At 33.7% G+C, this 209,749-nt stretch overlaps 17 protein-coding genes and 6 long non-coding RNA genes across 38 annotated transcripts in view; 11 read left to right on the forward strand and 12 right to left on the reverse strand.

Moving 5' to 3' along the window:
- LOC118047465 (phosphoenolpyruvate carboxylase 4) overlaps window positions 1–11,491 on the forward strand; it is an 11,598-nt gene extending 107 nt beyond the window's left edge. Inside the window, exons 1-20 of the mRNA XM_035056772.2 lie at window positions 1–178; window positions 808–971; window positions 1,059–1,173; window positions 1,482–1,559; window positions 1,670–1,738; window positions 1,881–1,959; window positions 2,099–2,175; window positions 2,288–2,383; window positions 3,232–3,373; window positions 4,393–4,524; window positions 4,793–4,866; window positions 4,974–5,252; window positions 6,172–6,297; window positions 6,425–6,526; window positions 6,610–6,756; window positions 8,173–8,271; window positions 8,409–8,497; window positions 9,235–9,361; window positions 9,447–9,653; window positions 10,495–11,491. The exon at window positions 1–178 is cut by the window's left edge and continues 107 nt beyond it. Of these exons, the coding sequence (XP_034912663.1) occupies window positions 23–178; window positions 808–971; window positions 1,059–1,173; window positions 1,482–1,559; window positions 1,670–1,738; window positions 1,881–1,959; window positions 2,099–2,175; window positions 2,288–2,383; window positions 3,232–3,373; window positions 4,393–4,524; window positions 4,793–4,866; window positions 4,974–5,252; window positions 6,172–6,297; window positions 6,425–6,526; window positions 6,610–6,756; window positions 8,173–8,271; window positions 8,409–8,497; window positions 9,235–9,361; window positions 9,447–9,653; window positions 10,495–11,322 (3,186 nt within the window). The 5' untranslated portion in view covers window positions 1–22 and the 3' untranslated portion in view covers window positions 11,323–11,491. The remainder of the gene's footprint in view (window positions 179–807; window positions 972–1,058; window positions 1,174–1,481; window positions 1,560–1,669; window positions 1,739–1,880; window positions 1,960–2,098; window positions 2,176–2,287; window positions 2,384–3,231; window positions 3,374–4,392; window positions 4,525–4,792; window positions 4,867–4,973; window positions 5,253–6,171; window positions 6,298–6,424; window positions 6,527–6,609; window positions 6,757–8,172; window positions 8,272–8,408; window positions 8,498–9,234; window positions 9,362–9,446; window positions 9,654–10,494) is intronic.
- Window positions 11,492–24,578: 13,087 nt separating this feature from the next.
- LOC118047451 (ABC transporter G family member 21) lies at window positions 24,579–28,633 on the forward strand. The gene is made up of 5 exons (XM_035056752.2): window positions 24,579–25,135; window positions 25,213–26,008; window positions 27,003–27,191; window positions 27,302–27,480; window positions 27,722–28,633. Exons 1-5 carry the CDS (start codon window positions 24,899–24,901, stop codon window positions 28,370–28,372), a joined length of 2,052 nt encoding a protein of 683 aa, XP_034912643.1. The 5' UTR covers window positions 24,579–24,898; the 3' UTR covers window positions 28,373–28,633.
- Window positions 28,634–29,666: 1,033 nt separating this feature from the next.
- LOC118047444 (uncharacterized) lies at window positions 29,667–31,047 on the forward strand. Its single transcript, XR_004687323.2, has 3 exons — window positions 29,667–29,886; window positions 30,090–30,281; window positions 31,033–31,047. It is a non-coding gene; the product is annotated as an uncharacterized lncRNA (long non-coding RNA).
- A 4,054-nt stretch (window positions 31,048–35,101) lies between these two features.
- LOC118047436 (uncharacterized) lies at window positions 35,102–35,713 on the forward strand. The gene is made up of 2 exons (XR_004687322.1): window positions 35,102–35,445; window positions 35,527–35,713. It is a non-coding gene; the product is annotated as an uncharacterized lncRNA (long non-coding RNA).
- A 1,713-nt stretch (window positions 35,714–37,426) lies between these two features.
- On the reverse strand, window positions 37,427–44,564 carry LOC118047418 (probable isoprenylcysteine alpha-carbonyl methylesterase ICMEL1). 5 transcript variants are annotated; one of them, XM_035056714.2, is made up of 12 exons: window positions 44,033–44,558; window positions 43,843–43,948; window positions 42,740–42,816; window positions 42,484–42,553; window positions 42,304–42,384; window positions 41,732–41,806; window positions 40,287–40,388; window positions 40,041–40,181; window positions 39,844–39,909; window positions 39,585–39,728; window positions 37,936–38,026; window positions 37,427–37,692 (listed from the first exon to the last, which is right to left on the reverse strand). In XM_035056714.2, exons 1-12 carry the CDS (start codon window positions 44,229–44,231, stop codon window positions 37,531–37,533), a joined length of 1,314 nt encoding a protein of 437 aa, XP_034912605.1. In that variant the 5' UTR covers window positions 44,232–44,558; the 3' UTR covers window positions 37,427–37,530. The 5 variants fall into 5 exon arrangements, 3 of the variants coding, with proteins under 3 accessions (XP_034912605.1, XP_034912597.1, XP_034912618.1); XR_012171024.1 differs by adding an exon at window positions 38,399–38,663 and having other exon boundaries at window positions 37,678–37,692; window positions 43,843–44,564; XM_035056706.2 differs by having other exon boundaries at window positions 43,843–44,558.
- An 11,953-nt stretch (window positions 44,565–56,517) lies between these two features.
- Window positions 56,518–62,181, forward strand: LOC118047408 (phosphate transporter PHO1 homolog 1). The gene is made up of 14 exons (XM_035056696.2): window positions 56,518–56,901; window positions 56,992–57,295; window positions 57,744–58,155; window positions 58,282–58,330; window positions 58,440–58,511; window positions 58,800–58,929; window positions 59,641–59,761; window positions 59,863–60,112; window positions 60,217–60,321; window positions 60,402–60,446; window positions 60,560–60,712; window positions 60,850–61,128; window positions 61,598–61,734; window positions 61,870–62,181. Exons 1-14 carry the CDS (start codon window positions 56,671–56,673, stop codon window positions 61,958–61,960), a joined length of 2,379 nt encoding a protein of 792 aa, XP_034912587.1. The 5' UTR covers window positions 56,518–56,670; the 3' UTR covers window positions 61,961–62,181.
- Window positions 62,182–69,585: 7,404 nt separating this feature from the next.
- Window positions 69,586–72,140, forward strand: LOC118047386 (mitochondrial protein import protein ZIM17). Of its 3 annotated transcripts, none has more exons than XM_035056692.2 (4): window positions 69,586–69,796; window positions 69,916–70,039; window positions 70,330–70,522; window positions 71,848–72,140. In XM_035056692.2, the coding sequence occupies exons 1-3, from the start codon at window positions 69,651–69,653 to the stop codon at window positions 70,480–70,482; spliced, it is 423 nt and encodes a 140-aa protein (XP_034912583.1). In that variant the 5' UTR covers window positions 69,586–69,650; the 3' UTR covers window positions 70,483–70,522; window positions 71,848–72,140. The 3 variants fall into 3 exon arrangements, with proteins under 3 accessions (XP_034912583.1, XP_034912574.1, XP_034912570.1); XM_035056683.2 differs by having other exon boundaries at window positions 70,330–70,461; window positions 71,832–72,140; XM_035056679.2 differs by having other exon boundaries at window positions 69,589–69,796; window positions 70,330–70,461.
- LOC118047379 (uncharacterized) lies at window positions 72,069–73,064 on the reverse strand. Its single transcript, XM_035056668.2, has 2 exons — window positions 72,435–73,064; window positions 72,069–72,302 (listed from the first exon to the last, which is right to left on the reverse strand). The coding sequence occupies exons 1-2, from the start codon at window positions 73,062–73,064 to the stop codon at window positions 72,198–72,200; spliced, it is 735 nt and encodes a 244-aa protein (XP_034912559.1). The 3' UTR covers window positions 72,069–72,197.
- Window positions 73,065–74,451: 1,387 nt separating this feature from the next.
- LOC118047372 (tRNA(adenine(34)) deaminase, chloroplastic) lies at window positions 74,452–79,921 on the reverse strand. The gene is made up of 4 exons (XM_035056657.2): window positions 76,087–79,921; window positions 75,919–76,006; window positions 75,491–75,618; window positions 74,452–74,810 (listed from the first exon to the last, which is right to left on the reverse strand). Exons 1-4 carry the CDS (start codon window positions 79,692–79,694, stop codon window positions 74,537–74,539), a joined length of 4,098 nt encoding a protein of 1,365 aa, XP_034912548.1. The 5' UTR covers window positions 79,695–79,921; the 3' UTR covers window positions 74,452–74,536.
- Window positions 79,922–90,630: 10,709 nt separating this feature from the next.
- LOC118047362 (putative phospholipid-transporting ATPase 9) lies at window positions 90,631–96,407 on the forward strand. The gene is made up of 10 exons (XM_035056645.2): window positions 90,631–91,586; window positions 92,216–93,663; window positions 93,760–94,036; window positions 94,130–94,218; window positions 94,322–94,430; window positions 94,609–94,818; window positions 94,936–95,061; window positions 95,172–95,270; window positions 95,426–95,617; window positions 95,730–96,407. Exons 1-10 carry the CDS (start codon window positions 91,191–91,193, stop codon window positions 96,366–96,368), a joined length of 3,585 nt encoding a protein of 1,194 aa, XP_034912536.1. The 5' UTR covers window positions 90,631–91,190; the 3' UTR covers window positions 96,369–96,407.
- A 1,358-nt stretch (window positions 96,408–97,765) lies between these two features.
- LOC118047355 (probable calcium-binding protein CML16) lies at window positions 97,766–99,041 on the reverse strand. Its single transcript, XM_035056633.2, has one exon. It carries the CDS (start codon window positions 98,629–98,631, stop codon window positions 98,146–98,148), a length of 486 nt encoding a protein of 161 aa, XP_034912524.1. The 5' UTR covers window positions 98,632–99,041; the 3' UTR covers window positions 97,766–98,145.
- A 1,692-nt stretch (window positions 99,042–100,733) lies between these two features.
- LOC118047333 (proline-rich receptor-like protein kinase PERK9) lies at window positions 100,734–106,627 on the reverse strand. Of its 3 annotated transcripts, XM_073412064.1 has the most exons (9): window positions 105,301–106,612; window positions 104,677–105,240; window positions 103,872–104,282; window positions 103,699–103,785; window positions 103,149–103,219; window positions 102,986–103,062; window positions 102,597–102,744; window positions 101,296–101,457; window positions 100,734–101,187 (listed from the first exon to the last, which is right to left on the reverse strand). In XM_073412064.1, exons 1-9 carry the CDS (start codon window positions 105,827–105,829, stop codon window positions 101,017–101,019), a joined length of 2,220 nt encoding a protein of 739 aa, XP_073268165.1. In that variant the 5' UTR covers window positions 105,830–106,612; the 3' UTR covers window positions 100,734–101,016. The 3 variants fall into 3 exon arrangements, with proteins under 3 accessions (XP_073268165.1, XP_034912496.1, XP_034912512.1); XM_035056605.2 differs by having other exon boundaries at window positions 104,677–106,613; XM_035056621.2 differs by lacking the exons at window positions 100,734–101,187; window positions 101,296–101,457; window positions 102,597–102,744 and adding an exon at window positions 102,751–102,891 and having other exon boundaries at window positions 104,677–106,627.
- A 7,332-nt stretch (window positions 106,628–113,959) lies between these two features.
- Window positions 113,960–115,233, reverse strand: LOC140955999 (uncharacterized). Its single transcript, XR_012170897.1, has 3 exons — window positions 115,093–115,233; window positions 114,867–114,991; window positions 113,960–114,655 (listed from the first exon to the last, which is right to left on the reverse strand). It is a non-coding gene; the product is annotated as an uncharacterized lncRNA (long non-coding RNA).
- LOC118047319 (uncharacterized) lies at window positions 114,383–115,399 on the forward strand. Its single transcript, XR_004687304.2, has 3 exons — window positions 114,383–114,525; window positions 114,589–114,674; window positions 114,821–115,399. It is a non-coding gene; the product is annotated as an uncharacterized lncRNA (long non-coding RNA).
- Window positions 115,400–115,470: 71 nt separating this feature from the next.
- Window positions 115,471–118,560, reverse strand: LOC118047325 (uncharacterized). 2 transcript variants are annotated; one of them, XR_012170896.1, is made up of 4 exons: window positions 118,091–118,550; window positions 116,931–117,067; window positions 115,962–116,108; window positions 115,471–115,846 (listed from the first exon to the last, which is right to left on the reverse strand). It is a non-coding gene; the product is annotated as an uncharacterized lncRNA (long non-coding RNA). The 2 variants fall into 2 exon arrangements; XR_004687306.2 differs by having other exon boundaries at window positions 115,962–117,067; window positions 118,091–118,560.
- A 13,106-nt stretch (window positions 118,561–131,666) lies between these two features.
- On the forward strand, window positions 131,667–132,068 carry LOC118047313 (probable E3 ubiquitin-protein ligase XERICO). The gene has a single exon (XM_035056574.2). It carries the CDS (start codon window positions 131,667–131,669, stop codon window positions 132,066–132,068), a length of 402 nt encoding a protein of 133 aa, XP_034912465.1.
- Window positions 132,069–133,219: 1,151 nt separating this feature from the next.
- LOC118047306 (uncharacterized) lies at window positions 133,220–136,598 on the reverse strand. Its single transcript, XR_004687302.2, has 4 exons — window positions 136,430–136,598; window positions 135,276–135,385; window positions 135,120–135,194; window positions 133,220–134,521 (listed from the first exon to the last, which is right to left on the reverse strand). It is a non-coding gene; the product is annotated as an uncharacterized lncRNA (long non-coding RNA).
- Window positions 136,599–139,610: 3,012 nt separating this feature from the next.
- Window positions 139,611–140,804, reverse strand: LOC118047297 (uncharacterized). The gene has a single exon (XM_035056555.2). The coding sequence runs from the start codon at window positions 140,802–140,804 to the stop codon at window positions 139,611–139,613; it is 1,194 nt and encodes a 397-aa protein (XP_034912446.1).
- Window positions 140,805–155,577: 14,773 nt separating this feature from the next.
- Window positions 155,578–162,795, reverse strand: LOC118047280 (choline/ethanolaminephosphotransferase 1). 3 transcript variants are annotated; one of them, XM_035056526.2, is made up of 20 exons: window positions 162,580–162,795; window positions 162,170–162,321; window positions 162,040–162,049; window positions 161,870–161,920; window positions 161,710–161,787; window positions 161,488–161,563; window positions 161,370–161,392; window positions 161,197–161,297; window positions 160,884–160,978; window positions 160,643–160,711; window positions 159,602–159,671; window positions 159,096–159,159; window positions 158,973–159,013; window positions 158,789–158,873; window positions 157,852–157,914; window positions 157,293–157,351; window positions 157,131–157,183; window positions 156,846–156,918; window positions 156,226–156,268; window positions 155,578–156,086 (listed from the first exon to the last, which is right to left on the reverse strand). In XM_035056526.2, the coding sequence occupies exons 2-19, from the start codon at window positions 162,304–162,306 to the stop codon at window positions 156,247–156,249; spliced, it is 1,170 nt and encodes a 389-aa protein (XP_034912417.1). In that variant the 5' UTR covers window positions 162,307–162,321; window positions 162,580–162,795; the 3' UTR covers window positions 155,578–156,086; window positions 156,226–156,246. The 3 variants fall into 3 exon arrangements, with proteins under 3 accessions (XP_034912417.1, XP_034912424.1, XP_073268204.1); XM_035056533.2 differs by having other exon boundaries at window positions 162,170–162,324; XM_073412103.1 differs by having other exon boundaries at window positions 162,170–162,373.
- Window positions 162,796–172,449: 9,654 nt separating this feature from the next.
- Window positions 172,450–174,023, forward strand: LOC118047259 (S-adenosylmethionine decarboxylase proenzyme). The gene has a single exon (XM_073411619.1). The coding sequence runs from the start codon at window positions 172,678–172,680 to the stop codon at window positions 173,743–173,745; it is 1,068 nt and encodes a 355-aa protein (XP_073267720.1). The 5' UTR covers window positions 172,450–172,677; the 3' UTR covers window positions 173,746–174,023.
- Window positions 174,024–183,760: 9,737 nt separating this feature from the next.
- LOC118047230 (protein NSP-INTERACTING KINASE 2) lies at window positions 183,761–187,593 on the forward strand. 2 transcript variants are annotated; one of them, XM_073412008.1, is made up of 12 exons: window positions 183,761–183,922; window positions 184,057–184,344; window positions 184,460–184,589; window positions 184,731–184,802; window positions 184,890–185,033; window positions 185,162–185,233; window positions 185,332–185,391; window positions 185,523–185,614; window positions 185,916–186,065; window positions 186,175–186,516; window positions 186,621–187,000; window positions 187,097–187,593. In XM_073412008.1, exons 2-12 carry the CDS (start codon window positions 184,239–184,241, stop codon window positions 187,415–187,417), a joined length of 1,869 nt encoding a protein of 622 aa, XP_073268109.1. In that variant the 5' UTR covers window positions 183,761–183,922; window positions 184,057–184,238; the 3' UTR covers window positions 187,418–187,593. The 2 variants fall into 2 exon arrangements, with proteins under 2 accessions (XP_073268109.1, XP_034912360.1); XM_035056469.2 differs by lacking the exon at window positions 183,761–183,922 and having other exon boundaries at window positions 183,934–184,344.
- A 568-nt stretch (window positions 187,594–188,161) lies between these two features.
- Window positions 188,162–190,311, reverse strand: LOC118047235 (F-box/FBD/LRR-repeat protein At1g13570). Of its 3 annotated transcripts, none has more exons than XM_035056482.2 (4): window positions 190,153–190,311; window positions 189,083–189,908; window positions 188,738–188,896; window positions 188,162–188,608 (listed from the first exon to the last, which is right to left on the reverse strand). In XM_035056482.2, the coding sequence occupies exons 2-4, from the start codon at window positions 189,893–189,895 to the stop codon at window positions 188,318–188,320; spliced, it is 1,263 nt and encodes a 420-aa protein (XP_034912373.1). In that variant the 5' UTR covers window positions 189,896–189,908; window positions 190,153–190,311; the 3' UTR covers window positions 188,162–188,317. The 3 variants fall into 3 exon arrangements, with proteins under 3 accessions (XP_034912373.1, XP_034912379.1, XP_073268110.1); XM_035056488.2 differs by having other exon boundaries at window positions 189,083–189,901; window positions 190,153–190,282; XM_073412009.1 differs by lacking the exon at window positions 190,153–190,311 and having other exon boundaries at window positions 189,083–189,722; window positions 189,806–189,908.
- Window positions 190,312–194,214: 3,903 nt separating this feature from the next.
- Window positions 194,215–202,943, reverse strand: LOC118047216 (inorganic pyrophosphatase TTM2). Of its 2 annotated transcripts, XM_035056459.2 has the most exons (13): window positions 202,691–202,943; window positions 202,489–202,562; window positions 201,256–201,618; window positions 199,111–199,225; window positions 198,075–198,270; window positions 197,859–197,972; window positions 197,540–197,713; window positions 196,886–197,080; window positions 195,927–196,049; window positions 195,737–195,858; window positions 195,462–195,585; window positions 195,022–195,294; window positions 194,215–194,675 (listed from the first exon to the last, which is right to left on the reverse strand). In XM_035056459.2, exons 3-13 carry the CDS (start codon window positions 201,590–201,592, stop codon window positions 194,463–194,465), a joined length of 1,986 nt encoding a protein of 661 aa, XP_034912350.1. In that variant the 5' UTR covers window positions 201,593–201,618; window positions 202,489–202,562; window positions 202,691–202,943; the 3' UTR covers window positions 194,215–194,462. The 2 variants fall into 2 exon arrangements, with proteins under 2 accessions (XP_034912350.1, XP_034912342.1); XM_035056451.2 differs by lacking the exon at window positions 202,489–202,562.
- Window positions 202,944–209,749: the final 6,806 nt, after the last annotated feature.

Consider the following 209,749-nt stretch of genomic DNA (forward strand, 5'->3'; position numbering starts at 1 on the left):
ATTTTGTTTGGTTTAGCTCAAAATGACGGACATAACAGACGATATATCTGAGGAAATTTCCTTCCAAGGATTTGATGATTACTGTAAACTGCTTAAAAATTTATTAAACGATGTGTTGCAGAGAGAAGTTGGTACTGGATTCGTCGACAAGCTTGAACGCAACCTCGCTCTCGCTCAGGTCTTCTCCTTCTCCTTCTTTCTTTAGTTACTGTACGTGAGCGATGAGTATGAACTTTAAAATCGTTTTGAATTGTTTTCTTTTTTATATATTTTTGTGTTCGTTTTATTATTTTTTTGGTGTGCCATCATTGATGCCATTTCCGCCTGTTTCGTTTTTGCATGGTTTTGTTTGGTTGAGGAGAAATTAGAGTAGGCGAAATTAGTAGCTGTTGTTATTTGTGATTGCTTACTTCCTGATGAATATTCTTTCGGTGATTATTTATTTATTTCTTATTACGTCCTAAGCGTTTTTTACTCCAGGGGGTTGCTATTATGTATTATATTTATTTTGGCCTCCCCTATACCTCGCTCCGCCCCTGCCGTGAACGGTAATCTAAGGTAAAAAAACTAAAAATAATTTATGTTCCTTTACACATATTTGCTAGTTGGTTAGTGCTTTTTTTTTTTTTTTTTGAAATATGAATTTATCTTATACATTTTTGCTTAGTTTGGCCTCATATCTGTTGTGGACCGGGATGAAAAGAAGAATCAATGAATTTTATTTTTTATAGCTGTATTTTCATAATTAATATTCAGATTATTGAGAGGAAAATATTAAGAGAAGATTTTTTTTTTTCGTGGGTGAAGAGTGCTTGTAATTTGAGATTGGCGGGGATAGAAGACACTGCCGAGTTGCTGGAGAAGCAGCTCGCGTCAGAGATATCAAAAATGACATTAGAGGAAGCATTGACGTTTGCTCGTGCTTTTAGCCATTATCTTAATTTGATGGGAATTGCTGAGACCCATCACAGGTAATTAATTGCTTTTTATGATTTTAGTTTCAGAAAACTTTTGAAATCAAGCATATTGACACTGCGCAATGTATTCCTTTTACGCAGGGTACGTAAGACAAGGAATTTGGCGAATCTATCAAAATCTTGTGATGAAGTCTTTAACCAGCTGTTGCACGGTGGAAAATCGGGTGATGAACTTTATGCCTCTGTTTGCATGCAGGTTTGTTTGTGCTGGTATTTTTCTTTTGAGTTTTCCCAAACAGTTTTCTGTTGCCGGGGCTTCTGAAAAATTCAGGGACACATCAACTCAGCCAAAAGAATTTTATGGGCTTCATTTGGTGGAGCTTTTCTTGCATGGTCTATAAGGACTAATAACTATTTCCATAATTATGAATTCTTTTATTTCCCTGAATTTCTTAGCAGCTAAACGGAGCATATCAGTATTATGTAGTTGCAATTTTTTAATGTGAGTTGTTTAGTATTTGCTAACAGTTACTTATATTGTTTTCTTGTCCAAATCTTGTTCAGGAGGTTGAAATTGTTCTTACTGCACATCCCACTCAAATTAATCGCCGTACTTTGCAATATAAGCATGTTAGAATTGCTGTAAGTTGCTAAAGAATTTGTCACTGATTATTATGTTGAAAAATGATAATCTTAGATATTGTGACAGTGTCAACTGTTAACCTTGGGATGTGAACTTGCTCTCTTTGCAGCATCTTTTAGAATACAACGATCGACCTGATCTTACACAGGAAGATAGAGAAATCCTTATTGAAGATTTGGTAAAGTTCCAGACCTCAACAATTATGCTTAAGAGCCACACAACCATAAAGTGTGGGAATAATGATCAAGTGTAAAATTAATTATCTTTCTTCTTCTTCTTCTTCTTCTTTTTTGTGGTTCATATTATTCTTGCTTTTGTAGGTAAGAGAGATTACTTCAATATGGCAGACAGATGAGCTTAGGCGCCACAAACCTACACCAGTAGATGAAGCCAGGGCTGGCAAGTCAATTTACTTGATAAATCTCAACTCTCCTCTTCCTTCTTTCCCCCCTTTTTCCGTGATTGAAATCACTTGCTTTGGGTTCTTTGGAAGTTTCTGTTTCTGATACCTGATGGGATTAATATTTTGATATCTCAGGCTTGCACATTGTGGAGCAGTCTCTATGGAAAGCAGTACCTCATTTTTTACGACGTGTCAGTAATGCACTAAAGAAGGTTTGTTGTCACTTGATGGTGGTTTCTTCAAATGAATGTGAGAAATTGGTTGGCTTTCTTGCTGTTAAGTTTTTGTATGTTGTTTTGACTGTTGTGTTTCTTTTGCCCTTAGCATACAGGAAAGCCACTTCCATTAACTTGCACGCCTATAAAATTTGGGTCTTGGATGGGGGGTGATAGAGATGGAAATCCAAATGTAACAGCAAAGGTAAGCCTTTTAAGTTTGTCTAATATGGTTCTCTGGTCTTTAATTTAGAATAAACTAATATAATTGGAGAAAATATTTCACTCATGGGATCTGTATGATAGAAGTTTGATCATTAATTTAGCTGACAGGCACATGCAAAGAATGAGCCCTAAAATCATATTGTAGCTTGGCAACGCCTTTTTAGGAAAGGCATATATTTTCCTTAGAACAGAAATGAAAAGGAAGTTGCTGCTGCTTCTTTTCAGTTACAATTAGCTGTCCTGATGAATGCCTAAGATCCTTTTTTTTTTGGAAAAGGCTGCAAAAAATTAACAGTATCATGGCTTTGCTTAAAAAGCCATTAATTTTTGTGCCATTAAAATTGTGTGGCGGTTATTTTTGCATCTTATCATTGTCCTCGTTGTTCATTAGCATCTTCCCTTCAGAGTTCTCACAAAACATTTTCTTGATTTAAACTATCACATGACTAAATCCACACTTTGAAATGACCTTTGCATTGACAACAATTACTATTAAAATTGAATGGTTGCATTATTTTTCTGGGCCCCAGAGGATTTTCTTGTTTGGATACTTTATTGATTTTTCTCAGAATTCAGATTGTGTATTTATGCAGGCAACTGTTTTATCTTTGCATGGGAAAAGCTAAGTAATTTACAAGGACTGATTTTGGATGTGGCTAATTAGCACTCTACCAATTTTTAGTAGCACTTCATCTTCTTAATGGGAGAAAGTCCGGTTCTGCACACATGCTGGAGTGGCAATAGGAGAATTGCTAATTTTCCTGTCATGCTGTCCTATTTTTCTTAGGTATGTAAAGTTGCTAAGAGATGTTGTTTTTATTGTTCCAGGTAACACGAGATGTCTCTCTCTTATCAAGGTGGATGGCTATTGACCTTTACATTAGAGAAGTTGATAGTCTCAGATTTGAACTGTCCATGACTCGCTGCAGTGATAAGTTGTCAAGAGAGGCTCATGAAATTCTAGAGCGAGGTTTGGTTCATTGGAATATCTAAATTGTTTTCAAGGTCTGGAGCAATTCACTTTAAATTATGTAAAAGAATTCCTTTGTGGACAATCAGAGAAGCAGCTGCCTAATTAGATAACTAAAAGGGCCTGCCCTGATAACTTGACTGGTAATTGTTAGGTGGACTGTTGAGTTGAAGTAATGGTAATTTAGTAAGCTTTTCAGATTATTTTATCTTGAACAATTTTTTTTAAGGTTTGATATGTGAAGTGAGAGAAAATGGTCAACTGAATCATCTTTTGAATTTCAGTGAGTAACAGAAGCTGGTGTTACTTTAAGTTGCTTGGTTAAGTTATTAGTGAGAGAGTTTATCATCATCTGAGTTAGTTTAAGTTGGTGGTGTTCCTTGTGCAGAAAGACAAACTGTCAAGTTGCTTCATTACCTTTCCTTTCATTCTTCCTATGATTTTCTTTTGTTTTAATATTGGATTGGATTTGGTGCCAGTGCTGTGTTGTCAAATTTGAAAAATTTTCTTCCACATCTTCCTTTTCTCACGATATGGTTATTTGGTATGATGACTCATGGAAATTTTCCTGCTTTTCTGTGATCGTCTCCAATTCACATAGAACTTGCTTTTATGGTTCCATTGAATTGTTAGCTTTTGCAATGACAAAATGTGTTTTTTCATTATCTCTTGGCTCAATTCCTGTCTTGGAGAGGATAAATACAGAAAATTACTGTTGATTTTTTGAAGTCCCTAGTCAAACTTGGTGGTAAAGTTTCTAGGCAGTTTTGACAGAAACTTGGTACAGAGTAGTGCCCTTGTCAGGTTGGGAGATTTGTATCCAGGCTTGTGATTAGTAATAAATACTGTTCATATGTGTGTGTGTGTGAGAGAGAGAGAGAGAGATAAACAAAAAATTGATAAAAACAAGTTTTCCATGTTAATCATGCATGGTTCATGCCACATGATATTTATGGTGATGATTTGCAGGTGTTTTGTTCTGCTTATAATGTCTGACGGTTGGTGAATATTGCATGCAGAAACTTCACCGGAGCATTGGCATGAGAGTTGGAATCAACCCACAAGCAGAAGTCAAACAAAGCTTCATGGCCAGCAAGCTCCACCACTTCCCACACAACTTCCAGCTAGAGCTGATCTTCCTGCGTGCACTGGTAAAAAAGAAAAACTGGTCTCACTAATCATTTATAATTATGCTGTTCCTGCAATATCCGTAACAGTGACATCCTATCCCAAGTCCCTTTTTATTCACTAGAGATTCGATTTCTATTGTCACTTTTTTCTTAGAGTGATAACCAACTTAGTCAAGTCTGTATACATTTCAATTCCATTCAAAGAGCAGGGGCATAAAAGAATCTACCAGTTGTAATGTTCAACTATCAATAACAAAAGTTCGTAACTTCAATTTATCTCTTCATGTAGAATGCGGTGATGATGGTGGTTCTCATCCCAAACTAGAACTTCCAGGGACTGATTACATGCCATTGAGTCGTCAGGTAAGCTCAATTCTCCAGTAGCAATTTTGTATAGATGTTTCTCTTTTTCATTCTTAATAGTATTTTTAACCAAAATAGTGGTTCTTTTTCTTTTTGTTTCCTTACAGGATGTTCAGGGTTCTTCAAATTCAGAATCTTCATTCCACAAGTCTGGTCATGGTTCTAGCAAATCAATTGCTAATGGAAGCATTGCTAATTCTAACGGCCATCAATCAGCTCCAAGTCCACGTGGATCTTTCACCTCCAGTCAACTCCTTGCTCAGAGAAAACGTTTTGCAGAAACTAAGATAGGAAGATCCAGCTTCCAGAAGCTTCTAGAGCCAAGTCCACCTGAACGTCCTGGAATCGCTCCTTACAGAATTGTTCTTGGCCACGTGAAAGATAAGGTATTGCTACGTTTTGCTGCTTCAAATTTGTCAAATGCTTGAAGTGCAGTACATGTAGAATAGCAAAACACATAACATGAGGAGTATCTAAAACAAAAATCCAAATCCAGTGTCTTGTTGAATGAATGTGTTCTGTTGTTGCGAGCAGCAGTCATATATTACAGCTAAAGAAAAAAGGGCAGTGGAGCCCTATTTGAAATTTTAGGCAATGTCCCATGTCCTCTATGCAGTCAATAGCTTGAAGTCAAATTTTGTTAAGAATAAACAACATAAGTTAGTATGGAGGAGGGAATGTTGGTGCAATTGTGTTGATTATAAGAAATAGATTAATGAAGATATTCCTTGGTAGTGCAAATATTTCCTGTAAGATTGTCCTGAATCAACCTTGTGAAATTAATAGCATAAACTTTACTCCATAATTTATGTTAAAAATGCTTGATGGAACATCATTCTCAAATGGAGTTTCTCATATTATTAAAGTATGAGACAACTTTGAGGATGTAGGGATAGATGATTAGGTAGACCAGGGCAGGCAGACTTTTGAAAAATAATTACTGAAAAATTCGAAATCATCCAAGTAAAGGACATGACAATTTGGCATCCATAATTGTGTTATTGATGTATGATGTGACTACTAGCGTTAGGTGAATTGTGGGGTCAGTATGAAAGAGCTCCTAATCAAAATACTTTCATTGAAGAAGGAGCTTATGGATAAAGGAAGTGTCATATAATTGTTGCGCAATTTATTCATGGGTTTATTTTTTATGTTCCAATGACTTTGGCTATGATTCTCTTTAATCTGCTAAGGTCTCTTACCATTGTTAACACAGGGTAAGGTTTCTGTTATTTAAAAATAATTCAGTCTTTTGTATTTTCTATAAGATGATAAATGTCAGTTTACTATGCCTGGCGATTTCAGCTTATGAAGGCTAGAAGACGTCTGGAACTTCTTCTTGAGGATCTTCCCTGTGAACATGAGCCTTGGGATTACTATGAGACAACAGACCAATTGATGGAACCACTGCTTCTATGCTACGAGTCTCTGGTACTATCTTCTGCATTCTTGTACCAACCTAGGCCCTAGCTCCTCTCATCTCTTGAGTAATCACTGAAAAGATTAAAAATAGTTCTTGCTTTACCTTGTATTATTTTTCATCAATCTTATTTTGTAGCAATCTTGTGGAGCTGGGGTGCTTGCAGATGGCCGGCTGATTGACCTGATAAGAAGAGTTGCGACTTTTGGAATGGTATTAATGAAGCTTGACTTGCGTCAGGTGGGCTTTGGTTCGGGTTATAGGTTGTAAGGTAACAAGGTGCTTGTATTATATGATTTAACTAGACTTTTGGAATGCAACAGGAATCTGGTAGACATTCTGAAGCACTAGATGCAATCACCAAATATTTGGATATGGGAACATATAGTGAGTGGGATGAAGAAAAGAAACTGGAATTCCTAACAAGAGAGCTCAAAAGCAAGAGGCCACTAGTTCCTCCCACCATTCAGGTAATGTGTTTAGACAGCATTTCAGCGACCATTGATCCTGAGCATCAAAACCTTAGCAATAATTTTAGTGGGCATAATCTACTGCAAATATTAAATGGTAGGTCTGTTGGGCTTAACGTATAGGTTGTCAGCTTGAGGCCAAAGAGCAACCACTCAATGCAAAATGCAGAAGGGCGTCTATTGTTCTCTAGGATCCTATTTTGATGGACCATAAACAAATAATGGTCTTTTTGAAACTTGTCTTATAATAATGTGATGAGGAAAGCTTATCTTTTTAAACTTCTCTATTGGAAAGAGAAATGATGACAATAATAGAATAAACAATGTTTTTTCGTTGTTTTTAATATTTGGAATTATGCATACTTGAATCACTCTATGCCTCAGTTTTGAGGAATAAAAGCAGCATGGGGATATGTTTATTTTTTTGGGGTTGGGTGGGGGTTTCTAAGTGATAATTCTGCTAATTGTGCATTATTTTTCTGGGATCAATAACGTGGTCGAGCAGGTTGAAAGGTTGGAATGACATGACATTCATTGACTACTTTTGTATTACTTTCTCTTGTTGAAGTCTTTTTGAGTAACCACTTTCTGCCTTTTGATTTGTTTACAATTAACTAAATGTGAGGACGCTTGCATTTGTGTTTCATGTCTTCTTTCACAAGGGGGAAATCATCTTTTCTGATCACTTTCATGTGTAAATTGAACATAATCAAACTGAAATCTTTTAATGCACAAGCATTTAAAAAGTTAAAACTAATATAAATCCCGAAGCAATTGCTAATCTATTAGAAACAAATTTGTGAAAAGACTTACAAATTTGTTCCCTGCTTAAGACTAGCATAGCCTTTGTTCATAAAATCTGCACATATAGTTTAATGAAAGATACAAGTGACAACACATGTTACTGTAAAAATAGATCTATCCCAAACATGTATGTGCATTCACTGGACACAAATGCATGGGACAGGGTGAAACCTAAAAAGCCGTGGAGGAAATTCTTAAGTTTGCTCTCGTGAACAAACATTATTTTCCAATTTGATTATTGTGGTGATATTAATTCCCTTTGGTGAAATATGTATGATCTAAAAAGCTGTATGGGAAAAATGCCATTGTAACTCATTTCTTGGAGAAAATAATGCATTCTTATATTTTGGCTTTCTTTGCCATTTTTTTGTAGAAATATAAAGTAAAACTCTCAGATCCTTGATAATTTTGCAGTGACATTATTGTAATTCCTGATTGCGTTGGAGTTTGTCAATGTGGTTGGATTGTTTAAAGCATCTGTCAAGTAATTGAAATCACCATAGAATTCATTACCTTTTGTTGACTTGAGAAAATGATATTTTCTCCCTGGACAGCATTGAAATGTATGCATTTTATTCATGTTTTCTTTGTCTGTCTTTTGGTTTTTGGCAGGTTGCTCCTGATGTTAAAGAAGTCTTGGATACATTCCGTGTTGCTGCTGAGCTAGGGAGTGATTCACTTGGAGCATATGTGATCTCAATGGCATCCAATGTACGACTAGCTGCTGCTACCTAGTCATTTATTTTTTTGTTAGTCTGAGATAAGGTTGCTGTCATTAATAGCAGAATATGTGATTGTAGTTCTTGTATAATAAACATTAACGTTGTCTTGAACTTCTTTTTTGGCAGGCGAGCGATGTCCTTGCTGTGGAGCTTTTACAAAAAGATGCCCGTCTTGCTGTTAGTGGCGAGCTAGGGAGACCATGTCCTGGAGGAACGTGAGTTAACACCACTTTTATGTTCAATTTTAATCTGTGAAATGCGTTCCCTGGTTTATTGTCATATGTTCATAGGAATGTATGGTTAGAGCATGAAAACAAGATCAGCAAATTTCATTTAATTTATTTGAAACGGTAATGTGTAAATGCAAGCATGCTTGTTAAAAAGAAGGGATTCTTTTATTTACCATGACATTTGAAATTGTGCCACATATTTACTTACAGTTTCCAATTTTTAGAAATAAAGTGATGTCCTGTTACTGTATCACTGTATGTCAAATGCAATTGTGATTTAGTGACATTAGTATTTACCAATTGTCAAATGCAATTGTGATTTAGTGACATTAGTATTTACCCATTGTCGTCACAACTGAAAATTTTTGAGGTATGATCTTTATAGAGTATTTGAAATATTTTGTAACATACACCAGTATTTCCTAAACAACTTCCTTTCTGCATTTCAAGACTGCTGATCTTTCTTTCGATGATGCTGTGAGCTTACTAATAGTTTCCTGAACCTGAGGTTTGACAATTAGGTTAGGTTCTGTGTTTGAGGGTAGATCTCTTAATGCTCATTTCATAATTCACTAAGTTTATAGGTAGTGGAAAATGGAGAGTTCTGTGACACTTTTTGGCATAGTACTTCGGGTAACGAGATAAAAAGTTTAGCTTAGTGTTAAGTTTACACTGCATTTACACTAAATAATCTCACAAGATCTATACATATCTTGGAATAGGCTGCGGGTGGTTCCATTGTTTGAAACTGCGAAAGATCTTAGAGGGGCTGGTTCGGTTATCAGGAAATTATTATCAATTGATTGGTACTCAGAGCACATTGTAAAGAACCATAATGGGCATCAGGAGGTATTCATTTTAAAAGCCATTTCGAAATTGATTTAATTAGATTTTTTTGATAAACTTTCATTGATCTTAAACATCTCGTGAATAGGTGATGGTTGGATATTCTGATTCTGGTAAAGATGCTGGGCGGTTCACTGCTGCATGGGAACTTTACAAAGCCCAAGAGGATGTTGTGGCAGCATGCAAAGATCATAAAGTTAAAGTAACTCTATTCCATGGGCGAGGAGGGAGTATCGGTCGTGGTGGTGGACCGACATATCTTGCCATTCAATCCCAACCACCAGGTTCTGTGATGGTGAGTTGCCTATATGTGCATCAAGGAAGCCAATGATCAGTTAGTTTGTTTACATTCTATTTTCTCCTTTCATTTTCTTTTTTCTGTTGAAATTTGTAAATGCTGTTATTGCTATGCTCCATCTTTAAGACTAGAACATGCTAAGCATAGTTTTAAAAAACAGCCATTGCTTAACAAAATCAGCACTAGAAGTTTTCGTTTTTCACTGTTAGTGTGGATAACGGTGTTTCACATTTATAATGGCTGTAACGTCGTTATATAGCTTTAACGGCCGTTATACTGTTATTTGTGAAAAACACAGTTATTTTCACAACCTTTAATACTCAGATTTGCGGTTGAAATGAAGCATCTGCCATATTTAACTGAAAAATGAAGAAAAAAATAGGAGGAAGAATCGTTTTTGGGAGGCAAATATAGGAAGTTGTTCCCTCTATAGAAAAGGTAAAAAGGAGAGAAAAATAAAGAAGAAAAAGAAAAACCACTGCAAGATTGAAATGTTATTATATTTATCACTAAAAATGTTATTATATGTTTATTCAATAAAATTATCACATTAACATGTAAAATTGGAATTTTTTCATGAGTTGCTAAATGATTCACAAAAATGATAGCCACAACCATTATTTTAACCACTAAAATCTACAATCCACAATCATCGAATCCGTTACCGTGATCGCAATTTGTATTTAGCTACTGTCTTGTATTTTTGGTTCTGCTGATTGCTTTTTCTGACTCATATCTGAACTTGTAGACTCATTCATTTCTAAGCATCAGGTCAATTGTTTAAGGATTTAGCCTTCGCCTTGTTATGTTAAACCTGTGATGTCCTTTCAATTGCCAGGGTACTCTTAGGTCAACTGAGCAAGGAGAAATGGTGCAAGCCAAGTTCGGGCTGCCACACACAGCTGTTAGACAGTTAGAGATATACACAACTGCAGTTCTGCTTGCAACATTAAAACCCCCAGAGCTACCTCGAGAAGAAAAATGGCGTAATCTCATGGATGAGATTTCAGAAATCAGCTGCCAAAGTTACCGGAGCACAGTATATGAAAACCCGGAATTTCTTGCCTACTTTCACGAGGCTACTCCACAAGCTGAGCTTGGTTTCCTTAACATAGGAAGCCGACCCACTAGAAGAAAGAGCTCAACGGGAATCGGGCATCTTCGTGCCATTCCATGGGTATTTGCGTGGACCCAAACAAGATTTGTTCTTCCAGCCTGGCTAGGAGTCGGGGCGGGTTTGAAGGGTGTCTGTGAGAAGGGACACACTCAAGAGTTGAAAGCAATGTACAAAGAATGGCCTTTCTTCCAATCTACCATAGACCTGATAGAGATGATTTTGGGGAAGGCAGACATTCATATAGCGAAGCACTATGATGAAGTGCTCGTATCTGACGAGAAGAGGAGAGAACTTGGTGCTGAATTAAGAAGGGAACTCCTAACAACTGAGAAGTGTGTATTGGTGGTTAGTGGGCATGAGAAGTTGTCGGAAAACAACCGGAGCTTGAGGCGGCTTATCGAGAGCAGGCTACCCTATCTTAACCCTATGAATTTGTTACAGGTTGAGATTCTAAAGAGGTTGAGAAGTGATGATGACAACCACAAACTCAGAGATGCTCTGCTTATTACTATAAATGGTATTGCTGCTGGGATGAGGAACACAGGTTGAGCAAAACAGCCGAGTGTGCACCCAGTTGAATTAAACTATGGCTTTTTTGTACGTTTCCTTTTCCTGTTCTCTCCTTTTAAAGGGCTATCATTTTGAAATATTTATGCAGATAATAATAATACACTGAAGTGGATTTCATTTCTTTAAATGCAAATCACTCATTCTCTTCGACCGATTTTGTAAATTATGGAAATCATTCAAACCTTGTCGGAGTCACTGTCGCTAGCAATTCATATTCATCAATAAAACTCCTACTAGACTAGCGTAGCTGGTTGAAATCTTCTTCGTTAGAGCATGCCCCTAAGCTGTAACCAGGCCCAAAAAGACAGGTTTTGGGCCGAAGCTGGGGGCTGGCTCTGTTTTGATATTGGTCTCAGGAATGAAAACTCCTTGGCATGTAGAAACCCAATTTATGGATTTCTTTTTCTAAAAAAAATTATATATCCGCGAGGATTACTTTAGTCGATCTCTTTATAAAAATCACCGAGATTGAGTTTAGTTCTCTTTAATTTTATTAAAACTCTCAATTTGATCCCTAGAAATAAGAAGTCTAAAAACCTTCCTCCTTTTCCCCTGATACGGTGTACAAGCGGTTCTTTTTTCTTTCTTTTTTTAAGAAAAAAAATTAGTCTAATCCTGAAAAAGAAACAATTATTCATAATTAATCCTATTGAAAAAATAACCGAAAGAATTTATCACGCTCCCAAAAGTCTTCAATCCAAGCTAGATAGATCCACCACGATTCAAGCATCAAGCAAACACCAAATTCGTCTACAGAGAATGGTAATCGAGAAAATCATCATAGATTTCTCTACTGTGATCAATTTGGACACCATAGACAACACTGGAAGCTAATTAGGTCACCACGAGTAGTGACCGGAGACCAAACTACTCACCATAGCCATTAGCCTGCAGGTAGAGACCATTCTAGTCATATTGCTTTCCTATAGAGACCACAAAATGTGCCATATAGAAGAGGAGAGATCAATTAAATCACAGTAGGCATTATCGATATTCCTGCGTAGATTATTATTAATTAGGCATCATATATAGAAGGCACGGACCAAAAACAAATAGTACAAAAACCAGCTCGTGCTAGTGTGTTTAAAATTAAGAAATGCTATATACACGTCGTCCGGATGATATTCTAGCTTGTACTATATATACCAAAGTATGGAATCAGATGTCCTGGACCTAAATATTGCCTGTCTCGTGCATATTGATGTACAGATTTGTTTCCTCTTTTATCTCCACTTCCCTTTTGAGATAAAAAGATGCTATATGTTCTTCAAAAGAGATACCATGCTGCTGCAGTTATACGGAAGTGAGGTTCAATCAAACATATCTGTAAAACTTGCTATAATTGAAGCTAGCTCAAGCCTTTCCTTTTTCTTTTCCGAGTGATGTCCAGCTTAGTTTGGGTTTTAATTCAACCCCTCTCGCTTAGCTTAGTGGGATTTTTATTTTTTTATTTTTTTTTAGACTTTTAGTGCCTCATAATGCAGGCATGCACCGGACTGTCTTGTACGTAAATTTTTTTGTAGTGGGAAGTGGTCATGTCATTTCTTTTTATTGGATTCTGACTTCCTTCCTTTAACAATATCAAGCATATATATGTGTCTATATATATATATATATGTGTCTATATATAATCATTCATTTTTTAGGTGCAGATGCATATTGATCCAACTCATTTCTATCTGCAGTGCATGCCCATCTAACATAGTCATTCCAAACCCTAGCTAAGTATACCACCCGGCTCTAGCTACCTAACTTGTTCCATTTTCCTATTATAGTGCGAGACTTGACCATTGGCATTCAGAAAAATAAAAATAAAATCCTGAACATATCATAAATATTACGGTACTAGAGGAATTCTAACCATCCAAGTCTAGTCAGGAACATAATTATGCAAGCCTGTTTGGGCATGCTTTCAATGTCAACTCAACATCATTGTACACATATAGTGGATTTGATCTCTCTAGTTAATTCCTCTTCCTCTTCTACCTCCTCTTCTTCTTCTTCTTGGTAATTATCCACAGAATCTGTGGAATAATTAGGGAGAAGCATTTATTTCTTGGGAGAAAGTGAGAAGTGACAGGACAAATCTGGCTCGCTAATTACTACTGAGTTATTCTCTCAGGAAGTACATACCCCATTAACCAACAATGCAAATCCTTGATGATCATTCTTGAGCAGAGGCTTGCCGGAATTTAAACCTCAACGCAGCTCAACAGTTGGACCATCCATCCATTAGTACTGATCAAGTCCGCTACAAGAAGAAAAGAAACTCCCAAATATCATCAATCTAAAACTTTAATAAATCTATATATTCTACCTCCCTCGTGTATTATATATGAAACCATTCATGTAATATCTTGAAGTTTGTTCGTATATATATATATGGAGGTTTTTACCGGGATTTTGAGGATTGGGGAAAACGATATATCATGGAAGTCAAAAATAAATAAATGATTTGGCCAACGGACAATCAAATATGAATGGTAACAACCTGCGGGAAAAATCTAATAATAGATCTCAAGGGGGGCCATAACACGAGAGGTTTTCAACTATCTAGCTAAATGCCACAGCACAAGTTGTGCTGAATTGACACTGACCATATGTTTACTTGATCGCAAGTGATGTCCATGTCCAACCATGAAATGAAGCTCCAATATACAATATCTCCTATATATTCTAACACCATTATCGTGCAGATAAAATTAAGGCTAATCTTGTTGCTGAGGGTACAAGTGCAGTATCTGGATGTATTATTGTCCTTTGCTTGATAATGTCTTCTTGATGGAGGATATATCTTGATCTTGCGGTCACTACCTTTCAATTTCGATACCTTTTACGTCAGTGTCGATAAATACAAAAATAAAAATAAAAACCCCTGTTAAAAACCATGAATAATAGGCTGACGAGAGACAATATTTTGAATCACATCCATGATTAATTAGATTCGTGGAGTAAAAATACTAAGAAATGATAGAAAGCCATTAATTTGGCATCAGCTTAGTATAGTGGCAATTAATTGGTAGCTCATAAGAGTTTTCTCGTAGCTCTCCCAATACTAAATTGATATATATATTACCAAGGAACAAGGTTATATTAGCGTATCTCTCCACTTGACAAGGTATGCTTAATGAATAGAAATACCTCAAATTTAATATATATTATCCTTGTCAAGTGGGAGAGATACGCTATTATCATCTCAATGCTGCTTAATTAATGCCCCTTCTTTTCATATATATATATATATATATATATATATGAAAAGAAGGGGCATTAATTAAGCAGCATTGAGATGATTTATGCTACATTGACAAGCGACAATTATATATAACAATAAAAGAGAGAGTGGGATGGATGACTGATCTTTTCAATTTCAAGAACTAATTATCAAATCATGCATTATATATCATTGTTGTTGTTATTCTCGTATAGTGCACCATTATTGGCCGTCACAATTAATTACCACTAATCCGAATGACGAAGAGATCGTGCATAGCTGGCAAATTAAATATTAATGGGGCTAATTAAGCTTCTTCAAATTTGTTCGGTGAAATAATATACAAAGGCCCAATCAAAGGCTTTCGGCGGAGCCTCCTGGCATCCAGCCTTTGGTCACGTATTCAATTAATTTCTCATCTTGATTACAATAATTAGATTAGTCCCTCTTCATTAAACTCATCTTTCTTACCCCCTTAAAGCAAGCAACCGACTACAAGTGTGTGTGTGTATTGACTTAATAAAAAAAGAAAAAAAGAAATCTAAAAAATGCCAGAAAATTATCTATATCTCAATTGAGTCCACGAGTTTTAAAAGCTCTCAACTAAGCATTTCCAATCCAATAGTTGAGGAACATTTTTTAGGCCGGCTGATGAAAAGAATAAGTCCCACACTATACAAATCCAATTTATTAGGGGAAATGCATGATAACGACCACCACCTTCTAAATCTCACCGTCCACGGAACCCAAAACGTAAAAAACGTATGAAGGCAGTCAATTAATTAATTTGAAAGATCCTCGATATTCGCCACATGAGCAAATGGCCACCGTCATGCACCTTATGCGCCACCACCATTAAAGCTCTGTAATCCTTGCAATGGCTAATCCCATTTCATTAATGAACCTTAAGAAGAGAGAGAGAGAGAGAGAGAGAGAGAGAGAGAGAGAGAGAGAGAGAGAGAGAGAGAGAGAGAGAGAGAGAGATGTACATGGAGGTGCTTTTAAAGTCAACTAAACCTAGTGTTTAGCAAGGGTTTTCAAACTCTGTCAACGGAGATATAGAAAAAAAAAACCCACATCGAGAGACAAGTGCTGCACCCTAGTGATCATCAAATTAATAATTAAATTAAATTAAATTATGTTTTTCTTCCCATTTCTTTTTGTTACGGTCTGACTCCTTAAACTAATGCATGTCAACATGAAACATATACTCTTTCTGTCACATGTCCCACCCGACTTCAGTTTTCCTTACCTCAATTATTGCTCGGCTTTTCTTGTAGCCTTCCCACCTAGGCTTTGAGGCCTGACCTACTGAATGCTCAGGATTTCACCACATGTCATCTTCACTGTTCACCTATTAAAGCAGAATTATTAATTAAACATGTTTGCTAATGTCAACATGCTCTCCACGACGAATGATATTTCTCTTAACTGCTAGGAAACTGTTTTGGTATGTATGGAGACATGTTTAGATGCGTGAGAATATCATTTGTAATGTATTTATTTTCTGTATAAAGATATTTTTAGGATATATTTAATTTTATCCCAACAATCATAAATATCAAGATTAAAAAACATAAACCATCTCACTAACAAATTAATTTCAATTTTCAACAAAGTTCCAAGCTTATTTTGATATATATAATAAATATTTATATAAAAACATTATAAAATATACTAGGAGAGCTCATCTATTATAGGCTCTATATATACTTATATTTACTATATAATAAAAACCCAGGCTTATAACACACATATATAAAATACAGTGCATTCAGCATGGATTCGTGCTAAGAAGCAGAGACTTTGAATCGTAAGGTATACATCTTCTGAGTGGATGCTCCATTCGATCAACTACTCTTAAACTTCAAATCCAAGTTGCTTGCTGGTTCAATGTATCAGAATTGGGTACAATTATAGTGGTGTTCTTGGGGTTAGCTAGGAAAGATGTCTATATGGAAGCAATACTTCTTTGAATCTCAAACTCAACAGGATTTAAGTGGATGCTTCCCTTTAGGAAGACAGTGACATAATTTTTGGCTATTAGATCACTTCCATTTCTTAAGGTGCTGAGTGGAAGCAAGGATCGTACACTGAAGATGCAAAGGTAGAGGGGACATTAATGGTGCCACCATTTTAATGTGTCCCTAATGTATTTCAGGTAGGGCACTTTTATCTGCTCAGTCTTTCATCCTACCATATTCTATCATGTACCAGCACTACCTAGCTACCCATTTCTGTAATTCCTTACTACGGTTCTTGCATGGTACAGACGAGTCTTTGACGTTCTAGCTATGGGTAAAACCATTTATGCCTTTGGAATTGTAGATGGGGTTGCTATAATGCTAGCTGTTTGGGCACAGGCACAATGTTTATGCCCTCTTGACCATGGCATTTGCTTTTATATTCACATCCCGTGGTCTAGGTAAGTGCAGATACTATGCACAATAATATTCTAGACTTATCTTGGATTTACTTGGTATACGAGTGTATGTATACTATAAGTCTTGTTATATGTATGTAAGGGATGGATGTAATGTAATATATTTCGATCCATCTGAGGAGGTTCTGGTGTGGGTTTTCATACATTTTCCCTTTGAATTGCTGTCGTCTACAATCAAGTTAGACAAAAGCAACACAGTGACCTGAACTTAGAGGTGATCTCCTAGAAGTTGTGAGAATCTGAATGGCCACTAAAAGCACTTTCACAGAAAAGCTAGCTAGCTGCAAACGAAGGCAATTATCAATCCAGGAAGAAACGACAAGTAATCCAAAAAGGGAAGGAAGAAAAACTATTCATGCGTGCAGCTGGCTAGCTAGTTGTGTAGGGGGAATTTGCATCAGTAGTACTCTCCAAAATCCAAATCCTTTAATCGCATTCTCTCATCATGCCCTGTCTAAAATGTTTTCCCCGCATGCTTAATTTCCTCGAATGTGACGCGCAAATGCAGCTTGCGTGACTGTTAAACCTTGCTTTCTCATATTTCTTAGTGAAACGATCTTCCTGGAAACACCACCTCGACAAAAGAAGGTTCTTCTCTCCTAATGCTTTTCTTGTTACACTTTTCTAGGGATAATTATAAAAGATGCCAAGTCAGCAGCCATGATTTGGACCTTTATATATATTTGCCAACAGCAATAGGATGATGCATATTTGTGTATATATATATATGCCCGTTATTTGCAGATTTTCATGCAATTTGGACAAGACCAGAGCAGGCCAATTCACTTCCACAACTTTTATGTTTCTAAAGTAGATATGTCGACTAGATACCAATACCATGATATCATTGGCGGCAAGGCTAGCTTTCCTCAAGACATGGAACTACTTCTTATATATTTTTAGGCCAATTTTCTACCACTACTTTTTTTTTTACTTCTTATTTTTCCTTTCTTTTGTTCTTATTTTTAGGCCGTATTTGTTATTGTTTATTTAAATTTAGCTACTTGGTAATAATATTTTAGATTAGCAAATGAATGTTCGTGAACGAGTGTGTAAATTAAATTTAGGATATATACTTTTGACATATTTGTAAAATAATGAGGATATATTCATCATAATATTTAATTATTTACTTTCTTTGGAGATATTGAAGAGATTCCCAAGAACATTGGATGCTCGAGACAGATCAAATACAATAGTGGTTTTCTCAACTATCTTCTATACATCTCGGTCATCACTTTAAGATAGGAAAGTACTAATAAGTTTATTTTTTGAAAAATAAATGACCATAAAGTTCTATGATTTTTGTTAAGACTAATAATCTCAATATCCTTATAAATTATCTTTCAGAAAGCTTATGTTTAATTTTGATCATACATATATTTCCCTCCATATACATTTTAAAAAATTATCATTCAAGTTATTTTTATTTTCTCTTTCTCATTTTAGTTTGCTTAAAAAATCATAACAATTCTTTAAATATTTAATTTCTTTCGCTTGTAAATAGTTTATTGTTGTAACAAATTTTTCTTATATTATCGTCATCATATTCTTTTTAAAACCAAATATAATTATGATAATAAAAGTGAAAGAATATAATTCTTCATGTTGAAGGATCTTCGTTTCAAAAATAAATAAATAGTAATATTGATGATTTCAGTTTTAAAAAGCATGTACACCAACTTTTGAATACATTGTTTGGATATTATAAAGAATATAATAAAATATGAATTTATTTGGAAAAAAGACTTGAAAAGTGAACTTATTGATCTTTAAAAAAAGTATCATAGAGCTCGTTGGTATATATGTTTTTTAGAAGTGAACTTTTTTTTTTTCCTCTTAAGATATGACTCCGATTTAATTTTATTAATTAAATAGGTGATTCCACTTAAAAATATACTAGCTTTCACTTGAAAAAATAAAATAAAAAGTGATACTGTTTATTTTATTTTAAAAAACAAAGATAAGGATAAGTTTTAAGAAAGATGAACTAGAAAATTAATATAAATAATACAATAGATATATTAGGGAGGGCAAAACAAACTCAGCTTATTTGGGAGAGTAGTTGCGGTTGCTTTTTTAAAGCGTTTTAAATTTAAAAATATATCAAAATAATATATTTTTTATTTTTTTAAAAAATAATTTTTAAATTAGTGAATTAAAATAATTTAAAAATACTAAAATAAATATTAATTTGAAATAAGAAATAAAAAAATAAAAATGAGGTTTGATTTTGAGGTCGCAAATTAGTTACATATGACTATTCTGAGCTTGCTTTGTGATATTTTGGGTATAGTTTTGAAATTTAGCCTGGTCAGTTAATTATTATTTTTTTATTAAAACAATATTATTTTAATTTAAAATTTTTGTTTAATCCGGCCAACTCGATAACCTAGTTAAAATTTAGAAACTCGGATCTTAGACTAGATCTAAAACTATAATTTTAGGCTTCTCCATTTGGAAACAATGAAATATGAAGAGGCAGAAAAGAAATGTATTATTACAGAACACATAGATTATCTGGTAGGGCCGTGACCACCTTTTCCTACCTAATTTCAAGATTTGTTTTTAAGGCAACAATTTTTTATTGGAATAAGAGAAGAGATGAACAGCAAGCAGAAGTTGGGTTACATAAATCATTTATTAAATTCAAGTGCCTCGCTTTTAATAAACAAAAAAGTTGTGAATGGATATAAATTAATTAGGCTGACTCGTGACAGAAATAGTCATAAAAAATGTACCTTTTCCTCTTCTTTTATTTATTTATTTCAAGGATTGTTTTCATGCCACGTGTAATGATCACTTTTTCTTCGTGACACTTCAATTCTATGTTTTGTAAGATAATACGTGCCTTTTGTTTCTGAGGAAGGAAAAGGCAAATAATTAACAGCATCCAAATAAATTTAAGGATGAAATTAATTAAAAAAAAAGATAAAATTAACAAAAAATTTTGTTCTCCAAAGCAAACAAGTTTTTAATGGAATAAAAAAAGATAATCCTAGACAAAAATTAAATTACATAAAAAAAACCAAGTTAGAACAAGCAATTAAAAATTAAAAAAAATTGATTTTAAATTCGAGTCTCATGATTGCTTATATAATAGTTATTATATAATAATTATTATAAGTTTATATAATCGTTAACTTAAAGAACTTGTAGATTAGTCAAATATATGCAAGCTGATCTGAATATCACATCCACGTTAATATATAATATATATATATAATATAATATATAATAAAGCATAGAAGGCAGCAGTCAAGAAACATTTTGTGAGGTTAAATAAAACTTGATCCGAAATCTTATACACGTGAATATATAGTAGATCGATGGCACTAAACATTCGGCAAAGGATCTCATAATCCAAAAAACCAAGAAGAATTCTCTCAAAATGGGAAGGAGATAAGAGTGAAAGGGCACCACGACAATATAGCCATGAGAAGCAACGTGTAAAACCTACCATCATCCTTTTGATGGCTAAGTGGAAAGAAAAGAAACTCTGGCAAAAGGGCAGTCACGAAAAGCAAATTGGACACTTGTCATAAGCATATATAAAAGGCAAAGATGGTAGTATATATGCGAATCCAATTTACTGTGGGCTACAAAAACACTCTGCATTTCTAACATCACCATCGATCTATATAGATATTTCAATCACGATGAGAATCCGAGGCTAGCATATAACTGTATAAATTGATATCTTTTTTCTTTTTTGAACAACCAAGTGTATAAAATAAGATCAAAGTCTACTCTTGTGAAAGATCTTGGTAATGTTCGCAACTGTTGTCTGGGTCCTTTTATATATACTTCAAGGCACGTTGATTAGATCCTAATGCATCCTCCAATAGCTGAAAAATAATATGGCAACTTATATTCGTACGTATTGGTCAAGTTAATTATGATGTGTGTAATGTTATATGTTCTTGTAGTGAACAAGAACATAACTTGAGAATATATATTATAGGCAATCTTGCCCATTTATTTTCAAGCTTAAATAAAAGTTAGGGATGCTCATGCTTTCATGTCCTCAAGAAACGATCGATAAAATGAAATCTCAATTTAATTTAAGTTTGATGAAAATAATAGGATATAGTTATTTTGGTCAACGGGCCATCGTGTCGGATGTTATATACTATTGTTATGAGAAAAAATGAACTGCCCCCAACACATTAATTACCTGTCTGATAATTAAAATAAAATTCATAATTTAGTTTTGATTGTATTTAACAAAATGTTTTTTTAACTCGATCAAGATTAATCATCACGATCTTTATCCCGCACCTTCTAGCATATTCTTTCCATAAATGGCGTTGAAAGTTATTTAAAAGACCTAATTCACCAGTCTTAAACTCTCCTCGCATCGATCGAATAATAAATTTTCCAACGACAATTACTTGCACATTTTGCCTAAGACGTAGAAAACATGATGATCGCTGACGAACAGTTGAACATGGATTCCAGCAAATTAGTGGGGAGAAGATGAAAGGGAGAGAAAAGGATAAAAAAAGGGCATAGACTTTTTCATGAACTAAGACGACGCCACCTTCAACGAAGGCTTTAATTCAATGACACAATATGAACCACTATCTACTGGATTGAATGGGCATTGAACACCTAGAAAGGGCACGAGGAACCCACTTTTCCTTAAGACATCCCTAGGAAAAGAGATACCTCTATACCTTCCAGGCCTCTGACCCCATCAAGAAAAAGAAGAGAGGGAAAGAAAGAGCTAGAGAGAGAGAGCAGAAAGGAAAATGGGGTCCGTTTTGTTGGTTGCTGTTTGCTCTCGCTCTTCTCTGTCTCACAGCTAAGTGGATATGCACATCTGATGATGATTATAACCCACTGCTTTATTTCAACTTTAATGCATTCGCTACCAAAATAGAAAACTATTTCGTAATTATTCTGTGTACTGTATTATTCACCGAGAAGGCATAAAATGGTTGTAAATGGCATGTATTCTGGCTGTCAAATTCCAAATAAATAAATAAAAATCCAGGTGGCCTTCACTGAAATAATCGGCATCAAAATATAGAGGACGTCGTCCGGTCCATGACCCACAGTAGATCTGTTTTTTAGGATTTTTTTTTTCTTACTAATTTCTTACATTCTTATAACCAATCGTGTTGGAAGTCCTTTTTTTTTGTTCATAAATAGATCGTGTCTTAAATGATAATTTTCCTATTTTGGAGTAATTTCACTTGGCATGACCACAATGTTACGATATTGATGTTAGCGTATTTCAATCCAAGATCCCAGGTTCAATTCTTGTCAAGGATTTTAACAAAATTTACAAATTAATCATGATGTACTTACCTGAAACTTCTTGCCAAAAACACGTGAATTCTCAGAATGAGTAGTTTTTTATTTTTTTTTTTTTTTTTTTTTTTATGGTGGAGCTATTTTCAAGTGACCATGTCCATACGGAAGTAGGCAGTGATGACAGATTGCTGGATATTATTGTCCTGTTGTGAAAAACTTGTGCGGGTATAACCTGCGTCAATTTTGAATATATTCTGTCAGAGAAAGAAAAATAAAATAAAATGAAGAGAGAGAGAGAGAGAGAGAGTACGGGCGATGCAAATAATTTTGCGATTTTGTGAAGAAGAGAAAAAAAATATTAAGTACTAATTTATGTGACTAATTTTAGCACTAAAATTATAAGTAGTTCACATAGATAAAAAAAAAATAATGGTTTACATAACAAATTTTATGATCATATGGATAACAAGTCATTTATAGATAAACATCAAATCTCTACCCACGTGATAAAGCCAACATCTTCTTCGGTGTGGATGATAGGGGGAAAAAAAAAAAAGACTAATTAACAAAGAACAAAAACAATGCCATCATTTTACATATAGAATTACACTAGATTGGCTCTACTTCTCGGTGATACGAAGCAGTCCGAGTCTTTTTTTTTTTAATATAAAAAAAATTCAGATTATATTAGTTTTTTTAAAGAAATAATAAAATCTCAGACATAAGTCACTCAATTGACTAGGTTCAATAAAATTATTTAATTTAATAACATAATTTAAAAAACATCGATAATAAATAAAACAAAAAAATAACAATAATTAATTATAAAAAATAAATTGACAATATTATACTTAGGAGAAGAAAAAAAATCCATTTAATAATAATAATTTTTTATTTTTAATATCATATTAAAATGATAAAAAAAACATAAAATAAAATTTAAAATAAAAAAAGTAGATTTTTTGAAAAATACATGGTGTGTCGGTGCAAACAAACACAACTTTAAACTTCTCTTACATTTTAGTTTTTAATTTATGTACAGTATATATATATATATATATATGGTGGTAGCCCTCTCTTTTTCTCTCTGGCGGTCACTTGTATGTCTGTATATATACAAATAAACATGTTCTTTTATTTTCAAATCTATTAGCCTAGCAGACTGTGCAACGAAACGGATTCTCATATTACGATAATAAATTGTTTTTTCCCTTAAGAGAGTTCCAAGCGTTCCAAATGCCTATATTTCTCAACAATGTAAAGCTTTTATTGTAAATACTCACAGTATTATGCGTGATGCAAAATGATTTTCTAACTCACAAGATATACCAGATGTGTCCTAAGCTAGATGGAGCAATTATTGAAGCTCATGATGGATACAAAACTCTTTGATATTATTAACACTTACTAGTAAGGTTGTCAATTTTGATTGGTTTAATTTGAAATTAATGATTGAAATATTTTATATTAATTTAAAAAATAAAATAAAAAGAAATAATTTTTATTTCATTTTAAATCTTAATCCGTTTTGAATTTTTCAACTAAATTTTAGCCAAAATATTCCGATTTCATTTTACATATCTCATTCCGATCTTGAAAAGTCATTGAATCAAATTGAACCAGGTTCAATTTAATTAATTAAACCACTCAAAGTATATAAAAAAATATTTATTACTATTTTTCAATCACAATGATATTAATAATAATATTGAAAGTTATTATTATATTTTCATTAATAATGATATTAATTTTTTAAAATTAGATTTATCACTAATATATATGGTTTATATTCATGTTATTTTTTTTCAAGTTTATATTTTGTAAGAATTTAAACAAAACAAGAAATGCTTTAGATCCTATTAACCTTGATAACATTGATCTAGTTTTATATTTAAAATATTTGTGTTAAAACATTTTACTTTTCATAATATTTTCGATATTTTATTTAAGTTGAATTACTTTATATTAAAAATATATATAATTTAGATTATTTAAAAATATTTTAAAATTTAAAATTATATGTATTTAATATTGTTAAAACAACACTTTAAAACATTCCAAAACTAAAATATTTCATTCTAATTAAAAAAAAACAAAATATCTAATTAAACGAAATTGACAACCATACCTTTTAGAGAAAAGAAAAGGAGAAAGGGTGAGAGAATTAATTCACTCAGTATCTTGACGCCTATAGACAAGAGGATGGATCAGTCCTTGTATCACCACGTGGCAAAAACAAGCTCATGACACATATACCTGAACTAGTAACAGGTATAGATATATTCATGAATTACAGGTGGAAAAAGGACACTGTAATTCATCAATACATCTCCCATAGACCCCCAATAGCAATAGCAGAATAGTAAGAGCAATAGCAATTATAGCAATAGCAACAGTTGGTGGTTGAGTGAGGGAGCGAGTCTCCCCCTTCGCAGAAGACATGGTCGACTAGCTGCATCATGAATCGCACCCAAGTCCGCTTCTCGTGCCTTCCTCACGCCCTTTATATAAGACACCACATGATCACCTATTCTTGCATGTGATTCCTCCTCTCTCAGCTCTCTTGTCTGGCAATATATCCACCCTTTGCTCCCTTCCCATAACTCGACCGCCTCTTCTTCTTCTTCTTTGAAATTATGATGCCTCCTGAGCAAGAAAATACTAATATCATCACCACTGGCAATATTGGACCGTCTAACGTCATGCTCACAAACTGGACCGAGACTGTCACAGTTCATGCTGAACCTTCCGTTTCTTCATCTATCAATAACACAAGCTCATGTTCACAAGATCAAGTATTGCAAGGTCAACAAGAACCGGCCCTATCAAGATTCACGATTTTACGTGCTTCTTTACGTCCTGTAACACTTGAGGTACTTTTTCTATAAATAATCTGCTGAGCGTTATTTTCCTTTCTTTAAATTCCTAGCTAATTAAATTGGTTTTGCAGTTTGCAGATGTCGCATACAGTGTTAGTTTGTCCACGAAAGGGACTTGGTTTACTTCAAGTGAACCAAAATCTACAAGAACAGTACTTAATGGTGCTAGTGGTATCGTTCGACCCGGCGAACTGCTAGCAATGCTTGGTCCATCAGGAAGTGGCAAGACAACACTTTTAACAGCTCTAGCCGGTAGATTACCCGGAAAGGTTTCTGGTACTATAACATACAATGGCCAGGCTTTTTCTAGCTCCATGAAGCGCAGAACAGGTTTTGTCACTCAAGATGATGTGCTGTATCCCCATCTTACAGTTTTAGAGACCTTAACCTATGCTGCTTTATTAAGGCTACCAAAAAAACTCACTAGAGAAGAGAAAATAGAGCAGGCTGAGTTGATTATAATGGAGCTTGGACTCACTAAGTGTAGAAATAGTGTAGTGGGTGGACCTTCGTTTCGGGGCATATCGGGTGGTGAACGTAAACGGGTCAGTATCGGGCTAGAAATGTTGGTTAACCCGAGTTTGTTATTGCTTGATGAACCCACTTCAGGGCTTGATTCTACCACAGCTCAGCGTATTGTGGCCACTTTAAGGGGACTAGCAAGAGGTGGTAGGACTGTAGTAACTACTATTCATCAACCTTCAAGCAGGTTGTATAGGATGTTTGATAAGGTGGTGGTTTTGTCGGAAGGGTGTCCGATTTATAGCGGGCAGGCCGGTCGGGTCATGGAATATTTTAAATCATTAGGATACAATCCCGGGTTCAATTTCATGAATCCTGCTGATTTTCTGCTTGATCTTGCTAATGGTAAGTTAAAATAATATTCCCCATGTATATATACTGCGTAATTGACACAAACTTATACATGTACGTATATTCACACACATAAAAATGTAATTGCGTGTTGTTGCTAAATTTGTTTCTCTTATCCTTTTTTTTTTTTTTCTGGATAAAAATGATTTCTGTACAGTTTTTAGCAGGCAAAAGTAAAGTTGACTGACAATATAAAGTGATCATGTAGAACATGGGAGGTGACAGGGACTGAGGACTCAATTTAGTTATAGATATGGTTGGTTAATGTGAGCTATCTGTGATGGTTTTGTTTTTGATTTCTGGCTCTCAAGTCTCAACACAAACCATCGAGTTCAAGATTTAGGAGTGTCAACGTCACAACTTGCCGAGCAGCTAACTAGTAAAACTTTCGGGTTTTTTTTTATCCTCTTACAAATGTAGATTAAGAAATGGGTCCTTCTCTATATTTGTGGTTCCTGCCAAAAAATGTATTTTCATCATGCATTTGACAAAGATGGTTGAACCATCACCATATTTGTCTTGCCTCTCTGAAATATTAGTCTTTCCATTTCTGCTAAAAACATTACTCAAATGGTTATTCTTTAAAAGATTAGTATAAAAGAAAAATCATTTTGTAAAAATTTTAGAACAATGGGTTGCTTTGGTTAGGTATCAAGTCAAAAGAAGTCTTCAGAGTCTAATGGTGCTTTCAGATATTCTGTTATTCAATCTTTTCTTTTTCTTTGACGGTGATTTTTTTTTTTGTTGATAATTTTAAACTTTTTATTTATTTATTTATTTCCCCCCACTTCTTCTTCATATTTAGGTCTATCATGACGAATAATTGGGTCACTCACTGGGTTTTTTTTTTTTTTAACCTTTGATCATAGGCAAAATGACTTGTACTGATCCAAATTTCAAATAGCATGACTAAAAATGTTTTTATATGATATCCTTTTCTCATTCTACTTTATTTTCTTCTGACTCTGAAGATTTGTTGGATATGCAGGTTTAGTTCCTGATACCAGATCACAAGATGACCAGCTGGAGTTTCATGGAAGATTGGACCACCATGATGATCAAAATTCAGCAAAACAGTCTTTGATATCGTCTTATAAGAACAACTTGTATCCTCTGTTGATATCTGAAATTCATCGAAATGCTCGAGACCCGGTTCTTCATTCATCATCACTGAGAGGTGAGTAAAAACCTTCTTCTCCATGCTAGGTTGATTCAATTATTTGTTGCTTTAAGCGACAATAACGAACAACGCCACTTGTTAGTGATCACTGGTTTGTGTTTTATCAGGTTCTGAGGTTCAATGGACCACCAGCTGCTGGCAGCAGTTCAAGGTATTGCTGAGAAGGGGCTTGCAAGAAAGGAAGCACGAGTCTTATTCAGGCTTAAGGATTTTCCAAGTTATTTCAGTTTCGATTCTTTCTGGCCTTCTATGGTGGCACTCTGATACTTCACACATACAAGATCAGGTATTGTTGCCCTGCAGTCTGCACTTTGACTTTCAAGCTCTTTGTAAACTAGCAGCTTCATTGATCTGATTGATAATTACGGTGGCCACTGGATTGGATTGAAAAAACCAATTATAGCAGGTTCCTGAGAAAACGTTGAAGCTGTCTTGGGTGCCCTGCTTGAGTGTTTTAAAATCTGATTTCTAATTGCAATTATAACTCGTGTTTCTTTCTCTTATTTATGACAAAATTGCTATAACAGGTGGGACTTCTCTTCTTTTTCTCCATCTTCTGGGGATTTTTCCCTCTGTACAATGCCATATTCGCATTCCCTCAGGAGCGACCGATGCTAATAAAAGAACGTTCCTCGGGCATGTACAGGCTCTCCTCCTACTATTTTGCAAGAACGGCTGGTGACTTACCAATGGAGCTTGTTATGCCAACTATTTTTGTAACTGTCACCTATTGGATGGGTGGTCTCAAGCCTTCCCTTATCACTTTCGTACTGACCCTCTCGATTATCCTTTTCAATGTGCTAGTTTCACAAGGGCTAGGGCTAGCCCTCGGAGCCATTTTAATGGATGTAAAACAGGCCACTACTTTAGCTTCTGTGACAATGCTTGTATTTTTACTTGCTGGTGGATACTACATTCAACGCATTCCTCCATTCATAGCTTGGTTGAAGTATATCTCTTTTAGTCACTACTGTTACAAGCTGCTGGTGGGGGTACAGTACTCAGCAACTGAAGTTTATGACTGCGGTTTACAGATGCATTGCAGGGTAATGGATTTTCCTGCTATCAAGTATCTAGGTCTTGATAATATGTGGTGGGATGCAGCTGCTTTGACAATAATGTTGGTGGGATACAGGCTTTTGGCTTATGTGGCTCTAAGAATGGGGCAACCTCACTGACCATATGATAAGTAATTGAAGTGGATTGACTACAATAAAGTATTTCTTTGTAGTAGAGGTATTGAGAGAATTGCTCTTCAATTTGATCGCATGATCTTGAATTCTGAAAGAAACTGTGATCAAATATCTTGAAGATTAGCCTGTGTAAGAGTAAATTGGATTCAGATTATATGATAGGTTGTAACATGTGCTATCCAATTAAATCAACCTGTGACCAGACAGGAGACTGATTATGATTTATAAAAGAACTCTTTTCTGTAATTGTCTATAGTTCAGTCCAAATACGTTGATCAAGACTTTTTCCTGTTGTAACAAGAGAGCAAGCAAATCAATTACATGCATGCCAAAGAGAGAGAAGTTCTGCATTCTTTAGAAGGATGAGTTAAGCGTTTGTTTTCAGTTTCCTATACCTACAATACAGAATCTTAAAAAGAAACCAAGATGTTATAGGGTATTATGAGACTTGCAAATTCTCTAATACCAATTTAGAAAAGAAGGCCAGGCAATCAAGCTGTTTTTTTTTCTTTTTCTTTTTCATTTTGGAAGTGCTTCAATAGTTATTCTGGCAGAACAAAATAATAAATCCTCCGAGAGGGAAAAATTATACTGAATGATTTTACTAGCTTGACAATAGTATATAAATTCCTGGCTCCGTCCTTCACTTTATCTACTGCCATTTATGCAGAGTTTTGCATACTTTGAATACTTCATCACTTCAATGTGAACAGTAGTATAGTCTTTGGCATCAATTCCGTGACATTCTTCAAACCACTGATCGAGAAGAACACAAACGAATATCTCCAAATTGCAGAATGCTATTTTGTATATAAAAGCTGTTGTTTTATCATAATACGCAATTCAATGCATCTGATCCTTGAACTTGTCATTATAGTAAATCCTTCCAAATTAATTGCAACGAGTGAAATTATTAATTATAACTACAGGGGGTGGCATTTTCTGACTATATATTAATCAATGTAACTGAAAAAACAGGTTGATTTGTAGCTCCACGACAACAGGATATCTGCCAAAGGTGGGGTCTAAACATAAAATATGCACTTGCATTCATTCAGGCTTATGCCCTGAAATATCCGCCTCTATATTAGAATAAGCATCCAATAATGTCATTAAAATATGCCTAAGCATCTGATGCAGTATCCCCCAAAAGGCCTCCAGTTCAAGTTATTCTATTCCTTGAAAAAACACACCTATCTATCCATTCATTTGATGTAATCACTTATTCGAATTCCATGTCACAATTAAGTAACCTGGCTATAAATAGGACTAACTGAAGGACCCTTGCTACTCAGTTAGAAATTGTTTGTGCAAGCTCTTTGACAGGGTACCAAAGAAGAATGTCATCACTCAAAGCAACGAAACCTGTTGGCACTCAGCCAACCGAGCCTGTCAAGGAAGAGCCTGCAGCCAAATCCAGCAGCAGCGCACCCAAAGTTCCGGCCTCGAAACCAGTTTCTATGAAGCAAGATCGGAAGGTCCGGGAGCATAAAAAGAAGGTACGTGCATGTTAGGTAATGTAGCTAGAAGTACGGTCGGGTTAAGAAAACATCAATTTATTATGCATTTTGTATTTCCAACAAAACCTTAATGCATTATTAGGATGTCTTAAACATATTAGACCTAAAGTTCTAAATATATCCATCATAAAATTGTAATCGCTGATGCCGTCCAATTGAGGTTTTTTAATGGTTCCTTACAGGCACCGGGGTCAAGAAAGCCAGCATTTAAATGAGGATAAAAAGAAGTGGGGCGACATGTGGACTGACCATGAAATAGTTATATGTATATTCATGGTGATCTTAATTATTTATATCTCTGATCCATGTGCCTCTCTCAGCCTATTCGCCTAATAAATAAAATGCATACTGATTAGAAGAGTTGTTTGCCGTTGGTGGGTTTTTCTTGCTGTGGCCTGGCATTAATTTGCTCATATTATTGCGAAAGGTTTTTTAAAAATCAAGAAGGAATATTTTCTTTGAATTAAGGGCATAATATTTGTTCGGATATTATATATGTGCTAGACAGCAATATGCCTACAAAGGATTAGTATACAAGAACTCGAGTATTCCATTAATGAAAACTGAATTGTGCATATGGAATTGGAAATTAAAAACCGGTGAGGTGCCCTATTGAATAGCTTTTTGATAAATGTAAACATGAAATTGCTATAGAAGAAAACATAGTTCATAATATTCTCGACTCCACCAAGACAAACTATTTTGTAGGACAGAAAAAAACTTGGTAGATCTAGCTAGGTTGTAATGGATTCGATGGAAAGGTGGAGAACGAAATTGCTGGTTTTATAAACCTAGATTCATTCATAATTAATTGAACAAGGCAACCATGAAGCATGAGTAATCACTACTTTAACATCTCTTAATATTTGTATCTCATGCCATACCTGATACATTTCAATAATACACGTATTAGATACTTCCCAAAGCAATTTCAATTTTTTTAAAAAAAAAAAATTATTTAATATGAAATTCAACCTCTCTCTCTCTCTCTCTCTCTATATATATATATATATATATATATATATATATATATATTGAAAGGAGAGCTTGAAGCTCTAGGGAGCGATTGCATTGCACACATTTTGGAAAACTGATTCCATACATTTCTTCTGATACAATATATAGAAAAACAACCAGGAGGGACGCTAGCTTGGTACTAGATGGATCCTTAGTGCCAACGAGAAAGCATGGTTAACGGGCTAATCTGCACAACGATTTGCCTCTCTATAAACAGGAGTAACTCTAGCTTGCCAAGGTCTTTGCAACAGTATCTGAATAGAACTGGTCACTAGATGAGCAATACCAGGATCACCATTTGAGTTACTCTGAGTTAATTGAATTGCAGCTTTAGAATCCGATTCCAATTCTATTCTTCTGAAACCCATATCCCAAGCAGTGTGTAAGCCTATATATATATTGCCGCAGTGGCCTCACCATTCCAAATCGCCTGCATGCATATATGGAAGCACTTGGAATACACTTCATGATTAAAGAACTGGGATTTCCAGATAACCGCAAATCAAGACCAAGAGTATCCATAATAAAATCCCATCTAAGGCGATCATATGTATGCTTTTTCCAAATCAATCTTAATATGTATCCGCCTTTTTTTTACTTTTTTTTCGCCTGCATAATGAAGGACCTCCTGGGTGATATGGCGCCCTGGAACAAAGCTTTTTCCAAATCAATCTTATAATTATATTAGTACTGGTGATATGGCGCCCTGGAACAAAGCTGTTCTGAGTTGAAGCAACCAGCGTAGATAGGTGACGGTTCACAATGTGCTTCGTGATAAGTTTATAAGAAAGAATGAAACATTACATAAACCAATCGGTCTAAAATGAGCCGTTGTTTCTGGCCTCTCCATCTTTGGAATACGAGAGAGAAGGGTGTGATTTATCCCAGCATGCCAACTTCCTTCATTGAAAATTTGTTTGATAAAAAGTACATAAAGAGTCTCCCACAGGTTTGACTTCGGTAGAAAACTGATGGAGTTATCCACATCGGTTGTGGAGCCGGCTGTCGAAGAGTTTACAGGTGTGGGTCCCCTCACAAGCTAGTTTTTGAGAGAAATAGGCCCAAGAGCACCTAACAATTGCTATCAAGAGCTCATGTCCACCAAGTCTGGACCCGACAATCAGAGTAAAAAAGTGGTGGTTGTGGCTTCAACCTAAAGCCTGATGTGTGAAGGGGGGATTGCTGGAGTTATCCCACGTCAGTTGTGGAAGAGGCTGGCGAGGGAATTCATAAGAAACTAGCTTTTGACGAGGAAATATGCCCAAGATCACCAAACAAAAACAGCATGCAAGCTACCCTGGACCCAAATAAAAAAAGAGCATGCATAAAGAATTATAAGCACGGCTAGAAAGCATAGAAAAAGCACCTGAGGTCGGAAATTCCTCCCTAAGAAAATCTGTTGCCATATTCTTCAAAGTATCAGCATCATTGCACCAGTTACCCTCATTATCACGCTAGCAATCCTAAACCTGTGGTAGTGGCATGAAAACAGGTTACGGTCTCCAAAATTAATCCATTTTGCTTCTCGACTTCCTATACCACTTAACTCCTCTTGAAAGAGGACTTGTTCTAGCTCCAGACGTAACTTTGTCCAGATTAAGAAGAAATTTCCGAGTTTTTTTTTTTTTTTTTGAATGCGTTGTATTTGTTGAGATAGGAATCCTAAACCTGTGTTTAGAATCCTTATTGAATTAATATTTAGAATCTTTATTGGAATAAAATAGTTTGAGTTTATCTTTATCACATAATACTTTTATATATATATAAGTGCCATGTATCCTGAAAACAAAAAAATATTTGATAGCATTTATTTCGTGCATCAAGTATTTGCTACTGTTGTGGCCAACAACTTGCCCAGTTTGGTTCCAGATTACTAGTTTATCGAAGACCCGTAAAGATTCCCAATTACTACCCGTAGACAATCCCTATATTTAGTGCCATGTATCTTGAGAAATAAAATTATACTTCTGAGCTGGATGATTACCAGTTTTATCACTTCCGAGTTGCTCAGAGGAAGCATGTGATTAATCAGGCCACCGCTTTCATCGCGCTTATGAGACGGATGGGCTTCATTTGTGGTCTTCAAGGTGCAAAATTGGTATTATGACATTAAGTTTGCAGACACAAACTTGCTCTTGCAGATTTGTCTGGCTTGGTATCTTTTGTGGGCTTATGAGATGGATGGGCTTCGTTTGTGGTCTTAATGGGCCTGACTAGGATAAGATGGGTTAGTATTTTTGGGGAAAAAAGGAGGAATATTAGAGATCGAGCGTCGAAATGAGATCCTCTCTTTAACTGCAGTAACTTGTTGGGCCTTTATAGGATATGATTGACACCTTGCTTTCTTAAATCTCCCCATGAATCATGCTAGGTGATGGTATTTGAAATTGTGTTTTTTTTTTTTAATTTAAAATTTTTAATATATTTTAATTGTTTTGATGTGTTGATATCAAAAATAATTTTTTAAAAATTAAAAAATATATATCATTTTAATATATTTTTTAAAAAAATATATTTTAAATCGTAATCATTACTACACTTTTAAATACCTCAATGACATGATTCCAGGATCAAATTTAGCTCTTTTGTTTTCACTACTCCATACTTTGCTTCATAGGATTGGTTGCTCTTTTCACAAGAAGAGCAAAATTAAAAAAGAAAAAAGAATGCATTACAGAGGCCTTGATGACAAGTTAGTCATGTTGTTTAAAGATATCACTAATTGTTGATTCAAACATAAGTCATTTCAAATTCTAAAGGATATAATTCAATTGATTAGACTCTGGATTTATTCTCTACAGATCACCGGTTTGAGTCTCATAAATCTCAGTGTCACTAAAGACTTATATGGTCATTAACTTTTAGAATCTGTAAAATTAGTCGAAGTACATGCAAACTGACTCGAATATCATACTAATAATAATAAAAATATATATATAAGTCATCCTAAATTAACCCGTATAAAAGCTATTCAAAACCTAGAAAAACAGACCACTCTCAAATGCTGCAATGACCCTCTCAGGAAAGCCACAAAAATGATCTATAAATTTTTTTAAAAAAAAAGATTCTTTTTTTTCTTCCATAGATTTATCAAGACTCGATGTTTTATACTTATAGAACTTTCACTAGGAGATATTCCTATATGCCATGTTTGAGAATATAAACAAGCGTAATATGAATTGTCTTCACAGCAAAGATTTACGAGTTCCAATTTCGTATCTTTAGCTAGTTTTCCTTATTTTGACTACTCCTTTTATTTTTTGTTTCAAATCTTTATAGGATTATTTTATTTCTTTTTTAAAGTTAATAGTTGAAAGGAATATATAGTAGCGCATTTAAGAAAATGACAGAAGAACATCCATTAAGAGGCATAACATGCGCTATTTAAATGGTACAGATGCTATCCATGTGTTGGGGCATGCTTGCATGTCTTAGCAGCTTTAAACATTAAAAAATTCAAAAAATATCAAAATATCCCCCACAATCCTAGCAATTACACAAATATGCATATGAAAGTATAAAAATACCTCTAAATGTTAAGCTTATATTTTATCTCTAACAAAGTTAAAAGATATAATTGCACTATACATTGAAATTCAAAGAACCCCAAAAACATTATCTAGCAGCACAATAATTGCACAATAATTTTTGACTCAGTGATAAATATGTATTTTTACTGCTAAGAAGTTTATGCAAAGTCAAAAAAGTTCCTAACAAACATATCTACATTTTATTGATTTTGAGAGCAAAAAAGTGTTTTAACCGTGTAAAAAAATGAAAAATATATCCACACCTCCACTTAAGATGCTTAACTTTTTGGGTTCTAATTTGAACTCAAAAGAGTTATGATAAAAAAAAAAAAAAAGTTTGCATATCAAATTAAATTTTTGTAACCCACGGTGAAATATAAAAAGATAAGCATAAATTCATATACAGTGAAAACACCATATCATCTAACTTTATACTTAATAATCAGGTACAATTAAGATCTCAAACTCGGTGATGCTTGTCGGTCTTCTTTTTTGTTTATTTTCCTTGATAAATTACTTTCAAAGGGAAGATTAAATCTGGCAACTAGCACGAACATTAAAGATATGCAACTGGACATCAAGAATATCAGCGAAGAATTATTAGCATAGCATCTAATACTATATATATATTTTAAGTGCCATCCAAATCAGTTATTCCAATTCTCTCTCTTTTATTTTTATCTTACCAGCTCTGTGATTCTCATTCCTCCTCTACACTTGCATGGCTCCGCCGTGTATATAAACCATGTTAAGAGAAAATGAAACGCAGTAGAGACCAGCTTATTTAGACGTCATCGTTTTATTTCTCTATCGGTCAGTGAAGGAGTAAAGAATAATGGCATCGTTGAAGGCGGAGAAATCTGTTGGCACTCAACTCTTCGGGCAGGCCAAGAAGGAGCCGGCCAAGCTTAATGACAGCGCCTCTAAAACCACGGCTTCAAAGCCAGCCGCAAAGAAGGCTGCACAAAAGCCTCAAGAACCCAAGAAGAAGGTAATAGACTAAGACAAGAATCCCTTTTCTTCGTTTTTGTTTTGATTAATTAATTAATAACAGGAATCTCGTCCTGTGCAGGGAAAAGGAGGCAAATCAGCGAAGCACTAAGCTAACTGTGAAATGCATAAGCTGTGGGATGGATGAAGTAATAGTCCCATGCTCTATCTAATTTCAGTGTTCTGAGCCCTATCTTACTGATGGGCTATTGATGTATCTGAATGTAAGGCACTTGCGTTAGTGAAATAAAATTTGGTATTTGAAACTATGCCCACTCATTCATGTACAGCAACATAAATCCACGTTACTTGTGACTGTTCTTGCACAAAATGATCAATCATTTCCATTTTTTATTCCTCTCCAACCTCAGAGGGTGTTCTGAACCCTAGTAGTTGTGAGGTGTACTCTCTCTTTTTTATTAAAAATGCCTGAAAAACACAATGATAGGCTAAGAGCTTCAAAGGGGATGGCAAGACAATTGAAGATGAACGAATACCATGTACTAATTGCCATATAATAACAACGGTCATATGTCAAAGACATTCCTATAATTTTTGATGCAGAGTAATGGACAGACCAAAAGAAAAAAAGAGAAAGAACCCTTTTTCTGCTGTCTCTGGCTCTAGAGTTGATGTCACTGATTTAAAACTTGTCTACCATCATGGAGGTCTTCTTTGGACAGAGCAGCTTCATAAATGTAAGAGAAGAGAGAGAGAGGTACAGAATGATGTGTAAAAAGAAAGGTGGGCATTGAAAGACTGCGTATAAATGGCGATTTATGAATACAGAGAGCTCCAAAAAACTCCCCGCATGCAGTCCCATCCATCTTTCACCAAAAAAAAAAAAAAAACTGTAAAATGAAACCACGAGCTGCAGAATCCATTGCCAATTGTCCTTCCCCGTGAGGAAACCAAATCCTTATCTCAGATGGAAGTTAAATAAATCCCGAATAGGGGCATTGTCAGCTGGGCTCGTCTATCCAGGGATACGAGACTCATAGATGTAGCTGGAAGGTGGGATTTGAACAGTGACATCGCAAGTTTTTTTTTATCAAATCTCAGCCAGCGAACCATTCTTGTACGTTTTAATGAAACAAGCTAGAGTTGAATTATTGCGTGATAAATTGTTTAAGCCATATAATTTCTAATCCAACATACTGTAATTTCCATTCAAGTCAAAAGTTAATGTCTGAAGCATAAAAAACTAGCGGTTCGAACTCATTTAAAACATACACACATATATATTATTCTCTTCTTATAGAACCCTAGATTGCCCAAACAAACCAATCCCGATGTTAATGGTCGAATGCCAATCATCCTGAGTAATCCAAACTAATGAATCATATTCCTTCAAAAGACTCGGCTAAGAGTTTTTAGCAGCATAGAATCGAAAGACTTGCAGTTTCTTTTTAATTTGACAGCTCTGAGCCTCTGCCCCGACTCATGCCATGACAGTATAATCTGCATAATATTGTATGAAGTAGTGCGTATCGAAAGGGGGGTATATTTACAGAAATACCTGAGATTTTACCCTCTTCAACAGCCTCCTCCAACCCCTCGACATTCATGAATACAATTATACAACCACATCTCTATCATTTTTATTTTTATTTTTATTTTTTAAAAAAGCTGAAAATGAAAAGAAACGAAAATTCAAAATCCCGAAGGAAGCATTCCTAAAATAAAAAATAATGATAAAAATTAACGTTTGATTAACAAAAAACACATTTTAACTTCAAAACTCACTTACACTCAACAAAAAAATAGGAGTAATGATGCCTTAAAAAACCCACAAATCTTGCGTTTTTGCAATTCCAAGATTGGGTTGAAATTATCCAGGTCGAGGTTTTAAGTTTACGTTGTAGTGTCTTGTTAATCCCTAATTAGATAGGTTCAAGTGGGAATAGCTGATTTTATCCCAAAAAGAAATCAGAATAGCCGAAGAATGCAAGCTGGGCTTGACCTTTTTGGATACTCTTGGGTGATTCAAAAGATGATTGTCATTACTGATATGCTAGAAACGTATGAAAAGACCGAATCAATAATAATCTTATGGGATTTCTGGGGCGAAAGTGTTTGGAAGGCATTAAAAAGGGCTCACTCTGTGAGCCAACTGTAACATGAATTCAGGCACAAGGCGTCTTCTTGGAGGAGCCACTTCATCTTTGGCTTGGGCTTCTCTGTCATCAGAATGAATGATGGACACTAAATCTTCAAACATCCTATCGTTGCCACCTCTCATTGGATCCTGAACAGTATAAAAAACCATACACATCAAACAAACCAATGGGATGAAGCACCACAACCACCCTCTATTTTGCAAGAATTAGCAAGTCATTGGCGATCCAGTGAAGAGGAGACAAGGGATAGAACTAGAATGGAAGATCAAGCAAAGAGTTGTCTCTGCCTATCAAGGTTCGGAGGCTAATCTAAGACACGTATAAATAGCGAAAGCAATGACTGAAGTAGAAACATCTGACAACTCCCTTACCTGTAGAAACAAATCTGTATGAGTCTTCCCTTCATATAAAATTGATTCAGCTCTAACTCCGACACTTTGTAGGGTTTCAGCAAAACTTTTACTGGAACATTAAAGACATTATCAAAAGGTTGTATAAAGCATTACATGTAAACTATAAATACTAAAAAAGTTTATTGCAGATATGTGAAGTGTGAAAATGAATCGTCGTAAATTGGTTTTCCTCTTTCTTTCGTATACTGTTTATCAAAGATTACACAACCCATCATTTTTTCTAGAAAATACTTTTACCTAAGAATTTATGAGAAATAAATTTACTGAAAAATCAAACCACAAATCAAATGTTAAATTAACCATGGAATATTTTGCACAATAATTTGCAAATTCAGTACAGTTAACTGAAATTTTCTACCTTCCATCTATTCCCAAAGGGCTGCAATTTTAAAATGAGAAAATCTAAGAATCAAAGGTGTACCTGCCTTAGACAAAGCAACATGCAGGCTGGCAGTTCAGTGTTTGATATAGAGGCTGAAGTAGGATTGCATAGAATTTGCATGTTCACAATAGAAGGTTATTGAACTATAATAAGCATGCCATTAATTAATGGACCCAACTCTTCACCAAGGTTGAGCTTGGTCTAAATTGTCAGAAACTAGATGCTCACAATTTCCTATGATAATCTTCGGGCTTCAATTCTCTTCACCTCCATCACCCTTGAGCCTATGCTGCATTTTTAATTCCTAATGAACCCAACTCTAGGATTATATTTGCAACTTTCACAAGGTATACCGAATGAATCATTTGTTTTTTCATGTCCTCTTTCATATATGGAAAGAAATGGCTACAGTAACACCCCCCCCCCCCCCCATCATAAACAGCAGGTGAAACTCTTGGAAGCATGGATTTGGTAATGATATAAATTTCTTGACATAACAATTTTTAAAACTGCAGGGTAAACTAAGGAGGGATGCATAAATAAATAAAGCTATACGCATCTTTCTTTTATCTTTGAATATTTTATGTCTGTAACCTGAAACATCAATCCCATAAAACATGTACTATGAAACCTTCCAAATTTTACTGCAAGTATTACACCCTTTTCACCCAAGGAAATGCACGTTTTCTCATTCGACATCTAGAATATTTAATAAGTATCCTATATGTCTCTAAATCCAAAATTGTTATCTTAGAAATATTGGAATGTACTGTGGATTATCTAAGGAATATTAGTACCAACATACGAACAATATGGCAATACATCCATGCATACAATACCATATGCACTTATAAAAATAAATTAGGTACTGTAGTTCAAAGGTTGATTTCACACAGATGTTTTGCATTTATAGTCTTCTGATCATAGATCACTATCTAGCAAATTTTAACTATCATAGCCTTCTGGAAAAAAAAATGGAAACAGATGTGGCCATTCCTACTTTCTACTCATAACTACACCAGCAGGGATGCTTGTAATTTATGTCTTAGATGACAAGACTTCAAAATTTCCAAACACCAAAAAAAGAACAGATTCAATTTAAAAGGTGAACTCAATACATCATGCCTTTGCAAGCCTTGTGAATAATATACGAAATATAAGGAAATTAGAGAGAGAGAGAGAGAGAGAGTATGCAAAACACAATTTTTTAAGATAAGAATCTGACCTGGAATCTGCTGGAATGGAATAATCTGCAGTGCCATGAAAAAGAACAATAGGAGGTAGAAGAGAAACTGCTTTTTTCAAGTTTGGGTCCTGTACAATTACTTCAGGAGAAAATCGTCTTAAAGACTCTTCCCCTTCCATTATGCTGATGGAAAGTTTTGGAATCATTATGTACCACAATCAAAGGCGGAGAATAAGTTATAAATGAAACAAGAAAAATGCATAACCAGAACTGATCAATGAATGAAGAAGGCAAATACCTTAGGAAGATGGATCGGTACAGACCACGACTATGGAAGTAATCTACTAAGTTAAACAAATTATACCTGTTTAAAAAGTTAAGGAAGACTATAAGAAGAAATAAATCTGATGAAAGGAAAACATGTAAACAATGCTTGTAATAATTTAATAAAAAAAAAAGGACATGGAGTTCAGAAAACATTTAACAAAAACCTACCCGCCAGATAAGCCAAAATAAGTCTTTATCTGCAAAACACTCCAGTTAGTGCTCCCTCCTTCACCAGCCTCTTTGATCGCCTGCTCCACAAGTGCACAAGCAGCAATATGTCCGCCAGCCGACTGTCCCATTAAATAAACCCTATTCGATAGCAGCATGGAGAAAACAACATTAAGAATGATAGAAAGCGCCATGCAAGCATTTGGAGTTCAAACAAGAAAGAAAAAGAAAAAAGAATTCAATTACCTGTTAGGATCACCTCCATATTCCGCAATCTTGTTGCAGACAAATGAGATACCCTCAGAAGCATCCTCCACCATATTACTCATGGTTCCCTGAGGATAATTTCTGCATGCAAATGTAAACTGTGAGTTATAGGTTTTTAGGTGCTCCACTCTGTAGAGAAGTTGCACAATCAAGCATCACACTGATGCAACTTTAGGCAATTGTCAGTCCATGACTATCACATTTCATAGAGAGAAACCAGCAAGTGAGAACAGACCACTAAACACATAATTTTGATATTCATTACAATAACACATGCTTCTGAAGTACAAAAAAGTCCAGAGTGTGATGATGAAAACTGAAGATAGGTACAAGAGCATACTAGTATCTCCAGACTATCTAAAAAAACTGATAAAAAAATTCAAAATTTCCTACAATCAACAGCGAAGAGAAATCAACAGAAGAAGCCAAATATGCACAGAAGTTATACACATAAGTTCCCTTAATGTCAAATCAAAGTCATGCCAGTCCATTTTTTAAATGAAGAAATTGAACACGAGGAAAGATATGGTTCAAGCAAAATATCAAATCCTTTCTCCTCAAAAAGATAGCCCTGAGTTGATAATTAAACTATAATTAAAGAAAACCCTTTTAAGGACATGGTGGAATTGCAACAAAATCATTATGGTAACAATAAAAGAGTGAAATTAAGCATCATTCAGTAAGGGGGGATAAGAAGGATGTCCAGAGTGTGATGATGAAAACCAATAAATACCCTGGTAAGGAGTAATCAGATCCAGCTGTAAAAATTAAGTCATGAAAACAAACACAAGGAAAAGCCAGTCTAGATAATGAAAAGTACAAGATAGGATAAAGTTTAACAAAGAATCTGGCCTTGGAAAGAATTGAATGACAAAGTGCATATATGTTGCTAATGCCAAAATGGTTGACTTTTACTTGCGTAAGGTTCAATGGTTGTTCATAATACAGCATTAAAATCCCAAGCAAAACATTCATCCTTGTATTGATACAATCATATATGAAAATCTGCATGCTTCTCTGTCATTCTAGCTTCATGACAATCGTGCAGCAAGGGAGAGTTGCAGGGCACTATCTTAAATTGCATATTGTGTACGTGACTGTGAATGCAAGTGTTTATGCACAGAGCATGTAAAGGCTGGTGCAAATTTGATATCTCAATAACAAATTCAGAAAAGAAAGATCAATTGCACAAGAAAAAGTGTGCTTAGAATGATAAAATAAAACAGCCCAATAAGCCTTCCAGGAGCCGGGTTATGAACATCTTAGATTGCGCTTCAATGACAGCTTATAACTATAATTTCATTACAGCACACAACTTGAACTTCAAGTAAATTTATCAGGTTCTCTCAAAACAAGGTTTCCTTTTTCCTAACAAGATAAGAAATTTATTGCAAAAAGAAAGCGGACAAGGTAAAACATGCCACCTGTAATCTATGCAAGCCACCATGATATCTCTTTCTGATAACTGTTGTCCTAAAAGAGACCCCCATGCTTTATAACTGCATCAACAAAAATGAGACTCAAAACATGTCAAGGACTAATAAGCAGATATGAAGAATGGAAGGATATAGCAACTGTTAAGGGAATTCATAGAATTTGACTCGACAAACATATAAATGATCCATGTCCAACTAAGCCCTAATTGCTGAATAACAAAAGCTAACAGGAATTCCCATTGATCCTGGAACTCAATTAGATCATATCATGGTACCTTAAAAAAGTAACAGTTTTGTCACCTGATTTAGCTCTACTGGTAATTATAAATGTCACTTAACTTCCTCTGCTCATATAAATTTTATTATATAGTATACAAGACGCGCATCCATTATTATCATCATGCATTTAAATACATTACACACCATTATTAAGCCTTGTATTTTGGAAAATGAATGCTTTGTGATATTAACTCAAGCCACAAAACCTAAATAAGATGAGTAATGCAAAATCAAGCCTTTGCAAGTTCAAAAATTAACTGCAAGGAACACAGATTACTCACCCAATAATCCAGGCTCCTCCTGTTACAAATGCAACAACAGGTTTTGGACCATCTGTATTTTTTGGTAAATACAGATCAAGCCTGAATAAAAAAGACTTCACCAGTCATGCAACAAATTCATGTATTTACAAAGGTCATGTGAACTTACTGCATGGATGAAATGCATAAAAAAAATCCAACCTGTTTCTTGGTTGATCACCATAAACTATACTTCTCAAAACCCGACCGGAGAAGAAATAGTAATATCCAACTGCAAAAGGTAAGCAGACTAGTTAATACTCTCACAAACAAACTAGATATTCGTTAATAAAGCCCACATAACCCGATATTATAGAATTCCAGCTAATAAACAGGGTTGAAAATTGCAATGTATCTAAGTAATGAATAGGATATTTATACATTAAAATTTTGCTAAGGGTCACAGAATGTTGCAGACCTTGAATAAAACCAGGAAAAAGCATCAAAGAGTAACAACCAAGGGCAAGAAATCTCATGATCCATCTGTACCCTACCCTGAATAAAAATAATGATCAGGAAACATAAAATAGTTGTGACATATTTTAGTGCACATCTCAAACAAATGCAAAGAAATACAAGTGACATTCCAAATGCCTGAATGAACATATAGATAACAAGAAGAAATTGTATTTTCTGCAAGTATTCAAAAACCTATTTGTTCAGATCTTGAGGAGCTCAATTTCTCTTCGCTTTAGTTTGATCCAATTACATTTTTATAAATTATATGCCCATGCATTCTCAACCCACAGCCTAATCTCACAACTCTCCACCATAAAAAATTGACCCTCAAAACCACCACTATTTTCTACATTGGACACAGAAGCTACCAAAGCTGCCCAAGAACAGTTACCTGTCACAGAATAAAGAAAAACACAAGATGTTATAATAAACCAAAAGAGCTAGCACACATGCGCGCACATGTACAGGGAGGGACTGCACATAATTTGGATTAGAAGCAAGAAAGATAGGAACCAGTAGAAATTAAGCAATCCCCAATGCAATCGGATTAAGGTCTCTGTCCATAAGGATAGCAACTAAAAATTTAAGCTAGATCCTATATCAAAGCAAAATCCTCGCTACAGGAGTTCCAACCAATATGCTAGATCAAACACTATTAAATTACTATCACATCTTAACACCTCCATTTCGCTAAACTTAAGCCTATCCTAACACAGCAGAATAGAAAACAGCCCCTCATTTCTAATCCATTCATCCATACTGTATATTCTGATGCTTCTGAGGAGTTCCAATTTTTCATATTGAACAAGAATTCTGCAGCCAAATGCCAACCATAAGATCAACTTTAATAACATATCTAAATGTTTAGACATCAACTACATGATCATATCCTTATCATCTATGAAACATTAACTTCCAAATGGCCTAACCACAACCAAAATGAAAACCCAACCATTCTGACAACAACCAATCATTCACTAAATCATGATATTTTTTCGAATTTCAATATGGACTTCTATTGAAAACAAAACAAACATAAAAATTCTTTAATTTTCACCGTACCCCATATATCTTAAAAGCTTCAGGCTCAATCTAGTAAGAAGAAACGTCTCAGGAGCAGCATGATCCACTTCACGAGCAAGAGATTGGCGTTGACCAATAGACTCATCTGAAAGGGAAGAGAGCGAGTTTTCACTGGCAACACGTCGCCTTCTTTGTTGATAACTAGCAGAAGAAGAAGTTGTAGTAGTACCTGCAAAACTTGGAGTTCTAGACAAAAGAGGCCTAACAGAAATGATGGTTTCATCTTCAAAGGGAGAAGACACGAGCCTAGTGTTTGTAATTGGGTCATCTTGTTTTAATGGCATTGTTGTTGGGTCAATACGGAGATAGGAATTTTGTTTCGAAGAATGGAGGTTGGGGTTTGTGACAGGCAGGATATGAGAAGGCATTTTTTTTTATTTCCCAAAAAGACACGGAATTGGAATTGGAGATTAAACCAGCAAAAGCAAATGTTCTAAGAAAACAAAAGGCTTTGCTTAGAAGGGATGATCATTAAAAAAGTTGTCAAAAACAAGCCGCAATCTTTTGACGAGAGAAACAGAGTGGAGTTTGGGACATAGGCTGTGCAAAATCTTGGGAGTTCTGTTATGATGGGAAGGAGAGAGACAGGGCAGTCGGTATTTGGCAGAAGGGTTTGGTCACATAGGATGGCTTTTGAGACTGGTTTTTTTTTTTATCGGAGAGGAGAGGGTTGGATCTGTACCTGTTTTTCCTTCTGTTGTCTTTTGACTTGGTTTGTTTAACAAATGCTGTTACGACACGTCGCCGTATATCATCAATTCATTTTAACTTAGGTCCAAAATAATTTAATTATTTCCTGGTATATAAAAACAATTAAATATTTCTTGGTTTGCGTTAATCTTATTTAAGTTAGAGGTATATTATTTATTTTCTATCAATTTTTTTATTCTCTTTTTAGAACAAAAGGGATATAATAAATTAAAAATGAACCTGCAATGTACGGGAGAAAATGAAGTCATAAACTTGTTGGTTTAATAGTACTAAATAGGCACTAAATTATAAGATTAAGATCTACTCAACTCTTGTAGTGTAGACGAGGGATAAGTCCACGTCAGCATTGCATTGCTGGAAACCTGGAACTTAAATCAGTAATGAGACTTCAGATCTATCCAGTTAAGCTTGGGGTTGAAGGCCTTTTTTTGGAAGAGGTCCTTATCTTTCTTCTGGACGTTGCTATGGAGTTTGGGCTGAAGGCCTTTATTGGACATGTAAAGAAAGGAAAGGCCTTTCGGGAGTAGCCCACTTTCTCAACCCACCTTAAAGCCTTGATCGAAGTCATCACTCAGCATTGTGACTCCAGATGCTGGGATAGCAAGGATCGAATATTTGAGTTATATTAAATTATTTTTTTCCGACTGAAAAACCTCTATTTTTAAACTAAAATCAACTTCTAACATGCCGATCAGCATCACTAGAACTTAATATCGATTTTTTCATCTTTCTTGGCCAAAACCGAGTTTAAATGAATATTTGGGAATATAATAGCGGTTATTTTTAAAGTGTTTTTTATTTTAAAATATATTAAAATAATATTTTTTATTTTTAAAAAATTATTTTTAATATTAACATAAAATATTAAATGACTTGATAATATAAAAAAATATTAATTTTTTTAAAAAATAAAAAATTTTAAAATTTTTTTAAAAATATTTTCCAACACAAATATTGCCTAATTAACCTGCCGACCACCATCAAAACTGCCACTTCTCTTCCATTTTCACCCATCACCTCAAATACACTTTAGTCATCAAAAGCTTAAACCTAACACCATAAGGCATAAACCTGTCACTTTTCATCTAAAAACAACACTAAAACTCTAAATACTTGCCTTCCCACTGCTTGAACTCGACCACCGCCACCATTTTCCACCCACCCACCACTTCAAACACCGAGGGTGAGTTTTTATTTTTTAATTGTTTTTGAGAAAAAGATGAGTTGCACATGTTCATTGGTTTAAGGAGCATTTTCAGAATAATACGTTAGTAGTCCCATGTAAATCACATGTTATTTTTCAGATTTTTTTTCAAAAAAAAAAAAAAAAATAAATTGAAAATTCAATTAATATACAAAAGATACAACTGGCTCAATTAAACATTTATCCCATTATATAAAGAATAAATTGGGTCATTTATCCCATTATAGAGTTGCTACTAGTTACATGGCTCGTGCAATACAGCGGAGTTAATTTTTTTTTATATATAAAATACTAAGAAAAAAGGCTAAGATCTAAAAGTGTTAGGTATTTCTGCAACGTGCTATATTTAAGAATTTTGAGTTTGACTGTAACGCGTAACCCAAAAGTAATATTTATAATATTAATAATAACATTAAACTTGCATTGACCCAGTAGGTTTAGCTACAATACCAAAGCTAATAGCCTTGGATGCGAGTTTGCTGCTATAAATCGTGTCATAAAAATATGATAATTAAATAAATTAATTAAAAAAAAAACAATAAAAAAAAAAAGTTAACCCGTCAAACCTTGAATTCGTGTCATGAAAGTTTGATAACTTAATAGAAAAAAAAAATTTAACGGTTAACCTAGAATTAACTGAGCAAACCGTCAAACCAGATTACATGTCAAACCTGGGATCCATGTCATGAAAGTTTGATAACTAAATAGAAAAAAATTAATAACAACCTAAAAAATGAAAAAAAAATTAAAAAATAAAAAAAGACATATACCTGTTACTAATGAGGAAAAAAGAAAAAAAATCTAAATCAACTGAGTTAACTTGTTAAATCAGGTTAATTTGTTAAACTTGGAATTCGCATATCATGAAAGTTTGATAACTAAATAGAAAAAAAAAAATCATTGAGTTAAACGAAAAAAAATTGATTAAAAAAGAAAAAAGTAAAAAAAAAATTGGATTAACTCATCAAACTAGGTTAACCCGTCAAGACTCAAGATAGCCTTGTCATGAAAATCTGATAACTAAATATTTTTTTTCACATTAACAAACTAAATTAAATAAAAAAAATTCATTAAAAGAAAAAATAAACAAAAAAAAGCAAAAAAAAAAATCATAAAGGCATGAAAAAAAAACAAAAATAATATATATATATAATAAAAAATATATATATATATATATAAAAGATACGGAGAAAATTACAGTACTTTTCTGTATCTTTTAGAGTATTAGTTGATATTTTTGGTGGAGTGAAAAAGACCTAGTTCATTTTGTTTGTTAGTTTGGAATGGCTTGGAAGGTAGTTGGTTTATTTTAAGTTTTTAACTTTTGGAATGAGACAAGAAAATCTACTGTGTAGGAATATCCTTTCGATACCCCTACTTTTCTTCTCACTTTTTTTCCGGGCAGGGAATGGTAGCAGCTAGCTAGCTAGTATCATGCATCTTTTCGTTCGTCGGGACTCCATATTTCCAGTAAATCTGCTGGGTTTTATATACATGTATATGTATAAGCTTTCATAGGAATAGGTTAATTAATGATTAAGCTATTAATCTTGAGCTTTAATTTGTTTATCACTATAGAATCGCTGAAAGATATGCTTATCCATGATCGATGAATCAAATCTTATACATGCAGAGTCCATCTTATTAATTACAGGTCGTTCTCAAATAAAAATTAACGAAGCAAACCCACGACCCTGTAAAAGCTGTTTTGTCATTGGAGAGTGGGTGGGTGACAGGATGATCAATGAATAGTTTAAAGCCCGAAAACAAGGGTGATCTACAATCGAACATCAAAGATAATATTTATCAATCATAGATTTTTTTTAATGGATGCTTACTTTGTAGGGCATTAAGTCTATAGTATAACATTATTTCTTGTTTCTCTTGCATGAATATATATGGTCTTCTCTAACCCATTCACAAAGCCATTATTCCCAGATGGTTGCAGTTCTTAACTTTTGTTTTAGAAAATCCTATCCAAGATTACTCCGTTCAATCTTTCGTGCACGGAACAATTTTCTTGATCCATTTTTATTTAAATTTCACGCCGGCATGATTAGCAGTAATTAGTGGACTGATTTTGCTTTCTTCTAACAAGCAGGTGCGGGCTGAAGGTTGTCCGACCGAGATTTCCACTACTGTAAACAACGATTTTGAGTTTCAGCTACTACAAAGAAAATAAAAGTAGTGATCCTGTCGGAACTTTTTTATTGAGTGCAAATTGCCAGCTATAAACTAGATACAGTCTCACATGTTCTATAATGGTCAACAATGGCGATTTGGATAACATATGCATTCAGAGAAGAAACTATTTATTAGGCGATCATATTTCTTGTAAGCTAATCTTTTCTGCTTAAGTAATTATCACATACAGACACCTCGAGACCGCCTTTAACTCTCTCTTTTTTATTAATGAAAATTCTTATGTTAACTTTCATCCCCAAAAATATTTATTAATTGGATGTTTTGGATCGATGTAACATAAAAAAAAAAAAAAAAAAGGGGGGATGTTGATTGAAAAACCAATAGTTTTTAGAGATTGAAATTAAGAAGAAGAAAAAAATACCGAGGGGATGTTATCAATGTAATTAACAGCCTCTAATTCAAATGGTTTCTATACTATTTTGTCTAATTTTTTTAATTAACAATAATAAATATTATTATTTTATACATTAATTAAGACTAGTTTTTTTCGAATAATCTATTATTTTATATAGTATTTTGCCTAATTGATTCCATATCAATGCAAATCGAAGCATCAAGGTTTGGAAAATTAGACAATGGTATATTCTCAATATATATATAATCCCACGTATTATGAACTTATTCCCCAATAACATCTAGAAATTAATAGGATCGCAAACTTTTCTCAATTTAGGTTTAACAGCTTTATCTTTACTTGAAGTGACATCAATTTCTTCTTGTTTTTTTCTTTTTTTTAAGGAAACAAATGTAAATCGTGGACGCTAGCTCTCAAGTATTAACTTGAAGTGACACCAATTGTTTTCCAAAGTAAAAATCCAAGTCATGGATGCCAAATATGCTTCCAAAATTATGAAAAAGGTTGGAATTCTGATTCGCGAAGCCATATTTCAAATCCCAGTGCACGTGAAACCGTATGAATTATTTTGCTGTCTCCCTAGTCCCCACTAATTTACATTTTGCAATATTTACATATCAAGGAATTAAGCTACATGATGATTCTTCGTCAGCAGAATTTAATTACTAACCACTTGCCATATGCAGAAGTGATCAGCTTCCTAAACATAATCGATACAGCTAGCATCTTTACTTTTTTAGTTAAGAGGATCGATTAATTTTTTATCCCTTTCGAACAACCTAACTTTCTTAGTTCTTTAACTTGAAATGCATGGGCTACATAAAGTGCTAATTCATTAGATAGTAGCTCCAGCTCTTCGGAAGATAATGATTCTATATATAGAGACATCTAAGGGAAGGAAAGAATCCAAATCTTTATCCAATAAATACTGATTATAAGAACAAAGAGAATGAAAGGGTAAGAAATGTTAAGAGAGTTGCTACTGTTTATAATCCATACTTATGTTGCACTAAGCTTATAATTTATCTTTATGCTGTTTAATATATTCCATAGTTTATATCAGGATAAAATTCCTGACATAAAGTGCTACACATTCAATTTCATATCGTATAGGCTTCAATCTTTCCCAGTCTTCTGTTCTCCCCAACTTCAGAAGATTGCGGTTCCTAACACATGATCTTCACAGGACAAGAATCAGAACCCTAATGCCTGGCCAGCACGTCAGAGCCATATGTGTGGGATTAAATTACAGATGAAGGGTGCAGAGGAGAGCATATTCCTGGAAAACATCCTAGGTGGCTGTAATATCTAATTAATATTGCTGTAGTACAAAAATGACTCCACATGAAAGAATACTATTCAAAGAATGGAACCTTAAATATGTACTGCTTATTGAGGTATATGCTCGATCTGAATCATCAACCTGTGGAAAAGAGGATAATGAGAAGACGGGCTTTCATCCCATTTCAAAGAACGCAAAGATGTTAAGTATGGGGTTGAAATATTTTTCGATAAAGTGGGATATTCCTCTTTAATAATGAAATGCACTCTGCCACCAATTTCAGGGATCATATGCCTACAGAATCGTCTTCCCATGCCATGGATATCTGAACCTAACAAATTACACTTCAACATTCTTGATGTCCTCAATTTGGCGGGAATACTCGGTGCATGACCTCAGGAGGCATCTCGATCATTAATTGATCTATAGACCTAACAAGCTCCTCCACCGTAAATGTTGCAGGTAGGATGAATATTAAGCCTCATAGCTCATGCAAGCATAACGTCATAGCCTTGTCATGATCAAGACTGGATTGATGGAGCACGTTCGGTTGTTCTTCTTTGTTAATTTATGAATGGATCTTTGAACGATCATGATCAATTCTGAACGTGATGGTCGATCATGGGCGGGATCAAGAGCTAGAGTCGTTGATTTTTAGGTAATTAAGTTAAAAAGAAAAAATGGGAATAAATTCATTATCCACTAGCATAATTTTAGTACCTTTAAAGAGTTTCAGAGAGATAAATAATGAAATGTTTTCCTCAATGTTTAGAGGATTACATATAAAATAGATGTTTTTGGATGAGAACAACTCTATTACAAAATGTATTTAAAAATATTTGATTTTACATAGAGTTTGTTATTTCCTGAACGTGATTTTCTTCTTCTTAGTTGTTTTAAATTTGATTTTTATTCATTTGTTGAGATTTAATTGTGTCATTATCTTGAGCTTTATCTGGTGCATGAGCTTTATTTGGTGCATGAGATTCGGTTATGCCATTAATCTTATCGAATTGTGAATTTTTTGAATAACTCGCTCTTGATTGTGAATATGGGCAAACCATGTACGTACATTTATTAAAAAAAAAAAATCACATTTCCTTTTCTTTTCCAGAAGGAGCAAATAACATCTAATTAAAAGTCACAGAACTTGGCCAAATTGTGATAAAGTCATTGCAGATATAAAGCCTTCCGAAAAAATTGCAATTTATTCGACGCGGAGGTGTTTTTCGGAAGAGCAACGTTACAAGACATGAAAATAAATTAACTAGAGGATGACAACAACTACAAATCCATATATAACTATATACAGAAACTTTATGGATTATCATATCCTTTATACAATATTAACATTATTATTACTATTAAGTAAATTCTACCACACCCTTTTTTGATAAAAAGACCAATATTGGTTAAATTTCTTAAAAATTAATTATCATTACACCACATAAAACCATAAATAACATAAAATAAGATACTCAAATCATTCCTAAGCTATATAGTACTGTATTGCCACTTTATTTTGACTATCATAACTCTAAAAATGACTTAAAAGCAAGCTAATAAAAAACATAAAGTATTAAAATCTAAGAATAATTAAATTACATCAAATTTCATGAAATTATTAAATTGAATACTTAGATCATTATTTATAGGTTATTCTTTGTTATTGACTCACGTTATTTTTTCATCTTTTGGAAAAATACTGGTAATATTACAAAAAGAAAGGTTTGTTAAAAATAACTTATAAAACTTTTATTCATGTATGTATTTTTTATTTATATTCATGTTTTATATATAATTGAAAGAACTGTCTAGAATAAGAAATTTCGTAATAATATGATGTCAATTGAAACTTTTTTGGCAGTTAATTATTATTTTAAAAAGTTATATATATTATCCTAACTATTAATTATTTTGACTATCAAAACCCTAAAAAGACTTAGACCGAATGAAATAAAAAAAAATATTTAAATTACCTCAAAATTCATCAAGTTATTAGATTGAAGAATCCTTAGTTAATTTTTTTTTATCAAAATTTTTTTTCTTTGGAGCCTTTTAAATCTTTTTTCTTGAGTTCAACTCTAGTTGATTTCCCACCCAAATTTTGCCTTGAATCAAAGAGTATCTCCAATAAAAATGCTAAATGAAGAGCTAAACAAAAATTAACTTAACTCTTAATTAATTAATTAATTAATTAATTACATTGTAACTAATTTTCCTTCAGAAAAATTTGACCACATGCACTATAACAAGTATTAATTGCCCAGCGATGTAACCAGAGTTTTATAAAAAAAAAATATATTTTTAATTAATTTTTTTATATTTTTAAATATTTTAATATGTTAATATAAAAAATAAATTTTAATAAATAATATTATTTTAATAAATTTTCAAACAAAAACCATTTAAAAAACTATCATTACTACTTTTCCAAGCACAGTACCAGAGTAGTCTGATACTTCGTAATTAATTAGTTGCACGGCTTCTTTTACCGATCACTGCATCAATAATATTTGAGTACTGAAGTTGGTGGTTTATCAGTTACTTTTAATTACCTGTTAAGATGAGATTATCACACACACACGCTAATGACTATATATAGTGAAAAGGAATATATATTAATTATAAATTTAAAATGAGAGTATGCAATCGGTTGTGCCACCTACTCTACCACTGACTAATCATACCGCGCGCTAACCCCTACGGAGTATCATCAAGTAACATAAATTTCTGATTTACTAGCTAATTAACTAATTTGTATTAATGATACTCTAAATATATGACTATATATTATCTTCTTACTCCATACATCTATATTTAGAATGAGCCGTTACACTATGAGTGATCACTGATTCTAAAAATTAATTGGCCATCTATATATACTTGCACACTTACTAGTAATTGACATAAAGTGAACAATTACTGGATGTTCAATTTTCTACTTATTAATTCACGAAGAAACCTCGAACTTGAAATCTGACCTGAGTTGAGTTGATAATTGAATTGATTAAGATATTGATAGATGTTGATTTGATAAAATTCATTCAATACGATCAGGTTTTTATTGACTACAGATGACTCAATTAAACCTGATTCAAACATAATAGATTTAATTGTGAGCCAGCAATTTTTTTAGTTTTAGATACCTAAAAACAAGTATGTTTATTTAACCAAATTATGTTATTCAAAATGAATGAATTTGTGTTTTTTAATTGTTATTATTTGTTTGTTTGAAACTTTAAATTCGATTTTTATTTTGAATATTGAAATTATATCTGTCAAACTTACCTAAACTTTCTAAATTGTTATTTATTTCTTAGATTAATTAAATATCATGTCAAAACTGGAGCTAGGAGCTGTTTTTAAATTGAGGGCATATTTGAATTTATCATGCTAATATGGTATGTTATTGATTCACCGAGTTGTCACGTACGGTGACCAATAAATTAAATCGACGGCACAATAGCCTAGATTTTTTCCACAATATTGATATATGTGTGTGTGCGTGGAAGGAGAGATGATAATGTTATTAATTAATGAGAAGAAGAAAAAGGAAAGTGAAAAGAGCGCACCCAGAAATATCATGCTATCCGAATCAGACCATCATTTTTTTCATGTCTTGTAATTGGGTTCAAAACACCCCTGGTTATAGATTTCGTGGGTACCTCTTCTTATTCTATTTTTATTTTTTAAAATTAATGTGAGTGTTCAGAATAGATTACATGTACCTTATTTATTCTCATAAGTTTTAAAATTAACAATCATATAAACCTATATTTACCCTAAAACTTGTGAGATTTAAATTGGTAACGTCTAAAAATCAAATACATAATCTAACTAGTTAAGGTATACTCCTCATAGTTAATATCTTTTTATTTTTATTTTTGTATGCGTGCTTGTGGCCTTCTTTTCTTTTTTATTTCAACTGTGATTTTATAAGATACAATAATTTTCATTGGTTCAACACACCCAGAAATAACACATTTGATTATACTTTATCCTTCAAAATCAATTACGAGTACCTTTTATATCAATTTATATAAAAGAAATGAACTTTACAAGACAACAATCAATGCTCCACATCTTAAATTATCTATTAAGATTTATTTTTAGTTGATGATAGCAGTAATATCGGACGAGCTTGCATGTAAACTAAAACTAAGTTTCTTGATATACCTTTTTACAACGAACTAGTGTACTTTAAAGAATTTATTAGAAAAATTTCCTCTCTAAACATTTTATCAATTGCGGTCTTTCTTTTAAATGATTCTCTCTGAAGCTCATTTGTTATCCCCCGATATTTGAAGGTTTATGCTGTTGAGAATATGATGCGAGGTTATAAAATATAATTTATATTATTTTTTATTATATTTATTTAAGTGAAAAAAAATTAATTTGAAATTTATATAAATTTATGTTATATTGTATTTTATTTTTATTAAATAAAATAAAAATAATATAATTGTTTGATTAATAAAATTATGATACCATATTAAAGAATCATCTTAAATAAAGCTTAAAATCTTATTAAATGAAGTCTCATGATATGATTTATATTACTTTACAAGATGCATGTTATAGTTGCTACTAGGTAATAGTTGCTACTAGGCAAGTAATATTCTATGTATGTAACTTAATTGAAATAGAAAATGTGTTGAATTGTTTTTGAATTTTAAGGGTTTTATCATCGATTTGCAATGTGTATTATTTAAATAATTTTATATTTAATTGTTAAAAGTAGAAAAGGTTTGATAAAAAGGTTATTTAAGAAATGGACACGTTATCTTAGAATAATAGTTGAAAACTTATAGCCAGAGAAAAATATAATCCCTAATGCTTTACATAAAAGTACATTAAGTTAAAACATGCAGCAGTTAGTAAAAGCCATTCATATGTGCTTTTATGGAGATATTATTTTCTCAATCCTTGAAGAAATAATGTAATATTTAATGAACAGTGAATATATTATGCAAGAAAAGAAAGAAAGGGATGTGTGTCAGAGGGAGGAAGAAAGATATAGCGTATCTTCGAGTCAGCCACCTCAGGAGCGCTGTCAATTTTCCACAATTATGATGCTGACGTTGCTGCAATTCATGTCGAGAAAGAAAGGGGAAAAAAAAACAAAAGAAAGAGGGCGGAGATAAACGGGGACAAAATAAAGGCATGGGTTTTGAATTTTCTTGGGTGCAACTTCTCATGTTTACAAGTTGGGGGCACCAGTGTAACTAGAACAACAAAATAACCTGCCGTATACCCACTATTTTTTTTTTTTATTTACATGGGTGTTCGGGCCAGCTTACACGCACCACGACTAATTCCACGGCTCACTGAACATCCTACAAATCCAGTGAGCATGTAAGGCACCGCGAGGATGATAGGCGTGCACGGTGAGGTTTGAACCCAGGATGCAGAGAAAGAAAACAAGTCCCTTCAACTACTGGGCCAAGACTTCAAGTACTTCAAGTATACCCATTATTAACCTGCCGTATACCCACTATTAATAGTGGCTTGAAGTGGGATATAATTGTTTTTTATAATGTTTTTTTTTTAAAAAAATATATATTAAAATATATTTTTTTTTTTGGCACTGCTACTGGGACTTCTATCTAAATAATTTTTTTAATTTTTTTAAAAAGGTCAATCGATGACTGATAAACTGATGTAGATGATGGTTGTTCCACCTCGTGTAAGCCTAATATAACACATAAAATCTCTTATTAATAGTACGACGAGGAAAACATAAAAATATTATAAAATTTTCATGTGATTGGAAATAATAATAATTTATTATTATTATTATTATTATAAATATTTAGATTAAATTATTTATATCTCGATTAATTTTATAGATCTTAGAATTAATAACTATATAAGTCTCTAATAATTATAAAGTTTGTGAGATTCAACTGATAATTTTTAAAGAATAAATTTAATGTTTAATAAGTTGAATTACCTTTATTAAAATTAAAATTAGAAATGATAATAACTTTTAGTTAATCTGAAATTAGTGGAAATTAGCTGGTCTAATTAGAAGCAACATTTGTGAAGATGCACATCATTAGCGAATTAGATTCTCACCTTACCTATCATGAGTAATTAATAAAGCTTTTTATTATATAAATAGTTTGGGGGCACGGTCAGTTATTCGGGGGGATAAAATATCGTATACACCCGTGTATATTTTGAGATATATACTCAATTATATTTATACTAAAGTCGAAGCTTATAACATATTACAAGCACTTAATCAAAGATAGATGCGTCAAATCTTCAAATAGAATCTGAGCGTGAAATCTCAGGGGTTTTTTGCTTTTTGATCACTTGAGCCAACTCTTTCTATAAATATGTGTTCATGTACAAGACAAGGTTTAATCAAGAAGGAATTAAGAATGGAATAGCACGGGAATCCTCCTAAATGACAAATATGAGGCCTGCAGACGAGGATGCTCCCTTTTATTTTTTAAAATTGTCAAAAGAATTATTTAAATTCAATAATTTAAAATAAAAAAACTTAAGATTTTAGATAAAATTTCAAGATATGATTTATATTATTTTCTAATACACTTTCTTAAGTGAAAGCTTTTTTAATTTGAAACTTATACATGTCTATATTACCTTATATTTAATTTTATGAAATAAATAAAAATAATAAAATATAAATTCATGATTACTAAATTATCAAGGTTCTAATACAATATTAAAGAACACTTTTATGAAAACGTGATAGGAGAGAAGCCATCACATCCGGTGACTATTTGATAGTTTTCCGGCGAATCTTGGCCACTATAACTTTCAAGTGGAGGAAGCATAGAATTCCTAGTGTAAGCGCAAAGGATATTTTAGAATGTGCTGTCGAGAGCATCGGTTATAGAACATCAATCATATTCCTTTTTCCATCCCATAAATAATGTGATCGTGGGCTCCCAATGAACACACTCTCAAGTCTCAACAAGACTAGCTGCACACTAAAACTTACACCTTTCATTTCATTTTTTTCTGTTCTCTCATAGGCAAAAATAAGTGACGGGCTCGGGAGAGTTACTGAGGATGGTGAAGTTCTCCAAGCAGTTCGAGGGCCAGCTTGTGCCTGAATGGAAAGAGGCTTTTGTTGATTACTGGCAGCTCAAGAAAGACCTCAAGAAAATCCATCTCCTTAACAACAACAGCAACCACCCCATCAAGCACAGTCATCGCAACTCTTTATCCAGCAACTTCCTTTCCTCTCTCAAGGAGTTCTCTTTATTTGGTCATCAACATAAGGACCACGAAGCCATTCATGTATTCCTCCTCTCTCTACCCGTAACACATGCATTAGTTCTCTGATGTGGATTGACAATAACTGATGTGATGAATATTGGTGTCTGACAGGTTCATAAGAAACTTGCATCTTCTGCTAGTAAAGGCGATTTGTACGAGACAGAACTGCTTGAGCAGTTTGAGGATAGTGATGCTGCCAAAGAGTTTTTCTCATGTTTGGACCTACAACTTAACAAAGTTAACCAATTTTTCAAGACCAAGGAGAAGGAGTTCTTGGATAGGGGGGATTGCTTAAGGAAACAAATGGAGATTCTTGTTGAGCTCAAATCTGCGTTCAAAAAGCAGCGTGACAAAGCTGCTAATTCTTCTCAGGATTCCACTGAGGATGCCTCTATTGATTGCACCATTTCTTATGGTACAAATGACACGTTCCAACTTTGGCCTGCGATAGCTAAATTCCCAAACTCACATCATTGAATCAAAGATATAATATAAGATGTCACATTTTCTTGTCCTCATCTAAATCTGCATATGCACTAACCACTAGGACCCATATCCATGGTTTTTGCTCTCATGACTCAGAACATGAAAGTTCATGCACGGCATTAATACTTTTCATGCTTAATGTTTCAAGTCGTATGTTGTTTGAAACATAGGCTATAAAAGAGTTGTAGCAGTACACCCTCAGGTATCATAATTTATCTTAGCAGATAGGGAAAATAATAGTAATTAAAAGTAGCATAGTTAATGGAACCGGTATTAGTATTACTGAGCAAGAGTTTATTTTCCTCTCTTCTTGAAATATTCTAATATCAGTAAATTGATGATCTCTATTCTGTATCTTTTCTTTCTCTTGGCTGCAGAGGAAGATTCTGTGAAAGACAGAAGAGAACAAGAGCAGATTCAAGACGACAGCACAGGTGAGCTGGAGAAAAATGAAGTCCTGGACTCCCCAAGATCAGAAGAGATGGGGGAGATGGGAAAATCAATGAGGATGAAAAGAGACGATATCAAACTGAGGACACTTTCGGGACACGTTTTCAATTGCCAAGGGAAGAATTTAAGGATAAACATTCCTCTAACAACACCTTCTCGTACTTTCTCGGCGATCAGTTATCTAGTTTGGGGAGATTTAGTTAGTCAGTCCTCAAAGAAATGCAACCCTGAAGGGAGCAAGCTGCATATCAACAAAACAAAGTTGCATCATGCAGAGAAGATGATTAAAGGAGCTTTCATAGAGCTCTACAAAGGGTTGGGATATCTCAAAACTTACAGGTATTTAATTTGAAGGATTACTTTTTTTTTAAGGAAGGGGGGAAAAAAAGCTGCTGCATTGTTGATTTTTAATTTAGGGATGGAGAAGCTTACTGGTCTGGTCTGCAATTAATGATGTGATTTCAGGAACTTGAACATGCTTGCTTTTATAAAGATTTTGAAGAAGTTTGATAAAGTAAGTAAATAGGTTACCTTTTAAACCTCTTTTACTATTTTATTTTGGCCTGCGCATATATCTAATGAGAAAGATATTGTCTTGGTTTTTTCTCCTTTCTTTTCAATAGGCAACTGGAAAACAAGTTCTTCCCATCTATCTAAAAGTTGTTGAAAGCTCCTATTTTAACAGTTCAGACAAGGTAAATTCTGAATCTCAAAATCTATTAAAAGTAAACCATTATGCAGGTTATGTTGTAGAAAAAACTATGATAGGATGATTTTAGATGTTTTCCATTGGCTAGTTTTTAGCCTGATCATTTTCCGACAATGTCAAGTGGCCAACGATCCTGCTGCTCGTGTCCGCACTGAAGGGTAGTCCTGGGATTTGTGAAAATTGAACTTGGATATGCTTGTCTGTCACTTTAAATTTCATGGAGAAAATGTTTGGTACGTATGTTACATTTGCTCATTAGTCTCAGAAATGACAGGTAATGAACTTAGCAGATGAAGTTGAGGATCTATTTATCAAACATTTCGCTGAAGAAGACAGAAGAAAGGCCAGAAAATATCTTAAACCTCATCAACATACAGAATCACACTCTGTGACCTTTTTCATCGGTGAGTTTCTTGACTGAAATGGTCTCGTATTAAAATTACAGGATAGCATTTTTTATGCTTTCTTTTTTTATCAAATCATCTGGGTGGAGAGCTTCTTTATTAACCACTTTGTGGAAAAAATACAGGCTTAAAAGAAACATAAAAATGGACCCATCAGGCCACTAGGATTTCAAACGAGGGGCAGTGCCTGGTTCACTTTATTTGGGTGGATGATGAAGCATAGGTCCCATATCATCCCATTATCATCTTCGATACAAACTTGATCCGTACAAGTATTGAACATTAGGAATACTATTAGCTCCTAAAAAGACAGCACAATGTTTTCCAATTAAGCATTCAAAAGTCATGGATCAGTATGTTGCTAAATTGACACTTTTGAATGAGTGGAGTACCTGTGCTCAACTTGTATTTCAGGCATTAAGATTCCCTTAACCCACTATTGAATGATTAAATATCCTTCTTTGATCTGAAGAACAAAAAATTCTGATCCTTGCGTCGCACAATTTATCAGATACTGGTTTCCTGTTCTTACAAGCATAATGTTAAACTAGTTTGCACAGCTTCCAACATACCCTTGAATGCGAAATTGACTGAATTTAGTGAATCTCATTCACATACTACCACGTAGTCCTTGACTGATAATTATTTGACTCCATGTTCAATGAATTATAGATGGATGAATATTGACTTGATATGCGTGAAAATATTCAGGACTGTTCACTGGGTGCTTCATAGCCCTCTTCGTTGGTTATGTCATAATGGCTCATATCACGGGGATGTACAGACGGCAGCCAGATACTGTGTACATGGAAACTGTCTATCCTGTTCTTAGGCAAGTTGCCCTCAGATCTACCCTTGTAATAAGATCACATTTGAAATTCTTTTAAAGAAAGGCAGCTTACAGAAAAAAGGGACTTAATTTGTTGTTTGCAGCATGTTCACCTTGATGTTCCTGCACTTCTTTCTGTATGGTTGCAACATTTTCATGTGGAGGAAAGCCAGGATAAATTATAGCTTCATCTTTGAGCTGGGCCCTACCAAGGAGCTGAAGTACAGAGATGTATTCTTGATTTGCACCACATCGATGACTGCTGTAGTGGGAGTCATGTTTATTCATTTGTCACTTCATACTAAAGGACACTCGTATTCCCAAGTTCAAGTCATCCCAGGCCTTCTCTTATTGGTAATTTGTTGATTAAAAATCTGACAAGACTTGAATACACTTCAAGTAACTTCTTTTGTTTTGAGACGAATTCTTGATAAAATTTGTCACTACTTCATGCGCAGAGCTTCATGTTATTGTTTGTGTGCCCCTTCAAGATTTGCTACCGCTCAAGTCGTTTCCGCTTCCTTTGTGTGCTAAGGAACATCGTTCTATCACCTCTCTATAAGGTAAAAAATAAAATAAAATCTGTTGAAAGAAATTTTAACCAGATCATCTATTTAACTGCTTGTAATTATTGTCTCCGCAGGTTGTCATGCTGGACTTCTTTATGGCCGATCAACTTTGCAGTCAGGTTGGTTTTAGTGCTAAATAAAGGCTTCTGGTTGCAAAACAGTATTAACCCTCAGTAGTTCAGTAGAAGTCAGAAAATTTACAGCTTGACTGAAGTTATTTGTTATTGAACAGGTGCCAATGCTTAGGAACCTTGAGTATGTAGCATGCTATTATTTAACTGGAAGCTACAAAAATCAGGACTATGGCTACTGCATGAGGGTCAAGCATTTCCGCGATCTTGCTTATGCAGTGTCGTTCCTACCCTATTACTGGAGAGCAATGCAGGTATGATATTAAGCTTTCCAGCCCCTTGCTTAAGTACCGATCATTTGCATCATTCGCTTACTTGTGGTTCAATCTATCTTCTTTAAACAATTTCGGTGCATCTGATTACTAATTTATTAAACTTAACTGGGGTGCAGTGTGCGAGGCGATGGTTTGATGAAGGACAGACAAGCCACCTTGTCAATCTAGGCAAATATGTATCGGCAATGTTAGCAGCTGGAGCCAAAGTGGCCTACGAGAAAGAAAGGAGTGTTGGATGGCTGTGCCTTGTTGTAGTTATCTCAAGTGCTGCAACAATATACCAATTGTATTGGGACTTTGTAAAGGATTGGGGTTTGCTCCAGATCAATTCCAAGAATCCCTGGCTAAGGAATGAATTAATGCTTCGTCAAAAGTTCATTTACTACTTCTCCATGGTACATGTTATGTCTCCTTATTCACTCTCTTTTGCAGTGGAATGATATAGTTTCGATTTGAGTGGCACACGAATTTAATTGCCAGCAAAGCCAAGATCTCAGAACACACCAACCGATTATCCAATTCATGGATATTGGCACCAATCAAGTTATTCTGATTTCTGATTAGACATCCAACTTGCCCATTTTCATTTTTAGATATAAGATGATCAAGATAAGATTTTCTTCGAAAGAGCACAATGAACATATTCTTATGATAAGTACTGATAGTGGCATTTTACAATGAAAGTAAGATTCCTATCCCATACCAGCTAGGCTAGGAATGGGTAGACAAGTGAAGAGAACTAGATTTCTGAAATTAAGGACACATTGCAGACGCAGATTCGATTTGATTTCTTTTCAAGTTGCAAGTATACGTCATTTCGATTCCAAAGTAAATTCTAAATCGAACTTTGGATGTTTCCTGCAGGGATTGAACCTTATTCTCAGGCTTGCTTGGCTACAAACTGTTCTCCATTCAAGCTTTGAGCATGTTGATTACAGAGTAACTGGACTATTTTTAGCTTCCCTTGAAGTCATTAGGAGAGGACTGTGGAATTTTTACAGGTAATAGATTGTTTGAAAATGGATGTAGCCGTTTGTGTTTTGTTAATATGATCACGCAAAATCAAATTGCAACATTTTATAACTTTTCATTAGGTCTCATAAGGTCTAATAAAAAAAACTGTTTCAATGGTCCAGGTTGGAGAATGAGCATCTAAATAATGCTGGCAACTTTAGAGCAGTTAAGACAGTGCCACTTCCTTTTCATGAAGTGGACGAGGAAGACTGATGATACTCATTGGCAGCAGTTTCTTACAGAAGTCGGTTGGGATTCGCGAACATTTTTCAACTCAAATTTTTCTGATAAGAACCTTATTGTACAAGTTGTTTAGCCAGACATCAACTTGGTCATAATTGTTCCAGGGATGGTAAAAGGTTCATACTTGTATACAGATTTTTCTTCAAGGAAAAACAATTATGCGTAGGGCACTTGCCTTAATTTCTAGTTAACTCTTTCTTGCCAATGTTTTTCGCCTCTCCATCCAGGTTCTGCAAAACACGGGACTACGTTATAAAGTATTTAAATCCATAACTAAAGCAAGACCATAGGCCAGGACTATAGTAAAGCAACATTTCTTTCTTTCTTTCTTTCTTTTGGTTTTTCAAGTAATCGACAGCTACTTCACCAAGTCATCTGCAATGCTTTCCGATGTTTTAACACATCGGTGGATTCAAATCTTCCTTCTTACTTGTGTGCTCATGAAGAAGAAGTGATTCTGCAAAACCTTAACTAAAAAAAGCCATGTTTATTGTCAAATGTTCCACCCTTGCGCTACCTAGTCTCGGTCAATCTCAAAAAGAATACAAGCTCAAAAAAAACAGAGTGGGGGGGGGGGGGGGTTAAAAGCCCTGCTGTGTCAGCTAGCACAAGAAGATTCTGCTCTGAATGGTACCTCATATAACATGAACATCTTGAGATGACATTGTTTCTATTAAGATAACCTAACCTAATAATTTAAATTTAAGTTCAAAAACTTTTATTTAAAAAGTAAAATTAAAAATTAATATAAAAATATTTTTAAAATTTTATCTAATAATTTAAACTTTTTTTTCATCTTCGACATTATATAGCATAAGGACAACTTCATACTAGATTAGTAGCATGCAGTTAGCCCAGGCATAATTTCTTCAGTGGCTTTGCTGATCCCAATAAAATGAACTTGTAACATTACACTGAGATTAGGACCGGTGCATTCAATTTTCCAGAACAAGATGGTTAGAATGGCAGGGACTACAATTTATAGGACTTCGTAAATATCATTCAGACAAGGAGGCTTCGAGGTTTAAACAACAAGTGACTGGCACTGGCATATAATCCCGAACAAATGCTATATCACTCACCCATGAGTCCTCATCAAATGAAAACAAGTTCGTTCGTTCTTTCCTTTTTTGTCTAAAACAAAATCTTCAATTGACTTTCAAGATCAATCACAAGTTTGTGTTTCTGACATCTTTTGTTTGTTTTTACGTATTTTCAAACACCGAGATAATGGATTTTGAGCAGACCATCTACCCACGTATGCATGCATTCCTTTCTTTTACAACTTTGAATCACAAAAACTTTATGAATGAAATAAACAGAGGGAGAGGCAGGCTATTCTGAATGCCCAAAACAAAACTCTGTTCACTCAAATGCCCAAAGAAATCCTCACGGTCTTGTCTTCAGATTTCATAATTTAAACGGATTAAAAATGTCAAATACTTTCACTTTGTTGACTAGATAATAATAATAATAATAAAAGTCCTCGTGTTGATGGGTTTTTGAATTTACTTATTCCAGATCCTGCTATGGTATGGTCCGGATGACTTTCTCTTCTTACCCTTCTCCTTTTTGTTCTGCCACTATTTTGCTGCTATGAGTAGTCTTCGCTAGTCCTTGTTGCTGCATTCGCCGTGTGTTTTTTCCTCTCGTCCTTTCATGAATCCCATGGCTTATTAAAAAACAATACTAAAACAAAAAATCTCCTCTCATCAAAAGAAATCTGTGTCATAAACGATGTGGCCATCCATCTGTAATCTGGGTTATGGTTTCATGGACGTTAGTACGTTTTGCGATCTATGATAGGAGGGGGCTGTGGGTGTTAATGGTGCGGCGGTCAAGCTCCTACGGCCATCCATCCACATAGATGCTCTCTTTTGAGATTTGATTTCTTGGATTTTTTTTCTTGAATAGTTTTCGGTGGTTTATGGACTTCACAACCGTTTCCCCATGGCATGTAAGGGCTAGCTAAACGACAATTTTACTACCACTATGTCACACGCCATAACTGAAGGCAATGCAAATGACGAAAACGAAGGGCAGACAAGAACAGTAACATTGGGGATTTAAATCAAATATCAGAGCGGGAGACTAAACGCACCGTTTTAGTTATTTTCTGCAGGACACGTATAAATAGTAATATTTCCTTTATGTAATATTTCCTTTATGTAATGTTTCCTTTACATCCGGAACAACAAAATTGTGTGTTATATAAGTGGTTACAACAGAATAGAATTTACGATGAGAAATTGTAATGCAAGAAACGTATGAAGAAATATTCGGGTGAATCATTTCTGGTTTCAATACAGTTTCTATTCCTTTTCCATATTAACTCTTCCATCCACTATCTTCTGCATTACAGTCTTCATAAATCACCATCCATAAACTCAGAATCGCAACAGGGGAAGTTCATTTGATTTCACTCCATTTCACCCATAACAACTGGTATCAGAGCCAACCTTCCTTGGCTGAGGCTATGGCGCCAGACACTCGAACTGCAGAGATGAAAAGGCTTGAAGAATCCATTGAGCTGACAAAAAGGGAAACCAACCACAAGTATGAATTACTTGTTACTCTTGTGAAAGAACAAGGCCAGAAGCTGGACACCATTACAGACTATCATGAAACACAGATAGGAGACATAAAGAATTTACTCAGTGGTCTGACGCAACAGCTGGAGTTTGTCATGCAACGAATTCCATTTGCTGCAGGGGAATCTAGTCAGGGCAAGGATAAGCAGGAGGCTCATCCGAATGGATCTACAAGCAGACCTAGCTATTCAAATGAGGGAAGGCCAGCTGCTTATAAGGTACACAGGCCAAAACATCTCTTTCCAGTATTCGGGGGGGGATGATGTGCATAGATGGTTGTATAAATGCAATCAATACTTTGAGATTGAGGAAATTGAGGACCAGGAGAAACTGAAACTTGCTTCTTATTATTTAGATGGCATTGCTTTATACTGGCACCAAAATTTCATGAGGAACCTAAATAATCGGAGAATAAATTGGGATGAGTATGTAGAAGCCTTGTATTATAGATTTGGGGGGCAGAAGGACCCTATGGAAGATCTAATTGATCTGAAACAAGTAGGAACACTGGAAAACTATATCCATGATTTTGACATATTATGAAACAAGGCAGGCATAGGAGAAAAACAAGCTTTAGTTATATTCCTGGGGGGTTTAGAATTGGAGATTAAAAACACTGTTAAAATGTTTGAACCTAAGGACTTGAGGCAAGCTTACAACCTCGCCAGACTCCATGCAAATACATTAGCTCACAGACAAAACGCAGGATTCACTCCAAAGCACCCAGCCTCCACTACCAGCCACAGCCTGCCACAAAAAACCATGCAACCACCAAACGTTAATCCTACAAATCCTGTAACAGCCAACTTACCTAAAGCCAATCCCACATATTGGAAAAATAACAGTGCTCAAAATTCTTTTAACCAAACTGCCAGTAAACCCACTAAATCCATAAAAAACCAAGAGTTTGAAGAACGTAGATTAAAGGGGTTGTGTTTCTGGTGTGATGATAAATTTGTCCCTGGTCACCGGTGTAGAAACAAGAGATTTTATTCTCTGAGTGTTATTGATGAGGAGGAAGCCAGTAGAGGAGAAGAACAGTTTGAGGAGGAGTGCCCAACAGGAGACTTAATACCTCAAATTTCACTAAATGCTCTTGAGGGAACTGTCGGGTTCCACACCATGAAAGTCACAGGGAAGGTGGGAAAGCAAATTCTTCACATTCTGGTGGATTCAGGAAGCACTCATAATTTTTTAAACTCTTCATTCGCCCATAAATTACAGAACAACCTAACCACCATCACCCCTATAACTATACAAGCTGCCAATGGAGGGAAGATGTCGTGTACTTCAGTATGTAAGGGTTTGAAATGGGAGATACAAGGGGTGTGCTTTGAAGCCGATGTGTTCATCATGGACCTGAGTAACTATGACATGGTGTTAGGGGTACAATGGCTCTCTATGCTAGGGGATATTCTGTGCAACTACAAACATCTTTGGATGTCCTTTGATTGGCAAGATCAAAGGGTGTTGCTCAAGGGGGAGAGCCCAATCAAATTCCAAGCTATTGAACTGGCACAATTGCAGGGGTTATTAAACAATTCGGAGCAAGTGGCAGAACTTCACTTATGTAGCCTTCAAGTCTTGAAGGATGAGGATTTCACTTTTAGCTCCCTGACAGTAAAACCACTCCAACATCAGGATACTATGTTCACTACCCTGCTACAGAACTACAGGGATCTCTTTCAGGAACCTGAAGGACTACCTTCAGCTAGGGGCCACGATCATATTATTCCATTGAAAGAAGGAAGTCAACCCGTTAACTTGAGGCCATACAGGTACTCAGGGTTGCAAAAGGATGTACTTGAAAAAATGGTGAAGGAAATGCTGGGAACTGGGATTATAAGGCCTAGCAACAACCCTTTTGCCTCTCCTGTCGTGTTGGTTAAGAAGAAGGACTCTACATGGCGCCTCTGTGTCGATTATAGAGCACTGAATAAGTTGACCATCAAGGATAAATACCCTATTCCAGTGGTAGAGGAGCTGCTGGAGGAGCTGGTGGGAGCAACTGTATTTTCGAAGATTGACCTTCGATCTGGTTATCACCAGATTAGGATGGGTTCGGGGGAGGAATTCAAGACGGCTTTCAGGACACACAATAGCCACTACGAGTTCCTAGTTATGCCATTTGGATTAACTAACGCTCCAGCTACGTTTCAGAGCTTGATGAATGAGGTTTTCAGGAAACATCTTAGGAAGTTCATTTTGGTGTTTTTTGACGACATATTAATCTACAGCAAGACATCTGCAGCTCATTATGAACACTTGCAGACTGTTTTCGACCTCCTGAGGTTCCATCAGCTAGTGGCCAAGGAGAGTAAGTGTAGCTTTGGAAGTGAACAAGTTGAATATTTGGGCCACATTATATCCAAACTTGGAGTGGCTACCGACCCCAACAAAATCAAAGCTATAATTGAGTGGCCATTGCCTAGGAACTTACGGCAACTCAGAGGTTTTCTGGGGCTTACAGGCTACTACAGAAGATTTGTCAAGGGATATGGATCCATTTGCAAACCCTTGACACAACTCCTTAAAAAAGATGCTTTTGGCTGGAATCTAGAAGCAACTACTGCGTTCACCTCACTTAAAGAGCTGATGACCACTCCTCCAGTGTTATCCTTGCCAGCTCTAGATAAATTGTTTGTGGTAGAGACAGACGCATCAATGGTGGGTGTAGGTGCAGTATTGATGCAGGAAGGGCACCCCATTGCCTACATCAGCAAGTCTCTAGGGCCTAAACAGCAGGCCATGTCCATTTATGAAAAGGAAATGTTGGCAATACTGCATGCAGTCAACAAATGGAGGCACTACTTATGGGGGCGACACTTTAAGATTCGCACGGACCATGTAAGTCTTAAATATTTGCTTGATCAAAAGATAGTTACTCCTATGCAGCATCAATGGTTAATTAAGTTGATGGGATACGACTATGAGATCGAATACAGGAAAGGGAAAGACAATGTGGTAGCTGATGCCCTCTCACGAAATTCAAGCCAATTACTTTATTCCTTGGTTATTTCTTCAGTATCTACACAACTTATGGATGAGATTACTCAGTCTTGGCAAAAAGATCCACATTTGCAGACTATCATTCACAACCTGCAAGTCTCTCCTACTTCCTTATCTCATTACGCATGGGTCAATGGCCATCTACAGAGGAAAGGTAAAATAGTGGTGAGACGTGATGTTGAGTTACACAGAAAGTTAATCTCCTTATATCACAGCTCAGCCGTGGGGGGTCACTCAGGAAGCACGGCTACTGCAAAGAGAGTGGGTAGTCTGTTCTACTGGAAAGGCCAGCAGAAACACATTCGACAGTTCGTGCGAGCATGTTCAATCTGCCAGCGCAACAAGAATGAAAATGTAGCTACTCCAGGACTACTACAACCTCTGCCTATCCCTTATGCTCCATTCATTGATATCAACATGGATTTCATCGATGGACTACCTAAATCTGAAGGCAAGGATGTTATTATGGTGGTAGTTGATCGTTTCAGTAAGTACGCTCATTTCTTGAGCCTTAGCCACCCCTATTCAGCACCTACCGTGGCTAAGATATTCATGGATAATGTGTATAAACTCCATGGACTTCCAGCATCAGTTGTCAGTGACAGGGACCCCATATTCCTGAGTAAGTTCTGGAAAGAATTGTTCTCCATCCAAGGGGTTAACCTACTATACTCCTCAGCCTATCACCCTCAAACCGACGGTCAGACCGAGATCGTCAATAAATGTGTGGAGAATTACCTCCGATGCATGACAGGGACCAACCCAAATCAGTGGGCACGATGGCTATCACTTGCAGAATGGTGGTATAATACCAATTTCCATTCTTCAACTCAACTCACTCCTTATGAAATCTTGTATGGGTTTCCTCCTCCTATTCATGTTCCTTATTTTCCTAGAGACTCTACAGTTGAGTCAATTGATGACATCCTAACCAGGCGCGAGGAAATGCTTAAACAAGTCAAGAAAAACCTACAAGCTGCTCAGAACAGGATGACACAAATTGCTAACAACAGGCGCAGTGAAAGAAGCTTCTCTATCGGGGACTATGTTTATCTTAAACTACAGCACTATAGGCAAAAATCAGTAGTCCACAGGTCATCACAGAAACTATCAGCAAAGTATTTCGGTCCTTACCTGGTGATCAATAAAGTTGGCAATGTGGCATACAAGCTAGAACTCCCAACTTCATTAACCATACATCCGGTGTTCCATGTGTCACAGCTCAAACGACATGTCGGGAGCCACCCAGTGCAGACTACCCTACCACCAATGCCTCCAGCTCCTGCATTACAACCTCAAGCAACCATGGACAAACGCATTGTGAAGAGAAAGAATCAGGCTGCTACTCAAATACTAATTCATTGGAAGGGGTTCTCACCTGCAGACGCTACCTGGGAATATGCAGAGGACATCGCAAATCGTTTTCCACACTATAACCTTGAGGACAAGGTTGTTTTAATGGGGGGAGATTTGTCACACGCCATAACTGAAGGCAATGCAAATGACGAAAACGAAGGGCAGACAAGAACAGTAACATTGGGGATTTAAATCAAATATCAGAGCGGGAGACTAAACGCACCGTTTTAGTTATTTTCTGCAAGACACGTATAAATAGTAATATTTCCTTTATGTAATATTTCCTTTATGTAATGTTTCCTTTACATCCGGAACAACAAAATTGTGTGTTATATAAGTGGTTACAACAGAATAGAATTTACGATGAGAAATTGTAATGCAAGAAACGTATGAAGAAATATTCGGGTGAATCATTTCTGGTTTCAATACAGTTTCTATTCCTTTTCCATATTAACTCTTCCATCCACTATCTTCTGCATTACAGTCTTCATAAATCACCATCCATAAACTCAGAATCGCAACAGGGGAAGTTCATTTGATTTCACTCCATTTCACCCATAACACACTATTACAAAACGACATGTCATACAAGAATTATCCTCTCCTTCTAACAAAAAGGGTCTGTGTGTGTGTGTGTATATATAGCCTGAAATAACTGAAAAAGAGACAACATAGTATCTCAGAATTCAAAAAATCAAACCACCATGGCTGCTGCCGCTGCTGCCCTCTCTAAATGCAGTTTCTTACCCACCATAACTTGTATGAAACCAAATCCCAAACGCAAACCCATTAATCCCCTTCTCTTCCCCAACTCTTACCAACCCATTTCATTCTCCATCACAAACCCCAGGTCACACTCTCTCATGAAGTCTCTCTTTAAAGTTTCAAACTTTACTACTAGTGAACACTAAAGATCAAGTCTTTCTTAACTTTTAGTTGTTTTTCTTTTCCTTTCCTTTTTTTTGGCAGGTTGGGAATCTCTCATACAGAAGCAATATTACCAAAACGGTCCCGTAGGCTATTTGTGGTTTCTGGGTTGGTGGATGGCAATTCTGAGACATGCCCCGAAGTAGAATCAAATGATTTGAATGAGGTATGTGGTTTTTGGTAATGTTAGTGTTGGTTGCTTCTAGTTTTGATAGATTTGTGTTTTAAGTTAAGAGCAATATTTGGGTTTTTCCTGTTGGTGAATAATTGTGGTCTTAATGATGCATTGCCCGTTTGCTGTTTCACAGTTTTTCTTGTTTTTTATTATATGTGTACGCATGTGAAGAGGGAGTCCATTTTACTAATAAGTAATTTGCATTAGTTTGATGCTTTGACCAAAAAAGAAGAGAGAACAGAAAATTCTTAGTTGTTTCATTTTCATGCATGTTCTTTTAGGAGAGTGCAACCATTGACATAAAGCTGCCAAGGAGGAGTTTGCTTGTGCAATTTACTTGTAATGAGTGTGGCGAGAGGTCCCAGAGGCTTATAAATCGTTTAGCCTATGAACGGGGACTTGTTTTTGTGCAGGTACTCATCTGTTCTTCTTGACTGCTAGAATGACAATTCTTTTGTATTATGTTTCTTACCGGTAAGTATTTAATATTTATCATGTGGTGTACTGTACTTTTGACTTAAAAAATAACAACAACAATAAAAGAGTATTCTGATTTGTTTTTTTTTCTTGGAAAAGTATAATATAAAACTTCTGATACAAGCCTTTTATGCTTTATCTTCAAAGTGGATGCTCCAAAGAGAAATGGTATGAATTAGAGTAGAAAAATAGAGGGCCTTAAAAGGAATATGAAGCACTCAAGAAAATTAAAATTCCATTGCCTTTTCGTAAGGAAATGTTGTCAATGTTATTAGTGATCAACATGTTTTCAAAAAATTTTCTCAATAGAAATTAACCTGATACAATAAGACATTATTCTTATATAATAGCATGCTGCATGAAAAGGGGCTGTTAAAGGGCTGGTTTTGCTCTGGTTGTTTTTCAACAACTGTCAGAATAGATTGGAGCATTCCCTGGGAGCTTATTTAGCATTTTGCATGAGGTTGTTTCCTGAATGACCATATTTATTTGTTCATGGGAATGAACATGGTTATTCATATTGGTTCATTTCTGCCTAGGGAATTGTTTCATTAATGTTATTTTCTTCTTATTCATTTTTGGGGAAGCTTGCAGAACCTTAGTTTTCCCTTAGAACATTATAGATAGTCTTCAAGGAAGAACAGTTTCTGATACAAAACAATGCATCTGAAATATATTGGTTTTTTGTTTTTATATTGATGTGTTATATATGCCACCACCTGTCTCCGGAATTTTGTCCATGGATATTTTCGTATGCTCCCATATTATGCCTCAGTTGCCCAATCTTACAGATGGTTTTTATTTTATTTTTTTCCTGAACTATTATCATTATCTTTTTACTGCACTAACTCATTAATTCACCACTTACAACAGCTATCTCATTTAGGATTGGGTTATTATGAACGCTCAAAAACACCAAGCTTCTTTTGCACATCATGCAGCTAGCAAGAGCATATGGCAACATATTGTCTCTGAAGTACTTGAGTTTGCTGCTACTGCTTATATATAATGAGTAGTTGAAATTCATGCCGGATTGTTGTTTGTCTGGTTATGATGCTGTATAAAAGTAGTACAATTTGAAATATAATGCTCATGGCCAAGATATTCATTTACAGATACAAATCAATAAGTAATTAAAAATAAAGACTAGCAAGATAATTTATAAGTATTTCCTGTTTATAAAGTTTGTTGAATATGTCTTAAAAAAACATTGTTGACTGGGCATGTTAGTTTGGGAGGAAGTAGTGATTTTTTCTGCTTTGCCTTCTAGTTTAAATAAAAACTTCAGTGCTTATCTTACCAGCAGGTAGTGCTTCTTGTAGTGTGCAGGGTGTGAGAGGTATCACAAGCTAGTTGATAATCTTGGTCTTGTAGTTGAGTATGACTTGCGGGAGGAAATCAGTGCAGAATCAAATGCAGATCAAGTTTGATAAGAAACAATGAATCAAGTTTCTATTCTGTTTCGTCTTTTGAATAGTTTTGTTCATGGTTGTAAGGTTCGTCTTTATTATATACTTCGAGGGACTGAAAATGTACAAAAATGTTGACAATTTCTTGGCTTGCCTTTTACATTATAATTCCTATAATTTGAATTCCATACCAATCTTATTTTGTACATGTAAAATAATCTCTCTTTTCATTATAAAAATAATTTCTTGGCTTGGTAAGGTTTCTAGAAACTGTAGCCTGTAACAACCAGCAGAGAGGCAAATGCTAACACTGTCCCTGCCCACATTCTTGCCCTTCCTCCCTGGTGATACAATGTATTTCCTCCATTCTGCAAGTTAGAAAAAGCAGGGTACATTCTTTAGAACAATTTGACACTCATTACGATCTTTTCTGAAATGGAAATATTAGCGCATTCAGATAATGGTTTAGAGTAAATAAATTTAATTGTTTAAAAACGTACTGGGGATGGTGCAGGAGCTGTGTCCTCAGATGCTGTTGTCACTGTAGGTGGGGCTGGGGGGCTGGGGGGGTTTGGTGCAGGAGCTGGTGCATGATGATGATGCTTGTGCTTGTGTTTTCTTTTCTTCTTGTGTTTTCCAGGAGCTGGTGCTGGGGAAGGCACTAATGATGGTGAGGGGGCTGGTGGTGGAATAGCTGGTGCTGGCACAGGTGCCGGTGGTGGTGTTGCTGGTGCAGGTGCAGGTACTTCCTTAGCTGGTGATGGTGCTGGTGGTGGTGTTGCTGGTGCTGGTGGTGGTGTTGCTGGAGCTGGTGACACTTGTGGTGGTGGTAAAGAAGGTGGTGGTGTAGCTGGTGGTGGTATTGGAGTGGCAGCTGGAGAACTTTGTGGTGGTGGAACTACTGGGGTGGTAGCTGGTGCGACTTTAGGGGATGGTGATGATATAGGAGTGGTTGCAGGTGGGGGTGTCACTGCACTTGCTGGTGATTGTGTTGGAGTGGTTGGTGTGGTTGTGGGTGGAGGTGGGGTGGTTGTGGGTGTTGATGGCGATGCAGCCGGTGTTTGGGCATCAGTAATAGCTAGTGGGAAACTCAGACAAGCCAAGATGAGAGCCCAAAGCACCGAAGCCATTTAGTTGTGATGAGAACTAACAGGAAGACGTATTGTTATATAGAGTTATGGAAAGGCTTTTAAATTTAGTAAATGTTTGGTGGAATGTTAAGAGGGAGAGATGTTGTTTTCATTTGAATGCTACATCCCTTCTAATGATCTGGAGTGATGTCGTATTCAGACAGCTCTGCAATTGGCTGGTCCTATCAACCAAGATTTGAGGCCTAAAATTGAGAAATCTTGCTGAAGAAAAAAGATGTACTGCTTTAAGTTTTAGCTATATTGATGCAGTTGTTTTGTGTTGATAGGATTGTCAATGGTTGTGCTGTATTTGATTTTTTGCTATGCATTTTCAACTCATTTAGAACCGAGCACGAAGAGTGAAGGCTCTGGAGTTTCTTTTTTCTTCATGGTGGGATGTCGTGATTAGGCAATATGCGTTTGCTTTTTACTAGAATCTTGAAACTAACAAAAACTTGAATCAGGAGTTTATATTTTATGATCATAATTTCCGCAATCATCGATATGTTGTGGCAAATATGGCAAAATGGCTGGACAGGTGATTGAGTGAAATGAGAGGGAGGCAATGCAACCGGCAATCCGGGCCAACCTTTCACCAACTCAGCATAGACCACGATGGCGATCCTAACACAACCTAAACATTGGTAAGCAGTCCCAGTCCGAATTAAGGAAAGAAAGGTCAGGTTCCCTTTTCTGGTTTCTTTTCTGGTTTCGTTTCTTTTTCCTTTTTTGTTGGTGTTTAATGTTGTCGTACATTGCATTTTTAAAAAATATTTCTAACTTGAAAATATAATAAAATTATTTTTTCAGATTTTTATTTTTAATATCATCAAAACCAACAGAAAATACAAAAATAAAATCAATTTAATATTTTTTAAAACTAAATACACCCAAGCACAATTTCGAATGCAAAAACTAATTGTGCCTCCTCAGTTAAGGATTATTGTTAGTTCACGGCGACAAATGTTGCTGACAATCTCTCAAGTCTCAAGGCATTGCATATGGAGCACTCTCCGATCGAATTTGGAAAGTCGTAATCAAATGCATAATGACCAATGCAGGAGCTGAGAATAGCCATACTTGTCATACCGACTAGTTCAGGCTTGAGACCACCTGCTGCATAATGCCTCCCCTTTTTTTTTTCTCAACGGACATACAAAATTTCTGCAGTTACAATTACAGATAACTCAAAGGGTTTACACTTTACAGTGACAATTGCTACCGCAGGCCCACATGGAATCCAGATATCTGGGCCCTGAGGACTGATATCTGTGACTATTTTCAATGATATGATTATCTCTCAATGTCAATAAAGGTTTTATTCCCGAGTCATTTTTCACCTTTAGACGTGGCGATTTGAAGTTTGTGGATTTCATATTCTCATAAAGACACCGAATATCTATTCAATTGGATTGAAAGATAATACAGTTTCCAGAAGGTTTTTTATTACCTTGATGGTGTTCTACCATTTCTTACAAACAGAACATGGCATGGAAGATATCTTGCATCTTACCGAGGATTTTAGATTGAGGGTTTGTTATGGGAAGACATGAAGGTTGAGGAGGGGAATCTTCTTTCTTCTCCTTTTTCCTTCTCCTAAGCTGGAAAAATTGCTGCATTACATCTGCACACTCCAATTCCAATATTCCTCGCCGGATTGCCATCTTTGGATGGAAAGGATGGACTGGAGCGGCTGGATTATCTGCCAGTTCTGAGCCATTTACATCTCGTCCATCAGGAAAAAGCCTGCAAGTATTGTCACACATGAAACTTTTGGGAATCATAAGCCTCAGAAATTTCTGTTATGAGTCGGCTGAATGCCTGATCAACTTGAATCTAACTAGTGTGTGAATGGTGGTTTGTTCTATCCTCTAGCTCCCACCCCCAAACCAATTCTAGCAGGGATTGTATACTTTGTGGTGACTGGAACAAGTAGAGATTCATGTAATACCAGCAGCCATTTCAGCTAAAATAAGGTAATGGCTATGGAAACCAATTTATCATTTTCTTCCCAATAAAAAAAATATGCAACTCTAATAAGAAATAAATGACTGATTTAATAAATGTGCTCTATTAATTATGTTTTGATCCACAGATGCATTGGGAGCACAATGAAAATTGATGACAGAAACAGGATAGGGGAACTATTCAAAAGGAAGAAAATGTGCCAAGTGTATCTAAGTCTAATTATATTGTAATGGCGAGGCAATGTTAACCCTTTCCCATTGGGACATAATGTATGGTCAGATCACTTTAATAACCATTAACCAGTCTCAGCAATTTCTGTTTTGAAACGAATTTGGCACTCATAATTTTTATCAAGTAAAACACTTTAAGAACAAGGCTTTGATTCTTCATAAATAATAGTCAGATGTACAAAAGACCAGTCTCCCATTACAATGAGATTTCAAGGAAGATGAGCTTACCTAATCCAGCTTCCATCAGCTCCAAGAAGCTTATTGGGAGCTCCCCATACAAGAGTATTTATTCTTGCTTGAAGTATTGCTCCAGCACACATAGGACATGGTTCAAGTGTTACATAAAGAGTAGTTTCCTGCAAATCAAATCATTAAATCATTAAGCCCTCGCTGTGAATATCAGCAGAGTTAGAACAGTTCCTTGAAAAGTGATTTCCACTTTGAAACTCAGCTTTCATTTGATAAGATATAATTTTCTTTGTATCTTTTCCTTTCGTATGTAAAACTTAGTCAATGAAGAGGTTAAAACAGTTTGATAATGACTCAACTAGTTAAGAGTGAATGCATTAATTAATAATTATAGTTTCTTTATGACATTGATTATTTCAAAAGAATCGAGGGGGTAAATAAAAGCTTTCAAAACACAAAGAAAGTACCGAAAGCCTCCATGACCGGAGTTGATTTGATGCCTCCCTAATGCAAATCATTTCTGCATGGGCAGTGGAGTCTCGTAACTCCTCCACTCTGAAATATAAATCTCCACATAAAACCCCAAAATAAAGAAGCACAGCATAAGGTTTTATTCACAAGTGCATACAACTTACAGGTTGTAGCCACGAGCAATAATCTTCCCATGATGCACCATCACGGCCCCAACAGGCACCTCCCAAGAATTGGCAGCCTTCTTGGCATCTAGCAGGGCTTCCCTCATAAACATTTCATCAATTTTCCGCTGCTCACTTTCACATAAATAAGCCTCTTCCCATTCATTGAATCTGTCTCTCCCAACTTGCTCATTTCGTTGAAGCTTCCTTTGTTTCAACTCCACACCCTTCCCCTCAGAGCCTGCTATTTCAATTAACTTTTCACTATCAGGTCGCTTCATAAGCTCCATTGAGCCACTAACAGAAATATTATTTTTAGCAGTACCAAAACTTTCTTCCACAATGGGACCACTTGTGCTAGAAGGCGGCGATAAACCTAGTGATGATTCCCCTACTTCCATGCTAGATGTAGCAACTTGAGAATTGTTCCTATCTTGACTGCAACCAAGGTTTTCCTCTTCAGAAGGTGAGGAAATACCTTTTGACGTGGACCCAATTTTTAATGTAATTGAAGGGGATGAAGTGTCTCCTTCAAGCATTCTTATTACGTTCTTTGATCCAAATATGTCAGATGCTTTTACCTCATCTGGACTAGAAGTCTGTGTTAGTTGCAGCTGGTGAGAAGAGGCAGCTACCTTAGGCATACTTTTTCTTTCCCTTTTCAGATTCTTATCACTGTTTTCATCAGGTTCATGGCCAGAAAACCATGCTTCGCTAGTAACAGAATCATTTGACAAACTCTTTCCACCTGATCTTCGAGTTGATTTAGGGGTTTCGGCATGTGAAACCCAGCGCAGTCGTACTATATTTGAGATGATATTCCACATGGACCTTCCAGTTCTCCTAACAACAATACTCTTGATTGCTGTGCTACCTGCTGGTGCTTCTGTCTCTGGAGGTTCCTGAACAGATGGGTTTGTTACATTCCACATTTCATCTGAAGGACCCTTCTCTCCAGAGTCCCCAGATGATTGCATTGAGTCCTGCCTCTTCAACTGTAAGTCTTTGGTACCATATTGACTTGAACTCTTTCGCCTCTGCTTCTCAACTTCATATGCCAACTTTGTATCAGAAACTGTCTTCTGCTTTTGGATTTCAGAAGTTGACACTTCATGCCTAGCTTTCTCAACAAACTCTCGAACAAACTGCATTGATGATGCCTCTAAATGATGAACTGAACCAAGAGCATCTTCAGTTGAGGTAAGATTTGAAGCCTCCCCATATATCTTATCTTTATTATTTCCACCATATTTTTCCTGCTGGAAAACTGCAGTTCTCCCTCCAGAATTTCTATACAGAGTACTAGAGCCACTTTCTAAAGATTCTCTGGAATCCTCTTGAGTTGCGATACCACCAGATGGATTAATATGAAATGAACCTCGATCTAACAACTGAGGTGAGGGAGGCATCGTTATTGTCTGTGATGTTCTTTCATTCCCCTCCCCCACATCAACCTGTTGAATTCCAACTTGGGAAACCGTATTTGCAGATGCTTGAGAATCAAAGGCCTCCTGTGCAGTTGTTTCATGAAGCCTTGATTTGTTAGTAGCCCTACAAACCTCACTGGAAGATTTGAACTGAGTGACATTTTGCTCAATTTTATCGTCTCTCTCCCTTGTCTCACAAATGGCTTTCGCAGCTGATGTCAATTCATTTTCCTGATCAAAAACTCTCTTTCCAGAAGTTCTGCCAAAATTGGTGACCACTGTCATATTGCTTGCATGGACCAGTGACACATTGGTGAAATCCATAGATATATTGGTGGCATCTCCAGATACCTTGCTGGATTCAGTTCCCTGAAGAGCTTTTTGATCTGTGTGCGACTGGTGCTCTTTTGCTTCGGTACCTGATCTAGAAACAACACTTTTACTTACTTCCTGCTGCTTCATTCTAGTTTCTGATTGTAGAATCAAAGTCTTTTTGTTACTACTGTCATGAACTTCTGATATTTTAGGTAGCTGTTGTGAACTTCTTCTTGACTGAACTTGTCCACTTGCCTGCCTACCCATTTGGAATTCTTGCTCATTTGTCTCATAAAATGATCCTAGAGCTCTATCTTCTACCAGAATCTTCATTCTAGACTCAGATTGCCTCTGCAAATTTGAAACTCTTTCAGTACTGGCATTCTCAGATGTTGATGTGTCAATGAGTTGGTGAGTGGCTCTTCTTATATTGTTTTTTGCAGCAGTTTCACCAACTCTTTTATAACGTTCATCCCTTCCTTCCCAAACCAAATTTGCATCCACTAGATTTTCTTCTCTACCACTGAACCGCTTTTGGGATTGGGAAGCTTTTTCAACACTTAATCCACTGCTCTCCTGTTTATTGGCAATTTCCTGGTAACTTCTTCTGAATTCAGATTGGTCTTTGACTTGATCCCCCATCTGACAATATTGCTTTCCTGTTTCTTTCTCCAAATTAACCGCCCAACTTTTCTCATCCTCATTGCCAATCTGATTATGAGAACTTGATACCTTCCTGTATTCACTTTCATGGTTTCTCGCCATTCTTGATTGCATTTGTGAGGATTCTCTTTCTGATTGTGTTTCTTCAATCTCAGTAAGTTTCTTCTCAGATTTCTTCCTCGGATCCCACTCAACACTGGTCCTTCTTGCACTAGTTCTCGCTTCCAGAACCTCCCCCTTCCACTCTGTGCCATCTCTATGCCTCCTAAACTCTTCCACAACTTGCCCCTCTGATCTTCCCTCTCCACTTCTTAATTCCTTCCTGTATCCACTTGATGATTCTTTGAGACAATCAACATATTCATCCTGAGATTCCGTGTCACTCTCAACATCTCCTGCAGAAGAAAGTGAATAATATGATGAAAAACTAGAGCTCACTCTACTTCCCCTGTGATTCACCCCTTTTGAAACCGCTTTCTTTTCTTCCTTTTCTTTCTGGTCTTCCATCTCTTCCTTCCTTGTAAACTCTTCCTTCCTCAACTCAACTTTAGCTGACTCAAATTCACATTTTGCATCACTCTCCAATGAACTGAGCCCGACATTCTTCTTCCTCCTCCTCCCCTTGCGAGTTCCACCACTGTGATCCCCCCTCTTCACCATTTCCACTCTCTTCGACAAACCCCAATTTCTCTCCCCGTCACCTAAGCACTGTCCACTCACTTCCTCGCTCAACAAACTAATCAGAGTCTCTGCATCATTAACCCCACTAAAACATCGCCTTCCGCGCAAACTTACCCCCCCAATCCCTCCCTTCCTTCTCCTAAGAATTTTCTCGCTCCCATTATTCTCCTTAAAAGGACAACCATGATCGACACCATAATCCGGGACGCGGTTATAATCCCTACCCAACCCACCCAAGATCAACCTTCTAGAAGCTGAACATTGAATAAGACTAGCTTGCCTCAACCCAAAAAACAAACCTGGGTTTATTGGCACTCTATGTAAAGTAGCAGTAGTAGTGAATGATGACGATGCACAACAAGAACAAGAAAAGCAACAGCAAGAACCACATGATGAAGAACAAGATTGTAATAAAAATGGGTTTCCTTCATTTAATGAGTTAGAGTATTCATTGAAAGAAAATGAAAGTGGCCCTTTCGTTCCAAGAGACAAAAAAGCTAAGCTAATGTAAGTGTTGTGCATCTTTTCTTTTCCAATGTTATAGAGAGAGGCTTACCTTAATGGATTTTGTGGAGTTCTTTAAGCTGAAACTGGGAGTGAAACCATGTGAGGTGTTCTGTTTTGGAACTGGTTTCATGATTTCTACTTTCGGTTGAGAGAGAGCTAGTGGTTTTGAATCGGATGAGTTGACTCTCTCTGGGATGGCTTAACTCGGTCGTCTATACAGGGTGAAAGAAACTGGGCTGCTGGCTTTTCATGTGGATGCACTTAACCAAACACTACTGGGCTTTCAATGTAATACTTATTACTAATTGGGCTCTGATCTAGAATTGTCTTCTTAAGAAGTCCAATCTATCCAGCCCACTATAAAGACTAAGTTTTTTGTGCTTTTACTTGCCGAATTAAATTCTCTTTTATTAACTACTATCTACTAGATTATTGATGTATTGCAGGTCAAATTAAAAAAAAATTAATATATAAAAAAATATTTAAGTATTGCTAATATTTTTATAGTATAAAAAAAATTAATTGAATGGAGGATTAATTTGATGTATCCTAATCGACTTGATGAATTCAAAAGCAACCTAAGACAATGTAAAAATATAGTTTAATTCACAAAAATTTAAGAAAATATTTTTTAAAAAATAATATTGAAATGAAAATATATTGGTATCAATCTAGGTCAACCTGAGTTAATCCCATATAAATCAAATCAAAACAAATTGTAAAGCTCAATTCCAATCAATCCAGTATTAAAGAATGAAATTGAAAAAAAAAACTAATAAAAAAAATACTCGAGTTAACATGTCAAACTTGTGACCTGGATTATGAGATTATGATAACTTCATAAAAGGTAAACAAAAAAATATGGTATAGGTCAACTTAGATTAATTTGTCAAACTCGCGACTAAAGTCATGAGACTCAGATAACTCCATAAAAAATAAATCAAAATAAATTATGAATGTTTTTCAATAAATCCAATGTTAAATATTAAAAATGAAAAAAAAAAAAAAAAAACATAACACGATAAAACAACATGAGTCTATATGGGATAACCTGCAAAACACATAACCCGAATCATAAGACTAAAATAACATTATAAAAAACAAACCAAAATAAAATATAAAGCTTAATTCACAATCAACCCAATGCTCAAAAATAAAATAGAAAAAAAATATCAATTAAAAAAAAAACCTCAGATCAACTAGATTAACCTATCAAACTCACGACTCAAGTTATGAGACCGATATAACCTTATAGAAAATAAACTAAGATAAATCATGAAACCTAATACCCAATCAACTTAATGCTAAATAATTAAATTGAAAAAAAAAATCAATTAAAAAACAAAACTTGAGTCAACCGCCTAAACTTATGACACGGGTTATGAAACCAAGTTAACTATATATAAAGCAAAACAAAATAAATTATGAAAGCATGATCTTTAATAAATAATATTAAATATAAAATTAAAAATAATTAAAAAAATTATTAAAATGAATAGTATTTTATAATGTAACAATCTCTTTTAGTTTATACTATAATAATTTTACATAAGTTGGAACACGATTATAATGCTCCAGGATTAACTAACGATGGCTACACTATCAATCCTCCTTAAAGATACAGACAAGTAAAATAAACAAAAGATATATATTTATTAAAGTATTTTTTTAGATTTTAATTGGAGATGATAATGTAAAAAGAAATTCTCACTTATGAAATGAATCAACATCCAATTGTGAAAAGTTATGCTGCTTGCAAAATAAATTACAAGAATGTGTACGTACTCTTGTTATTTTAATTATACATGGGATTTAGATAATAATATCATTAAGAGTAGCTCAACCCTTTTTTATGACTAGATAATAAAGAATAGAGATAATAAAAATAATGATTTTGATGATTTATCGTGGTAGTAGATTGATATTATACGTGTGTTACGAGAGCATACTCAATGACATTTTCTCCTTTTTTAAGATAAAAACATAAAATCTCAATGGCTTGAAACTAGCGAGGTGCCACTGATCTTCGCAATGATTTTTGCAAATACGATTTGGTGTATTTGGTATTCAACATTGTGATTGAAAAATTTTTTTAAAAAATTTTAAAATTATTTTATTTTTATTTTAAATTAATATATTTTTAATATTTTCAGATTATGTTGATATACTAAAAAAAAATATATATATATATATATATTTTTAAAAAAATATTTTAAAAAAATAATCGCCACATAATTTATTTATTTATTTTAACAATATAGTCCTGTACAGTAGTGGCAAAGATATAAATTAAATAAATATATTTAATCGATTTATTATTCATCACTGGATACCCAATTTCTGTGTGCCTAATAAAAAGTCAGCAATTCTGTTTGATAACTTCAAATCAAGCATGGTGCCCGTGGAAAAAATCGTGCACGGTGGCTATGGCTAACAAGCACCTTCAAAGTAGAGTCTTTCTTTAAATCCCAGTTCAGAGCACTCACAATTGACATAATTCATTAATTATTATTCATTTGTCCGTGGAAACGCGGTATACGTTGCCAAAAAAGACTCAGTTTATCATTTTTTTTAATTGAGATGATCAGCTAGCGGCAACCCTTTATTCTGGTGATTATGTCTTGATTTTGTAGATTGATTAAACTCTTGACTTGGACAAAAGTTATGAATATATTTGGTTATAAACAATGTTTAGCCTATTTTAAAAATCATTATAAAATTAAATTAAAACTATACTTTAATAAAAATTAAATTATTAGTTCTCAATCTTAACTTGTATTATTTTTCTTTAGCCAAGTAGACGTTTCGAGTCAAAAAGATTCATCAACCATGTTTTTAACTTGATTATTTATAAGTTATTCATAAAAAAATAAATTATTTCAATAAATAATATTAATTCATTGATTAGAATCATAACAATTGAAAAAACCTCAATAATTGATGGCAGTGTACACTTGTTGTAACTTAGTGACTGTTTACTAAAAATTAATTTTTTTTTATATGTTTTGATGTGTTGTATTTAAAAATAATTTTTAAAAAAATTAAAAAAATATTAATTTAATATATTTCAATACTAAAAATACTTTAAAAAATAACTATTACCATATTTCTTAGCATTTCTTAGTGTGTTGCGCATAAAATATTGATTTAAACATTTCTAAATTGAGAACTCTTGCAGCTATTCTTCTTTTTCCGCACGGTCCTCTTCATTAAGGCACATCTTAATGTCTCAGCTAATCTTTTATATTGGTCAAAATAAGATTAATTAGCTCCTACGATTAATGAAGCCCTGGCATAAATAACATTTATTTATTTTTTAGCACAAAGACATGAATTTCACGTGGCACAAATAGTTTTACTACACATCCACTCAACATGCTTTTTTTTTTCTTAAGAAATCAGAAGACAGACTCGAACCTGCATGCATGCATGTATGAGTGGGTAACAACAACATTAAACGATAGTATATGATAGTATAAATTAAGTAGATATACTATTTGAATGATAAAATAAATTAATCCAAGTGCGGATCAGCTGGGGGTTGCAATTGGCTTGAAATCTCAGGCGTTGACGCGTTCGTATATGAATAATTGAGTATATATAGGTCCTCATGATTCTTCAGTCCTCTTCGACGTCTCCATTATTCCTTGGCCAGCATTATGTATAGTAATAAAACTCATAATATACAGAAACCTTACACACACATGATGTATATAAAATCGCCTGGGAGGGCATGTATAAGTCTTGGTGGCTAAACTGGCTGGATCTTTCTGTATCGGTCGCTTTTGATTAATGAAGACTTCTAGTTTATCTTTAAAAAAAGACTGACTTTTGAAGCTCTGGGCCTTAATGTTTTAATATACACTCCTACTTGTTGGACGCACGCGTTCCAGGATGGCTGCCATTCCAATTTCCATTCTTTTATTTTTGTTAAAAAAAAGAGAGAGAGGCTTTTTATTGGGACAATGATCGCAGCTATTTGTATTCACACTCACGTTCTCACTTCTAATGTTTTGTATTTTGAAATTGACCTCAATCATGATGAAAGCAAGATCAGTTTAATTTTCCTTAGCAACTGCCGCATCAGCTGGATTTATGATCGGGATTTTATCTCCGGTGGGTTGAAGATTATTAGAAAATAACATAAATTATATATTTTAATTTTTTTAAATTAAATTAATTTTTTAATATGATATTCAAAATCTTGATAATTAAGCGGTTATGAAGTTTGAATAATATTATTTTTATTTATTTAATAAAAATAAAATATAAGATTGCATGGCTCTTTGTAAATTTGAAATTTAAATAACTTTTACTTGAAAAAGATGTGTTAGATAATAATATAAATTATTTATATGGTATTAAACATTAGTATTCTCTGCTGCTAAATAGTAATAGGCAAAGTCGTGGAGAAAGATTGACAAGGAAGTGAGCCATTTTCACTGTTAAATCGTCCAATATAAAGTCTTCCTTATTGTGTTTAAGTTGAAATTGGTGTGATATTGTTGGTTTTACTTAGCTCTGTGACGCTATGGCATTGATAAATTTACCCTAAATATTGTTTGATAACGAGATATATCTAGAACATTTGGCTGATTGATATTCTCGAGATGCATGAAACTAAGTCATTCCGTGCAAATGTATACTGGGGCGAAGTCCAAAGGCTGTCCATAATTGCACAAATCTGAAATTATCTGCACTTGCAATGTCAATATTTGAATCCAAGACTCGGGTATACCTTAGATTATGTGTCAGGAAGGGTTGATTAACATAAAACAAAAGTTTTATTATTATCCATTTAAAACTTGATTAAAGAGTTAATCTAGAGGGAGAAACTTGATTAAGCGAGAAACAATTTATAAATTAAAAGGGTCAATCTGAATTTGACCCGGATCAATATAAATATAAAAATTATTATTATTATTATAGTTTTTAAATTTAACCTAGAAAACAAATAAAGCAAGGCCCAAGTTACGGATTGAGAAGGTCACCACGGTGTGATCAAGTCAACATATAAATAAAAATGATTATTAACATGGTTTTAAAATCTAACTCGAAAAAAGGTTCAAGACATGGGTCGGGTGAGTCATCCCAACTGATCTAAATTTGTTTTTAAGAGTAATCAAAATAACATTGTTTTAACCCTTTTTTTTTCAAAAAAAATCAATAGTTTTTTGACCGGTTCAGATAGAGTCAATTATTTTTTTATTTTTTCTTAAACTCTATATATTAAGAGTAATTTTTTATATTTTATGTTGTTTTGTTTACCATAACAAAACATGATATAAAAATAATTATTTTTTTATGTACATTATTATTAAATATAATTATGTGTGTGTATATATTATCTTGTCTCAATTGTTTCTATATTATTTTTTTATTTTATGTCCTGTACCAAACGCTACCATAATAGACCACATGCTTGCCAGATAAAAAGCCCCAGGGCACCACTGCCGAACACCTGGGACCAGTGCGGCAATGGCTAGACTTCTTATTTGTCTGTCATATATTTCGTTGCCCCAGACTCGGATAATGTTGTGCATGGGATCGATACTAGCACCATATACATTCGAATAATTGATTGATTGATTGATAAATACAGCGTCCCTTTTTATCATTGCATTTTTAATTTTCAGGCGCGTCGATGTCTTTCTAGATAATTATGTCAGGCTCCCAAATGAGACGGTAATCTAACATAATTCCCAGAAACTGTTGTCACACTCCGATGACCATACGAGCACAATTTCTATGTAGAGTTTTGTACGGCGTACATGGCAGTCTAGAATAGTTGACTAGTCCAAGTTTGATGGCAAGTCAAGGTCCAAGGATGAGAAGATAACCTTTCTTCCAGTTAACTATCAACACGTTCAATATTTTTGTCCCTATTGAATTTTGCAATAACTAACTATTATGTGAAAATATCAAATTAAAAAAAAAAAAATTACACGGTGAATAATGATGACAAAAATGTTTTAGCCTTCCGTTTTAGTTTTTTTTTTTTTTTAATTCCATGAACGAAAGCAAGCTATTTTCCTCCCGGCCTTGATAAAATTATGTAAAATGACGTAGGTATTAGCTCGGTAATCGTCCACTTACATGTTTAATTGGAATTAGTGATTCGGTAACCGTCCACTTGGTTGATTTCCATGCCCAACACAATGATCATTAGGTACTGCGTTCCTTCATTTCATTGTCTTTAATTTCCTTGATCGTTATCATCATCATTTATGGACGGGCCAAATCCTTGGGAAGGGAAAACCGATAATATGGTATTGTTTTAAAGACATAATTTATCCACAAATGGGTCAATTTTTATCAACTTGAAGAACAATTTAAGGGCTTTGACCGTATAAACACAAATAAAAATCATTTTAAAAAAATCAAGGACCAGAATATATACAATTCTGTCATCCACATTGGTGGACCTAATTAAAAATAAATTCGTCCAACATTTGGAATGAAACCTTACAAGAATATTATTCAAATCTGAGGGCTGCTGCTGCTGCTCTCCCTTGTCTCTTCTAAGATCCACCGTTGAACATAGACAATCATATGGAGTACTGCACAGATTAGTTGATTGCTTTCAGTTATTTACCAGTAGGCAAAGCCAAGAGCTTTCACCATCCCTAAACCCCACCTCCATCCACTGAACTTAAAACTTTCTATTGAAAACCCTAAATCTTAATTACCTTCGGGGATGTTGCTCGACGATCTGACAACAACCCTAGATCACGAGCAATCCAAAATTACTATGATTTTTTACCGTCTCTGTGTTTGAAATTGAAGTAATAATTGTTTTTTTTTTTTAAAAAAAAATTTAAAATAATAATTTTATTATTTTTAAAATTTATTTTTAACTTCAGCAAATCAAAATATATAAAAAACATCAAAAAAAATAATTAAAAAAAAATCAAAATTCTAATGAACAACATCTTAACTAGAATGACAAACAAACATTTCACCTCGCAAAGGGAATCGTCTTTTCGTGCGAGAGACCATTAAATTGGCATGATAGTTGCTCCTTCATTTTCTGTAACTTAAAACTGGTGTCAAGACTGGAGATGTTCTTTCCCATCGAAGAAAAAACTCTGCTATTACAAAGATGGTCTTCTATATATCCAGACCTAGCAGCCACCTTTCCAGCTTGGTTATAAACAATACAAGAACGATGGGTAATTTGAAGATTTTAGATCAACCCTCTCATGGGCTCCACGCCTTTCATTTCAAGTGGCATTCTAGAAGATCAGATATAAATTAATATATATCTTGAAATTACAACTCGGAGGTTGAATTATAGAACTTGGAAGCTTTTCAAGTTTTTTATAATAATGTAAACTACAGTCCTGATTCCGTTCAATTTAGATCTTTCTTTTAACCTTTGTCGTGCATTTACATTGAACTTGTTTGATTTGCCTCTTTAAACCAGATTCATTTTCACACAGCATAAGCAAGCCCACGACGAGGAATGATAATACACACACACACACACACACCCCTGTTGATCTCGTTATGATCTGTTTTCAACTAAAGAATCTCGGCTAGCATATGTTTTTTTTCCAAGTCAAAAGGAGAAATAAAATATAGATAAAATTTAAGAGGGGTAATTACCAAAAAAAAAAAAAAAAAAAAACACCGAAAGACAACATTATAGATTAAAATAGTGAAATTACTCTTTCACCACTCCCAAACAAAATCAATGAATTTATTACTAGAGGTAATTCGGTTTTTTCGCTTGGATCTATTGATCGTTATTATACTGACCGGGGATAAATTGGTATTCTTGTATTTTTTAATCAGCAAAATGACATAATTACTTTTAAAACAAAAAAAATATTAAATTGGCATCCAATAGCTTTTTTGTCTCTCATTTTTTTTAAATAGTTAAATGATTAAATTATTATTCAAAGCAAAAATTACTAAATTAGTGTTCCGGGGTTTTTTTTTCATCCTTTTTTTTTGTTATAGTCAAGTTGATAAAGAGACAATTTAGTGATTTGATAAATCTAAACATTATTTTAAAAAATAGTTAGTGCGTACATTGCACGTGTCAACGTGTAAAATGTGATCTCGATATTCAATTGGTATGTAAGGGGGCTTTGAAGGCCAGATGATGGTTTATAGGGTAGCATCCAAATTCTATTGGCGGCCATTTCATTCTTGGGCGGCACATGTGGCAAATAGACCTTCGGTCTGCTGTCAACAATCTTTCTTCTTATTTTTTTTTTCTCTTTGATTTCTATGTCTGACCCTCTGGATTTTCAAAGCAATCCTTCAATTTGCTTCTTTTTTTATATTTGTTTTTTTTATTATTTTGATTATTATTTATTTTATTTGAAATATTTTAATATTTTTCTCAATCTCATCTTCGATATTGAATTGGTTGGGAACTGAGCTTGTTTTATTGAGTCCAAGTCTAAGATTTTACAAGTTATGAATTTGAAAGATCAATCAAAGTTTAGGAGATTCACCCGAGTTTACTTAATTCTCCCCTTTTTTAAGCTTGTTTTTTTTTTTTTTTCCAGTTTCATCATCATTTATTAATTGGAGATTAGGCTCCACTATTATTTTTATTTGATTTCTATAGAATTTTTTCATCAATTTTGAAAATAAATTTGGTTATCTCGTCTTTTTATTTGTCGGTTTTTTATTAAATCTTGTTTTTTTTAAAAAAATTTTATTTTTAAATTAAATTAAAGTAATTGATTAAACATAGATGTGGGATGTCCACTTCATGATATTATGCTTGTTTTGTTTTTTAGATTGCTGCTCCTACAACCTGTGTTGCTTCTTTTAGCATCGCTGAGCATCTTAGCGATGGTGTTAAAAGTTAAAATCATCTTTGTGAGTTATTTTTTGGTAGTGAGGTGACGTTAATGGTAGAGCGAAATTAAATATCTAATAAGCTTGTTTTTTCTCCTTTCAATAATGATATTTACAATTTATTTTTTATAATTAATTAATATTGATTTTTTTTGCTTTTTTTTATTGTCAATGTTTATTAAATTCAATTAAATTAATGATTGAGATCTTAACTTTTTTTTTAAAAAAAAAACAATTAGCATGGTCTGAATATCTACCTTTTTATCATGAAAAAAATTAATTCGATGACGCGGCGCGAGTCCCCAAAATATTGACCATCATTATAGTGTAAACAAAATATTCGTGGCAGTAATTCCTTAATTAGAAAATCCTGGCAACTGATTAAAAAAAGAAAAATTGACCCCCGCCTGCTTCTGTCGCCGTCATGACGGCGCCATCTGGCAATCCAAAGTCCAAACAAGACCATGGCCCAAAACGTTCAATAAAGAAGCACACACCTAACGGTTTGTGTTATCATTAAAATTAAAACTCGAGGTTTATTCTTAATCCGCATTTAATTATTTTTCTCTCTCGGTATGTTTTCTTTTTTCTTCCAGACTCGATAGATAATTAAATTAATTTACCTTCATTATCTCTTGCTGTCTTTTTTCCTGTCCCCTAGGTCGAGGCCCTGAGCTAAAATCTCAAATGTTTTTGGATCAATTTATACGTCAATCAATATCAATTTTTTATTTTTTTTATTCGATTTCAAAGAAGCACTCCTGCGTAACTTGGTATATTTAAATAATTTCTTTTGAATATAAATAATAATAAAAAAAAACAATCTCATTAACCATTTATCAACTCTTAAATGTAAAATTACGAATAATGATCTAAGAAGAAAATGCTACTCTCAAAGTAAGTATCAAAATCTTTTATTTAAAAATATATTGCGATTATTTTTTGAAGTATACTTAAAATATATATCTTTTTTTATTTTTTAAAAATTAATTTTTATATCAACATATTAAAATAATCTAAAAATACTTAAAAAGTTATTAATTTAAAATAAAAAATAAAATTTTTTAAAATTTCTTCCAAATTATTAAAAAAAAACAAAAACAAACACGCCTAAGAATTTGAAAATGCCATATTTATGAAGGAAGCACTGTTCCCGTCATTCACCATCAACTCTAGAAACAGTTATTAATCAATCAATCTTACAGATCTTATGCAAGGCTTCCCTTCTAGAAGTACTCGCGTCACCGTAATAAAATTACCTTCCAATAAATAATAATAATAATAATGAAAACAAATGCCGCAGAGTCTTCAAAATCTCAAAGCCGTCAGTCCTCGCATTGACGGTGCTAAATTTCCATGGAAAGCATTTTGACAAATTCGTACATCTAGAAGGAGCGTGTTTTCACAATTAATATAATATTTCATAACAAGAAGATTTGCTTTTCTTTTCTGGGGTTAAACAAGGGTATTTCCTGATTACTTTTCATTTATCTATATAATAAAAAAAAAACAGAAAAGTGAAGTATTTTTTTTTTTTTATAAACCATCATGTAAAGAATATTTCAACAATGAAGATATTTTAAAGTTAGTTTTCAGCTATCAAGACTAAATCTTTTTCGATGAAATTCTAAATAAACTATTTATGTCTTAATGTACTCAAGAAAATATTTTCTTGAAACTTTGAATGCCAGAAAAAAAAACATCTTTCTTTATAATCTAACTAAAACCTTAAAAAAAACTATAAAAAATAATCTTAAATTCATTTGAAAATGACTTTAAAAATAAGTTTAGTATAAAATCAATACTTTTAATAATCTTGAATATGAATATATCATTATAAAAAAAACACAAAATAAAATAAATAAAACAAATGCACTTTCAATTCCCACTTTTCTAAAAGCACCTGTTTGACATCGCAATCATAAATGAAAGTATTTCTTAAGAAAGGGAGAATAATAAATGAAAGAAAGTGAAGAATCGAAGCAGCAGGGGGGTAGCCAGACAATTAACTATTTTCTTTTTTTCGAAGAAAAAAGGTAACAGAGAGTTAAATGAGAAGATAAAAAACGAAAGGTAAAAAAAGAAAGAGGGATCTAATAATTGAACCAAAGTCCACGTTCAAAGCGTACAAGATGCGCCATCTCCCTTCTTCGTTTTCCTGCTGCTTTCCTTCTCCAAGAAAAAATAACAGAAAAAATCCAATGAAGGACTATCTTAATTTAATCAAAAATACCAGTTCAATGTAAGACTGCCATCATACACGTTGACATTTTGCTTCACTATCTATTTATAAGGAGAATGTTTTGTTTGAGGACATAATCCTGCTATACCTTTGTGTCCTTCAGAGTAAACCACCCTTGTACTCTCTTGCCTTTGTGTTCTTGTTCAAAGGTAGAGATTACATTTAATAATTCACATGATCATAGCTTCCCTTGTACTCTCTGCTTTTGTCTAATCCTCTGTCAATTTTCCTCGAAGTTCTTTGCCTTTCCCTTCTTTTCTTGTTCCATTTTGATGCTTGGGTTTTTGGGTTCTTGAATTTTTAGCTTTTAGGGTTGAATCACATCTGGGGTTGGATAGTACTGTGAATTCTGCATCGGGGTATTCCTGTTTTCATTCAAAGGAGCTGCATTTTTAGCATTTTTAAGTATAAAGCCAAAAGGTTCTGGTGTTTGTTAGAGAAAGAGAGACATGGCTGGTGGTGGTAAGAGGAAGAGGTTGAGTCTGAGCAAACTGTACTCGTTTGCATGTGGAAAGACATCTTTAAAGGATGATCAGTCCCGGATGGGGGCAGCTGGGTTTTCCAGGGTAGTTCACTGCAATGAACCAGACTGTATTGAGGCCAAGATTAGAAGATATAGTGGCAACTATGTTAGTACTACAAAGTACAATGTTGCTACTTTCTTGCCCAAATCATTGTTTGAGCAGTTCAGAAGAGTGGCTAACTTCTATTTCTTGGTTGTGGGTATCTTGGCTTTCACCCCTCTTGCACCTTACACAGCTGTCAGTGCTATTTTCCCCCTTATTGTTGTTGTTGGAGCTACCATGGTTAAAGAAGGCATTGAAGATTGGAAGAGAGCTCAGCAGGTATGGTTTTAATTTTTTATTTGTTTGCTCAGATTGGATATGTTTATTGATTATGGTTTGATGTGTTTGTAATATCTTCTTGACTTGTTCTCTTAAAGTTAAGTTTCAAATTACTCTTCTGATTGAATGGTATTCATATGATTTGATGATGAAATTTTGGGATTATTTTTTTACTTTTATTTGATTTTTTTCATGTTATTTGCTTGGACATATCTGGGAAATATTTTGCATAGAAGTTTAATAAGGCTTTAGATGACACCGATAAACAAAATGAAAGATCAGAACTTTAACTCATTTTTACTGATTCATGCATCTTATCCTAGACTTTGTGTAACTTGTAAGAAATAGTGAAACATCAGATACAGGATGAGCCTTCTGCTCTCTCCTAGGGTAATTTGTGCTACACTAGTTAGCATCGAAACTCCTGTTCCCAAGAAACAGGACCATACAAATTGCAGTCCTGTTGATATTGTATATGTTTTACCTGCAACTTCTAAAATGCTTCCATGTTCTCGTGCATGCTATCAGAGATGTCTGAGTGGCAAATGATAAGTATGCTTGACCATCCATCCTCTATTGAAATTTCTCATATCTGATTTGTACTCTTTTCTTTCGGAATGGATTCTCAGGATATTGAGATGAACAATAGAAAAACTAGAGTGCACCAGGGTGATGGAACTTTCAAATCCACTGGATGGAAGAATCTGAGGGTGGGTGACATAGTAAAGGTGAAGAAGGATGAATACTTTCCAGCAGACCTCCTCTTGCTTTCATCAACTTTTGAAGATGGAATCTGCTATGTTGAGACCATGAATCTAGATGGAGAGACAAATTTGAAACTGAAACAGGCATTGGAGGCAACAGCATTCATGCACGAGGACTCTTACTATAGGGATTTCAAGGCTCTTATCAAATGTGAAGACCCAAATACAAATTTGTACTCCTTCGTTGGCACTCTGGACTTTGAACAGAACCTGTATCCCCTCTCTCCTCAACGGCTTCTCCTCAGAGACTCCAAACTCAGAAATACAGAGTATATATATGGGGCAGTTATCTTCACTGGACATGACACAAAGGTTATGCAAAATTCTACAGCTCCCCCTTCAAAGAGAAGCAAATTTGAGAAGCAGATGGATAAAATTGTTTACTTCTTATTCTTTGTTCTATTTATGATGGCATTTATTGGATCTCTTGTTTTTGGAGTTGCAACTGACAATGACTTGGATGGACAGAGGATGAAAAGGTGGTATCTCAAACCAGATGAGTCTACTGTTTACTTTGACCCTAAAAGAGTGGTCTTGGCATCAATTTGTCACTTTCTGACAGCTCTCATGTTGTACAATTACTTCATCCCAATCTCCTTGTACGTGTCAATTGAAGTCGTCAAAGTTTTTCAGAGCAGTTTCATCAACAACGATATCAATTTGTACTATGAGCCATCTGACAGGCCAGCACATTCTCGCACCTCAAATTTGAATGAGGAACTTGGGCAAGTGGACACGATACTTTCTGACAAGACCGGAACATTGACCTGCAATTCCATGGAGTTCATCAAGTGTTCTGTCGCGGGGACTGCTTATGGCCATGGGGTTACAGAGGCTGAGCGGGGAATGGCTGTGAGAGAAGGTGAAAGTGTGAATGGTTGGGACCAGAGCAAGGATTCTTCCACTACAAAACCGCACATTAAAGGTTTTAATTTTAAAGATGAAAGGATTATGGATGGGAACTGGGTCCATGAACCCCAAGCTAACATCATTGAAAAATTTTTCCTCTTGTTGGCAATCTGTCACACTGCCATACCTGATGTGGATGAAGAAACGGGGAAGATTTCATACGAAGCTGAATCACCAGACGAAGCAGCATTTGTGATTGCTGCAAGAGAAATTGGTTTTGAATTCTACAAAAGGACTCAAACAAGCGTTGCAGTGCGTGAGTACAATCCAAAGACTGGGAAGAAAGTTGAAAGGGTGTATACAGTTCTGAATGTTTTGGAGTTTAACAGTGCAAGAAAGCGGATGTCTGTGATAGTAAGAAATGAGGAGGGGAAACTGCTATTACTTTGTAAAGGTGCTGACAGGTTTGTGATCAACTACCTTGAAACCCTTGAAATTGGAAAATTCCTTGTCTTTTAACCTATTGCTTATTAATTAAATCTAACCTGTATCATATGCAGTGTCATGTTTGAAAGGCTTGCTAAGAGTGGTAGGGGGTTTGAAGAGGAGACCAAGAATCATGTGAATGACTATGCTGATTCTGGCCTGAGGACCCTAATACTTGCCTATCGTGAACTTGATGAACAAGAATACAAAATTTTTAACCAGAAATTCACCGAGGCTAAGAATTCAGTTAGTGCAGATCGGGAAACATTGATTGATGACATGGCAGAGAAGATCGAGAGGAATCTAGTTCTTCTTGGCGCAACTGCTGTTGAGGATAAACTCCAAGAAGGGGTGAGTAAGAGTAAGAAAACCTAAAATGTTCTAAAATAAACCGGCCTTTCTAGAGATCTTGAATTTTTTGTTCTTATACTGTGTACCCATTAGGTTCCTGCCTGCATAGACAAACTTGCTCAAGCTGGAATTAAGATGTGGGTTTTGACTGGAGACAAAATGGAGACTGCCATAAACATTGGGTATGTTTTTTTTGAAAAAGAGTGTGTGTATTGACACTTTTAAGATGGGTGGACATTTCATATTATACGTGGAGTTATCTGACTTAAAATTTTGAATATGCAGCTTCTCCTGTTGTTTGCTTAGACAAGGAATGAAGCAGATCATAATCAATTTGGAGAATCCAGAGATCCTGTCATTGGAAAAAACAGGAAACAAGGATGCCATTGCTAAGGTAAAGACTGCTTTAATTCATCAAAGATTTCAGTCCACTTCAGGTTATTTACTTGTGATTTATTTTCCTTTTCTCCTGGTGTCATCTCGGTTTGGAGAAAGGGTGTTGAAGTCAAAGATGCACCTTAATTGTTATGAATCTATATGTGATATTGATGGTATATACATTCATTTTCCAGGCATCAAAGGAAAGTGTTCTTCGTCAAATAACTGATGGAATGGCCCTGCTTACTGGACCAAGTGGAACTGCTGAGACATTTGCATTGATAATTGATGGAAAATCACTCGCTTACGCATTAGAGGATGACATGAAGCATTTGTTTCTAGATCTTGCTATGAGTTGTGCATCTGTCATTTGTTGCCGTTCATCACCAAAACAGAAAGCACTGGTGGGTTATTACTCTTAGTTTTTCACTGCTGTAGGTGCATATGTGTTATTAGATAGTAAAGACTTTCTTCTGTACACTTCTCTTGAAAGAATAATTGTTTTAAATGGTAAAATACAGGTTACGAGACTAGTCAAATCTGGAACCGGGAAAACAACATTAGCAATTGGTGATGGTGCCAATGACGTGGGTATGCTTCAAGAAGCAGATATTGGAGTTGGAATCAGTGGTGTTGAAGGAATGCAGGTCTCTTCCACAGAACAGCTTACATCTCAATTAATTGTTGTAAATATTTCTCTACTTGATTGTAATTCTCACCACCTGTTAACCCTATTTTATGCTTGTTTTCAACTCAGGCTGCCATGGCAAGTGATGTTGCAATTGCTCAGTTTCGGTATTTGGAGCGTTTACTACTTGTACATGGGCATTGGTGTTACAGGAGGCTCTCATCTATGGTAAGGTCATTCATATGTTTGGATTTGGACATGGCTTAATATTTCAGTATGGGCCTTAAATTGACGTCAATGATTATTGATGAATGTGAAATGCCATCATGAGTTTTCACCTTTTCATGATTATACTGATATATATATTTTTTTTTCATATGCAGATATGCTATTTCTTCTACAAGAACATTGCCTTTGGTTTCTCCATTTGGCTATATGAGGCTTATACATCATTTTCTGCACAGTCTGTATACAGTGATTGGTTTTTGTCATTTTATAATGTCTTCTTCACGGCTCTTCCAGTTGCCGCTTTGGGTATCTTTGAACAAGATGTATCTGCTGCAAGCTGTCTCAAGGTATCTCACTCACTCACTTAGCAGACTCAATTATGGTCATTAGATGGTTTGTAAAGCAAAGTAAACATCTTGGCCAAATTTTGATCATTTTTTGACTTATTTCATATTTCAGTATCCTCTACTATACCAAGAAGGCGTGAAAAATCTCCTCTTTGGCTGGCGCCGAGTACTTCATTGGCTGGGTAACGGGTTCTATACTGCACTAGTCGTTTTCTTCTTCTGCTCAACTGCACTGCAGCACCAAGCCTTCAACCGTGATGGAAAAACTGTTGGGATGGATGTTTTAGGAGGAACCATGTATACTTGCATCGTGTGGGCTGTGAACTTGCAGATGGCATTGACTGTTTGCTACTTCACCAAAATACAGCGTGGCCTAATTATATATTGTCTTTGTATGTTGTACCTTTTCTTCTTGGCATTTGGGTCGCTGTCTCCGTCGATGTCTACAACTGCCTACAAACTCTTTACAGAAGCCCTTGCCCCGGCTGCTTCTTACTGGTTTACAATCATATTTGTGATAATCGCAGCACTGTTGCCCTTCTATGCATATTCAGCAATTGAAACAAGGTTCTTTCCCATGTACCACCAGATGATACAAAGGTTAGAGAGTGGGAGACATGAAGATGATCCTGAGTATTGTGATATGATGCGACAAAAGTTATTGCAGCCACCAACATCAGTAGGTTTTTCAGCACGGTTGGCAGCACGAGCTAATAAGTTAAGGCGTAAGAATAAGAATCAGCCACAATAATAGCTGATTGTTCCTGGAGGGCATCTGTCAACATTTCTGGGTTGTCCCTACTGTATACGACTTAATGAGGCTTCTACTTTACCAGAAGGTGATTTTTTATAAAAGCATCGTTCAGCTGTACCATATGTGGAACAGGAGACTTATGCCAAAAGGAATTTAAATTTTGTTTGTTGTAAAAGAAATGTATTTTTTATACCAACTTGTATTATTATTACAATGTATTTAGGACACCATTGAATTTGTCGTAGATTTGGATTGTATTTGTTGTTTACAAGAATAAACTCTCTTCTTTTTCTTATTGTAACTTGTAGTTCTATTGAGTTTATTATTTTTTATTACTTCTTAATAAAATTGGATTCTTGTTAATTTACTATTGAGAATTTTCGTTTTCTTGTCTTCGCTTCCCTATGCTAGATGAATTTGTTGAATATCCTGAAGCACACAACGGATATCTAGCTTGTAACTGCAGTAAAATGTTAAAACAGCAGGCGGCCAAACGCCCTCTCATTCTTAGCTGAACATTCATTGATTGGAACTTGAAATTCTCGGCTATAATGTTCTTTCTCTTTTCCTTTTTGGTACTCTTGGCCATAACGTTGTTTCCTTGGCAGAATAAATGTCAATATAATTGTTTGTTCTTTACCTGGGAAACACCAGAGAGGGAACTGATAAGTGAACTTCCTTATCGTCCTGGTTTGATTTCTAAATGAGTTAGTTGCACAAAAGTTTTAGCCCTAATCTCAGTGGTTTCAGGTTGAATTTTAAATGAGTCAATTTGATCTATAATTGTATTGCCCTTTACTGTAAGTTCCCATTCCATCTCTCACCCACAGTTAGCATCCGTATCTGAGTTTGCTCTTGCCAAGTCAGATTAATCCAATTCTGCAGAATTCTTGTAAGGATCACAGAACATAATATTGATTTACGACTATAATTTTCAGCACACATTTGTTTTGTCACTGCAAAAATATGCTGAGCCCGGATTAAGTGAGTGGTTAATCCATTACTTGATGCATAGAAATGGCTGTATCTGGATGGATCTGTAGATGATATCGCCTCAATTATGATAGGGAAAAAAGAGTTACTCATACAATGAGTTCTTAACATAAATGCAACTGGCTATCATCAGTGATTGCAAGAAACTGAAATTCATGCAAAAACATCTTACATTGCCATAACCATGATCTTATTCTTAGCAATCCATTTACACAGATTAACAACTGCCCTTTTTCCATTGAATTAGCATCCAGTTTTCATGCATTCAGAGGCCAAATTGCTTTCTCAAATGCAGACCGTTGACCTTGAATGATATGGCAGCCAGTTTCCTAACTTCCACAGATTGGTGATGCCACCAGTAATGCCATGTAGCAGAAAAATTAGTAATGAAATTCTTGGACTGGTAGATAAAATGTCGTTTTCATGTTATTTATTTATGTCGACAATTCCAACCACTACAATAAATATAACATTATGCAATCTACAAGTTGTGTTAACGATGTTTCAAGTGGGATTCAGGTCTCTCCTCCTTCCATCTTGTTTACAGGTATCCCATGACCAGATCTTAAAAGAATTACATCTACACACACAAGAAATTACGAGAAAGATGAAAGAAAAAAATAAGTGAAAGGAAAAGGTCATCGGATCATGCCAAACCATCAATGATATTGCAGATCCCCATCAGAGAACAAGATGCTAATGACACATTAATGGATATTGCAGATCCCCGCCACGTCCATGTCCATGTATTAACAAGACCATACCCATCATCGATCAGGCTCTATGGAACTTTGATGCCAAGAAAATCAGCAGCAGATTTTGCCATGACGTTTGCAAACTCATTAAAACTCAAAACACCATCTCCATTGGTGTCAGCCTCTCTCATCATATCTGATAGCTCACGATACGTCAAAGGGTGTCCCATTTTAGCCATTGATCCTGCAAGCTCAGCAGCAGTAATGAATCCATTGCCATCCCTGTCAAATGATCGAAAAACCTCCAACAACTGCTCCTGGTTGATCAATACTTCTTCATTCATATCAGGCAATATAGCACTGACCAACTCATCAAACTCAACATAACCATTTCCATTAGCATCCATGTTTGATAACAGAACATGAAGTTGATCACCCGTAGGTTTGAGGCCAAGAGAACGTAGAAGCGCAGCGAGCTCCAGCTGCGTGAGGCTGCCATCGGAATCCATGTCGAAGCGAATGAAGATGTCCTTGAGCTGCTTCAGCTGATCGGTCTGAAGGGTTGCCATCATGTCTGGATGGAAATGGAGGAGGTGAAAGGAAAGGAAAGGAAAGGAATGTTTTTTTTTCCTTTTTTTTTTTTTGTATCTGTATTTTGGCTGGTTAAGGATGCGGGTCTAATTGAGTGTTGTTCTTTTGAACTGGAATGGTTCAACCAAAACCGCGTTATATCATTGCCGTGTTATGTGGGGGGTAAAAACAAGCAAAGGAATCACGCAGTCAAGTTTCTGAAATATTCTCTGTGAACGTTGGGGCAAGTGGGTTCGCGGTGGCGTTGCCTTGTTTTTTTCAAAACTCCATGTTTGCTATTTTTTGTGCTCTATTTTGATCTTTCTCAGGACATAGTTATCTTAGAAAGAATTATTACAAGAAAGTATCTGGAACAGAACAATGGTATTTTTTGTACATTCATCTAAAAACCTTGACACCGGCTTTGGAGGGCGTTGAGATCTCTTTTCCTACTCTATTAATTGTTATAAAATATAAAAAATAATAAATAATTAAAATGTATAGTAAAATAATGAAAGTACCCTTAAAATAAAATAGAAATTGATTGGTCTCTTGAAGGTTTAGTATCGATTGGTCAAATATTTTAATTAATTTAATACATTTATGTGAATAAAATTAGAATGAATCATCATTAATTGTGAATGTTTTCAATTTAATATGTATCTTATATTATTTAACACATGTTTATTTTATGTTTACGTTTAAATATATCATATTAATACGTTTGATTTTGATCAATAAAAAATACACTTAATCATAGAAAATATTAAAGGGCTTAATTTTAATTAGCGGGTCTATAGAAAAATTCACAAAACAACTATCAATTATTGAAATAAATTTATTTTAATAAAATAGTAAATAATGGGGGGGGAAACAAATTGAAAAAATAAAAAAAGGAAAGTGGGGTCAGGGTGTGACAACAGGGTTCGTCGGCTGGATGTGCATGGCCTCGGGGTTAAAAAAATCAAGAATAGAGGTGAACAGCGTGTCATCAACAAGAAGTGGAACTTTTGATAACTATTTCGTCGAAAAATCGGTAGCCGCTAGTTTTGACCCTCAAAAGTCAAAACCCAATTTCTATACTATTTTTACTTTTAAATCATCCCATCAATATTTAAAAACTATTTTTAAACCTCAAAATATATTTTTAATCAACTCTAAGAGCTCAAAAATTATGATTCTCTCCTCCCTTCTCTCACATTGATTCTCCCCTCATTCTACATACACGGGCCTCATGTTAACACTAATAAATTTTAGGGACCATTCTATATAAACCTCGAACACTGAGGACCAGAATGAATTCACGTTTGTAAGAAATTACTTTAATTTTAATTTAATTTTATTTTTGTATAAGGATGCTGTTTTTTTAGCAAACATGGCTCAAAATGACTTGTTTTTTAGCACCGCCTATTCATAGCTGCAGTGCAACCCTTCATTATCTTTTAATTAATCAAACCCATCTGGAAATATTCTCATCCTCCCCCACAATCCACAATGCTAATCGTTGGATCTATCTAAATTATGAATGCAGCGTTGAGCATTCTTAGAAAATCACCATATTTGTCCTCCCGGACCAGTAAACACAGGAGGGGAGTGAAATTATATCGTTGGATCTATCTAAATTCTTTTCATTGTTTTATTTAAACCAAGTAAACGTAAGATAGGTGTCATCATTGTACAGATGCCTGCTCTCTTGACTCCCTCTGGGATTGATTGGCATGTTAAAAGCAAAATATGCTAATGGTGAAAGCACCATATGGAATTTTGATTATGGATATGTTCATAAATTGGCAATAATAATGGTGTGTTTTCATTCTTCCAAAACCCTAGCTCCTCCTGACGCTTCAAAACATGGGATAGAAGCCATTGTCACGAGCTGAGATCAATCAGCCCAGATTTCGAGTCTTTCACTGTGGCTTTCTTTATTTAACACTTCATTAATCATCTTTGCTACAGATGTATAACTGGAGATGTTCTCACCATTCATTCTTCATTACTTTGTTATCCACGAGAATGTAAACTGTTTGGCACGCAACCAGGAAGACGAGAGAAAATGGTGAGGGTCGACCGAGAGTGACACGAGTCTTACATGCTTCAAGACGGATGAACAAAATTGAATCGAGATTTTATTAACACAAAAAATACTGTTCAGAACAAAAATTTGCAGACGCTAATTACAAGAAGAAAGAATTACAGCACCTGTGACGTGGGAAAATCAAAATAACCTAGCTACCAGTATCAAGGGCTTGAAATCCAATCCCTACAGGAGACAGTTCATTTCAGAGACCATCCTGTACATTGTGAGCTTGTATACGTTCCATCTCAAAATTCATGAATCCTACTGTTCATAGATGAATTTATCTCTAACACTAATTACCATGTGCTCTTTAATTATCCACGCTATAACAATCTATACTGTAATTTTGACTACCAAATGCCATCCTTCGAAACAGTCTAATTTCTTCAGATTGTTGTGCAGAGTTGAATAACTCACTTTCTCCCACTCTCATTCCGTTGGTTAGATCTGCTGTCGCTAAAGTATCAAAAGCTCTAACAACCTGAGAAGCATAGGCAGGCTTAGAGAAATACACCTAACATCTCCAAATCTGAACTTTTAATGGAGAAGCAAGAATTTTCAGCTAGTTCAGTGATCAAATTGCAATTACCTGTCCCATCCGTGGCCTCTTAGAAGCTGAATGCCGCACACAGGCTGCAGCAGCCTCAATCATCCGGAACATTTCACTTTCAATGTAGTTGTTTTCGAGCCTTGGATCTGCCAAACTTTCAAGTTCCTCATTTTCTAGTGCATGATTTAGCAAAGGTCGAGCCTGGAAGAAAAGGTATGCTTTCGGTAAGAAAAGTTTCAGCATGAAATTGTGGAAAATCAAATTCCAGCTCAACACTTCTATTTCTTTCAACATGTGCATTTTTTAAGTTTTCTTTCTATACATTCCAAAAAAAAAAAAGTACTGGAAAGAGAACAAAAGAAAACTTCAAAAAGCAGGATTATGTACTCTCCACCACAAGGTACAGAGGAAGAGGAAACAACATCAAGACAAAATCTTTCAAGACATATCATTGTTTCACCTCTGTACATTTGTTTCATTGGTTACACACTTTTTTTTTTTATTCTTGCACTGAGGAATGTCATAATTATGCACTGAATTTAAATCAAGGTTCAGTAAGATTAGTCCTAGATCTGGGAAGGCTTTTAATTTTCCATGTACTGAGTTATTTTCTTCAGTATAAAATCCATATATGATTAGAGGCCACAGGCCACGAAATCAATGGAGCTCCAGAAAACTCAACAGAACCTCAATCCCCCACCCTGCATACACCAAGGAATAACATCCACTCAATAAGCAAATCTTCCAAACAACCGATTTCTAAAATAAGCACACCTGTTCCTGAATCAAACCACCATGGGAATATATAAGAAGTTCAGAACATGTCTTGTAGCCTTTTACCGATTCTATCCACAATTCAAATGTGAGAAGCTAGTAGTGTTTCGAGCAGAAGGTAACCATGTTTCTATTACCCTTGTAACTAATTTTCTAACAAATGTAGCAACTTCAGAAACATCTTCTCAAATCACAACTAAGCAGTGAGAAGAAAAACATATAACAGAAAGCATAAAAAATTACACAACTCAAACTAAGCTGTATCGATATAACCAAAAACTTCAGGATAAATGATCTAATTGAATTTATCATTTATGCATGCTGAAATAAAGGGCAAGTCTTTAGGATAGATCTGCTCAGCAGACGAGGGATGCTGAGAATAAGGTCCACAAAGAGTAATTGATCCATCAATAAAACTGTCATTCAAATCCTTATTACTTGCAACTAGGTTATTGGATCTGGATGTATCTTAATGCATGCTCCAGTTAACAATCAACAATTCATGAAAATTGAACGAGTCTATTGTCCAGAAGCAGATTGCTAGCCAGGGTGCATAAACAACTTACCCATTCAACAAGACTCTCCTCTCCCATCGGCTGGGATGCATCCACAGGCTTCCGTCCAGTGATTAGCTCCAAAAGCACAACTCCATATGAGAATACATCAGATTTCTCTGTTAATTTGCCGCTTGATGCATATTCAGGGGCCATGTATCTGAGTGATCAATTAAACATTAGATGCACATAGACATGGCTGATATATGTTTGTTGCACAGGAAAAGAAAACCAAATACAGCTGTACTCAAAATAGCATTCCCATCAACTCCCGAGTCCCGACTGCCCAAAAGGGCTGAAACCCTCCCTGCTCACACAAAAAAGGGCAGAGAGAGAATAGGGGTGCCCCTCAGTGGCCCTGTAGTGGCAGGTATTTAAGAAAATAATAGATGATCTCTTACCCAAAGGTTCCCATAACACGAGTTGTTACATGAGTGTTTGAATCAAGAGCTAATTTGGCAAGCCCAAAGTCTGAAACCTGCAAAGTAAAATCTAGAAACAGTTAAACCACAATTTAATTGAAACTAATCATAAACAAAAGTTAAAAGGGAAAATTGTGCATACCTTAGCTTCATAGTTGTTATCTAAGAGAATATTTGACGACTTAATATCCCTGTGAATAATCCGAGGATGACCTGAACAAATAATTATGAATCAAATGAATAATACCAACACCATATGTAGTCTAATAAGGAATCCCATTCATTATTTTAGCGTTAAGGAAATAGTGCACCTATCAATGAACATTATATGGCTGGAGTTCTTATTTACATGTTCTTAACTCTAGATCATCAGTAGTACCAAAATTGATATTTTCATACTAATCTTGATTGAGGTAGAATTCTGTATGTGCTTTAAGGATGAGAATATTGTGAAATTGCATTCGGTTATTAGATTCTTGTTTTTTATTACTGAAAGTTGGATCCTCACTTTTGAAAAATGAAGAGTGGGTACGGATGGATGGCTTAACCTTTCAATAACAAGAATAGGGAAAAGGAAAACAGTTGCCAAGGGTTGAAAAAGAACAAAAAACAGGTGAATAATGTCTTGAGCTAATTTTGGAAGTGAATGTGAACATTATCTAGCTAATAAAATCCAGATTTGAAATACTTACAGTCTTCATGGAGATAAGCTATTCCCCGAGCTGCTCCAGCAGCAATCTTAACACGTGTTGCCCAATCCAGAGCCAGCCCACCCACCCCTACAGAAAGAAAGACCAACAAGCATGACTGGTGATCATTTTTATGAACTGACATGCCAAATCTCATCTATAAGTTGTAGCTTTACCGTGAAGATGGAAATAAAGGGTATTGTTAGGGACATAATCATATACGAGCAATCTTCGGGTCTCAAACATGCAGTAGCCCACAAGAGAAACCAAATGGCGGTGGTGTACGCGACTAATAATCTCAACTTCAGCTTTAAATTCTCGCTCACCTTGCCCTCCACCAATTTTTAGCTGTTTCACTGCCACGTCTCTCCCATCTGGGAGGTAACCTTTGTATACAGAACCAAATCCACCTTCTCCCAAAAGGTTTTGGGCTGAAAACCCATTTGTCGCCTTGACTAGCTCTTCGAACGCAAACAAAGGCCTTGAATTACCTAATCCGCTGGATTCAGTTGGCAAAGAAACACAATCACTGCTAGAACCACTTGCAATTAGGGGAGCCGTAGAATGAGTCTTCGTGAAAGTTGAACCTGAGGGGGCAAATTTGAAAAACTTCAGAGTTCTTGTCAACAATCTCATTCAAAGTGCTTAGCAGCAATCTCATTAAATGCAAGTTTGCTACGAATAGATTACCTTCTTAATAGGAGAAATCAGAATAGATTAACCAACTATCTGTATTTTTATAAGATCCAAATGACCATATGATTTAGTTTTTCCATTTTTTTTTGTTAAAGAAAATATGCTCTCGAACATTTGATTGTATGTCAGATGCAGTTCAATTTATGAGAATAAACACCAACCGAAGTTTTGGGACCCTCTTGGCAGAATTCCTAATAGCGTTACCTAGTGACTAGGAGTGGTAATATTGAGAAAAGTCATAACAAGCTAAAGAAGCAATGGTGAAATGCTGTTTAAAATATACACCTGATCTTGGAGAAGAGCCCAAAGAAGATGGCATAACATAAACACCATTGAGTCCAGAAATCTCTTTTCGCCGCTTCCTCATGCACCAGAGAGCCAGTCCAACAAGGCTGAGCATTATAATTCCTATTGCTGCACCAATAGCCACAATACCTCCAGTACCGATGCCCCCATTACCTGTGGAGTTTGAACTTCCAGGTGAATTAGGAGCGGTATTGTTCGTGGGTGATGGCGGGGAAACACGTGCGGGTGGAGGCGGACCCAATCTTATTTTTGGCGGTGAGAATGCTGGTGGATTGGAATCTGATGGGACAGGTGTTGCTTGCGGAGAAGTTGGAGTAAGCCTAGGAGGTGGGGGCACATTACTGGGACGAGGGGCTATTGAAATTGGTGGACGTGGTGAATTCTCAGGTGGAGTTGATGCTGGTGGTGGAGGTGATCTTCGAGGAGGTGGCGAGGATGCTGGTGGGGGGGTCGGAGGAGGTGGTGGTGGTGAATTTTGAGGTGGCCTGGATGAGGGTTGTGATGGAGGTGAGCTCTGAGGTGGCGGTGTTGATGGTGGTGGAGGTGGCGGTGTTGATGGTGGTGGAGGTGGCGGTGTTGATGTTGGTGGAGGTGAACTCTGAGGTGGCGGTGATGATGGCGGTGGTGGAGATGAACTTTGAGGTGGTGGTGGAGATGAACTTTGAGGTGGTGGTGTCGATGATGAAGGTGGAGAATTTTGAGGTGGTGTTGTTGATGGTGATGGTGGAGAGGAACTTGTAGGTGGATTCAACAGTGGTGGTGGTGGTGGTGGAGGTGAGCTCACAGGCGGAGTTGCTGATTGTGGTGGAGGAGAATTGGAGTTTGATGGAGGATCACTGCTGGATAAAGGCGGAGAAGGTGATGTCACGGGAGGTGGTGGTTGTGGTGGAGGGGTTGATGGTGTAGCAGGAGGAGGATTAGAAACAGTAGGAGGAGGGGTTTGGGGTGGCGGTGATGGAGCAGGAGGGGTTCTTGGGTCTGGTGGATTGGCATTGGGCTGTGAAGGTGGGGAAGTGGGAGGAGGAGAGGAGGCTTGTGGTGGTGAACTAGTAGTGGATGGTGGTGGTGTACTGTTTAAAGGTGGTGGGGTAGCAGAGGGGGGTGAATTTGGGGATGGAGATACAGTTGCCATCACTACAGTTCCAAATCAAGCGACTTTAACTTCACATCAAAGAATGTAAACTTTCAATGGCTTTTCACCAAGTTCTCCCAATTCCAGCACGAAAGGCAAAGTTTAGATCAAAACACACCCATCAATTTCAAGAAATAACTCCAAAATGAACAAACTTTAAAACCAAGAGAGATTCAAATCACCAAAACTTCACCAACCATGTTCTGAAAAGTCACCAAACATTCATACTTGAAATCACAGTAACCTCTTTGGAGCCAGACCCTAATCACTTTCGGGCTTTTTAGCTAAACCCAGATTTCCAATCTCTTTACCCGCTAAAAATCAGATCAAGAATCACAAACAAGACCAAAGCCACTTCACAGAGGCAACCTTTCAAGCAACACCCAAATTGCTAAATTTAGAGTAGAATTTAAAAGACCCAGACTTCGATCAGTAAACTGATTCCAGCAACGCCAATAAGATCCTCTACATTCAGCGGGCAAATGCAGCGACACTTACACCATTAATTGCTCTACAAACAAGAACCCAGATGCTAAAAACTCAAGAAACTGTACCTTTCTTTTTCTTCAGGTCATTTGCATTGCAGCCAAATATCGGCTGGTTCATTAAAACTCTCTCTCTCTCTCTCTCTCTCTCTCTCTCTATCTATCTCTATCTCTCTGTCTTACCTGCATATGAAGTTCAAATGAGGAACACGGATTGTGGGGTCTCAAATCCAAAGCAGTGTCGATAGAGACCGTCAAAGCTGAAGAATAATGAGGCAGTTTTTTTTAGCATGAAAAGTAAACATTCACAGAATTTTCAAATCATCATCGTCTCCATCCTAATAGTGTTTTTATTAAATTAAAGGTCAAGGTCTATTAAATCCTAGGACTTGCTTCATGGTAACGTCAAGTCCATGATATATTTTATCAACCTATGACTCTTTTTTTCATTATTAACCTTTAAGGATCAGCATTCATGTCTTTAGGCTCTCTTTTTTTTTTTTACTTTCAATTACGTTTGGTAATACTGGATCCATAATGATTGTAATTCTAATTTTCAAGTGTTTTATAATACTTTCAAATATAATATTATAATTTTTTTATATATTATTTTTAGAATATTTAATTCTTAACTTTTTCAAAGTCACATTAACAACTAAAAACCATAACTTTATCAAAGTGATTCTCTTATTTGGATCTTTTCCTCGGATTATTAAGAGTTTGTTTAGAGTGTAATTAGAGCTATTTTTTAAAATATTTTTCATATTAAAATATATTAAAATAATATATTTTTATTTTTTAAAAAAAATATTTTTGAGATTAATATATTAAAATGATTCAAAATATAAAAAAATATAAATTTATTTTTTAAAAAAACACAAGTCGGCTCACGCTACGAAACATTTCCTAACTATATTCTTGTGCAGGTTTGTACATTTAGAAATTTTGTTTCCTTTTCTTTAAATTGATTAAATATTAGATAATAACATGTGGAACGAAACTTATTATTATACTGAAAAAAAAAATTGCTCAGGATGAAATAAAAGGTATTCTCTCATAATTATCCAATACTCTCCAGAAACTAGGAACTTTCCTTTGGTGGATCTTTGTATCATAAAGTTATTTATCTATCGATGTTAAAATGACATAGATTTGATAAATTAAAAAAATAAAATCAAAATGTGACTAGATACCCACCTTCCCCACAGATAATGATTTTTTTTTGTCTTCAGGCCTTGTTTGATACTGTAAACTAATCCATAATGGTCTGTAATCAGCATGTTCATTTAGATTTTTTTTTATGGTGCCCTAGTTTGACTGGAATAAATTATTACAAAGCTAATTTTAATTCAACATAGTTCTCATAGCTTTTTAACTTGTGTTTTTGATACGACAAAGGTTTAATTTTATATTTTTATTTTTTAAAAAAATATTTGCAACATTAACATTTTAAAAATTTTATTTTTTTCAAAAACACGGTCAAAACATAGATCAAACACCCTCTTAAAATACATGTGGTGTCATGCATGCATGAATATATATATATATATATATATATATAATATATATATATATATATAACAAATCGACATTGATCTTGTATATATAAGAGATGCCATTGTTTTCTGTTTTAGAAATGTGTTTCCGATGAGAACAGGGGAATGCTCGGAGTAAAATATGACCTCTAATTCTAAATGCAGTAGGATCTGCAAATATTCTTTTCATCCATCTGCATTTATTTATTTATAGGGTAAACTTATGTCTTTACACCACATTCAATCTTCCATGCTTTATTTATTTTGCTACATCCATGTGAATCTCGCACCACGCAGATGCAATGGCCGTGTCGTGTGCGAAAACAACTTGAAATATGTGACGACATGCTCTCTGTTATCAATTTACATTGAGCAATCGTACAAGATCGTGAGTGGAAAATGGATGGGAAAATAAAGAGTGGTGAACAGGAGATTTGTCTGGTGAGAAAACTGTGGCTGACGCAGAGGTTGAAGAGGGGGGTCTCACGGCGGAAAATGCCAGATCAAAGCGGACAAGATATTAACAAGTGGTGGTGGGCCAATTTTGTCCAATCATTGAGGCCACCCCGTGAATCTTCAAATAGAAATTCAACTTGTTTATTGTTTCTACGTTTTGACCCTATGAAAGAATTATAGATTTTGATATTATTCTAGAAAAAGTCCATGTTATGATCCTTTTTTACCATAAATTTATGTTGAATTAATCAATTATGTTCTGAAAAATATGACTTAGTCCCCTTATAATAATGTGATTCTTTCTTTTTTTTTGTTTATTTTTTTAGAGGGTGTTTGGTAGTGTAGTGATGATTGTCTTTTAAAGTATTTTTTTTACTTTGAATATTTTATTTTTTAAAAGAATTAAAAAATACAAAAAAAAATTTAAAATAAAATAAAATAAATTTTCATAAAATGTCATTTGAAACACAATCTCAAATGGCAAACCTGGCTTGTTTAACTGAATCTTAATTTATGTTTTGATTTTGGACATAAATAGTTTATTACCTTTAATTAATCAAATTAAAAAAAGTGTCGGTGGAGGAAGATGGCAAGCAAGCCGTCAATTTCAACACACGCGTCCATTATTCATGCATGCACTTCTACAGCAATTGCGACTTGAAAACCCAGCAAAGTAGCCAAACTACTAGTTAACAAAGCCTCTTGAATCGGTGCGAGTGAACCATTAATATTAGTAATTAAATAGTTTTATATATAAGCGTTATTCTACCGGTCAGATAATTTCTTTTAAATGCGATAAAAAAATATTTAGGCTATAAAAATATATTTAATAGTTTTACTAAAACTTGCTAGCATGTTAATTTTAAAATCTTTTTATATAATTTGAATTTAAAATTTTAGTTATTTGAATATGATCTAATCAACTTGACTAGTTTAAATGTATCCCAAATCAGCAAAAAAAATACGAGGATGAAATTGATATAAAAAAATCTCAATCCAACTCTTTATCAAATCTAAATTTAAAATTAAACCATATGAGATTTATCTTATCGTTAAACAATAAGTTTAATTAGTTTAAAGGTAACATGACCGGTCAATAAAAAAAATTAATACAAGAATGTTTTTTATATAACTTTTTGTTTAACTTAGATTTAAATTAAACCATGTAAAATTTATTTTCATGTGATTTAATTGATTTAACCACTTTAAAGACAGTCTAGGCTATTATTAAAAAGAATTTAGAAATAAGATTTTTTTAAAATGAATTAAAGAAAAAATAGAGGATGAAAAGAAAGGGGCCAATTGGAAAACAAAAGGTGCAAGGATGAAGAGCTTTAATATTTGCCTCGATGTTAATTCTCAACTCCCTTTGTATAGAAGGAGTAATAATTGCTAGCCTAGAGTGTATTTTAATTACTATTAATTAAATGTGCATTCTATTTATTGCATATAAATATGCAAAGATGAAGAGCTTCAATGGTTCTCGGTACAGAGAAAAGAGACAGCTTCGTAAGTTTTCAAATGTCGGGAGCCATTGGGTTACGTGGCAAGGTTGATTGATTTTCTCGACGACGGTGATGTGCCGCAATCTACTTGTATAGTGGTGCCTCTAACTTTAGAAGTTTAGCATAGAGCATGCTTTCTATAATAATATTATGACATGACATCCAAGAGGTAATCTTTGTTATTCTATAATGTTTTTTATTTAAAAATATTTTTTTAAAAATTAAATTTTCATGAAATATCATTTCAAATACAATTTTATTTCTTCTATGTAAATAGTCAGAGTGTTTTTTTATCATCCAAACTTTTATAAAATATTCATATTAAAAGTCTGAAAAATAATTTTTTTAAATATGCATCATTCTGATTTTACATGACCTACTTATGAATATAAGAAACTTCATGTTAAAAGGGGGGGATTGCTAAGTGGGTCTGGTCAAGAATAGGCACATCATGTAATGTGCTCAAAATCAAGATGTAGAAATATGAATGCTAATTAATTGCCCATTTATTTCCTCCCTTCAATTGCATTTTCCATAAATAAGCATGAAATTTCTCGCCTCGGGTGGTGGTCGTGCAATCTTGATTTTACTTGGAATAGGTCAATTATGGATTATTTGAAGCGCTGCTACATGGGCCCGATTGGTTGTAGCTGAGGCAGCGATTATATTTTAAAATAATTATTTTTTATATTTTTATATTATAACCATAAAAAACACTAAAGAATATTAAATTGTTTTTTAAAAAATAAATAAAAAATCTTAAAAAACACAGTCTGACCGACAGTACCTAAGATTCCAATTGAATGTGTTCATACTGTTCGCTTGTGGGTTTGGAACTGTGGATGGTTCGAAGAAAAGAATGACTCTGGCATTTATCTTTAAAAAAAATTAAAAAAAAAAGCAGGCATGGGTTGGTGGGTATTAAAAGAGGGTCGCTACAGCATCAATGGTGGCAAAAGCCTGCACTGTACTGTACAGTGTAACATGGTTGGATTTGAGTTTTATGATATTATTTTACTGCATCATTCAAAAATGTCTCTGCGCTGTTGTTTTACTTAAATATCAGCTAAACCGATTATTTCTTGATTTAAATAGACATCATGACATTAATTATAATTTTATTGTTGCTTTCAATAATGATATTTAATTAATATCATGGTTTATTATCATAATATTTAATTAAATATCACAATTCCAAACCATAACATCTAAAAATGTTATTTTACCAACAAAATTTGCTCAATATAATTTATCTATTTATTTGCATTTTTCATGCTAATTAGTACAATTATATATATATATATATATATATATATATATATATATATATATATATATATATATATATATATATATATATAAAGGTTCATAATCCTGTAGCCTCCAAGAACCACATGCAGCTAGAGATCGACCCATGATAGGATCCAGTCAGCTACCAGCCTATTGCTCCTAGTCGACAAGACATTTGACTTTTAGCACCTCGTCTCGCCCACAGCAACTGGGCCTTGCACTGCTGAACGTGCAAGCAATCGTATAGCTTAAAAACAAGATGCGGACCCTGTTTCGAACAATTTCCTTTGACTACTCAGAACTCAACTGAGCTCTTAACGAGTCAATAAATCTATGCAGACATAAACATGGGCATTAGCCACGAGCTCGAAGCAGAATGCATAGGCACGAGCGAATATTCAAGTACGTATCTGCTAACAAGATACAAATAATTGGATGTTTTCAGTTTGTGTTTGGTAATGATATGTAAAATGATTTTAAAGGTGTATATATATATATATTTAACACTAACTCATTAAAACCATAAAAAACACCTTAAATACATTAATTTAATATTTTTTCAAGTAAGAATCAAATTAAAAAATACTTTAAAAACATAAATTACTACATTATCAAATCAGCATTTAGATGATTTTGAAATCTTTATATCAAAACCATAAAAAAAAACATAAAAACAAAATCAATTTCAGCCCAAACACACATGACCAAAACGAGCCTTATGGAAGTTTAGTCAAGGAAACAGTCATCCATACATCACAAGCTAACATTTGAAGAGTTTTCACAAGAAATATAAGCATACTAGCCTTGGTACCCGCGCTATGCCGCGGGTTATTTTTTTTGTATAAAAATATATAAAAAATACAAAAATTTAAAAATCTTTGATTTTTTTGCAAGGCCATACCCAAGAATCTTGGGTTTGGCTGCAACGACTGACCTAAAAATAATATTTATAATATTAATAATAAAATTAAACTTGCATGACCCAAGCCTAATTGCAAAAAAAAAAAAAAACACACTTTCATTCACTAATTGCATCGCGGGGGTATTTTGTTTTGAAAATAATTATAAAAAATCAAATTATATCTTGCACAGTTTTTTATTTATTCGACTATCCAACTTATTAATTGAATAAATTAAATTGCTTATTTTTTTGCATAATTTAATATAAAATTTGGTTTAAATAATTGAAATGTTAGATAATAATATAAATTATGTTTTGATATCTCATTTAATAAATTATGTTTTGATTGATAATAATATAAATCATATTCATCGATTTTCTTTGGTAGCTTCCACCTGTCAATATTACAATCATGCCATGTTTACCTAATGCTTTTCATTTTTTTAAAACGTATATGTTTGGTGTGTTGTTTTGAAATTCCAATCATGGACGATTAGGATGAACATTGGAGGATTAGGATTTCATAATCCCAGGGTAAAGAAACATACCACTATGATTAAGTCTATGTAATTTTGGAATAATTAAGATGAATTAAGTCATACACACCTCAATGTATTATGATTTTCAAAAGATTTTGAAATAAAAGTACCTGAATTATGATTAAGTTCATAATTTAAACACCCTACTAATTATTAATTGCATTAGTTCTAATAACATGCAATATCCATGAAAAAAAATAATATTAAGATTTATTACTGCAACAAAATTATAATAATTTATAGTTTATTTACAATTAAATCCAAACATGATTGATATTAACTCTAATGGATGGGTGTAATCAATGAAATAATAGATAAGATACAAATATTATAAAACATAACCCGTATCTAACACAAAATATATATTTATATTATATAAATATATACTTAGAACCTTTATATTTTTTTTATCCAAGTCTCCATCTGTGCATTTTTATAAAATTCAAAGGAAAGTAACAAAATCAAAACAAAATCGTATTAAAAAATGATATGCCATATTTGTATGATCCAGTGCCGAACCACCAATATTTTCTGAGCAATATTTGTATACCATAACAGCTATCTTACTCATTACACAAACATATATAATTACAAAAATGATATGCCACTCTATGGTGCGGGATGTAATGAAAAAACATCTCTGCAAATTTTATAAAAAACTGACAAAAGAACCCAAAGCTGAGCAAAAGCATAAGATTTTGCATGTGGAAATACAATTGTCCGCGACAAAAAATTGATCATTATGCACAGCTGCTGGACAAACAAAAGCATAGAACCCAAAATGTGGTGTGAGACAGATGCACCTAACATGGGCGCACGAAGACGGATAAAAAAAATAAATTAAACCACACTCCTCAACTAACAAAATAAAACTAAAACAAAACTAAAAAATTACATAAGACATTTTGACTAAGAAATTACATTTTTAATCTTGAATTTAAATCATTTAAACTCTTATTTAAGACTTTTATTTAAAAATTCATGTTGATAAAAAATTGAAAAAGTCACGGCTAATATTAAAGTACTATGCTATTCACTGTGTTTAATTTATAATTTTATATAGGTCTCTGTTCAAGTCGTAAAAGCTACCTTCACTTTCATTGGTGGGTACCCCTTCTGTGCATTTTTATAAAATTCAAAGTTGGCGTCTCCTTTTCTTTGGTGGAACTCCTCGTGTAATTTCCTAATGCTTCAGTAGTAACCATGCCATAATTAATTCGTAGACTTGACCCATGATCGGTCACTTTCGTATTGAATGAGGATGGACCCTGTTTATATAAATATCCAGTTTAATTAATTCGTATGGTTAATTACTGCTTTTTATAAATAAAATTACTGAGATTAAAAAGTTGTTAGTGTTACTTAATGATTTTTTAAAAAAAATCAATAAAATTTAACTTTCCCTGTAGCGCGTGGCCGTTATAATTTGAACTCCTTAATTATTGAGTTTAAAATACATCTATGTAAATATGTTCTGAACAGATCTACTCGCACTGACAATTCATTTATGCCGAATGAATGAGATGGCAATAAGCATAGTTTCATCGAAGCGTGAATGAAAAAACATAAACGTACTGTCTCGGTCCTTCCGTTTCCCAGAATGTCTATCCCGTGTTTTGAAAGATGAACCGCTTGGGACGGGACGCGATCTGCTTGAACCAGAAAGATCACCCTGCCCGCTCCATTCTTATATGCGCATTGCGCACCCTGCCCGCTCTCTCATATCCTTCACCCTCAATTTATCTTCACCTCCAGTAGCAAAACCTCTCCCTTTTCACTCTCTGACTTCAAAAGCAACCGAGAGAGCACGATGACGTGTCTTTCAATTTTGGACGGAGAAGACGGGAACTGTTGGTCCTTATGACAGACACGTGTTCCTTTGCTTCAAGAACCCTGATGCGTGGCTACCTCATGTTGAGGAAGATGATCTACCGAAACTCGTCTCCACCGTTTTGAAAACTCGCAAAGACGACATCACTGTCAAGGTAAGTTCATCTTCTTTTAAAGATTTTTTTTTAAAATTATTTATTAATAATTTTGATTGATAGACGAAGGTGACGATCTGCGAAGGAGGAGAAGGAACCGAGTTTGAGAACGGAGATGTTTTGATATTTCCTGACATGATTAAATCCAAGTCAGTCAATTTTTTTTTCATTTCTCTTGAGAATTTAATTTTTATGGAGATTGAGATCGATATGTTATTACAGCTTTTTTCAAGTTTATTATTGTAGAAGACTTTGCAGTCTGGTTCTTCTAGAGCTGATTTTTTTTTTTTTGAAGTATTCATGCATGATTTGCGTGGAAAAGCAAGAAGAGAAGAAGCTACTTGGCCTGGGGGAGGTGCTTGCTGTTGTTGCTGGTCTGTCGTGAGGATGGTGGTTCACGGTGGAGCTGCTGGTGATCCACTGCAGCTACTGGAGAAGGTAGAAAAACAACGGTGGATGCTTTTGGCTGGGGAAGAAGAGAGGTGACAATGTGTTGAAATATTATAAGAGAGGTGAGAGCTGAGAGATGCATGATTTGCGTGGAAAAGCAAGAAGAGAAGAAGCTACCTGGCCTGTGGGAGGTGCTTGCTGCTGTTGCTGGTCTGTGGTGAGGATGGTGGTCCACGGTGAAGCTGCTGGTGATCCACTTCAGGCAGAAAAACAACGGTGAGGAAACAATGAAAACGGAAAAGTGAGCATGTATGTATAATGATGCCAATGCCACATTTATTTAATGCACCACTAAGTCTTAGATTGGCGACTTTATTTAAATGAAACCGGAAAGCATTTAAGACATTCATATCATGATGTCGTTTTTTTAAAACTTGTACAGTGATAATATATTTTATGGAAAAGTGAGCAAGATATTCAACCACATGCATGATATATATTTTGGCAGGGAAAACCGTGGGGAAGCTACAGTGTTTTCCCCACGCGTTTTAGAGCTCTTTAATTATTACACTTTCCTTTGAAATATAAGCATTACTGGATACAAAAGTCGTTACACTAAATTCTGGAATTAGAACTCTTTGGTCGTTAGTTGCCTATGAGGAACCCTGTGACGACTCGGGAATGAACCTCTTCGGCTACCTCTGGATTCAATCTAATCAGTAATCCTTCCATACTCAACGACCAAACCAGGTGCTGCAACGAGAGCAAAGACAGACATCAGTAGCAAAGGGAATGTCTCAACCTGAAAGGAAAGGATAAAAAAAAAAAGTGGACGGACAAGGAGATCAGTTTTGCTTCTTGGCCAGAATAGAGTTTCTTCTTGAAGAAATCTCAGCTGCCCAGCTCTTTCCTATCGCAGTTTGAAATTTTCCTACAGATAAAAGGGGTTTATGAACATCATGAACAAAAGTTTTGACACGGTCAAATTATATAATCAGAAAGCTCCGATTGTATGCAGTTTGAGATGAACAAGTAGTAGATTCTACCTGCTGTCGAAAGAAAAAACTCATCCAACACCTTCCCATGTTCTGTGAAAACATGACATCGAATGAGAATTCCTTGGAAGCGGAACATTTAAATTCGTCAGATCACCTACCCATTTCATATTCCAATGCGTGCAAAATCATCTCAACCTGAACATGAGACTTGCAACATTAGATTGCTAACAAAGAAGAGAATATGGGAAGGGATATACAAATATAAATGCAAATCAAGTGCAATCAGAAAATGTGGTTTATGGATTTGCTTCAGGGGATCGTAAAACTTCATTGGTTTAACACATTGAAGTTGATTCCAGTAGAAGCTTTTTATAGCATTAACATTGGGAAGTTTTCCGAGTGAACATCTAGCGAGAGAAAGGGAGTCACCAAACATTTCAACAGCAACCGGTGAACATATTAAACACAAATCGAGGAGGATCACAATGTCAATGGATGGAATAAGTCCCTGGGCAGCAACCAAACTACTTTAACGTTTTTATTTTATTTTTAATAATTCCCTTAATCGTTAACACAGCCATCCGAAAAAGCTTCCTGCAGCTTTTCCAAAAGACTGGTCGTCAATAATTCAAGAGTAGATGAGGATATATGACACGCATGGCAAACACATTTGATTTGAATACTGTCCTGTGTTTCAATGACTTTCACCGCACATTGCAATAGCAAGAAAATCAATTGGTAAGACGCATTTGGAACCATAGACCTGTTTCTTTATAGCATCATTCAGAAATTCAAACTCTGTCAAAGTCTTTGACAAGGTTGGCCTCCAAGGAAGCATTGTTTTCATACTCCGCCCATATTTATGTAGTGAAATCATTTATAAATTGGCCTATTCTGCCCTTCAGTCTACAAAGTTGAATTACATAATACAAGAGTGTAAATACACACATTGACTTTCTTGAAAGTGCACACAAAGAACGAAAAATACAAGTCTTCTCATGATATAAAATGTTTAACCTTTCTCAGTTCAGTTTTCACAGCGAACTAAAACGATCATCAGCAATCAGAGCCATCAATGACATACTGTACATATGGTCAGCAATTGATTCAGGACCCTTTATCCCATGGTCGATCCATCCTTTCTGTTTAGTGATCTGAGAAAGAGAGATTAGACATTTCTAAAATGTAATCTAGACCTTTACCTACATGAGATCAGGCTCACATTGAATAAAAAGGCAAAAAGAAAAAAAAACAAATGAGAACCAAATATTTTGCTCATGATCAAAGCAATGAGAAGTGCAACAAAAAAAACATTAAGAAGCATATGTATACAAGGCATTAATACAGAAGCATGTACGCACCCATGGTATTTGAAAAACAAAGGAAATGAATACTGGCTCCAACCTCTTTCAGATTTGCTTACAGGTGAAACAAGCAGAACTTCAAGGGGCTTTTGTACCATAATAAGCCACTTGAATATATGTTTATCACATGTAGACACTAATTCTAAAACACATTACATTGTCAAGGCTGAGAATTTATGATAGAGATTTCAATTACAGGTACAGGGGTCACTCGATTTCCATCATGCAAGGTTTCACTATAATTCTTAAAGCACAACAACAGTAGTCAGTCTGGTAATCTCTGCAGACCAAGCTAGAGCATAATTTGCATAAACTCATCGGTGAGAACACTTAGTACAGCACATGGACATGGATTTATGGTAAAATGGGATGCTCTTAAATGCCAGTTTTTGAAGTCCTACTTAATGTAACAAACAAAATAATATCCAGTCTTTGCACTGACCTTCATACACAATTCAATCCAGTCCTGACAAGCTAATCAACTAGAAGGCAACTCAATAATTACTCTCCTATACTCCAACAATATCAACAAATTTGCGTAAGCTTATAGTCCTTATAATTTGGAAAGCCAAATCGCTGCTAACTTTTAGGGAATAAAAAAGTGAATAGAACAAGAATTAGATGATCTTGTTCTTGCATTGATTTCTAACCTAAAATCATAATTTCTTAATCGATCACAGACACAAATTATCTGCTCTAAACTGGAAAAAGAAACCCCATTTCATAGTTAACAAGAAAAGGTGAAAGCTTTTCCATTTCCCAATATATATTCTAAGAAAAGAAAAGCAATCCTTTTCCCACTCTCATTCATACCTTCAATCGATGGCACAATGTGGGGAAATCAATAGCCGGTGAAGCTGATGAGTTACCCGTTATAGATTCGGACTCCTCAACGGATCTCATGGATCCTAACCCTTCCAAATTAAGCTTTTCACAGCGAACTAAAACGATTCTTGGGTTCGGAGCTTCGTATAAGAAAATGGGCTGCCTCCGTTTAAAGAAAGCAAGGAAGGAGCGAGTAGGTGAGGTGAACTCAGTGGAGGAGTACAGTGAGTCCGTGTATTAACAACCTTTTTTTTTTTTTGTTCGGTTTCTGTTGTGTTCTGCCTGATCTCAGACACCGGAAAAAGAATGTCCTCTCTTTAACTCGCTGTCACTCCTGTAGACGCCCACTGTAACAGGATATCTTTCATACACTTCCATTTTATTTTATTTTATCTCCCTCTTCTTTCTTTTTAATTTTTATTCTTAAAAAAAAGACAGAAAGAAATTGTTTCATATCGATTTTCTATTGACGAGCGACAAATTACATTGATCAGCTGCGCATATTATAACACTATCTAAATATATATCGATTTTTTTTTACATTTTTTTTTCAACTTTCCCTCTTCTTCTTTTTTCCTTTTTTTTCTCTTTTTTTTTTTCAAAATTGCTTTCCTATTTTTTTTTCCAACTTTGCTTTTTTTTTTTTTTCCCTTTTTTTTCCATTTAATTTTCTTTTAAAATGTTTTCTTTATTGATTTTACTTTTTAAATATTGAACTGGTTAAAAATTCTGTTTTATAATTTTTTTTCTTTAAAATATTGTGGATTGCTACAGTGTTTTTCTAATTAGTTTTTCTATTTTATTTTTTTTATTTTTTCAAAATTATATTTGTTAATTTTTTTATATTGAGCTAATTAAAAATTTCGTTTTGTAATTTTTTTTTCTTTAAAACATTGTTAATTGCTACAGTGTTTCTCCGCATGGTTTTCTTTTGTTTTTGTTTTTTATTTTATCCGAAATTATCTTTTTTATTTTTTTTTAATATTGAGCTGGTTAAAAATTACAATTACAATATGTGAGGAGAGCATTGTAACTTTCCTCGCAAATTACTGTGGATTACTACAATATTTTTTCTCATGTGGTTTTTTTTTGTTTTGTTATGTTTTTTTTCTAAAATTATCTTTGTCAGTTTTATTTTTTAAATATTAAAATGGTTAATAATTGCAATTACAAATAAATACAAGTTTTTCCTCACAAAACACTATATATTGATACAATTTTTTCCTCACATGGTTTTTTTCTAGTTTCTTTTGTGTTTTTTTTGTAATTTTTTTTTAAATTATCTTTGTTGATTTTTTTTTTTTTAATATCGAGTTGGTTAGAATTTAACTTTGTAATAAAGCTTAATCACGTTGGGAAAGCACTGTAGCTTTCCTCACAAAACATTGTTGAAAAATACTATTAAAAGTCATTATAAATAATGTTAAATCATGCGTGGAAGCACTGTAGCTTTTATCACAAAACACCGTGAATTGCTACAGTGTTTCCAACATGATTTTTCACTTTTTTGTGTTTTCTTTTAATTTTTTTTTTCTAAAATTGTCTTTGTCGATTTAATATTTTTTTAATATTGAGCTGATTAAGAATTTAGCTTTATAATTTTTTTCTTTAAAACACTGTGAATTATTGCAGTGTTTTCCCATATATTTTTTTTTTCAAAATTATCTTTGTCCATTTTTAAAAAATATTAAGTTGGTTAGGAATTATAATTACAATAAAGTTAAATCATATTGGGAAAGCGTTATAGTTTTTCTCACAAAACACTAATGATTGCTACAGTACTTATCTAAATGGTTTTTTATTTTATTTTATTGGGGAAAACACTGTAGTTTTCCTCATAAAACATTATCAATTGCTATAATGTTTTTTCTTATAGGTTTTTTTCCTTCCAAAATTATCTTTGTTGTTTTTTTTTTTTAATATTAAGTTGGTAGAAAATTTAGCTTTGTATTTTTTTTTGCTTTTTATTAACAGAAAAGCTAAATCATGTGGCGAAAGCAATGTATCTTTCCTCCAAAAACATTATGGATTGCTACAAATCATTTTGTTCAGTCTCTAAGTTTTGATCGCCAACACAACTTTTTTTCCCGTCATGAAATATTAACCTCATCATATCTTTAGTTTCTATTACTTATCTAGCACTATTTCATAATTATAACACTATTAAATATATTTATTTTATAAGCCCGCAGCAGCGCGTGGGCATTCATCTCGTTAATAACTATATAAAAACAAGGGTATGTCAAGAATGCTTGTATAGTAAGTACATTTAAGTTGTTTTTTTTTTTAGTATTTCAAAATTAAAAAAAAAAAAACAGAAAGAGATATAAAATAAATCCATATTTATTATAATCTTAGAATAAATTTATATATTTTCAAAATAAAAATATGAAAAAACATATATTCTTTATTTTTATCCTTTTTATTTCGAATCACCCATGTCATGTCATAATTGCTACAAAATAAGAAAAATCTTAAAAAACAACCACCAACTACCACTTTGGTTTCAAGAACTGTGGTGGCTTTTTGGTTCTCGAATATCGTGCAAGTATTTTTGCTTTCCTTTTTTTTATGTTTGTTTGGAGGTGTCCTTTTGGGTTCTTCGAGAGCGAAAAGAGAGGGGCAGGGGTAAGTGGCTAAAGTGCTCATCAACCATTGTGTGTGTACAATGAAGAAGGCAACGACGGACAAAAAGCAGGAGATAGTTAAAGAAAGAGACTGCGAAGACTGGTGTTTTGTTCTGTATCTACATTGTAGTGTCGCGTAACTGTGGAATTAATTATTATCGATTTAAAAATTGGCAATTATGTGGACTGAGCATCATTTTTCTTCTTGAAGAGAAAATTTATGATTAAGTTTAATTTTTATGCAAAAGAATTATAAAAGAGTTTATAGAAAAATATGGTTTGTCGGGATTCTCAATCTGGCAAATATACAAATACAATGTGGAGACACGCCAATCCAGTGAACCAATCCCGCTCATTCATCTACTTGTCTTTTGAGTTATTATTAATTTTTTAAAAATAAAAAAATATTATTTTATTATATTTTAAAAAAAAACACTTTAAAAAATAACTATCATCATATTCACAAACAAATAAAATTAAATTCCTTGATGAGCTAGACATTTCTTCAATAATTTTTGAAGATCTCCACAGGCTCTTTAATTTTTTATATAAATTATTATTTTAAATAATTTATAACTTAAAATATTATAAAAATAAAATTATTCTTTTAATTTTTTTTCTTTATAAAAATGTAAAACTTCTATACTATAACTATCACATGAATTTTTTAAACTCGTGATTCATATGTTTTTTATTTTTATTATTTTCACATACATGTTTTCAAAATTAAAATTTCTAAAATCCAATAACAATTTTTTTATGAAAAAATACTTTGTTAAAATATCTAAAAAATCCTTGTATATATAATTTTTTTTATAAATAAAAAACAGCTAATTTCCCATGCAGCAGGTACAGGATATAAATTTACAAAAGAATATTTTTGCAGATAACGACAACTAGACACCTTTATCTACCTAACGAGATATAAACTATAAAAGAATAGATTAGATTAGATCGGTAGAAAAGCAAGAATCTCATCAGTGATTCATCCTTTTCACCATAACAGTTGGACCCGTCTAATCATCCTTAAAATATACAAATTATAACGGAAAATTGAGAGCTAACTGCTCGGATGCCCGCGCTATAGAGTGGGTTTATTTTTATTTTCATAGACAATATTGTAAAAATTCATAATATAGAAAATAATAATTTTTTAATATTAATAATAATTAATTTTTCCCTAATTTATTAATTATTTTGTTAACAATATGAATTATAATAAAAATAAAAATATTTATAACACAAATAATACTATTTTTAATATTCATACTATTAATTATAATAAAAAAATAATAATAATATTACAGATAACTATTTTTTATATAAATATTTAGAATTATAATAAAAATAATAATATTTATCGCATAAATAATTATATTAACAATTTCAATGATGATTATATTACAAATAATAATAATTTTTTATATCAATACTTTGAATTATAAAATAAATAATAATATTTATAGCACATATTATTATAATATTAAAAAAACCTAAGAATATTTATAACATAAATTATTTGAGTTTTGACGGAACTTAAGCGAATTGGATTATAAGGCAGGATCTATTAGATTTGGGTCCTGTACAGGTTTTATTACCGCTAGGTTCAACACAAGACTTGGTCGCGTCAAGCTTTAACGTTGGATTGGACATGAACGCGTTGAAACCCAACATGAAGGTGGCCACAGTTGAGTCCAAACCCAATATGGAATTTTTCTTCTAACAGACCCAACAGCGAAACCCCATCATGACAAAAGACTTTGCCTTTCCATTGGCATGAAGCTCCTACAGAACTAGAAAGAGATCTCCTTTTCTTCAACAGACAGTAGCGGCACTATGCCCAGAAGCACAAAATATATAGCAGAAGACATCATGTATAGTACAGTGCTTGAAACTTCTCACTGACGATAGTTCTGGAGAATACAGAGAGATCACAGAAGAACTAGACATGTAGAAACCTCACCATGAACAGTGAAAGAAGATTTGTGGCTTGTGATTATTAGCAGGAAATCACAAAAGAAAACAATCATGGCCAACTTGACAGAAGCAATAAATCTTGAAACGTAGTAAGGAAAAATGAAGCAGTGCAGACAGCAAATGAATTGAACCCAAAGGCCAAACCCATGCAGAAACATCAACACTAGAGTAGAGGGCAACGCAGAAACATCAAAACCAGCAGTATGTCAGCTATAGATTGACCATGTTTGAAGTTTCTCATCACCCAAAAGATGATTTGGAGCATAATGCAATAGCAATAGCAGTTTAGATTGCAGAAAGGTCCTAACAGAACAGTGTAGTTGCAGAAAAAAATGCTTTTTTTTTTTGTCAGCCTAATTGGAAGTGCAAAGAACATGCAAACCAAAAGCAGATAAAAACAGCCATATGATCTACCAGAGCTAAACTGGGGAACCAGTGCAGCAAAATGATATGGAGAATCTGAGAGTATCAGCGTTAGTCATAGGCAACACACTGTCATGAATATTAAGCTTCTTGTCCCCTTTGCCCATAAATATTTAGATCACAGAGCAATAATGATCGTCCAATCCATATATGGTTATTCTCAGGAGGCTTCAAGCTAAGCCTGTCTTCAGATTTTGCAGGAAGCATGCGCGTGTTTTTCTCGGAACACTTTCTCAATTTTTTAATCATAATTTTTTGTTCTAGATCTTTTATATAATTGACTTTTTTCCAGTGTTATTTTTTTTTGGGTAATTTATTATTTATATATTTTTAAAATTTACGAGCTTGTAATTTTCTTTGGGTAAAAAATTTGGGTTATCAAATAATTGACTTGAATTACTCGATTGGATAAAAATCAAAGGTTAGTTAATTGTGTGCTTGTTGAGGAGTTGCGTTATCGCCTGACATCGAGTCTTGTATATGCACGATACATGGAAAATTCTCCAGGAGCTTCACCTGTAGTTTTTAATATTCACGCATTGTGAAGGTTCAACCTTCTGCGGGTCAGAAGTAATTATTATTTTATTTGAATAGACCTTTTTGGATATGCCTGGATGCTTTCGCATCACCAAGATTAGTGTAAATTTGAATTTTCAATAATACTTGTTTTACATGCCAGAGAATGCTAAAATATCATTTCTCTTATAAAAATGTTATTGCTTAAAAATATTAAAACTTCAGAAACATTATTCATTGCATTATTTTTTGCACTAGTTTTTTTTTTAATTTATATTTTTTTGTTCACACTTTACGAGATTATCCTAATTTCATAACAAGTAAAATAAATTTGACGAAAATCGAATAATATTTTTATTTTTTTAATTGAATTTTTTAAATTAATTTAGAATTACTGGGGTTATTTTTAGATCTTCTCCAAATCAACCAGATCATTTTAGATTAAAAAAATAACCAAGACTTTATTGCTCTTCTTTCATTCACGCAACCAAGACGCGCGCTACTAGAGGAGGTTTTTCTGAGTAATTAGTTATGAATTTATTGTATTTGGATAGTGTAAAAAATCTAACAAATATATATATATATATATATCAAATAGAAAATTCAAACCCAGTAAAAGACATGGTAGGTAAAACAGCATGTTCAACGAGAAACTAATTACTTTTAAGTCAGTCATCAAATTTTACTAGAAAATTCAACAAGCTTGACTCTCTGATCAGTTGATGTAAGAAGTAACACAACTCTTTTAATTATTAGGTTCAAGATATTAATATGTTGTCGTTGTTCCCAGGAGCACAGCCAGTTGAGGCGGGATCCTATATAAATATTTTTTAATTTGAACTGTGATGCTCTAAGAACAAATTAAAACATAAGAGGTTTTTAACTAAAATAAAGAACTTAGTTCAATTAGCAGCTATAAAAAATATTTAACATACTGATTACAAATAACTACACTCAGCAGATAAAAATGTAAAATAACAGCTACGAGGAAAACGAGCTGCACATACTTGTACTAAAGCCTGCAAAGTCAAATTTCAATATGCTGCAAAAGTTTACCAGAGAAGCTGAGAAATCTCCGAGTAATTATTATAGGCGAACTACGTGGCTCCGCCACTGCCGTCAGGAGCTGAACCTGTCAACTTCCACTGACTTGCTATACGAATCTGAAGGGAACTATGCGTAGTGGGTATGTCCATGTTCGTTTGTCTGCAAGGTTCGCCGATAAGGTTTTTGATGCAGAGATTGAATGCGAGCTTGTCGGGATGATTTGCCGACCCATCGCCGATCAATGGACCCGCCCACGAGGAAAACAAGGTCTTCCATTCGGTATATCATTTCTTGTGGACTAAATGTGTGGTTGTTCTACCACCAAAAATGGCTTGGTGGGTGCCCATCTCCAAAGGTACATCACACGGGTCCGCCTCTTTTTATTATATCAAGCACTCCGGTGGGAGTTAATAATTTTTTTTAATTATTAAAAAAATATTGAAAGTATTAGAGAATGCTTTAAACTTTCTAAGTCGACACTTATACAAGATCCAAGTGATATAAGTCTGACAACAATATCACATCCAAGAACTTATTAGAAATAAAAAAGTATTTAAACTATTATTGAAATATCATAAACAAATATTTTAATTTTTTTTTTATTTTTTATAGGTTTTTGAGTCTGGTGGTCATGCTAGACCCCTTGCCTTGGAGTCTGACATCCATATTAAACCCAACAAACTTGGATCCAATGGCCGTGCTAAACCCAAGCAAACAACAAACAAACAAATGATAAATGTGCATTTTCGTTCTCATGAGAGAAAAAAAAATCACAAATAATCGATTACTAATAACAATTCAACTATGATATGTTTACATGCGCTACAACATGTAAAAGAGGGCACGCACATCTATTTGGACGGCAAATGATCAAATTTGGCCATTGAAAGGCGTATCAAGCGCCTCTTTCATGGTGTGGAGTGAATGCCACTGACTCAATGAGACATGTGAAATATATGCCAACAGCCTTTTGAATTAACAATAATAAAAATAACATGACAATACTAAAACGCCTCTCATGATTTTCTTAAACATTATATCTAAGTAAATTTCACTATCACAATCCACAATAATCTATGGCAAGAGCTACGTATAGTGAAAACCCCACGCAATTTAGTTTTCTTTATAACTATATATATATATATTATTTCCCCTAGATATGGTGCTCATTTTTTTTTAATCATAGATATATAATACCTTGCATGTGGTAATTAATAAATGATTAGGCAGTTAGCAATAATGTTGCATGCCCAAATCTGCCGGTATCTCAGAAATCTATTTAGATAAGAATCCTCTCTAGTATGAGTTGTGATATGTTTGCTTAATGCAATAAGCAATTAGGTTTAGATTTTATAAAAAGAAAACTCAAAAATAAAACTAAATCTAAGCGCCTATTATCTGATGCGACATGCATCTACTCAAGTTGAATCATACAAACATGTTGATTTATCTTGCTTGTTGCTGCATGATTTTCACCTTTTCTGCATTAAAATCGATGTTGACGAATGCTTTTCACTTCTACTCTCCTTTATTGTCTATGATTTTTCAATCTTTCAAGTCATATGAACTTTCGTGTGATTGTTGATTTATCTTGCCTGACACGGGTTGCGCTTGTTCAACAAGATGAGCTTGAAGCTCAGGGATATGATTTGCTAATGTTAGATCAGCCACACGTCAAAGAAGAAATAAGAATGCAATAATGGCTTCCACAGAACCACGGTGGAGGCCTAAGGGAAAACCTCCCACCGTTTTTGGGATGGGGTTGGAGCTTTGCGATCTATTCATTCATCGGATTGGCTTAGTTAGCTTCCAATGACACCAGAAAGTCAATAAACGCTCTCGTAGCTACACTTAAATTTCTTCAATGGACCTGGACTTTCTAACGTGTAGGCGTGCAGGGCAACTTGTGCTGTTTGATTCTCTATATGTTTTTGTACAAGTCTATTTTCCTATTTAGTTTTGTTTTTTAAGAAGACTTTTGTTGCTCGTCGACTATGACCATGTTTGACAACGTTTTTTAAATATTTTTTTTGTTTAGCAATGAACCTTCCACCAACAAGGTTTGTTCACACAATTTCCCTTCTTCCTGTTATTTTAAAACCTTTTCTAACAGATTGATTTATAATCTGGATGGCAAAATCAGCTTAAACAAAAATAAAAAAGAATTAATCTAGTTAAAAATTTAGATTAATCTCTAACTCGCCGTCCAATACTAGAAAACATAGTCAAAATTAATTAAGTGATTATTTTTTAAAAATAATATTATTTTTTAATTTTTTATAAAATTAAAAAACAAAATTGACTATGTTCATCCCACGTAACCGGTGACTCAGTACTTTCCCTGAATCAACCCCTGCTCAGATTTAAAACTTGTGCTTATACCCCTTGCTCCGGGCAGAAGATCCGCCTTTAAGAGACAGGGAAGGGAGAAGCCTCCTTTGATAAGTCCGTGCGGTTTTTTAAAGTATTCGGCCTAGTCCACGCGACTCACATGAATTTCTCTTTGTTTTTTCAGCTCTCCATTCATTTATTATTTATTCTTTCTATTCGAGGGTCGGTATTTCTTCCAGAAAATATTTATCAGTCAATGGCTTTTAAATGACATTATTTACACCATAACTTCTCGTTTGAACCGTAATATACATGGATTAACAATTTTATAATTATTATAGCAATTATATGGACAAACTGGCTTGAGAACCTCACTTGAATTATATATATATATATATATATATGATGGATGCTGGATTAACAAGTGTTTTATTAGCGGGATCACAAGAGTGATATTATGTAAACAATCTTTTTTGTATAAGATCTTCATATAAACGTATGCAATTTTTATTTTGTGAGAGATATCAATACTCTATTATTTATAAAATTCATATTTTATCACTTATTAATTAACACAGAGTATATATAAATTTTGGAATGAAAAATTCTTGTTCCTGTCCCATCTAGCACGCAGAACACGCCGTTCCCTGACCTGTGATTAAGGATGCAAGATAAATGTGTGTTTGTATTTAAGGTAAAGGTTGAGGTTTGGATGTGGGATCCATTAAAAAAATTATAAAAAACAAAAAAAAATAAAAAAAGTTAGGTTTTTATGGTTGAATTTTGTATATAAATAGATTGTACTAAATCATAACCTCGACCACAAAAACTAAAACCAACACATTTATTATAATGGGGGACCACGGCTAGTTTCTCCTGCTCATTTACGAGGCTCCAATAGTTTATTTCGCCGAGAAAAAGAAAAAAAAAAAGGTCGGTCATCGAATTGATGAGAGACAAGTGATTAAGTTGTACCTGTGATGCACATTAATTTCATGAAAGTGAGTCTCTTACGAAAATTCAGGCTCACGAATAAAAAACTTTCAGAATACAAAAACAACACAATCTCTCCCTTCCTCTGTGATTATTTATTTTTGGCGTCTTCCAGGACGTAGAGCAACTGTGCAACACAAAATCTGATTATCTCTGCGATTCCCACTCCTTTAAAAGACATCAATTTAAATTCCTAAACACTAAAAAAACTAAAATAAAAGTATGTGACAACAACACTTGAAGCATTGTTTTATTTGATAATAAGATATTTTTGAGCCTGTGTGTGAATTGAAACTATATTTTTGAGAGACGACACGCGTGAAACAGGAAGAAACGCAAGCCATTTATTACTCCCAGGAAACAACCTGACTGGCATGTGTGAAACACGTTCAAACAGGAGCCCACCTTGAAAAGCTAGCAATTGCCAATAGGAGTTCATAATAACTTATACCTCGTACTTTAATGGAGTTACTTGATTACTCCGCAATTCATGGATTAAAAAACTATTATGTAGCTAGTCTCCATTTTTAAACTCGTTAATAACTAAAAAAACTAGTGTTATAGAAAGACAAATATTGGTCAAAAAGAATATTAAAAAATCATTAACATAGTCAAAATGGTACTTAATCAAGACTAACTAGATTGGTGTTTGAAGTACACCGTTTGGTTAATTTTTTACTAATATAAAAAAAAATTGATGCTAAAGCGGTGTTAGTGTTTTTTAAGAAGAAAAAAAAAATACGTACAAGTCATTTACTAAATTAATTGATAAATTTAAACAAACTCAGTTAATTTAATAGAACAATAAAAAAAAACATCAACAATAAATAAAGCAGACAAGCAATAATAATTAACTATAAAAAATAAGTTGATAGTGTCATATTTGTAAGGCTCTAACATCGTTGTGAAAAGCTACACAACAACATCGAAACACCAAGTAAAATATCAATACGCGAGCATCTCATGCTTGTATTTTTTTTTTCAATTAATATAATTTAATTCAAATACACAATTTTTTTTTTTAAAAAAAAGATAAATTTAACAAATAATAGTAATTAAAATACCTTGAGATCACTCTGCTGATTTTCATAATTAGTGAAAACTCTTTAGAAAGTAAAAAAAATAATAATAATGGAGCTCATTCTCCAATTAAGTAAGATTTAAAGGATGAAGTTGAAAAAAACATGAGCTAAAAAAAAATCAAAAAGAACAAGGATCAAATTTGATATAAAAAAAATAGAGGATGGGATTATATATATAAAAAATCAAACAAAACAAATAACAATAAAAAAATCTGAGACCAAGTCTAATAAATAAAACAATTGTAGGAGGGTGGAATTAAAAAAATCTAATTTTATAAACAACTTCAAATAAAATAAATAACAATCAAAGAATAAGAATTAAACGTAAAGGAAAAAGAAATTGAATGGCTGTTATAAAAAGTTAGAGATCAGATGTAACAATTGAAAAGGAAAGAGAAAAGAAAAAAAAGAAAAAGTCGTTGGCATCATACCAAAAATCTATTTTCCACAGTCCATTAATGAAGAAGTCACCAAGCCAGTTCTAACTCTATCTTGGAAGCTACTATTGGGCAACCGAATAACACCCCACTTGCTATCTAAATAGCACTGAAATACCCAAAACACTATATGTTAATCACTTTATAATTTTAAATAATATTTTATGTGTTAGAATTTTAATCTTCTTTCAACCTAATTGATAATAAAAAAATATAAAAAAGTTCATAGAAGCAAGTTAAAAATAAAATGAAATAATTCAACTCATTATATCATACTTGAAAAAATTAAAATGTCAAACAACTCTTAGATTAAACCAGTTCTAAATCAGCTTTCATATAATTTAATTAGAAATTTAAGTTAGACATGAAACCGAGATAAAAAATTTCAAGATTAAATCATTCTATTAAACTTAATAATACTGTAAAAAAAAAATCTTGATAGTCCTAATATTTTTCTTAAGTTTAAAAAGCACAATCCTACGCACGGCAGAATTTAGTAGTACCCAGCGACCGCCTCCCCTAATTTTTTTTTTTTTTTTCTGGTCACCACCTCGGTGGGACTTTATTACTGTTGATTGAACCTTCAAATCTTGAAAATTCCAACAAAACATCCCCTCTGGCTCTCCTCACGTTAAAGGGGGCTTGAAAAGGACGACCTAGCCTCCAGACCTCGACGTCGTCACCGAGTACCCTGAGACTCAACTGCTACAACTTGCCAGCAGAGCCAGTTTGAATTGTGAATGTTAAATTATTAAAAGATCCTCGTTTGTATTAAATACGTAGGTAATTAACTTTCTTATTTTCTATCCGCCGCTAAAATTGATTTAGTATAATATTTAATTTGGAATTGTGATAATAATTATTTTTTAAAATATTTTTTATTTAGAAATATATTTAAATAATATATTTTATTTTTAAAAAAATATTTTTAACATCAACAAAAGTAATATAAAATTATAAAAAAAATATTAATTTAAAACAAAAATAAAATAAAATAGTTCTCAAAGTTTTTTAAAAATATTTTTTAAACTAAAAAATAAACAGCCTTATAGTCCGGGGTGACATAAAAGTTGACTAGTTTTCAGCCGTGCAGAAAAAAATCAACATGCTTTCGTACTCAAGGCCAGGCATTCAACTTTTCCAAAATAATCTTCCATGCACGTTTCTGGAAATTTAAGAGACAGCGTAGAAGAAACTTTGTTTTTCAAAAAAAAAAAAAAACCAACCACCTCATCACTGTTGCTATATGTTATCATTCCACTTTAGGGCTTGTTGGCGCTTCCGCGCATAATTTTCACAGTAAAATTATATATCGTATTAATATTTTAAATATAAAACAAATTTATTAGGGTGTGATTTTGTGAAATGTTGCATGAAATTAAAAAAAAAAATGAAAATGAAAAACACGACAAGAAAGAAGTTTCGTGGTGTGCTAAATGGATGAAAAAGACCTTTGATAAGATTTTAGTTCAGCCAACGTAAAATAGAAGACCTTTCATTATAAATCTCTCTATTCACTCAATATATATTTTTTTTATTTTATTTTATTTACGTGGGTGTTCGGATCAGCTTGCGCGCACCACGACTAATCTCATGGCTCACTGAACATCCTGTAAACCCAGTGAGCATGTAAAACACCGCGGAGATGACAAACATGCACACTGAGGCTTGAACCCAGAATGCAGAGACAAGAAAACCCTTACCACCGCTGGGCTACAAGCCTTGATGTTCTATTCACTCAATATGATAGCACGCGTGGTGGTTAAGTAATGTACATTCAGATAAAAAAGTATTAAGATTATTTTTTAAAATATTTTTTATTTAAAATATATAAAATAATATTTTTTTATTTTTAAAAAAATATTTTTAATATTAGGTTATCAAAATAATATAAAAAAAATATTAATTTAAAATAACAAATAAAATATTTTTAAATTTTATAAAAAATATTTTAAAATGTAAAAAATAAACCACGTGCATGATTGTCCACCATTGAAGTCTATAAAGGTCGCCCATTGCCCCATCTATTCTGACACACAGCCATTTCCTCCTCGTTCATCTCTCCCAGCTCCTTGTCTCTTTTTCTAATTTTTGTTTTTGCAACAAAATTAACCTCTGAGCTCAATCAATCATGTTCATCAAATACTTCAATCTCATTGTTGCCCATCTCAGATGGGCATTTAATTTCTTGTGTTACTATCCGTTCAGCTTCCAAGAACACGAATTGTTTGCTGTGCCTGAAATCGGTGAAGAACTAAACACGGTGATCAATGAAGCTCCTGCGGAATGTGCTGTGTGTCTAAGTGACGTTGAAGAAGGCGAAGAAATCAGAGAGCTGAGATGTGGGCATATCTTTCATAGAGCATGCTTATACAGATTGCTTGACTTCCGGCAATCGACTTGCCCACTTTGCCGAGGAAGTCTTGCTCCCCGGAGAACAATTATCCTTGATCAGCACCGAACAGAAGTATTGACGTTCAAGTTCTGTTCTGTCACATCCACCGATGAACGGGATACATGGTGGCTGCGATGAATCAAGTCTTCAAGATTTTAGTACCTCGCGCAGGAGAAAGTACAACGGAGTAACTACCTTCTTCCCCCTCCTTCAGAATATCATGGCATGTTCGTTAACGAGTTGCCATTGATGCAAACTTCTCAAGCATGAAGTAATCGTTAATTCCTGAGCATGTGACAGACTAATATTTAAGCTGAAGGTTCACTGTTAGAATATAACGTCTTTTTTTTTCTTCCTGTATTGCATCATCAGCTAATTTACCTGAAAGGGTGAAGCCATCTCCCTCTCAGAATCTCTAATAACAGTCCTGCAATGTCATGTATGGTGTCTCTTAGCCATGCTTGTAATAAACTTGATGTTTGTAAGTGTTGTTTTAGTTAATTTTGGTGAATCTTTCAAAATCTCGCTAAGAACCAAGCATAATACAAGAGAGGAATAAAGTCTATTATGTTTTTTACTGGATACAGGGGCTATCTTGGAACATATTAGATATATTTGATTATATTGAGATAACTTTTGTATAATTTAATTTTAAATATAAGGTAAGATAAAAAAAATCAAGTGAAGAAATTTCAAGGTTAACCCACTAGATCAAATTTAATAATATTATCAACCTAATTTTTCTTCTAACATTAAGATTTTTTTGAATTCCAGTCGTAGCATAACATGAACCTGAATTAAAGGTGTTTGACATTGCCATCAAAATATCATTTATCTAAAATTTAAAGGTGTTGATAAGTGTTGTGTTAGTTAATTGTGGTGAATCTTTGAAAATCTCGCTAAGATCCAAGCATAATAGAGGAGAGAGTTGAATGGAAACACGAGGTTGAGATTTCTGTTTCATTACTGGGACGGATAAGTTAGTTTGTCCACTACCATAAACAAAAAATCATTATTTTTCAGTTTTCTATATTACATATTATTTATCTGTTACTTTTATACACACTCACACACACACACACACATATATATTAAGATAATATTTTTTAAATTCACTTTTTACATTGAAAAACATAAAAAATTAATTTTAAATAATAAAAAAATAATTTTTAGTAAATCTTTATCTGGACGGCACTCCAGAGCTAAGAATCTAACTTCTAAAGCAAAGAAAAGTATATCCATTAAAAACAAAGTTGATATTAACTTTACAAAGCAACTGATAGAATGAACCCAAACACCCCCAGCCCAAAAAAAGAGGGCCACGCCCAATAACCAACCCTGGGGTGATCGAACCTGCCATGCTATGAGTAAGAAGAGAAGCAGCTGATAAAGTTTTTTTTGCGAGTGATTGGCTGGAGAATATTTTTCTTTCGAGGAGAAAGAACGGGGAATATGTGTTTCCTCCCTCACATTCATCACCTGATAGATAGCTAGCGGCATAGTTACATAAATATAGTAGAGACACTGTTTAGTAGACAGAAGTCACAGAACAACACCACTCTGTCTACAAATTGTAGCAGAAATTGGCATTTATGCACCAACGAGATAGCAGCATGTGAGCGTAAATGCATTAATCTTCAGTATAAGATCATTTTCAGACAGTATATAATTGACCTTCTGTCGTATATTATCTTCTCTTGCACAATATTTTTAAGCTATGACGAATATTCATTTCAATACCTTATATTTTCAACATTTAAGACTCCCAGGTGCCCATATATCTCCATGATACTCTTTTCGTGATTTTCTCCCTCTTTGATCATGCTTTTGACAAATATTCGAATATTTCTACCCATAGTTTTATAAAGTAAATAACCAAGAATACGAGTCAAAAACTTCAAATGCATGAGCTACAATGTGTAAGTCAACCTGGCAAAGATGATCAAATAGTTGTTTGTCGCTCTGAACGAACTTTGCAAAGAAGTCAGCAAGATAATTTACCAAGTTACCGCTGAGAACAGTTCAAGAAATTAAAGTTGCACGTGACACTTCAATTACTGGAGAGCACAAGGAGATAATATTGAATAATTAAAAAGGATGATGCTAATTATCTCATTGAGTGGATCGGAAACACTCAAAGGTCATCATCGTCCCCGTCCTCTTCATTCTTGAAGATCACAAAATTTTGGTTAGTACTGGGGGAGGCGCAAGTGAGAGAGAAAAATATAAAATAACATGATTTAATTAAAAAAAATGTGTGGAAAATATAACAATAGAACGGTAAAATCTTCATATCAATACACCTCCTTATAAGCTTTTGCCATTGCTTCGAGTTGGCCATGCGTAGTTCTGCCGAATGATGGAGCAGCAGCAGAGCACAGCACACTAGACTCTGCCACCCCTGACTAAATTTCCTCCCAGGCGCTCCCCTGCTGCAACAGTTAACTCAAACCTTGAGAGTTGAGAGTTCTATTCCTTGCAGCCACGGGGACAATGACATTAAAGAAACCTGAAAAGGATGCCCCTAACTCATCATCAGCTATTGCCTGTTCTTGGAATTCGATCACAGTGTCCGCCAACAAAGCCAATATCTGCAACATACAGAGACCAGATAAGGAAAGCGCATAAATGGTTGATTATATACCCTGTCAATTATTAACAATAAAAATAAAATAGTCCGCACTGAGGTTAAAGTTCTATACCTAAGAAAATGAAAATACCCCAAATGCTAATTTGTTTTTTGTTCATTTAACCATGCAATATACCCTTTACAAATTGGTTATAGGATTTTATTTTTTTTCGATTTGAACCAAAAAAAAATTAATATTTTTCTCACATATGGGACAACTATTATGAAAGGGAGGAGAATTAAATTATTCCATGTCTTTTAAGGGTTCATCTGCTAGAAGTTAGTATAGCTAAGGGATGATGTCTGGAAAAATTGCCCTTTTGAAAAGAAAAACATCACTGGGGAGGAGCTTGCTTTCTCAAAGTCTTGTATAGAACATTGCTACAAGTTGATGTGCAAAAACATTGTAAGGAACAGTAAGTTTTTCAAGGAAGCAACACCAATATTGGTTTATAAATGAATAGGAGTGACTGTGATATACGGTGAATGTGAGACAAAGAAAGCAATTGACTCTTGTTCACAAATAATGTTGAAATTCTTGCTATTGGCAAACTTTCTACCTTGCAGAAGTGGCACTATAGCCACTGATAAGGAGCCAATCTAGCTTTTGACCGAGTGGTTATTCCTGCAGCAGACTATTGATAAAAGGAGTAAGTTCTTGAAACAAGCTTGCATGTCTATACATGCGCATTCAAAGCTTAATCGTAAGGATGAACCTTTATATGTCCCTGCACATTAATTTTACTCAATTCAGCATGCCTCGTGGATAACAACAGGACCAGAGCACTGGATGTGACCTTAATTTTTTAGGCCACTTGAATCTCTCCTGCATTCAATTAGAAAGGGGGTTCAAAATCAATTTAGTTCATTTTGGTTATGTCATCGATAGCTCGGAAAACAATGACAGAAACATTACAAATCGATTGCAGTCATAATGCTTTATCAAAAAAAAAAAAAATACAAGGACATGCTTTATAATTAGTTCATCCAGATATAAATATTTTGCACATGAATTTAAATTCAAGATATATGACCCTTAGACATTGTAACCAAGTGAACTAGAATATTCAAAAGAGTACCTCAAAAAAGTAAAACCCACTGACCTCAACAACTAGCACATACTGGAAAAATATATGCAAAAAGTAATGGCTCCCCTGTAGATACTGAAAAGTTTCACAATACTTCCATTTATAATTTTATTCAAGCTTTCAGGTATTGAATTCTTTCCAATCCACTAATGATTTGGAAACTTAATAAATCAAATGCTTCTAAATTTGTATAAACTAAATCAGATCAGTAATGGCGTAACCGTAGATCTTCTCCATTGTTAAATAGTGCAAAGGTTTGAAGTAGGAGGGAAATGGCTTTCATTCAATAGGTTACTTTTACCCTAACCAGAGCTGATTTCAATAAACTTCAATCTGTTGTACAAATTACACAAACTAAAAGTGGGAGACAACCTGATAAATTTACTTGTGAAAAAAACTAGACAGCCAGCAATATAAATCACATCCGTCATTCAAGGAAATTATAAACTGGAAGGAAGAGGAAAATGATGAAATTAGAAACTGCAAGCAATTTTTCTTAATTAACATATGAGATACTTACTGTAAGCATAGAATATAACTTAGCAAAATCCCATACATGAAATGAGGCTCCTACAATTTCGTTTTTCGAATCGCAGTTTAGGCAAAAAGGATCAAGAACTGAAACCCAATTTATATGTTGTCCTATGTCAATATGCAATGATGATTGGCAACTCATGCTCAATAATGCGCGATGAACTCTATTTCGTATTTACAGCAACTTTTGATAATGCGCGACTCCAAAGCCTGGAAAATATTACGAGGAGAAGAGGGAGGGGAGTGACCTGGTTGAAGAGAGGCTTCGGCGAAGGAACGGGTTTCCTGGTTAGGATCAAGAACTGAGTAGCCATTGTTGATCTTGATCCATTACGTTTGCCATTTTATTTTATACCTAATTCAGCTATTGAGAAATCAAAAGCCCAGTTTTCGTTTTCCCGCTCTTACAGGGAGATTTTTGCGGTGAGAGGCAAGAGGATATTTTTGTTTCAGGTTTGTTTTATATGAATATATTGGTCGAGGTTCTTTAGGGTTTAGACTACGAGGGCACACTGGGTTGGGCTTTTAGCCCACAACCAATTTATTTCTTGTTTTCACGCCTTCCTTAATCTTGCTGTTTATGTAAGCTTTCCTGATGCAGATCATGGTGAAATAATTATTTAAATCAACTAAAACTATTTGGTTAGCATAACCAACAGCACAAATTGATGGTATAGGAGCCAATTTGGGCCAAAAGAAAAGGGAGGATAAAAAAGAAAGTGCAGATTGAGATAAGACACATACCCTTTATGCTTCCATTTCCTTTGAATGACATAGTATTGTTTGGAAGACAATGGTTGGTTAAGAACAGGAATGAACAGAACATGGGTGCATTCCGTGAACTCGTGAAGTCCCCGTCCGGAAACAGAACCTCTAGGTCCTTGTTTTGAGGAAACGGCTGGGAGGAGATAATGAAAGAGCTGAAGGATATCTTCGATACATTGAGAGAGGCCTTGTCACATACATGATTGCTTTTCTTTTTTTTGGTTCTTTGTGTTTCCCTTGGTGTTTTAACTAAGCATTAATGAACTTATAAGTACGTATTGATTAATGAACTCATCGATTGTGGCTTGTATAACTTGATCAAGTTACACAATTGGTTCTGTAAGGTAATGATCAACCAGTTGACTTTTGAAGATCAGTTTTCTGTGGTCTGTGCATGCTTTTTTTTATGCAACTAGGCATAATGGTTCCCCATGGACGTGTTTTGGGCCCTTATTTATTTCAAAAACATCAAAATTCAATCAAACAACACGTAACACAAGCATTTCCATCTGACATGCCATATACATATTTGACCTGAAAAAATAAAATCAAGTGGGGGAAATAATTAGTCAGACCCGAGATCAGAACCTATTTGAAATCTAAAGGCATTGCTTTGAAGTTATAACAGATTGGTTTGGTTTGACGAGGAAACTACTCAACAAGTGTGGGGTTTTTTTCCTCAATGAATCTTACTTGACGAGTAATATTAACTGTACAAGTGTTCGGATGAAAAACATTAGAAGTAGAGACAAGTAAATTAAAATAAAATAACTTGAAGGTACATATCGTAACAATCTCCATGTTGATTACGAGTGAGATTAAATGATTTCTACGCCACATGAGCGTTGAAATGGAATGCAAGCATCCACGGGTCAACATCCTCATTCTTGCAAACTTAAGAAAACAAGAGCAGAGAAACAGGCAGTGCAGATTATTTCTCTTTTAAATTGAAAGGAAAACGAGGGTTCACATAAGTGATCGTCAATGTACACACTAAAATGGTGGAGTTGAGGAGTTCTGTTTTTCATGAAGATCGAGATGGTGGTTCGGTGGTCCATAGGAAATACTATTTCTCCTCGCATCTCTCTTTGCCCTTTTCTTCATTGTTATTAAGTTTCAATCAAACCACGAGGGCATGGCAGGTATGTTCTTTTTTTAGTTTGAACAGCCTATTTGACTTATATTTCGCCGCGGGACAAATAAATCTGTCTCTAAATATAAATAATTAAATCATCGAAAAACACAGATAATAAGTCAAGCAGTACTTGTCGAACCCAGAAATTATACACATGTAATACTTTAATTCATGAAATTAAATAAAACAAATGCATCTTTGTGCTTTACATGCCTGGTCCATTTCAAGTGAAAGTGAAAGTGCTCTATGCTTTCACCTGGAGATTGTGTGTATTTGGTAGGAAATTTGATGGAAGATGTTTTTTAAATATTTTTAAAATAAAAATATAGTTAAATATTTTTTTTTTTTTTAAAAATTAATACTAGTTCATCAAAACCATGAAAAACAATTAAAAATATATTAATTTAATATTTTGTAAATAAAAAACAATATTAAAACACGAGTGCATACAAAAAAAGCACACGATGAGGGGACGTTCACCATGCTGTAAAACGCATACTGAGCGGTTAAAAAATCTATGAAAGACATGGGACCTAATCCACAGGGTAATTGAAGAGCCTATTTAGGATTGCAGCAGCAGTTATAATTTAAAGTGGTTTTTTTAGAAATATATTAAAATAATATTTTTTAAAATTATTATATGAGCTGAAAATATATATAAAAAATAATTTTTAATAATTCAACCCAAACGGGCTCTTCACCAATCACTTCAAAGCACCGGAATTTACTACAACAACCAGTTAAGCAGGTTTTGGTCCAATGGACCGGTTTTCGTATAAAATTCTAAGAGTCCAAAACCCCATAAACCGAAACAAAGACCAATTCCACATGTTAAATGGCCTGAAAGCCGCGAACAAAAAGACGCGTAAAAGGCTTTCGATTTAGCTTCACGGGATGAATGAATTTGTGAATTTATGGTCCAACAGGACGACATGCCCCTATTATTGTTTCTTGGCTTCCTTTCTAACTTTTATAAGAAACTCCAGTGAAAATAGTCCTTTCTAACTTTTGATGTTAAAAATAATTTTTAAAAAATAAAAAATATTATTTTTATATTTTTTTAAATAAAAAACATTTTAAAAAACAACAGACTCCCATGTATATATCTCCCTTTCTCGACTGACAGGAGATTCAAATCTCCCTTTGTGATTAGAGTAAAAAAAAAAAAAAAGCTCGAGAATCACAGGGAAAGACCAGAACTAAACCCCTTGTCGTTTTGTGCTGTTGAGTTATATTTATCTGGTTTTGTATCAAGACAAAAATCTTGATGACATTTTAAAGCCCCAGTAGAGTTTTTTTTTTTCTTTTTTGTGTTGTGGTAGATAACGAAATGAAATGCTTTCTTCCTCTTTTTTTATTATTTTTCTTTCAAGTATAAACTATAAAGTCATGCAAACTCATTTCTGTTAGCTACTTTTGTTTCAACTTGATCAATGCAACTACAGAATCCAGGAAGGATCTGACCACCACATACACATAGAAAGATACAAGAGCAAAAATCAAGATTTAGTCTAATTAGTAATTAATAATTAACCTAAGGGTTTGACCACAAGGTCTTCTTCTTTCTTCTTTGCACTTGGATGCTGCCTGAAAATCCATCTCCAACTCTTGAAACTTTTTCTGCTCCTCTTGATCCCTCTGTCACTGACTGTGATCCTGCAGGAACCCCCATGACTGAAAAGCCCATCTCCCACTAAACTACCAAAATGCCCTCCATATTGATCCTGCGCCACCGCATCACCACCTCTCAGGCTCCCCAAAGCAGAGTGTGAATCTGACAAAGAGACCATCTTTACAGAAGATAAATCTGCTTTGGATTCTGATGGGAAATCAAACTTCAAGTCAATGAAGCCTGAATCATCCACTGTAGTAAAATTCCCTTCTTTAAGTGAAAATACACGTCTAGTATTTGGTCCGCTGTGGCCGGGATCAAGCCTTTCAGGCTCTAAAGCAGTACCAGTAGGATCTCTCTTTTCACCATCAAAGCCACTTTTTCTTGGCTCTGCCTCACTGAACCCGCTTTTTCTGTCAGGATCAAAGAGTAGACCACCATTGACACCTGAATTTCTGGCAGCTGAAATTGAACTCCTGGCAGCTGAAATGGAACTCCTAGCACCTGAAAAGGTGCCATCTTCTGAACCAAAAAACCCACCACCTCTAAAACTGCAGAGAGACCTGCACCTAGACACACCCATGTAATCAACAACCCACACATCACTTTTCTCTTCGAAACCCCCGACACTGCTCCTATCACAGCCCTTACCTCTTTTCTTACTAAACAGCCTTCCAATCCTCCAAAACCCACTTTTCCTCTTGATCTCAACACAGCTACTGCTGCTCCTCTTGAGCATGAAATTAAGTTCATCTCCTTTCTGATCCTTACTAGAGCTTTTGGGCTTAGAAGTACTATTACTAGACTGTGAAACTTGATCATTTTTCTGTTTTTCATTTTCTATCAAGAATGAAATGCGACCAACACTGCCTACCTCAACAGTGCATGAATTACGATTGGAAGAGATCTCCGAGCAAGAGCAAGAAGAGAGCCTTTGCTCTCCACAATCTGAACAGACTAGATTGACCAAACGGTCTTTCAGACAATGAGCACATATACCAACTGAAGAAGATGATGGGTGTTTCTTGCATGGAAGATCTGATGAAGTGCTGTAATCTTGATCAAACAAATCATTGCTGTACATCTCCACGGCTTTGCCTCTTTCTTTCATGGCTTCTGGTGAACTAGCTCCTCTTTAAATTGAACTAGCTTCAAGAACTCAAAAGGCTTCTTGATGTTTCAAGAACTAGCTGGCTAGGGTTTTAAAAAGGGAGCTTAGAATTAAAGAGCTTGCTAGGGAGGGGGGAAGAGGGGCAGCAGAGGGGAGGGTTGTGGTTTTTCAAGAAGCCAGGCTCGATGACATCAGAGAGTGTAAGAGAAGGATTACATAGACTGATATAGAGGCGTTACCTTTACGTTTTCTTTCCACAGAAAACAGTAGACAAGTTGGAGTGATGAAAGTGACCACTTGGGTTCCTGCGGGTATGATTGTGTAGGGAAGTGAACGCACAACAAGTCGAGTGAAAGCGGTGACCTAGCAGTCTATTTTAACTCAAATTCTTTTGCTGAGATGCACTTTGGCAGCGCTACAAACACAACAACATCCTTGTACAGTGTCTTGCTTAAAAAGAAATAATAATAACGTCAGTTTATATATTCAGACAAATACGTCTAATTTGATAGTCTTGGTTTTCCAGTGAGTGAAAAAAGACATTCAATGTAAATACTTTGCATCTCACACTTGCATTCTACATATCTCATCATCGTGCCTGTATTTATACTGATAGAAATATTTTATAAAGAGCGGGTATTCTATACACGCGTCAGATGGAGACAGGGCACACGAATTGTACAGTTTGCGGGGTATATAAATCTCACACGCACTGCGTAGAAAAGGCAAGAATTAAGCACCCCTCACATCTAAGGAAAAAGGTGCTTAAATCATGTGGCGTAAATCCATCAATCGGTCATGGTGTTTTGTCAAACTTTATCAAGATCTTGCCACTCTCGAGTATTGACTTTATATGCAAAATGACATGAATTCCTTTCTCAAATCCCAATTGTTAGGTCTCTCTTTTAATTCCATTAGTGGGTTTACGAAAGGAACCCATCGAAAATGTTCATGAGGAAGAGCAAAAAAAAGTTGAAGCTGGGTGAGGTAGCCCATTAAACAGGCACAAATTGGGCATGCATTTTTATTTGTCCACTTTCTTTTACATAGCCATCATGATTTTACAAAGACGCCTCTAATACCATGTCATTTTCCTCCCGATATCGGGCACGTGTCCAACCGACAAATCTATTGCGGGGTCCCACTTTGAGACTTAGGAGTACTGGACTTTCTAAAAAGTTGACTATTGGGGAGAAATTGACGGTTGTGATATGGTTGGATGCATTGGCAATGATTTGATGAGAGGTATGATTATACTATTTGAGGCATGCTGTATTCAATCAAAGCCTAAAAAAAAAAAGAAATAAGAACTAGGATGATGATGCCCTTAAAGTGTCACACAACACAGTCTATCAAAGACAGAGACAGATACATGTCCTTTAAACGTGTCGTGGTGGACTTTACAAAGTCTTCTTTCTGTCCTTCGTTTACAGGAAACAGGGAACCTTTTTGCGCTCCTCACCATTGCTTCAAGTCATGGATGGATTCCCATTTTGTTACTAAAAAAATGTAGAAGTACTCATATTTCAGTAACTCTTCTTCGTTAGATGTTGGTGTTTTGTTTGAATTTAGTGGTGAAGGCATGGTGATCACTTGCCGAGTGACTGTAGAAAATTTCCCTTTCTGGTGTGCAATAGGCTCTGTCGTGTCTAAACTATCTCAATCACAGCGGCTTAGGCAGCAGTCCACATTCCAAGGGTGTGTTTTCCGTGCTTTTATAAAAATTTGAGATTTTATTTCATCGTTTTAATATGTTTATATTAATATATATATAAGAAAATATTTAGAAAAAAAACTCCTTACTGCAAGGCTCGCATGCTCTTTTTTCTTGCAACTGACAATCACAATCCATACCCCCACTGACTCATTTCAGTGCCATAAAAGAAAATTTCTTATGATAAAAATATAATATATATTTTTTACTTTCAAGAGTGTTTTACAATTTTTCATTATATACTAAGATGGGATGTACAGATTTTGGTCTTGATAACCGTGACGCTCAATTGTTCGAAATTAAAAGTTGGATTGTGATGCCGTAACAAATCAATTGATGGGAAAAGGAGCAGAGCTAATAGAGGAAACCACAGTCTACAAACTAATTTGATGCTTTGATGATGATTATTTTTTAAAATAATTTTTTATTTAGAAATATAATAAAATTAATATTTTTTATTTTTTAAAATTATTCTTTATATTAACACATTAAAATAATTTAATTTTTAACCAAAAAAATTAAAATTTTTGACAGACAACACATTCCCAAACGTTACCTGCACAATATTTTAAGAGTCAATCAGTGGCATTCAAATGTGCTCAACTTTAGGGGGGGTTTTTTATCATTTTTTTTCATGCCTCGATACTTATTTACCTGCAATGAAAAGTATAGTGACATCATAAAAGCAGGCACTGTGGACTCTGATTTTTCTTCTCTCTCTCTCTTTCCCTTCGATGAAGCTTGCTTTAATTTGAACAAGTTCATATAATAATTTTCTTTATTCGAGATTGTTGTATGATCTGGCGCTTAGCAGAAAAGGGAGATAATTATACAGGAGACGAGCTCTGCAAGGAAATGCCTGTTGCTATACATGTATTGTTTTGCTCGAAAGTTTATTGTTTAACTCAAGACCTGTTATATACCAAAGTTGATTGAAGATTTGAAGGGAGTTGTTTCTGAGGCTGCTGAACCAAACAAAACATGTTCTGAAAGCCGTCAAGATTCGAGAAGGATTGAGGAAGTGTTGTGCAGGTTTACAGGAAAGAAATAAAATGACCTAGAACAAAGCTACCAAGATAACAGGTACAAGGCATGTCTTCTCCGAGCCATAATGTTAAGGAATGCACGTCCCACGCATGCCCAATCCCAAGGCATCATTGGGACAAATAAACAATCGTTTTTAAGGGATGTTTTTTGTCCATTCAATCGATACTAAGATGCTCATAATCATGATGATGACGATGTCTTAGTTTATTGTTTTTTGTCCGAATTGTCTGTGTCTGTCAGGGATACTGTTGTTTTCTAATTCATGATTATAAGATGCCCAAGTATTATAAGGTTTTCCTACTCCTAACTTAACTCACTGACCAAGCAACATTTCTTTTTGTCTTTTGAATGGATTTCATGATTGAGCACAATTTATTAGCAACATATTTGCTGTCCAACACCTATGTTTAGGGACCCATCAAGCCTCAAACAGCAAATTAACCTTTCTCGCTCCCGAAGGTGCATTGAATGAAGCGAGTTCGGACCGGACTGGACTCGACTAGAGTGGAGTGGAGTGGAGGAATAATTATTATTGTTTGTTTTTTGGTGTGTATCAGATATTGTCTCGTGCAAATAAATACATTTTTTTAATAAAATATATTGACCCAGTTCTTTTATATCGTGTGAAAAACTACTAATCTCGTTCTCTTAAGATTTTGATTGCTGAATTTATTGTTAAGACAGGTTTTTTTTATATATAATTTTATAAATATAAATAATTTAATTTTCTCGTTTATTAGTTAAAACAAACTTATTTATTTTTAAAAGTAATGAATGCATTTTATGTGTTTGTTTTATTCGATTAGTTTCATAAATAAGGTCAGGTCAAAAGGAGTGAAGGGCATTTTTAGACTCGAAGGTTGAGGGATACGTTGACAATTTTACCAGTGGAATGGAACAAACACACCACATTTGCTCTGGATAAAAAATAAATTTTGCGAACTATTTTTCCACTTTCCCTCGTACTCTATCAAATACTCTATCTCGTCCTATCTCGATCTATGTCATGGTTCTCAGAATTTTTTTCTTTTTTTATTTTAGTTAGAAGTTACGCAGTCAACCATGTAAATATTTTGAAAATCATGCTAAAATCAAGTGGATAGATTTATATGATTTTCCAGGCCTTTTCACGAAACTTAGGATTGTTTGAAGTTACTTTTTATTTACTCAATCTTGTTAATGTTTGATGTCTAAGAGAGAAAAAATGCTCTCGACCTCGTATTTTTTAATTATTTTTTAAACTGTATCCATAGTTTACTGTGCACATGAAAAAAAAATCAGCTCAAAATATCAAAACTTGTTTCTTTGTAAAAGGGGCTTTTAATTAACACTGATAATATAGGGGACAATATTTATCTAAAATAAATATTACAATCCTAATAGATTAGAGGCAGAAAATGTCATCAAATAATAATTAAAAAAAAATTATTAGATTGGTGGAACTCGTGATTTAAAAACTCAAAGTATTTACTGCATTTGTTTTAATGAAACAACATTACTCAATCACAAAGGGTATCCCTTGAAATTTTTTTTATTTTTTTTATTTTAAATTAATATTTTTTTATGTTTTTAGATTATTTTGATATATTAATATTAAAAATAATTTTCAAAACATAAAAAAAAATTATTTTAATATATTTTAAAATAAAAAATACTTAAAAAATAATTATTATTATATTCTCAAACACCCTAACAAAACAATTAAATGGTGGGAGGTGGATCTAACTGTTCATGTGAGTAATGAATCGGTTTGGTGTATATTTTTTAAGTTAATTTATAATATTTTATTTAAATGGATATTTCGTCATGGGTTTGAGCTGCAGGGGGGCAATGTTTTATTTTAAGTGATAAGACATCCTCTAAAGTCTAATCTGCTTGTTTTTTCAAAAAAAAAAGGCTAAACAAGACAGGTCGTTTGCTCCATGTAAGAAATAAAGATACCGGCTAAGTCATGCAGGCCTACCTCAAACCCGGTCTCGACTGTTTTAGGCCTTGTTGGTTTTATTGGCCTCTTTTTTAAATAAAAAAATTACATCTTTTGTATTTTACTAGTTACGTGAGATCCGTGCGATGCGGCAAGTTAATTTTTTTAACATAAAAAACATTAAAAAAATAATAAGATTTAAACGTGTTAGGTCTTTTTGCAAAGTTATATCCAAGAGTTTTGGGTTTAGCTGAAGCGCTTGACCCTGGAGTAATATTTATAATATTAATAATAATATTAAACTTACATAACTTAAGTTTAAATGAGCCTGGTTGCAACACCATGTCCAAGAGCATTGGATGTGGGTTTGGTTATAAGATCGTGTCATAAAAGCGTGATAATTAAAAAGAAAAAAAAAACAATAGGAAGAAAAAAACTAATGAAATTTTTTTTTTTTAATTAATTGGGTTAACCCTTCAAACCAGGTTAACTCGTCAAACCTGAGATCCGCGTCATGAAAGTTTGATAACTAAATAGAAACAAAAATTGACGGGTTTACCCATAATTAACAGGGTTAACCCGTCAAACCAAGTTAACCTATCAAGCCCGGGATACATGTCATGAAAGTCTAGTAATTAAATAGAAAAAAATTTAGCATTGACAAACTAAACTAAACAAAAAAAAATTAATTAAAAAGAAAAACAATCTCGGGTTAACCTGTCAAACCAGGTTAAGCCATCAAACTCGAGATTCGCGTTCATGAAAGTGTGATAACTAAATAGATAAAAAACAATTAATGGGTTTACCCATAATTAACTGGGTTAACCTGTCAAATCAAGTTAACTCGTCAAGCCTGAAATATGTGTCATGAAAATCATAATTAAATAGAAAGAAATTTAACATTAACAAACTAAACTAAACAAGAAAAAATTAATTAAAAATAAAAAAAATTTCGGGTTAACCCGTCAAACCAGGTTAAGCCATCAAACTCGGGATATGTGTCATGAAAGTCTGATATCTAAATGAAAAAAATTAACACTAATAAAAAAAATTATTAAAATATATATTTTTTAAAAGACAGTTAATGTATAATATAATATAATGATTATAATAATATAATATATCAATTATAGAATAAGTAAAAGGCGTGGGAAAGCTACAGTAGTTTCCCCGCACCTTTTAGAATATTACTTAATATTGGGTTTTTTATGAATTTTGTCATTGTTGGATTTATTACAAATTATTTTTTTATATTTTTATCATATAATAGAACAAAAAAATAATGACCTAGCTAAATTTATAACTTCAAATAATTTATCATATAATTAAACCTAACAAGTTTGACGAGTTAACTAGGATGGACTTGATTTATTTTGTTTTTTTTCTTAGATTTCTTTTCTTTGGATCTGCAGAGTTGACAAGCTATACCAGGGCAATTCCAATGCTATTTAATTTAAAATCCAAGCTAAGCAAATAATTAGTTCAAGTTTTATTTTTAGTTTGAATTGTTATACTGAGTTTAACAACAATACTAAAACAATATTATAGTCTAGATATTATTTTCTCACACTCTAAGTTTAATAAGTAACCCAGCTGCTCACTACTTCTAAAAGAATAGGGGTGTCAACTCGTCTCTTTTATTATTTATATGAGCAATGAATAAGGTAATTTTATCCTTTTTTTATTCTCATCATTTCTTTTCTTTTGTTTCATCCCTAGACAGTTGCTTAATTTTTTTTTTAGCTTTAAAATTATTTTGATTTACTTTCTATTATATTATTATAATTTTAAAAAAATATTATAATATTTTCTCTGTATTTGATTTTATAAACATTTATTTTTGTTATAGTATAATTAAGAGAAAATAATTATTAAAAAACAAAGTTCTTAAACTCAATGAAGCTTATAATTCGAATAATGTATTATGATTGGTTAAGCCATGAAACCCTGATTGATTAAATATATCATCCTTTCAATGTTAAAAAAATATGTTTTTAAATTTTTTTAAAGTCAAATTATGTTTCTCACAGAATGTAGGTGCAAACAATATTTCCTTAAATTTTGAATTTTTTATTTTTGCTAAACAAAATTATATATATATTTTTAGGTCGTTTTGATGTGTTAATATCAAAAATAATTTTTTTAAAAAATAAAAAAATATTATTTTAAATTATAATTATTACCATAATCTCAAAAACATCTGTGCAAAAGCGAGTATAGGCCGAAATTCTCAATATTTGATTTTACTGCTAGTGTCATACACGTTTATATAAACGGAAATGGGTATTGGATATTTGGCGTCACACGCGCTTAATTGGAGAGAAAGAGAGAGAGAGAGAGAGAGAGAGTATTAGGTTTGCTGGTAGATTATAGAATTGAGATGTGACGAGCTTGCTTAGACAGGTGGCTTGGATTTAGACGAGCTAGCTACTTCTCCCCTTTGTCGTGATTTCCTCGTGGAGCTATCACAGAGCCTGGGATGGAAATGCTAGTCTTCAAGTACTGTTCTCTTGATTGAAGTGAACGTTATGCACTGTGGTTACGGATAATTATCAGGAACATGGCAGTGACAGTAATACATACATACATATATATGAACATCTTCTCTCGTTGTTTTAACTCTCTCTCTCTCTCTTAAATTAACTAGGCTATTTAGATCAGTTAATATATATATCTCAACTAAAATTAATAACTATATAAATTTTTAATAATTCTAAAATTTATAATATTTAAATTAATAATTATTATAAAATAAATTTATAACCTAACCAGTTAAATTATATTTTTAGAATTAACTCTTGGTTTAACTTGCCACGAAAATGATTTGATTAAAGGATAAATTAATGCACACTATCATTATTGGCCGGAAAATGCACAAATTTGTAGGTCACTTATCATTATTGGGCGGGAAATGCACAAATAGATTATACTATTAGGCGCAACGCAACCAAGATTTGAATTATCAAGGAACAAATCCATGTAACATTAAGGAACAAATCCTTCTATTAGGGAAATGCACAAAGCCAACCACCAAAGTTCCAGAGAAAAAGAAACACTCATTTCTCGCCCTCCTAAAATCTGCCACAGACCAACGACCTCCTTCTCTCTCTCTTTCTCTTTTAATTTATATATATTTTAATTAATTTTAAAAAATTCTTAAATTAATAATTATATAATTTTTTAATAATTCTGAAAGAATTTAAATTCATAATTATTTTGATTATATAAGTCTCTAGTGACCTTAAAGAAACTCAAACTCGTAATTATTAAGGAACAAATCCATGTAACATTTCTTAATTGTATTATTAAAAAATAATAAATCCTGTTATATTTTAATTATTTTTAATTGATTATGCCATTTTTTTAGTAGCGTAACCAATTAAAAACATGCCATATCCATTTATTTTTAGGACCCATTATTTTATGTGCTTGCAACGTAGGATTAGAAGAAGCAGCCTTGACATGCTTTTATTGAACAATGCAATTAACATGAACAATTTATATTGATATATTGTTCATGTGAATCATGCAAGAGAGTTGCACTATTCACCTAAAAAATAGTGAACAGTGCAATTCACTTGCACTGCGTAAACTTATTCTTTTTTTTAGTGTATTAATTTTTTTAACATTTTTTTTAAAAATTAGTTTAGAGTGAATTTTATACTTGATAATATTTTATCTAATTTTATTACATGCTAAACAAATTATGAAAACTGTAGTTCTTGTCGGATATATTTCATACGTAATGGAATTGTATATGGTTTCATGGAATAATAAAAAAATATTTTTATATTAAATATGATTTATTTCATGATGTAATAACAATAGTTAAATCCACAATATTTAAATTAAAAATAATCAATATTAATATATATTTTTTAAAATTATTTTATAACCTTAATTTTAAAAGCATTCTTAACCAAACACATTAAACTACTTTTTCTTCAACCTCAATTCCAACCATAGTTTTAACCAAACACCTATTTTTTCAAAAACAACTAAAATTACTATTTTTTTCAAATTACAACCACAACAGCTACCGCAATATCAAACACACTCTAAAAATCTTGATTTATTTTGGTCTTTTATTTTTTTAATTACATTTTTATTTATCATTCATGAATTTTTGTAAAATCTATTCGCAAAATGATTCATGATTTATTTAATTTGTTGTATGTATATGTTTTTTTAATTTAAATTTATTAATTTTTTAGTGCAAAAAAATATGTTGAAAAATTTTATATGCTAATTTATTAGGGTGTGATTTTGTGAAATGTTGCATGAAATTAAAAAAAAAAATTGAGAATGAAAAACACGACAAGAATGAAGTTTCATGGTGTGTGTGATAAATGGATGAAAAAGACCTTCGATAAGATTCTAGTTCAACAAGACCTTTCATTAGAAATCTCTCTATTCGCTCAATATGATAGCTCGCGTGGTGGTAATTAGTAACGGTACTGTCATTTAAGTCTGTACACTCACAGAGAAAAGTATTTCGTGTGGTCTAGAATGGTTTTTGGATTATTTTTTAAAATATTTTTTATTTAAAAATATATAAAATAATATTTTTTTATTTAAAAATATATTTTTAATATAGCACATCAAAATAATATAAAAATATAAAAAAAATATTAATTTAAAATAAAAAAATTTTAAATATAAAAACAAACAACGTGCATGATTGTCCACCATTGAAGTCTATAAATGTCGCCCATTGCCCCATCTATTCTGACACACAGCCATTTCCTCCTCGTTCATCTCTCCCAGCTCCTGTCTCTTTTTCTAATTTTTGTTTTTGCAACAAATTTAACCTCTAAACTCAATCAATCATGTTCATCAAATACTTCAATCTCATTATTGCCCATCTCAGATGGGCATTTAATTTCTTGTGTTACTATCCGTTCAGCTTCCAAGAACACCAATTGTTTGCTGTGCCTGAAATCGGTGAAGAACTAAACACGGTGATCAACGAAGCTCCTGCGGAATGTGCTGTGTGTCTAAGTGACGTTGAAGAAGGCGAAGAAATCAGAGAGCTGAGATGCGGGCATATCTTTCATAGAGCATGCTTATACAGATTGCTTGACTTCCGGCAATCGACTTGCCCACTTTGCCGAGGAAGTCTTACTCCCCGGAGAACATTGATCCTTGATCAGCACCGAACAGAAGTATTGACGTTCAAGTTCTGTTCTTTCACATCCACCGATGAACGGGATACATGGTGGCTGCGATGAATCAAGGCTTCAAGAATTTAGTACCTCACTCAGGAGAAAGTACAACGGAGTAACTACCTTCTCCCCCCTCCTTCAGAATATATATCATGGCATGTTCGTTAACGAGTTGCCATTGATGCAAACTTCTCAAGCATGAATTGATCGTTAATTCCTGAGCATGTGACAGACTAATTAAGCTGAAGGTTCACTGTTAGAATATAACGTCTTTTTTTTTCTTCCTGTATTGCATCATCAGCTAATTTACCTGAAAGGGTGAAGCCATCTCCCTCTCAGAATCTCTAATAACAGTCCTGCAATGTCATGTATGCTGGCTCTTAGCCATGCTTGTAATAAACTTGATGTTTGTAAGTGTTGTTTTAGTTAATTCTGGTGAATCTTCCAAACTCTCGCTAGGATCCAAGCATAATACAAGAGAGGAATAAAGTCTATCATGTATTTTCCTGGATATCCAGGCTATCTTGTAACATATTAAATAAATTTGATTATATTCAAATAACTTTTATATAATTTAATTTTAAATATAAACTAAAATAAAAAATTAAAAGAGATTAGATTAACTCACTATATCAAATTTAATAACATTACCGATCTATTTTTTCTTCTAACATTCAGATTTTTTTTTTTAATTCGAGCCTTAGCATAATGAACCTAAATTAGAGCGTGTTTGATATTGCCATAAAAATATTATTTATCTAAAATTTAAAAGTTTTTTTTTAAAATTAATTTTTTAATTGTTTTTTTTATATTTTAATATGTTAATATCAACAAATAAATTTTAAAAAATTAAAAAATATATATTATTTTAATATATTTATAAAAAATACACCTTAAATCATAATATTATTTTTTATCAACATCGTGTCCGAGTAAATTTATGCATACTTCAATTAATCTTACGAGTCCTGAAGTTAACAATCATATAAATTTTTAATAACGATCTAAAATTTATAAAATTTAAATTAATAATCTTTAAAAAACAAATCTAAAATCTATACAGTTGAAATGATTAACATAACTTCTTATTACATGACAAAACGAGCATAGAATCGGCCGGAATTCTCAATATTTTTACTGTTAGTGTCATACGCGTTTATATAAACGGAAATGGGTATTGGATATGTGCGGCGAAATATACAGAGGGTTAGTTATGCTGATAGATTTCGCAAGAAATGATGAACAAAGTTGATACTCCCATCCATGGTTTTTAAAATCGCGAGTCAACTCGTAAAATCGTCCGTTTTTACGAGTCAATGTAGACTTTACGTGCTAAATCGTTCATAAAACTCGGAAATGAGCAAAATGATTTTAAACAGTTAAAAAAAAATCGGGCAAAAAAAATTCACCACCGATTGCACGAGTTTCGCAAAAATCCAGTGCAGCCACTCACCCGCCGATTGGCTTGAACAGATCGAAGGCAATTTATTCAGTAACCGTGACTCACCGAATCAGTCTTCTCTCTTCACTCTCTCTTCACTCTTTAATACAATACAATAAGTACACTTCCACTTTATGTCTAAATGCCTTTATGAACTGAGATTTCTGAAATTGAATGAGCACTTCACGAGATCTCTTCTTCTTTTTTCAATTAAATAAGGAAGTACTTAACCATAAAAAATATTTATTTAATAATAGAAAAATATGGTGTATTTACATGAACAGTCAACAGCGCTAATTAAATAAAATTAGACTTTAATTTAGGAGAGAAAAATAACTAAAATATAAACACAAAGAAATATGGCTAGCATTATTTTTAAGGTGCTGAACTATGTATGAATTTTTATTTGAAGCATGAATTTTTTTTTAATGTATTTTAAAATTCTTTACGATTTTTTTACGATTTTACGATCCGTTTTTACAAGAGGCTTTCCGTTGTTAAAATCGCGATTTTAAACAACCTTGCTCCCATCTATTGCATTTGCATTTATCCAAAACAAAAGATACCTTCCTCTCATCATTTATTTAATTTAAAATAGATTGATTTTATAAATTTTATAAAAAAAATTTTATTAAGTTATTATATTTCATGATTTTCATTATAAATTTTTTAAATTAACTCTAGTTAATTTATTTTGTTACTTAGATTATATATTTATCATACTAACTAGAATTGACTCCAATCCTAGTGTTTTTTATTTATTTTTTATTCAATTTCATACTTTCAAGAGTTTTTTTAAAAAGTTATCATAATTTTTTTTATATATAAATTTTATTAGTTTATTATTATTGTCTATTTTTTTATCCTCTAGTTAAAATAAAACTACCTTACTAAATCTAAATGGTTTTTGTAAACCGAGTCATTTGTTTTTTTTATTTCTTATGAACGCACTTGCGGCACCTGGACTTTCATTGTTTTTTTTTTTATTATTATTATTATAATTTTTTTTTATTATAATTAATACTTTTTTAATATGTTTTTTTTAAATAATTTTTTAATTTATGATTAAATAAACATCCCTCCTTTATGATTTGTAATGTCTTTACATAGACAAATTCAATTTTTAAAAAATAAAAAAATATTTATTTTTAAATAATATTTATAATATGAACAACTCATATAATTGCTTTTAATACTTTATTTAATCAATTTCATATGCATGTCTTTTTTCTATTATCATTTTATTGAGTAAAAATTTGATTTCAATATATAAATTCAAGTGAATATAATTGAATAAATATTTTATGCTATGAGATCAAATATCTTGATCTATATATATCTTTTAATTTTCTCAATTTTATTTTTTGTTATCGTTATTTATTTATTTTTCATTTATTTACATTTATAACTATTGATTTATTTAATCATAATTTTTTCATAAGCATTTCAATTTATATTTATAATTTTTTATGTAAAAAAATTTTTTTTTAAAAAAATTTGAATATCTAATTTTTTTTGTTTTAAAAGAATATAAAACTTGTGATGGAACTACGGTCATATAATATCATAAATCCATTAATTGGTGAGGGAGTTGGAGTATAATTCTAAGAGGATTTATTAATTTTTGTCTAAAAATATTTTTCACTATCATCGGATTTGACGATGACTGATCGATCTGTCAAGTGTCATTTTAATAGGAGTGGTTATTTTTGTTTTCAGTTTGGTTTTTGTAAAAAAAAAAAAAAATTAAATTTTTTTTTTCAAAAAAAAAAAAATAGAACTGAAACCAGGTCAAACCGACCGGTTTCGGTTAGGTTCGGTTCGGTTTTTTTCGGATTCGATTCGGTTCGGTTTTTTGCTTATAAAATCAAAACTGAACTAAACCGGCCTGTTTTTTTAAAATTTTAATCGGTTTTTTTTTTTTGGTTTTTTCAATTATTTTTTTTTCTGATTTTCTTGGTTTAATTAGTTTTTTTATTTTTTTAATTACCCCTACATTTTAGTCATTTACACAGACGGTGTTTGTATCAGGGCATAAGATGATAGGATTAACGTTAGCAGCAGCTCCAATCTCCCTCTATGAGCTATAATGTTCTTTAGTCTTCTTGTCAGCCATTGTTTGAACGATATAAATCAACCTTGTGTTATAAATTATTTTAAAAAGTTTTTTTACTATACATTGAAAAAATACTATTTATTTTTTATAAATATAAAGTATATATAGGGTTTTTCATTTACTTTTATCTAATATTTATATAATAAACTTTAATATGATATAGTAACTAATAAAAAAAAAAATAATAGACACATAAGATTGAGCTGAGCAAGCAAAAAACCTCTAATTGCCCCTTGCGAACCAGGTAATGTTTATATTTTCTAACCTTTTATTTTCAACAATAATTTATTTTTGGCCTTTAAACTAAAATTATATTTTTTAAACACTTGCAATAATTATTTTCTTGTGTTTGAAAAACTTGATAGTATTTTGTTTTTCTCTTAATCTAGCTGTTGAATCTTAAATGATAATCTTGTGTTGAGAAACCACTTAATTAGAGCTGGTTTAAGCTAAAGAGTCATCAGAGCTGGGTTAAACTAAAAGTCATGTGAATAATATTTTAAAATGTTTTATTTATAGTTTTGTGAAAAACCCATTACTTTTAAGGCAGCTTGCAACTAACATCCTAGTAAATGTTTACAATCGTAACTATCTAACTTCCCGTGCTTGCAGTTATGGCAGTTACTGTTGCTTGCCTCTGAAACTTATCTATATTCTCTTAACATCTGCTTCCTTTGGCTCGAAACACTAACACCTACTTGTTTTTTAAATTATTTTTTATTTATAAATATATTAAAATAATTTTTTTATTTTTTCAAATTTGTTTTTGATATTAACATATAAAAACACTAAAAAAAAAATTATAATAAAAAAATTTAAATAAATAAATAAATTTTGACTATTTTAGCTTCAATCTCAAACAGAGGCTAACAAAAGGCACGCGAGACATGGCTGCCCTAATTGAAGGGTGATTTTCTCCTCGGAGTAAGGGATAACTGGCAGGGTTTTATAGAAGACAGTCGTGGTGTTATTACAGTGTTGATCAATCTGTCAAAAAAAAAAATTAGTTGCTATTAATATGCTTGGCATCTTTAATATTAGTAAATATGGGAAAAACCCCCCCCCCACCCGGCAGGGCCGGCACCCACCACCACCACGATAAATCGCAAACGTCTCGGGAGCATATTACAAATGTATTTATTAATATATTTTTTTGTTGTAACGACTTTGATTCAGTTTTAATCTCTCGAGTCTTCTATGCGTGTATTTATTTTTAATCTCGACCTGACATGTTGCATAATTCATCACCTTAATTTGAGTAGATTATTGGTAATCTTAGCAGATTCCTACAGCCAGGTTCAAATTTTGTTGGTAGTGGTAGACAAGTTGAGCGAAAATAACGCCATGCAGGGAAAAAGAGAAACAGTAAACTAAGACAGTAGCGTATCATACTGCTATGGTTTTCGCTTCTGTAAAGCATTCCAAAGAAAAGGAACAAAAAAACACACTTCAGCTACAAGAACATTATTCTAAGAGATTCGTGGCAACTGTCTTCACCACTACCAAAACTTCAGCATAAAACAATGATGATACCTATCAAAAGCACCAGGTGAAACTGCGGTGGCGTTACCAGGCACAGGATTCAGCAATTATACGTGCTTCACTAATGTGGCAACAGCCTACCATTGACTGTCCCTAAACGGAGTTCATCCAAAAAGACCCCCAACATATATAGCCCATAAATTTCAATACACAACGGTGCTTAAAAAAAAGCGTGCATTCCCCAAATCGCCTAACTCTATTGTCACATAAATGAAATAGTTTGTAACAGAGAACCAGACCCAGTGCCACTAGATCCAGTTACAAAGGTATTCATCAATGTTGAACCAAAAATGACATTCCAAATCGTTTGCCCCACTGCACCAGAATTGCCAGCTGAAAAAAATTCATAATGTAACATGAAATCACCGAACCATTAAATACAAGATAGAACCATAGTCAAATCGTATTGGATTCACTCGAAAAATCTGTGTACAGTAGACAACAATCAGAACATGAGTAAGGAAGGACATACCGAAAATCAGAACAGTTGTTTTCATGCTTTCTTCCTAGTTATCCTGTAAATTAAGAGTGGAGGCAGTTAGCAACCAAGAATCCTGTTTGCAGTAATATCCTAGACAACAAGCACATTTAAGAATCAATTTTGTTGTGAGAGCAACCAAATACTCTGACTGCAAAGAGCATACACTTCCAATAAAGAGCACCATTGATGCTACAAGCAGATCACAATCAGATTGATCCATGACTACTTAAGCACACTCATCAGACTTGGGAGAATCAAATGCCGAGATCACCCAATATACTAAACCTTGAACCAGACATGATTTGACCGCATGTAATTGAAAAAACAGAACAGATGTCTCTAGCCTGATTGTGCAAAATATCTTGGCTTTAACATATTTTAATCTGGCTTTAGCTCACATAATTTAATTTGGTTTTTCGATAGTAGTCTTTGGTATTGTTCAGATTTGAATTCAAAAGATCAAATCTACTTGGTTCAGTTAGGTCTAATGAGCTTTCAGCATAGTTGGGTTGAGCTGAAACCTTTATTACTTTTTTTATCTGAATTTTCCTTGCAAACTGAACTGAACCAAACAAAATCATGAACAATCCTATGTACATCCAGATTCTCACCTGAAGCAGCATATTCCCAGAGCTGTTGTAATTTCATGGATGACAGATGTGGTGAAGTGCAAATAGAGTAGCACTGAGTTCAGAAAAAGAATTGTAAGGCATTAAATAAAACTGTAACAACACATGGTAAGAGCAATAAGAATTATGTCAACAACTCAAAACTAAGAAATGCAAAATCAGAAAACAAAACATTGATTACATGTACAGAACAGTTTCTTGTGTAAAACAAGCAAAAACATATCAACAATATAGGTGAAATAACAAAACAGGGTAACCAGAACATACTTGTGAATACACAATAACCAAGAAGAACCCAGAACTCATCCACTAAAGCAACTCTGCAATAAAAGGTTCTCATAAAATTAACACCACAATAAAAAATATACCAAATCAAATTCTCGTTATTTAAAATCAGAATAAAAAACAACACTACCAGTTACCACTTACCCATCATTCAGTCTGGCTGCGAGTGCATTTGCAATGGCAAATGGTAGATATAACAGAGACTGCAGGAAGAAAACATGGAACTTAGTTGTTCAGCACTAGGTTGATAATTAAGTTCACATGTAATAATATAAATCTCCCAGGAATAAAGTTGACAACTGAAAAGGGAGGAAACAGAAACTTCTGTGGGAAAGGAAATTCAACAATAATCAGTTTGATACCGGAGAACACCAAACACTCCTCCCACAAGTATTCCTTCCAGAACATAGATATGAATTCTTGAAGGGGAACAAGTGTGCATTTTTTCATTAGTAGGAGCAAATTAATTCCAACAAATGAGCTGTTGGTGTATCTCACAAGTGTCAGTGAAATAGCTCAGATAAGGCATAACATTTGTTGGATTTCAGTGAATCATTAAAAATTTGATATATAAGAGATCAAAATATTTCTGCAACCTGGTGATATACAGCAAAATCTCAAAATACACTTTTTCTACCAAAGCATACGAATAAACTTTAAGACTTCATATGATTTCAGTAGTAAAGAACGGAACAAACCATACCAAGCACATGTTGGTTTTCAATCCCTTTGGTTCATCACACAGGTGAGACAGAATCATCCTTCCCTGTCAAATGAAACTTCCTCTCAGAAATGGTGCAATACAAGTCAATTGTCAACAGCACTTGTTTAATTTAGAAATATATTTAAAACTTCTACTACAGCAGCACATGCAAAAGAATACAATAGATCCCTGCTCCCCAACACCCATTGTTTTTGCACGTGGTTTTCCAATGCGAGTTCAGCCAGTGGTCAGAAGCTGACATGATAACATATGCTAACTGTGGGACGTGAATGAGTCTAATTCCTTTTGGGATCTACAAAATGATTTCCCTTTCCTTTTCTCTTTTTTTTTTTCGCCAGAATTCATCGGCTGCCAATTTGCAGCACCGCCATGTGACAAACTTTTATCAGCGTTCCTAGAAATATCATGGTAAAATTTCAAACTTTGTAAGGTCCCTGATAATGTGCTAAATCCACTTCAAAAGTGCATATAACAGCTATGAATGGGAGGTGCATCTGCATGGTCAATGGTGAAACTAATTTGCACCATGTTCAAAAAATTGGCGACCATGTATGACAGCATTTTGCAACAGTGTCTCACCAACATTTGAGTGTGCTTTCAAACACAAGGTTCCAAAGTCGCATATTCAGAAATCATTTTGTAAAAGAAAGTTTAAATTGGAATAAATCCCTGTCAATAATGTCGTCAATCTATTTGGAACCAGCATCACCGATTTGATACAAATGCCTGCAACTGGCAAACTTTCAGGCAGAACACCAGGACCACAGGCTCCTAGCACAACTCAATCAACCATCTCCTTAGCACGACTAAGCTAATGAATTTTGCTTTGAAATGGCAACAGAACAGCAATTTAGACAAACTAGATGGAGACACATAATTCCTCAAAAGGTAGTCATGTATAAATTGCATAACTTACCACAAGAAACCCAAATGCAAGTCCAGTTCCCAATACAACCAAATGAGGATAATTCGCCATTAGATCAGACGGAGACAAATAATCCCTGCATGAGAAGAAAGATCCACATGAAGACCAAGATCCTCGCATCAAACCCAATAAGAACATAAGAACATTAATAAAAATATTGCAGGATGAGTCATACCACACTAGGACCCCACCAACGAGCACAAGAAAAGGGTAAAGCTGACAGCAATAAAGAATAATGAGACAACTAAATAACATTCATACAATTAAGAAAGGGATGTGCAGGTGATTGTAGATTTACCATTGCTAAAGCCAGTAACATGCTGCTCTTTCTTGCTTGAACAACCTCGTAGACATTGGACACACTGCAGAAAAAGGTCATATGGCACAAATATATCACATTATGTAATTGAGATCCCAGATAAACTTCACCAAATAGCTGCTATCTTGGCCAACATGGGACCTCTAAGGAAATCTATAATGAACCATTCACTCGAACCATTTGGCACAAATGACCCCATTGAAGCAAAATCAAGCACATCTGCAACAGCAAAAAAATCCCACCCCTACTACCCCCACCACCCCTTCAAAAGAAAAAAATGATGATGATGATGATGATGTCATTTTCCCAGCATGTGCAAGAAATAACCCTCATCTATCTGTCTTTCTTCCTAATTAAATAGGTAGCCATACAAAGTTTCAACAGGGAAGATCAGCTGAGATGCAATTGGATAAGAAAGGAAAAGACCAAAACTAAGAACATTAGATGTAAATTTTCAGCCATTTTAGTTATATAGAATTGCTTACTTGAATGCCACTGTGGGTATAACAGCAAAAGCTGTCATTAAAATCAGCACGACTCTGTAAGTTTGGATTTCTGAAGTCAAAAGAGAGAAAACAGAGAGGGTAAACGAAAATGTGGCTTACAACTGCAAAAGAAAACTATGAAATTAAGTACAGTGGGACAATGAGAGAACAAAATAATGAGCAAATGGAAAGTAAGAAGGTAATAATAACACAAGTATCAATGCCTATTTTAACTAGTCTTTCTACCACCACGATTGAGATAATGACAAATCAATTAGCATAGACGTTGTAGTATTGGGTGTTATTTCACAAGCAGATAATACAAAAGACAAAAACCATAGTAAAGTCCCACCAATTATAAGATATAATCTGGCAACTCAAACATCAGTTCATAAAACATGTATTATTTAAAAAAAATAAAAGAAAGATGAGATCAGAAAATTGCTCCATGAAAATAGTGAATGCTGATACAACAGAGAGAATCGAAGAGCACAAATAAAAAGAACAAGCAGTGAACACAAGACAATATATAAGCAACTAATAATAAATTGAATAAGTACTTGATCTGAATTGCATAAGCAATCGAGACGTGTTTAAAACATGTGATTGCATGTACGTTGAGCCATTATCATGCTGAACAGTTGATCAGTCAGAGAAAAAAAAACCAAAACAGCAGTACAGCAACATGATGAGTATGTCATATCTTAAATGGAAAGCAGTTTGAATGTCAAACAAGCACAAAACATTTTTAAACCAAGAGTGAAGACATTTTATTCCAATTGCCATCAAATTGTTTGCATTGGACTTGAAAAAAACAGGTAGATTGCAAAGCATTCTAGTCTTAGATTTGCACACATGATTTGATATTGTGCACAAAAGTTTCCGCTAAAGATATCCAAAAAAGCTCATTTCAGTCAGTGACATATAAGGTGGAATAAAACCATTGACAGCGTCATCAATTATCTCTTTAAAGGGAAAAATAACACAAGATTGGAATGATGCATTCATCACCAAGTATATCGAGGAATTGTTGATTCTTACCGCTTACAAATGGCACCCAACTCAAGAATGGGAAAGACATCCCAAAGTGTTGAACCCACCACTCAGCACCTTAAAAGAAACGTACATGAGTTAATACCAAACTGAAAATATCAAAGTGGAAGAGAAATAGAAAGAGACGAAAGAGAGAAGCAAAAAGGACCAACAAAAGATTACCATGATGTGCTATAATAAAAAATCACAAGCAAAATAAACAATGGTATTGCAAGTAGGAAGAACTTACCAACTAAGGCTGTAAACAAATGTGCCACATATATTAGCATCAGACCCTCTGTAGGCCCATTAACTGCTGGAAGAATGAGAGTGTTGGTGAAAAAGCTGAATGCAAGGAACCAAATATTCAAATTGTCAATAACATACAGAAGCCACACAAGTCAGAACTCAAGAAAAATAATGGAACAGAAGACTTCAGTCAAGAAAAAAAAGTGGCAGCAGGTCTGAGCAAAAGGAAGAGAAATTTAAATGACACTTATGAAGTCATATTACATCATTCAAACCCATACAAAACAAATAACAAGCAAGTTTATATCACTTACTGTTCCCATGTTGCACCGTAAAATGGCACAGCTGAAATAAGCCAGAACCAGAAAGAATCTCTTCCACACATGGCAGTGCTACCAAAAGCCAAGCTTTCAAACTGAAAAACAACAAAAACAGATATTGAAACTGAATCTGCTGGACTAAAAAACAGAGATGGAAAAACACATACTGCACAAGCGAGCGCATCACATCCTGCAGTACATTGAAAACACCAAAAGCAAATTTCAGCAAAAGTTAACAATATCAAATAGTAAAAGTAGACAAATAGATCCAACAACATAAATCACCATGGTCAAAAAGCTCCCCCAATGGACTGGACGAGTTTGTCCGCCGAGCTTGCTTTCCATCAACAGCATCAAAAGTCTATCAAATGAAAATAGAAAAAAAAAACCCATAAAAAAACATGTCACATCACAAACACGTTAAACCCTGTCTACAACTAGGCACGCCATTAAAAAAATATTATAAACAAATAGTGACAACACCACCCGTGAGAATTAGAATCAAACCTGGTATAAAAATAGAAGCAATCCATGCGCAAAATGAACCCATCTTGGCGGAGGCGTATCCAAGCGAGGTGAATATATCTAGAAAAACAAACATAAACCACAAACGTTACAAAAGAAAAATCATCACATAAATAATATTTTCACGAAATCCCCCACTTACATATCCAAGCAAAGCAGAAGTCACTAAGAACATAAATCCCATAAGCGTAATCTAAAAAATTAGAAGACAAAAAAACAAATTAGAGAAAAAAAGAAGAAGCAAACAAGCAAGAAAACACAGCCCAACAATTTAACATCACTGATCAAAGCATAAAGTTGGGTTCACCGTACCATGTTCGGTCTGAGGTACATCCATAAGTACATAAAAAACCCATTTCGATACAAAAACAAACAAATAAATATTAGTGAATATTCTAATTGAAATCAAATTACAAGAGCAGAAAAGAAAGAAAGAACTTACGGCATCCAAAGAGGGAAGAAGTTAACACAACGGCTCCAAAAGGGTTGCAAAACATATTTAGCAACATAAGAGTGATCTACTCCACTGTATTTGTACCTGTGAAGTGCTGCTATTCCATGTGATCCTATATATCCCATTTTTTTTTGACCTAGCTGCTCAAAAAAAAACACAAACGCACACAGAGCAAATCATCAAAAAGCTAATCTGATTGTGCCAGTCTCTACCGGATTAGTAAGATTCAAAAGAAAAGGAAAGGAAAGGAAAAGACAGACAGAGGTTTTCAAGCTAGCCTGAGAAAGAAAAAATGGATCTGAAACTGGGATGATTTTTCTTGTTGGATTGAGAAAAACAACAACAGATCTAAACAGAAATTGTTTGATAAGAAAATAAGAAGGCTTAAAATATTGTACCGTTGGCAATGGCGATACCGAGAGGGATGTGGAGAACTTCTTTATTTTTTATTTTTTGGAGAGCAGCTAGGTTTGGGTGCAGATTCTAGGAAAGAGGAAAATATTAAAAGCAATGGATTTATCTCCCGCCCTGGAAGAGGGAGAAAGAGGGAGAGAGCATAAATTAAGTTATTTCACTCGTGTGAAAGGAGAGATTGTTTTCATGCTGCCTTTTCTTTCCCTGCACCCCGTTTGTATCTGCGGTTATTGAGTGTTTTTATAAAAATTTAATTTTTTTTATTTTTAAATTATTTTAATTTCCTAATATCATAAATAAAATATTATTTTAATATATTTTTAAATAAAAACATTTCAAAAAAAAATGATAGTGAAATGTTAAATGGGTTTTTTAAGGTAGTTTTTAAATGTTTTTTATATGAAATGTATAAAATTTAATATTTTATTCTCTGTTTTGTAAATAATAAAATTTAATACATTATTTTTTAAAAAAAAATTATCATATATTAAAAAGATATTATATTTTTATTTTAAGTTAAAGTATTTAAATCAAAAAAAATATCTTGTATTAAAAAAATATAATTTTCTACCTATAAGCATAAAATATATATATATATATATATATTAATAGACTTTTAATTTTACATTGAAAAATTAAAAATTTATTTTAATGTTTATATAATAAACTTTAACATAGAATAATAGCCAATAAAAAAATAATAGTAAACTTGAACGTATTAAGTTAAGCTAAGTAACCTCTTTTCTTAAACCTCTAAATAATTTTCTAGCATGACAATTACATTTTCCGAACAACTTTTTTATATATTTCAATATTGTTATGTTTGTAGGTATAATTTTTTAATTCTCTAATTTATTTTAATTATGAGCACTCTTTGAATAAAATCAAAATATCTTCTTGCATTTTAAAACCTTGTTGAATGTTTCCTTACGTTTTTTATTTTGTTGTCTGCATCCCTCATTTTTTTCGAGAAAAAACCTATTGAATCCCGAAAAAAAAAAAATAGTATTGTGTGGAAAAAATATTCCTAAAAATAATATCTACACACTTCTCATGTTTTATTTGGTGTTTTTTTGTTTATGTTCCTCGTCATATTTTTACCAGCAATTTGAACTTGTAGATGTCGAGAGATTACTGCCAAAAGATCATTAATTCGGGGTGTTTTTTAAAAAGGAAAAACTAAAAATGGGAACCGGCAAGAAAAGATGAGAAGGTAATTAAGCCTGTTCAATTTATATTTATTTATAATCTATTTAGAATTATGGTAATGATTGCAATTTAAAATATTTTTTATTTTAAAATATATTAAAATAATTTTTTTTATTTTTTTAAAATAATTTTTAACATCAACACATTAAAATAATATAAATATATATATAAAAAATAATTTTAAAAAAAATTATAATTTTAAAAACATTATTTACATCACATTTCTAAACACTTTTATTTTCAAATAACATGGAAATACAACTCTTCCTATTGAAGATACTTTTCACTTGATATAATTATATAAATATATATAAAGTTTCATTTCATAGATACAAAGGAGGACATGATTCTCGAGTATAAATTGTCGATAAAAAGACTGTTAAAAAAAAAAGAGTTATTTAAAAAAACAAGTTAGAGATTTGTTTAATTCGTGACTCTAATTATTTTTTAATTAGCAAATGATACGGTTTTTATTTAAAAGAGAAAAAGAAAAAAAATTATTTTTTAATTTAGAATTATTATTTTTTAATTATTTTAACATGTTGATATTAAAAATAAAAAAAAATATTACTACAATAAATATTCTCAAATTAAAAAATATTTTAAAAATAAGATTTTCATACCCTCAAACTTTTGCTCCTACTAGAGAAGTTGGTTTTCACTCGATTATGAGAGAAAGAGCCTCCCGTACAAGTATCAATAAACTATCGAAGAAAATTGATGGTTCACGATTCGACTGGGCCACTCCTTTTCCGAAGTTCGAAGCACTGATTCGACCATATGTTTTGCGGTCACTTTCTTATCAATCTCTTCCTTTTCCCATCTCTCAAGAGTCAAGACATATTCTTTCATTCCGTTTCCTTTATTCCTGTCTGTTGATTTGAAAAAACCAATGAAAATATCCATAGAATTTATTTAAACTCTATTTATTTTTATAATTATGGTTGTTTTTAAAAATATTTTAATTTTAAAATATATTAAAATAATAATTTTTTATTTTTTAAAAGTTATTTTTAACATCTAATCATTATAATAATTTAAAAAATTAAATGTTTTTAAAACAATAAAACACACTATGCTCGAACTCGTTTATCATCCCGCGGTGCCAGAAAAGAGAAGAGCCCGAACCCTCCTCTTGACGTGACATTTTCAATAACTTCGGACGCAATACATGATTGCGTCCTAAGAAGCTTCTTTTTTTGGACACGTGTCTAATTTTCGTTTACATGAAAGGCCCACGTAACTACAAGCACTCAAGACACCTCTACCTTGCTAGCAGTGGTTAAGATCGACACAATATTCTCCTCAGTATTTTGAGTTTAATGTTTGTTATTTAGAGCGTGTTTGACAGTGTGGTAGCGGTTGTTTTTTAAATAGTTTTTTGTGCTGAAATATATGTCAATAATGTTTTTTTATTTTTTAAAAATTATTTTTAACATCAGCACATCAAAACGATCCAAAAAATACAAACCACGCTCAATTTTAGCAAAAAAATTTTTTTTTAAATTGATAAAAACACTGGTTGAAACGCAGAGTCAGACGGCTCCTTAATGTAATTTATTAAACTTTTTCAGCACACTATATTTATAACTAGAGATATTTTTAAGATTGTTTAAAAGGAGACTTAATTGTGATTTACGAATAAAGTGAACAGGGAATATCTTTATGATCAAGTTAAAAAAAAAAGATTTTATTTAACTTATTTCTCATGAAATTAAGATACTGCCGCTGGTGGGTTTTTCACTTGTTTTCCGACTTTGACCTAATCTTTGAATTATTTTATTACTGCCCAGCTTTTTTGGTCATTGATCATTGGACCGAATTCAAAAGTTCTGGAACGTTCCGGTAGATGATAGTAAAATACCCAAGAAGCCCATACCGGGTCTTTGCTGAAATTGCTGTGTTCAAGGGAACGTGCCTTTTCTCTTTCTTTTTCTCTTTTTATTTCTGGCAAGGTAAAAAGGGTGGTGCTGCGGTGTTGCTTGGGGGCATCTAAAGGAGTCAGATCTTGAAAGTTGATGCTTTTTACAGATTTCTGGTGATGCCAGCATATGCCTTGCTGTCGAGTTTGCTAGTTGCAAGTTGCGGATTTGTGTCTGTCTTTTTGCATCCTTCAAGGACGGTCGATTGCGCATATCTTGCGCTCGGATCTGTGTACACTGGAGAATTTGCCTGTCCCCGTGTGCAATTTTTAAAAGCTTGTTTTCAAAACATCAGTAAATATGAGAATATGCCAAGTTTAATTAGAATTCATTGATTTGCGGTTATTGTGATTTTTTTGCAGCTTTTTAAAAGCGAGGCAAAGTTTATTCAGAATTTTGTTTAAATTTTGATAAAACTATATATATTTTAATTCTCTAAAATCACAAAGTAAATAAATTTTTAGATTAACAAAACAATGATTTTATAAATTTTTTCAAGCTCAAAACTGCCAAAATGGTTTGGTCGTTTTGGCTACAATCCAATACTTTTATCAAATATCAAGTTGTTTTTTGAAATAATCTTCCTGATAATGTCGCGATTTAGAAATGTAACATTTTATTAATATCGTGATTATGTATCGTGATATATGTATCAAATGTTACATATATAAATAATAATATCTTTAAATTATGCTATTTTTTTCAAAACTTTTAAGTCATGTTTTGCTTGAATATTTAATTATGTTTGGGGTGCCGATTGAGTGAGCAAAGGCATTAATGTGTCTGGTTTAAAACCCATCACCCTTATCAGATTATTTCGTTTGGTATGATGTTTTCATGTGGACTTTAGTGGCTTTTTAACCTTTCATTCAAAGAAGAATTGTAATAATATTTGATTAAAATTATTTTTCAATTTAAATAAAAAAATATTACAAGATTCTGACTCTTAAATTCGAACTTATATTACCATTTTAAAAAATATATTTTAGATTATCTTTATTCAATTTGTATTTATTTAACACGTTTTTTATCATGAATTATTTATTAGAAATGTCTCCCGGTTATAATTTAAATTCTAAAGTTATTTTCTACAAGTAAATATCAAATAAATGTTAAATCTAATTTACAATAAAAAAATGAGGTTAGATATCGTATAAAATTTAATACAGATTAAGCATGTTATTATTCAAGATTCAGATCTTATAAAAGATCATAAAAAATATTTTTTCTCAATGAGCCAAGCATCAATTTGCGTGAATGGTATGCTTGAGACAAATTAAAGAAATAATAATTTGTCTACGTAGAAATATATTTGTTAATAAAAAGAGAGAGTGCACGAATATTTGAGACACCCTCCTTGCACTCTTCCAGTTTTCGAGGAAGTATTTTTTATACTGAATTGGGACCCCGCGCTGTTTAGAGAACAAAAAAAAAAAATGGTAGCCGCGCCACCACTGGGCCTTTGATGCCATGTTACCAGGCAAACACTAGCCTTTCATTTGGATTCATTATCTCTCTCTCTCTCTCTCTCTCTCTCTCTCTCTCTCTCTCTCTCTCTATATATATATATATATATATATATATATATATATAATAATAATAATAACATAAAAAAACGATGGCATTTTCACTGTACACGCAGTTCATTGTTCATTATAGTGGCGTAGTTACATTTATACTCGTTATAAAAAAACAACAGTCTTGATGTTTAGGGTATTATGGTCCTCTCACATGACTAATTAGTTATTAAAAAATTAATTGAGGGTTTGAGCATCTTTTCAAAAAAAAATTTAAGACAATTAAATGACTTGATTATACTTCATATCATAGTTTTTGAAGCCTTTCGCCTTTTCACCTGGGTTTTTTATATATATATTTTGTCACTGCAAGCTCATCAAGAAAATTTTGATATTTTAATAGAAATTAAATATTAATAGATCTAAAAAGTTATCAGTGCATGGGTTGCACCTGTGTGCTTTGGATGGCAGGTATAGTGTTTTTTGGTAGCATAAAATACTTTTTTATTATATTATTGAAAGTGTTGTTGGGTTTTTTTTTATACTTGTACGATGCGTATTGCTAATGGCATGATGTTGTCATTGATCTTTTTTTTATCTCTCTCGTCCCTTTAAAATTATACATTGGTCATCTTTGTTGTTAAATCCTTATCCTTTTGAGTATTAATTTTTGTTATTGGCCATCTTATAAAAGTTTTTTGTTTTTTTAATATAGTCTTTCAACTCTAATTTGTCATGTGTTATATATTTTTTTAATTTGATCATTATTTCTTTTACTAGGTTTTTTTGTATGGATTTTATTAGTTTTTTTTTTATTTTATCATTTGATCGGTTCATGGGGTATTGTTTTTAAAAAAAAAATTTCCCTGTTCTTTTTATTTTTTTATCCTTTTGTTGAAGTTTTTTTTTTCAATTTAACCCTAAAATTGAAAATTAGTAGTTGCTCTTTAATTTAATTTTTATTTTGATTTTTACCTTGATTATTTTAATTACTATTTTTTATTTTAATTCCTATCGTTTAGTCGAGTTTTGTTTTTTCCCGATTTCATTCTTAAGCACTTGATTTGTTAAGGATTAAACTTCATAATTTTTTCATGCATGGTACTTTTAGTTTAATGACCCATGTCACTAGTCTAAAAAAATTAATACAAGTTGACATCATTTTTTCCAACTTTTTTTTTATCCAGTTTCATAGATAAGCATTAGTTTTTTTTTTTTTAAAATAGCTTTGTGATTTTCTTCAATATATTTTTTATTGGATTATCCTGATCTTGTGATTTGGATCATGAATTTTGTAGATAGTTGACTCACTCCTTGTTGCCCAGGTTATATGTTTATCACGTCACCTTTTGTTGACCCGAGCCGATTTTTTTAATCCAGGTTCATACTTTTATTTTTTCAGGTTACCATGGTAATTTTTTAAAAAAATCTTTTTACTATCATTAAATATTTTTCATCACATAGTTAAAATAAATAAGTTATAGCGCTGTCATTTGATTGATAAGTTTATTTGTCTTATTTGACTTTTTCTATTTTCATTGCCACCATAAAGCAAACATTTTCAGTAATAAAACATATTAAAATTATGTTTTGCAGTGAAACAAAAAATGAGTTTTTAACATATTTTATGATGATTTATATTGGACGAGAGCTTGCTGAAGATATTGATTCGGATTTGATTATTGATGAATTTTATTTCACAAAATATGGAAGAATGCAACTTCGATAATGTAATTTATTTTTATTATTTTTAATTTTATATACTTTAAATTTGAATTAAAACTTTATTATTAACTTGAACATTTTATATATACAAGTTAATGATTAATCTTGAAAAATAATATATATATATATATATATATGCTTGATAGCTTAGGACATTAAAAATTCCTGACCCGCCCTTTAACATGAGTTAATTCTGTTAATGAACAAGGATCCAGAAGTTTTTTCGTTTTTTTAGCTATTAATAAAATTAATTATATTTAAATTTCAACCGTTGATATTTTCAGACTCGCCAGTGGAATCCACTTATTGATGCACGGGATTTTCAATAAATGAATTGTAGAAGAATATTTGAATCTAAATTCATGAACTGTTTACTTAATGAGGTTTACTGGCAAGTGAATTTTAAAAGTATATATTATAATATTACAATCGTATAGAAAATATATCAAAGTCCAATTTACTGGTCTTGGAAAAAAAAAAAAAAAACGTAGGTGTCGTTTTGACTTTGATTGGATGAAAAAAATTCGAGAAGTCACTGTCATTTTCTTTGAGTTAAGCCACTGAATTAATAACATAAATCATGAAGGCATAACAGACGAAGGATCTAACCGTCCGTAACTAGGTACATTGCAATCATACTGTCTTCTATACTCAAGTATCAAAAGTGACATCCTATTCTTTTTTTTAATATATATATTTTCCACGACAAAAAGAGAATGTTGAGGGGATGGTTGCTAGTGTTTATTTAATTTTAATATTTATAGTTTATTTATTTTATCTTTATTATTTTATAAATTATATTTTATATTCTAAATCAGTTTAAATTTTTAATTAAAAAACAAATCAACCTACAATTGAATATAATATTTCATAAACACTACAAGCAACATACTAGTTAGGTAAAATTTATCTATTTTAACTTCGAGGGGTGAAGTTTAATTGGTCGGGTCTTAAATTTATTTTTTAAAAATCACCAGTTCGAGAATTATAAACCTCGAGACTACTAGATATTTACATAGACTTTAATTTTAGTGTCCGTAAAATTAATCGAGATATACACAAGCTGGCCCGGACACCCATGTTAATTAAAAAAAAAATCTATTTTAAGACATGATTTCTTTATCATCTCTACATAAATATAGAGTAATCCAAAATTAAAACCCAGGTGTTGATGGATTGTTTGTCGAGAAGGTTTTCAACATGTATTGGTAGAAGCAGTCTCTGCATTGACAAAAATCGTCGATCGAGTTGACATTTCACGGCGAGCATTCTTTGATGATTTCTTAAATCCATAACGGTTGTTCTTTCTATTACATGTTTAATATAAAATTATTTAAGAGAAAAGCTTGACTTGCAGTGGGTGTTTTTTTTTCATTGTGCGTGTGATATATAATTTTTCAAGAGACGGACTCGGTGCTGAGATATCCTTGTTTTTCTTTAGCTGATGTTAGCGACAGAACTGATGATCTTGTGATTTTGAGATATCTTGTAAATAATTTGTTTTTTTGGTTGATTTTTATTAACATGTTAACTAGGATATAACGTATTATTAATTCACAATGTTAAATGTAATTAAAAAATATAAAACGAGAAAACTACAAAGGACCCGACTATAAAATTCTCGGTGTAGTAAGTAGCTAACCTTTATTTTTGTAATTAATATAATACTAGTCTTTTGTCCCAACTCATAAGAATCTTTTATTCAGACCTCTTGTTTCCTTCTGGACCAGGAGAGGGACAGGAGCATAAATCATCTGCAAGCTGTCATGGAACCATCTCGACTAATTACTTAGACCTTATTCAAATTCGACACCTAAGTTAGGTTTTGAAATCACAATTATAATTATTTATATTTTTACATGCGTAAAATAGATAATTTCAGAAATATTTTTTTATATAAATATTTAAAAATAAAAAATAAAAAATAAAAAATATTGTTTATGAAAAGATCTTCCATGTCCATTTCTTATTTTTGAAGTATATAAATTCATTTTTAAAATTATTTCACAAACATATTTATTTTTATATTTTTATTTTTTCAACCAAGCATATTTATATTTTTACTATTTATATCTTTTTAGTACCAATATAATAACCAAACTATAAAAAATATATTACAAGGAATTGTTTCACCGTGTAAAATTACGAAGCAAACAAATAAAAATGTACACATGCTAAATCTATTTGTAATAATTTATTCAGAAAAAGGTTGTAACTGTCAGTAAAGTAAAGGGCAAAAGAGTAGTTGAGCACAACCCACCAACCCTAGCATCCTATTCTATTATAAATTCACTCATTGGTTCCCCAGAGCCGAAAAAGCTCACAATAATTTCGTTGCAAACAGAAAAGGCCAAAAAGAAACAGAATCCTGTCTTCCTGTTAGCCTTTCAAAACTCACAGGGTTTCCACTCTCTACAGATTTTGGTAAGCGTCTCTCTTGTTGTTTATTGATCCTTCAAATCTGCATTTGTGTTAATTCTTATTATTTTCATCTTTACCTATTTCCTCTTGTTGCTTGGGCTGTTTTCAGGTGATTTCTGTAAGATCAATAGCGTTTCGGTTATCGCTGGCGTTGGAAATCGCACGTTTTTGTATTTGTAAGTTTCATCTTTATTAATTTAATTATACGCTTCGTTTCTTTGTTGTTTGATTTATTTATTTATTTCCAGGTCTTCGTATGATGCAAATTCACGGTTACGAAAATTTAGTTTAACTGTTTTTATTTCATAATCGTAAAATCCATGTTTTTCGGCTATTCTAGGTGGTTGTGTCAGTGGCGGAGCTGGTATGGTGAAGATTTTGATATTTTTGATGTTTTTATTATAGATCTGGGTTTCTATTATTAAGATTTGTGTCTTCACGTGCAACACCAATATACACGCGCGCGCGCACTTATATATTAGATTGTTACTGATTTTAGATCTTGTATGGTCAGAATTCGAGCCTAATTGGTTTGGTTTTGTCCGCCGCATTTCTTGATTTGGGTTCCAAAATTTTAAATATCAAATTCTAATTTATTTGCTTTTTTTTTTTAATTATCTGGGATTATTAGATATTTATTTTTATTTAATGAATGTTGGCTTGATAGATATTTGCTTGCCTTTTCACATGCCGTTTTGATTTGGATTCAAATTAGACTGTTTACTCTCGTTTGGTTGAGTTTGTTGCTTTACTTTGATCTTAGTTATTGATTTTCAGTATTTTGTTTTGTGTAGGAAAGACTGAATGATCTAATGGAGTCAAAAGGTGGGAAGAAAAAGTCCAGTAGTAGTAAAACCTTATTCTACGAAGCTCCCCTTGGTTACAGCATCGAAGACATTCGACCCCACGGTGGAATCAAGAAGTTCAGATCAGCTGCCTACTCCAATGTAAGCGTTCTCGATGATTTTGCCTGTATCGAGGGAATTTCTTATATCATTGAAAAAATTGCTAATCTCTTGCTTCTCTTTTTTCCCTTTGCAGTGCGCTCGCAAGCCGTCCTGATATTCATTAAAAAGGCCTTTTGACCACATAACGTGGTCCATCATCAATTGCTGTATTAGTTAGTATTTTATTCTTCTTCAATCAGTCTCTCCCTCTTTCTTGCCTCTCTCTATGCGACCGTGATTGCCTTGCGACTGTGATCACCTTTGGATTGTGTTATTTGCAACTGTGAACTTGTTATTGCAACTCCAATAATCTGCTGCTGTCACTACTTCTGTTGGTCAATATGGACCTGGCTGTTTCTGCAATTGGATTTGAAGGCTATGAAAAGAGGCTAGAAATCACTTATTTTGAGCCGGGCATCTTTGATGATCCTGAAGGGAAGGGCCTTCGATCTCTGTCAAAGCCTCAGTTGGATGAGATTCTTGGACCGGCCGAGTGCACTATTGTTGATTCGCTATCAAATGACTATGTGGACTCCTATGTCCTCTCTGAGTCTAGCCTCTTTGTATATCCTTACAAGATAATCATTAAGACCTGTGGGACTACAAAATTACTCCTTTCAATCCCAGCTATCCTGAAGTTGGCTGATACCCTTTCTCTAAATGTGAGATCTGTGAGGTATACTCGTGGGAGCTTCATTTTCCCTGGAGCTCAGTCCTATCCTCATCGCAGTTTCTCCGAAGAAGTTGCTGTCCTGGATGGCTACTTCGGCAAGCTTGGTTCGGGAAGCAAGGCTTACATAATGGGTGGTCTGGACAAACCACAGAAATGGCATGTTTACTCTGCATCTGCAGATTCGGCTCTCTCTCGTGACCCTATTTACACTATTGAGATGTGCATGACTGGCTTGGACAGGGAGAAGGCTTCTGTGTTTTACAAAACCCAATCATCTTCAGCAGCAGCAATGACTGATGATTCTGGAATAAGAAAGATTCTACCTGCCTCTAATATATGTGATTTTGAGTTCGAACCCTGTGGTTATTCCATGAATTCAATTGAAGGAGCTGCAATCTCTACAATCCATGTTACTCCGGAAGATGGTTTCAGTTATGCAAGCTTTGAAGCTGCAGGATATGATCTGAAAGATGTGAGCCTTAACCAGTTAGTTGATAGGGTGTTGGCTTGTTTCCAATCAACCGAATTCTCCATTGCTGTGCATGCTGATGTTGCTGGAGAACAGCTTGAGCGGATTTGTTCCCTCAATGTCAAGGGATACTGTCGTGGAGAGATGAGCCATGGAGAGCTTGGTATGGGTGGTTCCATTATCTACCAGAAGTTTGTTAGGTCTGGGAATGCTGATTCTCCAAGATCAATCCTTAAATGCTGCTGGAAAGAGGAAGAAGATTATTAGTTCCATAAGTATTTCCTTGGTGTCCGTCTATGAATTGAATAGTAAAATTTGCTTCGCAGGCATACCCCGAGGACTGCCATTGTAGGAATTACTCTGTTTTTTCTTTTTTAAACAAAAAACTCAGCAGCTCTTGGTAGTCAAAGGCAAGAATATTGCCAGTGCACTGTCTTGGTTTTAGTCATTGTCTTCAAATAAGAGTCTGGAGCTCGTATCCTGACTAATTATGTTATCCTGTTCGACCGGTTTTCTGGTATTGGATTTGAAGAATTTTCTGATCATTGCTATTTTTCCCTTGAAGTTTTCAGCTAGCTGATAAGTGTGTTTTTCGGAATGGCAATTGTATTCTTTTCGTGGAAGTGTGCTTTCATTTATTCAAATGGAAGCGTTTATAAAGGGATGTAATGAAAAATTCAATTATAATGATCCTGTAAAAATAAAAATAAAATAAAATTATAAATTTCAATCTCCAATCAACTTAATATTAAAAAATTAAATTGAAAAACATAAAAATAAAATACAAAAAGTAACTTGAATTAACCTAAAATCTTAGTTCAAGAACCTATGTAGTGTAGTATTTTTTCTCTTGAAAATTAAATTAAATTTTAAAAATTAAATAATTATTGTGTTTGATATTTTTTTAGAATATTAATTTAATTTTTTTTTGAAATTCAAATCATAAAAAATAAATAAGCCATTTACTTTATTATTAGAATTTCTAATAAAAAATATTATTTAAAAAATAAGTCTTCATCCTTCTCTCTCAAGGCCCTTCAACTGTTGCTTCCTCTTGTTTTTTTTTTTTTTTTTTTCGCGTGCAATCATGATGTCTGGAAAAGGGTAGTGCTTAACGACAAAATCAAAACTTGTTCAGTTGATATTTTAAGGAGTTTATATCTTAGCGAGAACATGTTGGCGGTTACCAAAATCAACATCCTCCAGGATCAAGGCTTTAAAAAAAACACAGAGGGAGATAGAGATGATGATGAGGAAATCTCCGTGTTTTTTGTAAAATTGAAGTTGAGTAGTATAATAAAATAAGTACAGATGATAGGATTTGGTCTTCAACTTTCCACCGTAAGATTTAATAATTTTACTACCAAAATTTTTTCATCAATGTACGATATATATTCTGTTAATAATTAATTTACTGACATAAATACTTCATCGATGAATCTTTTATTGATAATTTTTTATTTGTTGTGAATCCGTTAATAATAAAAAAATATTATTACCGACGGATTTACTGACAGAATAAATACGTCGGTAATAATATTTTTTTTATTACCGACAGAAATTTCACATATAAAACATTTTTAAAAAAATTTATTTTATAAAATTATAAAATAATTAGATTAACATAAATCAACACTGTATAATATATACTCAAAATGCTTGGAAAAAAGAATAAGAAAATCAACTCAAACAAATTTGCAACAAATAAATAAAATAAAAAAATAAATTCAACTAAAAAAATTCATATGAAAAAAATGAAGTTGCAATTGCTAAAAATTTAAAAATCCTATAAATAAGTCAATTAAAAATTGATCTTATATGAAAAAAAATCTACAACATTTATACAATTACTAACAATTAAAAATAAAATAAAAAACAAATATAGTGAAAAAAATCATGAAAAAAGAAGAAGAAGAAAATCTTACCTTAATGTACTTACAAGTGAAGCTAAGGAGATAAAAAATGTTTTGCAAAGCATATTAATTAAAAAAAAACTAAAAGGATAAAAGAAGAAAAAAGAAGAAGACATACCCCAGCATTGAGAAAAAGAGAAGGAGATGAAGAGAGAAAAGAAGAGAAAGAAATAGATATTGATGTTTTTTACATATAGTGAAGAAGAAAAAGTAAAAGTATAAGAAGAATGAGAAGAAATGAGTCTATCTCTTGTGAAATGAGCGAATTCAGGTTTTTTATTGGAGTGCGTTAGCGACGGATAATTGAATATTAATATTTTTTAATTATTTCATTGGTAATATTTAATTTAAATTTTCAATTTCGTAAAATTTTTTTAGAGACCTCCAACAATTACTGACGATTTTTCAATCCGTCGGTGATTCCGTCTGTAATATTTAAATAAAAATTTTAAATCAATTGAATTTTTTTAGAAAACCACCAAATAACACCGACGACTTTTCAATTCGTCGGTGATTTTGCCCGCAAAGAACAACAATTAACAATGCAATTGGAAAGTGAAAAATTCTAGAGCTCTCTGGAAAATAACAACGGAAAAGTCTGTCTATGATTCCCTTTGTAATTGACATGATAAACAATGTTCACAGTTTACCAACGGATTTATTTTTCCGTCGAATCAATTCTGTCGGTAATTTCGTTGGTAAAAATGAAACGTTATCATTTTTTTTTGCTTTATTTTTTTTCCCACTGTAATTCCCTCGGTATATACCGAGGAAATATTTATGTCAGTAAAATCCCTCGGTATTTCCGTTTGTATTTATCTCATTGGCTATGGGGATGATATGTAGATAAGGTTCAAGAAATTAAAAATCATGTAACTAATATATTATTACTAGCAATTCATAGGTGTTATTTAGTTATTTTTTTTGGTTCAATTTATATATTAATTGAGATTATTTTTGTAAGGGTGAAATAACCAAGATTTCTAATTCAATTTAATTTTATGGGTATTCCACAATATAGAAAATATATTTTCAAATATAAAAATTATTATAGTTATTAATTAAATTCAAATAAAATATGAAATATTTAATTTTACATGTGATTTTTTCCCAAACAAATTGTAAATTATCTTGATTAATTTTGTTTTATAAATGTGAAATATTTGATTTTTTTCCTAACATATGTATTGTATCTCATGAGAATCAATTATGAAAATACCTATGTGAATTTCTTCACCATTAATTATTGGTATCAAAGAACTATTTTAACTTAAAAATTTAAATTTTTAGATAAAATTTCAGAATATAATTTATATTATTCTCTATAATTGATACATGCAAAGAATTAAAAATTAAAAAAGGATACAAAGGTTAGGTCTCCATGGAGATTGAAGATGCAAAATGCATTGCCATCCCTGGCCCTGCTGAATCTCTCTCGTTTTCTTCAATCCATGGAAATTAATGTGCTTTCATTTATTCAAATGAGAGAGTGTACAAAGGGATTTTTGCCTCCATGGAGGTAGAGGTGTCGGCGTAAGGGGAGAAAAACACAATTTATTTGGAAATTAAAATGGACAGAGCATCCTCCAATAGATCTCAGTAACTAAATTCATGTATTTTGTTTTCTTTTTCCTTTCTAAAATTATCTTGGTTGATTTTGTTTTGTAAATATGAAATATTTTAGTTTTTGTAGCGTATACATTTTATTTCATGAAAACTGACCACGAAAAAAACCATATGGATTTCTTCACCTTTAATGATGGTAGCTATGAAGAACTAAAAATTATATTTATTGAAAATAAAGATAGATATGAAGGCTAAGAGGTCCCCATAAGGTTGAAAGATGCAAACTACCTTGCCATCCCCAACCGCACTAAACCTTTCCCTTTGAATCGTTTCCTCCTTTTCCATGATTATACAGCGGATCAGCCTTAGTTTTTCCCGATAATCATTGTTGTTGGTTACCGTTTAGTGTCCGTTTTAAAAATATAGTAACAGTTGTGATAGCATTTTTTATTTAAAAATTATTATTAATATATATATATTTTTTATGTTTTAAAAGTTAATTTTAACATCTAACTAATAAAACAACGATATAACAACATATATATTTTTTTAATTTTAAGTAATCTTTTTCTAAATTCTTAAAAAATACAATTTTAACCGTGTTCCTAAATATTATCTAAATTAATTGATAAGCCTTGTACTCTAATGTAGTGTTTGATATCCAGAATAAAAATGGACTAAACATTATAATTTTTTTTGGTAAAGTTATTTGATATATTTTTGGATAATACAAGAATTAGTTTTTGTCTTGTGAAATATGTTTTAATGAAGAAGTTTTTTGTTTTATTAAAAAGAATAGACAAACTTGTATAATTTCCTGCACAAGGTTTTAACTAAAATTGATTTGAGTTAACATAATATAAGAATAATAATTATTATAATTTTAAAACTTGATTAGAGAGATGACTCGGGACAAGATTTAAGTCACGAATCGGATTAACTATTAAATCAGGTCAATATAAGAATAAAAATAATTATTATGATAATTTTAAAATTCAACCTAGAGGTTCACCTGAAGCCATATTGGGATTACGAGTCAGGTTGGTTAACTTGAAACAACATAATAATAAAAATAATAATTATTTATAATTTTTAAATTTAATTTAAAGATCGACATGAAATAAGATCTAGATTAGAGATTAAAAAGATGAACCCGGATCTATCCAATTCAACGCATGGAACTCTTCAAGATGCTTATTAAAGTGGAAGAATCCTCGCTTTGTGCTTAGTATTCCTGGTCAGTAATTTTTATCTTCTTTTTCTGACATTGGTTTTTCAGGATCTTGCTAGCTAGTGCTGGAGCCACCCAAAGGCCTACATGCTGTGTGCTAGTGTTGACCGAGCCTACCAAGGGGGCACTTTTTTGAAACACAAACGCAGCTCTTAATAGCGAGTTTGATGTTGCAGCGGATATTATTATTTTTAAAAATTTATTTTTAAGTTAAATATAGCAAAACAATTTAAGAACAAAAAAAAATTATTATTTTTTCAAATCCAAGGTTAGATTGTAAAAACAAATACAACCTAAAGCTATGAGCAGGCTCTGCTTCAATCTTATGTACTTGCCAATGAAAAGAGGACCTATTGCTGCCTTTTATTTTATTTTATACGGAGTATAATTCCTTTCAGCTGACCGACTACTTTGCTCTTGAAATGCTTGATATTATTAAACACCATTCCTAATAGCATCTCCAATGTAAAAAGAACCATTTTTTAAAAATATTAAATAATAGAAAATTTTAAAATGTTTTACAGGGCCCAGCCCCTGCTTGCCACCTCCTGGCTCCACCCCTGGATATAGCTTTTTTAAATAGTATAAATATATTTTTATTTCTCATGCCCACTTCAAAAGAAAAGAAAAAGCTATTTTAACAATTTATTTATATTTTCACATATATAATATTAATACTTCTTCTAGCTTTTTTTTGAGAAAAGTCATTGAGAGAAATTGTGGAGTTGAAATAATAAATCTTAAATAATTTATTTTATGCTTTTTTTTTTTTTTTTTTTTTTTTCTAGAGAGGATTTTGGCTTTTCATCTGGCTATCGGGAGAGAAAAGCTAAATTGTTTGTTTTTTTTCTTCTTTTGGCTCATTTTTGGGCTCTCCAATATATGCCTAAGCTTCATTAAGCATACCGTACGTGATGATGCAAAACTGAAACACAGTTAGAACGCACTCACAAGCACAACGGTGCGTATAGTTGGATGGCTTTGTATGTAGGTTTAGGAATTTTTCAACAGATACGAGGCAACATTCATGCTCGCTGTTGCAAAATTTGCCAAGTGACAAGTCCTGTAGGTACTGAGCATGAGAGATATATAGTGCAATAAGGAAGCTAAAATGTACTTGACATCCCACAGAAAACGTTCAATCTCCTACCGCTTTGGGTCTACGTGCATGGTTAATTGCAGATAATTGGGCTATGCCTGAAGATATCACGGGGGTGAAATGTTTCCTCTCAGGATATTGGCAAAAACTCTAGACTCGACATTTTTGGACATGATACCAAAATTCAGTGATCAGTCCAATGATATGTATACTCGTGTAGTAATATGTGGCCATTTGCGTCCTTGAAAACAAAAATTGACCTCTCACAGTTCTGGAAATCAAATCCCCGTCTAAAGACACTGGGTTCTAGCAGCATGTGAAAGGGGTGAGATTGAGACGCGAGAGGTGGATCTAGGTTCAAAGAACTTTGCAGGAAAAGGAATAATCATTTTGGAAAGTTTATTCCAACGTGATGTGTTGAAAATTCCTTCTAAAGTTGGTTCTAAATGTGCCTAGCTTAGGGCATCACGAGCCGCTCAAAGTTGCTCCTTCTTTTGCCCTTGTCTTGTATCGATTTTCTCACAGATCTTTTCAACTTTTCTTTCACAGGAGGAGAGCCGAAAGTGTGAAAATGAGCCAATAGGTAACGATCATAAACGTATACTTTTGTTCTTGTAGCGCCTTGCTAGTATTATTAAACAAAGTTACTACCCACTGCCTTTTGCTCTCCTGCGAGGTTGGATTTTGGGAGCTTCTTAGTTTGATTTATGGATACACATGCCCTTGTTGGGAATCCAAATCAGGGCTGTAAATTTATTGTCTCATAAGCATCACCAAGTCTCGGATCTCTCCAATATTAGACTTCAAGATAATGTATACCTTAAAATGCAATTTTCTGCCATGCTTACCAGTTCAATGTTTCTCTACATTTTTTCTTAAATTTATTGGATCAATGATCACAAGCTAAGCCTCACTTTGTTATTGCTGTCTGATGTATGCAAGCAAAGGTATACAATCCTGTTGCTGCAGTGGTAGCTGCGTGATTTTTTGTCTTGGCTTGTTGGCTCACTTTGCTTTTTGTAATGCTTCTAAAAAATCCCATCATTAACAGGGACGCTAAGAAGACAGATTTGAACTGTGATCTTCACCTAAACAAGATAAGATCCTGCTTTAGTGACCGATTAAGACACCCCCTAACAAATTCTTAAGATAGGAAAATCTTAAATACTGTTAGATTCTCTTTTTTAATTACTGATTGAAGACAAAATGAGTAAAGAAACTTGTTTTTAGACTTGAACAGTGTAATTGCCTGATTGGTGCTTGAGGGTCTCTCTCTTCATGGGACCAAGATCATTCAACAAAAAAGCTCAGGGCCTATTTTCTTTCAGACCATGTGGCTCCGTAGGAGCTTCTATACACCTCAACTCCTTTCAACTTTTCTCATGGCTGGATGTGGTACCAATCACATTCCAAATACGGCCCAATGAGACGACGGAGGGGAGGAGAGGTCAGCAGGCGACGGTTGCTTTCCGCACCTCTCTTTTTATTGGGTGGTATCACGAATTTAGGGAGAAAGTATAGGCTATGGAGGCACCACAAAAGGAAATAAAAAGTATGGCTTGCGTGTGAGGTATCCGAAGCTTTCAAGAGAGCCCACTTCTGAAACAGAATTTATTCTGCCTTGGCCTTTTTACAGAGGGTGCCTTACTGATAATCGAAAACACGCACCTCTTGGCTGCTAATTCGGTCAAAATCGTTTGTGCTGCAATGCCAGGGTTATTGTTTCAGAATTCAGACGGATACGTGTGGTATCATTTACTCGGTTTTCGTTTCTTATCATAACATAGACAAGAAAACACGATTGTTTTGAACATTTTTATTGAAAAAGAGCAATGATCACCATTTTTGAAAATCACTTCGTTTGACTTTGATAAATCTTGACAACTTGTTGTTTTTTGAAATCTGAAAAACAAAAAACAAACAAGTTTCCCAGTTTCGTTTTCAAATTTAGTTTCTAAAAGTAGAAAAGGGAGAGTATAGCAAACGTATATTTAATTATCAAAGCAGTGACCTTTTCCTTTTTTGCCTCAATAAAGGAAATGCATTTATTGCTGGATACAGTTTTGTAAGCTTCTCCAGCACTATCCTACAATCCTAATGTCACTCTTTATTAATTTTCCCCCCCTATTCTAATTTCCCCCATTGAAGAGCTTATTTAAATAATCACGTACAAGGGCATGCTTTAGCCATTCCATAGATGACACGGAAAAGAGCATCGTCTTGAAGCTAAAAGCTATGAAGGAGGAGCACATGGCAGAGTAGTAGGCCCGTGAGAGATCATGTGTATTTGGTGCAAAACCTAAGTGGGTGATGGATGATATGTGCTGAGGTAATTGGGGTACAAGATGGGGTTAGAGAGTGTCAGCTATTTTGGATGCTTTATAATGTTTCCTTTTTAATTTTGATGATCCAGAGTCATGTGAAATGGAACATGTCGTTTGCTTGGAAGGAATAATGGTGCTCTCTCTCTTCTTCCAAGAGGTAAACAGAGCAATTATTTCCTACTCATTTGTGGGATGTCCATAGTGCGTATCTTCATTTAGTTTATCACTCAACTCCTCTTTATAACCCCACCCGCTTTGACTCCTCTTTTGACCCCAAGCCCTCGGCTGCCACTGCCGACTTCCTTTGGTGTTGATCGGTAAGCTTAGCCATGTCGGAGGGGGTTGGTTAAATTATACTTGCATTCAAGGCGGTGGAGCCTACGCGAAGCAGGGATTGAGTTGATTGAAAAAGACATCAAATCTCTGTCAAAATTTGAAGGGAAAGCAGAGAGAGAAGAGGATCCATTAAATGGGATTTCAATTGGTTGCTGAGAGCGAAGGGAAGGACAGCATTTACAATGTGCATTTGCTCCTTAATAATTCACACCTAGTGTTCATCCAAGGGCAAATCCACTGACATTGGTCCTACGCACTGCACTCTTGCTCTCCTATAATTTTATGTTTTTTTTAGCGTGCACTGTCCGAGTCACGAGAGAGATAGCGTACTTTTCTAAGTAGGCAATATGGGACCCTAACTTCCTAATCTGAATCCTACCTCACAGGAACATCTCAGTAGTTGGAATGTAATTTTCAGGAATTTTAAAGGTGGTGCATGGAACTAGCATCCAACTATTTTTCTTCGTAACAGTATCCAACTTTCTTTCAGAGAGATTGTTGGTCTTAAATCCTTTATCAATCACCACCAAATAAAGTTACAAAGTTCCTGCCTAATATCTTAGCAGAATATTTATCTTTTTTTTTTTTGGGTGGCTTATATACACATACTCTTCTCCACCTTCATAGATGCTCATATTTCCCTCAAGTTCCTCCAATTGGCTATAAATAATGACCAAAAAAGAAAGAAACAGCCACGCTTTAGCTACCATTTTGTGTTGTAGAGATCTAAAGTCAACTTGTGTAAGGAGGCTAGTTAAGAGCCAGAAACAAGAGTTGCCCCAGTTGAGTCGAGAGACATTTATGGTAATATTCTGTCAAATGCTGCTTGCTTCTGACCCTGGGAAATCAGGCATATCCACTAGCCAAGAGCCATGACAGATGGGAACCAGGATTTAATTTGAAGTTATCGTCTCTATCAAGACCTAACTTGCATTCGAAGTTAATGTCTATATCAACTCCTAACCATTTAATCAATTAATTAATTGAAACCCTTATGTCGGATCATTAACATTCAATAAGGATATACTCCTTCCATTCAATGATGAAGATCATGAAATATGTTTGAACATCAAGTCAACAGCCATTACTGGGTCTGAATTGCACGTGCATCCATATACGCTAGGCCTATCCATCATAACATGTAAGTATTTTGTATGTAACTGGACCCCAACTTCAATTTTGTGTTTTATAACGTGGTGTAATTATTATTATTATAATGGAAAAAACACATTTTATCCGTTATTTTCAATGGTTTTTATATAAAGATATATAAAAAACATAAATTTAAAGTGCAACCTTTGATCACGACAAGCACCACCCTCTGTTCTTTATCAGATGGCAGTGAATGCACAAGGGTTACTAGTTCTGTGGGACGCTACCACTAGTATATAAATACATTAATTTGTAGGGAAAAACAGAGGGGGGCAGCTTTTGCTTTTTTAAAAGTTGGCTGCTTTTGGGATAATTTATAGGGACTGTGGAGACAAAGTGATTGTATTAGAATCAATAAAGCAGAGCCCAACTGGGGTAGTAGGGTAATTCAAAGTAAAAAAAAAATGAAAGAAATGAAAAGCAAATGTGAGGAATAATTCGCGCAACAAAGATCTCGCGAGGGGCAAATCACTACATCACAAATCTCTAATTTCAATCCCCTCGAGACTCTAATTTTTTCTCTTATAATAATTAAAGCAAAGGTAAGAGAAGAAGAGTGGGATTTTGATACCTTAATATTTTAAGAAAATGGCCAAGTACTTGAGGGAATGTTGGATTCCCACAGGTCACACAGTAGAAGCTTAGCAAACCAAAGCAAATCCCAACACTTTGTCCACTTTCATTGTCACTTATCACTAATATGTTCTAATTTATAAGATGTTACAATGCTTAACAGTTAATACTTCACTTGCTTTTTCCACAATTTTTATAGTCCTGGAACAGAAGAGAGAGATTCTATTATCAATGATATTATCTAGACATGGTTAGCGCAGCTTATTGCCTTTATATTCTTTTCTTACGCTTTGCTGAGCCAGTGGCAGGCATGTTACTCCTCTTTTACTTTTAGAGTCTTAGTCTTACCAAAACCTCTGGTTTTCTTGACTCTTTGTCTCTCAGGCATATGGTGTGAGTTAGTGCAATTATAGGACAGCATGAGCAGTTGTAGTACTAGTGCCTGGTTCGTATGCAATACCAAGACAAAACAAAGACTACTTCAACACTGTTTTTGTTGAATCTAACAACCAGCCCTTTAAAAGCCTCCCAGAAGCTGGTTTTTGTAATTAGCAACCTTTGATTCAATGGTGGCAAGGAAAAAGAATGCTCTTTTCTGTTGTGTGGGTTTGTTAATCTGCTTATGGAATACTGCGCATGGAGAGCTAACAGCTACAGGTGTTAACTTTGAAGGTAACGGTGGTTTTGCTCAGTAATGGAGAATTAAACATGTCTTATTTTTTTTTTGAAAAGTTAAGAGCTTGAAGTAATCTCTACCTTTTCTTTTCTGTTATTTTTCTCCTCTCAGTGGAGGCTTTGATAGGCATTAAAGCTTCATTGCACGATCCTCATGATGTTCTTAAATGGGATGAACATTCTGTGGATCCATGCAGCTGGATCATGGTCACTTGTTCTCCCGATGGTTTTGTCATTACACTGTAAGTAATACTAAATTAATGACTAACCAAGACACTCAGAGAAGCTGAATACACAAGCAGATAATTTGAAAGCAAGCACCCCATTTAATGAGAGTTAAAGTATGGAAAATCATTTGTAGTTAAAAAGTGGTTTTGTTGCAGAGGAGCTCCAAGCCAAAGTTTATCTGGCACTCTTTCACCATCCATTGGAAACTTGACAAATCTCCAGTCTCTGTGAGTATTCAGTTAATATTCAGGAAGTGTGATTTTATACTTTCATTTGTTTTTGTTTAAAAACTTTGACAATATGGTGTTTTGCAGGCTTCTACAGGATAACAATATTTCAGGACATATACCCGCTGAGCTTGGCAAGCTCCCAAAGCTTAAAACAATTGATCTTTCCAGTAACAACTTCAGTGGTCAAATTCCTAGTACTCTCTCTAATCTTAATAGCCTCCATTACCTGTAAGTAAAAAGTGTACATAGACACCAATATTTATTTTTGTTCTTTCATAACAATTTTAAAATCAGGCGGTGATTATTTTTAAAAGTTTCTTAGGAGTCTGATTCTGACAAAGTGGAATTTGGATCAGGAGACTGAACAATAACAGTCTTAATGGAGCAATTCCTGCCTCTTTGGCTAACATGACTCAACTTTCCTTTCTGTAATTCTCTTCAGACCCTTATCCTTGTGCTATTGTTATCTATAATTTTATCTTAGTAAAATCCATATGATTTGCGTGGATTTTGTTCAATGTTCCAGGGACTTGTCTTACAATAATTTGAATACTCCTGTACCACCTGTTCATGCTAAAACATTCAAGTACGTCAATCCTAAAACCTATTTGTCCTTCTATGTTTCGTTTTTCCCTCATGAAAACAGGAAAAAAAAAACTAAAATCTCTTTTCCATAAATTAATTAGTTGATTTTGCTTTTTTTTTTTATTGACATAGCATTGTAGGAAATACTCTGATATGTGGAACTGAGCAAGGCTGTGCTGGAACCACACCAGTTCCGCAATCTTTGGCTGTGCATAATTCACAAAGTAATTGTCTTTCCCGCCTGTTGCTAAGTTACCTACTTAATTCCAAGTTTGAAATTATTCTGTTCTAAAAGTTGTTGTTGTGCTTCCCTTTTGCTTTTTTCTTTTTTTGCAATTATTTTGCTTTTGACTTTACTTTGAAGCTCGTGATTTTATTTTTTTATCCTTTGTAGGCTATAAAATACTTTTGAGATTGTGTTACTTTCATTTTGTGTTTCAAATTACAAATCTTAGTTTCTATATTATTCTCTGTAAATTATCTCATCTTTAAATCATTCTCAAAAGTCTTTCTTTGTTTCTTAAGATTCCCAGCCTTCTGGAAATAGCAAGAGCCACAAAATTGCCTTGGCCTTTGGTTCAAGCCTAGGCTGCATCTGCCTGTTGGTTCTTGGATTTGGCTTCATTCTTTGGTGGAGACAAAGACACAACCAGCAAATATTCTTTGATATTAATGGTTAGTAAGGCATAAATTGACTTGAAAATTATAAAGCATTAGCAAAATTAAGCGGTTGTTAGCAACAGATACGTGTTTGTTAACATTTTTCTCTTTCCAAAAATACCAGAACATCATCATGAAGAACTCAACCTAGGAAACTTGAGGAGGTTTCAATTCAAAGAACTTCAGATTGCAACTAGCAACTTCAGCAGCAAGAACTTGATAGGAAAAGGTGGTTTTGGGAATGTCTACAAAGGGCGTCTCCAAGATGGAACTGTTGTAGCCGTGAAAAGGCTCAAAGATGGAAATGCCATAGGCGGTGAGATCCAATTCCAGACTGAAGTTGAGATGATCAGCCTAGCAGTGCATCGAAATCTCCTTCGTCTCTATGGATTATGCATGACAACAACGGAGAGGCTATTGGTTTATCCTTACATGTCCAATGGGAGCGTTGCTACTCGTCTTAAGGGTAATGCATCCATCAAGATAGCCCTACAACTTGTGAGTAACCGAAATATAATTGACCATTCTTTAATCGTGAAGTAAATATTGTGCCTATCATTTCTCTTGCAGCAAAACCTGTCCTGGATTGGGGTACAAGGAAAAGAGTAGCCTTAGGAGCAGGAAGAGGTTTATTATACTTGCACGAGCAATGTGATCCCAAGATAATTCACAGGGATGTGAAGGCTGCAAATATATTACTTGATGATTATTGTGAGGCTGTTGTGGGAGACTTTGGGTTGGCAAAGCTGTTGGATCACGAGGACTCGCATGTGACAACAGCTGTAAGGGGCACTGTAGGGCACATAGCCCCTGAGTATCTATCAACAGGCCAGTCCTCTGAGAAAACAGATGTTTTTGGATTTGGAATACTTTTGCTAGAGTTGATATCTGGCTTAAGAGCTCTGGAATTTGGGAAGTCAACAAACCAGAAAGGAGCATTGCTTGACTGGGTAAGCTAAACAAACACGCTTTACTTTTTAGATACAGTTCGGACAAATCCAAGTCCCATTTCTCAACCATCACTAAATTTATGATCTTAATTACAGGTGAAGAAGATTCATCAGGAAAAGAAGCTCGAGTTGTTAGTTGACAAGGATCTGAAAAGCAACTACGATCCAATTGAGCTTGATGAAACAGTTCAAGTAGCTCTATTATGTACCCAAAACCTTCCAAGTCATAGACCTAAAATGTCAGAAGTGGTTCGGATGTTAGAAGGAGATGGGCTTGCCGAGAAATGGGAAGCTTCTCAGAGAGCTGAAGCAACTAGAACAAGAACCATCGAGTTCTCCTCTTCGGAAAGATATTCTGACCTGACTGATGATTCATCGTTGCTTGTCCAAGCAATGGAGCTCTCTGGACCCAGGTGACATGATTTTCAAACAGATAGCGTTTACGAACTTTCAAACGGATGCGATACAGTGTGTGAAAACAAGCTTCGTGTATATTTACCACGTATTGGAGCTCTCAAGCTGTGTTAAACTTTCTGACTGTACAGAACCGGGATCTGTAAAAATGACATAGTTGAGTGTTTTATGTTTTTTTTTTTTTTTTCTTGCTGGTCGAGTGAAGAATTTTTTGGCTGTGTTTTGCTGGGGTTCACTTTAATGATAACCCTACGAATAAAGTTTGTTCCTCCTGAACTAAAATATTACCCTTCGAGCTCAGAAGAGAGATTTTTCTTGGTCAGTACATGAGAATTATGATTGCTTCTGAAAGTTAAATAGTTTATGGCGATGAAATTCATGGTCCGACGGGTGGCTAGAAAAACAGTTTGTCTCGCAGGGTGATCTTTCATCAAACGGTTGCGGGGCCAGCCCCCACTTCAGCTACAGGAAATTTCTTGGCATCAAAATTCAAAGATGAGTACTTCCAATGATGGACATAGCCAATTGAATTATAAGAACTCAAGTGATGTAGAGGATCAGAGAATAAACAAAGTTTCTGAATGGTAAATAACAAGTGAGGAGGGTACCAATACCATAAACATGCAAAGCATATTCCTGAAACATTTATAAGAAATCCTAAAAAACCGAAGTCAATTTTTATCAGGTACTTCATAAAAAGAAAAGATAAGGACATGAATCTCTATCATTCTTCACTCTTCTTTGAGCTCGAGAAATCAAAGTTTATTATGCAGCACCCATTAAGGGGCAAGATAAAAGACCCAACAAGATTTTGTGCACACCGTATTCTTGTATACTTGAATGAATGTTATTATTTCACAAATATCCACAAGAAAAGCAGCTTTTCAAGGAACACACGGCGTTTCATCGGGTAAATATAATTTCAGCTTCAGCAGAAGCCCTTCGAAACCTGACCAACTGAATCAGCATATTCAATCTCCCATCCATGACATATACACAAGGTGTGATAGACATTGTCTCAAGCACCGGGGAATTCGCAAGCAAAAATTTCATAAATTCCATTTCATGTGGCACACCAAACATATCTGTCATCTTTACAACTTTAAGTTGTTTAAATGTGCAATCTTTAGGGCACTCTTTCGCCCAAAATTCCAAATTCGGTGCTTCTACAGAAGCCACGGCGGTTGATGAGCCCTACATAAAAACCATAGATGAAAAAACAAAAAGTTTGCACCAGTCTTGATGTAAAATGCAATGCGCAAGTAAATTATAATTTCACCAAAAATCACAAAAGAAGATTCCAACTTGTGCAACAAAACTTACCGAGATCCGAAGTTCCTTCAAATTAGGAGAGTTCATGATCAAGCGAAGAACAACACGTATCTCTTTCATATCTTCAAAACTAACTTGATACAATTCAATTATTTTTAGGTGGCTGTATGTAATTGCAAGACTTCCTGGATAATCACCTATGCTCAAATACTAACACCAAAAGAACAGAATCAAATTAAGGAAAAAGGAGAAAAAGGATGACAATAAGAGTTACATAAGGACATAATTTTGCACTTTATAATCTAGATCCCTCATGGTTCATTTACCAAAACACAGGAGCAAAGACAAACTACATTGTAAATTCATGCACCAAATAAGAATATGACACGGTGTTACCTTTGTGAAGTAGATGTGCCCAGCAAGCCTCTCAAGACGAGGTACACCCCCAAGAAACTTGATAAAATTGCACTTTGAACTTTGCTCAAAGCATTCAGCCGTTTCGTCATTCATATACATAGCAACAGACATGGCAACTAAAAGTGGGGTATTTTCAAGACAAATATCAGTAAATTCACCTTCCAAGCACAGGTACTTGAGATTTGGAGCATGGATATTAAGAGCTAAGCTATCAAAATAAGACAATGCAAGACTTTCCAGAAGTGGGCAACCGGAAATCAGACTTTCAATTGCCTCAGGAGCAACCAAAACTTGATGAAGACTAAGGCTCCTCAAACACAAGAATCCTTTAAAAGTAGGAGGTGGATCAAATTCACATCGGAAAAGCTCCAAACAGGTCAACTTTTTACAATTGAAAAGACATGATGGCACCCTAAACCACTCGCCTTCTCCTAGTTCAAGCACCAACTCTTTAATATCACTCCTTGAGAGGAAAAGTATCCACTGATCAATATCTGGGCAGCATTGCAAATATGAAGTAGAGAGCTGGAACTTGTGAATAGGTCCTTGGTGAAGAAAAAGTGCCCGAGTGATGAAGTTGACCATGCAGTTCTCAACCACTGGTCTATCACTGCACATCCTGATACAATTGTCATCGAAAACAAGGTCAGTAAGTGCAGTCCATCGATACCTCCATTTACTTGATAAGATGCTTGTTCTCACAGCATCTCTTATTGGTAATCGAGTGAGGATGCTTTCCAGAATGCTCTGAGGCAGATCACTTATCATATCCGGATCCTCAACATCTCCCATTTGCACCTATCAGCTTAAAGAACAAACAAAACAATGCAAGCCGAAAGTCAATCTTCCCTCTAAAAACTAATACCGATCAAACAGTAAAAAAATAAAAGAAATTAGAAGTCAATTATGATGATTGAAAAAAGATTTAGATTCGTTCCAAAATGATTCATGCAACAAAGGTTAGAGAGAGCACAAAACTCAGAGTCGGTGCAGAAGGGTAAGAAGATGGGGTTAAAAGGGGTAAAAAATAAGAGTAGAGATTTACTTACATAAATAAGAACTATAAGAGTGCTGAAGTGGTAGTTGAGACTTCGAGTTCGAGGGAAGAATTGCCGTCTTTCCTTGTGTTGTTGTTTTGGTTCCGGTGAGTGGTCGTGCCATTTCTTACGCTTTATTTTTAGTAAATTATTCTTTGATCCCTCTATTTTAAACGAGTATATTAACTGCTCCTTCACGTTAATTAACTTATAAGTTAATCCTTGTTAACCGTTGTCTTGTTAACATGTCTATTTGTGTAATCCTCCCCCACTCTGTTGTTGTTTCTATATACTATATATATATATGATACTTTTGCGGTTTAGTAAAATCCAGTAAGTGTTTTGTAAAGACAATGGTGAAGGAGCGCTATCCTATTTATAGGGAAATGACAGAGGCTAGCAATTGAAGCCCTGAAATTATATTTAAGGACTAAGTCACAGTATCATTTAGGATACAAGGACTAAAGAACAACCACTTTACTTTTGGAGGGATGCACCGCACGTAGAATGTTTTATTAATGTTTTGAAACGGTGCTGAAACTAATTTTTTTAAAAATTGATTTTTGTTTAAATTTTTATTTTTTATTTTTAGATTATTTTAGTATATTGATATTTTAAATAAAATATACTTTGAATCTCAATTGACACCGCACTTTCAAACATCCAAACACTTCTGTGGGCGTCATGATCAGAAACGACATGTCATTTATGGTTGAGATAAGCGAAATGTCGTCTTCTTTATGCGTATGATAGACATGTGGCTTACCTAAAGAAGACTATCTTTCCAAGTCAGGCTAACCAGACATGAAGAGGAAGTTTTAGTTATCGGTGTTAATGTACTTGAACTATAACCTTAACGTATATCCATGGAGACTCTATTTCCGTAGAAGAAAAAAGGTTGTTCGGAGATAATTGGCTGAAAGTATCATTGAACAAAGGCTGGTTAGGGTTTCCCAATTCATGTCTCCGTTGGCTTGAAAACCATCTCAATGTTCACAGCATTTCGCAACGGTAACACACACACACACACACACGGGGGTGTGTGTATATTTTGTGCTAGAGGGGTTGGAAGATGACGGACCTGAAGGAAGTTCTTCAATCCACAAAAGAAGAATTCTGTAGAAGAAGCCAAATTACATCCAGCATTATACAATCATCATCATAAACATAATAAATGAGCAAGACATTGCTCTTTGGTCTGTCGCGATATCATCTTCATAGTAAATACTTCGACAACGCACAATAGTTGAGAAAAGAACAGCATGGTATCTGGCAGCTAGATAAGACAACATAGCAAAATACTGCCTTCATAAGGCGAGTAAAAGATCATTGTCTTCAGCTAAGGATCACAGTATACGACTTCTGCCTCTGATACACGTTGAGATTGAGTCGCCTCTTTAAAAATCTCAGGTGCTTGTCCATCATTTGTTCTCAGAGATTAACTGGTGGTGGTTTGACTACTAATAACTTGATGAAGTCTAATTCCGGCGTTGTGCCACTGATACAACGGATGTCAACTTCTGTAAGTTGTCGAAGAGAAATATCAGACAACTGCTGCTGGGGTGTGCCTACCAATAGATAACGAAACAAACTCAATATAGATGCAAAACAAAAGAACATATCCACAAGCATGAGCACAAATCCACTGTATATGATGCATATAATGACACGCCTCAAGTCTAGTCAAGTACGGTGAGCTGCTAATCAAACAAAAAAGAACAGATACCTCCGCCATCCCTCCAAAACATAAATTTGGCAACTCGAGGACTTTTAGGAGTTCAGCTGATGTTGGTAATCATGTGCAAGTGGTAGCTTGAAGCAAACAGAAAAACGAGGTTATCCAAAACTTGGTGCGCTATACATAGGCAGCTTGACAAATAATGACTGAGAAATAACTTCTTATCAAAACCATGCTTCTTGTAGAAACTCATCGTGAAAGAATCGATCACGAGAGTGAGTATAGCTGACAGCATGGCAACAAAAGTGGTAAAAGGAAACTTCTTCCAAGGATTTATCGGCAAACAATCAGACATCAAGTCGTTAAAAGAGTCCGGTAACACGTGCATGTACCCCGTCGCAAGGATAACACCTGAAGCAAATGCCTTTACCACTACAAATAAATCTCTATCGGGCATGAGTGCAGGGATCATACGTGAAAATAATGGTAAACACACCCCAATCATACTAGCAACCAAGATTGAAAAAATAGCAATTAGCTTTAGCTGTAAGGATTTGGCCTTGTCGTGGCATCCTCCTGTCGAAGCGGAATCACATTGTTGTTGTGCCGATGTTGATGCTGGCAATGTGAATGAGAGGATCAAGATTAGAGATATGGTGATTGCATTGATTTCTGTGAAGGATGCCATTTTGATGTTATGAGATTTAAGTAAGTGAACTAAAGTGTGATATTTAAGGAAGTGTTTTTAGGGATTCAAACCCTTTATTTTAATTATCAAATGACACAAGTGCCCTTGACTTTATGGCACCGTAGCTGGGTTCATGGCTGGGACGTTGTGGGTGATATTGGGTGTAGAGTTGGGTATCTTTGAAAGAGGGAGGAAATTGTGGCTGGCGCGTGCCTGCTCATGGTCCCACTAGGTCGCGCCTTCCATTTTTCTTAGTCAAATCCCTCCAACTCATCCTTCTTTAGCTGACGTGGCTTGTTAATTTCCAAAAATACCTAGCTGGGCTTGGATCAACAATTTGCTTTGAAGCGTCCCCTTATTTAATTTTATTGATTAAAATCAATTAAAATTTTAAAAATTCAATTTTTTTTATAAAAAATAATATTTTTATTTCAATTCTCTTACTCAATCTTTGATTGGAATTAACAAATTTATTATTATTTTTTAATATATATAATTTTAAATTTATTTTATTAAACATATATATAGAATTTCTTATCTACAGTTAAAAATATTTCTTGATGGTAAGACAAAATTATCAACGCTCACATCTTTTTTTTTTATTATTGAAAAAGAAAACTCTATCTTGAGGAATCAAAATTATGTTATACATGTCTAGCTAACACAAGCACTGTTTTTTTTTTAACTAATTTGTTTTTTCATTTTGTTAAGATACCGGTACTTTTCATTGCCTTCTCTTTGATTATCGATAAGAATTTAATCCAAATATTTGTCATGAAAAAATGAATTTTTTTAACATAAAAAATCCCAATGGATAAGATTAAAAATAATTATAAATTATAGAATAATTATAAAACCAATTAAAAATAAAAATAGGATATGAATTTAGTGCCTCAATATAAAATCGGACTGGCCAACAATTAATGATCTCAAAGAATGATAGACTAAATTCATCTAGTGTTTTTCACCAAGTAATTTATAATCTAGGATGACCACCAATATGAAGAAATATAAATATATCATTTTAATTTTAAGAGATATAGTTCAATTAATCAATCTTGAATTTACTTTTTAAAAATTATCGAATGTAACAAATCTTAGAGCTACTAGAAATTTATATAATCATTAACTTCAAGATCTCGAAAAATTAGTCGAGATACACATAAACTATTCTGAACACCTACAATTAACAATATATATATATATATATATATATATATATATATATATAATTTTAATGAGATTGAATTTAAAATTCATTCAAAAATATATATATAAAAAAAAACCTTGACAGATTAAAATCTTTTCAAGTTTATTTAAGAACATAATTATTCAATCTAAATAGAAATAATTTAATATATAATAAATGATAAAAACAGATTTTTTTTTTATTTTAATCTTATCACCTAATCTGGATCATTAAATTTAAAATGACATGATTAAGAAACATGCCATGGAATTGGCCGCAGAGGGAGGCTACTGATTTAGATGATTACAAGGACAGATAAATAAAGGTTCGAGACATTTTTTACTATTAATTTCCTATTTCAGAATATTATAAGGAGTCGATTAACGTTGCCAACATTCATAACCCCTCTTCTACAGAGAAGGTGTGTTTGACACCATTTTTATTTTTAAATATTTTGTGTTTTAAAAAAATATTAAATTAATATTTTTTAGATTTTTTTATGATTTTAATGTAATAATATTAAAAATTAAAAAAAATTATTTCAAATAAAAAACTAATTAAGAAAGCAACAAGCACGGCAATCTCGTACACCCTCAAACAACCTCAAACTATCGGAGAAACTGAAGGCTCCCTAACTCCGAACATAATAAACTCGATGATGAATATTTGATTTTCCCGAGCAAGAGGGCACCATGCAGAAAACTTCAACGAGAAACATAGAAGCAAAAAGAAGGTAAACAGGAGTCGGAAACAAAAATATGAATCTACTAGAGTCCATTTCGAGCTCGAACAAACCACCACAGTCCAACGCACCCAACCGCCATTGCTGCAATAAGAGGTGCTTGGCCATCTCGGACAATCAATCTATTCCTGTTTTTTCTCACTTCCTGAGACCTCTCTCCCAAGCTATCACGAACAAGATTGCTCAAGGTATCTAACCGAAGCACGACTTGACGTTGCACCCGGGAAATTCCTGATAGCTGTCCACATTGAGCAATAAATGAGAACATTGGAAGGCACTCCTGCTAACTGGATAGTATTGATGTGTTTCAAACACATGATTAACAGAACAACTCTACAAACTTGGATGCACTAATTTTCACCTTTAAGGTGTAAGAATTTATGCAATCATTCTGTTTTCTGTTTTCACTATACTAGTGACATCCCTGTTTTTTGGATTATATTATTGTTCCTACTTTTGTGAAGAACTAAAAAACTTTCAAACTATTGACTACAGGAACTTTTGTCGAGGATCAATAGACCTATAAACACTAGTGCATAAAATAATTATGAGATGGTTTGGTTTGAAAGGGTCAGCCATGGTACCTCCTCCATTAAAGATGACTCCTTGGCCAACTGGGATGAAGATGAGGAATTGAACATTCTGGATCCATTCAAGGAAGCATTGCCTAAACCAGATACGAAGTAAGAAGCTGGAGCAGAACCATTGCACACTTCAGCTTGGAGAGCCATGTTTTGTTGGCTAGGAGAATTCTTCTTGATGGTTAGCTTGGAATTTAACTCTTCAATACAGGTTGTGAACTCATCCATTCTGTCATTTAGTGAAGAGATCTGTTCTGAAAGTTGAGTTATGGCTCCCTGCACAAGAATATATGTAGCAAGAGAAAAAATGAATAAAGTAACACAAGAAGATTTCAGTCCCACCACTACATACTATAAAAACAAGAAAACAGCTATAAAGACTTGAATTCAACAACTACATGCTGGGAAATGAGGCATAACAGCTGAGAAACTAAAAGGAACACCTGGTTGGCTAGTGCAGCTGGTGACTCCAGATTTCTATCATCAAACCTTTTACTGGTTGCAGCAAGCCCAGTAAGCTTGGACAAGTTCCTGTCCCTTTGAGAGGAATATGAATGTGACATGCCACTGTTTGATGTAAAATATGATCAGTCTATATCACTGCCATTTCAAATAGTACTTAGAACAAATGAAGTAAGGACAATAAAGAAGAATTAGCAATGTTACAAAATAGTTTTGAATGCAGAGAATCATAACAGATTTGAATTGGTGAAAGCACCTTTTGCCATTCTTAAGTCTCCTGGCAACTCTATCAGCAGAGGCGCGCAAAAGTGCTTCTTTGGGGCTTGAAACCAGATCCTCATCTAAGCTGAGCTTTGTCCTCAAGTCATCTGGCAAAGCCTACAGAATGATCAGATCAGGACCACTTTTGCAGGAGAAGTCATCATAGGTGTTGGATATTCACGTACCATGACCTCATTTACAAGCCTTTCTAGTTGAATCTGTTCTATATAGGTACGTGGAGTGTATGAACCTTCCAAACCAAGCTGCTCCGCAATGAATTTTACAACTAACCGATCTCTTCCTTGCACCTTTTTTTAGACAAGCAACAATGTGAGTCTTTTATAGCTCAAACAACATACTATCAACGAGATACATAAAGGACAGAAGATTGATAACATGTGTTTCGATCACTGAAATAAAACACTACATCATCACACTTAACATAAATCCAGTATTTCTATAAATACATAGAAGTTGATGACATTAACCATCTTTGGCATTGGATAGCATGGCCGTGTGCAAGAACAAAATGTGCTCAATCAACAGTACATGTTTGGAGTGGAACGGAACCGTTTGAAACTACCAGAAAAACTTAACTAGAAAAGAAAATTACCAAGGCAAAATTGCCTTAATCTAGTTGATTTAACTTTACAGTAACGATTGTTATCATTAATGATAGATCAAAGTATTTGTCACCATCAGTAAGTATCAGCTATGTTATAGGAATTTAAATAATTTATTATTTAAGTCCTGCAGATGTTGGTGCAATTTAACATTAGTCTTTTGTATTTCTAGAACTGACAGAGATAGTTAATCTTCATAATAGATCAAACGTTAGACCTCATGTTGTCTCCTTGCTGAAAGATGCTTTATAAAGACTGCCATGTTAGTTCTAAAAGCAAATGATCTAACGTTTAATTGCTTTAAAACTCAGGGTTGAAAATAATTCTCCTAAGAATTCTCAATATAATCTAAGAAAACTTTTGCATGGTATAGCAAGAAAATTCAGAAAGTACGACAAACTTTGACTGCAGCTGAGTGATACGATATTTAACTATTTCATTACTGGTGCTTTCAACCTTGTACATGGAGGCACCAGCTTACCTACCATGTAGACGGAAAGTGAGGAATTATTTAAAAGTACCTGAACATATTGACGATTAAGCTGTCCTAACCAATCAATTTTCACACACACTCTATCATCAGAGAATATATGGCTACTTCTTTGAAGGATAGCAGCTATTGTGTACCCCAAGGCCATCAGCCCACTAAGGAGTTTAACAGTGACTTCAAAAGTGATCCTTGGTGATATGATAAATGGAACATCTGCAACCCATTCCTGAAAATGAACTATCATTAACGAACAAGATAAATTTGTATACATAATAAAACAACATCATGAAATCAACATACCACAGATCACCCAAACAGCCATTATAACACCAACATATTTTGTCCTACTGAGGTTGCAACAAATTTGTTGCGAAGCAATGTAAGTCTTCAGGACTAGCACATTTTTCTACAGAAGTAGATTATAGTATGCTGGATACCTGATGCATGTGCTGGACCAGGGGGCAGAAAGGTATGGCGTACAAGAGACAAGTTAAAATTTTTAAGAAAAACCCAGAAAATCTTTCAAGTCAGAAAGGCTGCCCATACTGCTTAACAACATATCTAGGCATACCCCTTCTAATATTCTTTGGCCACGAGTTTGTAACATTTAAGCTACCGTTTACCAATGCATGCTAGTTAATTTTGCAGAACCTTAATTAAAAGGAAACAAACTTTTAGGACAAACCTCAAACATGAGATTGTATTTCCCATCTTTATTTCTCATCCTCAGATACGATTGGCATGTTTCTGGATCTTCACCAGGTGGTAAAAGATATATGTCATAAATCTGCTCCGTTGTCTCTTTTTGGTCTTCAGAGAGAACAGCTTTGATCTGGTCCACCGTTACCTTTCTTGCTGACTACAATAAAAATACACACTCAGAAATAGATGTAAATTAAAATACAATCACTGGAGCAACTACTGATTAGAACAATAGAAAGATATGGAGAATCGAAAAATGCAAATAAAAGAGTAAATCAAAACAGATAAAAGTAAAAAACAACCTTTAATATATAAGTTGGACTTTGGAATCCAGAGAAGGGGTTGAACTTGTTTATAATTTTTATATGCGCTGTTTGGAGATCTGGCTCAATAAAGGCTTTGTACATTGGATATACCTGCAAAATAGTGAAGCTTGTACTTGAAAAATCAACATCATGACAAAAAAAGGATGTTCAGAAAAGGAAAAAAAAAAGAAAAAGAATATAACACAACCCAACCGTTTCAGATATCTGTTGAATTATTTCCTCTGGTTCTTGGCCAGCACGTTGGATGTCCCTTAAAACCCGTTTTACAAGGTCAAAATGAACTCCCCCAGTCACAGATACTCGGAGGTCTAACAAAGGTCGCAGATTTGCACTTAGAGCATAGATTCCTTCAATAATCACTATACGAGAAGATGGTACTTCGAGTGTCCTGTTACAATTACATACTTAAATTAGGTTAAGTTAAAGGTGCACACTGCACACGAGAAGTTAACAATATTAGGATTGAGGTTGATTATTTTCAGCAAACTTGTAAAAAAACTAAATTCTGCTTGAGTTTTGCATCATCATGTTGAGCCAAGTCAAGGTTTCAGTCTTGAGTGGCCTTCACATACAAAACCTAAGATACAAATTCAATTTGATTCTTTTGTAACACTTTTGAAGTCCTGCTTTTCCATGATTACTGAGAGTTTGGCCCTTGCTACTCTTGACTCTTAAAAAGTACACCCATCTTCCAGTCAACACCATACCATTAGCGTATGATCTTTAATGTGGTTTCATCAATGGTATCATGTCACCAGGAGTCCCATCAATGGATATGCTGCTTGAGGTTTTATTCCTTTTTTCTTTTTTAGTTTTACGCAATGAAAAGGGTTTTCAAAATTGAGTTTGTGTTTTTCCCTTTTCAATGATTTTAAATGGTGGTATTTGTTCAGTTTTACATTAATTTAACATGAATGTATCAAAGCAAGATTGCTTCTAATTTTGGGGTGAACTGAGAAACACTGACCAGTCATGAGGATGGAAGAGGAGATGTGGGGATATTTGGTTTTAGATGTAGGAGGATGGAGAAGAGTTGTTTGGTGAAGATGATTCCAAGCAAGGATGATAAAAAAACCAGTTGAGGAGAATACAGAGTACTGTACAAAAGGTCAGGTTATATAGTGAAGAGCTAAGGCTGTAAGGATTGTTAGGTACACTTTCTCATTTTTATAATAATACAAAGATACTAGAAAGCATGATAACTAAAAAAATTGGAGTAGATCTTAACCTGTATCCTGTTCGTGTGCTAGACTTGAAATCGTAGACTGGAACCTCAGCTGGTTTCCCTGCCTTTAAATCATGAACATTCTTGAGCAATGTGTCATAGTCCGTCAAGCGTGGGTCTGTTACAAAATAGCATTAGAACCAATAGCATACACATGCATGATTTTATCATAACTTCAAAATATTAGAAATGCCATGAATAACAATTCAAACTTTTGAAAACTGTGGTTACATCTTGCCATTTCAGCTTTCCACATCACAGGAAGCAAATATAAACTCACTACCCAGCAGAGACAGCTGAAGTGTTAGTTAAATTTATAGCTGTACAAGATAGTCTGTCCGCGGGCATGTCTAGATTCTTTTACATGTGTCTCATGCAGCAAGGAAACTCATCCACACATTCAAGTGGCAACAAGAAGGTAGAAAATGAGTGGAACTTCAGAAAGACAACTAAGACTTGCAATGCACGCATCAGAACTGTAATCATGATCTCATTATCGAACTAGTATGGGCCGAAAACTGCTATGGCCAAACTTAAGCGCAGTTATTTACCAAATTCTACCTATAAAATAAAAATCTTCCAATACATACTTTGAAATGAGAGACGCGGAAATGAAACTCCAAGTTTTTTGACATGATGGCACTAAGAATATTCCGGTCTTCTTCAGATATAGATTATAGTTCAAAGCATGTTCTGTAACAACCTAAATAAGCAGTGAACCATCTCTCACGTAGCATCCACATCTCCACACCCCATAAGACAATAGAAGTGCTCTTCATATCAGTAACACCATGTTGTGAAGTACTCTTCACAACCCAGTTTGTCTCAAGTTACTCAAAATTTGATGCACCACATCTACACCTAACGAGTTTATATCAGCAGCCAAATCTCAAAGCCACACTAAGTATGTTCTAGGTTGAAATGGAATTCATGGCTTTGAGAATGTAAAGGTATTAGAGCAGCTAGTTATGATTTGAGACTACAGCTAAGATTCACTGAACTGCAGAACATCTTAGAGATGCCATTGGCTAATGGTGTGACCGCACGGAGAGCTTAAAAAATATGTGCACAGATGCTGAAACTTCCATAAAAAATCACCACCTTTTAGCACAACTGATAAATACCATTTCCAGAAACCAAGAGAACATGTTCTAAAACTAAAATCAGTTGTGAATTACGACAAATTCAGGAGCAAGGTCATGGAGGAAAGTGATATACAGTTGCAAATGTCAATAAACCTGCAACAGCGGAAAAATTCAAGAAAAAGTGCATTCCAGAACTCTAAATCCATTGAAATCTCCATCAGTTCAATGCACCTTCAAAAAACTGATGACATAAAAATTCTCTGTTGACCCACTGAAGCATCACAGATGCTGGAATCTAATAGAACCAAAGGTAAGGCGTTGAGTTAGGGGTATAAAGGGCTCTATATCATAGACGCATGATCAAGAAGGGTGATGTGATGTTGGCACGAGGAAGACAATGGGATGATAAAGATAAATAAATGATAAGGGACAGGACTCAAATTTCAAAGGAGAAAGGGAAGGCAAGTTCCAAGAAAATTGGGAAAAAATTGAACTAATTAGCATCACCAACTAACAAGTTTGTCACTGTGATGTCCACAAAGACAGACTTTATGTCACTCCTCTTTGTGATATTATCATATTATGATCCAACAGTGAGTCCAACAAAGCAAGTCTTCAAGCACAGAAGCACATGGGAAATAAGCCTGGGTCAGCTTTTGTGTTCAGTATAATCTTAAAGAAAGCACGATTGTTAAGCTTTTCTGCACCAACAGGACCAAGTCCCTACCCTAAAAATTGGTTTCTTTAAAACCTTTTACATAGTTACAAGTATTGTCTAGCATCAGTAAAAAGTACACATCCATATCAAAAGTACAGTAACATTTTGCATGCAGACTTTTTTGATAATCTGCAGTATATAATAGCTATGATCAGAGGAAACTAGAATAATTTATTTAAACAAGCACTGTATAGCTCTTTCCAACAAATTAACAGTGAGGTTCAATAAAAAAATTGCAAATGATCTTCAAAAATTGAAGTCGCATCTTCCATATCAATTTACCCAGACAAACTGCTCACAAGACTAAAGTTACAAAAGAATGACACATGTAAAAAGCAACATTACCATCAAAATTGCCATCAACAATTCGGCTTGAATCATTGTAGTTGTCCATTGATATGACAGCAACGCTGGGCAAGAAGTTGAGAATTTTTTCAGTGAAAATGGTCTTCCCAGCTCCTGAAGGGCCTGCTATACCTACCAGTATTATTCCATCATTCTTTTGTGCTAACAATTGGCAGGCACGGATAACAACAAAAAATCCCTTCTCAAATGACAGAGGATTTTGGATTGGAACTATCTCAAAGCGATCAGAGTCCTTTTTCTTAGTTGATCTGACTTGATCTTTCAAGAGTCCCAGCCGTTTTGGGTGTGATTCAGCTTCAGAAGTATCTTTAGCCATAGAAAAGAATACGCTGGGTCAAACCTCTGCAAGTAAGACAAATTAGATAATATGAATCAGAGGCAAAAATTATGGCATTAAATGGTAAAAAAAACAAATGATTTTCCACGCACTACTAAATGCACACAGCAGAAGGGCAAGTTCCTAAGATATAGCATTGAAACGCAGGATTTTAGTTCAAAAGGGTAAGATCATCTTTTCATACAAAAATAGTCACTCGCAAAGTATTTGATAAATAGCTATAAGTTTAGAGCACCCCTAATATAACATATATGACTTAGCTACCAAAATAAAAAATCAATTAAGAACTCCAGCATAGCAGGCTCAATTCTGAACTTCTCGTTCTACAGAAAATGACAGTTCATTCATGAGAAAAATCCAAAAACATGCTATATTTCCATTATAACAAGTTATGATAGAATGAATGAATAATGGAGCTAAATTCAAATTTATTAAACATGACAAGTTATGAATGAATGAATAATCGAGGTATGTTCAAATCTATTTAAACAAATGTAAAAATTCCATGGCCCTCTGCTACAGTAACATCGCAATTCAAATGCGTTTCTCACTAGATTACTGACACAACTCATTATTAAACAATAAGTTCACGTCCTAAAGCCAAATTACTTTTTTTCTATGAGAGAACTGCCACATTTAGCATTAGCAAAAGAAAAGGGTCGTTTTAATTCAAAATATTCAATTTTTATGCAACGAATTTTGTCAGAACATTCTTTCTCCTGAATCACACAAAAATTTACTGCTCTAAAGATCCAAACAAAACCTTAGCTATTCCTGAAAACAAAATACAAGAATGTTGACCCCAAAACAATAACACATATCATTTAAAAACAAAAACAAAATCACTAGCAAAATCAAGATAAGAAAATCAATACTAAAAGAAATCCAAACAAGCCAAACACCAACAAACAGGGCTAAAAACTCAGCCCCAGCAATCTGTACGGATCCACTATAACACCATCCCAAAGCAATCGCCACATGAAGAAGAAAAACAGTAGAATTTAATAAGAAAATGGGAGAAGCAGCACAACCCAGATGGAACAATGAATGAAAAAAAAGCAAGAAGAGAGGACTAACCGAGTCAGAGTGAGTTTTCGGTTTTGTTGTAATGGCAGTGAGGTTTTTAGCAAGCGAGGGAAGTCAGGTCAATCTTATGAGGTCGGTTTCTTACTATAAATAGAGCAAAATAAAATATTTTCCTTAAAAAAAGAATGAGATATTTCCAGGATTTTACTTTTTAATTGTTTTATAAGATAGGGGAGTTGGGAGTTGTAGAGATTCTGGAACTTCACTCGAGAAAGACCCCTTGGGATAGAGAAAAATATAAGAGACAGCGGAATAAGATTTTATATCACAGTATTATGAACATATAAAGTTGGGAAAGGTTTTTCAGCCGTGTTTATTTGTGCTAAAAAATTTGAGTTTTTTTTTTTAATTTTAAGTTTTTTTTATTTTTTTAATATATTTTATCAGTTACTCTTCCGATTTCATTTTAAATTAAAAGATAATACAAATCTGAAATCCATGATAAGAATATTTTTATTTAGGTTTTCTTTCTGTATTTATTTATTTAGTGGGAGTCTATAAAAATAACTAATAAAATAATATTAGTTATTTTTTTTCAGAAGTGACCCTTGGTCCGGGGGGGTTGGTTCGGGTCATTTTACCAAGGAAGATTTTAGGTTTGGAGTACAATTATCCATCCCGTTGCCAGTAGCTTCGCTCAAAAAGGTCTTTAAGCTTTCCATTTTCCGGTCTTCGCTAGTCGTTAGTGTGCAGTTAGCCGTCTACATGCACGTTTTTTTAAGAACAATTTAAGCCATCGGATGGGATATGATGTTAATGTGTAAACTGTTTTTCCGTTAATTATTAAAATTATTTATATCTTCCCTTCACAATCGGCTGTCAGTTCTCACGGGAACTTTTCCGTATCGAGGATGATGTTAGTTGCATTAGCTGGAGAAATCCATGCTGTTAAAGTTTATATTTTTTTTTGAAGTAAACTTGAAGAATAATTAATAAAATGTTATTAATTATTCTTTAAACATCGTCATAAATTTTTTAATAAGTTTAAAAGGCTGTGAGATAAAAATATTAATTTCGTAATTAATTACTATGATGTGAACATGCTTGTTATTTAATGAAAATAAAAAATTTTCTTCACAGACATGTATAAGGATGGAAATAAGGTAGGATATTGGGAGATTTTTCACATGTATAAGGGTGTACGAAGAGTAAAATATCAAATGCAGATGAGTCCATGAAAATTGAGTAAGCTGGACCAAAAAAAAACAGGATCCTTCCTTTAGCTTAGTTCATGGCATTAAATCCAAACATGTTGTATGGAAACCGAGTGTTTTTGGGTCTTTAAAGTCCTTTAATTTGTTAATTTTAGGATTTATCACAACTAAATAATATTTGATTAAGTTTTATTATTGTGGTTTTTTTTTTAATGTGAATTGATTAATAAAGGACTATACCGAAAACATGTAAACATTTATAAATTTTTTTTTTCTAATCCGTGAACATGTTTTCTAACAATAATTCTTAAATTGAAAAAAAAAAAGGTTGGATGGTGTCATAACTCAAGTTAATTTTAATTCATTTGTTTTTAAATTTAATTTTCAATGGGATTACAATTTGGAATTAAAAAGGTGCAATTTGATAATGCATAGAGAATCAATGGCTAAAATATTTGTTTCTCAAAACAAATCACCCGGGATATTCAGTTAATTAATTTTAATTTTAAAATTTGAAAAGGAATGAATTGGTGTTTGTTTGGAACTGTTACGCTCCTGTATAATAAATACGTATTCCGGGGTATAAAAAGAGGGGGGAGCAGACGAGAGAGAGAGTCGCACAGTAACATCCCAGAATTTTCATCAAAAAAGGAAAATAGAGCCCCTTTCATCTCTCCCGCCTACCGTCACTAAAAGAACCAGCCGCCTTCACATAGGAAAACGACCCACCATTGTTACATTTCACCCAAAAACAGTCGTTCCTTTCCTCCTCCAACATTCGGCCACATAAAAAAATCTCCCTTATCTCTCCGTTATAAAAAACAGCAGCAATTACCACTGCCCCCGGACCGACGCCCAGCAGCTCACCCTCTAATGTCGAAACCATTAGCGCCGCTGCTCATTGACGGCAGCAGCCTCACCAGCCACTAGTCCTTTGCAGTCCACGCCGTCCATCCTATCAAAATCAGCAACAACCCACCACGTGCAGCGTCCCTCCATAGCGTTTTCAACCGCCAGTGACTCCATCACCCATAACAGCATTGTGACCCATCTCACAAACCCGATCGTTATCAACCAACAAACTTACAGTCATCAACCATCAAGTTTCCAAGCCAACCAACAGTCCTTTTTCTTTCTTCCACTTCGGTCGGCGACGGACACAGTTCCAACAACCATTGAAATAGGCTATACCCACGACAGTAACGCCGCCACCAGCCATTAGATGGTTCAAAAAAACAGTTGAGAAGATTGTGTGAGAGAGAGAGAGAGAAGAAGATCTAAAAAAAAGACCTTTTTTTTAGATGTGTAATTATCGTGTGCGTGGGTTAATTAGTAAAAAAGAACGTGTTTATTTGCATTTTCTCTTCATGTATTTGAATAATTAAAATAAAAAAGACCAAAGATTAAATATTTTAATTTAGCCAAGTTCTAAAAAAAAACTATATAAAAAAAAGTGTGTTTGCATCAACTTTCATCTCTTAGCATACAAAAAGAAAAAAAATAAATCAAGAAAAAAGTTTTTTGCACTTTTTAGCATCTTACAAAAATTATTGTTCTGTCATTTTTTTAATAAGAACATATTTTAAATGCATGTGGGCTTTGTACAAGTTTATAAAGATCATTGCTCAAATTTGGCTTTTTTTTTTTTTTTACCCTCCATATCAAATAAAATCAGCTTTAATATTTATTAAAATCAAAGTTAGGGATATTAAAATAAAATCAGTAATGAAGCCTCTTTAATATAAGATTTTTTTCGCTTAATCAATATCTTATTGTAAAATCTTTAAACACTAATTTAGGTTTTTAACAAACATAATATTATATAGCAACTTTATAAACAAGATATTTTTTTAAATAGCTAAATACTAGATATTTATTCTATTTATATTTTTAAAGATCATCACAATATTGAATACGACAAATAGAACCATAATATATAAAAAATTGTCATTTTAATTATAAAAAATAACCTCACAATAAGTTGGTTTTTTTTTTTTTTTGTTATAAGCCGAAAATCATGAACGAATAGTGTAAGGGCCAAGAAAAAGAAAGGACACGGCGTGCATTTTGATTGAATGGTCATGAATGTTTTGTTGTTTTAGCCATTGCTTTTTATGTGATCATCTAGATATGGTTCTTGTTGGAATAGTATTTTGGGAGGACACGTCATCGCTTCCTTCCTTACTTGATTTGTTAGAACAAGTGTTGCCGCTCTCGTCTTTGGAGGCAAAATATCCCCCTTCATCGTCCTATATACCTTCAAGGAATATAATTTGCCAAACTCAACAAAGCAACAAACCCATTGATCGTATGCAGTAGTGCATGATAATGTCTTTTTTGTTTGTTCTCGTTTTTATAAAACGTGGAAGTCCCCTTCTTCTTTCATGATTTTTGAATTATTTTTAAGACAAATTTTATATATTTGTGAGAAGAAAAGGGTATAATTCCTAGCTAGGACAATATCTAATGATCTATCAACTTAGCAAATGTGCACGGGACAGGGAGTTCCAACTAATGCCAATGTGCAATTAATTTTGTCTTGTTGATAAATTATTTAATTTTATTATATATAAATACTACCATAAACACTAATTATGCCTAGTTTGTTTTATATTTTTTTTAAAAATTTTAATTTTTTAATTTTTTTCTTTGTTTTAAATGAATATTTTTTTAGTATTTTCATATCATTTTGATAAGTTGATATTAAAAAATAATTTTTTAAAAATAAAAAATATTATTTTAATATATTAATCTATACATAAAAAATAATTTAAAAAAAAACTATAACTAAATTCCCAAATACACCATATAGTATCATCTCTTTGCTAGTATTCGGTACGTAGGATAATATCTTTGCAAAGATTCGGCACGTAGGTGTATAGGTTTGCTAATTAACTTTGCTTTTTATACGATTCGGTTAATTCATGAAGCGACACATAATAATTCTAGTTGACTCACTGAGTGGACTTGGGAGATTCAAGGCGAGTCTTTGTCAACCATCACATGACCTGAGAAATTGCCATGTCTCTGCCCTTTTTCTTCCTTGCATTGATTGACAAATTCACAGATTACTACCGGCCCTCAGTCTACCCAGCTGATGGCAAAGTAAAGCCAGTATTCGTGACTGTATGGAATCTAATCATGAAGCATCCTCGACAAATGGACGGTGATAAGCATAAAAAGGTGTCTACCATAAGATTTCCCAAAAAAACGCAGTTATTAATAATTCTTGTTGATATTTTTATTTCTTTTCCTCGTAAAAAAGAGGCAGAATTAAGCCCCTGCTAAGAAAATAAATCAAGACTGGAGATCATTTTTTCAATTAATAGTAATTTTCTATTAATTATTATTTGAGCTCTATTTAAAGAAAAAATCAAGTATAACTAGGAAAAAAATATCTTGAATAGATATATATATTCTTATTCTTTTTTTTATATGCCATGAGTTTCACCTTGCTTCGCTCCCTGTGTCTGTTATTTTTAAAAAGATAAATTAATAAAATAACTAACAACATAATTACAACTGGCAACGTCTTCGTTGGTCAGCTCATCGTGTTTGTTAAGTTATGTTTTTGAGAAAAACGCCCTTGTTTGGCCACGTTAGAGCACGTGTGACCTTTTTCTTCTGATCGCGTCGCGTCTCACTTAGGTGGCGGTATTCAATTGATCAAGGTGGTTATCAATAAATAACGACTTCGACAATCATCCACGTAAATTTTGGGATAACTTTCACTGGGTTCCAGTTAAATTTGAACTGTCAATTTTGGGATTAAGAGATTTTATTTCTCATACAAGTGACGCTATAAAAAAAACTATTTTATTTCTCATAGCCTGTTGAAATATTTTTTAAAAAATCTTAAATGATATTTATTTTCCACACATCAAAATAACTTATTTATTGATGTAATTTTATTCTCAATAGTAATTCATTTAAATTTCAAATAATTATTATACTTGCCCATGAAAATAATTTGCTGTATCCAGATTAAATCTTTTAATGAGATTCTTTAACTTAGTATAATAATTAATATTTAGTATAATTATAATGAAGAATTAAATTTTAATAGGATTTCTTTACTTGGTGTGTAGATTAATTAATACTTATGAATAAAATTTGAGAATAAATTAATGATGTCATTGAAAATAATAATAAAAAGAGATTATATATATATATATATTAAATTGAAAACTTTACAGTGTTCTATTATGTTATTATCTATTTAAAATGCGTTATTAAAAATTATGTAATTATCAATAGCGCAATCGCGTGCTGTTAACGAAAGATAAGACTCCAATTCAATTGAATATCTGCCCCGCCCCTCGTTATCATGTATACTCTCCTAATTAATATATTTGCGTGCTTGCTTTTATTCGTACAGAGCAACAAATTACCGATGCCTGACTTTGAAAACATTTCAGAATCTTTTCTGTCTATAATATTCTGAAATTAAACAAAATTGATTTTCTCCGTGGATTATTTGTTCTATAGCTACAGATGAATGATATTTTTATTTACAGAGATCAAGTTAATCTTTTTAATCTGGTTAAAGCATATATATATATATTATGTTTGGAAATGTAATTATATCTATTTTAAAAAAAATTAATTTTTAGTTTTTGTTAAAAATTAATTTTTTTTATGTTTTAGATTGTTTTGATTCGCTGGTTTTAAAAATATTTTTTTAAAACTAAAAAATATATATTATTTTAATATATATATATATATATATATATTTTAAAAAATTTAATCTTATTAAAGGCCTATATAGTAGCCATGAAGAGAGATTTTTTGTTGTCGTTGCAGTTATCTTTACCATTCATCGTTATTTTAAGATTCTGGAACAAATGATTTGATGAATTCCGTGACATCTCTGTGATAAGTAAATGACAGCGTTTGCCCATTAATGTCTTGTCACTTCTAAAAGAAAAATATTCGCATACTAGCATGGAGACACGTGGAAAATTAGAGGTTATCGACAAGCACAATTGTAGAAAATGAGGACCAACTTGTCAGGAACCTACCGTTGTCTACAAGTTAAATTGACAATTCCAATTTAGCAATTGGGAGTGTGGTTGTACCATATATTTTAATATTTTTTTTGATATTTTTTATATATTGATATTAAAAATAAAAAAATATATTATTCTAAATATATTTTAAAATAAAAAAATAAAAAACACCCTCCAGCAATATCCCAATCACCACCTAAACCTTCTTTGCTACGTTAATTGGTGATAGTAATCTAAATGCGTGCTATCAAGCCTTTACATCTTAGAAAAGTCGTCAAGGGAAACAATGGGAATACAATTAAGGTCTTGTACGTGGTGAGAGGGATAACTTTTGTTTCTTAGTCCTTTTTTAAAGTTAAAAAACTTTATTAGTAAAATAATAAAAAAAAAATTGCAATAACTTTGATGTACTAATATTAAAAATATATATAAAAAATATTTTAATATATTTTTAAATAAAAAATATTTAAAAATCACGCTCCACAATAATTTCAAAAACAACCTTAACATCCTTGCCACGTTAATTAGCGAGAGTGGTCCAAATGTGTGCTATCAAGCATTTACACCTTAGAAAAGCGCAAGGGAAACCATGGTAATACAATTAAGGTCCCATAAATTAATATTTATTATTATTACTTAATAATCTTAATGTTTTGATGTTAAAAATAAAAAATATTTTAATATATTTAAAATTAAAAAAAAAAAACAATTTTAAAAGATACCCTCTACCGAACACGCAGCGAAGCTTCGTGCGGGGGAAGAAAAATATCAGCATCGAACAATTTCTTCCAGACTTACATTTCGGTGACAAGACATGTCTGTACATAGACTTTGAAGGCTTTGTTACCCAAAGAAAACAACGATAATCGATAAAAAGTTAATTAAAA

Source organism: Populus alba, chromosome 10 (assembly GCF_005239225.2).
Source record: "Populus alba chromosome 10, ASM523922v2, whole genome shotgun sequence".
Taxonomy (NCBI): Eukaryota; Viridiplantae; Streptophyta; class Magnoliopsida; order Malpighiales; family Salicaceae; genus Populus; species Populus alba.

Excerpts from the sequence above, each read along its gene's own strand:
- LOC118047451 (XM_035056752.2), top strand. The coding sequence starts at position 24,899 with ATGATGCCTCCTGAGCAAGAAAATACTAATATCATCACCACTGGCAAT. Across the intron at positions 26,009-27,002 it reads TCTGCTTGATCTTGCTAATG|GTTTAGTTCCTGATACCAGA; the intron begins GTAAGTTAAAAT and ends TTGGATATGCAG. Across the intron at positions 27,481-27,721 it reads CTTCACACATACAAGATCAG|GTGGGACTTCTCTTCTTTTT; the intron begins GTATTGTTGCCC and ends TTGCTATAACAG.
- LOC118047418 (XM_035056706.2), bottom strand. The coding sequence starts at position 44,231 with ATGCCTTCTCATATCCTGCCTGTCACAAACCCCAACCTCCATTCTTCG. Across the intron at positions 42,385-42,483 it reads GGTGATCAACCAAGAAACAG|GCTTGATCTGTATTTACCAA; the intron begins GTTGGATTTTTT and ends TTTTTTATTCAG. Across the intron at positions 40,389-41,731 it reads GTGGCTTGCATAGATTACAG|AAATTATCCTCAGGGAACCA; the intron begins GTGGCATGTTTT and ends ATTTGCATGCAG.
- LOC118047408 (XM_035056696.2), top strand. The coding sequence starts at position 56,671 with ATGGTGAAGTTCTCCAAGCAGTTCGAGGGCCAGCTTGTGCCTGAATGG. Across the intron at positions 58,512-58,799 it reads ATTTTAACAGTTCAGACAAG|GTAATGAACTTAGCAGATGA; the intron begins GTAAATTCTGAA and ends CAGAAATGACAG. Across the intron at positions 60,713-60,849 it reads ATTACTGGAGAGCAATGCAG|TGTGCGAGGCGATGGTTTGA; the intron begins GTATGATATTAA and ends ACTGGGGTGCAG.
- LOC118047386 (XM_035056679.2), top strand. The coding sequence starts at position 69,651 with ATGGCTGCTGCCGCTGCTGCCCTCTCTAAATGCAGTTTCTTACCCACC. Across the intron at positions 69,797-69,915 it reads TTCTCCATCACAAACCCCAG|GTTGGGAATCTCTCATACAG; the intron begins GTCACACTCTCT and ends TTTTTTTGGCAG. Across the intron at positions 70,040-70,329 it reads AATCAAATGATTTGAATGAG|GAGAGTGCAACCATTGACAT; the intron begins GTATGTGGTTTT and ends ATGTTCTTTTAG.
- LOC118047379 (XM_035056668.2), bottom strand. The coding sequence starts at position 73,064 with ATGGCTTCGGTGCTTTGGGCTCTCATCTTGGCTTGTCTGAGTTTCCCA. Across the intron at positions 72,303-72,434 it reads CAGCTCCTGCACCATCCCCA|AATGGAGGAAATACATTGTA; the intron begins GTACGTTTTTAA and ends TCTAACTTGCAG.
- LOC118047372 (XM_035056657.2), bottom strand. The coding sequence starts at position 79,694 with ATGCACAACACTTACATTAGCTTAGCTTTTTTGTCTCTTGGAACGAAA. Across the intron at positions 75,619-75,918 it reads TCCGGTCATGGAGGCTTTCG|GAAACTACTCTTTATGTAAC; the intron begins GTACTTTCTTTG and ends TTTGATTTGCAG. Across the intron at positions 74,811-75,490 it reads GCTGATGGAAGCTGGATTAG|GCTTTTTCCTGATGGACGAG; the intron begins GTAAGCTCATCT and ends CAATACTTGCAG.
- LOC118047362 (XM_035056645.2), top strand. The coding sequence starts at position 91,191 with ATGGCTGGTGGTGGTAAGAGGAAGAGGTTGAGTCTGAGCAAACTGTAC. Across the intron at positions 93,664-93,759 it reads CTTTGTAAAGGTGCTGACAG|TGTCATGTTTGAAAGGCTTG; the intron begins GTTTGTGATCAA and ends TATCATATGCAG. Across the intron at positions 95,271-95,425 it reads ACAGGAGGCTCTCATCTATG|ATATGCTATTTCTTCTACAA; the intron begins GTAAGGTCATTC and ends TTTCATATGCAG.
- LOC118047355 (XM_035056633.2), bottom strand. The coding sequence starts at position 98,631 with ATGATGGCAACCCTTCAGACCGATCAGCTGAAGCAGCTCAAGGACATC.
- LOC118047333 (XM_035056605.2), bottom strand. The coding sequence starts at position 105,829 with ATGGCAACTGTATCTCCATCCCCAAATTCACCCCCCTCTGCTACCCCA. Across the intron at positions 103,786-103,871 it reads CCTTTATTTCCATCTTCACG|GGGTGGGTGGGCTGGCTCTG; the intron begins GTAAAGCTACAA and ends TTCTTTCTGTAG. Across the intron at positions 102,745-102,985 it reads CGTGTTATGGGAACCTTTGG|ATACATGGCCCCTGAATATG; the intron begins GTAAGAGATCAT and ends TTGATCACTCAG.
- LOC118047313 (XM_035056574.2), top strand. The coding sequence starts at position 131,667 with ATGTTCATCAAATACTTCAATCTCATTGTTGCCCATCTCAGATGGGCA.
- LOC118047297 (XM_035056555.2), bottom strand. The coding sequence starts at position 140,804 with ATGAAAGAAAGAGGCAAAGCCGTGGAGATGTACAGCAATGATTTGTTT.
- LOC118047280 (XM_035056526.2), bottom strand. The coding sequence starts at position 162,306 with ATGGGATATATAGGATCACATGGAATAGCAGCACTTCACAGGTACAAA. Across the intron at positions 158,874-158,972 it reads GTTGGTGGGGTCCTAGTGTG|GGATTATTTGTCTCCGTCTG; the intron begins GTATGACTCATC and ends CTTCTCATGCAG. Across the intron at positions 156,269-156,845 it reads CTGGGAATATGCTGCTTCAG|GATAACTAGGAAGAAAGCAT; the intron begins GTGAGAATCTGG and ends CTTAATTTACAG.
- LOC118047259 (XM_073411619.1), top strand. The coding sequence starts at position 172,678 with ATGGACCTGGCTGTTTCTGCAATTGGATTTGAAGGCTATGAAAAGAGG.
- LOC118047230 (XM_073412008.1), top strand. The coding sequence starts at position 184,239 with ATGGTGGCAAGGAAAAAGAATGCTCTTTTCTGTTGTGTGGGTTTGTTA. Across the intron at positions 185,034-185,161 it reads CTTAATAGCCTCCATTACCT|GAGACTGAACAATAACAGTC; the intron begins GTAAGTAAAAAG and ends AATTTGGATCAG. Across the intron at positions 185,392-185,522 it reads GTTCATGCTAAAACATTCAA|CATTGTAGGAAATACTCTGA; the intron begins GTACGTCAATCC and ends TTATTGACATAG.
- LOC118047235 (XM_035056482.2), bottom strand. The coding sequence starts at position 189,895 with ATGGGAGATGTTGAGGATCCGGATATGATAAGTGATCTGCCTCAGAGC. Across the intron at positions 188,897-189,082 it reads GGCACATCTACTTCACAAAG|TATTTGAGCATAGGTGATTA; the intron begins GTAACACCGTGT and ends TTTTGGTGTTAG. Across the intron at positions 188,609-188,737 it reads TGAAGGAACTTCGGATCTCG|GGCTCATCAACCGCCGTGGC; the intron begins GTAAGTTTTGTT and ends GTTTTTATGTAG.
- LOC118047216 (XM_035056451.2), bottom strand. The coding sequence starts at position 201,592 with ATGGCTAAAGATACTTCTGAAGCTGAATCACACCCAAAACGGCTGGGA. Across the intron at positions 196,050-196,885 it reads TTAATCGTCAATATGTTCAG|GTGCAAGGAAGAGATCGGTT; the intron begins GTACTTTTAAAT and ends GTCTAAAAAAAG. Across the intron at positions 195,295-195,461 it reads CAGCTGCACTAGCCAACCAG|GGAGCCATAACTCAACTTTC; the intron begins GTGTTCCTTTTA and ends ATTCTTGTGCAG.